Source organism: Ciconia boyciana, chromosome 3, assembly GCF_034638445.1.
Source record: "Ciconia boyciana chromosome 3, ASM3463844v1, whole genome shotgun sequence".
Taxonomy (NCBI): Eukaryota; Metazoa; Chordata; class Aves; order Ciconiiformes; family Ciconiidae; genus Ciconia; species Ciconia boyciana.
The window spans coordinates 82671455-82943525 of record NC_132936.1 but is presented as its reverse complement, the minus strand read 5'-3'; the positions used below and the strand labels follow the sequence as shown (position 1 = coordinate 82943525).

General features: G+C 46.8%; 3 protein-coding genes and 1 long non-coding RNA gene across 7 annotated transcripts; 1 reads left to right on the top strand and 3 right to left on the bottom strand.

Annotated features, from left to right (window-relative positions):
- Positions 1 to 109303: 109303 nt before the first annotated feature.
- LOC140649324 (uncharacterized) lies at positions 109304 to 207396 on the bottom strand. Of its 3 annotated transcripts, XR_012041574.1 has the most exons (5): positions 207178 to 207396; positions 206614 to 206746; positions 178608 to 178733; positions 149911 to 150082; positions 109304 to 110338 (listed from the first exon to the last, which is right to left on the bottom strand). It is a non-coding gene; the product is annotated as an uncharacterized lncRNA (long non-coding RNA). The 3 variants fall into 3 exon arrangements; XR_012041572.1 differs by lacking the exons at positions 109304 to 110338; positions 149911 to 150082 and adding an exon at positions 168607 to 169417; XR_012041573.1 differs by lacking the exons at positions 109304 to 110338; positions 149911 to 150082 and adding an exon at positions 168607 to 169417 and having other exon boundaries at positions 206614 to 206723.
- Positions 207046 to 228532, top strand: RAB4A (RAB4A, member RAS oncogene family). 2 transcript variants are annotated; one of them, XR_012041571.1, is made up of 9 exons: positions 207046 to 207218; positions 216130 to 216210; positions 217428 to 217542; positions 219072 to 219134; positions 220355 to 220509; positions 221442 to 221537; positions 223507 to 223667; positions 225016 to 225219; positions 225770 to 228532. XR_012041571.1 is itself a non-coding variant. In XM_072856334.1 (8 exons), the coding sequence occupies exons 1-7, from the start codon at positions 207188 to 207190 to the stop codon at positions 223620 to 223622; spliced, it is 657 nt and encodes a 218-aa protein (XP_072712435.1). In that variant the 5' UTR covers positions 207046 to 207187; the 3' UTR covers positions 223623 to 223667; positions 225016 to 228532. The 2 variants fall into 2 exon arrangements, 1 of the variants encoding a protein (XP_072712435.1); XM_072856334.1 differs by having other exon boundaries at positions 225016 to 228532.
- Positions 228533 to 229744: 1212 nt separating this feature from the next.
- On the bottom strand, positions 229745 to 245092 carry CCSAP (centriole, cilia and spindle associated protein). The gene is made up of 3 exons (XM_072856333.1): positions 244695 to 245092; positions 235695 to 235978; positions 229745 to 233839 (listed from the first exon to the last, which is right to left on the bottom strand). The coding sequence occupies exons 1-3, from the start codon at positions 244999 to 245001 to the stop codon at positions 233666 to 233668; spliced, it is 765 nt and encodes a 254-aa protein (XP_072712434.1). The 5' UTR covers positions 245002 to 245092; the 3' UTR covers positions 229745 to 233665.
- Positions 245093 to 267176: 22084 nt separating this feature from the next.
- On the bottom strand, positions 267177 to 269614 carry ACTA1 (actin alpha 1, skeletal muscle). The gene is made up of 7 exons (XM_072856332.1): positions 269470 to 269614; positions 269252 to 269392; positions 268757 to 269081; positions 268457 to 268618; positions 268045 to 268236; positions 267741 to 267922; positions 267177 to 267595 (listed from the first exon to the last, which is right to left on the bottom strand). Exons 2-7 carry the CDS (start codon positions 269378 to 269380, stop codon positions 267452 to 267454), a joined length of 1134 nt encoding a protein of 377 aa, XP_072712433.1. The 5' UTR covers positions 269381 to 269392; positions 269470 to 269614; the 3' UTR covers positions 267177 to 267451.
- Between the last annotated feature and the right edge of the window lie 2457 nt (positions 269615 to 272071).

Sequence of the window (272071 nt, the reverse complement as noted above, 5' to 3'; positions counted from 1 at the left end):
CATCTACCCTCCACGTGAACACAGAGGAAAGAGTCTTTGTTGTGAGAGCGGTACAGCACTGGGAAGGAGAAACTGCCCAGAGGTTCCTCTGATCCAAATTTTTCTATGGATCTGTAATCTTACCAAGAATGAAAATCAAGCGACTGCTTTCTGCATCATCCTCTCCATCTGGAGGACACGGATAGTGAAAATTTCCCATTGCACTGGAGTACTATAAGGCTCCAGTACGCTAGGCCAAGATTTTCAGGTGTGACACAAGTTTTTGGCCACTTTGGTGGGTAGCTCACCAGGGATTGTTCAACAGGTTTGCTGATCACCGACCCAGTGGAAAGCAAGTCCCTTTAGCATTATTCCAGGTCTGATTGCATAAATCCCCACTTGCATTTTGCCCTTAGGAGGGCACAAATGCTTAGAGGTGCCTGAGGTGGGAGGCAGAGCAGCAGTGCAAAATAATATTCTCCTGCCAAAGTGCTTTGAGAAAGGGGTCTCCATGTCCTTCTTTAAAGTATAACTTAAAACTGATTTTGACTCACTGGACAAATATTTTGTGCAGAATGTGTCATTTGCCCAGTTAGAATGGAAACTCAGTAAATTTTACCAAAATGACATTGAAAATGTTCCCATAGTAAGTTTGGTTGTGAAAGGCACTTGTGCAAATGTAATGTTTGTAGTGGGGTCAGAGAGAGCAGATTTGGCCTAGTAATTTTAAAATATTCCTAATTTTCTGGGAGCTCATGATCCCTGGCTTTCAGCAATATACATCTGCTGCTGCTTGACTTCAGGCAATGGGGACACTTGATATATTGTTACTCCAGGCTAGGAAAAAATGGAGTATGATGTTATTAAAACTGCTACCTTTAGCAGGAAAGTGCAAAAGAAGCAAGCAGGTTGGACTCTAACCTAATTTTTAACGAGGTGAAACTCCCCCTTGTCTCATTGGGAGCTTACTGTCAGGATGCAAGGTGCAACCTGTAGACATGATCAGGCATTTTACCCCGGTGAATCCACAGAAGCAACTGTTACATTCAACGTTTTTGGGAGCAGCAACATCAAAATAATGATGAGAAACAGACAGGAGGCACTTGGCAAGCCTGATGACAGAAGGATGCCTTGATAAGCACCGTTATTGTTTGGGATCCAGTCCAGATTTTTGGAGTTCTTCATCTGAAGGGTCAGTTAAAGCAGTAACTAAACCCCTTTAAAGTGCCACAGCTCAGTCCTAATTAGGACCAGGTTGTTCTGACTGGAGGCTGCGTTTGCTGGTAAGGCTTTCTGGTGTGAACCAGGGCTGCCCGACTGGGAAGCAGCCCCAGATCCTCATCCGTCTGCGACAGTTCAAAGTGAATTGACATATCACAGCAGCTTTCTTATGGGTCCTTTGTGTCACTTTGTTGTACAGCTGAGAGTCTGAACACTTATGAGGCTTGAAATTTTGACCTACGCTTTGGACGCAGAAGACCATGGAGGAGAGAGGGGCGCAGGGACAGAAATGGAAGTGGCAGCAGGCAGGGTCAGGGCTGCAACGGAGCAGTGCCGTGAAGCTGCTGGGGCTCTTCGCAGTCCTGACAGTTGTCATTTCTGTAATAAACAGGATAAAAAGGTGTTTGGGGCTGGGGATTGCTAGATCCTAGGGTCCCGGTTTAACGCAAGCCCCCATTTTCTTTGTAGTCCAGTCTGTTGGCTTCAGAGGGGTGTTTCTGCAGTGAGGACAGCAGTTGCGGCGCAGGTTCCCATTCATTTTCCCCTGACACTTTGTATTTCTCACCCAGGCACTTCTGTTTCTGATTAATTAGCAATCAGGGTGGCAAAAAGATAGCACAATCTGGTGTTTACAAATAGCTTTGTCTCAGTGGGTGGACCAGAGTGGAGGTTCTCAGGACACGCGGCCCATAAAATCCCTGTGATGGCTTGGGGTTGCTTTTTTTCCCCCTTCTCCTTTTCTCATCCTGGTTGGCAGTGTTACTCCCAAGAGCGGTGTTGCTGATCGATAATTTCCCCAGGTGCTGCCACCAGGCTGGGACTTCTGCTTCAAAGACTATTCCATTGCCTCACCCAGGTCCCCGCAGCCAACACGCGTCGCCTTTCAAAAGTGAACACTTGAGTGGGAAAATGTGTAATAAATGGAATAGCAGCATTGATGGTGCTCATTTGAAAAAGGAGATAATCTCCTTTGTTTGCACTACCACATGTTAACGGGTGAAGCATCTGCAACGTTTGCTCAATAAAGCTAGCACTGGATTTGTCTCCATTGCCTAGAAAATCCCCTTTAATCTTGTGAAACGCTATCGCTGTAATAAGAAGTATATCATGACTTGCATCACTTTGCTTATTCCCCTCTATTGTCTCGATCCGATGTGGTGCCAATTTGCAAATATTTAGCTAGATTAAAGCATTAGGCTTGTGTGAGGGGGAGAAGCATCGTGCAACAAGGAAGAGAAAGAGAAGACACAGAATTTATTGTATAAATGTGCTTCCAGACACCTTTTACTCAACACTTAAGCCTTTTGGGATTATTTCTCTTCCGGTAAGCTTTGTATCCAGGCAATTCAAGCCTTTTCCTCCACCTTTTATAGCTGCTGATAAAAATTAGATGTTGTTTGGTCCTTTTGGGCTTCATGTTGCCACATTATTTAAATAAAAACTCCTTTATCTGTGGTCCATTTGGCTGTGCTTGAAGGTGGGATTGCTCTGGGTGGGTAGCTTAGGAAGGCCTTAGCTTTGTGTGTTTTTCTAAGCAAGCAGATGGGGCTGCTTATGTAAAGAGCCGGAGAGTTTAGGTGAAAAGAAGAGGGAAAGAGGTGGGGTTTTCCCTTTGCGGTCTGGTTCTTTGGCCTGCAAACTCAGGTCCCAAATCTGCTCCCGGTTACACTGTGTAACTCAAAAGTAACTTGATTTACAACAGCCCGCTCTGGATTTAACTCCACGTAATTGATGGCAGAGTCTGGTCCTTATTATTCATTCTGCACCTAGCCAGTTTAAAGGGTCAGGGAAAATATCTGAGGAACAGAACTGCCTTTGATCTTTGGTTTAATATTTCTGCCATATTTTACATACACAAAGAGCTATCGTGGCCTTTGCTAAGAATTGTTCTGTAAGGAGAGAGATAAGAAGTGGTCCCTGTGATGGTGAGGAAGCTTCTGGGATGTGTGAAGTATAAAGTAGAAATGGCAGAAGGAAGGAGATGGATTTCTCCCTCTGTTATTCCCACTCATAAGGCTATATGCAGGTAGAGGAAAGAAAAATAGTTAGTGAATACATGGCCTCTTCATTAGATCTTCTAATTTGAAATTGCAGTGTCACAGAGAATGACATTGTGAACACCAACACTGTCACTGTAATACATAGTGGGGTAGTTGCCCCCAAGAATTCACATTTGCCAACATATACCCTGCACCTGCACTACCGAGTCGTTATTCTAAGTATAGCAGCAAAAAGAAAAACGATAAGACATCTCAGTTCACTGTTTGCACATGCTGGCTTTTGTACCATTGGTGCTAATACTTAATTTCACCACTGTCCCAGAATGTAGCAGGAAGTGTCAAGAGGGTTTCGGAGAGGTGAGACGTATATCTGTAACATCTGTTCTGGATACTCACCAGGGCCCAGTTAATAGGAACAAGGCGTATTTGATGCTATCTGAGCGTAACTCGCTTTTCTTCTTTGCTTTGCAACTCACCTGTAGCAAAACAGCGTGATGGAGACTTGAGAGGTGCTTTTCAACACCATTCGTTATGAGAAGCAATGCAGCGTGGCTTCCCGGTGCGTCAACAGCTCGGGTTTTCCTTTGGAGACCCATCCTCACCAAATCAAATTATCAGCCATGCAGAGCAACCAGTGGTCGGAGGGACAGGATTAGCCTGCAGGGACTGTTTTAGCTGGCTTCCAGGCATGCCAGCAGGTCTCCAGGCCAGCCGGACTGTGGTGACCACTATGTGTTTTGGGGGATCAAAGAGGAATGAAGACCTCTGTTAGAGCTGTCAGAGTTTGTTAAGTCGGGTGCAGATTGTGCAAATGAATTTCTAATGGTCCAGGGGCCCAGCCCTTGACCAGCAAGGTGGGAGTGAACACGAGGTGGGAAGGAAGACAGGCCATAAGCACACAGAGTCTGCTATAGGTAGAGAAAGCCTTAGCTACTGGAAGGGATGGGCTTGGGCTTCAGAAATGTTTTACTTTCAAATCCTTGCCCCTGGATAGAGAAAAATTATTTCCATTCTATGCTGAGATATCTGTGGAGGACCTGTCTGCAAAATGGTAGTGTCTAGAAAAAAATATCACATGAGCATACATTATACATTCTCAACAAATTCCTTGTATTGAGATACTTACTGATCAGAAAAAGAGGCTCTCTTTATAGGCTGTTCCAGACTTTCAGCTGAATATGTACAAGGAATGAAGAGCACTTCAGATCTGTATTGACATTTTTATCCAGCGGCATATAGAGCACTGCCGCCCCATAAAAATTCAGAATATCTGCTGTCTGTGTGCAAATCTTGTCTGCTTTTTGCATATTACTTCCATGACTTGTTGATGTTCAAGCTGACGCTGTGGAAAATTGGCTGTTTTCACTTCACACAGGGAATTAATTATGCTTTTCCCATTCTGACTTGCAGAACTCATGCCAGATAATTTTCACATAAGATTAGGGGACTGAGCAAACCTATGAAAAGCCAAACATCAGCAGCCCCAAGGCCCCCACCATATTGAGGGACAGGCAATAAGAAGCCAATTAATGTCCCCAGGAAGGTTTATCCACTTTGGATTGCATCCAAGCGCAAACATGATAATGACTGGAAAAAACCCATTCGTCCGCAGCCTGTGCCAACTTTTTAGCTTGAAGTCTATTAATTATTCCGTGTGTCATGGGATGATAGGACTTCCCCACAGACAGACCCACGGGTCTCCGCTTGCAGAGTGCTGGGTGAGCAGCAGCAGCCCTGCCAGGTGAGCAAGATGCCGGCAGCCCTGCCCGCTCACGTGCCCTGGGTGCTCCTGCAAAAAGCCCCTCATCCTGCTCAGTTCAGGAGGGGTTGTGGTTGTTTAGCTGTCAGTGGGATGTGCCCAGCCTAAATTGCCTGGGTCCCCGTGTTATGGCTACACAGGGGACGCGGACAAGCTCCCAAGCTCCCCGCTCTGGATGCTGCCCCAGCTACACCTGTGCCCACAGCACGATTCCATCCGGGACCCCGGGGCGTGCTGCAGCACACACCCTGCACCAAGCAGCCCCGGAGGAGACGAGTCATTGCCTCACCTGGAAATACCTGAAATACCTGTAGGCCACCCCTGCTCCCTCACTACAGGCTTACTGAGCACCCCCAATGACCTTCCTTCCCTGCGCTCCAGCTTTTCGTCTCTCTGCCTCCTCGCTTCTGGTCTTGCCTAACCTTGGCAGGGCAGGGGCTCGGCCCTGTCCTCCCCTCCCAGGGAAAGCACGTCCTCTCCTGGACCGTGCAAGGGTTTGGGTCTGGATTGAAACTTTGCCTTGCGGAGCCATTCCTACATTTTTGGAGTGGATTTTCCTTTCCCAGAATCTGCTCTCCAGTACAGGCATAGCCCAGAGATTTCCTCTTGTAATGAGTCCTTGAGCTTTAGAAAAAAATGCAGTTTTTTAAAGGGAAAGGATTTTAAAACCATCACTGAAGCGAAGCGTCCAAGCTGACCTGCATTTTGGTTTTACTGTCTCAGCAGGAAGCAATCCTGCTTCCAATGGACCGTAACATGGGATTTGGTCTATACCTACATGCCTAGAAAATGTAACCCAGGCCTTCCCTCTCTCCAAATGAGAAAGTCAAGTGCCAAAAACTCTTTTTCCTTCAGTGGGTAAAACGCTCTCTCTCCATCCCTGGGCAGCAGGCCTGTTCTCAGAGATGCCTGATACAGAGTTTAAATCAAAGCTTAATCTGGGGTGTAATCTTGAAGTGCCATCTAGCAGAAAGGCCAGTCCTCTGAGCAGCGTGTGTGTTCTCCCTTTCGGCGACAGGCAATGCCGCAGCCACAGCAGCCCCTACCCCAACTCATCCCGCTGGACCACGCGTACGGCTGGTGATAACATGGGCTTCGGTTTCCACAGGGAGAGGCATTTGGCAGGGAGGCAGGAGCTGGGGGAAGCCACATGTCCGAGCAGCATTGCAGAGGGAGCCCTGCCCTTTCCCGGGGTGCCCAGCCAGGCAAGAGCTTGCCATAGCCCTGCCCTGGGGACGGGGTCTCCCCACAGCGCAGCCATCACAGGGTGGCTCTGAGTAGAGGATGGCATGCAGGCAGGGTTCTGGGACACCCGGGCTCCCCGGCCCCGTCCAGCTCTGAGCTGTGCAGCTCAAGAAAGCCAATAATCCCAAGTACACCCAGCCGCTTGCTGGGGAAGGGACGCTGTGCATCTAGGGACAGCCCTTGGTATGAAGTGTCTGAACTTCACTCTCATACCTTGGTAGGAAAGCAATTGCTTGGCACGTCTATGTGGCGCAAGGCACTCTGGAAATGCATTTTGCAGTGCCATGGCAATGGCTCAGGCAGTGTGCGTGCCCTGTATCCAGCACTTGGGATTCCCTGAGGGAAAGCTCATGGGTGCTGCTTTGTTAGAGTGCCTTGAGCCTTCCAGCTAGCAGTAGAAGACTCTCCAGGCTGGCCAAATCTTTGCAATAAGTTAGTGCAGCACTTGGACGCTTGTGCTGAGGTTGCACTGCAGGGTTCAAACCTGGGATAAAGTCTGTAGGAGCATCTCCTCCGAGTTTCTAAAACAATAGAGAAAAACCTGCCTTTCTTTGAAAAAGGCAGGTTTCATTTCATAAGTTTTTTATTCCTCCTATCCTACACTTTTTTTTTCTAACATAAAGAGCAATGTGTTTTTTAGCACATTGCATAAAGAGCAATGTCAGCTCTGAGAAACCTTCGTTTACCCTTTAAAGAACTTTCATTTACCTTCCCAAGACTTATCTTATAGTTGAACCTCCAAGGCTGAGCAGGATTCCTCTTCCAGAATTCCCAAAAAACATCCTTCCACATTTCTCACAAGGATTTTGAACACCCCCAAAGAAGGATCACAGTTTGCAGTAAACACGTTACATAGGATGTTGTGCCCTGAGACTCTACCTACAATGCGGATGGCCCTGTAACCCTGAAGTTTCCATTTTCCTTTGTTTAATGTTGATGTCTGGCTGCTTGGGGTGCACCAGCCTCCTGGCTAGCAATGCCATTTGGCCAGAGCGTGAGCGTGGAGATTTTATAGCGCTTTTCTCTTTGTAGCTGAGTATCTGTGTGATTGCCCAGTCCCTGCATCACCTGAGTAGCGTTCATAGCCCTTGCAGAGCCAAGCACTCAAAAAATAAGCAGACGTCCCTAGGCATTTTGGCCTTTATTTTACCGAGCAAGGAGAAAACAGAAAAAGCTAAAGTCTCCCTGAGCATGCAGGGGCGAACACACACAAGTGAGTGACCTGTGCAGGAAAGTCTCTCCTGGCCCTCGCAGGCAGAAGTGGCCAGCAGTGATTTAAAGCTGCTGTCTGCAGAAAACAAGGGGACGATGGCTCCATTGCTCAGCACACAGCAGGGAGCAAGGGAGCAGATATCAGGATTGAGCAGGCCTTGCTTTGTGTCAGCAATAACCGCAGGGTCACAGGAGGATTCTGTTATTAAAGAAAATAAATTTGGGTAAGTTGGGCAGTTATTCTCCAGTGGGCTGTTTAAGACTGATTGATTGGACCACAACTGGTACCAGGAACACGAGGGCTCTCTGACCGACTGCTGCTTTGACAGCCGTATTTCTCCTTCTCTCTTCCCTGCACTTTGTTTTCTTTAATAGATGAGGAGGCTAAAATGCAGGTGAACTCTGTGAACTGCAAACAATGGAAGCTCAAAGCTTCCTGAATCGAGACATTCGGGGCAGCACAGTATGTACTTTCTGCTGGGGCAGGGGGGCTTTAGTTCCTCTGGAGGAAAGTAAGTCACTTGTTTGGAGACTTAGAGCTTGCATGGCATTAAAGAGAATAAAAGAATTGAATTTGAGAGAAAGAAGGAAAGGAAGAGGGAGAGAAAGAAGGAAAGAAGAAAAGGAAGGAAAGAAGGAAAGAAGGAAAGAAAGAAGGAAAGAAGGAAAGAAAGAAGGATAGAAAGAAGGAAAGGAGGAAGGAAAGAAGGAAAGAAGGAAGGAAAGTAGTAAAGAAGGAAAGAGAGAGAGAGAAAGAGAGAAAGAGAAAGAGAAAGAGAGAGAAAAAGAGAGAAAGAGAGAAAGATAAAGAGAAAAAGAGAAAGAGAGAAAGAGAGAAAGAGAAAGAGAGAAAGAGAGAAAGAGAGAGAGAAAGAAAGAGAGAGAGAAAGAAAGAGAGAAAGAGAGAAAGAGAGAAAGAGAGAAAGAAAAAGAAAGAAAGAATGAAAGAAAGAAAGAAAAGAAAGGAAGAAAGGAAGAAAGAAAGAAAGGGGCCAAGGTGTTGCAAGGGGTCCTGGGGGCTGAGGTGCTGAGGAGACCTGTCCTCTGGGCCCTGTTTGCCTCAGGACTGATGGCCTTCGGTGTCCAGGAGGTGTCTGTGAGCTCTGGCCCCGGTGGCCATGAGCAGGGAAGGGAAATCAACCCCCCAGCCTTTGCTCGGCAACTGCAGCATGGCACAGCCTGGAAGGAGATAACAGCTGAGGAGCTGAGGGGGGGAGGCATGTGAGGGCTGAGGAGAGAAACAGCGTATGCATGCACAAGAAAGGAAAAGCAGGGCGATAGGGAGAGGGTGTCTTCAGGAGCTGGTGTGCAGGAGAGGATGTGATGAACAGGACAAAAGTGAGGAAGATCTCTAGAAGAAGTAAGCACAAGTTTACTGGGCTGCTCGATGTGAATACGAGGGGAAAAAGCATGCTGGTGACAAACTGGGTGACTGTGAAGCAGTGAATTTCTGGACATAGACCACAGGTTTAAGATAACTAAAAAAGAGACTCAGTAGTGTATATAAGTGGCAGGTGAACTGTGCTGGCCATGCAATAGACAGCTTGGGGAGACAGAGAGATGCAGCGGCATAGTTCCACATCAGGAAAAAAAGTAGTAAAATGAAACTTAGGAATTTATGTCCTACCTGACCGGGAGAGCAAGAGGGATGCAAGACAACTGAGAACAAATGCAGGTGGGAGGGAAGAGGTTACAGGCACGTCTGTCTCACGGGACACCTCCTTCTGCCCCGTGCGAGCCTGGCCCAGGGCACAAAGGTGAACTTTCAACAGGATGGAGCCTGCATTAATAGTGGGAACTGTTTGGACTCCAGTTTCCAGGCACAAACCACAGCAATCCAGCATGAAGAACAGCTCAGATGCCTTGGCACCTGCTGAGGACTGAGAACGGTGTCTCTATGTACAAAATGTCAGTGAGGAGAAGGAAATATATTCTATCCATTGTTCCCCCGACTTAGAAAGAACATTTTTATGGGGCTGGAGATTGCCTGGAGTCTGTGCAAACTTGGGGAAAGGCACTGCCACTTCCATCGCCTCCAGATGAGAGTGGATTTCCTCACTGGGAAGGCTCTGCCCTGCCCGGGCATGGGGCTGCAGAGGGCATCAGTCCCTGCAGCAGTGATCCCTTAGCGTCAGCAGTAACCGGCCACAGTGTGTGACCTCTGAGTCGGTAAAAACCTATTTTATCATTGATTCCTCCAGAATGTATTTCACAGAAAACAGACGTGCTCTCATGGCCTTGGTTATAAGCCCAGGATGGGTCATTTTGGCGATGCACAGGGAGTATTCTTCATGTAAGACAAAGGGCTGCTCTCCAGACAACGGGGAGGCTGCCTGGGGTGCGTTTAGCAGATAACATTTATTGCCTTCTATGGGAATGGCATGTGTGGTGAACATCCAGCATCCAGCAGAAATCCACTAGTGAAGTAGAGGAGAAAAAGTCCTCAGTCACACAGCAGATGTGATAGACAGCTGTCACTGCAAAGTCATGCCGTTTATGGCTTGAGTGAAAGACAAAAATGGAAAGTAAGAGAACTACGATTCATTTTAGGCAAACAAGGTGGAGGAAATACTGGTAAAATCTAGCGGTGTGCATCACCTAGGAAAGAGTTAATTCCTATAAGACTTCTCTCTGCACAGAAGCTGGGAACACTGACATCCCCCTTGGGCGATGATCAGCCATTGAGATTTTTTCCTGATGGTGTAACACTTGTAACGTGACATCTTGCATACATTTCCTGGTTAGGGTAGTTGTCTGCAGAACCCAGATGATACCCCCGCGCATTACTCTGGCAGTTGCCATGAAGCTCACTTGATTTATTTTCTTTTTTTATTAAAACCAAAATAAATAATGATATTGACTATTATTTAACTATTTCACTAATTATTTCACTGATATTATATTAATAATATCAACTATTATTTCACTAATCATTGCTTTGTTGTGTAGCACTGTAGGCCAAATTGTTGGTTTTCAGCTATACCAGCACGGACCATCTATGTTAACATATAGGATATAAATACAGGGATGCAATGGAGGGGAATTATTCCAGCTACCCCAAAAGTAGCAACCCTCATCTTGTTGGTAACAGGTCAGTGAATCCAGGATCCTTTGCCTGCTGTCCAGGTGACATGCTGGAAGGATATTTGCCTCCTGCAGGCTCCTGTACATATATGTATATACCTGCCTGCCAGTGTGAATGTCTAAGATAAAGTAAGGCAGCTCAAAAAGCACCAGGCAACTGAGTCCTCCGATACATGTTGAGGGCTGAGCTGCTTTTCTAGATTAAATTTATAGTTTATGGAGGAAAGCAGTCGTTCTGTGATTGCTCTGGGCTATTTTAGGTATCTACCATAGGAGAAGATGAATTGTTTCCTGTAAATTCCTGTTTATCTCTGTTAACTGAACCCAGGGTGTCTGGCTCACGTGTAGATGTCACTCACATGTAAAGACATTTCAGACGAATCTACTGCAAAGTCTGGGAAGAGACCGCAGGCAAATTTCCCAAGAGCACCCAAGCCCCATTTTGCAAAGAGCTAAGCTAATAGGTTCTTAAATTTCATGGAAACCACTGAAAATAGGGCTCCTAAGGCTCCTGAAATACTTCCCCTAAGTTAACTAGAGGATCATGGGAGGCTTCATCTCCCTCTTGCCTTCGGGAAGTGAAGCGTTGGTAGGTGAGCTCGAAGGGCAGCGCTGGTCGCAGCACGGGCGAGCACTTTAGAGAGCTGTGGCTGTCGCGCAGCCCCAGCCTGCCTGCTGGGCATCTGCCGTGGAGCTCCCAGAGGCAGAAAGACCAGGACATTTAGGCAGCTAAGTGCTAAGTATTCCCCAAAGTTTCTGAAAAAGTGCCTAGCGAAAAAAAAAAGGCTAGCCAGAGTCCTGCGTGTAGGTCGGGGGGAAGAAGACGGCCCGGCGTAATGGCTGGCTGGGGGTGCCTTTGGAGTAGGTGCCTGGCTCTGGCTGCTACAGAAAGGAGGCAACTGAAGTGGAAAAAATACAGCGGAGCACAGCCAGAGTGCTGCAGGGGCTGGAGGAAACATAACTGGGCAGGAAGTTTAGTAATGCTGGATCTATCCTCTCAGGGGAAGGGGAGGTGAGGAGATGGGGCCGTTATAATGCACAGCGTACGTTGCTCTTCTCTTGCACCTTCCAGCTAAGGACATGCAAACGTTCACATCCTCACATCACTGTGGGTTGCTGCTTGTTTCCACCTTCTACAGAGGGAAGCGGAGAGAGGGGCTGGGGTAGGTGAGCTCACACAAAGTAAAAGCAGTGCCAATATTGGGAACAGAGCTATGGCTTCCAAGCCCTCACCCTCTACTTGGTTTGCAGGTTGTGCCACATACACTGGAAGACCGAGGCTTTCAGACTACCTACATAGCATCAGGCACAGCAAGATAGATACAACATAAGAAAGACATGAGGGTCAAAAAATTGAAAGAAACATTTTAAAACATTGCTTGTCCAGGACAGCAGGAAGATTGCTGAGGTGATCAGCAATTCTGAGGACAAGTAGGGCATGCACCAGGGTTTGCGGTCACAATGTGAAAGTGTCCTTTTGCACAGGAATCTCTGTTCGACTTCAGTTAAGGTATGCCAAAGGCCTCCCACAGTACTGATCAAACTAGATAGAGTCATTCTGAGCCTTTGGTCACCCATCCTTATTTTCCTTGCAATGATCCATTAACTTTGATTTTTTCTACTTCCTCAACCAGAGCCATCTTATGGCACCCAGGTGTGCCTTAGTTTCCTTTCTGGGATGGAGACATCGATACTGCCTGCCTGTGGGAAAGTGAGGTGAGGAAAAAACAACAGGTCTTTGATATAGTCACACCTGATACCAAAGTAGAAAATGCTCAGAGTACAAAGCCTTGTAGTTGTTGCTGGGACAGAGATGGGGCCGAGCCCTCCAAGAAGTCAAGAAGGGCATCTCTGGGCTAGGATCACGGGATCACAGGATAAGTCAGGCTGGGACGGACCTTGGGAGTCTTTAGACCAACCCCTGTGCAAAGCCAGGACAGCTCTGAGGTCAGGCCAGATTGCTCGGGCTTGATCCAGCCGGGGCTTGAAAGCCCCCAGGGATGGTGATGGCACAGCCTCTGCTTGTTTGGGTTGACTGGTGGGCGAACGTGGAGGCAGAGAGAGACCCGGCAGATGTGGCTGCATTTCAGAAAGGCATTAATGATCCATGTGGATGAAGGATTTCCTGTAGCCAAACTTCCATGCCCAGTAAAGCCCACTTGTCCCCAGTTCTGCTGCAAGACCTGCGGTGCAGCTTTAGGGTGGCTGGCTCAGCATAGAGCGATGGCTGGAAGATATTCCCAGCAGATGTTGCAGGCTACCCTGACCTCACGCTGTAACTATTAGACCTCGGTTTTATTAGGCTGCTGTTAGAGCCTGGATGTATTAGATGTATTAGGTCAAAAGTAAGGCGGGTATGTCTACAACACAAATCAGTGTGGCGACTGCAGTGCAGACATGCCCTTAGAAAGAAAGTAGTTAAATATTTAGAGAAGATATGCCCCTGGCTTCTGAGAGAAAATAAATGGTACGTAGTGGTGTATGATGAAAGCAATGAAATCAGATATTCTTTTTGGCTTCTTCACTGCTTGGAGTTTTTTTCCTCTTCCTAAACGAAAGCCCAAAATATTAAGGATTTATTCTACAGGAGACTGACATTCTCTGCTTAAAGCCCTGAAGGCTTAAAAAAGTTCAAAACCAGACATTTTTCAAGTGAAGCATTACGATCAGTTTGAAACTCAGCTTAAATGCTGTCTGTGTTATCCCGTTAGTGAGGCTTCCCTAAATCCCATTTGCACATCAGAGCTGCACGTTGCCTTACAGATTATTATGGTTACTTACAGTGGCCACTGACAACACTCCTAGTTTAACAGAGAGCGTCTTGTTCCTGTGAAAGGGATGTTTTTAAACAGGATTGGGGGAAGGAAAAAGAAGACTGGGAGTAGCAGCACACTTTGGGTTCATCCTCTGCATCCTTGGCAGAGACCGGCACCTTCACTTGGGGCCAAAAGTAAGTCTTAAAACCATCGCTCGCAGAAGCTGCCCCACGGTGCCAGCCTCCCACTGCCCACCCCAGCCAGCTCCTGCCTTCTCCACTGTGCTTGCTCACCTCTCCCTTGCCATGACCTAAAATCAGCACGAGGCACGGGTTTGAACCTATGAACTCTGTGTCCAAACAAACCTAGGCTTTTGAAGAGTTCAGCTCCAGGAAATCTGCCTTTGCAGCTTGCTGCCTGCTCTTTATAAAGAGCAGGGATGAGGCCATCTTGTGCGCTTCCAGCGTGCCCCGGAGGAAGCAGGACCAGCGGTCTCCAGGCAAAGCTTGTTCCTGTAATATTGCAGCGTGGTTTTGCACATGTGAGCATCCGGCAGCTAACCACGTGCAACACGACATGCGCAGGGGACTTCTTCCCATCACTGGAACCAGCTCTGTGGGGGATGTGGGGAGGACCACCCTGTCCCTGTTAGTGATGATGAGGAGCACAGCGAAGGCCCTGGGTCTCCAAGCAACGTGGGGCCAGGAGTACTTGTGGTAGCAGACAGCCTGCCAGGGTAGGGTTCATCACTGCCCTTCCTCCCGTGATATTCAGATTGTCACCGTTCAGTCCCCTCCCCAGTTAGGGATGGAATACGCCTCGGCAGACATTTAATAGCCTTCAGGGTTTTGAGGAGGGAAGGTAGAAGGGAGGAACGTGTTTAAACTTGTCTTCGTGGCTCGGACAGCCTTTGCTCCATTTTGTCCTTGCACCTAAAGGGACTGGCCTGGCCCCCACGCAGTGTCTGTGTTCATGGCTGGCAAAGCCAGCTTTCCCTTGTGGTGAATCCACCGCTGCATGCCCAAAGAGTTTCCTAAATCTTTGTACAAGCTCAGCTTCCTCCCAGAGTCAAAGCAATGGCCTTTTCAAGGTCTTTCAAGGTCTTCACAGAGCATCAAGGCAGCCAGGGCCAAATCCTGCACTTTGAAATTTCCACGCGGTTGCTCTCAGTTACAATTGTCTTTCTTGGATGCGAGTTGCCAATAATATCCGCAGAAAATATGTGCGCCTCGGATCAGTCCTTGGTCCAGGTGGCGGTGGAGGGTGGAGGCATCAAATTTTCCCTGAGCTGTAACACCTCTATATCCACGATGAGATTTAAATGAAGGCAGAGTTTGGTCTAAAGGTTCAAATTCCTAGCCGAGCTGATCTGACCTACCATTTCTCCCAGAAGGCTGGCCATATAAGTAATACCAGTTTAGGATCATTAGAGTCCCTTAGATCCTATTTACATGATCTTAAGCTCTGAGCTTCCCACACATCATGTCCAGCTTTGTCTCTCCCCTGGATAGGTGCTTGGAGGAGAACCAGGGGACTGTCAGAGGGATCGGCACAGGAAATGGTTTCATGAGCCAAAGGGAAATTGGAGAAGGTTAAAAATTAGCTGTCTGAATTCTCTGCTGATATCAGTTGGCCTAACATAATGGAGCTGCATTAATTTACCGTAGGAAACCATCTGACACCGCTTCTCGTGCAGGGCTACGCTGACAGAATAGTAACCTGTCTGGGAGAGACGGGGAGGGTCTCCGTGTCCCGTTCGGCACTGACCCTTTGGTGCAGACGGTTGCATGCACATTTGTTACTGCACAAGCACCACGGCAAGAGACAGTGAGTTTTGCATATGTGAAAAATATTAAGCCTGGATGTAGGAAAGCCTTTGGAAGCGGTAAGTCACACCAAGTTTTCTTTAGTCTCCTCTGAATCTGGCCCAGTGTTACTAAATAACTTAATGCTCTGTAGATTTACAATGTTTGCTGAAAACAGTTTGTCTGAAACCTGACCAGCTGAAATAGAGTCTGAGAATATCTCCAGCTTGCAGAGCTGTCATTAAACATTAACAGCGAGCAGCTGGGTCTCCCGTGGATAACACAGGCTTGCGCTCCTGTCACTGCTAGCGGGAGCAAGCTCCGTAAGGAGGGGGAAGAAAACACACCCTGGCGTGTCCAACCCAAACCGTGAGTCAGAGGAGCAGAGGAGCAATGGGTTTAAACTGGAACTACCTATCTTTGCCTCTGAGGCTGAAGTGGGAGGCATGTGTCCTCAAGATGGGACTCTGGGTTAAACGGGGATGGAGCTGACTCAGATGCAGCCATTCATACAGCTTCACTTCGGTGTTCGCAGTGCTGTCTGTCCAGCTCAGCACTGCAGCGTCGTTAGGGGAAGCAGAGACATTTGACAGGGGCTCAGGTCCAACATCAGGCAGCAGAAAGCAAAATAAAAAAGAGGGGTTTCACTGATGACACTTGTGATGGGAGCCACATGGCACCTCTGTGCTGTGCTAGCTGCTCCAAGCAGATGCGGGCTGGTGCAGAAGCCTTCCTGCAGCAGGGCCAGCGCAGGAGCTGGCCACCGCCAGCCTGGGCACCTCCCAGGCTACCATTCACAGCAGCTAACATTGCTTTGCTCTACAGACCTCATTGGCACAGACAGGGGATGGCATTTGCCCTTACTTGCACAGGACCAGCAGCAGCTCTCCTGCCACCAGTCCTAAATACAGTTCGGCAGAGAGCCATGCTAACTCCACGGCAATCCTTCAGAAGAGAATTAGTGGGGAAAGGAGATGAAGACAGGCAGAGGCTTAGGGGCTGAGAGCATGAGTGTCCTGAGCTGGGTTTGCCATGTTGTGCATTATTCTGTGGTGAATGCCCATGGGCACCCACTTGCCGATGGGGCAAGTAGCTCAGTCAACTAAGGAGCTTCCTGTGCTAGACATAACCCGTGAACATACGCAGTTACCACAGGTAGCTGTGGCACAGTGCCCCATGGCTTTCCCCTTCCCTCGGGGGTGCAGCAATACTTCTGGGCTTGTCTTTGAAGGTCACTTTGCAATCAATGCATCAGGGATCGAAATCTGGGGTAGTGACCTGCAGACCACCACACTAACCAGTCCAGAGCCCTGACCACCATCTTCCTCCTGGCCTCTTCCCCATGCAGCACCACACGAGCACAGGGTGCAGGCTGCGTCTGTGGGCTGGTGGCTGCAAACCACGGGGCTTCACCCGCGTCTGGTTATAGTGGGGGCCCTGCCCCAAGCTTCAAAAAAGACAGTTGCACACTCAGCCAGGGAGGGGAGCTGTAGTTAGTCTAAATATCTTCTGATTATCCCATGTTCGGCACCTCTCTTAGCTGAGGGGGAGCCTGTTGATCCAGTGAAGACTGACTGGTGACTGATTGTCTAGGGCTCAGCCAAAGGAAAGTAACCCCTGGGTTTGGATTAGTAAATTGATTTAACCTGAATTCTCCTCTCCAAGCAGGATCCGCTAGATACTTGCATCACATTCTTACTCCTTTAAAATATGCACGATTTGCCTGTGTACATGCAGGACTCACTCGGGGGTAGCGCCACTCAACTCCATGGAATCAAAACAAGCTAGGCTCGGGATGCACTAGCTCTGCATCAGTTCCAACCCCTGTGTCTACACAGAGACTTGACAACTCTGTTTCCAAAAGGCACCTCTTTCAGAGTGGATTTTCAGAGCGGATTTTCAGAGCGTAGTGCCACAGCTGCACGGGTAGACAGGCAATTTCAGCTGAAGTTAATGAGAGACATGGAGCTAAGAACGGCCACCCCCGCAACCCAGCACAGCTTTGAAAATGTGCCCCATAACTTTTTCTTTTTTTTTCTTTTTAATTTACTGAAGGTTTCTTGGAATGGAAAACACATTTTTTATAGACTAATGTGTGTTTCATGGGTAACAGAGGTGGTGTGTTTCCAACCTAGGCTCAGCAGCAATTGGCATTGGAGCGTACGGGGGAAGACAGTGAAACAATACACAGGAAGTCTTTAAAGTACACTACAAGAGCACTTGGGCTGATGAAATAATAATTGGAAGCCATATTCAGCAGGGTATTTAAGCGTCTGCCTGATTCTGCCCAGAAACAGTTCCACTTGCTTCAGGAGGATTTATCACGAGACTACAAATGAATACTTTAAAACATCCTGCAGAATCATGGCCTGAGCAAACAAAGCACATTCATTTGGTTTTTTTCACATGTACTTGTTTCAGGGCTCTTGCTTTGCTTGCTGGAGACTCTTGCAAGAGCTTTTTTTACTGGCAAACCTAGAGTACATTTCAAAATCCTGCACGAGGAGTCATGGAAAACAGATTTTAAATGCCCGTCCTTGGACAGTTGCGCCAGGAGAGCTGGTGCCAGTAGGGGAAGAGCCCCAGTGTCATGTAATTTATTTGTCTGGACAACGTAGCTTGGATTTCATGTATCTGCAATCCAATATTTCATGGAATAAATATCCAAGCCGTGTTCTGTTTTAGATACCTGATACGTACTAGGTGCTTGAATAATGAACAAATCTGAAGAAATCGCAGTATTCTCCAGGCTATTCCATCCACAGGGAAAAAGAAGTTAAATGCTTCCCTACCCTGCGAGCCACTCACTCAGTTCCAGTAATAATACTTCAGTTTTCCAAATGCATCTTCCATTTCAAAGCACTTTTCAAATGCTAATTAGCTCTGACCATAGCCTTGCCAGAAAGGGAAATATTATCCCATGCTAGACAGGCGAGGAAGACAAAGACGTAAAGAAGTTCCCTTCCTTGCCCCAAATCTCATAGGAATCAGTGGTGGCAGAGCTGGGGAGCTCTTTTTTCCCTGTTTTTTTGGTTTCTGGTCTTGTGCTTTAGCTGTTTGCCTCATATGTGTCTAGATGCTGCTTCCTTGTCAGAGCAGGAACACTGCGGGGGCTGCCTGCCTTTGGGCAAGGGTGAGGAGCGGGAGGTACGTACTTCCACGGCACCAGGCTCACGCTGAGGTTCCCCCAGGGGTGAGGAAAGGAGGCAATGACTACAAGGGGTTCGGCCTCTGCCTGAGACCAGGTGGATGGGTGGGAGATGGAGCAAGGGGATGCTGTCCAGAGGAACGCAGAACCGCTTCTCTGCACTTGCAGCAAGTCGGCCGAGTTTCCCCAAAGCACGCTGCCCACCTCGACCTGGGGCGCCTGGGCAGCAGCACCTGGGTCGGCTCCCTCTCCCCCCAGAACCAGGAGGGGACAACTGGGCACTCACCGCTTGGGTCTCCAAGCCCCTCTGGGAAGGGGCTGCAGCCTGGACTGGCACAGCCGGGGTGGCTGTGGCAGGTTGGGCTGCCTGCCGAGGCTGGACGATCTCCAAGCCTCCCCAAAGGGCACCCCGTGGAGAAAGGAGCATTGAGAGCTGGCCAGGCCACAGTAAAAGGGTGAAAAAACCTAACCCTCAGCTGTAGAAGGGAAAGTCTTTAACCTCAGACTGGGCGCTTGGTGCTGGAAATGGTTCACAGCTCCCTTCTTTCCCGTCCCCTCCCCACAGCATGGCCTCGCACGTGAGCAAGGGAGAGGATATACGTTAAGGCTATTCACTATTACAAGGTGAGAGCCAGCAGCTCGAGGGCTTGTCTATGGTGAAAAGGGCTTGCTGGGCTATCCCAGTGAAAATACAGCCCTGTCCTAGCAAATAAAATCCAGATTGTCCTGCTGGTATAGTCTAAACCCGTTCCTTGATGGGAATAAGCTGTATCAGCAGCAAGACGTAGTTGCCTGTAAGCTACACTAACACTAGGAAGAGTGTAGGTTAGGGAGGTAATATGTTTTTCTCTTATTCCCATAACTGATATAGCTATACTGACCTCCCTTTTAATTACAGTGCCAGCATTGCCCCTGCTGCAGCATACCTTGTATTTTCCCATTCCTCTGCCCAGCACGTTGTGAATCACTTCAGATGTGGTTAAAACATTTCAGGGCTTTTTTGCCGAGGTTACCATGAAAGGCATTTAGTCAGCAGAAGGCCTCGGTGCCACTTAAATCCCCGCAGCCGGCTCTCCCCGACCCCGAGCCCTGCGCTGGCCCTCAGCGCAGCACGAGCTCACCCGGGGAAGGGCTCCAGGAGGATGCTCCCACGAGGGACTGTCCTGCTTTCACGGATGAGCAAACTGAAGCCCAGGAAGATTAAGGAATCCTATTCCCTCCAGCCACCACCAGCGTGGTGGTTACGCAGTTGTGATTAAAAATGCAGGTGGACCGAGCTATCGGGGATTATGCAGGGGGAAAGAGCCCTCTCTCCATCACATTAAGGCAAGGGGAGCTACGCTAGGGGCTGGGTTGTTAGGGGTGGACATCTGCCTGCTTACAGCCCTAGGTCTCCGGACCCAAATACTCCCATAATTAAGTGTCCAGCTCCAGGGGAATGAGGCACCAGGGCAAGACGGCTAGAGAGGGGACCTGCACTGGGGTGGAGATGTGAGGTGGGCATGCGGGAGCCTTGTCAGGATGGGGTCACCTGCACTGTGAGGAGATGGCAGCCATCCTGTAGCCTGCTGGCAGCTCCCTCGCTGCTCTTTCCTGTTGTAGGAATGGATGAGAAGTAAGTGTGTGTGTGTGTAAGCCACCTGTGCTGACAGTCGTGCCCCAGAAGGTAAGGCGAATCCAGCATAACTCACAGAGCAAGGCTGCATTTAGTGAGGGTGCGCGGGTGCCATAATGGGACCTTAAAGTGGGGAAATTAGAGCATGGAAGTCTGTGTGCACATCTGTTTTAACTCCCATTTGTGTGATAGGAAGAGACATTGAAAAAAAGAAGGGTAGAGTGTGTGTGTGACAGAAACATACTTTTTTATATTCCTATAATTCATGCTTTATGTAGCTAAATAAATGTTAGCGAGCTTATAGGAGAGGGTGAAGATAACAGTCTGTGCTCACCACAGACAGACAGAGAAAGCAAATTCACTGAATCCACCCACAAAATGAGGATCTTCCTGATTTTTTTTTCCCTTGACATTTTATGCAAGGTTTGTTCTCACTAGAAAACTCCAGAACTATTTGGCAGGTGGGTCTTAAAATGTTTATGGCTGTACTCATGACTTCACATCTGTGAAATGCTATCTGTGCAGGAGCCAGAGGGACAACTGCAGGCATCTTTCCTGGCCGTTCCTCTAGAGTCCTCTGAGCAGATTTTGGCACCTCCAGTTTTTACATGAAAAAGCAGATGGGAGAGAGAGCACTTCTGAGAGGGCCTAACACCTTCTTAGCCCAGAGATATTTTAAGCATAAATCTGCTAAGAGACCTCCTGAGGTTCCAGGCTCCAAACTCTCCCAAAGCAGCAGACTCAGCTCTGGTGTCCCGTGCTGTGCAAATGCAGAAGCGGTCAGGAAGGAGCGGGACCACTCCAGCCATAGCGGAGTCACACCAGATGAAGCCAACATGGAAATTTACTGAGCAGAGGGGGAGAGCCGAATCCCCCACACTAGAGAAAGTACCAAGTTGCCTTGAACTGATAAGGCATTTGCCAGCACAAAAGCGGACAGATGAGCCTCCGCGGCTGGCCTGAACGAAGGTCAGGAAAAACAATCATGGGATAATGCCAGTTTTTGGAGCTGGATGTCTGCTTCTGCCATTGCACAGCTTTGTTTCGGTACTGGCGGGAGCAGGGTGACCCTGGTAGGGGGAAGGCAGCGTGCAGAGAAGGCATCGTGGCACAGCGAGGAGCTGCCGCCGAGCCGTCGGGGCAGGCTGTACCTGTGCTCCTGACTTGTTCCACCTGGGTGGTGAAGGTGCTTCGGCTTAGACCTTGGCGAGAAGAAAGTTATTTGTTGAGGGAGGAAACGCACCAGCAGCTGTTGCATAAACGAAGCAGGGGCTATGTTTTGAATGCACTTTTGTTGGAGCGCTATTCAAACCTACCACACTGCTCACTTCTCCTTCCCTGTTAATAATTACAGTCACAGTGCTGCTGGTGTCAAATCGCTGTACAGGCACTGGCTAAGCTTCTTTGCGAGCTGTTTGATAAATAGAAAAAGATCTTTCCCGAGTGTTTCGAACGGCCAGCTGCAGAGCAGCCCAACTCCTTGCTGCCTGCCGGCTCCCTGACCCAACACCCGCCCTGGCTCAGCACCCTCGTTCCCTCTGAGCGCCTTGCCCCGACTGCAGGGCCAGGAAACCTGCTTTCCTTAACAAAGTTCCTGCTGACTGCTGTTTAACACAAGTGCCTCTTCAAGTGGAGGAGATGGGGTGTTGCTTGGCCGGTGTCAATATTTTGCCCCTCGGGGCTGGCCCCGTTTACTGATGTGCTCCCATGTGTGCCACTTTTCTCTCCCTGTACCTCTGCCGTACAATGATGGGGCTTGTGCCTGACCCTACTGGTGTCACCTCATAGACCAAATGCTTGAATAAGCATTAACCCTTAACTGCACGGTGAGGTGGTTTTTAAACTCCACGTATCTCCCCAGGTCGTTGCACAGTGCCTATCCTCTCTATCGTCAGGTTTCAGCCTTCCCCTGACTGCGTTGCAAGCAGCAGTATCCCAGCATGACTGCTGTTTCCTACTCCCATCACCGGCTGTAATTAATGGCTGCTAAAAGAAGACTGGGACTGCCTTTTATATACATTTCCCCACCCAGCACTCCCTCAAGCTCTACGTTACTCCACTGGAGCCACGCTGATTTATTAGCGCTCAGGCAGACCTGTAGTCATAACAGGCTGGGGAATATTTTCTGTACAGGCTCAGGATTAACACAGGGGTTCAGACTTTACTCAGGGAAGAGACTACAGTGTGGGTAAGTGGGCCCCTGGTAGATATATCTGATGAGCCCAAGAAGCAGTGGCTGGGGAGATGACAGAAGATGCCATGCAGAGCCCAGACCGTAGGGCCACCGCTGCCGGAGCTGCAAGCTGCTCTCTGGGCACACATCATGTCATGTCACGTCACGTCACGGGCATGGGCACTGCCACCACCCTCACAGGCTCGCCCCTCCCTCCCTTGTCTTCGTTCCTTGTCCACCAAAGCCACAAACCATTTTGCTGTCCCTTCAGGAGGCAGAAAATGGGGTGTACCATTTCACAGGAGCATTTTCTGCCCTGTAGAACAGCACATTCATATGCCCCAGTGATCCTATGGACACATTCGTGCCATGAATGGTTCCAGTCAAGCCAGTAATGTCCTCTGAGGAGCAAGGTACCATCCAGGAGGAGTGGCCCATGGCTTCCTGCCCCGGGTACTTACTGCTAACTTACTGCTATTTATCTTCACAAAACCACCACCCTGTGCTGAGTTACATCATATCATAGTGTAATGCCTTTAAATCATTAATCTGTCTTACTTCTGGACGAGCGCCAGAAAAACTGATGAAGGCCAGGCTGAGTTCAGATCAAACCAGAGGACATTGTGGTTACGTTTATGGTTTTTCAGAGGATCTCTCACCTGCAGCCACAAATCTGCCTTTATTTGGCTTGAGCATGATCCAAAATTACCTCAGAGGTCAGCAGTGCATGTCTTGCGGATTAGTGAAAACTACTGACTAACCTGACGTAATGCATTATTATTATTATTCTGGGAAAAAAGGGTGGCTGTAGTCTGTTGTTCTGTAATAAAAGCCTAACATCGATTTTTCCCTTTTGCAAAAAAAAAAAAAGGAAATGAAAAAAAAAGACACAGGAGTGTTTTGCACCCTGCGTCTTGCTGAATGCTGTAGCTCTTGCTGCAAAGAATTCATTGCGGGCAGTGCTCTGAATCGGCTTTGCAAATGCGAATTAATGAAACTTCCCAGCAGCTCCCCAGGGTAAGTCAGAGGGGCTGAGGCTGGCCTCCGCAGGAGCCGTGTCGGGGAGAGGAACCCTGACTGAGGCCGGTGGCGGCCGAGCCTCCAAGGGAGGCCGGTGGCACTCCCTGGGGTGCCCGGTGATGCTGCCGGGAGCTCAGCTCCTGCCCGCAGCCAGGCTGGCTCTGCTGTTTACTCCAGCTGCTCCTGTCCAAAGTCCCTCAGACTCGGTGGTAAAAGCACCGCTGACTTTCCCCAGCTTGAGATTAAGTCACCTTTGCCCCCGTTGTGCATCTGTAAAATGGGGATAATAATATTTCCCTGCTGCCCTGTGGCCGGGGAGGACCTGTCATTGTTCTCGTGGGTGAGAAGGGTGCGGAAAAGGGAAAGGAGAATAAATATTTACCCAGAATCAGATACAGATAAATCCATCTGTGTGATCGTCCCCTCCTCCGACCACATTCCCTTCCTCCAGGAGAGGGAAACTCCAGCCTCTATTTGGTTAAATCATTTACGTACATTAACGAACAATTAGGGAGGGAAGAGGGGGGAACCAGCCTAGAAAGCCTTCCACAAAAGAACTGCCCTAGGTTGGGCTTGTTTGATTTAGGATAGGAGGGGAGCAACCTGACTGTGATAGATGAGGACTCTGTCGCGACCCCGAGCATCTGTAAAATCAAGTCTGGGTGGGAGATTTAAGACAAAGGGCCAGACACGGTGTTGATTTAAACTATTGTAGTTTCTCTGGAGTCACTGGAGCAACGAGAGTCATATTGGGAAAGTCTGGTCCCATGGGTGCAGAGAGAAGGGCAGGGTTGGAGCAGCCCCGCACTCTTGGCAGGGTTGTGGCTCTGTCAGAGAAGTTGTGGGTTTTGCTCTTCGTTACTTAATTCACGCAGCTCAGCCTTGTGACGGTCCCTGGGGCCCAGCTGCTATTGAGAGCTTTCAGCTTTTCACGTGAGATCTATTGGATGTGACAAGCTACACACGGGTCATATGCTGCTCTCTAAGTAAGCCACATCTAAGTGCAGCATCGCAATAAGAACAGTAAAACCCCAAACCCATCCTTTTGACCCAAGCGCAAACCGCCCCACATCCCGGCTTTGTTTCTGGACTCCTCTCCGGCAGTGTTCCCTGCTGGGAGCCCTACACGAGGTCCTTCCGCTGACCCTCTGCGCATCCTGGGAGTCTCTCCGTGCAAGGAGAGTATTGAGAGCAGAGTAAGGAGCTGGTGAGTTGGCATGCTCTCCTACTACAGAAAGGCCAGAAGAGGCTGAAGCCCATAAGGCATGTCCCTGTTGTATGATCATTTGGGCTGAGTAAACAGATTTCTGCGAGCTGGAGCTTTGGTTGCTAATTCTGACTGAAGTTCATCAAAGCTAGAGAGATGGGGGTGCAGAGCACGGAATAAACTACATTGTCTTCGTGCTGAAGCAGAGGAATATAGATCAAACAAATGCAAATTCAAGGAGAAATGTTGTACCCTAGAAATCTGTATTTAAAACCGTATTTTTTCCTCAAAAAACAAAGCATGAGAAAAGCAAATATAATACTGCCATCCCAAAGTCCTTTTTGCTCTGGGCAACACTGCCTAGCACTTTGCAGACTTCCCTATGCAGCTCTGCTAATTCCTGCCTTGGGGGATGCATCTGAACTGTTATTTCAAGCCATCTCCTCTGACCAGAGAAAACCACTAGTTTGGAAATAGAGCACTGAAACAGGACCTCCGGGACCCCCCAGCTCATTCCCAGCATTGCTGGATCTCCCCTTTCCCACAGGTTGGAGTCAATTCACAGCTTTCTCTGTCACAGCAGCCCTGGGACAATCTGCTGGTTTTTGGGACAAGGCTGGGAGGTCACCGGGGACACGGTGTCCTCTACAAGCCAGGTGGGGATGGCTAGTGAGACTGCCAGCCTGACTGAAGTCTGCTCGGTTGTGTAGAAGTCCTTTGACGTGGCAAGTGGCCATAACAGATCAGAGCTAACTCAAATCCCGGCGGGTGTTTGAAGTTAAATCTGCAGAGGTTCAAATATTAGCCTACTCCATCACCTGTCCATCAAACATTAACTCACTCCACCAACAGCATACTTACCCACTCCCTTGGCTCAGTGCTTCCCGTGCCGGTAATTTTTCTTGAGACAAATGCAAACCGCTGCACCCTGCATGCTGCCGCTCTTGCAGAAGGAGATAAGCTCCAGCCCAATTACGGGAGAACATTAACTACCATTGATTCACGGCTGGGGATTTATATCTGACTGGGGACTGAGGGTCAGGCTAAAGAAAAATAGTTTCAGTGCATCTGTGAGTTAATTTGTACATTAAATCTGCCTTTATCTTGGTAATGAAAGCTGGATTGCCAATGCCATGTATTTAAAAAAACATAAGTCATGCTCCTAAATAATCACAAGACTAGCTTGAAAATCATACAGCGAGGTGTCCTTTTAACAGGCTTTCTGGTCCTGGAGGTACGAGGAGTTTGCGATTTCCATGCTTCTTATTTTGCAGGGTGAGTTAGATCTGCGCTGCTGTTCCTAGGAGCAGGGAGGGTCTCGGATAACCCACTCCCCGGGGAAAGCAGGGCTCGGAGGAAAATGGGCTACGACTCGTGACGAGAGCTGGCAGCGCTGCGCTGGCAACACAATCTGTCCTGTCCTCTTTGCCTCCACACGTTAGCTGAAATCTTCTGGGAGTCAGAGCGCCTCAAAGGAGCTTGGGCCACCCAGCCCCCCAGGGCTGCCCTGTCTCGCCCCAGCACTGCCCACCTCTGCCCGGCCAAGCAGGCGTGGAAGAAGCAGGTGAGCAACAGGGCAAGCCGGTGGGACTCCCTGGAGGTGGCCTGTGGATAAAAAACTCTGCTCTCTTTCTCAAACTTCAACTGGTGCCTGAAAGGTTACAAAAGTAGCAAGTTTTCCCTAATTCTTCTGAGATGCTTACGCAGCTTCGGTCCCATTGCTTTTGAGAGGTGGGAAACAGGGAGGTTGCAGGAGGCAGCCTTGCACTTGTTCTAACATTGGGTCTTTGCCCAGCGGTGAACAAGATTATTTCTACGTGTATTATCAAGATCATGTATTATATTCACAAAATGTTATTTTTAACCTCTATATATCATGTACTTCAAACTCACTAATGATTAACTGAGAGGGTGTATTCCGGGCCCTATTTCTCAGCTGCATTAGGAGGCTTAATTGAAGTGCTTTGAAATTCTGGGATGAAAAATACTGCCAAAGTGCTATGTACTATAATTATTACATATTTAGGAGAGAAGTGATGATCATACGGTAATCTGATGACTGAATGGGGATTTCACTTGCTATTCCCTTAATCATAAACATTCTAAATGAACAGAGACTGAGGTATGAGAACCTGCTTAATACCATAAACTTCGACATAGATGTGTAAAGCTGGGCTGGCGGTCACTCTTTCGTCGTCTCACTGAAGGAACGTGCTTTGGACTCACTTCCCTGTGCCAGGATTTAGCACCCACAGCTTCCATTCTCCAGGAGATTAAACTCTGCCGCCAATGTTATCACGCTTTAATATGTGAAATGGTTTTACAGAAGGACCGCACAAGGCAGCTCTGGCTGGGGCGATCGAGGCAAAGTCATCTGGCTGCCAACCAGGGGGGACAGGCTCCTTTCTCAGGCAAATTGCTCGGCGATATTTTTAGCAGCACATGCACTGTCTGATGCATTTCGTATTCGGCTTGCAGGGCCGTAGGACACATCACTGCAGCTCCTGCTAGGAAAAGTGACAGACGTGTGTGGGGTGCTTGCCAAGTGTGAGCTCCCCGCTCGGGTGGCTGGCCGGGAGCCGACAAGGAGCCCGGCATCGCCAGGAACGCTGCTCTCGGCTCTGGGAGTGGAGAGCCATGCCAGGTGCGCTGGCAGCACTCGTCCCCACCTAGGAGCTGGTTATGTGTGTGTTACAGGACAAGTTCTTAGTTCCTTTGCTGGTAATAACGTAATCATGAAAATGATGTCAGCTGCTGTTAATTACAGAACGAACTTTTCCAACCCCAAACCAAACGCAGGAGTGGGTCGGGCTCCTCGCAGAGCTGGGCTGCCCCAGCCTTTCCTTGCAGGCACAGGTGACTATGATGGGGTAAAGTCTCCCTCCCACAGGGTGTCCAGGCTAGCACCGTGACTTCAGCTACAGTGAGGGGGACATGGACTGTTCACCCAGCGACATGGCAATCAAGGGAGCGGGAAGGTGGCCACTGACCTTGGGAGGTCCTGGGTAACACGCAGCTCACATCAGGAATAGATGCAAAGTCACTTGCTTTGTCCTTCTTGCCCCACGCAGAGCTGAAACCTGCATTTCTGCAGGGGCCTGCTCTGGTCTCAGAGCATGAGGATTTTTTTCAGCGTGGATGAGAGTGAGTTTCCCTGAACCTGTTTTTCTGGAGTATCTCCAAATGGATAGTCACCCCTCCTCGTGCACATAGCAGTGGGCTGGAGCTGCAGTCAGGTGGGAGTTTACAGGAGCCTTTCCCAGGCCCTCCCTCCTATATATGACTGTGGTGAGAAGGGAAAACCTTTTCTAAGGAGGCATTTATGGGTAGCGGTTATTCCTTGCACTCAGCCTTCGGGCAGATTGCAGCTTCCCTCCCAGCAGGAACGAACTCGTTGCAGGAGATGACAGAGCGCACGAACAAGACTTTAAATACATTTCAAGTAGGTCGTGGCATTTCTTGCACCTTTAAAACAGCAGGCAGCCAGAAAGCGGGTGCTGATAGACCAGGTGATAAGATGCCAACACCTGAATTACTCCTCACAGTGTTTCTGGTACATTACAGCGATAGACTCAAGATCTTAAAGCCCAGGAGAGACCATCACGATGACCTACTCTGTCCGTCTGCGTAACACAGCCCAGGAATTTCACTTCAGTTTTTACTCCACCAGCTTGAGTAATGTGTGACTGAATTTTAGTGATGATTTAGAAGATCTGCTCTTGAATTACAGGCTTCAAGTGGTGGCAACTTCACACCATCCTTCAGTGAACGCTTTCAGCAGTCATTTATCCCAGCTGTTAAAAACTTGCACCTTGCTTCTTGTTCATACTTTGCTATTGCAGCTTACAACTTCTGGCTCGTGCTGCCAAGTGCTCTGTAACCTGCTGGGGCATTAAAGGTGGCGGGGAAGACCCACCTTCCCTACCAGAGACACGATTGAACACTCACCTCTGACCACTCCAGCAGCCGTCCCGGGGAGCGAGCTGGGAGGCAGCCCTGCAGAGACCTGCCATGCTGGCTGCGGTGGGCTCTGCAGGACTGCGTGGGCTGGGACCTGCTCCTTGCTCCACGTCAGGGCTCCTTTTGGTGTGGATTGGTACAGCTTAGGTCTCCTGCAGGAAAACAAAGCTGTTTTAGTAACCTGACCAACCCAATAAAGATTTCCATGATTCTCAGCAAATATTTTAGACGTGAGGTGGCAGATTGCTTCTTACTGCTATGCACATGCCTACACATATAAATATATATATATATATATAAACGAGATGTAGTCTTTCTGCCACTCCTTTAAAAGATTTAAAAATCCTTTCCCCAGGGTGTATGTGGAAGCTGTCATATTTTGAACATGTTGCAAATCTGCATTTCCTATTGATCTTATCTACCCTGCGTGTGCTGCAGCAGTCTCTGTTTCACATTGTAGCCCCAGGGCCTCCATCCTCATTAGAAATCCGTTCCCAGGAGACAGGAGATGCACCAGCTGATCACAGATCCAGTAGTAACAGCCGGCGACCAATCTCTCTGAGCCCCTGAAATAAAAACAAGAAACGGTGCGTGAAACACAAGGTACCTTACAAGCAGGTTTCCTAAACCCCTGGTCCTGTTAGGCAGCCACAACAAATCGCAAGCTCTCCTCGGCACCTCACAGGGATTAACTGCTGAAGGAAACAGCATGTGCTTATCACTAAAAAAAGCAGGCTTTGGGGATTCATTGGTCAGAGGTTTCTCCCTCGAGGAGCTATGTTGGCTACTAGTGATGCCCCGTGCAGGGACTCCAGCCCTGTCCTACGCTCACCCCACGCCAGGCTCTGCCTCAAGGTTTCCCACCCTCCCACGGCACCTGCCTGGCCACCAAAACCTCACCAGCCCACGCTACTCCTTGCTGCCTCTGCGCCCCTTACACTCAGGAGCAAATGCAGCAGAAATACTCTTTTTTTTTTCTTTTTTTTTTTTTAATTTGGGCATTAGGGAGTGTTCCCACCCCTCATACAGCCCAAACAGCTGATTTATCCCACTTTATTTCTCACAGTGCCTCTGGGCAACCTGCCCTGCCCTGGCAGCACAGCCCTCACAGCCCCTGATACCCCGAAGCCCATGGGGCAGTGAGCATCCAAATGGCCCAAGCTTGTGAGAGCAGGTGAACGGGCTCTGCAGTGACAGTAGCAAGAGTATGGTTTATGGGAACTAAAAAATGCCAGTACCTCAGGAAGTTACCTGATCTGACCAGGCTTTTTCAGCCTGTCTTTGCCCCCAGACTGCTTGCCAGGCACTGACTGAAGTTGCTGCTTTTCTTTGACATGCCACCTTCTGAAAAATTTGTGGAAAACAATTCCAGGGCTGCATCAGACTACCTCTCCTTTTTGTTGGGTTAAGGCTCCTGTGTATGGCTTTCCCAGCTAGAAGTCTTCAATGTGCTCCTTAGCAGGGCATTAAAATCTGCGCTGAAATCAAAGTGGTATCCCTCATTCATTCCTCTTACGGTCGCAATAAGCTCTTGAGCCCTGTGCTTGTACCGTGCCTAACGCCACAGGACCCTGGCTGAAAACTGGGGATCCGCTGAGTCCAATAAAAATAATACATAAAAATTTCATTTTATATCAGGAACGAGAAAGCATCAAACTCATATCCTCTTTAATACATAGCACATGTGAAAATCAGCTACAGGAGCAGAAAAAGCTTTCCTGAGTTGTGCTTTTCTAGGCAGAGTTGCTGCCTAACCCTCTTCTCACAGCAGGCAGAGGAACCTCAAAGAAGCAGGTGTTTTTCATGGACAAGACAAGTCCCCGGTCAGTGCTTGTAGTCCGCTTGAAACACGCCACTAATCTTCAGTGGGGTCTCTGCTCAGCTGTGCAAACATGCTTTCTTTTTGAGGATTAGGTCCAAATTCACATGAAGTTTTGTGACTGTGCTTTAAAAAGAGATGAATCCAAAAAAACAATAGCAGGGATTACTTTCCGTCTGGAGAAACAGATTGCAAGCTTTCCTGCAACCTAGGGATGGACCAGCCTCAAAATTATACCTCCCTAGCAGCTTCCATTTGCGGATTTCATGGCTCTTTATTAAAGGCAACATGGTAAAATATTGCAGCTTCCATGGGTTAGAAATGGGAGAAACAGGCCCAGCTAGCTTAAAGGATGTCCTAAGGTCATGGAGAAAGTACTGGGCACAGCCAGGATCTGAACTGGCTCCCAGCTTTAGCCGGTCTGCTTATGAGCAAAGCCATCCCTCTCCCACTACTCGTGAAAACAGAGTGGGAAGAGTTGTCAAGAAGCTCATTAGAGAAACTGTTTTATATTTCCCAATGTCTGTCCATCTATTCGGTCCCACAAGAGGAGCAGGACAGGCAAAGTGCAGGCACAAGCTGTATAAAAAGGAGAGGAGAAATCAAACTTGATACCAGGGATGAGTTTTGAGCAAAGGCTCAGAGTGGCTCTTGTTTACCCCCTTCCACTGCACCCCCGTCACTCTGAACGATCAAATATCAGGGCTGTGACATTTTAAGCCAAAACCAGGTAGAAATAGTTGTTGTTTGGACTGTGCTTTGTGGGGAGAGGAGCCTTGTCGTTTCACTCAGTCCTTGGGACCACCAGGCAGGTTTGCCCCTTTCAGCAGCTTCTCGAAGGGGGAGAAATAGCAGCACAGTTTTTCATGTTCATCTCTGGCGTTCAGTTCCAACTGGCAAAGATGAGCTCAAATTAAGCCGTTCTGGGGCTGTCCCCTGCATGCAACCTTTTTACATTGGCATTTTCTCCTTGCAGGACAGCAAGGGCTGTGACTGGCACCACGGGGAGTAAGTGGCTGGAAGGCTAACGATGCGACCTGCTGATATCTCCATTTTTACTACATCCAATTAAGCAATAAATGATTCTGGTGGAAGTGTGGAGGCACACAGATTATTATGCAAATCAGGCTGCTTTGCTACCAGCGGGCTCCTGCATTGCCCGAAATAGCACTGGTAGGATATTAGTGCAAATGTCACCTTTCTCCTCCATTAGTTATTGCCTCCCATCTCACCCATCGTGCAGCTTCCTAGAGGTCAGAGACGTGATTTCTCACAGGCTTGGGAGCAGAAATATTTTAAAGAGGATTTTTAACAAAGCTCCTGTCACCTTCCATCAACGTGCTAACACATCCGGTGCTGCTGGCTGGGGAGTCTGGCACATTGGCAAAGCCACCTGAAGAAGCTTTTGGCTTCTTCACCAAGAAATTCGTGTAGGGACAAGCTATGAACTGGTTCATGGACATGCTCCAGACTAGAAAAGACACCTACTTTTCGAGAGGTGGTGGACAAAGTTGCCTGGAAGCAACAAGCTGAGGGGTCTGGTAGAAATCTGGGGCTTTACCTTCAGTTTACGTGTACCATTAAAAAAGCAGAATGAAGGAGTGAGACTGAGAATTTTGAAGCACTTCATTTCCCAAGTTATTTTGTCCTCCCTGCTGTCCTCAAAAGGATCTCTTTTGCTCCGTGTCCCTAAAATGAGAGTGAGACAAGAAGTGCGAGCTGCTTGCCCCCATCCCCGTCACTAACTGTTGTTAGCAGACAAAAGCTATTGTTTGCTGCCACTGGTTATTGTTCCAGCAGCGGCAGCAGCAGCAGCAGCCCCCAGTGCCAGCCCTCAGCTCTGGGCCCTTTTTGTACTTGGCACGGCACAGACAATTGCACAGTCCCTTTCTGTAGATGACTGCAATTTAAAGAGAGAAACACTTTTCTCTGCGTTTTCCCACAGGCCCTAGGGACACAGAAATTCACAGGCTGGCTGCAGCCACCCTGGAGATGGGGGTCAGAGAGGGAGCAGTCGTCACCCATTGCTGTAGCACGTTGCGCCGACCAAGCACACCGCAATCCCTTGGGTGAAAAAGGGTATCGTCCCCTTGGCTGCACGGGGGCAGATCTGGCCCTCAGTCTCCAGACCAAGCCCTCTGAGTTCATAACACAGCTGAGTGGGGTTTACCGCAAAGTCCCCATCTCTGTCTCTGGTGCAAAACGAAACTGAACTCGTCCCGATTTTGCAAAAGAAGTGTTAACTGTCCATGGTCAGCGATGCCAAGACCTGATCTCTGGGCACAAGGCTGATAGAAAAGATGAACGCAAACAAACCCAGCTATATAAAATGTGCAAGGGACCCTGATAACAAGGTGGTCCAGGTCATTTCGTGATTTCTTTGAATATCCACAGCAAAACTCCAAGATGCATGATGAAACCTGATCAAACTGTGTGGATTTGTTTGAATTTGTCTTGGTGTTTTGGAGGGTTTATTCAAACATGGGACTTGGGAGCCAGTGAGGCATGTGGTCTGAAACAGAGCCAGGAGTGCCACATGTCTCTGCAAACCAAAGGTCCCGCTGCTCAATATCTCCGGGGATAAATGATGTTCATTTATACAATCATAAATAAATCTTCTGCTTTAGCCTCTGATCATACTTTGCTTTGCACCAGGGTAAATCCAGAACTGCCTAACCCGCCTCAGAATAAAATAAAAAAGGAGAGAGAGAGAGAGAGAGAGAGAAATCTTTGTTTTCCTTCTGTAGTCAACAAGGCAGAATTCAATATTTTCTTCCTGTCTCTAGATTGGAGAGAAAGGGATATTTGTCTTTTCAGATTGCACATTGAATTGATTCTTGCTTGTCCCTTTGGGAGAAAAGGAGTGCAGTGACTTTTTAAAATGTCAGGAGACTGGTACAGATGGGCAGATCCCTTTGTCACCAGGCCATGATGCAGAGCTGACAAGTGGCCATCACCCCCCAAAATCTGGCTTGCTTTGATTGCTCCACAATAGGAGAGATAGGAGATAGGAGAGAATTTGAGATAGGAGAGAAAATCAAGAGGGAAATACACAGTTTTTAGAGGTTCCTCACTGCTCTGACAAGTTGTTCATCAAACAGCAGCAAAGCAGTTTCAGAGTTTCCTTTGCCTTCTCCTATTAAGTGGCTTTGCCCCCAGCAAGCAGGAGTACAGTCCTCAGGCTCCGTGCACTCTGCAACCTGAAACCACAATGGACTTATTTTGAGAGCCGTGTTTAAACATAATTCACTCTGGGAAGGTGCTACGAAGGAGCCTGGCTTCTGTGTCCTACTACATCTTCTGGTTCCAGGTGCCCACGGTGGGCATGCAACAGGCGCAGCCCGGCTGTGCAACACCCCTGGGGGGCCACATCCCCGTGCTGGCTGGGCCCTAAGGCACAGGCATTGCCCCCTCCCACGCGTGCTGGCAGCTGTGTTCCCGCTCCGCTCTGCATCCTCCCAGGCCACATCTAATCACTGCCACTTCATTACTGGGGCTGGGGCCGGGGCTGCGCTCAGCGCGGAGGTGTGAGCTACACAGCCTTTGGAGACGGAGAGCTTCGCACCTCCACGTGCCTCTTGTCTCTTGCCAGCCACAGTAAAACAGGGGGCTGGAAGTTGCTCCACGGCTCGAATTTCCAGCACTGCAGTCTGCGGTGCTAGGAGCCGTTCGCTGAAATGTAAGGAGCTGGCTGGGGATGCAGCGCTGCTTTCTAGCAAGCACTTCCCCGAGGCCCCAACCACACAGCCGACCCAGGAATTCCTCAAGATTCAGCTTATAACGGGGCATGTGCCAATGGCTGAATGGCTGTTGCTGCTTCCTTTAGACTGCAACGGAGCCCAAGCCATGGAGGGTACCTTCTGGTCACAGAGGAAGTCAGACTGGGGTTGTAAAAAAAATTTATTTTTATACAGTGTGTATGAAACATATTCATATTATATATAATAAAACCTTATGCACATACATTTATATGAATATTTGTTTATTAATTCATTTATTTTAATGCCTTAATTCTCCAGAGGAACCAGCTTATATCCCAAAAGAAGTGAATGTTTAGCACAGGCAGAAAATCAGACTGATCTTAAGGCACCTCGAGTTGGCCACGCAGCGGAGGCTTCCCCATTTCCCAAGAACTGATGAAAATCCCACCAAGCTGATAGCCTAGAAAGCTCTCGACCAAGGAGGAGCAGAGCAAATAATGTAGTGTGAAGCTAGCTGCTGTCTTGCTCATGACAAGTTTATTTGCTCCATTTTTCCAAGTCACACTAATCTCATCATCATGTAGCCCTTTTGCTCTTAGTCCACACTGACTCCCAGGTTTCACCAAACAGTCCCAACAGCAATGCTCTGATCACACTTTGTTTTTTGAAGCAACACTATAAAGAAAAAAAGGGAAAAAAAGCATTAAATGAAACAGAGGACCTCTTGATAGTGTTTCTAGTAACACTTTTACATCACCAGTAGTGAAATACCATAAAGCATCTCAAATGCTTTTCACAGTTGGCTTTTTTAAATCTTCCCTTGATTTCCCACCTCTCAGTCTGGCCAGTGTCACTGCTGGGCAATTTCACATTTGCCTGTGGTCCCACCATGCTGTGGAGGTGCCCATGTCCCTGGTGGTATCGACCTGCACCCAATGCGGCCACAAACCCTGAGGTCCTGGCTACACCCCTGGCTCCGCAAGAGTAATTCCCCGGTTTCCCTAAAGCTGTTGCCGGGGATGGTGGTGGCCACTGAGACCCCACGCTGCCTGTGACCATCTTTTCCACCATCCCCGGGTGCCTTGCTGCTGGCCAGCTCGCTGAGCAGAGCAGAGAGGCTTGGTCTTCCAGCATCAGACCCTGCTGCACGTCACTATGCCCATCATCACTGTTTGGGTGTCTCAAAATTTAATTTTCCATTTGGATTTCAACCAGCCTAGCAGGTCTGAAGTAGACCCCCCTGACCCGGACCTTCCCCCATCGCAGATAGGGGCTGGCTTGAAGACATGGGCCCAGCCCCGCAGCTCGCTAGTCCTCTGAGACATGGGCTGGTTTCAGTGAGAGAGCACATTTTTGTTAGTTCAGTCACTGAGGTCTCCAACACTTCATTCAGGTCTCGTTGGTATTTACCATCTGGGTCCAATGACTCACAGTACTTAATTTATTAATTTGTTTCAGCACCTCCTCTTTCAACACCTCGGGTTCTTGTGGTGCCTTATTTTTATTACCTGAGTGTAGAAAGCCTCTCCAGCAGCCTCTGTGGAAAAGACTTGCATTTAAAGGGATCAAATACCTATTCTGCCGTAAGATTACTGCTTTGTTTAATTGCTCTGCTTCTTAGTGACCCAGTGGACAAATTTATTTTCCCATGTATTTCAAGGAATAGGTACGTTTGTATTTTATGATGATCTTAGTATTTGCTCTTCCAATTAGCCTTCCCAATTTACTTCTTATATGTTAGTGATGCAAGGGTTTTTTTTTTTCAGAATTAAGAAAAGATAAATTATTTTCTAAAAATTCTGATTTTTTTAAAATCTAAAAATTCTAAATTCTTTTCATGCTGCGGGAGCCTGATACTAAAATCAAAGCTGCCTTAAGCACCATACCCGTTGTACCTCCCCAGGCAATAAATCTTCCCCACCTAGCAACTCTTTGGGCAATCCATCCAGCCCCTGCCTCCCCCCCCCGGACTCCCGAAACTACCTGTGACCCCCCTCCCGGCTGCCCAGGGCCCCAGGGCACCCTGTGCGATCCAGGTGCTGAGTCTAATGGTCATTTCTGGCAAACTACTGCATCCATACGTGTATACATATATATGTAAAATCCGATCAACATAAAACTGGTTAATTATTCGTGTGGAGTGACTTTAAAAGAGCCAGGGGTCAAACCGAAACCAGCTGTCAACCTTCAGTCAATCCCAAATTAATAATACAACGTGAGACGGGCCTCTAAAGGTTTTTTAATGTGTTTATATCTCAACTTGATAAACACAGTCAAGAGAGAGAAGATGGAAGAGGCGGGAAGCTTAGCAGGGTTACTTTTCCATAAAAAACAACTTGTGAAAACATCTGCGCAGCCCGCAACTTCCCAGATGTTCTCTTTAACAGAGCACTTAACTTGTTTATATTTTGCCTAACACTGGAATCGTGGCAGATTATTTTTGTTGCGGGGTCTTTGCAACATTTTGTAGGTGGTCTCGTAAAAGAGAGCAGATATTTAACCCCACCACCACCTCCTTCTCCTTTGCCCTGGTTGTTTACACAGTGGAGCTTGGTACCAGTTCCCTCCGATAGCATGTGCGTGGGGGGCCTGCGGCTCGGCTATCGCTCCGCTTTTGCACCAGAGTCACTCCGCTGGCTCTGCCACGAGGGTTGGAGGCTGGCAACGGTGAAAACATGAGATGAGATGATTCAGGCAGTCGCTTCAGCCTGGGATGTCCAAAAGATGGCTTGAAATCGTTATTTGCTGCCTTTGACTGGTTCACACCAGCAGCAACACGGCACCATCTCAAACCTGATCGACTTGTCCCTCTGAAGCCTGTGGGATGTCCTGTGTGAAGAAAATGTGCCCACAAAAAAGGATCTGGCGATCAGAGTCTATCTATAAGTGAACATCAGTGGGTTTCCTATTTGCATGGGCTGGAGAACCATACATATGCATCTTTTACTATATACAGGTACAGCTTTCAATTGGGAGTGTTTTCTCTTCCTTAATCCTGCCTATTTTGCCACATTTGCAGGAGATACATGAAGCACCTCTGATCTTGTCAGGTCCAAAGCTTCCTGGGGTCTGAAGGGCTTTACCACCGACCCCAAAAAATCCCACCTCAATCCCATGTCATATGGCACAGTTGCAGCTCCACAGGCTTTCGGATGGGGCTGTGTCTCCTGCTCTGGCCGGACTTCTCCACTTGAGCAAGTTTTGGGCTAATTCATGATTGGATCAGTTTTTGGATGGGAGATTCTCGAAGGAAAACCGAGGGGCTGGAGGAAATGGCGTGGGCTGCTTTTTATGCTCAGCTTGTAGCTGTGACTGGAGCCGATGCTCTTTGCATCCTGCCCTAAAGGGCTGTTTCTACAGCAGGAATACATTTATGAAAAGCTGTTACAGCGTGGCCCAAAGCGATGGGCAGAGCGGGGCTGGATATGTCTCCTGGGGAAGACTTGCACAGCTGTGGCTGGGAGCTAGGTACATTGCCCCCTGAAAGGTCAAACAGGATTTACCATAGGTGTCTTATTGACATTAGTGCCTTAGCAAATCTTTTGAACATGTCTATGTGATTGACAGACAGAGTTAGATCATGTAGGCTGAGGACTTGGGAAGTCTTATATTACTTTAATCCATGTCTTTTCTGTTTATTTTTTTTTCCATTTAAAATGAATTCATCCTTACTGCACTGGGCAGATTTAAATGAAAGACGCTGTAGAAATACTCTGCGTTTTCCAGCAATGATATCTGCAAGCTGTGCTGACAATATTCCATCCCTCTGACAAAACACAGACAGTTACAAAAACTCATTTCTCCAGAGCCCTCTGTAGCGAAGTGCCTGAATGCTGGAGTACAAGCTGACAATAGTATATATGGCTGGGATACAACTTAGCATATTGTCTAATGTACTCTTCATCCGTGCTTTAAACTCACAGTATACACTGAAGAGTGTGCAGCCAGCTTTTTACACCGGTGTGCACAATGGTAGCTAAGTCTACTTACTACCTTTCTGGGTTGGTTTTTCAGACCAGTTTTCTTTGATTCGTTGGTTGTTGTTTTGTTCTTCCTTATTCCCTTTTATAGCCACTCCGTTTGGTTTTCCCATGTGTGGGAAAAACATTGACTTTCAGCGCAAGAAGCCGCTCTGTGGGGAATGGTGCCTAATGCACCATATGGTGCAGGCGAAACATCTGTGAATCTCTGACGCTGCAGTTCTGCTTCACGGGCCCAGGATGCATTTCACATGCATGCTAAGGAGAAACGAATATGACACGAGTATTTTTCAGGAACCTTGACGTATGGGAAACAGCATGAATTTGCTAGAGGAGACTGTAAAAAAAACTAGAACGCTACATTGTGCTAAAACAATTTCCCTAATGGAACCGTATTGTCCCTATTACGCTCCCTTTGCCGTTAAATTGCAGTATCTATTTTCTATTGCCATCATGTAGTGCTGAAAATAAATCTCATGGCGAACGGAGATGGCTCATTTTACAACTTGTAGAAAGGTTAATTAAATGGTGCGTAGTGCTGGCACTTGCTTACTGCAGCCTGAACCTGGGGATGACAGATTGCCGGGGGCGTGCAAGCAGCTTCCTCCTTCACCCTCACACAATCCATCCATCAGATAGCTGCGCTGGGGGACGGCTCCTGAGGATATGTCCGCTCAGCAAGAATTCCCCTTCTACAGGTAAAGTTATTCACATGCACATGGACTTGCTGGAAGAGAGAGTTCAGATGTGCCTGTGTGTTTCAGGCACCCGAGATAACATTTTTGTGGTCTTTTTCTGACTTGTCAGGAAGCTCATTGGCCTGCTTACAAGTGGCTTTTTCTTTTTTTTCTGGACTTGTCATGAAAACCTTTTGCTTGCAACGGTCCTGGTGGTCTGCAGTGGTAGCGGTGTGGGTGGGCACTCAAGTGGTCACCGTTGCACACTTTTAGCATGACCTCTCCTCTTGATTTTGCAGTGGTCCTGCCCACGTAGCAGGGCACAGCTCTGTGCGGAGTGCCACTGGTAACATGGAGCACCCAGACATTGCCAAGGAATGACAATGCTAAGGATGACCCCGCCTTTAAAGCACTTTATAGGGACTGCTGAGACTCAAATTCAGCTGCTGGCTCTGCCCCAGTGCGCCTGTGCCAGTCTGTGTGCAGACTTTGCATGCCAGGCTTTGTGCAAGTTTGCCGAAGCACAGGTCCTGCTGAGTGACTGACATCAGTGATCGATGGGGACCACAGAGTTTGTGAAATGATCGTGGTGCTTCCTTACCTCCCAGGGCCATTTGGATCTGGCAGAGGAAAGACAGTAAGGTGCTTTGGTACAGGGGTGACTGGGTTTCTGGAAGGACCCTTTTGCAGGGAGTAAACACGGCAGTGCTGCGTAGGAAGGGTCAGCTTTTTCTGCTTGCGTACTGCACGGAGTGTCGCTGTCTGCATGGACTTGGCTGAGGAAGGGAGGTACATGTCTGCCTATCGAGCACCATCACAGCAGAAACGTCATCCCTGGGACAAAGGCTTTTAGGCATGGGGATGCTGGCTGCTCCAGAAAAGCAACCAGCTCTGCAGCTCCTCTGCAACCCCACTGGGAAATGACCACCAGAGTAAATCCCTAAAACTTTCATACAGGATCCAGGTGTTCTCGGGCTGGTTAGATGTTGAAGACTCTTGTTGAATTTTGCATCCAGGCACAAGTCAAAAGCACTGACACTATCAAAGCATCCAGAGGCAGAGTCCTTCGCTTGAAGAGTACAGGGAAGACTTTCCTCCTTCCAGCAACAGTGAAGAGGAGGCTCTTCTGGAAGGACTCTACAGCGATTCTTTGCTTTCCTCAAAAATCAAGATGCTATAAACAAGGAACCCTGGTTTTGAACTGATAAGGGAAAAAAAATATTACCTTCCCTGTGGCTGCTCTGTGAAGGGGTTGGTGAGCAGCAGCTGAACACTGTGCTGGAAACATGCAATACATAATAGTCCAGAGTCAGAAAGAAAATCCAGACGTTTCTTAGCCAAAAAAGTACAAGCATAACCTTTAACTGTGAGGACAGCAAATACACCAGCAGAAAAAGTCATTGCTGCTACTCAGGACTGTAGTCCAGTGCTCGGAGTGCCTTGCTGAGCCTCCTGCATTTGTGGCTCCCTCGCCCCTTCTTTATCACCCTGCTTAGCCCTGTTAAATGGAGAATGAATGTGGGAGTGTCTTGGGATCATTAAGGAGATTTAGGAGTAAAACCCTAGTCAAGGCTGTGAGAAAAACTCTGCTAAGTGGCACCAGCCAAAAGCCCCATTCCCACACATACTTATGCACGTGAGCAACTGCACCCACAGGAGTAATTGCCCTGGAGCCCGGTAGGATCAAGGACAGACTCCTGCGTCAGCATCAGCAGCAAAGGGCATCTCAGTATGAGACTTGTTGCATGGTTTTTCTCAGTGTATCTACCCACAGGGAGCTGAAATGCTGCCCCAGGGTCTTTGATCAGGATACACTTCAGTGGGATTTGAATGTTGCACGGGCCTTGACCTGCAGAGAGAGGAATTCTACCCTTCCGTAAATATGCTGTGCCCTGGCAGGTCCTGCTCTCTGGTGCTGGCCGGAGCTTGGGAAAAACCATCCAGCCACAGCATTGCTAATGTGGGTGCGTGGGGTTTGCTCACGCCTGGCTTGCTGATGCACGTGGGTCACCCTGCACATAAGCTCTCCAACAATTTCCAGAGAGGCAGCAGATCAAAAAGCACCACATGTGTTTCCTGAGCTCCCAGCCAGGGCTGTTGCTTCTACTGGTCCAGCCTCAACAGGCAAATGCCTTTCTGAAGGGACAGGCAGAAATGCTGCCGGGAGCGAGGATGGTTGTAGAGCCCATGAACACCTGCTGTATAGGACCAGGCTGAGACCGCAGACTGATTTTTCAGGGTTCACTACGTAAGGATTTTCAGGCCCCGTGGCCGCCGGCTGTACTAAACCCCATGATGTTCCTGTGAGGGGCACCAGGTCGCTGCCCTCCCGGGCACTGCTCCAGCCTGTGCGGCATGAGCCACTGCGCACCCGACAGCAGCCGTCCTCTCCCCTGGAGAAGAGCCTGAGCCTTGTATCAGGGACGCTGACACTCCAGGGATGTAGACGTGCCAGCATACAGTTCGTATTTTCTGGACTGGGGATGCAGAGTCTGTTTACCTTGACTTAATGACGAGCACATTTAGAGAAGGTTTCCATCATGGAAGACTGAGGAGACTGATAAAACCAAGGTCTGGTTCCTCCTGGACTGTAACACAAATGTTTCCTTTGGCTTTCTGTTTTATTGGCTCCATTCACGTTGGTCTCTAAGGAGCCCATCAGAGGCCTCTGTGCTCCTTGCGTTCAGAGCAAGCATGGTTTCTACAGACAATTGCCTGCAGCTAGCAAAAGCAGATTTGCCAAATCACACGTAATAAATCAAAACACAATTTCCAAGTGCTAGAATGGGCAAAAGCTACATTTTATTACAATGCACTCTTTCCAAGAGAATTTCTTGGCCTTGCTTTTTCAGAAACATATAACAAGAGGGAATAAAACAGGTGGGTAGTACAGAAATGAGATGGCACAGGTAGGTGGCTCATTGACTTTATCTGGTTATTCTCAAAAGCAATCATTTTACAGCTGTTGGAGTTACAGTCTTTAGGAGCTGCCTTACATTCCCATGTGCTAGGAGATCCCACAGGCAGCCAAGCAAGTTCCGTTATGATTATCCATCACCCTTCAGGAGGAAACTTCCTTCAGAAACAACTGTCTTCTTTATAGATACAAACAATTCTCCAAAAAAGCCTAAGATAATGTTGTACATAATAACGATGTTTTTCTACCTCCTAGATACTCATAGGTCTCCTCTTTTTGTATAATAGCAAACCTTCTCATAGTCTGCAAACTGGTTAATGTTTCAGCACTGTCTTAATGTTTTTAACATCAGATTGCACTGCATCAACGCCCAAATGTACTTACTGAAAAGATCTGAAAGCAAAGAAACTGTAGATGTGATTAAAAAAAGCCCAAGCATGAAAGCTGGGCCTATTGAATTAAGGCCCTAGCACAAGCCTCTATTTCTAACTTTCAGTTCTCTTTTTCAACTGACATCTGAAACTAACCTGAGTTTCTCTCTGTTTCCATCAGAGATTGCAACAAGATGCTACCTGGCAGCTTTTGCCTGTCACTGCCTCTAACTCTCTGTAGGGTTAATATTTTCAATAGGTGATACAGAGGTACACCAACCTGCAGCATTAATTCTTAAAAACCCTCTTGTTTGGGATCTTTCTGACAGCCAGATGTTTTGTTTGCGCCTTTTGTTATCCCTTTCCAGGGAGCAGGCTTTTAGAAATCCACGTGACACCTCCAGTTATGATCCGCAAAGCACAGCTCTGGCATCTGACTTGTAGAGGAATGCCTGTGAACCGGAAGGTGCCCTGAACTACTTCTTAAAGTGGGCCTATCTGGTTACCATCTTTCATTAAATAAATGTTAATAGGCTGAAATTGGCTCCCCTCTCCCCCGCCGTTAGGGGCAAGGTTTGTAATGCAGCCCCGCGCCTCTGGTTCACAGAGGATCCTCAGTTAAAGCCATGTCACCTCGGCCCATCGTGAGCATCTCTTCGCCTTGCATCCTTGGGAACCCGCAGCATGTGAATTTTGCAGCTTGCGTTTCCCAGTCCCAAACCCTGCTGCAATATCACCCTTCTTTCATTTGGGAAGCCCACACGCACGTATCAAACTTACGTACACGTGAGGGGGAGGAATATTCCTCCCTAATTTTCCGAAGTGGTTTTCAGGGATTCTCACACTCTTGGTGGGAATGAAGCATACAGCTAACTCCCTTTAACTTTGGAGTTTTAACTTATGCTTTAGCCGAAGCTTAATTAATTATTGTGGAATCCGTGCAAATTACATATCAAATACCTTATTCATGCCCGTTAATTTTCTGCACTCTCGAAGACATTTAGTATTCCTGCAGATGACAAATGTCCTGCCGGGGCTATGCTAATACACTTAGCACCTGCAAATGGGTCCATAAAAAGGGGCAGGTTCCCATTCACTGAAGTGAGAGACAGCAGGATGCTCTAGGGTCACTGTGCCCGCATCCTCCCCCACAGCACACCTTCAGGCATATTCCTCTCCAGGACTTTGGTGTGACTAATTGCAAATGGCAGAGGAGATGGGGCTTTTGCTATCTCTTTTCGGGAATAACTTCTGTAAGCAGAGGGAGCATGGAAGCACCTCCCTCCGAAAGTGCCCTCCTTTGTTCACAATTTGCAACCAAGTCAGGAAAAGCGACTTTGCGCATGATGCAGTGACAAGCACCAAAGACAACCTGGGCTGTGACCTCTGGCTCAGCCAAGAGTTAGTGTGCAAGAGAAGGCGAGGGGCAGCGGGGTTGCGAGGGCCCGCGGGGCCACTGGCAGCACCCAGGGCCGGCAGGAGCTGGGCGAGCCCGGGAGGCGGTGGGCTCGCCTCTCCCCCAGCCTTTCCCTCTCCTTCCCCAGCCGAGGGGCTGAAAGGGGCTTTCCAGATGAAAACCGATTCAAATCTGCATCTCTCCCAGCAGATTTCACGGCTTATTGTGTTTTCTTTCCCTTTCGCTCTCTCTCAGTGCCTTTCCCCCACCGCCAGAATATCTAACATCTTACATTTAAAGTAATTAACAATAATGAGGTCCCTGGTGAACTTCATAGACTGACTGTAATTTCTGCCTTTTCCAAGTGAAATTCTGCCTGGTACGGGGCGAGCTGCCTCCCCATAGGGACAGTGAGACCTGGAGATGTTACCCTGCCACAGCCTGTCCGAGGGTCTTTCAGTCCCCTCCTGGTATTCTTGAAACCACTGACCAGGGGAGGAGTTATTCTATATTCCTTTAATAGCTTTTTTTAGTTGCCATCTGGGTAGAAGAGAGGTGACCCGGCAGAGGGAAGGCAGGGGACCCACCACCGTTGCGAGAGGCTGCTGGCCGATGCCCATGGGACCAGCCCTGCCATCCCCTGCCGGTGGGAGCTCCTGGTGCCCACAGAGGAGCTGGGCATACGGCACGGAGGATGCGAGCCAGGAAGTACTCCCTCTGCCCAACAAACCATGTATTTCTTTGGTTTTATTATTTCCAAAAAGCCACGATTTCTGGAGTCATCAAAGGACCCGAGGAATGTCCAGCTGTGGCAGAAAAGCCTGAAACCATCAATTCAGGAGGCTCAGCCTCTCCTCTTCCCCACTTCACCCTCTAAAAAGGGAGACAAGGCAGGAGGCTGGGGAAGAGCTCCACATTTGGGTCTTACTGGGCTCCCAGGTCCCAGCCACTACCAGTGTGGGTGCCTGACGGGATGCCCTCGCCAGCATGGGATGCCTGTGCCCTGGGCACGCAGGGTTTCTAGCCGTGCATTGCTACCCTGCAGCCCCGTTACTACCCCTTCCCCGAGGGCAGCATGTGGGTCAGAAGGGGAGGAGGAGGAGAACTGGGGGTCTTGGTTGGGCGCTCCTCATCCAGATTTCTCTCCAGGGTGTCAGAGGAGCAGTTTCCCTCTGCCTCCCCCAGCCCAGTGCTCGGGCAGCTCCTGTCTAACCTAGCGCCCGCCGGAGCTGCGGTGAGGCCGCTTCACATGGTCCATGCACCCCAAAGTGCCAGGGCGGCCCCCACGGCCCTCGGCCCCCGCGTCGGGCCTCCTCTCCGTGGCTAATTGCTAGCATCTGTCGGGACAACCATTTCAGCTGCCTGCGAAATCCAGGGTGGGGATCTTTAAGTTTTCCATAAGAAACCACTTTCTTTCAGGATGGGATTATACACTTCCCTGAGCCATAAGAACATGCAGATGTCGCAGGGCCAGACAGCCCCGCCGCTCACCAGGGCAAGAGGAAATTACCCTCTTCTCTCACTTATTTATTACAGGGGGTGGGAGTCTGTGTTTCCACTCCCTCCTTGCGTTCACACGCATGATTCACAGGCAGCAGAAGCAGGAGCTTTGCCCGCTTGCACCAGGCTTCTGCTCTACAAAATGGCATTTTCTGAGCTGAAGGCAGGTGCAAACCTCCACCCCCAGACACTAAACCAGAAGCTCCCACTCCTACTGCTGCTTTTTGCAGCACTGTTAACAGCACTGATGTCTGGAGGTGGTGACAAAACTTACCCCACTGGGTTATTCTGTAGCCCTTCACCTGTGCCTCCTGAAGCACTTAATCATGGAAAGAGAGCATCATTGCTGCCTCCGCGGCAGGGGGAAGCAGGCATAGAGAGGTGGGCAGCTGCCCACGGTGAAGGCAGGAATAGGATTCCCTTGCCCTGGCTCTCAGTGCCGTGCGGACTCCCTTTCCCTTCCCACTCACCTCCGCCAAACCATCAGACTGGGACATCCTCTGTCACCTTCCCAGCTATTGCTTTCCTTGCTCCAGAGGCTTGCAGAGCTCCGCGGGCAGGGCTGGAGGTGATGTGAGCCAGCTCGTAAAATACAAATGGCAGCAAAGCAGACATCCCGGAGTATGGCATCATTCGCAGAGTATCGTCAAAGGGAGCGGCACTTCACTTTGCCTTGGATTCAGGACTTCTGCATTTCCTTTTGTTCCAGATAGGAATGAGAGGCAAAAAAACCCAACCAAAACATCCCCACAGTTCTCCATGAAAGACACCAAAATAGATTTTAGTTTGACTGAAGCATTTTGTGTCAATTTTGGCTTTTTAGTTAATAACATGTTACGGTAGAGATAATAACCCTTAAAAAGCAGTCCCATTAAAAGGCTGTTCCTGAGAAATCAAAACATTTAACTGTGACAATATTGAAACCTTCCACTTCCCTGCTTTCAATCTTCCTCATTGCTCCCATTTTTCACAAAACACAGAGTGGTTTTTGTTCAAAAGGGAGTCGTGTTCCCAGCGGCTCAGCCACAGTTGTTGCGGCTGGCTCTGACTGCATACTCATAAAATAAAGAGGAAGATTTAAAGGCTCGTGTGATGTGATGGTCTGGATAGCTGATCTGGGTTAAAAATCTGTCCCATCCCAACTCCTCCTGTCTCTCAGAATCTTTCCACCTTGTTATTGCATCAGAACTGCCTCTGTATCTGTATCTGTATCCTCTATATGCCTATTGCTTCCTGAACTTCATCTAGTCAAAAATATTCAGACAGAAGTGGCCCGTTCTGGCAGAGCAGCACTTGACTGTGCCCTCAGCCTTCCCTGGTTATTCATGGAGCAGAGAGCACATCTCCTCCTCCACCCTGTATAACTCAGCTAAGAGCCGGACCTGTGCATCACCTATGATGATGGTCTGAGCCAAGCAGAAATACAGCCGAGTTTCAAGGCAGGTAAGAATCGGGTCTGAACTTTACGGCTTGTCAGTCAGTCCTTGGCCTTTCATCAGAGGGCAAAAATTAGTGCTACTTAGAGCAAGTTAGTATCTTTGGAAATTTCTCAGCCTGGACTTTACGTAATTGTGCACGCTAAATTCAGAACCATAAATCAAATATGGGGAACTGGTTTTGGATGGCAGGTCATTGTTGCTGGGTTTAAAGGGGCTCTTCTCTGCCTGCTGCCCAACATAGATACGAGTGGTGGGTTAGAAGTGGTTTCTTTGATCCGGGATAGGTGTGCCCCGTCCTGGAGAGCCCAGCGCTGTGCTGCTCTGCGCCTTGCTCCACCCCTCTCTGCAGGGACAGCTTTTCCCCCTTGTGTCCCCATCGGTTTCTGCTGTAAAGCCAACACGCGCCCCATGTTGGAAGCGCTGACAAATTGAGCAGAAATGCAACCTGCCAGCAGCCTGGTGGCCCAGCCAGTGCTGCCGGGCACCCTGCTGGGTGCGTTTCCAGCAGCGGAGGTGAAGGAGCCTGGGGCTCGGCCGCTCCGGTGGCTGGTGCAGGCACCCTCGCCTGGCACCAGGTTACTCCGTAGTGGGGCCACTCATCCTCGGGCTGAACTGAGAGGCTTCACATCAGGACATAAAAGACCTGAGCTAACACTGAACAGAGGACAAGGTTGTAAAAAAAAAAAAATAAAAAAGTGGAAAATGTTCTAATTTATCTAGGGCTGATAACTAATCTACATGTATAATTAACTCTCTCCTCTCCTAGGCAGGTTATGGCACTGGATAAAAGGGAGATGGGTGGCATGCTGGTACCAGCCACATCATTAAGGAACTTTTTAGTTCCTAGAACCGAGAAACGGTCAGACTTTGAAAGGTAAATGCCTTCCTCCCACTCCTGGTGGGAGTTATGCTGTTAGCTGCCATTGGCTCTTTTGTAAAGCTCCTTAGAAAATTTTGTTGTATCAAAAAAACAAAGGCTCGATCCCCTTTTAGGGGCTTAGTGTGGGCAGTTTGTACCAGATTCCCTCGACTCTTAAAGACTGGAAGATGATGGACTTGTCGGTGGGTCTTTACAGGGCTTCTCTGCAAAGAGCTGCAGGGGCTCCGGGGCCCCTGCCCAGAAGGATACTCTGGACTATCCTAAGCACAGAAATATTGCAATGCTGCAAAAACTGTGGGAAAGAGACTCTTGTTAGACTTTAATCTTCCCTCGACATGTGGCTGACGTGTTCACCGTTGCCCAGGCCTTTCCCTCTGAAAGGATTACTTTATCACAGAGCTCTTTTCCTCATTAAATAAAAAAATTAAACCAAACTAACCAAGACCATAGTTTATTTTGTTTCATGCTATGGGTTTATTTTAAATGTATTAGATTTCCTTTTTAAAAAAAAAGCAATAACTGATAACGAGTGCATATGGATCTTTTCAGTTTAATGCTTTGTTTACACTGAACACTGGTTTGTCTGCAAAGTGTGTGTTTTAAATTACTCTGCTTTATTTTAAACCAAATATTAACCTCTCTGTGCGTGCGTGAGAGAGAGAAGGAGAAAGGGAGACAAGAAGGAGCTGGATGATGAGGACCACGTTGTGTGCTGCACTGTTGGCGGGTGCCTCTTCCCCTCCTGCTCTGGTGTAGTTCCCGCTGCTCCGCTCCACCACCCTTAAGACAAGAGCCTGAATTTGGAGCAACATAATATGAGGTTTGTGCCACAAAATGCACCGCCTCTGTAAAAAGGGAGACAAAGAAGGATCTCCTCTTTCTGTCCAACCCAGAGGCGCTGGAGGGGTGTAAGTGGCCCTCGGGAGCATGGCCCAGCTGTGAAAGGGCACTGCTGCAAGACCCTGTCCTTGCTGGTGTCCTGGAGTACGTTGTTGTCACCGCGTGGTGGGAGACGTGTGGGCTACAGCATCTATAGGCAGGGAAGCTCCTTGTGGTCCTTCACTCCGGTCCAGGACTATCCTGGCTGTGGTAGGGGCCTTTCCCCCTGTGGAGGGGGGAATTCAGAATACCACAGAATTCAATTCAGAAGACCACAAAGATACATTAAAACGACCACCACAGCCCCATTGCCATGGGCTGGCTTTCCCCTGAGCCCCCACTGCTCCTCCTCCTGCAGAGCCCCATGGCGTGTGTCCCCACCAGTGCCATGCCTGGGCTTGTAGGCTCATGTCAGCAGTAACTGGAGCAAATGCCTGTCTGGTTGCTGAAGCAGGGCTTGCCCTGAAGCATCACACATGTAGGTGTGATGCTCCAACCATAATATTATTTGTCACCAAGTTGCCACTGCTGCTATGAATGTGTTGTCCTCATCTGCGAGGGGAACAGGTGAAAAGGTGCTTTCACGCTTGGGGCTGCAGCAGGGGAGGGAGCAGAGGCAGTGCTGTGGGTCTCAGCCCAGGAGCAGAGTCCGCAAGGAGTTGTTGGACCCTCTTGAACTGGGTCTCCATCAGGAGGCAAATCCAAATTTCTCCTGCAGTTACAGAAGTGTGGGCACCTGGTTAGGACCTTTTCAGAGCCAAAGCCCGCCTGAAGCAGCCTGTTGCATTGAGGAGGAGCTGTTCCTGGGCTTCTTTTAAGCCCATTACAGTAATACAAAGCCCCGAAATGGCTTTCCAGCTTGCATTCAAAGTTTTTTGGCTCAAGCTGATTCGACTTCAAAGGCAGGCAAATCCACGAAATTTCTAAATCTTCTCAGCCTGTTTCTAAACACAGACCCGACATGTTACAGAGTGCTTCCTGTCTGTTGGACACATATCCCCAGCATTAAGCGAGCACTAATATCACAAATTGAATCCCCTGGAATATCTCCAGACTGCCTAGAAAACATGACCCAGACTTGAATTAAATCCTTTAAAACCAGAAACAACGCTTCTTCCAAGCACAAATCATGTGGTTTAGTGCCTTTCAAAATGAATCTCAGCTCTAGGCTGGATCTGGCCTTACACATCATTCCCAATCCACAGCCTAAATTTCTCTGGATGTCACTAAGAAAACTTTGCCTCACCGCTTGGCTCTAACTTCGACTTTATAAAGTGCATATTGTCTGTCTGTGGAAACTCTCATGAAGCTAAGTGACTTCTGAAGGGAAGGATAGGAGCAGGATAGAGCCCATGTGTACAGGTCCGGGCAGACTTTGATAGAAAATAACCCCCTTTTTTCCTAACGCTGCCACACAGACCCTAGACCGTGTCTTAGTCCCATTCTTCTTCTGTTTGTCATGTCCACGTCGACTGAATTTAGCATCACTGTATTCTTTATTATTGTCATAACACCTAATCCCGACGGCGGCTCCATTGTGCCGAGCGCGGCCGAAGAAGGTTGTCTCTGCCCCAGGGAGCCTCATTATTCAAATGCAAGGCAAGAGGCAGCAGACGGCCATAGGCAGGTGGGCATAAGCAAACGCTGCCTTGTGCTCTCTGCACGCCAGACATGCCGTTTGCCAGCCCGTGGTCTGGTAGCGATGCTCCGTTCAAACTTTTCATGGAAATGGATGAAAATGCGCTGCTAAAAACTTCCGGTTTTTAGCAACAGAAACCAGTGGGGAGCATGCTGGAAAGGAGGGACAGAGTACAGAGGAGTTTTGCTTTCCCTGTTTCCATCAGGTGTGTAAGGCCAGTGCTGAGGTGTCCTCATGCCTACCAGTGTTCCGGCACCATTGCTGGAGAGGGTGCCCATGTGCCTGCTGGCCTGCATGCCCTGCAAAGGTGGCAGAGGCACAAGAAGGAAAAAAGGCTTCGACGCGGAGGGAAACTGAGTTATCTCCTTTGCTGGGGCACTGAGCAGAGCTTGGGAAACGACCGGTCTGCAGCTCCCCGTATTTGGCATCACTGCACGTTTGCCCCTCCTCCATATGGTGAACGGGTTCCTGGCCAGCTGGAGTGGTGGGGTGAGCGGAGTGCTGGGGCTTTCACCGCTTTCCCTGTGGGATAGCCACAATTAGCACACAAGTATCCCCCAAGGAAAAAAATATCTCTCTGAGACTTCAGGACAAGCCAAATCTTGCAGTTTCTTTAAAGTGTTGCCATACTGCGTTCTTCTCCAGCAGACCCTATATCACAGCAGGGCGGTTATGAACACGGTGGGGCACTCTGGCTGGCCTGGGACAAGCGCTCCAGGGCTGCTTCGCACTGCCCAGCCGGGGAGTTTCAGGGAAGCTCCGCTCCCTGGTGGGGTGAACCCTCCAGAGTGCTCGGCATCCAGCGGCTCCTGGGATGCTGCTTCTGGCCCATTTTTTAGGCAACGTGGGTGCTCCTTTGAAAACCTACACACCAGTTTTCGGCCTGCAGTGGGAAGAGATGAATTTTTTTGCAATTCATTTCTGGCAGAGGTGAATCAGAAAGGAAGGTGTTTGGAGCGGTTCAGGGAGCAATCACAGTGCAGTTGCCTGCTTCATAGACTCTTTCATCCTCTCCATCCTTCCTAGCCCAGTTATCTGATGTCTGCTAGAGCTGAGTTTACCAACCTTTCACCTGGGGGAACATTGGCAGGATGTTTTCCCATTGCTTCATAGCTTATTTTCACAACCTGGAAGAAAATTAACAGCTTTTAGACCTCCACCGTCCTGTCAAAATGGTTGAAACTGGCCAGTAAGTTCAAAAGTTATTGGCAGCAGATAGATAGTGGCAGACAAACTCACAAAGCCTGATCCTGTAAGCCTTGTTTTCTTAGAGAAACAGGCTAAAACCAGCCAGAGCCTGAAGGTCACAGTATTTCCACCCAGGACAAGCCTTTTCAGTCTGAAACCCAACACCCAAAGTAACACCCCCTTCTCCCTCTGTAGTAATTAGGAGGCAAGATGTGTTCACACAGTTTTCAGGGCAGTTTCAAAGTTGCTGAAGTGGACCCCACAGCGATAAGACCATCTCTCACCACCCTCCAGCCTACCATGCAAGCAGTGATGGGCGTTTGCAGGAGCTGAGCTTTGCTGGCTGGATCTGCCTGGAAGGGCAGGCAGGTTTTGTGGGGAGATGGAAAAAGAAATGGGCTGGATGATCTGGGAAGAGGGGAGGCTTCCTTTGTAAGGGAGAGTGGCTACAGGTGCAGAGGTGCCGTGCGCTTGTGACTTAAGAACCAGTATACATTATTATTTATGACTAGATGTCCATCTGTCAAATTAAAATGCCTTCTTTTGAAGTTACACATTGCAGAAGAATAAGAGCGAAGCCACAGACATCTCTGTACAATGTTTTTTTGTCCATTATTCTCTGAGGCCTATTGAAGCAGAAAACACATTTGCATTACAAAGGATGCAGTGTCTTTGTTTCTCCTCAGACCTGAGGAACCTTCCTTTCTAATGATGGTCAAGTAAAAACCCTGGTCCAAATTAATCTGTGGTGTGACTCCTGTTACTTCAGAGGAGTTACAGCCAGAATAAAGGCACCCCACTAATCTCTTCTTCCAGACAGGGCTCTTCCCTTTGAGTGCAGCCTGTTGCATCAAGTCGGTTAGCCACAGAGGGGACACGGGCAAAGAGTCCCCAGGAACCTGGTTCTTCTTGTCCTCCTCATGGTGCACGTCAGGCCTGACACGGATCAGCTGAATTAAGATAACGTAAAACTTGGGGTGAAAGAAGGGCGAAATCATGGCGTTTCTACTCATCAAGCCCACCTCCAGTATATTGGTTTGGAGGCTGGAGCATGTTCATCTGCTGTCCCAGTATTCAAAACCCAAAGAAATGTGACAACTCCAGCCCACTTGTCTCTAAAGAAGAAGTTTTCAAGGGATCAGATGTTTTCCAAACCTTTGCATGACCCCTCCGAAGGCCTGGGTCCATCTAAATCAGGGATTTGTAACACAGGTTTGGTTTTCTCGCTTTTACATTCCTTCTCTGAGGCCACGTAGCGTAGGCAAGGCTGCCCTGCCCTGCTCGCTCTTGTTCTGCTGATGGGATCTTGCCTCTTTCCCATTAAGAAGCGCTGTATCCTTGCCTGCCTCCTGCGGCAGAGACCCTGGTGAAGAGGCCTCCCTGCAAGGGGAGCACAAAGGTACAAGCATCTGCACTGATGCCACCAAGTGAGTGAGCAATTAAAGCACTCCTCGCCAGAAAAGAGCTTCTGCAGGCGGTTTGCTGACTGCGGTCCCCGTTTCTGACAGCAGCAGCTGACACACAATGCTCCCATTCAGCTGCTGACAGGTCCTCGGCGCTCACAGGACATGCTGGCCTTCGGCTTAATTCAGTGTGTAATGGATAAATCACACAGAGGCTTTGCTCCCTGCGCTCACCCCACCGGGAAGTGCAGCACTGGGGAGCCTGAGCAGCCTTTGCAATGTTTTCACCCCCAGGCTTTAAAGGAGGCTATTTCACTGGCCATAGTTTCTAGCTGCCTTTCCTTGAAGTCTTGAGCCTCTTTCCTCCTGGTGTTATCAGGTTTCCTTGTTGTCCCTTCCCTCCTCCACTCATTGCTGGGTGGCTCCCGCCATCCGCAGCTCCTGCTCCTGGGGGATCATTGCCGCCAATACTCAGTGGTACCTGAGCATCACCACCAGCACCGTATGGCACGGCGGGCAGCAGGGAGGGCATCGGGGACAGGCTTGCTCTGCCCCTTCACCCCACGATGTAGGGTGGAGGTTGGGGGCTTGATTTGGATTTAATCAGGTGTGATTTCTGTGTGGAAGATAAGGGCTGGAAAAACAGGTCAGACAGTGGAAGTGGGGGATTGTGGTTTAGGAGGGCATGGTGCGTGACTCAGAGGGAAAGGGTAGGTTGGAGGCAGACAGAATAGAAAGCAGGGGGTGATGGCTAAATACTTCTTCTTGCTCCCTCCAAAATTTTCTGAGCCAGTTTGATCAGGAACGCACTAAGAAAATCCCATCTTGTTTCTGTTCCCATGTTGCATTTTGACTGACCCCAGCAAGGAAAGCCATATCCACACCGTCCACTGCAGGCAAACCTCGGGCATGCTCAGAGCAGGAGGAACATGCACAAGCTCCGCGGAAGCTGTATGACACTGTGAGTGTGGGGCTCAGCCAAGCCAGCCCATGCTGCCCCTCAGCAGCACGTGTGCAGCGCTCGCAATGCCGTCTCCGCTCCGTGCAAGCAAGTACCATCCCTGTGCTCTCTGCCTCCAGTGGGAAAGAAGCCTTCGCCAGCATGGGAGCCACCCTGCAGCTGATGAAATGGTTCAAAGCAGGGCCAATGAGACCAGGTTGCCCAGGGCTATGTCCAGTTGGGTTTTGAATATCTCCAAGGATGGAGATTGCCCATCCGCCCTGACAGCCTGCTCCTGTGCTTGGCCGCAAGCATAGTGAAGAAGTTTTTCCTAATATCCATTGACTCATAGAATAATTCAGGTCATGATGACTAATATTATCTCATGACAGGAAGGGCATCTTTTCTTCCTTGATGTGTGTGCCCTTGTACTTGCGGCAATATCAGCTTAACTGCTGTGCGTGCACAGAGGGGAAAGCGGGACTCTCAATACGTGATGCAGGGCTGCCTGACAAATGCAGGCAAAGAGGGCACCGTGGGGAATAAAAACCATGCTCCAAAAGCTGTTAAAAGGCCTTGTAGCTCAAGCTTGGCTCAAGAAGTTTGAAATCTCATCAATGAATGAGGCTTAGTTTATGGGTTTAGATAGAAATCAAATAAATGTGTAGAGTTCTGGCTAAGAAACATGTTTGGGATTAATGGCTTGTAGGATTTAAAAATAGCTGTATCATTTTAATTAGTTTGGGAGTCCTTTGGTGGTCCTACGTTGTGAAAGCTGCCAGGAACTGCTACAAGCAGCAGGACATACGAATATCTTTTTCATAGAGGATTATGTGGGATCCAGTTCTGCCCATGAGGTCCCTTCATATCAGTCAATAGAGTAAGAACAAACAACTCTTTAAGGAAAGGTGGGTGCCTGGCCTTGGATTTCATCTGAGTTTGGATTTTGTTGCTCTGATGTTGTCACCTCAAGTCCTGCTGTTGGTGGCTGCTGGGGAGCCCCAGTGATGGATTTGCAGGGGCAGCCGAGGCAGCTGTAGGTCTACCCCATGCCTGGAGCAGCCCGCAACATTGTCAGGCGAGTGGTGCATCTCCCTGCGCCACAAACCTCTCTGTGCAGTGTTATCGGTGATGGACGGGAGCTGTGGAGACAAGGGGAGACAGCTGCATGCTTTGGAAAGGCAGAGGAGGAACTGGACTGAACCCCGTGGTCAGGCCCAGCCCCGGACCCCGGGACCACGTGGCACTGTGGCAATGCCCCGGGCGAGGGCAGGTGGGGCAGGACACAGCCAAGTGACTCATCGCAATGCACGAGACCTGACAGGTCCACGTCAGCCACTCCAGGCTACTGGGTCCCAGGTAAAGATCTGGCTCAGGCTTTGCAACCAGCATCTGTTGTGTGAACACAACCCACAGTTTGGATCGATCCTCTCACGGTTCAACCAGGAGCTTAAGAAACACCCATACCTAGTCCCTGGTAGGATCATCCCAGCTGTGGACAAGCCCATACCAGAAGCTGCTCTGCTTATTTTGGAAGGTAAAGATTTCTGCATTCTCCTGCTAACGCTCAGTGAAAAAGCCTGCAGGTCTGGAAATTCATTCCCTACAAGCTCTGCCAACCACACCAAAAAATAACACTTCAGCGGTTAAATCAGACCCTACCCTATCCCACCCCACCCTGCCTAAGAAAGCAAGAAGTCAGGATTTGCTGCTGTAAAGACCTCTCCACCATCACACCCAGAGCAACTTCTCCAATAGCTGCTGCTGGTCTTTTTTTCTGCCGAGCTTAATTACCAAGATGCTGTTTAGTGGCCCAGGTCACCCTGGCTCTCTGTGCCGCACTGTTGCACAATTCATGTGTAAATGTCAAGTTTTAGCAGATCCCAGCCCTCGTGCAGCGCGAGGGGGAAGCGAGCGAGCGGGAGGGCGAGGGGCAGAGGAAGGGAGCGGGCGTGTGTTGCAGTACAGTGGGGAGGAAACAATAGCCGCCGCATATGGGACAGGTCAATAGGCTGCCATATGCTGGCTCCCTCAGCGCTCCGCTGCTTAATCCCCACTTTCAATATCGTTATCAGTGCTGGTTGCTCACCCCCTCTCCAGAAAGGTGGTTTATACTCTGCCGTTTAATGCATTCTTGTTTTTAAGGCTAGGAGTACTTTCGCTTTGTTGTACCCTTATTAAGATTGAGGACAGATTAACAGGGAAAGGCTAGTTCTCCGACAGCACCACGAATGACTACACAGCCAGCCTGGGAAAAACATGACATTCATCTTTTCTTAGCAAAAGGCTTCAGCCATGAAGTTTAGTTTGGGGCATTCACTCTGTGAAGCAGCGGGGCTGTTGGGAAGGAGTACAGAAAGGGCTTTGTTCATGCTTCCTCGGCTTGATTTATATGATGAAGGGGTTCTCGCTCTGCATAATATTTCATCTCTGTGCAGAATTGTGGTACCGATGGAGCATGAAATTCCCCAGTGATCAAAAACGAGCTCTCCACTCAGCGGCTCCTTATTCCGCATCCTCCTCGGATCCTTATTCCGCACCCCCTCCAGCAGCATGTGGGTCCTGGCACCCCCCCAAGCCGGCAAAGTAAGCAGGGGGTGCTTATGCGGACCCTGATGGGTCCTCATGCTTCATTCAGCCTGGCACAGGTGAGTGTACGTGTGTCTGATTATACATGAGCAGCGGGGGTAAATAGCCCTCCCCCAACAGCAAGCTGTGCTTGCAGCAGGATTTTGGGGGGCATCCCTGACCCCGGGGGGCATCCCAGTCCCAAACCACTCATGATGGGGCTACTCCCCTGCGTGCAGGGTGCCTGCTAGCCTGCTTCTCCTGGATGGCAGCGACGGCAGATGGCCCCCCGGGCGGGATGGCCTGCCTGGCGGCAGCCACACACGGCAGCGGGCTCACTGAGGGAGCACAGAGGGGACCTGGGGGACACGGGGGACCCTCATCAGAGCCAGGAGCCAGGGCTGGGAGCCCACGGGGCAGCGCTGGCTCAGGCTGGAGGCCATCTCAGAGTGGGCAGGGGACCAAGCCGTCATGCTCCAGCAGTGCAGCTGCCGTGGGGCTGTTTGCTGCTCCAGCGCAGCACCCGCGCTGGCCGGGCTGGAGGGTTTCCCCAGCATCGTGGCTGGCTCGGCAGAGCGGCAGGGTGCTCCTGGTTTTCCCCTGCCGATCAGCCCCTGGAGGTCCCCGCAGCCACCCCTGCTGCTCTCGCCGCCACCATGCCCTGCAGCAGGGCAAGGCGGGTTCCTCCTCCTGCCCCTTCGGATTACTCCCACTCCTCGCCACAGCACCATCCTTTCCCCCAAGCTCTCCCACGGTGCCTGTGGCAGCCCTTCCATCTTCTCGTGCTGGAGTTCTGGGTTGCTCTGGCGCTCCCCAGCTACTTTCCTACAGACAACTGTGCTGTGGACATAGTGGGAGGGGAGTTTTGTTGTCCCTGGTTTTGGCTCCAGGGCTGAACAGAGATGGGGCTGCTTGGTCTTCTTGCCTGCTGGACAGAAAGGCAGCCAGGGATAGGGATCTAATGCAATCAAACTATCCAAACCTTTAACTTTGAAGACCATTTTGGGAGTACGGCTGAGGTTACTGGTTCATATATCCCCACCAAAGATGCTTATGTTGGTGGGTCTGAAAAATGCTTTGTCAGGTTAGATTGCTCCTTAGGGAGGTATAACAAAAAGGCAGAAAAACCGGCAGTCTTTTCCTGAAAGTGAAACTCCAAGCAAGAGCTCTGCAGTGGATTAATTAGTAGGTGACGGCTGGGAATCTGATGAGCTGCTTCTTAAAATTACAGCCTGCCTCTCTGCTCGTGGGACAGCTGAGCAGTGCTTTTCAAAAGCAAGAGCGCTCTTGGGTGTCTTAAATTATCAAATAGATTTTATATCAGAGAATGGGGCTCCACTATAACTACGGATGGATATTTCAGTTCAGACAGGAGCAAACCACCCATATAACCACGGATCCTTCCAAACTTAGTAGTTACAGTCTGCAGCCAGATATGGCAGCTGTCAAAACCTGACGCACAGACTTGACCAGGGAGAGAGAGAGAGATTTGAACTGCAGGCTTGAAATGGGTTTTGAGCTGAAATTTTGCTTTCGTCCATCTCTAATCCTTAGTAATCCTTAATATCTTCTTTTACTCCCTTAACGTATGAATTGATGTCACTGGTTAAAGGAGCAAGGAACCTGCGAACGGGGAGCCTCGGTATTACATATGTGCATGCCTAACATCATGCTGTGCTTGACAATAACATTATATAAGCAAAGCTCAAATGGCTTGTGGTAGCATCAGATGCCCTGGGATGACCTGACTCATCTGATTCTTCATTCTCCTTGGTTATAGATTTTGTTAGACCACAAAAATTTAACTGCAAAAAATCTCATTAACGATCACTGTCATTCTCTTTTCCTTTTGTTGGTTTGCTGTCTGTATCATGGCAGCTGCTGCCCACGTCTGTAAGCTGAAAATGCTCCCCAGCACACAGAACTTGCACACCGCATATGAGATGACAGAAAACAGTGAAACACACATAATGCCCTCATTAGAGGAATCACAGGGCTCCTGTGGCTTACCCGCAGCTACAGCACACTCACATTTCTAAAACGTTGCCATTTGATGTCTTCATAATGATCCCCAGGCCTGATACCTCCCTCAGGAAAGCTGCTCTTAGGTTGCTCTTTCCCAGCAGGACTTTTCGTCTGACATGACGAGCTAAGGCAGAGGAAAGGCAGCTCTGTAGCCAAGCGCTAGAGGAAATGGGGATGCATCTACCACTGCTGGGGTGAGTTCCTCCATTCCTGGGCCAAATACCCCCAGGGCGATGGGGCCTCTGCCAGGGAAGGGGTGAGCACAAGGCTCTTAGCCCACCGGCTTGCGTGACTCACACGTGCTGCACACACACCCCTCTCTGTACTGAAGGGTGGCAGCAGTGCTGCGACGGTCACGGGGAAGGAAAATTTCCTCTTGCCGGTCAGATATTTCTCTAACTGTTGCCTTCTGAGGTACACATCTCATGTGATTGGTTAAAGTCCAGAAAAAAAGTTTAATAGAATCCATACCACCTTTTTTTCAGTTATCCAAGCACGCAAAATCAGTGCCTCTGTGCTCCAACGACGAGGTCTGGCAGAGATGCCATGGGGACAGGAAGATTACCGCTTGTCATGAAAGGACCTATTACAATTTAAGTGCCAGGTGGGTGGATGTTGCTGTAGGAACCTTCCTATCAGTTTCTTAAGCTTGTATGATAAAAATCTCAAGCTTACCTAGGGATTAACATGGGGGGTTGTTAATTAGTCAGGGCTATGTCATATATATTCCAGTGCTTATCTTCTGCAAATGAACACTGTCATTAAAGGACTGTGGATAGTGAGTACAGTATACAGCAGTCACAGAACTGGCCTTTTAAACATTTATTTGAAACTTTACATGCCTGTTTATTCTGATCCTTATTTATTCACTAAAAAAAAAAGAAATAATCCAGGTGGGTAAGTGAGTGAAGAGTCACTGTGGGGCGATGTAAGAGAAGAGAGGAAGGGCTATGGTATTCTTTCAGGTGGAAAAGGCAAGCCCAGAGAGGCTGGGTGACTGATTAGGGCCACTCTGCCCCCTGCCAGCTTAACTCCTCTGCCACAGTCACTGGCAAAGCTCATCTGGTGAGTGTCTGCCCACTGGCTAGAGAAGTACTTCGACTGATTTTGTTAAATTTTAGCCTCAAACAATGTGAGCCAAAAAGCAAAAGCGTGCTTTTAGCCTTGAAAATGACATCTGTACTAAAATAGCCAGAGGCTTCTTGTTTTACAATCAGCAATCTCATTTTCTTAATAAATGAAGACTGCCAATTATTTTCCCCTTCTTTAGCTTCCAGATAAATACTTCTATTTGTATTTCTTCTTTCTACATCCCTAATTGCTTGCTGCCTTAATTTTTTATTGCTTTGCTTTTTTTTTGTTTTGAGTTTATTTGATTTACAAATAAACTTATTAGAAAGAAGCCCTACGTGATGCTATCTTTAGCAACATTAGGAAAAAAATCCAAACCATGTGAAAAATATGTGCTGCAAGCAATCAGAATGATCCTTCTTCAACAGAAATTGTCTCCTCTTTTTGTGTTCGCAGAGCTGGCTGTCGAAATTCATGGGTCAGACTGTGGTTTTGCTTGGTTTTGCTAGCATGATTGGCAAGACTGGACCCAGGCTCCTGCTCTTCCTCTTGACTAGAAAAAAGAGTTTGGTGTTATCGGGCCATCGTGGGAGAGCAGAAGAACATGGATGGCTCCTTCTGAAGAGATTTGAGTTTTAGTGCACAGCTGGCAAATTGGAAATTTCTGCTTCTGGGGTGAGTTTGTGAAGCATCAGGGATGTGTGTGAGGGAGGGAGGGAGAGACCATTGCAACTGCCCACCCAGTGCCATGGCAGGTACCTTGGCAGGGGACTTCAACCTTTCTCAACTGTCTTCAAAGTCAGCACCATTTTTAGTGGTGGATGGAAAGGGATATTCTCTCTGTCTAGCTGTGGACAGCATAAGTGAGAAATGTTGAAGAAGTATTTCTTTAATTTATACCTGGTTAATTCACCCCAAATCAAGAGGGTAGCCCAAACAAGAGCTCCATAAACCTTTACGATAGATGTACAAGGAGCTGTGGGTAAGTCATCTAAAAATACTACCAACCTGATGCCAGATCCTGGGAAAGATTGGTCCTGGAAACAAAACCTACTCAGCACTTCCTTGATCTCCTGTTGCATGCCCACGTTCACTGATTTACGTGACGGTAGCCTCATTTTCCCAGAAAAAATCAGCAAAGCTGGGCTTTTCAGCCAAAACTTGTAAAACTGGCAACATGGCTTTGTAACAGAGTAAGGCTAGGTTGTATTTTTCTTGAGAACTTTCAAGCAAAAAGTCGTCTTTGTTGTTTTGGTTTGAATATGAAACTCCAAGTGACAAGTAAGAATGTTGCTACCAATATGACCCACTTTCAAAGTAAGGGAAATTTCCCTGAGAAGCCCTGGAAATGAAGACAAGCAAGTCTTGCAGAGCCTTACAGACCTCAGAGCAAGGGTAAAATGATGACAAATTCAGTTAATAGTGTTCTTCCTCTATTAATCTACTATGACAGAGAAGACCTTCATGAGCTGGTTGAAATGTCTCAAAATAAAAGTGAATTAAAATATCCCCTCTTCATGAAGAATTTCACAGAAATCATTATCTTAAAAAATTTTTCAAGAAAAAAACTATTACTATCTATAACTTTCCTTCAGACGTTTGCTTGTATTTTTAGGATACAAGCAGGAAATATTAATAATCAAAGGACAACCAAAAAGCAGTGTTAAACCAGTCCATTTCAAAATGCAGGATTTTGCTTTCTTTTTAAGTGAACCTTCATTCATTTTGAAGGTGGACCAATGAAGCAACTTCCCAGTTACATTTCTGGGTGATTGAAATGAAAAAAATTAACCATCAGTAGTAATGTCCAGGCTCAGGCGCTTTACCTCATGCCTTATTTGTATGAGACTGCTGCAACTGCATTAGTCCATGCTGCTCTGTTAGCTGGGAAATCAGGAGGTACTATTTGCAGGTTTTCTCATGCTCCCAGTTGTAAGGTGGTTTTGCGTAGCCATGGCAGGGTGCCAGCTTGTTGTCAGTGAGGCCCATTAGATCATTATCCAGCATCATAGCATATCACAGAGCCATGTGGTGCTCCTAAAGTGATAAAATCCTGGTTCCCTGGTGAATTTTGGAGAAATGTTTATAGTGGCACTTGTTAAAATTAAATGTCTATTAAATGGTCCTACTAAAATCCCTCTTTTTTGTGGAAAGCACACTGTATTCAGTCATATAAACTCTTTCTGGGCAGAAAGGTGGGGTGTGGGAAAAGCCTGTATATTTGTAATTATTGATTTCTTTATTTTGAAATAAAATGCTTTGGCTTTTTTTTTTTTCCAAAAGAAGTGGGCACAGAAAAAGCTATAAGGATTATTCTTTAATATTTGCTTTAAGTTCTTTTAAAAGCTGCAGGTTTTGAAAAGATTTCCCTGCCCTGTAAACTAATGAATTTCTATATTTATGTAAAACCACAACAAATAATCACAAATGACTGGAAAAATAAGTCTTAATCACGTTTTGCTCAAGCAGAGCAATTGGTAGCTGCAGAAGTGGTGGGGGGAGGTGTGAAATGAGGAGGTTTGGGGTTTTTTTCTCTCCTGGCAGCTCTAAGTTATTAAAGGATTTTTGTACCCTGTTGCTTGTGTCTTTCTTACTGTTAACTCTGCATTTTACTTTTTTGGGCTCTAGTGTTGCCAACACTAAAGCAGATGCTTAAGGTAACAGTCCAGTAATTCCCACGGCTTTTCACTGAATCCTCCCAATTTTTCAGCATCCTTCCTGATTCACAGACCCCAGGCGTGGGCACGGTGCTCCCACAGTGGCTGCGGCAGTGATTCCCTCTCGCTTGGTGGTTCCCCAGTCTGCATCCCAGGGCAGCGCTGACCTCCCCAGCTGCGGCGTGATGCTCAGATCTGCCTTTCCGCTGACCACACGGCTGGACCTCCTCCTGCTTTCCTGCGGTTTTGGAAAGGACCTGATCCACCCGCGTGCCTGCACTCTCCAACCCCACATAAGCACTGTAAAACCTATGTCTTGTTTGTTGGGGTTGCGCTCCCAGGGAACCAAATCACTCCGGATGACTAACACACCTAATTTAATCCTTAACACTATCTTTTGATCATCTGCAGGCTTTGCCAGTGGCGTCCCTTCCAGCTCATTCATAGAAATATTAAATAAGCCCCCTGCCACTCTTTGCAAGGAAACTTGGCAGAAGCACACCACTTTGTAATGCCATGCACGCTTGCACTTCCCCATCCACCATTTCATTTCAAGATCTCTCATTTAGCCGGCTTCCAAGTCAATCAGTAAGTGTCACACTGATTTTCTTCACTGCTCACATTTCCTAACCGAAATGTTGTATATCATCAAGTGGGAAGCTGCGCGGGTGCTGAAGTATATGGTAGTAAATTAAGCTGCTGCCTCTACCAGCCACACCAGTAATCCCATGGGAAAAAAGGTATCTGATTAGTTTAGCAAACCTCTTCACCTTAATTCGTAAAAATCATATGAAATGTTGGCAGGAGACTGTGTAGTCTGGCCTCTTGCTTGAAGAAAGACTTCACCAACACCAGGTCAGTCCAGCCTGGCTTTGTCACCAAGGCTTGAAGACCTTTGAGGATGCTGATTCAGCAGCCTCCCATGGCACCTCTTCAGGGCTGCCCTACCCCTCCTCCAGTGAAGAGGCTTTTCCTAATGTACAACCTTACCCCACCCTCCCAGCCACATTTGGTGTCCATTGCCCCTTGCTATGTCATCTGGCAGTACTACCTTTGTAACCATCCTTTAGATAGTTATAGGCAGCTATTAGATTAGCCCCCACACCGCTCTAAGCAAGCTTGGCCCCCCAGGCTCTCCTTGCAGGGCATGTTCCCTCAGTCTTGACCGTCTCTGTGCCCTATTTGCCCTATTTTGCGATTAGTTATAATAGCAAAAATAACTATTTTTTTAGTAGGTGTTTGTTAACATTTTCTTGTTGTTGGGCCATAAGAAGTATTTTACAGTCATCCTTCCCCTCACTCCTAGTATCATGAAAAAAATATTGACCATACCTATCTTCCCAGAGTATTACTGTTAAGTACTGCTTAGAAAGTGTTAGGACCTTTTGCTCCTAATCTAAACCCCACTCCTTCTTGCCCATGAACACAGGATAAATTTTCTTTGTCTTTTACGATAATTGCTCTTAACTTCTAACTCATATTAGTGTTCGCCACCTTTTTGTTTCTCCTAATCTAACATTTCTTTTGTATACCTGCCTTCACCACTCTTCTCAGATGGGCTTTTTTTTCAAAATCAGTGCCTGCATCTGTCTTGGTCACAGGACAGGGACTAAAAAAGGTGTCGCAGTACCCTGCCAGTACCAATTGCACAGGAGGGGTTATGTGCAGATAGAATATTTTTTCTGTTTTAAAACTCACATATTTTCTATTACCAGGATTTCTTAATGTGCAGGTTACGTGGAAACCAACTAGAGTTTGGCACTGAAACTATCTGGCAATAGGCTTCATACGGCTCCCCGTGCTTAGCAGGAGTAATTTCAGCCTTCTTGCTGGAGTGACACAAGGCTGAGGCTGACCTCTCCTTCAGAGAGCTGCGAGAAGCTGCCTGCAAGGCTGCTAGACATTTCTATTTTATAACCCCTCTTAAGCTGATGGAGAGGTTCTCTTGTGTGCCTAGACCAGCCGATTGGCACTGAAGGCCTCAGCATGGCAGAAGCACACCGTCATGGCAGAAGCACGCCGTTAGGTATCCCTTGCCCATGGCCCTGCTGATCCACCTCAGTTTGAAAAGTGCCCCTGGACAGGACAGTGGTGCAGGGCACGAGCAGGTGCCCCGCTCGGACACGCTTCCCCGCTGTCCCTGAGGACTTTCTAACACTGTCATCAGGCTGCCTTTTCTAGCTATTGCTTCCCACTGATGTTTTTCTGTTACTAGATAAAAACGGGAGAGAGGAGGCTTACACTGCAAAAATACCCAGCTGTCGCAGGCTGCATCTTTACCAAGATCACGCACATCAGTGGGGAAGCCCAAAGAGGGCATGCCCACAGCAGGGCAGGGTCGCTGCCGTCCCTTGCTTGCCGTTGCTGTGCTGTTTGAGGGGTGCCCGCTGGCATTTCTGGACTCACAAAGGGCTCTGGGTGCAGGTCTAATCTGTGGCTGGCTCAGTCCTTTTGGTCCTGTTTTTTTACCAGTCTAGGAGCACTAGCAGAACTGGCTGGACGCAGATGCGGCCACTCTGCCAGCGCCTGCTTGGTGGCACAGTTTTCCTGGGGCGGCCATGGGGTTTTTGCTGGAGCTACGTCTTCTCTTGGTCCGCCCCAGGCAGGTGCAGCCGGGCACACACCAGCCCTTCAGTGCTGGATCCTAAAAGAGATGTGAGGCCCATCAAAGCCAGCCAGTGCTGGACCTGGCCCCCGGGACGGATCCTTGCTGCTCCAGCTCATCTTCAGAGCGTGTTCTTACAGCTGAGTCATGAACACTTGAAAACCCAGGCTCCTGGCAGAGAGAAACACAGGACATTAGCCTGAGCAGCATGAGCCGTAATGCACGGCAGCTCCAGCTATACAAATACCCATTTGCAAAATGAGCCCCTGAAGCCTGGAACAAACGGAGAGCAAACACGTATTTGATAGAGAGGTCCGTATCACCTCACCCTCTGTCTGCGAGGGCAGCCATGTTTTATTCATCAAAACCACAGACGATTATGTTTCTGGTCTTGTCTCTTCATGTGCCTCCTCCCGCGCTTCTCCGGGCAGCGGCTCTTGCTAGGAGCTGGCACGCTGGCCGGGTTTGCTGGTGCGGGGGGCAGCTTCCCTTCCCTGCTGCAGGTTTTCTCCACCGGCTCCTCTGCATTGCTGTGTCCCAGCGTGGGAGGAGAGCAGCCAGGCAAACCAGGGTTGCCAAAGCAGGGGGTATCTTTTACTGTCCCAACCTGCTGAGAGGGAGTGCCATCCCCAGAGGTCCCATCCGAGAGATGGGGCTGGCAATAGGGGGTTTTACTGTCTCAAGGTATCAGATCCTGATCTGCCCTCCACCGGCCCAAATCTAGAGTAACTCCATTGCTATCTGAGAGGCCCTGCAGGAATAACACTCCTGGCAAGCTGGCAGCCCTTCAGGACTGTAGCTCACTGAACAGACCAAAGCAGATTACACCAAAAGCTGGACCAGACATTAAACCTAATCCAGGACCAAGCAGAGCCAACCTGTAGGAAGGGTAAGAGAAACAACCTTTGCACTTGGGACTGCGAGAACCTGAAGCACTTGGCTTCAGCCAGGGATGAAGCACATCATCCTGGCCTTCAGTGTTGTTCCTCACAACAGGGAGAGCCAGGGTACACAATCTGCTGACCTCCTCTCTTAGGCTGGACCTGCTGAAATCCAGGGAGTCTCCTCCTGTCCCTCGACAGGCTTTCAGCTGACCCTGCGTGTTGCACCCTGCTAACCTGCCAGCAACTGAGTTTAACCCAGCTGAAGGTCTGTGGAAAGCAAATTTCAAAACCCATGCTGGCATGCCTCTGTGAGTGCAGGCTGAGTATCTCAGAAGAGGAAGAACCTGTGCCAAGTATGACTTTGCTGTCACCTGGCCTGGGGACAGTGAATTATGAACAGCACTATCCCGTGAGCTCTGGACAACTGCATTTAAGAAACACAGCATCAAGATTTGAGCACTGTGAGCAGGGCAGGGGGAAGGTTTGCAGCAATGACGGGACTTATCAGCAGTAAGAGCAAATCAGAGTGATAGAGCGTGGGATTTTGGAGCATTAGTCTTGGCCTCTCTGGAGCCATGGCAAAGACAGTGAAGGGTCCATAATCACGACTTGTAATTACAAATGTGCAGTACCCCCCTGCTCTGGCCTGAAGAAGGGGGAGTCTCCATGGCATTGCTTGTCCGTTGTGATGGGCTCAGCGTGTTACTTGCTGGTTATTTCTTTCCTACCGGAGACAAATTGGATCTGTACCACTTTTGTTGTCTTTGAAATATTAAGTGGTTTACATCCAACAGAGCTGAGCACTTAACTTTAGGGGGTTCCACTTGGCTTGCTGCCCAGCCTGGTGAATCCCCAGGGAAGACCTTTAAAGGCTGCCCAAAAGAAAACAGCTTTAATGACATAATAAATAAGTACACCCACACCATGAGGAAATGGCACTGCTCTTGGAAGGGTGACATCCATAAGGAGTTCACCAGCTGGATTATTTCCAGGAATGACCTCTTCAGGCTTCTACTGATTGCTAGTGGTTTAAAAACACTTGAGGTATTAAATGTTTTCTTTTAATTTCTCTCCTCCCACTTCAAGGATGTGGTGACTATGATGTGGAAGGAAAAAACAAAGGCAAGAAGGAAAGGAAGAAAAGAAAGGCAACAAGAAAAAGAAAGAGAGTGCATAAAAGGCAGTAGCAAGAGTTTTTCATGTAGTCAAGATCAACTTCAATCAAGTCCCACGCTGCTGGAAAGCAGCACCCTAAAATGTGAAGTCTGTCAGCAACAGGGGGGACCCTTACCATGGGTCCCCAGCACCATTTTTCTGCAAGCCTGTCTCTGCCAGGCTGGCCTACTAAAGCGGGAGAAGAGTCTCACCTGAACACAAGGCTTTCTAACCCTGGCAGCAGGAGGACTGAAGAAGGTAAGTGCACTTCACTGGTTACAGCTGATGTGATCTGTGTCTTTTCTCTTCCCCTCAATCCCCTCCCAAATGTTTAAAGGAATGAGTAATTCCTTACTGGTGTTGCCACCAGCCGCAGAAAGGGATGTGCAGGGGAAATGTCCTCAGCTGTGGCAACCAACTGTGAAGCACACAAATTGACAGCCTGTTCTTTACGGGTGCTGGCTACTAAACACATCACCGTTAACACATGCTGGTACCCAGAGCCAAATTTTCCCCAAGTTTTGGCATAAAGCTGGATTCAGCATTTTTACTTACATCACTTTTATAGCTTCAGTTGAGAGCTGAAGTAGAAGAACCAGACCCACCGCAGTGATGTAGAAGCCTAGTCACCTAGATTTTTAATCTAAGCTGTGGGGACATAGATGCCTGAATCACTTCTGAAAACAGGGTAATGGGCCTCAGGTAGTGCACTTCTGCATCCCTTTCCCTGGAAGGAGGAGTGCTGGAGGGACACAGCCTTCCACACTGCCTGTGGAAGCCCAGACACCCTCACGTTAAAGCTCAGGTAATGTCTAAATAACCTCAAATGGGTATTTTGTACACTCACTCCAGCTGTACACCAATTCCTGCAATACAAATACCTTGGAGGACATTTTTGCATCGTGCTCTGACTTTTTTAGATAGCAGCTGCTCCTTTTTATTATTTATAGGGACAAGCTCTATTCTTGAGTGTTGCGGGTTGGTTTCGCCTCTTACAAGCTTGCCAAATGCTTCCCATTCCAGGAGCCTGATCTGAGGTATTTATCAGTGTTGGCAACACTTCACCTCGTGGGCTGAAAGTTTACATTCCTGGGGGTTGCCCCAGACTGAATTTTTGGTGAAACAGGTTAGCCATACCTGAGGAGACTAGAGACTAATGGCTGTGTTGACAAAATCTGATGGCATTTTCTTCTAGAAGTCCAAGTGCTCTTGCGGTTTGGAGCAAGGACTTGAAAGCACTCGAAAAATGAGGAAGCAAAACAGCAACTGTCTGCAAAACATTTGGCTGGAGTGATGTGTTTCGTATCTCCAAGGTGCTGAGCAGGAAGGACTCCGTTACCCAGGGCAGCGCTCAGCCACTCAGCACCATGACCTCTCTTCTCTTCACTAGATCTCCGCCTGCCTCCACCCTTGCTTAACGTGTTGAGTAACATGGGAAAAAAACACAAAGGAGTTGTGAAGGCTGAAAGAGGCTCCGGGAGAGTGTCACGCAAACATTACTGCTTGCGTAAGCTGGAAGAGCGCTTTGTTTGGAGCAAAGCCAACATAAGCCCTTCTTCTTCCCTACTCTTCACTCTCATCCTCACCCTTGTACCACCCCTCCAGGCTTGGCACAGAAGTGATCGGGGCTAGAAATAATCATTAGCTCCCGCTGAGATATTTTCCATCCATCAGCTCTTCCACCCCATTGGCCTGGTGGCCATCCGGCGTTGCGCTCCCACAGCTGCAGGGCAGGTGGGAGGGACAAGGGCTGACACCTCCAACACATTCAGCCAGCCCTGCGTGACCGCTTTGCCGTGGAGGCACGCGGTGCCACCAGTGTTTGAGTCCCTGTGGGAGCAGGGGGGGGTTTACCGAGGCAGCCCAGAAAACGCGTCCCTGGGTTCTCCCACGCACAGCACACAGGCTGCACGGAAACTGCGGCAGCCGCAGAGGGAAGGCTGCGCTCTTCGTGTATTGAAGTACAGAGGCAATACTAATTCTAATGTTTCCTAACTTCTGAGTACTTGGTTTTTCAACCTTAATAACATGTCTGGATACAATTATAATTTGGATGGTAGTCCTGTGAGAGTCCCACTCTGAGCGCTGTTTAAACATACTAAAAAAAACTGTTCAAAGAGGTTAGGGGGCAAATGGAGAACACAGACAGAAAACACAAAGCATAGGATGTACGAGGCAGACCACAGGGTACAGCCACTAGCAGCTGCGCACCCGGGACTAGGACCCCTGTCTCTGCTGAGTTCAGGCTGTCTCGCTGAGAGCAGGGGCTCGCACAGCCGCCACGGGGCCCCTGCTCGACCACCCCACTCCCCTGCGTGTTTGGGACAGGCGGGGCTATCCCTTCACCCCGCTAGCTTCCACGCAACCCAAGAGAGGCAAGGAAGGTGGTCAGAAACCCAGGTGTCCTTCCACTCCTAGCTTCATACAGGAGCCGCCTGCGCCTGACACTGACCTCGGCACCCTGTAGAGGAATTGCGTTAGGTTTAGTGACGTGAGGCCACGGTAGAGCTGGGGAAAGCTCGCAGCCGGGTCCCCAGCTTCACCAGGACCAGGGCCTGCAGGACCCAAGGGCAGCATTTTTTTAATAAAGCAAACCCTACCAGCGGCTCTTTCCACGTCGGGTTTGCTGTTTTGCTCACCCCTGTTTGCTGCAGAGCTGTGAGGAAGTCTGAAAGTGGTGCCCTGTTGTTGTTGGCTTCTCTCAGCTAAGCGTGCTCACGCTGGCATGTTAGCACAGGCTTCTTCTGCCCCGGTTTTCTTACGAAAAAAAAACAAAAGAGCTCATTGGCATGCTTGTTTTGAGAACAAACACAAGGAGTTACACAGGTTTTGCACACAGAGCCGACAGAAGAGGTAGGTCGTGAGATGAAAGTCTGCGACTCGCAGTGGCATCCCCTGAAGCACACTGCAGAGCAAGCTTTTATTTGGCCCAGAAACAAACCCAGCCAGTCCCTGTTCCAGATCACTGCTCCGGTGAGGACTAAGACCTTGAAATGAAGAGGACTGAGAGCCTGGGATGCTACCTACTGTAGCAGCTATTTTATTAATAAAGGCAATGCAGCAGAAAGCTGCACCCTCAGCTCACGTACCTCAGTGTGGGTCCCTTGACGTCAACGGAGCAAAGGCGTGCTGCCTGCTGAGGGCCCGTCTCCCCATGGCCTGAGGGTCACCCTGTGAAAGGGCTCTTTCCGTGGGGTGTACGCAGACCTGATCCGCTCACACCAGGCTTCCTTCCGCTCGGCTGCCTCCTCTCCCTGCTCGCACGCTGTTATTGCCATTACAGAGAGAGACGCTGCCTCAGGTGGATGTAAGTCACGAGGCACTTGAGTGAAACCACCATCATTTTAGATTGATTGGAGATAGTCCTTTGGGGGCAGTGGTTTTGCAAGTAGTGCTATCTGCTAAGCACTCAGCTCTAGCTCAGCAATACGTGGCACACCGGCATGCACACGTACAAGAGACAGCGTTATTGATGGAAGCAGTGATGTTCAGGACATGCATCTCTTGCTTTCTTCTTATTCCCAGCTGCTTTCTGTTGATTCCTTTTTTCCTGGGTAGCAGCTAACAACTCATCTGAAGAATATAGCTTACCCTAATGACTGCATGGCTGTGTCAAAAGGCTGCCCTACCTCTGGTGTGAAGTTTGAATTTACAGTCACCTTCCTTGGAAAGGAAGGTGGGGTTTTACAGCAAAGGGATCTTAAAAATACAAAATGTGATGCACAGTTTCAGGTTGGATATACCCAGCCCAGTATGCCATTTCTGCCAATGAGCAGTAGCAGGTACCTAGAAAAACAAAAGCAGCAAGACAAGGGAAGAAAGATCCTCCCCTTGGCCTGACTTTCGGGTTTCAGGCTTGAATCCACAGCATCTCAGAAAGTCTGGGTTGGGTCCCTGCCCCTGGGCATCATCTGGTCTATGGAGAGCGGGGTCTAGATTGAGCTATGCAGGGCTCCATCAAATCCAGTCACAAATATTTTTAGCAAAGCAGAGTCCCATTCCTCATGCCGCCCTTGTTGGCCCAACCTTCCAGCCTGCTCAGGGCTCTCTGTATGTTGACTCTTCCTTAGAATCATAGAATCATAGAATGGTTTGGGTTGGAAGGGACCTTTAAAGGTCATTTAGTCCAACCCCCCTGCAATGAGCAGGGACATCTTCAACTAGATCAGGTCGCTCAGAGCCCCGTCCAACCTGACCTTGAATGCTTCCAGGGATGGGGCACGTACCACCTCTCTGGGCAACCTGTTCCAGTGTTTCACCACCCTCATCATAAAAAAGTCTTCCTTATACCTAGTCTGAATCTACCCTCTTTTAGTTTAAAACAATTACGCCTTGTCCTATTGCAACAGGCCCTACTAAAAAGTTTGTCCCCATCTTTCTTATAAGACCCCTTTAAGTATTGAAAGGCCACAATAAGGTCTCCCTGGAGCCTTCTCTTCTCCAGGCTGAACAACCCCAATTCTCTCAGCCATCTGTACTGTCCTCTTTAACCACTGCTCATGGGCCAGTCTTTCCCGAGTTCAGCTGATCTCTTTTGCCGAGCCTGCTTAAACCTTTGCCTTTGCAGCTTTGTCTGGCAGTGAGTTCCACAGTTTAAACTAAGTGTTGTGCAAAAGAAACACCTCCTTTAGTTCAGATCCTGGTACCCAATCCTTTCATTGGAGACCCTCAACTCTGTACTGTAAGAAGCAGTGAATAATTGGAGAAATCCTGTGTGCTAGGTTTTAATAACAGTTCTGATGCCAGCATATAATTCAGTATAAAGATTTATCAACTTAAAAATAAATTACAGCCCAAAGCTTGAACCTCTCCATAACTCAGCCTGCCATCTCAGTGGACATGAGGTCTGCAAGGAGACTTCTGTATTTTCACTCATGAAGCCTATAACCCATTTGAGAGTTCATATGCTTGTTGCCAGAGTTCTGGTTTACAAGCAGTTAGAGAAGTGCAAAGTAATGCAAGGAATAGCAAGGAGAATTAGGAGGGATGAGGAAAAGGGGCTATGCAGGCCAAACCAGCATGTCCTGTTAGGCATAAAAAACGTCTTCAACTCCACAAGCTCTTCAATGCAGGGAAGAGAAAAAGCAGATCCCACTGGTTTTATAAGGAAGCAGATGAGATTATAAAAGCCATGGCTGCTAGGATCCTATTTCTAGCAATGCGTCCCTACTTGTTTGGTGGGGTTTGGTTTTGATTTTAATCATGCTTTTCCAGAGGTTGCTTAATGACAGGAGAATAGCAGTGGCACATGAATAAAACCAAACCAAAGGAATTCACAAAGACCCTATTGAATTATCAACTCTTGGATGGCTTTGCCAAGCCAGCGGCACTTCCTCACTAATTCTTTCATCTGCTTTTCCTCCTTAACTGGCTCATCCTCAAGGAAATCATCAGATGACTTATTAAAGATGTCAGCTCTAACAGCTGAGGTGACCCCCTGTCTTCTTCTTCCTCCTCCCCAGCATGTAAGAAAAGGCATTTCCACAGGAACATCACGGGTAAGATCCTGCTCCCGCTGCTTGGCATGAGTCACAGCGCTGCTTTCTCCAGGCAAAAGCAAGCATGCGAGATTAGCGTCTTTGAAGGAGAGCTGTTGTAGCTTTTCTCTAAACCACCTCCAGCTTAGCTGGCCATCTCTCTGTCACTGTATGACAATGTACCTCCATCCTGGCACACCGTGACCTTATTCATTCAGCCCTGAGCAAGGGCTGCAGCCTGGGCTTTTTCCAGGGCTCTGTCAGAGGGCTAAACAAAGCTGCAGAAGGCAAACATGAAACCTGCCTTCAGTGGGTTGTAGGCTAGTTGTGGTCCCCATTGTTGATGAATATCAAAAGCAGGGGGTGATTTTGCAAGGAGGGGGAAGCCGGTCATGTAAAGCATAGCTGAGTACTATGTGTGGGGTGAGAGTCTCAAAATGAGAAAGAGATTGGGATGCATAAATCCCATTGATTTTCAGAGGAGATATATGCCTAGCTCTTCTTTTTTTAACCAAATCTCCTCCTTGAGAGAATATGAAATTTATTTGGCATTCTCTCTTGAGCAGCAGAAAACTCAGGCTACATATGAGATACACAGAGGAAAAACTCCTTGTTAACTTTTCTTTTTTCTAGACAAGGGTTTCATCCCACTATGGACAGCAGTATCTTTACACCATGGGAACACAGTGACTGGTGTGGCCCTTTCTGTCTCACCCATGGTCAGCAGCTCTGCTGTGGAAAGCTTTGCAAGGATGACTGCCTATCTCCTTCAGGCTCACCAGTGATCAGCCTCTCACTGGGCTTCAGACAGGTGCTTCAGCAGAAAGTGTGACCACTAAATCCCAGCTCATATCCCATGTATCTCCATGGGCTGCCTAACACTAGCTTTGAGCGTCAAAGCCAGTCTCTGTTCATATAGATTCACTAAAAATGATACTTTTGCAGCTACCAGCTCCATGGTGTCGTAGACAGCAGCAGCTCCATACGCAATATAAAAGCTCTGGAGAAAATTGTTGGTCCTATTAGCTTAGCTTCCTTACCTGAGCTGCTCAGAGACCACTAAGCACAGAAGACCCACATGGATCAATTCTGATGTTTGCTTTGGTCCTGTTTATTCTCACCATGGCACAGGACTCTGAATGCTAAGCTCTGAAGTCACTTAGGTTTTACCCGGAGTCACTAAAACAATCAGTGGCAGAAGAGGAAAGAAACTGAAGTGCCACAGCTCCCTGATCCAACCACTGCACTTATTGTGTCTCTTAAATAAACTTTCCTGGGACGGGAGGAGCAGGAGGAAAAGCATTAACAGCACTTGCACAGCAGCATTGGGGATGCAAGAGGATGCAATTGCTCTGGTGGTCTCTGCTTTTTAGGAAGTTACCCTTGTTTCTCCATCATTCCCAACCCTTTTCCTGCAATCATGCCACCGGAGAGCTCCAGCCTAGCCGTGCTGCTTTTCTTGGTTTTCTGTGCAATTATTTCCTGGCTGAATGTTTCTGGAGCTGCTGGCAAAACCCCTCACCACCTCCTGAGTTCGGATCCTTCACCACTGCATTATTTGCAGAGCTTTTTCCAGTGCTCGGTGCGTTTGGGATTTGCTAGCAATGCTCTGCACTACAGTGCAGGGCACTCCCAAGTGAAACTTAGCTTTGAAGAGAACAGTGAAAACCTAGGTCTGTGAAGTTAATGTGAGTTTTTCATGGGAGCCAACAGCACAAGGATTTCATCCCAATACCACCTTCACAGGTATTTATATGGCATCTTCCATCACTGTAATATTGGAGCACCCAGGGGACTTGTGATTTCAAACACCTACAAATATACCTGGAGCTTCATAACTGCTAAACAACTGCGCTACAAGCAGCACCAAAGACAGAAAAAGATGCGTAGGGTTTCCGCTACACGAGAGCATGAGGTCATCCTGCGTGGCCTCTTGCGTATCACAGGGTATGGAGTTTCACGCAGCTACCCCAGTACTGCACCCAATAAACAGGTTTTGATCACCCATCTCGGTGCAATAGTCGGGATTCCTGTGCTCCTCAGCCCTTGATCCTCCTACTCTCTGCTGTAATAGGAGTTCATCACCAACACCCCACAGATGGACTCCAGATGAGCAGGCATAACAGTGCGATTGTGAGGGGGAATGATGACATTTCGGAGTGTGTATTGCATCCACGCCAACGAGCATGGGTAGGAGGGGAAAGTTAAACTAGCCACGTGGGGTGGGGGAGGAAAGCCGCATCAAGAGGAGCAGGGTCTTACCGCAGAAAGAAATGATCTGCCCAAGAAAAGAGCGGAGGCTCCATTGCTTGAGTTTTCTGAGAGGAAATTAGACAAGACATATAGACAAATACATGTGAAGGGCTCCTGCTTGATTGCAAAGCGGCTAGGGTAGATGGCCCCTTTTTGTTCATTGGTTGTTTTAAGAGTTTTACCGCTACTGTAGTTAAGCAGGTGAACATCTGTTGTCCACCTGACCCACCATAAAACCTCAGCTGTCAGGAGCAGGACACACTGCACTGTGATCAAGAGGCAAAGTTTGCTTATTGTGAAGCCTGAAGGCTTTCGTTTGCATCTCTCCATCCCATTAACAAGCAGTTGAGGACGCCTTAAGAACAGGCTCACCCGAACCAAACAGCATGTGAGTGCCTGCCAAAACAACTGGCATCGATTCTCGGGCGTACATGGGATGAATTATACTTTCTGTTATTATTAAGTAACTGCATTGAGTTCTCACTTAGGGGCGTGGATATGACACAGCTTTTGGTGGATTTGTATTTAGTCCCAGTGGCTGCCACTGATCTGCTGTGTAACTGTGGGCAAGGCGTGTTGCTTCATTGCACTTAAGCTTTTTCACCCCTTAAATAGCAATAGCAATGTTCCTCTTTCTTTGTAAAGAGCTCTGAGCACCACAGGGAAAAAGCAATCCATTACTATAACTAAAGAACTCTAATGCAGAGTAGCACGGCATGTTTCGGCCCTCCTCTTCTCTAGTTAATGATTAGACATCAGTTGGGAGCTTCTCTGCAGGATACAGGACAACTCTTTAAGGTGTAAACAATGAAGAAACCAGGACCTGATGTTGGTGACAGCAGTGTGAGCCAGAGGAACCCTTCAAGGCTGACTCCCCTTTAACACGAAGCAGTAAGTAAATGGCTGTAGGTGATAATAAAAGGGGTAGTGTGATACTCTCTCGTGATACTCAGAATATGATGAAGCATGGCTCCACCACTGTGTTATTAGCACATAATATCTACGTTGCAATGGTGCCAACGAGTCGTGACCTAGGTAGGGCTTGCCGTGCTGGACCTTGTACAAATGTGTAGCAAACGGCCATTGCTTCCCTGAAGAGCATTCTATAGAAAAGAGGTGGTGCAATTGGTGAAAGGTGAAAAAAAACAGAATGGGGGGAAAGGATGCAACAACTAGAGTAGAGTGTGCACAGTTCCTAGCATGCCCTGCAAGGAAACATGGCAAGAGGAGAGAGCGTCCCGTGCCACTCAGAGGGAGACCAGGGAGGTCATGTCACCGCTGGATAAAAGCTGGTGGCAGCTTCTGAGCTGTAACGACTTAGCTCTGACTGCTGGATCGCTGAGGACTGAAGCGCACAATGGAAAATAAAATTCCCTCACTGCTTCCAATTAGCAAGGAGCTTCAGTCGATTTCCTGAAAACAGTCGTGTTTACTTAAAAGCGTAAATCCGTGCATGTGAAGCAATCTTGGCTCTGGTAGGATACAGTCTGGCAAGGACTCCTTTTCCCACTCACCAGGGTGTGCTGGAAGTGCTGGAGGGCACCAGCTGCCCAGTATCCAGTAGACCTGGGTGAGGTTTGCTCGCTGACGGCTCTCTGCCCTCCCGAGCTCCTGCTCCCCGGGGACGGCTCCTGGCTGAGCCCCGTGCAGAGCCTTCCCTCTTCCCATGTGGTTTTCAGGCAGATGCCAAAAGCTGAGCCAAAAGCTCATAACATGCCAATTACCCTGGCCTCAAAACCACAAATGATTGTATACAGCTGTTGGCAAATGAAACCTTGTTCCAAACATTTAATACCTAATTGAATAAACTTGCGGAGCCCGGCTCTGGGTTTGCCTGTTCCCCTGCCCTTGTGTCATCTCTCCAGCCCACTTCCAGACCCTGTGTGTTCCAGCAAGAGGGGAAGGAGGCTTGCCTTACAGCCTTCCGTCATTCATAAAAAAAAAAAAGAAGAAAAAAAGTCTGCCGCGCGGCATAAGTTTCAGATCTATCAATTTTCTGTTGGAGCACTAAGAGAGTTAATTGTAAAGCCTATTTCCTCTGTTTTCCCGGCACCAGATTTCTGCTAATGGACAAATAAACCGATTCATAGCGGCTTTTGGTTCTCCAGTAAAGATGCAACAAGTGCTTCATTTAGATGTGGTGAATGGTAATTATGTTTGTTGGGAAAAGTGGGCAATTTTTCCTTTCTTTGTCAAATGCCTTGGATAAATTGTTTTTGTGACCTTATCTAGAACACAAAGGTCTAGTTACCACTTAAAATTATAAGGCAATTCATGAAATACACTCCTGGATCGGACAAAGAGACCAAAAATGACGTTACCAACAATAACTTACACCGCAGAGAAGGTCGAAAAAGGTTAGCATTGTCTTTTTCAGAATAACAATATCCTAAATTAAATGTACTATGTTTAATTTAAAAAAATCCAGAGATTATATGGTTTACTTCTAAAGAAACAGTACCGGTCTGAAACATGTGTAATGTTTCAAAGGTTATGAGAAACAGATGCCACTAGCCCGTCCTTTGTGAATGACATCTGAAGTTATATGTAATTTTCTCCAAATTGCCTTTTAACATGTGATTGCCTCAAACCCAACTAGCTGAGCTGCGCTGTGTGATATGCAAATGGAAAGCCTACTGCCGCAATCAACATCTCCCGGGGAGGGAAATATTTCTGATCCAGCAAATCATTCTAACCCGTCAGTAATGAACTGTGCTGCAAGGAGATGTTGCTCTCTCTTTCAAAATCTGGGCAAAGTGAACAGCTTCTAGTCTTTTTCTCTGCTTTAGGTTGCTAGTGTTACTAAAACAATTTTAAAGGATTTGCTGGCTTAGAGGAGAAAAAGGGGTTGTGTTAAATCTCCCCAAGGGAATTTATTTTTTCAGTGCTAGCCTGATCTCTCTGGTCCAGAGAGTCAGTATTCTGACAGAAAGTAGTTCAGATTATAATCCAAATAATAGATCCCAAGAGAAGCTTCCACTCTTTAGTGAAGACATCAAGAGAAAAAAAAAGTACTGTGTTTTATCACCATCTAAACTCACTTTCTGCTTCTCCAGTGGAACTGTTGCCTAACAGACAGCTCTGTTAACACTCTATATAACTCTCAATTGGAAAGACATTAAAGACTTTGTACTCAATGTAAAAATGTACAATTCAAATAGTGATGCTGATTCTTGGTTTAATTGAAAAGAATTCATTATCCACACAAAAGAAAGGAAAAGTGCAGTTCTTTTCCTTCAGTTCCTTTGCATACAGCATGCTGCAATGTCCGGGAGGGTTGCCCGGGTGTAGTGAGGGGCACGATTTCGTCATGGTGGGCTTCTGCTCTAATTCTAACGCAATGTGAGGAATTTGTCCAAAGACCTGCTCAGTGAGGCCCACGGAGGCTCCACGTGCTTGATATCAAGCCCCTGAACCCACCAAATCTCTCAGTAGACTGTAACTCATGTGTTCCCCCGTCTCTCCCTTGCGTGGGTGCCCTGGATGCAGCGGAGCGGGGTTCACTTGGTCACGCAGCCCTGTCGTGGCTCCTAACCTCGGGGTGTGTGGCACCTTGAAGGGGGCTATTGTCAGCACAGGCAGGCAGCCGGGGCTGCACAAAAGCCCTTTACACAGTCGGCTCGGGATGAGCCAAGAGCCACAAATGCCCTCTGCTTGCCACCTCTGGGGAGGCTGGCGCTGCCAACCCCAGGTGCTGTGCAGAGCCCGGGTGCCTGCAGGGGCACGAAGCGAAGCCAGGCTTCTCCTCTCCAGCGTGGGGACTCATGAAGGTGGGAGGTCGGACTGGCCCCAGCTGGTGTCTGCTAGGACAGGCACGAGAGGAGCCTGGGTTTGTGTGCAGGCGAGGAGATGGACCTGAATACAACAGCAACGGTTGGGATAAAGTCAGTTTTGGAATGAAAAGGAATTAATGCTTGAGCTTCTGTTCTGGGCAGGCACATAAACCCGTGGTTCTTAACACCCCAGTTACTCCACCAATGTGGGACTGCTCACATGTTAAAGAAATGCACGTCTTTAAGTACTTAGCCTGAATTAAGGGTTTAGCCTAGTGCCGTTGAAAAGGAAAGGGGCAACGTGGAGCTCTCCTGCTTTGGTAACTGCATAGGCAGGACAGAGAGCTTGTACCTTGGAAGAGAAATCAGAATGCTCCGGGAAGGGCTCTTCATCCTGAAAAACTCTAGAGATCACAGAGAAAGTAAAATGGGGGATGTGGGCAAAACCAGAGGGTGGGCTGCAGAAGACGGGGAGGAGAGGAAACAAAAAAAGAGCACAACTGTGGAAGCAGGGAGTGAAAAGGCGGTGGGACAAGTTTGAAAGGGAAAGCTGGAGAAACATTCTGCAGTCCTTCCCTCTGGGGGTTGCAGTCAGTGATGTGGGCTTTTTATAAGCTTGTGTTAGGATAACTTTTTTCCCCCTCTTGTTTATTCCCCCTTTTAAGATCTATACCATGTTTGCATTTCCCCCCCTCCTCTCCCTTTGCCATGGCTGTTCAAATCTAATTACCAGAGGTTCACTATATTCATTAGCTTCATTCCCTCAAAACCCTGGGCTGCATGTCATCTGGATCTGATTATGTATGGTGCATTTCATTTTCCCAGCTATTCCCCTACCTGCTTTTAATCAGCATGAGATTTTTCATTTAAATGTCATTAGGCTTTTGAATAAATACATAAAGAACATTACAAATAAATGTAAAAGCTTCGTGCAAGTCAGGCATAAGGAAAGCTATGCCCGAGACCACCCATTGCAGTGTCCTTCTCTGAGGAGGCTATACCAGATATGCCCAGAGGTGCTAATACAGCCTGCCCCATTTTGTTAGAAGAGCACTTTGTTAAGCAGCAGACTTTTACTAGCCCCTTGAACACTCCTCTGAGGTTGTATATAAGGTACATATGAAGCTCAACACTCGGCAATGCATTTGTGGCTTTCATTTCTGTGTGAATTCAGTAACATTTCCACAAGAGATTTGCCTTGTGGCTAGCAAGGCGGCTAACCAGACATGCTCACCTGATGGTGTCTTGTCAGCTCGTGGCCTTCAGCACCTTTCCACGCAAGTGAGGATTTAGTATGCATGGAGAGGGGATCTAATTAACAGAAATAATTGAGCTATACTCTTTATAGTGAAGTTAAGCATTGTTACATGCCTAATTCTCCTTCCATGACTTGTTCGGCTCTGCTTGCCTTGGTAAGGTGAAGTATTAGCTGAGTTCTCCACAGGGTGAAGGTTTCACGGTAGGAGTCTAATGGACCAGAAATACAAATAAAACACGTATAACCTTTGGGATGGGTTCAAAAGAGGATTCAGCATCTCTGAGAGAGATTCCTCAGACACAGGTTTGATGAAGTCTCAGTGGTTGTATTTCCTGACCCTTTAATGAAGCAGTTCATTGTTTCAGTCAGTTTTTATTCCCATAGAATTTTCTCCTTCACCTGTTTCTTCTAGTAGTTCGGTTTCCCCAGTATCTGTAAAGCCTGGTCTTATTTTTCTCAACCCTTTCATAGAATCATAGAATGGTTTGCGTTGGAAGGGACCTTAAAGATCATCTAGTTCCAACCCTCCTGCCATGGGCAGGGACACCTTCCGCTAGACCAGGTTGCTCAAAGCCCCATCCAGCCTGGCCTTGAACACTTCCAGGGATGGGGCATCCACAACTTCTCTGGGCAACCTGTTCCAGTGCCTCACCACCCTCATAGTGAAGAATTGCTTCCTTATATCTCATCTAAATCTACCCTCTTTCAGTTTAAAGCCATTACCCCTTGTCGTGTCACCACATGTTCTTGTAAAAAGTCCCTCTCCAGCTCTCTTGTAGGCCCCCTTCAGGTACTGGAAGGCTGCTATAAGGTCTCCCTGGAGCCTTCTCTTCTCCACGCTGAACAACCCCAACCCTCTCAGCCTGGCTTCATAGGAGAGGTGCTCCAGCCCTTTGATCATCTGCGTGGCCCTCCTCTGGACTCACTCCAACAGGTTGGGGGCCCCCGAGCTGAATGCAGTACTCCAGGTGAGGTCTCACGAGAGTGGAGTAGAGGGGGAGAGTCACCTCCCTTGACCTGCTGGTCATGCTTCTTTTGATGCAGCCCAGGATATGGCTGGCTTTCTGGGCTGCAAGCTCACATTGCCGGGTCACGTTGAGCTTCTCATCAACCAACACCCCCAAGTCCTTCTCCTCAGGGCTGCTCTCAATCCATTCTCCGCCCAGCCTGTACTTGTGCTTGGGATTGCCCTGACCCATGTGCAGGACCTTGCACTTGGCCTTGTTGAACTTCATGAGGTTCGCACAGGCCCACCTCTCAAGCATGTCAAGGTCTGTCTGGATGGCATCCCTTCCCTCCAGCAGGTTGACCGCACCACACAGCTTGGTGTTGTTGGCAAACTTGCTAAGGGTGCACTCAATCCCACTGTCCATGTAGCTGACAAAGAAGTTAAACAGTACTGGTCCCAGTACCGCCCCCCGTGGAATGCCACTCATCACTGGTCTCCACTTGGACATTGAGCCATTGACCACAACTCTTTGAGTGTGACCATCTAGCCAATTCCTTATCCACCAAGTGGTCCATCCGTAAATCCATCTCTCTCCAATTTAGAGGCAAGGATGTCATGTGGGACAGTGCCAAATGCTTTGCACAAGTCCAGGTAGATGATGTCAGTTGCTCTTCCCTTACCCACCAACGCTGTAACCCTGTTGAAGAAGGCCACCAAATTTGTCAGGCACGATTTGCCTTTAGTGAAGCCATGTTCACCTATCACCGCTTTATTTTCCATGTGCCTTAGCATAGTTTCCAGGAGGATCTGCTGGAGCGTATTTCCAATATCTTTTTTCGCTCTACCCATCCTTTTGTCTTCTACAGAGTGCCTGATATCTTCAGTTGCTCCTCAGAACAATTTTAGTACACAGCTCCTTTGCCATTAGACCCAGTTTGAGGTTAGTATCCCTAAGCTTAATTTGGACTTCTGCTCTGACTGACCCTGAATTTGACTTTACCTCTCTCTTTTCCCTGAGTAGGGTATCTAGCCTTCCTTGCCTAAAGTCCACATGGAGGAACCCCCGCTGGAGTTGACTACTCCTTCTATTTGTACTGCAGTCTTCAGCAGAGCTGAAAGAAGGCAAATGTTTGAGTGAGCAGTTAAGCAAGCTTTCCTGCTCATTATATTGACACACACAACAACATGCTTGGCAATTCCCTGGAAAGATGCTGTGTACCAGGCAGAGCTTGTAGCTCTCTCCTTTCCCATGGGGCACTGAGGCTATGCCTATATTTAGAGGTAGATCTAAATTTAGGGCTGATTTGGGGCACTTGTCTGTAAATATGCTAAAGTGAACCTAATTAATAGCAGAAAAAAAAATATCAAAAAAGTGCATTTCACGCAACTCTTACAGAGTATTTTCAGGAAAAAAAAGTTTACATCTCTGCTAATATGGGTTTAAACACCGCTTCTCTGGCATTACACTTACTGGATCAAGGCACAGCAATGCACAATCTGAGTTACGTATCCAAAGACATTGCTTTGAGTATCAGTTTATTTCAGTGACTTATTTTTGAATATTGGTTTGGTATAGTTGCTAAAATTATTTAGCAAGTGGTCTCAGGTAGCAAATTGATTTTTAAAAGATTGCAGTCTGTTTGAGGACAATTTATGATGTAAGATGAATGAAGCATAAACATGAAGAATGAATGACACGATTTTCTTGCTTGGCCTGTTAGCTCTCATCCATGTGCACTTTCACCCTTCAACCCCTTTGCGGGGTTGTGCCCTCCCAGAATCATCTATTAGATTAGATAGGCCAAATTCAAGAAAGCTGTAGTCAATATTACAAACTCTCCTATTGTCTTCAAACTTTTAGTTCTTTCCTCCCTCTGGATCATTTGATCTAGAATAGTTTCACTCTTTTTGATTTATTATCTATCCTTTCCATGTCATAAAGTGGTCCTACCTGGAATAAAAGAATTATTTTGGCTTAGGATTGAGGAACATCATATCCAGCAGATGTCTAGGTAATTAAAGTCCCCATGAGCACAGTATCATGAGATCCTGAGCTCCTGTATAAATGATTCAGGAATGTTTCCTTCCTTTTTTTCGAGATCGGTAACAGATGCCCTCAGCAGCGATCCTTTCATCTTTCATGTCATGACTCCTTACTCAAAGTATCTGTGTGCTGGCCTCCCGACAGTCAAACTCTGTCTCTGTTGGCAGCTGTTTTTCACAGGTAGGAAGCTTCATTGAGAAATGTATAGCCATTATCTACTGACTTTTACAGATGGACTGATTCTTCAGGAAGAGGATGGGGGAAATCAGATCAATGGCACAATTGTATTTATTCCTGGCTTGCAGGTAGGCTAGGTACCTGTCAGAGTGTCTCTCCTTTTTTTCTGGGGGGGAGAGGGGGCTAGACGTGAGCAAAGTTGGGTTGTTTTTGAGAAAATTCAATCCAGTATGTGTTTAAATGCTTGCTGAATCAGGAACGGGGCAGACAGTTTGCAAAATCCATTATGAGGCTCATAAGCAAAGAGAAACAGATCCCTCAAGTATCTGTATTTGCTGCTGCTTTGTAAAAATGAAACAAATTTGGTAGGAAGTAAAAGACTATGAATCTTCAGTCAATGAAATACTCAGCAGTCAGGTGTTCAGCAATCTTACATTATCACAATGTCCATGCGTTTAAACGTAAAATTGCTTCAGCTGAATGCCACCTTCACTTCTCCTACTTGATTTGTGTCCAGTTCATCCACATTTCACAATTTCCTCCTTGCAACTGATCTGTCATAATAGAACCTCACCTAGGTCTGAATCCTGACTTTCTGACAGAAAATTCAGATTCAGATCCAAATCCAGACCCAAACTGGGGTAACTCATGTGTATGCTCAGTGCTTGACATCAAAGCAGAAAGAAAATTACTGTCCTGACCCTACCATGACCCAACGCAGGAACATGAGTGTCAACAGTCACTGGCCATCCAGGCCTGCTTTTAATCTTTATTACACTGACATAGATTGGGAACCAGCTCATGACTTCATGTCAGTGAAAACTAAGTCCACATGATTTAGTGAAATATCATTGATTTTACTACAAGTAAATGACTGAGGATAAAATCCAGCCCACTATTTTCAGAGGGTTAAGTGATACATGAGAAGGTGGTCTTCTTCAAATTAAGCTCCCCATGTCTGGGCTATCTCCTCCCTTCACTACTCCCTAGTAAAGATGGGACTAAGGCCTGCGAGGAAAGAAGGAAGCCACAAAATGAAAGTGCTCACCTCCGCAGAAACTCATGCAGCAATGGGTAAGCCAAAACAGGTGGTTTTACTGTGCCGTGGGCTGGTATAGCCCATGAGTAGAAATGGAGGGGAAGGAGTTATTGACTGTGAGTAGAGAATTATAGAGGTCTTTGCATCCCTGCAGAGTGACCATGGGGGTCAGACCCAGAGGCAAGGAGTTTGGACCCAGGTTCTTTGGACTGTCACCTCTGGTTGTATAGATTCAGGATGAATTAGCAAAGGGGCTTTTGTGGAGGAAAGGCAGCAAAACACTTTGCAAGAAAAGCTGAAACTGAAGCTGAAGCCTCTTCCTTGTAATGAGAAGCTATAATTCAAAGCAAGTTTTCCAAGGCACAGATATGCATGCTCATGAAGACTCGCTGCAGTAAAGAGGAAAATGGGAGCAAAAAAGAATGCTTTTCCTTGCTTTAATGAAGCTAATGGCCCTTTACTCTCCATGGAGCGCTGGAGGATGCGACCGTTAACTTTTTATTTGCAATTTGTATGCACCTTGCTGCACTTGCTTTTTTTATAGTAGCAATCTCAGTGCAATATCTAGGATGGGAGGAAAAGCAGCATGTAGAGAGAGGGTCCCCGTGATGGGAAATGATGAACTGCCTTGCCTATCTGCCAAGCTACCCCCTGCTAAGCCACAGAAGTCGCGTGCCATGGTCGGGTAGCTTGGGCACAGGATGAGTGTTAGATGTCCACTTTTGATGGAGCACTGCATGAGGGGAGCCCTCAGTCCTTTTTAGAAGTGCCTTTGCAGCCGCAAGCCGGGCAGCTCATCTCGGTGGTATTGCAAGGAGCATCCCTTTTATTTGAAGGGTTTCTTTTGGAGAAGCTGTAGCAGATGGCATGGATGGGAAGGAAAACCAAACGTAAGGAAAAAAGAAGGCAGCACATCCTGTTCCACATGAAGCCTTCCTGCAAGGAAGGAAAACTGTAAAAGCAGAGTAAGTATATGGCATTTCAGCATGTGCAAAATAACATGTGGCTCTGGCTAATACAGCTGAGGCTTTGCAATGAGTGACAAGACATTATTATCAAGGTACCCTGTGTGTATATACATATATATGTGTGTGGGATGGGGGAGAGTGTCAAACAAAAGTGTAACTGTCTCCTCAGGCACTGGCAGGTTTTCTTTTCTTTTCTTTTCTTTGGTGGTAAATCTCAACACAAAGGCCACGCTTCTGACTGATTCACTTTTAGAAGTCAGTAACAGCTGTGGGATAGCTTAATTGAGGACTGGGGGGTCATGCAGCAAGAAGAGCTGCCTGTTGTTTTTGGAAGAAAGAAAAAGCTCTTCCAAGTTGTGGTATGAGAAAGCTATGTTCAGTCCAGACCCGACTGGGGAACTCCAGCCCTTATTAAATTCAGCCATAGGGGGTCTTGCTCTTTGCCTTGATGTCTCTTGTTAGTAGGGTTGTTGATGATGGTAATAGCTGGAAAATCAATTACCACCAATATAGCGGTAGGGAAACAGAAACGGCTCCGAACGCAGTGCTGAAAGCAGCCCTTTGGTTCAAGACAGCAGGGCAGGAGGGATGAGCCCACTGGTGAAACACGGGGGTGGGATGTGGGAGACCCAAGTCCTCATCCCAGCTGTACCACAGGTTCCCAGTGGGAGCTTGTCTGCCAGCAGCCACAGATTTCCTTTTCTGTGACCCCAGGCAGATCACACCTGCCCACCTGGCAGGGTAATTCATCGGGGTCTGCAGGACACCCTGAGATGCTTAATTAAAAGGAAGTACTGAAGTTTGGGCCCAGAGAGTTGTTGACTTTTTCCAGCAGCCCAAGTGAAAATCAAAACACAGAGAAGATCCTCCTGATCCCAGATAAATAAGTTTTTCTTGGTGGATCAAAAAAAGTGAAAAACATTGTATTTTGCTTGAACAAAGTATTTCATGTTGGGTCTCTGGCCATAAAAACCAAGAAAACAAAAGGCACACCAATGCCCTCTTTTGAGCCGAGAGCCTGACCTTCTGACAGGGTGAGGACTTACTCTGTGTGGCTTGTTCATGGACATCTGGAATTATGATAAAGATGGGAAGAGAATGAAATTTTCCTAAGTCTTAGGTCTCTCCGCCAAAAGGCTTGCCAGACTTCATCTCCTGATTTTCCTCTGGTGTTCTCTTGAAGTGTCTTATGTATCTCCCTGTTAGAGCTAGAGCTATTTATAGCAGAGCAGCAGGCAGGGAGGAGAATATAGCTAAGGCTACAGATTCACTGGCATTCGTCACTAAACCAATGTCCCGTGGCTCTTGTGGGGACAGTGTGGACATATGCAAAAAAATTAAATTTTGTACAAGATACCTTGACTCTTTCCTCCCTAAAACAGCTTCATCTATTTTAATGCTAAATAAATAAGTAATAACAAGACACTTAAGGTGTTAATGGAGTATTAATTATTGCTGAGGTTTCCGTGGAAGGGCATGTGACATCCACATTAATACCGAATTACTTTCTTTATGACTAGCATAATTACAGAGAATATTAAATGAAGCAAAAAGTGATGGGGCTCTTAGCAGTAATTGTTAGCAATTGTTCATACAGAACCTGATTTCCGATACCATATTTACCTAAATTGGCTAGGAAAGGCACATGAGGCACGTAAAGCACAATGAATCACTCCAGTTTACATCTCTAGCTTGAGAAACTGCTTCCTCATTGCCCACAGGAGAATAATAAGCATGGCCATTTGGGTCTGGTTTAAACCTGAGACTGTGGCAAAAGTGTCAGAAAAACAGAGTGCTGCTTTCCATTTCTGTTTGGAAAGTTGGGGTTTTTTTTTCATATCAGGAGTAACAGCAAACATGATTTTATGAATAAAAGCGAGGAGAGGATCTTAAATTCACCCGCCCATTCACACGTTGCTGGGAAGTCAGAGTTTTACAGCCAGGGAGGGCTCTGGGTGAGCAGCTGATAAGTTTGGGGTCTTTGCTTGTATTTGTGCAGAAGAAGCTGTAGGAAAGTGAGGACAGGGACATGCAAAGGGCCATGGTGCTTGAAGCACTTGGAAGACACCGGGAATGACGCGCTTTTGTCTGAGGAAAGAGTCTGGCCTTGAAGACAGCTCCAGCGTCCACCAGAGCTGACAGAAAGAGTATTCCTGTATTTACCTTTGAAGCTGGAAAGGGATTGAGTCCCTAGGAAAACACATGCAGTGCTGGGTGAGAGGGCTGTAGGGTTGGGGCTCCCCTGTGTCCCCTCCCTGCCAAAAGAGTGCTGGCAGCCCTGCAGGCAAAGGGGTCCTGGGTCAGTAAAGCCCAGGCTGCAGAAATGCCCAAGGTAGGGTTGCAGCTCTGGGACTTTGAATTGTATGTAGATGGGAGGCTGGGGGGAGAGCGGGGCTCCGGCAGCCATGCCAAGGTCCTGGGGTGTTTTCCAGGGTGCGCCCTATTGTACAGCCCCTCAGCACCATGCTGGGTTTAATTATCTGAGGCAAAGAATTGACCTGGGAGCTTGAAAGCAGAATAAAGAGGCTTACCACTACCTGTGAGAAAATATCCTCACTTGTGAACTTTGAATTTACTTGAAACTGAAACTTGAGCCTGGATTTCAGCATCAGGATTGACAGCTGAGTGTTCCCAGTGAATATCCTTTGATGAGCTGCTGTGCAGAGCTCGCTGGCTTTTCTGCGTGGCTGATCTCCTAACTCACGTGGCATTACTTCAGTGCATGACTGCCTCAGAAACTGGCCTCCCTCTGCCCAAAGTGACTTGAGCTAACTTGCCAACAGGGTTTAACTTTTGGATTAAACAAGTTCTAGATGTGCCTGAAATGTTCCCACATGTAGAAATCCCTCTGTGAAAGGGCATGTGAAAGGTGAGAGAGATGTGGGGGAAACTTGTATTTCATTCATACTTTCTTCTCTAATTAGAAATGTGAGTTGGTCGCTGTGTCCCTTTATTCTATTTCTGTAGGCTCTTTGGAAGCCCTATTGTATCTGTGTGCCTGTTAATTTCCTCAACAGACTAATTCAACTTGCTCTGCTGACATGTAGTTAATTATGTTTCAGTTAACTCATTTTCCTGGATGATGCTCAACTGCTGTCTGTAAATGAAATCGCTGTCTAGCTAATCAAAAGTTTCTGAGCATGATCTCTTCTATGTGTGCACGCACATGCTCGCCTGGCACTCTGCTCAAGATCCTGGCTGGAGCTTTGGAAGACGGACGTGTGCAAGTGAAACATAAGGAGGAAGAAAGTAAACGGACCCTGAACCTTCTGAAACTCCAAAATCTTCCTGCAATTAAACTAATTAAGTGTCTATGCCTGGAAGCATTTGATTAGAAATGGTTAGTCTATGGCAGCTACATGAGCTCTTACGGGAGGCATTTGCACAAGACACCATCAGCAAATACGTTCTCTCTGCTCGTGGTCACGTCCGTCCTTCAGCTGCCCGTTTGCGTCAAAGCCGGCCCATATAAGTGCCCGCATCTCACAGAAATGTCTCTCTTTTTCCTGAGTGAATCTAGTCAAATTTTTGAGGATGTTAAGTGTCTTGGGCGTGCATTCACACTGGCTATGTACAAGGTAGGTTTTTAGTATCACAGCTGCCTCTTCTCCATCAGCCCACAGACCACAGCAGGACCCCTCACCACTTAATTAACTGTGAACTCACATGGAAAGAAAGTTTCAAATTAATCAAACTGTGAGAAATGAATGTTAACTGGCCCTGTTCATGGAAATACAGGGCCAGACTTTGGCTTAGATCAACTTGATTGGTAGCTACAGAGTTACATCCAGGATAAATTTGCTTCACGTGTTACAATGGGCGTGCAATTCCTCTTTGGACGCTGTGACCAGACTGCAGCCCACTGCTGGGCAGTGACAGGATGCCTCAGGTGACATTTCAGAGGGCTCTGTCCCAGCCTCCAGAAGCGTGACAATCCCCCAGGGAATGTACTCCGGCTATCATGAAATGGATTTCATGAATAAAGCGGACGCAAGCAGTATGAGCCATGCATGCCAGGAACGTCTGAGGTGAGGTGCCTGAGAAGCAAACAGCTGACATGGAAAATGGCTAATAAAAATAAACTCACTTACATGCAGAATTCCAGAGTTATTTCACAATATCCCACATATTCGCCTTCATTTGCTTGTCTGGGGCGCGTATAAAGCAGATGTGGAAATCTTCTGTTTCAGGAAGCTTGGGTCTTTGTTTTTAATGGGGGAACTTAAGCAGACACCTGATTCCTCCTAAAACTCACTGGCACCTGGGCATTTAGCTCAGGTTCCTGCATGTTCATTTTTGGTAACTGATCTATACTTCAGCTTACAGAAGGGGCATAGTTATGGCTTCTTTTCTTTCTCCCTCCTGCTCTCAGATGCTTACTTTTCATAGTCAAGTCTAGCATGAAAGTCAGTTCCATCTAAATGTATTCGTAAGTAGCTAAGCATCTAAACTGAAGCGGGAAAAGTACATTTTCCATGCTTTAAAAAATAATTCTTCTCTGTCTTAAAGGAGGGGGGAAAGAACACCATTAACTAAAGAAGGGCTGGATTTCTTCACCATCACTTCACTGTTGAGTATGTCTGAGTGATTGGTGGTTTAGGTTGTTAGAGATCTCTGGACATCATGAGCACATCCCGGCTGATTTGCAATATCCAGCAAAGGCTTGCTGCACTGGTCATGCATGAAAAACAAAATTATTGGCAGAAATAGTGGGTGGAAGGTGCACAAGGACAGAGGATTAAAAATATTTTTTTGGTCCCTACTCTGCAATACTACTAACAGTGTTTTACAGGTTGCTCAGATATTTTGTAGTCCTTCTTGGGATCTTATGTCTGGAGACCCTTTCCACACAGACATTACTGAGAACACAAACCTCACCTATTTACATCTGTAATATCACAACATTGCCTTGATCAGAACTGGATCTTCCCCTAAAGGTATGTCAAGATCCAATCTATCAGTATTAATATTTCAGTAGTGCTGATTTAGGCTTACTAGTCAACCTGTTGAGTTCACCACCACCCATGAGCTACCTTCTGTTTTTTATATAGTTTTGCCCAAAGACCTCATACTGTTTTAAAGCTTCTTTCTTTTGTCTCTGGATTTTGGACCCCAGTTCTGTCATCTGTACAGGTTCTTGCCACTGCTTTCAGCATCCTAGCTCAGGGCTCCCTCACTGATCCCCAGTAAGCTCTTTGGGACTTATCGGCTGATCCATGGAGCATGGTTGCAAGGGAAGGTATTTCTCTACTCTTACTACTAGCAGGAGGAATTAACAGATCTGGATGAAGTACTGGCACCATGTTGAAATCTCTGGCAAATATTCCACTGATCTCAGCGGGGACCAGTCAATTTTACTTTCAAGACTTCAACACATCATCGACATAACAGTTCCAAGCACAGATTTTTTTAAGAGTAGTGGGGATGAGAGATATAAAAAAAAGAAAGTACAAAATAAACTATACATAAAACACTATGTACTTAACGATGAAATATAACAGGATGGATTTTTCAGTAAATGAATGCATTAGCTCATACTCTGCAGCATCTGTGCAAGCAAAGTCCTGCTGTATGTAAATTGGATGCCTAACAACTTGTATGGCTAGGCAAATAAGCCATATGTATGCTTACCTTGTGAATTTGTAATTAATTCATGCTCCTGGGTAAAACTGAGTCCTTCATGAAATTCAGTCTCCTCTTTGTCCTGAAGAATCTTAAGAGTGGAATAATTCAGACATCTGAAATTCTATATGTAATTAATATTAAGTGAAATCTAACATACAAGTTGTAGTCAAGAAATTAGCTAGTAATTAACACCTATTGACTGGCATCTGAAGACTGGAGGGGGGCAAATGTGACTGTAATCACATGTCACAGGGATGGGGACTGGGGAGGAATCTAGGAAATGACAAGTCTGACATCTGTGCCAGGGAAATTAGCTCAGACTGTGATACAGGACAGAGTTAGTGGACACCTGGACAAAACCAGGCAAGTGATGAAGAGTCAGCCTGGCTTCTGAGAGGGAAGTTCTGCCTAGCAAACCTCTAGGGGCGTTTTGGTGAGGTCAAGTAATATGTGATGCTGGTGACACAGTCTCCTTTGTTTTCCAGCAGTCTTGTCATGAAGGTTTTTATGGAAACTAAGTAACCAGGGGACAAGAGGTAAGGTCCTAATCCTCACAAGTAATTGGCTAAATGATAGAAAACTACAGGTGGAAGTAAATGGTCATTTTCCTCAGTGGAGGGAAGTCACCAAGGGAGTTGTGCAGGTCTCTTGTCTCTGCTAGTAATCTGTGCCACATCTGGCACAGATTGTTGGACACGTTCATAAATGATCTGGAGAGGGAAGGGAGATGTGAGTTAATATTTGTTGGTGATACAGAGTTATTCAAGGTATAGAAATGAAGGCAGACTGTTAGGAATTGCAAGAGGACCTAATGAGACTGACTGGCAATAAAAAAGCAAATCAAATTCTTGTAGATGAATGATCTAGATTGTGAGCCAAACTATTTACATCACTGTATGAAGTGGTGCATGGTGGGGGGGCGATGGGGACAGACCCCCATTTTGTGTGTCTGGTGGCAGACTCTGAGCAGACAGGTCCATGAAAAGAGCAGCTCCATCCACAGCAGCAACTAAAAGCAGATTAAATACTGGGAATTATTGGGAAAGGAAGAGAGCATGAAACGGGAAACCCAATGCTGCTGCCAGGGTAAGGGTCCCAGCTCACCCCTGTGCAGCTCTGGGCCCCTCTCTGCAAGCACCTTCGGAGAAAGGTAACAAGCACAACCAAAGGTATTTATACAAGGAATGACTGAGTTGGTTAGGACTATTAAGTCTCAAAAAGGTAGCATTTAAGAGGATATAACAGAGATTTGGAAAGTGGTGAGTGTCACGGGGAAGATTGCAAGGAATCAACAGCTCGCTGTCTCTCCTGCTGCAGGTCCTAGGGCCATGCAGCCACTGTTGAGTGGAGCCAGGGAGACAAAGGCACATAGCCCATCACTTCTCTTTGTCTACTGCTAATTCACATGCAAATATATTGGCTGTCGAGACTCAGTTGTTCAAGGGAACTCTGACACGTTTTACCCATCTGTGTTAAAATACAGCTGTAGGGTCTAGCTTTGGGCTTGCCTGTGGCAGCAGGGCAGAGCTTGCAGGGCTGCCCTAGCTCCATCCTGCCTGGAGAATGGAAACAGGAGTGCTTTTTATTAACAGCCTGCTGAAATGACTGCCCAGTGGCAAAGAAAGGACCAGACTCGCAAGTGAGCTGCTCAGACACCATTAGCTCCTGTCATAGTGGTGCCAAAAGAAAAAAAATGGAAGGAGGGAATGTGTTTTTCCACGCCAGTTGAACAATCTCCAACAACCATTAAAATGCTTTAATCATTTAATTATTGCAATCACAGAGCAGAATTAAGTACAGTTTGTAAGGCAAAGCTTTATTTTTTCTCTTCACAAGTTTGAATTTCACAAGTGGAAAATAACTCCAAGTCTTCTTAGTGTTGAATGCTGAACAGGTGATTTTACTGTAGTGATTTTGCTCTTAGCTAACAGGTATGCCATCCACTTTGAGTGGATTCTAGTGTAGTTGTCCTGCTTTTGAGGGAAAACAGTCATATAGATTGCGGCAACTTGCCCGTATAACCTGGTTAAGCAAAAGTGAGAGGTACATCCCAGCTGCCTGATCTGCAGGCCCATTTATCGTTATGAGTGCTGAGCTTGCACATGGTCCTGGAATGACAACCATCCTATTCAGAGCTGGAACATATCTGATGAATGGAGGGCTACATCTTCCAGACCTTCATGCCCGCATGCATCATCCATGAAGAGCAGTTGAACTCTGCAAGCAGCAGAGGATCCGCTGAGCTGCACACACAACCTGGCTCATGTTGCCAAGGCGGGGTGGCAGCTTGGGCTGGCGATGTAGCAGCTCAACTGCTACCAGCAGCCTCCCACCGAGGCTGCCAGCAACACTCCAGTGCTCGTGTCTGTATGCATCCCCTCTCTGCTGACTTTGGCAGGGGGAGCAGCTCCATGCCTCCCTCACGGCTGCTGAAGCCCCGCTGACTGCTGTCCTCCGAAGGATGCTCGTGCCAGAACTGCCACTTGCCTGGGTGTTCGATGGATTTGCTTTTTGTTCTTTCTTTTTTTTTCCCGTGCATAAATCTTGTCAGCTTCAACCTAATTGCATCCTTTTCCGACAGACTGTCTCAGGAGCAATGCAAATGAGCTTTGAAATGTGGAGATCTGGTTTATATTTGTCAGCTAATTGCCTGAGTGGCACAGACATCTAGAGCTGGCACCTGCCTCCTTGCGTTCAGATCCACCTTTGATTTCAGACCCAATGCCGCTTGTAGAAGACAAGCTCCCGATGGAGGAGGAGGATGCGCTCTTCGGTCAATATCTTGCTGTAGGTGACAGCGACCTAAATTCCTCAGACTGGGTCCCTTTTGCACTGCAAGCACTGATCACAGAGGTTGTGCCCCAATGCAAAGCAGTGTGGATCTGTTCACTTCTAGGCGAGCTGGACCAGTCTTCACCCAGTGAAGCCCCAGCCTTCCCATCCATCTGTCTGTCCATGTTGCTGTGACCGTATGCATCTGCAGTGCACGTGCGGGCTGACTCGCTCCTCCCTGAGATTTGACTCTGGGGTGCTTCTGGACATGAACAGGGCAGGGAGAAGAAGTACCTTCCCTAGTAGGTTGCCTTACTTTGCATGCAGATGCTGGAAATAACAGGACCTTTAGTTCTTTTTGACTAGTTTAGTTTAAAAAATTCCCTCACACTTAAAGATTAGGTCCTGAAATTCAGCCTACATTTCTCTTGCACTTCATTTCATTCCCTTGTCCATGTTTCTTCATTCAAATCCATGTCGGCTTTACCCGAACGCCAGGCAGCACACAGATGAAGTTAGTCAAGCACAGAGCTGGCTCTCATGCCAAATGTCTGAAATCAACCCTGTTTTCTTTCCCCCACACTTCTGTCTTTTTTGCTCACTCTCTCTTTTTTTTTAAACAACAAGATGGCAATCAGACAAACAGCAACACATGTATTTTAATGTTTCTGAGAAACTCTGATGAAGACCATCACAATTAATATCAGCCTATTGAACTGTGTAAGATCTGGCTTCCCTTCAGATAAGCCTTCCTGCTCCTGCTGCCTCTCTGCCAGGGACTCCTACAGCAGCAGATCAAATTAACTATCTGGGTACCCTGCAAATGCAGTACTACAAGCAACACATGCTTGCAACTCTACAACGGCCCTAGTCCTAGCTCTGACATTTGCTAGTCCATCCCAATGCAGAACACAGCAAAGACACGCTGGAAAGGTTTGATGTCTTCCGCTGACACAAATGTCATGCTATCTCCATGCTGTGTGACAGGTACATTAGAAATGCATAGATCAATTTATCTGTGCTATGGTAGGAATCTGGGGTGGGCGACTTCAAGGCTGGAAGCATTTGCCAGCATAGGTCTGTACAGCATAAAATCACTGGATCTCTGGTTAAATTGCCCAAACTGTGAAGATGTATTAATGCAATGCAGCTCTGAGGCTTTGTCCCAGGTGTTTCATCATCTTTTCCATGGAGGCAACAGGCAAGGGTTGTTAGGACAGAGCAGAAGGATCCGGCAGACAAATGCATGTACATGTGTGGGATCAAGAGCTTAAATCTCCGTGAAACCTGGAGAAGGGATAAAACTGGCATCTTGCATCTGTTGCTAGGGAGCTGGGACCATCAGGCAGGAACGATAACAGTCTGTGCAAGGAGACGACACTGGAAGTGATATGCTTTCATGAAGAATTTGCTTTTCTTTAAAAATCCATTGAGGACTATTAAATGCAAAGACAAGTCTTATCTGCGGAAACTGAACCACAAAGGCACAGGGAGGAGGGGAGAGTGTATTCAGGGGAAGTATCATCATGTTTGCCCCGTTCTCATACTCTTTCTGGGCTCCTGGTTGGTCACATAAGTCCTTATTCTTGTTTTGCAGGTGGGGAAATGTAGCCAACTAGCGTTAAGGCTGGAAACCACCCCACAGCTGGATTTGGAGCTGGATGGGTCAGCTAGCTGTGGGCAACAGCTTGCACTTTCATATGGAAGAAACAGAGAGCATTACTGACTCCTGTGCTGCGGGCTGGGTTAAACCCACCACTGGTAGTGGTATCTGCTTGCTTCTCCCAGGAGAAGCTCTTGGCAGGCGGCTCTGTCTAATGCTGTGGTTTGTTTATCTCTATCTTTATCTCTATCAAGACAAACTTATCCTGGCTGTATCTCCACCAGAGTGAGCTGAATAACACCAGGGATGAATGTGGGTCTTGCAAATTTTCACACTGTTGCCTTTGGCAGCACTGCAACGTGCAAACAAGGCTGAGATTCAATATTGGCTCTTCTTCATACTTTGTTTCTTGTAGAGGATAAATATGTGTTGTGGAGGTCTTTATTTTCCCTATATCCAAGATCATATTTTTGCATAGCATGTGATTAACAAAATGTCCTGATTAATCAGAATGGGGAATTTTTAAAATCAGCCTTCTGATTCTGCACTTCTACTGCTTATTAACAAACCAATACATACTGCCTCAGGGTATTTCCCATAGAGTAACAACTAGATGAGTTATTTTGCTTCAGGCTGTTAACCTGAGCTGATTACTAAAACCCTGGAAAAGGCTTATATACTTTAGCCCTTTAATGATGTCAAAAAGTTGCACAGAATATCTTTCTCTTATACCCCAATCGCTTTTCCAGAAGTACAAGGTTGATCAGCTTCTCTTGATAAGGAAACAATTTTTAAACATTCATTCATATATATCTAAAGTGTTCACTAATGCTGTGGTGTCCGTTTTTGGTGCCTAAATGGAGACTTTCTGCAGCTCATTTCCACTGAAGCTGAACATTTGCAGTGCTCAATATTGAGTTGTGGCGTCCCATTTTGCATCCTGCTTCTGCCCATACTAAGTGCCTAATTTGGGGCTGGAGATTACACCCTGGGAATAGACATTGAAACTTCAGCATTGCGGTGCTGGGGATGGTGAGATCTAAGGTCCTCTTTGGATCAGTTCCCAGGAAACTACCCACATAAATTTGTGTTGGTCTGCCTTGTAACATGAAACAACATCTAATCCCTTTGCAGTCCCTGCTACATTGCTATGTTGTGCTAGTTACCACAGGCACATTAGAAAAAAAAATCCAAGTGTGCCTATGACTCTAATAATTGTCATGTCAGTTTTATTTGTTGCACAGAGGAGAGGCTGTAATAAACATAAAGAAATAAGGAAATCTTCATTACAGAGTGCTTTTACTAGTATCTTGTACCAATAAACACAGTTGTCTATTTGGAAAGATGCCTTCAATCTGTTGATTTATTAGATATTAGCAGTGCCGTGAGCACCGGCTTCTCTGCTTTTATAAGACAAGCAGTGGAAAGAGGGCTGCCTCACAGGAGAGCTATGTAAAAGTAGCTTGGCTTTTTTTGTAAACACTGCTTTATGCCCGTCAGCTGGGAGATTATTCTGAGCAATCGAGAGAGCTTGTTGTCTCAGCCTTTCTGTTTGCTTCCGCCAGGCCAAATCCTGGTCCTGCTTGAACCGGTGCGAATCTTCTGGCTGACTTCAGTAGCACTAGAGCATGGCCGAAAGCCTGCAGAGGATTAGTTGCGACGGGTCACTGGCGACCTCATGGTCACCGCGGACAAAACCTGTCCGTAAATCTGGGCTTGCTGCGGCAGTGCCCACGCAAGCTCCGGGGAAGGTCCACAGCCTGCTCCCATCCTGTCAGGTGGAGGAAAGTGCAGCTGGGCAAAACCCAGCCTGCTGCAGTTGTGTTCTCTGTATGATAACACTCAAACCCAAGGGTTTGCTCACTGGCATGCGGAAAATCTGAATGTTTTCAATTTTACTGATTGGTTTTAAAATCTAATCAGATTTCACTCTTGAAATGAGATAATGAGACAGCTCTGGCAACCGCTCCCTGGCTACGTGATCGCCAGGGTGTGAGGAACAGGGCAGAGCGGCTTGCTGAGTGCTGCTGTGCACCATTTAGTGCCTGTCTCCTTTGTCGGGCAGCTTGGAGACCGCTTTCCTCGTAGGAGACGGAGACCTTGCTTCAGTTACGGCATTGTTCAAAGCTCCCTCTTCCTCACAGCTCTTGGTCAGCTTCCTCGGGCTGCTTTCTACGTACTTTAGTACGTCTTTGCTTCAGAGGACATGAGAACATCTGTGTATGCTGGTGGTGTGGGGTGTAAGAAGCAGCATCCCAGGAAATGGAATTGCCCAGTGAGGACAGAGACTGCTCAAGGTGATGCTCTCAAGCTGCAGTAGCTCATATCAGGAAGGATCATGCATTTTTGCTTTCTCTTATAATTCTACCATAATTCTGAGGAAAATTGCTGTTTTTCCATAAGATCTAGCTCTAGATGTTACACCATCACTTTATTGTGTTCACAGTCGTAGTTCACGCTTGCAGAGAAAAGCAACAGTACAGTGTCTCTTGAAACTTCAGAAGCCACTTGAAAAGGAAGAAATGTGATAAAGATGGTTGCACGAACAAACGCATGGACAAGTGTATGTTTGGGACATCCTTGTTCTCCTTGCAGAGGATTGTGTTAATTTACACTGATCTGTGGGCTTGGCACAGAGTGTGCATGGGGGCTTGTTCTGCAGCTGCAGCAGAGCCGCTCCAGGCCTCTGTTTGGTGATGCCTCTAATTGGGCTGCTCTGACGATGCCGTCACCGCTCCATGCTGAGACCGTGTTAGTGAGCATTAACGCTGCGGGCAGGAAGCCCAGCTGGATGTAGAGTGCTCCGTCTCTCGTATTGACTTGTCGAGTTTCCCTTACAAAGCAGAAATAAGCAGCATTATTTCCTGTCCCTGTGACTTATTCTCACCTGGAATCAGAGATTTAGCTTAGTGGGTTGGCCAGGTCTGTTTAAGCCATTAGCCATATGCACATGGAAGAGCAGACCAGGGTTGGGGCCCATGATTATAGCCCCCCAAAAACCTTTTTTAATTGTCCTGAATTTCTATTCAGAAAAACTAAAGACATGGAGGGGGCCACAGGTCTCCCTGCACAATGATACCTGACCTCAATTTTTCCATCTCTTGTATCCAACACCGTAGACTCACTCTCCCATCCCACCACACAAGGTTCACCTCACCATGCCCAGACCCCACAGGTGAGCCTGCTCCTGAACACCACCAGCCAAGGGGAGACTGACGTTTCCGTTCATTGCCTGCTCCACTGCGGTACCTGTTCCTACAGTAATAGAGCTCTTCAGAATCCTTTGCCTAAATTGTATTTTTGCAGCTGGATTTCATTATGCTTAATTCTTCTCTCCTTGACGAATATTAATTGATGCAAGTTCTCCTTCCACAATCCCTAATACCCCGTGGCAGATAAAAAATCACGACCTTCCTAAGTTTTTTTCATATTCAAATATTTTTATTATTTATTTCTTCTACCGTGAGAAATTTGCAGGAAGATAACAAGGGCAGCTTTAAACATTTACAATACTTTTTTAAATTGTATTTTTTAAGTGTGATAATTTAAGTGTGAATGCAGTGCTTGTGCCCAGAGAAGAATGAAAATCCTGAGGATCCAACAGAGCATCCATATTGCAGCAGTGCCAGACTGCAAAGATCGGGGCCTCAGCTGCTGCAGCAATATGGGGGTATTGGGAAGAGGGGCTCTGGACACAGTATTTCCTTGCTTTGCAGGAGCAAGGGAGACAGTGTGAAATTTAGGTGCCAGCATACAGCCCGCTGGCTGTTTCAGAGCTGATCCCATTGAACCCTTGCCTGCTCTGCCGTTCCCCCGCAGGCTGTGATATTAGCTGTGTGCTGACTCCTGGTTTTGTAACACAGAACTGCTCCAAGAGGTCTTGCTTCTGCTAATCTCACAATTAATTTCGATAATCAGAGTTAACCCTGGTTTTAACTTTATTGCAGCCTGAAGGACTTCTGAGATAGGAAGTATGGAGTGGTGGGTGGGGGTGTTTAAAGGCATGTTTAAAGATAGTTTTTCATACCTGGGCAATCCCAGAAAGACATATAGCAGGTGATAACCTCAGTTGCCAAACATTCTGCTCCGCTGATGAAAGAAACCGGTACATCTGAGTGCCACACGTGCTCCTCTCCTCCCCTGACGACTGATCTGCAGAGAAATTGGGGAAGGAAGGAGCACAGTCCTACCCTCAGCCATTTCTTTAAGCTGTGGTTATTGCTTATATTGCCATTATATTTATATGCATTACATGGCAGGTGACATTTCTGTTTTATATAACATCACTAAAGAAAGGGACAGAAGAAAACAGGAACACTGCATGGTATAATTACATTACATGGGTCAAAGCCATGCATGATGTGACCCACCCCAAACTCCCCCACAGCGTAAGAGGCAATGTGGCCTACAGGAGATGCTGGTCGGAGGTGCGGGGGTGGGTGACAGGATGCCTGAGGTCAGTTCCCAAGCCTGCCATTTTATGGCAGGTAACTTGTGGCAAATTACATTAGCAACTTTCTTGCTATGCCAGTGAAGAAAGAACCAAATGATAAGATACCACATTTTGTAGAGATCCAGCAACAAGACAAAGCATTCTGTAATGGCTCAACATTATCACTGAATAAGGAATGTGACATAGTGTATTTAAGTTCATACACTTATTATGTATTCAGGTATACAACTTTTTTTAACATCGATTACAAGCAGGAGTGTAAAGTGCATCTCCCTTGGGATGCTTGTCTGCATCACTAATGATACCTCTGCTGTAAGGGATAATCACATTAAATGTTCAAGTAAGAGAAAGATTTTAAAAAATCAGGCTACAAGATATAAGAAGTTACTTCAAATAAACCACCCAAGTACATGTTTCCCTCCAAATGTTATCTTAAACTTTAGTGCTGGGTTTTCTGGCAGAGAAATTAAACTTCAGGCGGACTTTGAACACCCGGTTATTATTTTCTTTTTGTTTGCTAATCATGACCTTTTCTTATGGCAGCCTCAAGACGTTTGAGGAGCTAGATTTTCCTCTGTTATACCGAAGTAACTCTGTTGATTGCCGCAAGGTGAGTGTTACCTTATCTGTCACCTTACCTGCTCACACGGATGTAGTGGGCTGCCCAAGTGGTCTGTCTGCCGCTTCCAGTAACAGGGCTGTGGGCACAGTGTTCCCAGCCCTGCAGTTCACCGTCATGCAAACAGCTGGAACAAGTTGAAACCAAGCAGGAGACAGTATTGTTACCATATATATTCCTTATCTTGATTTACTTTCATTGAGTAAGTTTTTAAAGGAGTTTTTAGGAACTCAAGTGCCATCAAGGATTCTAGCCACTTCCAGAAAAAACAAAGACTACAGGTAGGAAGTTATATTTTAAAACAACATGTTTCAATGCTGTTTGTTTTCCCCACAGGCATTCAAACATGATATATTTTTTCCTGTCTTTTTTTTCCCCCACTCTGAAAGCCAGTATAAAGTGCTACAGACAAAACTAAAAAAGAATAGAAAGAGTATTCAGGCAAAATCATCAGAAAGCTTTTCTACTTTGCAGACTGCTTCGTTTAGGACTGAGAGATAATGAAGGCTTGCGGGAAAAATTTTGTTTAGTGGTTTACTGTCTGATGTGCCCTGTGACCAACAATTAACATAACTTGAGTGCAAATATAGAGATACTCAGTGGAGATGAGTTGAACACCTTTAGGATCTCTTACATAGGCCTAGAAGTATGGATCTGACCAAGAAAATACCTGTCAAAGCAGAAGAGCATCAGGTTATGGGAAAGACACTTCTACCCAAGAGGAAGGGGGCACACAACTTCAGAGCCCATAGTCAGACTTGAAAAATGGGATACATCTGTATGTCCTTTTGGTGAACAGACAACATGACTCTTACTGACCTTGAAGACTTGTGCCAATTTTGAACTCACGGGATTTCACTTTAATGACCCGTTCACCAATTTCACAGGCACTGTGCCTGACCCACCCGAGCGCTAGTGAGAGCAGGGCTAGGAGAAAACCTTCACGTGGTGCTAACTTGGATGCAAGTTTCCTCTGGCACGTTGGTTGTGGCTTTCTGTGTCATCAGATGCTTGTTCATGAACTCCTTTAATTCCCAGTGCCAATGCTTATCAACTGGGGCAGCTCCGGTGCTTGACATGGGGACAGTGATACATACAAACACTTGGCTGGAGTGACTAGAGAAGCGTTCAGACACTTCAGATCAAATCCCATTTCCTTTGAGACAACCCTAAGTTTTGGGGCTGATGGAGCCAGAAGCCAGGACCTCAGCTTTCCCCTGTCCCTCACCCTTCATTCCCTCTAGGTATTACAGTGCACTGGTTACCAAAGGATTTCACTTGGGGCTACTCACTGGTCTACCTGGTAACGAGTATGCTACGGTTTAACGAGAGGTGTCTGGAGGCTGTCCCATCATTCTAGTTTAGGACTAGAATGACTGATTTGGGAAGTTACCATCACTGAATGAATGCATGCACAGGGCTTTTGGGGACGTGCAGCCCATGGGGTCTCTCCTAAACTTCCTCTGACCTGTTTGGCCTTGAGCAGACCCCACCAGCACTCGGCTCACAGGGCCAGCACTGACACTTTGCCCACCAGGACCCAGTGCTAAAACGGTCCCAACATGGAGGAGGCCTAATCCTGCTGCAGGTACACGCTAAGGATGCTGCTGTACAAGCCTGCAGCATTATGGACACATTATGCAGCACTGGACGCATTATGGAAAGCCCCTTTCCTTCTTCAAACAGGTTGCTTCAGCCCTGCTTCCAGGTCTTCCCGTAGCACTTTTCAGGCAAATACTTTTGGCCTGATGAGTAAGGCAGGGGTTTGGATGGGAGTACTCACGCTGCCTGGCTGCAGGCAGTGCCGCTTGCTAAGACCCCTCCAGCCCTCTCTGCACGGGTTGATGGGGGAACTCGCCCCAGCGTGTCCCTGTGCCGGACTCTCCAAGTAGAGCCAGTAGTGCTTCCAACCCTGGTCTGCCTGCAGCTCGTGCAGTAAGGTGATTTTCCATCCCATTTTTAGGCTGTTTTGAACAGGTACATAGATCAAAGCAGGACACCACCCGTTTTCATTGTCTTCCTGCAAAGCTGATTTCAGTGGCAAACTACCACTGGCTTCAACATAAATATTGTTTGGTCCTCTATAAATAGAAGTGGTGTCAGTTTTAGAAACAGTCAGAAATGTTTCCTTCCGTCCTTTGCCAACCTCTGTCTCCTACTTTTAAGCTATTTTTCCTTTCCAGTCACTGTTTTATCTTCCCTTTAATGTCTTTGTACAAAAGCCATTAATCTCCTGTATGGAAAACTGTCAAATGCTTCTGGAAAATCAAAATATTCTGCTACCCACTAAATTGCCCTTATCTGTCATGGCAGTGGTATCTTCAAAGAATTCCTGAGGAGTAGTTAAGCATGACATGATCCTCCTGTGCCTCAGCCTATGCCGGCTTCCTCTAATCAAGCCGGGGTTTGGTCGCCCTTCTCTTACCACATCCCTTGAAATGGCTCCCAAGCCTTTTCCCCAGAACAGATGTCCAACTCACTGGCCGTATTGCTTCCCAGATTGTCTCATTAGTCTATTTTGTTTTATTTTCTTAAACAATAGTCATCTTTGCCAATTCCCAGTTCTCACATAGCATTTCCCCCTCCTTGGACCTTTTACAAATATGACTGCTTCCCTGATTCCTGTGCACACTCCCTCAGACGCCATGGGCTGTGCGATATGGGATCACGGTGGATTTCTGCCACTTAGTAAGTCCTGGGAGCACTTCTGGACAGAGCTTTCTCTTTTACCCCTGGAAGTCTGATCTCAGAGCTGAGCAGGCTTTTTTCTCCAACAAAGTTTAAAGCCTGCGTTTTCCTGACATCAGTTACCTATTCTCCTAACCATTTTGTGCAATAGCTAATGATCGTTTGTTTTTTTAAAAGAGAACATGGCTTCGGAAACTAAAGCCAACTTAAACCAGCTTCCTTGAACATTGTTCCAACACTCCCACCTCCAGCCAGAGGGTTGTCTGGGGGACAGGGACAGGGAGCAGTAACTGTTGTCCCTGGGACAGTGGGCTGCTGCAGGGAGGTGGAGACCATAAGTAATTCTATATCAGCCAGACACGTTTCTTTAGATAGCTCTGGCTTGCTGCAAGAGGCCATGCTGGTTCCTGGATGCCCAAGGTCAGACTGTGCTTAACTACTGCTCCGTGTCAGAAAGTCCATCTGGGCGTATCGAGAGGGGAAAGGCATCAGTGGAGAACACTAACTCCGTCTGCGCTCATTAAAAGTGGGGTTTTTGCTAGATGATTAGCTCCAGGCTCCAAATACTGCTGGGTACTGACTAGATTCAGGTGTGATCTTCCCCTCCCACACACACATATTGCTAACATCTGCTAATATTCTTCTGGTTCAGTTTCTCAGCCCAGGAAGCGCTAACCTTGACACACATATTTAATTTCAAGTGCAGCAAGACTGTTGATGGTAAAGCACTTACTGAGCCTGCTTGGATGAATACATAAGTTAATAGCTTTCTGTTGGCCTCATGTATATGCATTATGTTAATGACAGCTTTTACATGAATTCCTGTAGGGAAACAGTGCACAGTCTATATTAATATCCCGTCTCCATTTGAGTCTGCAAATTCACATATTAATTGATTAACAGCAGCCAGGAGGAATGAACATCAAGAACACCAGGCCAATTTTGGAAGGGCTGGCCAAGACATAAAGGGCTTAATGGATCTCTGTCTGCAATGGACGAGCCTTGACCTTACTGAAAGGAATGGTAGTGTTGTGCTTATTTCAACAGGAACTAATAGAGGCTCAATAGCTACACCTCAGCGACAGGAGATCTAAAGAATGTGAATACCACAATCTCTCTGCTTCATAATTAAAAATGTTGATGTCTACAGCCAGAGTTGCTTGGCCAAAGCCCATTCAGAAGTATGAAGCTACCATTCACAGTTACTGATAGTCACAAATGCAAAAAAAAAGGTGAGCTAAAGGCAAGATAGGAACTTCCCTCTTTTTAAAACTAGCCTGTACCCTCCCCACACTCTCAGCACACTGCTTTTGAGGACAAAAATCACTTCTTGACACTTAGACTGATCTGTAAGCAGTTTTAGATCTATTTTAATAGACACATATGTACATACGTACGTATATACATATTCTGCAGAAGTTCCCGTGTAGGGTCATTTTGACAGCCGTGAGACCTCAGCCCGTCCTCAGTGCTCCTTCCTCCCAGGGGATTTGTGCAGTGCAACTTTCCTGGTTAAAATGAGTCAGCAGGACTCTGCAGGTATGTCCAGGGAGGCCCCAGGCTGGCACAGGCTTGGCGTCTCAGAGGGGCAGAGACCCTGGAGCTCACGAGTGTCCTGACACTCCCTCATTGCGTTTTTTCCTACTCCCGTGCCCTGCTGGAGCTCCCAGATCTCTTCAGTAATCCCTGAGGGTTGTCTTACGTAGGAGGAGTCCCCTTCTGGCTTGTTAGGATGAACTAGGACCACTTTCTCCACCAAAACTCAAGGACAAAGCCTTGCGTGTCAGTGAATTTGGTGTGGGGCTTCCATGGGGCTGCAGGCCGCTTGCCCCGGTGTTGGTGAGGGCACCTTCCTCCACTTGAGCAAGTTAGAGCACCTTTCCTCTCCACTGGCACGTGCCTGCTCAAGAGCTCGAGGGCCATCGACAGCAGGAAAAGGAGTGTCTTCTCCTGCCTTTGTTCAGCGTGTCTTTAGCGACCTTTTGCTAGGGAACTAAAATAATGATGTTGAAAGGTTTTTAACTGAGTCAACCTCTCACTCCCCTGCAGTTAAAACCACTTCACGACTCAGATGCTTCTCCCAGCACTGCACAAATGAGGATTGTTTTCTAGAAGAAAGGTTGTGTGTGTAAGGATTCTGTTATAAATCATCTTTTTCATTACATGTCTAATAAGCATGAGTAAATCTCAGGCAGAAACGTTCTTAAAAATTTTAAAGCGGTCTGTAGACTATTACTGGGCTATTCAGGGCTTGGGATTGGGGTTTTTAATGAGATGATCTCTTTGTTTCATCTCTTCATTCCCAGCCAAAAATCATATCAGGCAGAAGATTTAAAGTACTTTCTTCTGAGGTTGGTGAGTTGTTAGCGAACACATAAGCCAACTCTTTCTTAAATACATAAATCCATCTAAGTGGTCTAGACATTGCCCCAGCTTTTTCGATTATTTCATTTACTTCTTGCTCACAAAATTTGCATTTAGTGTTGGGTAGGTTTGTTTGGCATAGCTTTTTTAACAGATGGTTTTCAGTAAACTGTGAGCATGGGACTTGCCGGATCACACCGTGGTTAAACACTGGGCTATCATTTAAGTGGGCAGGGAATAAGGTTGCTCTGCTACACAATTCCTCTTTGGACTGGTTAAATCAGGTTAAAACAGCCTGTCTACACTTGCAATGTCACGTTGACTAAGAGAGGCTGAGGATTTAACATGCAGTAGTGTTCCTGAAGGACCTCATAGTGACCGTCCTGGTGGCAGATGAAGAGCCTGAAGAGCCTGAGGAGACAGCCGGAAAGCCCTCTGGCTGCTGAGAAAGAGGGACACACGTGAAGTAAATCAGGAACACCTCTAAGTTCCTCTGCTTCTTCAGTTCACTTGGACAATAAATAGGATAATAATGAGCCTTTTTTCTCATATTCTTTGTGTGCCTTGTCCGTATGCACTGCAAATTCTGCTGGGGCCGAGACTGGCCTTGCAAGGTGGCTTTGAACTCTGAAGACGTGTGGGTCCCTAGGGCCAGAGGAGCAGTGGCAACTCCAAGAAGCTACTTCTTTGTTTTGATACTGCTTTCAATTTTTTTAAGGAAATGTTACACATTACATACTGCTAGTTGCCATATGATCTCCTCAGTGACAGGACAGATGCACTCGTCACACGTACAGCAGTGCATGGCATTTCCAGACCCACCTGCACCCACCTCCAGTGCAGGACACGCTGGTGCAAGCCACTGGAGATCTGACAAGAAGGCACTGGCTGCAGAAAGGCGATCAGCAAACTCCCCAAGTTTACCAAGCCAATCCTTTCATGCACGTCTCCAGCATTTGAAAGGCCCAGCTAAAAGATTTCTTCCATCAATCAGTTTTCTGACACTATTTCTCTTGATTCACCTTCTCCGATGAGTCAACACAGCCATGCCGAAAGCCTCTCCCCTTTTGCAACGGCTGAGAGCTAAGTAGCTGCAAGCCAGTTCACAAGCCTTGGCTGAGTTATCAACTCAGTAGCTGCCCAGCGACCACCAGGCTTTTTAGGGTACGGACGGAGCGTACGTGTCCGGTTGCGCTGGCATCGGGGCAGGGGAGGTGGGCGCTGCCTGTTCTGGGGTTGCGCGGGGATGGGAAGGGCTGTGCCCGGGTCCCAGCAGGGTTGGTTTAGCTCAGATCTACTCGTTTCATGCCATCTCTGAATTCTCCGGTTTGTTTAGGCAGAGCAAAGGAGGAAATAGAGGCTCCTTTGCCAAAGCAAACAAAAAGGGGGGGAAACAGGAAAGGAAACCCAAAATGCTGATTAATAAACCTCTTTCCAGGCTCTGCTGTAAGGTGATATCCAGTGACAGGGAACACACACACATCTCGCCACTTCCTCTATCTTGGAAGATGACAGGAAGGATGAGGCCATTTTGCTTTGAGGATGAGCTAAGTTAAGCCCTTAAAATGAAACAAAGACAATTTGTAGACCCCTGATAAAAGCCCTGCGTGTGGCATAGAAACGTTCCACTGCAGTCCAATGGCTTTGTTATAATCTTATCTCCTGCTGCTGACTTATCCAAACAGCTGCCTCCTACCTACTTATCTCTGTAGAGGAGTCAGGAATATCACAGTATAAAACAAAATGCTGCGGACCACACACACGTGCACTCAGAAAGTCCTCTGTGCGCAGGACTCTGAATTTTCAGGGGCAGAAATTCTCCGATTATGAAATGCAGGATTTACCTTCAGCTTGTTCCTGCTCCTGCTGCTGCTGCTATCAGTTATAGCACAAATGGGTGTTTCCTCTCCACTAAGATTTTACCCAAGCAAATGAATAACTCTTCACACAGCTTCTCATGGCACAGTTCTCACTCTCCCAGCTTCCTGGGAGCAATTTGCTCCATATTAAACTCTTCCCAGTGGAAGCACCTTTGAAATGGTGCTCCTTATTCTTCTGATGAAGTGGAGCTCACCAGAATGTTGAAAACAGAGCTCTGGCTCCTTCATGCATAGAAGGAAATTAAATAATTACCTTCACGTGGAAGATCTCAAGTCTGGAAAATGGTGAATTACAGTGGCAGCTCCTAGCCATGCTGCTGTGCTGAAACATGGATGCTTTGGGATGAAAGAGGCATCCAATGAGTCATCCGCTTTGGCCCTGCTTGGAGCAAGTGCTGATCTCTTACATGGAGAGCTTGTCCAAGATCGAAGTGTGCACAGGGTGTATGACAGGCAGGAAGCCTATTTTATATCACTGATTTGCAGGTTGCCCAGGGAGGTTGTGGAGTCTCCATCCTTGGAGATATTCAAAAGCCATTTGGACATGGTCCTGGGCAACCTGCTCTAGGTGGCCCTACTTGAGCAGAGGTGTTGGACAAGATGACTTCCAGAGGTCTCTTCCAACCTCAACCCTTCTGTGATAAATTCAATACCACTGGCATTGTGGGAGCCCTTGCAAAATTTCCTTGGTGACAAACCGGCTTGATCTCTACTCCAGCAAATACCCAATGCTTCAATGGCTTGCAGATTTTTTGATGCAGCCCATAGTCCCTTCGAGTTGGCATTGTGGCTGTAGGTCATAAGGGAGTGCTGTACACAGCTATGGCAAGCTGGGGCCAACAGCGAGCCGGATCTGGTGCCAGCAGCAGTGATACTGTGCCAGTGGGGCTCTCTGTTAGATGCCACTCCTGAGCCCGCTCCGACTCCATGGCGCTCTTAGCAACTTGCAACTTGCTTGGCTTGATAAGAAAAGTTTTCCTAATACCTAGCTGAAATATCCTCCATCTATTGCTTTTACTCCAGCTCTTGTGGTCCCTCACCTCCTGACATTAAGAATTCATGTTCCCTGTCCTCTTTGTGGGGCGATCTTGTCCTTCTGCCATATATTACCTATCAAGCCCAGTCCTGTTCCTCTGCCTTCTCTGCCTTCTTTCCCAGCCTTTCTGCTAGGGTCCCTCTGGCAAACAGACTTGAATCCACTGCCCTGACACACAGAGTAAAATAGTTCCCATATTTGAGACCTCATATTTTAAAGCCACAAATCAGTTTCCAAACTCAGCCGTAAGTCTATAAACCCCGAGTGATTTCCCTTGGACCCTCAGGACTTACATGCACTGGGCGGGGGTCAGAGGCGGGGGCCCACAGGACCCCCTCATCGAAGGGAAGATTTTCAAGAATGCAAATATGATCCAGCAAGGTCCAGCACACCCTGAGATGCTGCTCATGGCCCTGGGGGTCCAGTCCCCAGGAGCCTGCACAAGGTGTATCCATCTCCATGGAAGCAGAAGTTGGCCCAGAGCGCTGGTTTTGTTGGGACAGCTGTACATAGCTAAGAGATTTTTCAGCTCATTATTCCCTTAAACTTCCAAATTGAATTTTGCCCAGGCCAAATAAAATCCACTGCTCAGAATCTGAGCGTCGCGTTATTCCTTCCTGAGCAAGGCACTTCACCATCCTCCCTTTTTAGCCCCTTCCTCTAAATCATCACGATCTCATTGTCAATAAGGAGAAGACTGGAGCTTTTTGGTATTTTTCCACACAGGTCAGTTGTTTGCATCAGTACAATTTGCTTTACAAGAGTCACAGACCTCTACAAAGTGCTGCTTGAACTTCAGTATTTATTGTGTATCTCTGCTGTTTAAAATGAATGAAATCCCATGCTTTTGTTTTTGTTAATTTGGGAGCAGCTCCACGTTCAATTTAATCCAAAGACAAAAGTCATCTTAAACTCATTGAGAACATTGGACTGGATAGCCGAAGCAGTTTCTTAGTATGCAATATGTATATTTTAAATATAAATTGTAAAGTATAACAGATAAGCTACAGCTTCTACTAATTTGTACTATGAATGGGTGAAAAAGCTCAGAGGAGTCAGAGACTCATTTGGTCATCTGGAGACACAGATACCAAATCTTGAGCTTTTTCTGAAAGAGTCGTGGCTTTTTTATTGTTTTCCTAAGAAGCTGGCTGTACAGCCCTGTACAGCTCAAGGATCTCAGCTTTCTCACTCCTGTGCCTTGGGAAGAGAACGTTGCAAATATGAAACCTGAAGGTGCAAGTAGAAGAGGGCAAATAAAATGGATCTGAAATCTGGTTATCTTAAAATCTCCTGATTATTGGCCCTGACCTACTTGCAATAAGCAGCACCGCAAAGGCTTATTAAAAATCTGGACTCAAACTAATCCTCTGTAGAAGTCTGCCATCTTGGGAGATGCAGCAGGAGAGCCCGACCCCCTTCAGCTAGAAAAGCAATGGTGAACTTTACAAAGAAGCCCTTTCTGGCTTCATTTCTGCATTCAGATTCAAGGGAAGAATACAGAGGATTTTTGAGCTGTCTGAAAATGAAGCTGCCCTTTGAAATCTTTTGCGAACATTGCATTAAGATGTTTTTAAGAAACTTCCATGCCTATAAAATGAGTTTAAAAAAAAAAGCAGGACTGTTCAAACAGATCAGCAGAATTTAACAGGTTTAAAACTAAGAGGTTTGAAACCATTCTGAAAATCTGCAAAATCTGATGGGAAAGGAGGCTCTTCCCAGCAGGTGTTTTAGCCGTGGTGGACAATTCTGTGAAATGGAAGTAACTCCTGACAGTGCCGTGCAAGAGGCGGTTTTCAAAGATAATAATTTTTCACTAACTGCAGTAGGACTATTTCATAAAGTCAGCCTTGCTCTATTTAAGTGCTCTCATGCCAACACCTTTTTTCTTAACCAAACCCTGTGTTTTCCTGATCACCGCCTTTTTAGTGAAGCTCTACAAAAGGTTTGCGATGAAATGCAAATCCTTCTGAAGCCTGCCTGGTTTCGGATTTCGTTATGAGCTCGAAACTCAACCCAGGTTCGTCCAAAAGTTCAGTAAGGGTTCGTGAACTTTCCTAGCCCAACTGGATTGATTTATGATTTTGTGTCACAGCTACACAAATCACGTGGCTTTGGCATACGGCAAAACTCGGCGAGCCTGAACGCCGAGCCAAGCAAATCAGAACCACGACCTCTACCCTTCCACCCTCTCCTCTTCCCATAAAGGGTGGATGCTGACTGTACATCCCCAGAGGCTTTCTGGGCCGTCATCTAATAAAAGAATCAATCTTTAGAAAGATTTAAGGCATCTAGTTGTGCTGACCTGTCAGGAAAATGGTCCAATCTCACAGGGACTTGTCCAAAATTAAAAAAAGAACAAAGCAAGAAAACAGATGCTCAAAGTTAAGTATCTTAATTTTTATTTTGTTGACCAAATAGCTGGGCTGATCTCCACACACGGCTGAGCGTACAACAGCTCCTGGTTTTAATCAGAGCCGTTGTTTAGATGACCAAGTACAAAGAGGAAGAAACCTCATACTGGTGCTCCTCGGAATGTCCTGTCCCTCCGCCGCAGGCAGTGCTCCCGGCCAGCTGCGGGCGGAGGACACAGCCCGAGGCTGCAGGCAGCTGGCGGCCCTGGCGCTCTCGGTGACACGTGGGGACACACGGGGACACATGGCGAACTGGGGAAGCTGCGGAGGTGCAAGGGCAGTTCGGTGCCTTCCCCACCTCCCACCTTCCTGCCTCCCAGCCCTGGGTACCGAAGGGCCTGATCCAGCCAAAACATGCCCAAGGCATGTTTACATGGTCCCAGCTGGTGCGGAGCATCTCTTCACCCCTCATGATGCTCGGCGACTTGCTCAGCGTCTCAGGAGTACCTTGGCTGCGTCCGGCGGCACTGCGGTGACTGGATGCCATCGTTCCCATGCTCTGGCCGTTCACCCATGGTTTTGGCTTTCCTGCCCTGGAAGTCGGGCACGGAAACCCTATTCCACCCTAACTGCCCGGGATCTGGTAGCCACATGCGTTGTTAGGATGTGGTGACAGTCCGTCATCCTGTCACACGACACCGAGTTACATGAGAGAGTGGCACAAGACAGCAATCCCAGGCAGCACCCAGACTCAGTGGTCCTGTTGCTGTTTGTGCAGCTTTGAATCTAGAAACAGCAATGGGTGATCCCTGCAGTAATGAGGTGTAAACACAAACAGTTTTGGCTTTCTCTTCGTGGGTAGCTTGGTCCCCTCGCCCAGAGTGGCTGGGCTAATACTGTCCTTGCGGTGGTGGGGTCCCTGCCAGTTGCAGTTACTTGTCACGTTGCTGCCAGCTGGTGCAAGCCCATGTCAGGCGGGTGACAGCCAAGACAAACACGCTTCGTCAGCTCATTACGTCTTAGCTCACACTGCTGGTGAGCTATCTCCAGCTCTGCGGCTGCCTTGGGGGCCTTGAAATCAGCTCTGCTGGGCTTTCCAGTGGATTTTGGATTGTTTTGTTGTCTTCCCTGGGAAAAAAAAAAGGCAGAAAATATTGATTCAAAAGAAAATGTTGACTTGAACTGTGCAGAACTGTGCAGCGTTGTTTGCAGGGCTCTGTTTATCTGCAGAGCTAAGATTTTTATGCAAGTCCTGAGTGAATGAAAGGAGAGAGGACTGCACCACAAAAAGCAGCTTGTGCTCCTGCATGTAAAATGCCTGAGCTGTGGGAGAAATCAACGTGTCTGGTGGGTACCAGTGCACCCTCCTGAGCGTCTGCTTTGTCCTTGTCAGGAGCCTGCCACCCTCACCTGCTGGAGCAGAGGCGGGTGCTGGGTGAGGGGCAGTGGGAAGGCTGCGCAGAGGCATTGAGTCGGAGGATCCAGTTTCCCATGTTGGGAGTCGAGAGCAGGAAGCTCAGTGGAGGCCGGTGCTGCAACAACAGACGTTGCAAAGATGATAGATAAGCCACCACGCCCGGTGAAACCAGCAGTAAAATGGCTATCGACTTCAGGGTCCCTCAGCCGCAGCCTGGGCATAAATAAATGAGAAGGAGCAGAGCTTTCAGGCTCCTCCAGAGATGTGCAAACTCACACGTAAAGAGTTTGCCGGTCTCTCTGCAGCACCTTGGCGCTCCCAGGAAGAACCACTACAGATTTTGGCAGCATCCATGGAGATGCTGCTGCCTGGTCACACCTGAGGACAGAGCAGCTCCTTCTTTCTCACCGGTGCTTCTGGCCAGGGGAGGAGGAGGAGGAGGAGGCAGAGGAGGGCTGCGCTCCCCATGTCGGCTCAGCAAGCGAGCAGAGGGCTCCAGCCCCCTGGGCTCCTGGGCCAAAACTTTTGCCTCCACTGAGAGCTTTGAATCCCCTCTCCCACATTAGATTAATGAGTAGAAAGGAATTTTAAGTATGTCCCTAGCTCACTTCTGGTTTATCCTCTGGGTTTCCTCTCCTCTGATGATACCACAAAGCGGCATCTGCCGCCCTGCCAAACGTGGAGGAGAGTGGGCTCCAGCGTGCACAAACAGAGAGCGTGGTGTCTTTGGCAGCTGGTGGAGCAGCCGTCTCAGGTTTCCTTTCATTTTAATGGTTCGCATACCTCTCTCCACGTCTGCGTCTGATTTTCAGGGCACGACCTTGAGTTTACATCAAACATTCCCTATGTCTCTCCTTATCCCACTGCTGTCTGGCTAGATTACCGATCCTAGAGCTGATCTTTCTGTTAAAATGTTTGGGTTTTATTATTTTTCTAACCTAAAGCCCATCTAAAATGCACAGCCTTGTTCATCCTTTCCTCAAGGGCTCCTGCACTTTGATTCCTCCTCCTCCCCACCGCTGACAGATGGCTGCGAAGTGCAGTGCATCTGCAGGGGCCGAAGCTGGAGGCAGCCGCTGTCCTCTGTATGCTTACCAATACCATAGGTAGCTGCTGTGATCCTCCTCTTGTTCATAAATCAGCTCATAAGCAGCCAACATCTGGAGTACTTCCTATGTCATTGGCAGCTGTTGTAAAATTAATACTGCTGTTAAAGAAGTCCCACTGACAGCGCAGGTACGTCCCTGTCCGTTGGCACCTGAGCGCTGCTTACAAACAGGAAGGAGGAACTGCCTGGCCAGTGTCTTTGCAATTGAACATTTGGCGCCTGATGAGGATGAGGATCAGATAATTGGGACAGAGGTGGTAAATGTGGGTCATTTTGTTCCTAGCATAGTTTTCAGCCTGGTCCACACTCTAGATGGCTAGGTCCTTTCACACTACGCCGAGCACCCCAGCATCCTTCAGAAGTCCATAGGGATGTGTTACTTTTCCCCTTTTCCAGCTTGGAAAATGACCACCCCGGGGATCGCCCATAGCAATATTGGAAAACAACGCTGCCCAACAGCTCCATCTCACCTCCTAAGGCCAGGGCACCTTCCCCCTCATTAGTTCTCATTCGGGGCTTTACAAACTAAGCCTACCTCTGCTTCTGTGTGGCTGTTACCAGGCCCTGTAGCAGGGAGGGTTGTGCCCAGATGCCCACTGCAACAGCATCCCCTTCTCCTCTGCAGTGCCGTGGGCTTCCCTTTGCCTCTGCACAGCAGTGGTGTATACGTGCCAGTTGTGAAATGCCCCGAGACCCTCTCGGGTGAAAGGCCCTGGGTGCTATCGCTCTATGGGAAACTTTCCTCTAGTTAATCTACCCACTGAGTACCTCCAGCGTGGAACCTGTAAGTAATGAATAGAAGCCACATTTCAAGCCCCTGGATGTGACCAGCCCTCGCAGAGTAAGTTTGGACAGTCCTTGCATTGTAATGACAGCTGACCCAAGGATCCAAGATTTAGAGAAAACTTTGTACCTAGGGTCAAGTATCAGGGCTGTTCCCCCTGCAGCACTGGGAGCCAAGACAGGGTCCTGGACTCGTAGCCTGTAGGAACTCTAAACAGGAACAAGCCTGTTTTTGAGCTCTCCTGAAAGAGGTGGGATATGCCATGAAAGGTGAAACCTTCCCAGATGATACAGAGCATGGCTAAGGAGAAGTCAAGCTGAAAATTTGGTGAGAAGACATGTTCACAAACCAGCAGCAAGCAAAGACAGAAACTTTAAAAAGCCAAGAATAGATGTGTACCTCCATTCCCATTTCGTAACTACATGCAAAGCCACACAGTTAGATGCATAGGTGGGGATGACAGCAGGCACCATATGTGCATATGCAATAGCAAGGCAAGCCCCTGCGCGCTGCCACGACCACGGTGTAACCCGTGCCGTCCTTTACTCCCATACTGCCTGTGCGAGCCCTGCTCAATGAAGTCTCTGCCACCAAAGCCCCACCGTGAACTCCCCACGCTCTCACCCATGGCATGACCTCAATGAAGTTCAACCCGGTGCAGGCAAGATGTTCTGGGAAGATTCCCCACCCTGCCCCTCAGGGCCCTCGCCTGCTGTCACAGGCCCTTACTAATTGGATGCATCTGACCTACCGGTGTCTTTGAAAGTCCTCCAAGGATCTGTTTCAAGAAACACATTTGGTTTCACACTGAATTTACAGAGTGAAAGTTTTACCAGCTGGAGCGGTCTGAACCAAGGCTGGTCTTTCCACAAGGAACAAATCACATATTGGATCCAGATCCCTCCCGGTTTCAGCTTTCCTCTCCGCTTACTCTGCTCATTACCTTTCGGGGAGAAGAGAGTGGAAACTGTGAAGGCCTAAACCCCACTCTCTGGGGAGCGAGTTTATTAAAAGATCAACAAGCAACAATTCTGTTTTCTTGCCCCAGAGTCCTTGCTGTGCCTTCGACAGCTTTTCAATAAATTTCAAGCCAAAAGCAACTCGCAATTAAATGAGATGCTCCAAGTGTGAATGGCAAGGTGGCACCCAAAGACGAACAAAACAAACACTAATCCTGTCCGTTTCAGCTTTAGAAAGCCCCCTGATGGCAGAAGGCTTTGCTCAGGGAAGACGTCCTCCTCCACAGATCCTGAACATTTCCTAGAGGAGGTGGAGCAGCCGAGTGTCCCAGTTATTAGGCAGGGGAGCTGGGGCACGGGCAGGCGAGTGACTTGCCCAAGGAGACTTCGTAACAGAGCCAGCAGCAAAATCTATGTCTCCCGAACACTTATCTCTCTGATCAGGCCCCATCCCTCGTCTGTAGGCAGCGTTGTTGTGTGGGGATGGATATTTTCCATTTCAATTAACTTGGACTCAGTAAAAGCGAAAAGAGCAGTGTCTCCTGTGCCTTAGCCCTCATCAGGGTGAGATGAACTATCCAGACGAGAAAACTCTGACTTTCATTTGTGTGACTGAGCAACATCCTGAATAATTTGTGTTTTGCAAATTACATATCTGAATGATGTATCTAAAAGACAACGCTGATTACACATATTCAAACATCAGGAAACATTCAGATAATTGTCATGCCGATAAATAAATTCAATGAGTCCCTGTATGGGCCATAAAGACATACATTAAGAAATAAAAAATGAGTCCTTACAACAATATTAGCTCATTTCTAGATGGAGCTGGTGAAACGGCTAATGATAATGCAGAAGAGCTCGATTAATATTTTTGTTCTGTACTTGAAAAGAAAAAGATGATATGTTGAGATGACATAAGGATGATAAAGTGCTCTCCAGTGCATCACTGAGAAGAATGACAGACAACAGCTGTTAGGGATAAACAATTTTAAATTGCAAAGCCCAGATAACTTATACCCTGAAGTCCTTAAAGAGCTGTCTGGGAGATGTTTGGCCTGTTGGCATTCATTTTTAATAACCCCGGGGGTGCCAGCGAAGTTCCAGTGGACTGGAAAAGGTCTAAGTGTGTGCCAGTGTTTAAAAAAAGGCAGGGTGGAAATATCTGACATCAATCCCAGACCGGACAACGGAGAAGATGACATGGGATTCGAGTACGACAAAAATAAAAGAGAGAGAGCATCAGTGCCAGTTGACAGAGTTTCACGGAAAACAGGCCTCATTTAATTTTCTGGCGAGTTTATAAACGCGACTGATAACTGGAGACGATGCCTGGGTGAGGCATCACGAGGCACCACGCAGCACTTTTGGGGGAGAATGAGTGTTTTGCAACAGCTCCAGACAACACGTGAAGCGGTTGAGGGGCCGGCGGGCTGACAGGTCCCAGTGGAGGTGACAGACCTGGGAGCACTTCTGGTGGGGCTCTGCGGGGACCTGCTCCAGGCCTGACACTTCACAGCATCTTCCTCCTGTGATTTGGAAGAAGAGACAGAATTTGCAGGTGGGACTGGCAGGGTGTCGAGGGGTTTTGATGATCCCAGGCCATGAAGACGATTAGGAAGCTGAAGTCATTCAGACAAAATGCTCTTCAATACAATTAAAAAAAAAACATGTTGTGCAAGTAGCAAGGAAGACAGCTGTATCTACTGTGTACGGACCTGTAGCCTGAATTTTGCCTTCCGCATGGAAAAGCAGTGCAGTGTAAGCCTCCCAAACAGTGATACCAGAAAAGGACTAAGGGGGCCCTTGGTGAGAGTGCTGAAGGGGCAGATGTGGTTGTGTCAGGACAACCAGAAAGCTGATGAACCCCTGCAGCAAACTGCCAGAGGGAAATGGCAGTCTCCATCCTGAAAAGTGCCTCCCTGAAAACTTGATCAGTGCCAAGGTGAAAAGGAAGGAGCCGTCGTGTCCCCCAAATCACCAGCATTTCTCAAGGGGGAGTTGCAGGGGGTGAAGTTACTGAACCCCACCACACTGCTGCAAGGAAGCCCCAGGCTGTGGAGCACAACCACAGCCCTCGGGACTGCCTCGCTTCTCCGCCGTCCCTCCAAAAACCCGGCCGTGAGCTTTGCCTGGGTTCTCCACTGCTCGGACGCAAAATCAACGACTGTGATCTTTCTACATTTCTACCAGCCAGGACAGCCCATGTATCTTGAAGGGAATTGACCCAGGGGAGCCAGAAGGGGACATCGCTGCTACAGAATCACAGAATCACAGAATCGTATAGGTTGGAAAAGACCTTTAAGATCGCTGTTCTTACCAGCAATTTGGGTTCAGGCTCAAACATTCTTATTTTCTGCTGTAACCTTCCTATGGCACGGCTCGGGGCTGCTCCTGGGCACATGCCCTCTCTCCAAGCTTTGTCCAGCTTGTAAGGAAGGGGTGGATGAGGAATATATGAGGCCAGACCACACAGCACTGGGGAAAAAGTGTCACTACAATTAAACAAACCCATCCAAATTTTGTCCAGTTGTACCCAGGTGGATTGTCCTTGTATTTTTTTCCCCCTGAAGCCAGCTAAAACAAGAAATTAGTTGCATTTAATGTATGCCTCATGAAAGTCCTTGCAGTGCACATCTTGCAGATGGGGAAGCAGGGAGAATGGCAGCCCCTTTCCTGCCGAAAGCAGCAGCAGGGTACCGCATCGCTCCCCAGGATGGTGCAGGCAGTGCCACCAGTACATGCAGACTCTGCCTCACCCTGCACCCACCGACATGGAGCACGCTTTGCAATGTGCTCTGCACCCCAAACAGCAGCCTGGTTGCTCTCTGAGGTAGGATGGGTTTGGCCCTTGTGGCTGAAAAGAGGCTGCATTGCTGATCTGCTAGGGCTATTTTTGGTTACCGTGTGGTGTTCAGTTAAGCCCCTTCATCCCGGCAATCCCCAAGCAAAGAGGTGTTGCTGGTAGCCATGGGCTGCATCATCCACAGGCTGAGGTTAACATTTGTTTTCATTTAAAAGCAAACAAAAAAAGCCACTGGCTTGAGAAGCTGGAGCGGTGAGGACACCAGGGCCCGACCTGCCAGATGGCAGTGCTGCACGGCAGCGAGGATGCTCGCTCGCCGGGGCCAGGAGCCAGGTTTTCACCAGGGTTTGCACTCCCTGCACTCGCAGCCAAGCTGTGCATCATCCCAGTCTAATGGCACGCACAGAAATCATGCAGCACTGGCAAGGCTCGAAGCCCCAGCATGTGGAGGAGCTTGGACGGAGGCATCACTGCCTGGTCCAAGTACTGCTCGCAGATGATGAAGTATCCAGGAGGCAAGCAGGCGGGATTCATGGGGTCAGGCGGTAGGTGATTAATAGGCCATTACCAAAAAGTTGTGATGCCACGGAGTGCAAGCTGGAAGGGAGGGAGGGAGCTTGCCTGGTGCAGGTCAAATATTCTGATTTCGGGAAATAAACATTCACGTATGGTTACTTTTGAGTATCCCCCTCTGAAGTGCTGGTAATGCAGATGTACCACCACACGGGGGGCCAAGAGGAGTAAAAGAGCCATGGCCAAAAGGATCATGGTCCATAAGGGAGAAAAGGCTGAGATAAAACTGACTGCTCAGTTTTGTCTGTGCTGAAAGGCCTGTAAATCACTCGTGCATCCCTCCTCACAGGAAAGCTGTCCATTTAGTGACAGCACATGGCAATGTCTGTTTTCTTGTCCCTTACACTGATCTGATTTTGCCACCTCAGAGAGAAGCTTATGAATCTACTTGCAGTTAGAGTGTATCGGTGTGAATAACCTAATGAGGTCTTTTGCTATGTAGCTTAGATAATAGAAAGTTATTTTTTTTAATTTTGGAAGAAAACCCCCTTCCATTCCATTTATGAACGTATCGTGTTAGTGTGCCTGGGAGCGATGTGAGGATTTTGTCTGGTGCATTACTGAAATCCTGTCGTGTTTATTAATATTTCCAAATTGGCCTAAGCCCCATGCACATCATTACACAGGCAAACAATAAGCAATCATACATTTAGCAAATTTGACATCCACCACGAAGGACTGCTTATTGTATTGCAGGATTAGCTACACACGCTGCCTCTCGCTGTGTTCACAGCTCAGCAATATCAAGCCCCTACAAAAGCCCTCGAGACTCCCTGGGCGCTGCTCTATTACCTTGCCTGGCAGATAAATGTGTGCAGGGGCAATTGGTGTAAAGCGTTGTGTGAACATGAAAGGAATGGGGGAAATGAACTGCTTGTCATGCCCCGAAATAGCAAGGATCCAAGTAATCCATGCATCCCACCTGCCCATGAGGTCCCACGGTGCTTATTGAGATTCAGGGGGAAGCTCAGCGTGGTGCTGCTGGGCTGCGGGCACCCCAGCTCAGGGACGGGCGGTTCCGAGCAAGCACCTGCTTCCCCTGGGATCAGATCCAGCCAGCGCCCGCCACTGCCACCCTGAAGACAGAAAAGCCCCTTCATGACACCAGATGATGTCATCTGCGGCAGAAGAAGGGAACATTCAAGCACAGGGCCCTGCATCAGCAACAAACCTATTAAAAAACCTGCCCAGAGCAAAGCCTGAGATTTTAGCGTGCCACCCCCACCTTCTTACAACCCCTGAGCTGCAGCCGGGGATGAAGAGAAGGGGAGGAATTGCTGCTCTCAGTTTCCAGGAGGTCCTTGAGGGCATAAGGAGCAAAAGCCAAAAACAAATGCTCCCTTCAGCTACGGGGGCCCTGCCTCTGCTTGCATGTTGCAATCAGGGTATTCCTGATCCACTGCCTGCACCAGTAGAAACCCACGGCAAGTGGATCAGTCACTGCCACAATTGCCCATGGACAGTGTCACAGTCCTAACACTGGTCTCCAGGACAAAACCCCTCGCAGCACCCCATGAATGACGTCTTCGTACTGTCCCCACGCTGCCCAGCGAGCCCACCGTGCCATGAGCCATTTTGGGGAGCGGTTTGTTCCCTGCCACTCTGCTGGCACAAGGCGCGGAGGGGCTGTCAGATCCAGGACTGGCTGAAGCCATCATCACTAGTGTGCCTGTTCCTGTGACTGTTTAATTACGTCTCTATTATGCACATGGTAAAAATTCTTCTACCAATGGGAAAATACATGTTTGGGCAGCAAATTTTATTCTGAATCAAGCAGATGAACCAGATGCTTGGAAACACCTCTTTGGAGTAGCTTTCTGCTCCTCTCAATAAGAATTAAATATGGCATTATTACCATTTAGCACCTCCAGCAATTTCATTCCGTTTTTTTCAGTGTGCATACCCCTTTGCATTTCCCGGTGAGATGCTTAGAAACCAGTCTGAGAGTCTTGAAAAGCAACACATTCCTCAAGCAGCTTAACTGGGAGTTTGTTACAGATTTTCACCAATCGAGCGAGCATTGCACCCTGACTTGGCTGCTCTTGGGAGGGTAGCGCATGGTCTGCAGGCTGTGGGGGAGAGGGAGGTAAGGCTCAGCTGGAGTCGTGCGCAGGGGAGATGGGTGGACTTGGCACAACACAAATGCCAAACCTGGCCTCCAAATGCTGAAGCTCTGGAGCCGTGAAGCGGTACCACCCTCTCATCTCAGGACAAGCAAATATACCCAGTGAGCTCTTCAGGAGATGCCCTTAGACCAGCTTTAAGGGGCATGTGAGAGGGGCACAGGACATCGGGTACTATTTCAAAGCTTTCTGCTATTTCCCTGTGCGATCTCTAGCAAGTCATTTGCTACTTTCCTTGCTCCTGTCAAGGGCTGCGTGGCAATGAGAGCATTTGGTGCTCCCCTCTGGAGGCTGCGAGTCTTAATGCAATAGAGGCTGTAATCTGCAGTTTCCCTTTCTGCGGGCAAATAGCACTTACCTGTACAGGAAAGGGTGGAAGGGACAAGCCCTGATTAGCAAAATGCCCTGCAATAGTGTTTCCAAAGTGCTTTGCGATGGTCTAGGGCATGCAAATTAACATTAGCCACCAATCTCTGTTTGTGCTCATGCAGTCCTCTTGAAGGGAAAGAATTTGCATGAAAATCAGATTGTTGCTCTCGCCTTGTTTGCTCATTTGGTGATTTGTTTTCGAGAGAAGGACGCTTAGCTGGCCCATCAACACTCTTTGTTAAACAGGGCTTTTCACCAATTTTTTCCTCCCCTGCCTTTGTCTAAAAGATGTGTATTGATTATACACAGCTCAGCACCAATTAAAACAAAACGATCTGAGTTAGCGTGAGGAGCAAGGCTGGCCTAAGGTATTGATGCTCTTTTCTGCTCCCTTCCCTTCCCCAGGAACCCTCCGAGGCCCATCCCTGGCGAGCAGGCAGCTGTTCAGGAAGCCGTCGGTCAGGGGTGACAACATCAGTCCCCAGCTCTGTCCCTGGTGGCTGGCATTCAGCGTGAGGATGCGCTTGTCCTTCACACCACGGGTTAGGGAGAGAGCAAAGCACCCAAAGATATTTCAAGGAACCTCTTCATATTAATGTGGCTGGGCCTGACAGTGCATTAGTAGTGCATTAACTCACCTAAACTCATCTAACTTACCACGTTTACTTTGGTTACTCGTCACTCCACTCTTTCTCCAAACCCATCATTGCAGCTCTTGAGGACAGCCGCAGCTGTGAGCCGAAAGGTGTCATTCTCATACAGAAACTCTCTTTGCAGAATATCCAGACTCTTGAAAGTTGCAAACACCGGACAGCCAAGCAGAAAGCCCTTTCATGTGATGAAGAGCCATATTTCTTGACTAGGAGCTTTGAACAGCTCTGAATAAAGACCCAAGGTAATGTCTTGGCCCCACTGCCTCGGCCTCAGAGTACAGAGAGGTTTCACCCCCAAACTCTTTGCCTCCTGAAGTCACCCATCCCTGATGCGAACTCTCGAACTCTTTGCTGAATGTATGCTTTGGCGAATGCACTGGTGCAGCTGAGGATGTGGTAGCACCTGCTGCATTGTGCAGAAGCTCAGCTCTTAGCTAACTGGAAGGCCAGGGACTTCCTCAGTCTGTCTAGTTTTAAAGCAGAGAATGAGTAGCATAATCCCTGAGCATAAACAGGATGGGGTTTGTTCAAGATGGCCATTGTGTGTATGAAAATAAATGAGCAGCATGACAACTTAACCCACTCGTGGTATTTTGTCTTGCCAGTGCTGGACCCAAAATTTCTACCGAGGGTCCACAGACACGCCGTTGCAGCAGAGACGCTTTCCCGCAGTGAGACAGCGTTGGCTCACGTGCCGCTGCCTGCTCACGTTGGCAGTGCTGAGGCACGCCCTGGCTCCCTCGGCCCCAAAGCCCTGCACAAAGGGTCGGGCAGCAAGTGCACCATCAGCCCTACAGCCTGGCCAGGACCATCGACCTGTCCTACGCATCTGGCCCCAGTTACAAGGTGAGGCTGGGTTTCAGGGCTTTGTTAACATCATTATGTTATCACGTTAGTATGTTACCTGCCTTCAGCTTCATAGTTATTCCTTGCCCCTGCTCCAACCTCCCCTTCTTTCCCACTTCTACTGCAGTAAAACCAAATGCTGCTGCTTGTGGCTATTAAAACCCCTTCCCATGCATGACTGACCCTTGCAGTTCATTTTTGGAGGGCAAAAGTTGAAAAGGCACCCGTATTCTCAGCCATGTCCCATGCAAAGCCTTTGTAAATGCATTTTGGAGCACACGAGCGGCTTTCTGCTGATGTCAGTGTCACAGCATAAGCCCTGTGCGCCCATCCTCAGCCGTAGTGACTGGTTATATTACAGTAGCTTCCTCCAGGAGCAGGTTTCTTCCATGTAAACACACAGAGATCTGTCTCTGACTTCAGGTCAGCCACCCTAAGGAACTTAAAAATTTGTTTCCCCTTTACAGATGAGGACCAGAGTCACATACAATATTGGCAGCTGTGCCAAGAACCGATTTAACATCTTCAAAAGCTTTAGCCTGGGTCATGCTTTTCCTCTACAGCTGCCTTCTTCAGTTGCTTTCCTCCCACCCTAGCCCTGCCTTCCAACTTTGAAGGGCAACAGTCTCACCCAGAGTTTGTACAGGAGCCGTTGTTGCTAAACACCAGAGGACTTTTTGTTTCCTTTGTTTTACTAGGTTCTGTCGTTGTTACAACAACAAAAAACAAGACCAGTTTCTTTTTTAAAAAAAATTTGTTTGTTTTTAGAAAATCATGCCAGATTTTGTATACCAAGTTCCAGTGAAGAGCAAATGCTTACAGCAGTTGTAAAACCAGCTCCTTTTCAAAACAGCCTTTGTCATGGAAGCGGCCGTACAGCTGTACCTACAGCAGTCTGAAGGCCAGTGCTGCCAGAAGCCCAGGAATGCCATTGCCTTCCCTGCTTCTCCAGCGATGCTCCCATACTCTGCCTGGCTGAGCAGCCCGTGGTACCCCACCGCTGGGTTTTACACCAACTTAAAATCCCTGTAACAGAATCATGCTTGATTTGCCACCTTTTTTTTCTCCTTAAGAAAGTAAAGTAAATTGAAAACTGCTTGTGAGAGGTTCAGTTCCAAGGGCGAGGAAGGTGAGGTAATAAAGATTTCTGTAAAAGCTCATATCCATCATACTCTGAAAGTTGTGGTGCGTATGGTAGCTGTGCCCTTTGCTCCGGCAGAGTTAAGGCAGAGCACTCATTCATCACTCGCTGAGAGCAATTTCATGCTGGGAAATATCCAGGGGAGTGGTGAATCAGCCAGAACACGGGAGTGTCGCTCAGCCAGCAAAGAAGGAAAAAAAGGGGCAGATTTGAAAAACAAGGGAGGTTTTGAATGTCACAGGTTCGTGGTCATCAAAATCTTCCAGGGAAGACCAGGAATAAAACCACTTCACTCACATTTTCAGATTGGCAATGTTATGTCGGAGCTTGACCTCAGGGGTTCCTTCAGAGTCAAGAGAGAGAAGGAGACACCCGTAAAGCGCGATTCACCTGCCTAATGTTGGAGGTGTGTTCTGGTTTGAGGTGACCTGTGCGCAGAAATGCCTGTACATTATGTGTATCTAAAGGTCAATGAATAAATCGCACCAGGGATGTATTTCTAAAGGAGGACACCAGCTACCAAGTCCCATCAGCTCTGTGCAGGCGTTGCTTGGTGGCATCCTGTGGCCCATGTTAAAAGCAGTGGTGCCATACCCTTCCTTTAAAATATGGGAAAACAATGTATATTTTTTAAAATGCATAGTAACTATATTTTTTTTTAATTCATTTTGGTAGTGATCATAATTGCTCCGCATGTCTCCCGTGAACCGATAAGCCACTGCTCTCTACTGAGTCAAGTCTGCACACAAGAAGAGGTGCTGGTGTGTTTGTCTCAGTCGGGTACAAACACGCACTGGCTCAAGCTTCTTGTGTGATCAGGAGGCAGAAACGCAACCCCCTGGCTTGTGCCAGCAGTCGCTAGCAAATAACACAACTTATCACTTAATAAGGAGATGACAGACACCTTGTGTGTACCCAAGGAACACAAGTATGTAAAGTCAAGCGGCAGAGGGAAACAGGTGGAAACAGCATTCAGTGCTGCATAATAAGAAAGAGACGTTTATTAAAAATAATCTGCAAGAGGAAAAGAGACAGCATTCAGTGAATAAAGCGTTCCTTGCAAGTTATCACACTCAGGTCTATATTTCAAATCGGAAAGCGAATAATCATAGAAATAAGTGAGCTCGTGTTATTAAGTTGCATCCACAGGAATGAGCTGCAAACTACAGCTCAGTTGAAACTGCCTTCAAACCCTTCTCTCCACAGTACCGTTGTGTTACGACGAATGGCAGTACACTGAACGAAGCGAAGCTGAGGCGGGCATCAGAAAAAGGTCTTGTTGGGGGGAGGCAGCTGGAGCAGCAGGCTGATCCGCACATCCATGCCGAAGGCAAGTCATCGTGCTGCTGTCATGTAGGCAAAGCTGCTTGTCCTTGAGGAGCTGATGGCTGACCAAAGAGACCCCCGGTAGCACCCAGCAGAGCAAAGCAGCCTGGCTGCCGCCCTCGGTGCCACGAGCAGGGCAGAGGTGTGAGGTCTCTCGGGCGGTGGGGTAGCACCCCACGGGGCATGGGGGTCCTCCTCCCAGCTGGCACCTCTGGGAGGTGGGTGCTCTGCTGGGCTCTGAGCTACGGGCGAGACGCAAGGACGGAGTGGCCAAAAAACAAGCGCCATCAGGCTTGTGTCAGGATGCCGATCTCTGCCCGTCTGTCCTCAAGCACGGGTGTGCCAGGGAAGGTAACACCTCTCTCCTGGCTGAACCAGGCCTGCAAGAGGGTGCAGGAGGACGTTTGCTGCGGACCATAAGGGGGCTGCAGTCTGTGCTGCCACTTTTCGTCACGTGCCTCCCCCTGCACCCAGCATGGCTGGCCCCAGCGCTGCTGAGGGCTTACCCTGTCCCGGGCTGCTGAGGGCCCACGGGGCACGCAGCCACCATGCTCCCCTCCGCTTGCCCTCGCATCCCTCCCTGCAGCATCACCCCACGAAGGCCCCCACCCAGCTCCCACCAAAAGCAGTGGGAGTTTTTGTCCCTGTCCGGAGCGGGATTGAGCTCAGGCCCTGAGCAACCTATGTTATTGCAAATGCTTGGTGGATTTATTTATGCCTGTGGCATAAATAGTTCCTCCTCTCTGCGGGACACGTAACGCCTCTGGAATTTAGCGAGAGGAGATGCAGGCACAGGCGCAGGCACAGGCACAGGCGCAGGCACAGGCGATCTCCGGCGCAGCCGGGCGCTTGCATGCAGGTACACGCGTGCACAGCCACCCCTGCACAGCTCCGCCGAGGGCAGCACCCCTCCAGCAGCAGGGTCTGCAATTGCCCACAACTTCCAGCTGCCAGCCCTGCCTGCTGAAAACCACCCGAGGTGCACTATCCCTGCAGCATTGTTTCGGGTAAAAAAAAGGGGATTTGGTTAGAAAGAAAAAAGAATGGTGTAGACAGCCACCTTGCAAATCCTGTGTGTTATCAACATATTAGGGAGCCAGTCTTTCATTCCACCTGGGGAAAAGAGACTTCTGCAAGAGGGCTGTCATGGGAGAAGTGGCAAGTCACTTTGCCCAAATTGCAGTCCACTTAATTTGCGTGTCTGTGCCTTCTCTGTTGTATTTCACACACTTGGCCCCCATGCCCACTGAATCCATGGGAAACAGAGCATCAAAAATAAAGCAGCAAGAGGAAAAATACACACCAAAAGCACAAGTGGCTCAAAAGAAGAATGGGGATACACCGTTGCTCTGAAAAGAAACAAATACCCTTTAAACAGAGGCATGACATGAAGGCTGCATTGTGCGAGTGTAAAATGGCAGACTTGGAGGGCACCTGCCCTGGTGCAGAGCTAGCGTAAAGCCCTGCCCCTCGGCTACCCCACAGCTCAGGGCTCACCGAGCTCCTGCGCCAGGAATATACACCGGCCAGAGGGGCGAAAGGGCCCTACGCATTGCAGGGAGGTGAAGCAAGCCTCCTCGGGAGCCGACGTGCTGAGCGGTTGCCCTCAGAGCGGCCAGAACTGGCACGTGGTTTCCTTGCGCTCTCCCTGCTCGGTGTATCTGATCCTGCTGAGACCCTGCCCTGGGTCAGTTCAGCGCCTAACACGGAAGGACCACAGCCCTTGCTTTGGAGAGGCGTCTCAACACACACAAGCGTCCATAACACGCTCTGTTGGTACCTATAGTTAACTGAGGCTGCAAAACCACAGCGGTATTTTTTTAAAACAAGGCAATTTTAACAATCAGGACCAAAGGAGCCTCAGCAGATTCTCAGCATGGCCCCGCTCAAGGAAAAGCAGCTTTTTCTAGACACCTCTCCACCCGGGTTAGTCCATTACCTGGAGAGAGGAAAGCAAAGCGGAGGTGCAGGCAATAGGAGGAGCGGCAAGGTGCTGCGCGCCCTGCCAGGAGTGCTGGTGCTGAGCTGTGCAAACCTGAGACCGGGTCCTGCTGCCTGGGCAGCCAGCGGGAGCCCTGCCATCAACCCACCTCAGGTCCGCTGAGAAAGCCGAGCCTCTTGGCAAGCCACCTCGTACGCCTAGCTGAAAATAGCACTGTTTTTGCCAAAACACACACTCAGGGCTTGGATTCGACAATGCTGCATCAGCAGCTCGTAATCAAGTCGACACGGGGCTGATTGTTTATTGAAAAGAAAGAGGAGGGGGAAATCATGATTTGACCGGATTCAATAAAAAGCAAATAAGCCAGAGGAGAGGGGCTGGGGGTTTTTTTGCACATGACAGGAAATCTTTTCGGTGGACTTGTGACAACTCAGACCTTGACCTGCCGTCTCCTCCGCACGCAGCCGGGGTGGTGGGGTGGGGTGTGAACCCGGACTGGCTCAAAGTCTGAGCAGGATGCGAGGGAGGAGCAGAGCCCTTACTTGTGCAGCACAAGGCGTGCATATGAGCTGTCAGCAGAGAAATGGGAAGAAAGAAAATATGGAGGGAGGGGAAGAGGCATGCTATAAAATGTAATATGCAAACTGCCAATCATGTCCGTGATGGTTTGTGCTTGGGATATATGGCTTTCATCTTTGCTCTTTATTTTATATGCATTTCTTCCCTCTTTGGCTCAAGCAAAGCTGATTCCCCCAGGGTAGAATATATTGGCTTTCCAGCCTCCTCTGTTTACTGTCCTGGGTTCCTGGCTGAAGCCAAAGCAATGTTTTTTTATTTGCTTGCTTTCTTTTGGTTTGATTCTTGGGATTTTGGACTGTTGCCTCCCAGACTGCCTGAGATATTGCTGTCTTTTCATTGCCGTGCCCACACTAGTCCCCCCGGCAGCGCAGCACGGGTCCCTCCTCTGTCGAAGGGCGGCTGCTGGCATGGGCGGCACAGGGACTTGTTTTCCAGAGCAGCTGAGCTCTCAGCCCTCCTTGGTCCTCAGTGGGCTCTTGAGCACCTTGACATTGAAAATCTCATGGCCTGGGGGATCTGAAGGTGACACAGGGGAAGGGCTGCAGGGAGACACTGTCCTCAAGCTTTCCAGCCACAGGAACACCCTGCAGTAGATGGGACCTCCCAGCCAAGACTGGCACCTACCCTGATAAGCAGTAGAAAGAGGGATCTGGAAATCATCATGGGAGAAGGGTGGAAGAGGGGAGTTGCATGCAGAGTACAGCCCAAACCAGGAAGCAGGGCAGGCAAGCTGGGCTTCAGGGCAGGACCGGGGGCATTCGCACCCTTCCCCACAGCAAGGGTGGCTCAGCCTGGGGCAACTGCTTCCTCCGCAGTCCCCAGCATGGTCCTGGGTTTTCATGTGCTTTCTATGGCTGGCTGCTCCTAGCATAAATACCAGGGTGCTCCAGGGCAGAGAGACGGCAGCCTCCAGACTGGGCTCTGCAGGCTCTGGCAGAGCCCTTGGGGTGGCTGTAGGTTATCTCACTGTCGTGCCACTTCCAGCACGGAGCTCCGTGACACCAAGCCGAAGGCAGCCGAGGGCTTTCCATTTATCCCAGGGGAACGTGTTCTTCACCTTATCGACTCAGCCCCAGGGGCTCCTCCGCTGCTCCCACTGCTCCTCTCCAGCAATTAGCCGAGTGCCACGCGCTGCCGGTGGGCTGCACCTTGACGTGCCTCCTGCATGATGTCACCCTTCGCAGGTTTAGCTGCAAGCCAGGAAGGATGCTGCCTGCCACTAGCACGACAGAGGCTGGCCCTGCCAAAATGATAGTGTTACGATGTGCAAGTAATCTCCCAGCCGCCGTTGAAGAATGGGGCTGCACAGAGGCTGTCATTATTTCTCACTCCACAAGCGCACTGAGAGGTGACTGGTGGTGATTTACGGACTGGTGCATTTCTGCAGTGGTGGCTCTCCACTCCTGTGCTCCCCTTGTCCCAGAGCCAAGGGGATTGCTTGCACCTGGGTCTGGATGGGAAGGCTACATCGGACACCTAAGGAAGGAATATCTTGCATGGGGAGATCCTAAGTTGCCTTTCAGCCCACGATTGTCCTCATGAGGGCAGAGGAAGGAGCAGGAGCCTGCACAGGACTTGCCTTGGAGCTCACCCCAAGCACCCCTGGGCCCTGCCACCATGCTGCTATAAATCAAGCCAGTGGGTGTTTCTAGACCCAGGATCCAGATGGATCAAAGATTATTCCTCTCACTGCCATGGCAATTCAAATTAAGGCATGTAGCGGAGGGCTAAGACAACTTACATGCTGAGTTAGTACCTACCTGACAGATAACCACTGAGCTGCGGCAACCAGGTCACAGTCAACCGAGCCCCAAGCTCTTAGTGGCAGTGGAGTGGCACGGACCACCCTACCGCCAGTGCCAAGAGCTGTGGCTCAGCACCCTCAGTATGAGGTGCTAGTGGATTTTCCTCAGGTATGGATACCCAGGAGCCTGAGCAGCCACCCTAGGGAGGTGATAAACTGTTCCCGAAACGGCAACATCCAGTGCAAGTTTCAGGCTTGCTACTCTAAAGTTCAGCCTTGTTTTTCTCAGCTTGGTTAAAAAATTGGGGAAGCTGAAAACAGGACTCTCTAAGCTCTGGGAGTAGCACAGTGCTGGTGCTGAGCTCCTAAAAGTGCTTTTTGGTTTGTTTTTAATACAATCTCTCCCCATAAAATTGATGGAAAATCTCATTGAAAAAGAAATAGCTTCATTTTCATCACGTAATTTTGTGGGGGGAAGCAACTTCTTAGATGCTGATGACATTCAACACTACTTGTTCTATACAGCCACCAAAACATTGCAAAACAACCTTCCCCAAGGATATCAGCTGACACTTGAGCTTCGAGGCTTTGGTGTCTGGATCTCAGTTCTGCAACTGGACTCCCCCATGTGTTTTTTTGGTAATCTTCTGCCACTCTCTTCCAAATTCCAGCTAAAGCCTGCAGGCTACAAAGGAGGAGATGAACCTTGTGGGACTTCTAGATTATTTTCTCCAAGTCTGCCTGGCAGCTTAGTCGCTGCTGGATCTACTGTCTTCTGCCAGTGGGAAACATGCCTGCCCCTGGTACGACCAACCCAAACCCAGTGATGCAGGCTGGCAGCACAGAGAAATCAAATAAAAGAGTACTTTGCATCTATAAAAGACGGTCAGATGTTTTAAGGTGTGATACCTACCTAAAGAGCCAACTTTTGGAAGAGTCCGTCATCCAAAGGCCAAGTTAAACAGGACATAATCAAAGCTGCCGTGGCTGTCCAGGGACAGGCTGGGTTTATGAATGACACTGGAGGTGGGCCCTCGCTGAGTCACCAGCTTGTCTTGTTTAACTTGGCCACATCTATGGATAACCCCTTGTAACTTGGCTCTCTTCAGCAATTTCACACCTTTAAACAACTGCCTTTCTTTCGCTAACCTCTCCCCTTAACTTCGCTTCAGATTAAATGGTTTTGATCTGCTATATTTTCTTTTCTTTCAATTTCAGGCAAACCAATAAAGTGACAAGACTTTAATCACCTGCTTTCTACCCAGTGATGATTAAAGCTAATAAAGCATCCTGGCACAATACAAGTAGGAAAAATGTTTGCATTAAGAGCAGACACCTCATCCACTATTGTACCTTTGGTTTACAGCACACATACCAGAACTTGCAGACATCTGGAAATGTGCACTTTCCCAAATCGATTGCCAGTAGGCCTGAACAAACCACAGGCATGTCTATACCCTCCGTTTTCATCTGCGCCGCTGGTGAGTAAGCAAAATCTCACATATCTCTTGGAATGACAAAGCACACCACTCGCCTTCCCCTTCACGTCTCCCTTTTAACATAGAGACAGCACGTGCAATAGGGCATCACCACCACAGCCCTGGATATGAACCCATCAATGTTCCTCAGAAGGGAAGCCCAGGCTTTCAGGCAAGGCTGAGGGACTCTCATGTGATCTCAGGGCATATTTTTAAGCCATATCTTAAGGATGTTTTTTCCTGACGTTCCCATTACCTCACCACGCTACTTCTCCGTAGGATGTGACGACAGCCTGAGCATACACTCTGGTTTCCCAGCTCCAGGACCAAGCACACCAGGAGCATGCCAGGTCTTTAACACACTGTTAGCTCCTGGCTCTGCTCCCCCACCACACCATTAAGGGCCTGCACGTCTTCAGTGTGACTGCTAGCTCCTGCTCGCCCATGGCCCTTCTCTAGCGTGTCGGCCCTGGTAGCGAGACACAGCTGCCAGGAATGTGGGAGCATCAGGTGCCCACATCCACATCCTGCTCCACCGTCGCAGACCCAGGGAGGAGGAGGAGGAAAGGGGATGCTCCCCCTCGCCACTCAATGTTGCTGTGGTCACACAGCTGTGCTGTTGTGGCTACATTATCCTGCCTGGCTGAGTAGAACTTGATTTCAGTGGTAGGTTCACAGTGCTGGCTTCTAAGGCAGAATGGCCAGGTAGCTGCCATGTAGGGGACAAAAAGCCTTGGTATTTCAAACGGGCAGCCTCCAGATTTCATTGTGCAGTCAGTTTCTGTGCTTTGCAACTTTTAAAGAAAAAATGACTTTTCATTAGCAATGTGATACCAACCTTTTGTTAGCAAGTTGCCACTTTAATCTTACAGCAGGTACTACGCTGTATTTGGAGGTGTCGGGGGTGTCTATATAAACTTATGCCATACTGCACACCGAAGTTATAGTCAAACCTGAGGAATATTGTCCCTAGAAAGTCTTTTTGTCAGTGGTGCTGTTCTGGATTTGAAAACTGGCCGAATCAAGACGAAATTTAAGTCAGCACTACAAGGGGCAGAGTCATGACCTCAGGTCATTTCTGGGCGACCAGATCTGCAGCAGCACACAGAAAGCACACTCCTTACATCTGCCGTTCCCGGCTAGACAGCCACAACAGGAGCGGCTAGGTCGGCCAGACCACCCCTCACCATAGGCACCTAGCTGAAACACGTCAGTTAGACAGCTGCTCCACATTTTGCCCACCTCCCAGTCCAGATGTTCGGGGCACTGGACACCTGAAGCACCCTCCCTGTAGGATGCTTCTGCTACGTGGTTTGGATGTAGCCCTTGAAAGCCTTTGGATGAAAGATGCTTCACGAAAATAAATAGAAATGGCAAAGAATGTTTATTTGCTTGGTAGCCTTTGAGAATCTCTAACCGAGGACCAAGATCCTGCTGTGCTAGGTGATGTGCGTGAATAGCAAAACAGCAATTTCCATTTTGCCCTTTCACAGGAATGAGAATTAGAGCAGTCCTTCCACAGTAATTTCCCTGACATGCTTGAAATGCAGATGTGCTGGCTTCTCTTTGTGTTTAGCTTGGGAAATACTGTTTGTGTCTCCATTTCAATGATGATTTTGTCCATTTATACCTTTACTTACTAGTCAAAATAGAAAGAAAAAAAATCAATTATTCTTTCTACCTATCTGACTGACTGCACTAAGATAAAATGTTGCACAAGTAAAGATATTAAAAAAGGATTGAACTCCCTACAGGAAAAGTTTCATCACAAAATCCAACTGAGATCAATAAAACAAAATAAGTGCATGTGGCATTTCTTTTGCATTTTGTAAGAAAGACAGCCTATTATTTATGATGTATGTGCTGTGGTCTCAATGATCTCAGTGATCCTCTTTTTTGTGTACGGAGTCCCTGTTTTTTTAGATAAGCAGTGTGTTGGTTGGTACACTTAGCAGCCAAAAATACCTCTTCAGACATGCTTTGGAGAGAGAAAAGGATGGGATGGCCTTTTTGTACAGCTTGATGGATGTCTTTGGCATTTCAAACTGAACAGCAAACACCATAAATCATGTCAGCAACACAGCCAGGATCCAAACCCCAAATGCACTGGAGCCCTAGGCCCAAATATTAGCCACCCATTGAGAGCGCTCCTCTGAGCTTACGTTGCTGTAAAAGACAGTGGGTGTGAAGAAGTAATGGATGGTGGGCCTGGCCTAAACATCACAAGGAGCGAAACACCCTAATACTTACTGGCAAAGGCTGAGAAATAAGTTCTTGCCAGAAATAATGCCAATAGTTCTTGCAATTGATGGTAAAGCTCACCATTTTCTGTCCGTCTGTCTTTCTGCCTGTAAGCGTTGAACCCACAGGCTCACTTGAGCCCAGCTTGACCCAGGTTGTAGAGAGTTTAAGTTCCTATGGGTTTTGTGGAAACAGGTGGCTGGATGGAAAGGACTCAGAAGTGCTGCTTGGCTAGAGGGTAAGGCTGCAGCATGAGCTGGACACCGATTTGCTCTTTGCTATTTGCAGCTGAAAGATTCAAAGGGGGATCTCAAGGGCTTACCCTTGAGAAGGGGAACTTAGATGGAAACAGTGGAACCTGTTAAATCACTGGATTTTTAAAGCGTCTCCCATTTGGAAGGTGCAGAGGGATAACATGCATTCTTGCAGCACAAGCAGTGGAGACACCAGTATAAAGGTAGCCCCATATTCTTGTTATTATACACTACTCCTGTCAGGTGCAGTAACCAGCATCTATGTGTAGGCACTAATTTGCCCAGCAGAGTCGCTACGGTGACTTTGCTGAAGTTGCTGCTCTGTTGCACCAAGCTATGCGCTCTCCAGGACATACCAAAAGGTTCCTCAAACACCTTCTAGTCCCACCCCAGGCAGACGTACACTCACACTTTAGAGCATATGGGCCATCCCTGCAGGATTTTCGATCACAATTCACATTTCCTTTTGCTAAATGCTGGACGCAGTATTAAAAAAGCACTGAATGGCTTAATGAAATGGAGGCCTGAGTTTTCAAGAAGACACTAGAGCTATCACAGCCGTGACTATAATTGCATTAATAGCAATTGGACCGTTTAACCTGCTGCAGTTCACTAATTGCAAACCTTGTTTCCTCTTTAAAAAATTCTGGGGGATTTTAAGACTTCCTGAAGGGCTGTCAGTTTGGCTCAACATCTGCTTTTCTTTCCTTAATTCCGAAAAAGCAAGTCGGCTTTATTAATACCTCAGCTGAGGGAACAGGGCATTTGCTCAGTGAGGGGGGAACGTGGGCTGCCTCAAGTCTGCCTGAATCCCAGGAAGGGGCAGAATGAGCTGTAATGTTGTCTCCTCCTCTGTCTTCTCCTTTTCCTTCTTTTTTCTCACTTGCTTGGTCCCTCATGAAGCTGACTGGCTCTCATAGCCTTGCTGGGTCTCCCTCTGTATGCATATAGAAATATTTGTATATATTTGTCTACGTGTGCATGTGTGTGTGTGTGTACATGTACACATACCTCTTTTTGCCATGGTCCTGCTGCTGCAGTAGAACCAGAGGGTCAAACTCCCCCTTATTTTGAGGTGACAGAAGTTCACTGAAAGCAATGGGAATTGCACCAGACATTTTTGCCTGCATGTTAAAAACAGTTTTGTGCCCACAGAGTTGTACCCTCCTACCACCGTCACCCATGACACGTCAATACCTCTCCCTCCTTTATCCCTCCCCCCGCAAACCACGTGGAATGGCGTTTTAGAGAGTGGAGGTGAGCTCCTTCTCAGCCTGGGCCATATCAACCATCACCCCTCGAGACCCTCTCCCCAGAACTGCCTCTTTTAGGGTCCCCAGACATGCATTTCTGAGGCTTTTGGAAGAACTACCCTCTAATGCAATGACGCTGATAAGTGGGAATAGTGGTGTGATACAGATCTTCCATATTGAAGACAGATCCAGTCTCCAGATTCTTCAATGCATTTCGGCATTATTTACTCTGACATGACACAGCCTGCCAAGATAAGATATTTTCAGTGAGGTGAGATACGCATTACCTCCAGAGGACTTTGCACCTCCCTGGAATTTTATGCTCCAAACACCATTACAATAGAGCCATTTCTGAGATTTTAAAGCATCCAGGTAACATTATTTTTCATGTATCTTGGCTTTTTGAGCTCTGGCTGGGGCTAGAAATGCAAGTGCTGAAATACATCAGGAAAAGCCAGTCTCTTTGGATGAGATTCAGAGTCCAAATTTTCAGACCAAAGGGGGGCAGGTATTTCTGCTACATTATTTTCATAAAGAAAATTAAATATCCATGGGGAGTCAGAATCAGTTTTGAGAGAAAAAAATAAGAACAACAAAATACTAAGAAGTAGACAATAATTCTCAGTGGGAGCTCAGGATCCACTTCTTTTCTGAAGCCTTCTGTACTGACTTCACAAAATGGCAGCTGTCCTGCAGCCAAGCCAGTCACCTTGAAAATTTCTAGGTTCAGTGCATAAGGGTTGAACAGTTACATTTGCTGTCAGCTCTCATAAACAACCGAGGCTTTCAGAAGGTCTCCTAACAATGGGCCAGTTCCTCATCTGATTAAAATTAAATTCTGGACAATGAAACCTAGCCAGTTTATAACATCTGAGGGTCTTGCTCACTGCACTCATGCCAATTATTACATAAATGTGCTTTCAATTAAGCAGAAAGTTTTGTTAAAAATGTAACTGCAGAGATAGAAATAAACGGGCAATATGTTTAAACTCATTTAATATTTTCTTTCAGTAAATACTATTAGAGGAAGTGAGGCTGCTTTTGGTGAAGTCGCTGCCTTCGTACAAGACCTTGATATACTGCATCAGTAACACTAACCATTTCTTTGTAATCATGGAATCAAAAGGTTTGATTAATAGTGAACTAATTGCTTCGCTCAAAACATACGAGCTGGACACGGGTCTCCCCAGCTCTTGCAAGAGCACTACTGCTCAGCAGTCAGCCCCCACTCAACCTGTACTGGAAAACCAATCCTACTGGCTAAATTATCTCCTCCTTTTTGTCCAGTTACAGAGGTTAAAAATTATCCCTTTGATTTCCTAAGGCTTCTTCTGATGTTTTTCTTAAAGGCTTTTTTTGTTTGAGAGGGAAGGAGGAAAAAAAGGGGGATAGGGAATAAAAAGCTGGAGGAATGCAGACATCTATTAATGCAACCATTTCCTTGCTAGGAGGGTTTTTAACTCTCCTTGACTCCTCCAAATGAGCAATCCGTCTCTACTCCGGTCGGGAAGCGTGGCTGAGCTTCACCCAGCCAAGGCTTCAGAAAAACCCAGGACCGTTTGCGGGAGCTGCCTCTTCCCCGGCTCAGTGTGAGTGGCACCAGCACTCTGCGCTCAGAGGCAGCCAGGCTGTCCCCTGCCACCCGGTGCCACCTGCCAGGCAGCAGCTTTCTGTCCCCCTGCAGCCATCCCACTGTGTGGGCTGAGGACACACGTCCAAGGTTTCAATTTATGGATTTCTGGCCTAGAGGCAGAAAGTGCTGCCTAGCAAGCCACTCCAACCACCAGAAAGAGATTGAATTTGAAAAAAAAAGAAGAAAGAAACACACATTACATTCCTGCTTACTTGCAATCTGATCCCACACTGTGCAGCCTTTGAATTAAGCACCTCTCTGAGAGGCAACTGTCCTATTAGTACAACGTGTAGCATTAAAACATGGGGCTCTTCTCAGGGAATGCTTTATTGTGTGCATGCTTCATTTTTAATATTCATGGCCAGCTCTGCTTAGAACATCCTTTTGACAGAGGAGAGGCGCCGAGATAAGCCGTTGGGATAGTGGTTGTCCTGGAAACAGCAAGATCCACTTATTTTTAGCACCGAAGTCATCCAGTTAAACAAACTACATTAAAGGAACATTGTGATTATGACACAACAATAAAAAGGCGTGTGGCGTGTTTACAGTCACTGGGACGGTGTGACGCCTCGTCTTCGGCCGCCTGTTCTGGCTGCCAGCAGCCTGGCCCCCGTGCTGGCAGAGCAAAGCTTGCCCTTTCCTTCTGGGTGATGACAGAAGCCCAGGAATGGCCCAGGTGGGGTGGCAGGGAAAGCACAGCGTTTGCCTCCCCTCTGCCAGGCGGCAGCTGCTGCTCTCGGTAAGTAAGGAGGATCCTCCTCAAAAGTGCAGCACAAAACAAACAAAGGTATACTTTTTCAGCGAGGTATGCTACCAGGAATGTTTAGATCAGAAGGAGATAGGCCATGAAATATGGGCAAACCAGGGCAGAAACGGGGAGGTGAAGATTATCTCTTCATCCGTGCTTCCTAGTGCTGATGGTCTCCAGTCCCTGGCATGCACCACCCTAGTGACCCCATAAAGTCTGGGAGCTCTACCCAGGTCGCCCCGAGCCCAAAAGCTAAACCACAGGCACAAGTACTACACCAAAAAAGTGTTTCTATCAAAAGGTTTCCTCCCCACCTGTCCTGGGGCAGGCCTGAACTATAACAAGCAGAGCCCTGCTGCTGATAGTTTGATCCCTACCCTTCAGGATGCACAGCAAAGCCGCAGGTGTATGAAACCAGAAAAAGCAATGGAAGTTAACAGCAACTTTTCCAAAGCTAACTGGAAAAAAATCTTTGGGCCACAATAAAGTTTCAGTGACAGTTTAAAAGTGGTTTTTATCTAAGCCAGTTTGCCTGTTCTCATTTCTTCGAGAGCATGGCAAGAAGGCTTGACGTGAAAAGAGACCTCCTAGCTTCAGCAAAAGCTGTGCGATTTTTACTACCATAAAGGTCTACTTGTCAGAGTTTGCAAAACACTGCGCTCAGTTAGGCAGTGCTGTTTGGATATTAAAGCACAGCTTCGACATACTTTGACACACCGCTTCCAAAGTTTCAGGGGCTGTTCTACCCTCCCATTGGTTTTGGTGAGAATTAGCAAAGCCCAGTGGGTATAACAGACGTAAGAGCAAACAGGCACAGCCACCTCCATAGTTACTGGGTGATGGTGGCCCACACATCCCAGACAGTACCCATCAAATCAAGTGTTGCCTGAAACTTTGTCTCCCTGAAGGAGAAAGAAAAGAAGAATGAGAAAAGAGGAATAAAAAAAGACAGGCTCAAAAGAGGGAAGGGAAGAGGTAGAGGAAATTGGGGTGCACCTTGGGACAAGTTTCTCCTTGACATGGAGAAAAGGGTAACTTTTAGCTGAAGAAAGCATGGGGGGAAAGGCATAGAGACAGGGGAAGAACTGGAGCCACAGAGAGCCCATGTACATGTACATGGGAGAACTTATAGGTAGCAAAAAGGATTGCAAGAAGGCTTTGGTATATGCAGCAAGCTTGGCCGTTAGCCTCAGTAGCACGTGCAGTCCTGCAGGTTACATCTGCTTGAAGCGGTCCAGTGCCAGTACCCCTTGTCAATGGCAATGCTTTTCCTTACACCACAGTTGAATTTGGGTGTGGAGGTGTGCAGAGACAGAAAACCCAAACCCAGCGCTCTTCTAGATAACGTCTCTTAGCCTTTCCTGGGCAGAATACAGAAAGTTTCAAGTAAATCTGCCCAAGAAAGATGGGCACAGCCACTCCCTGTGGGTAAAACTGGAGGGGTTCAAGGCTTTACTGTGGTTGTTATATCTCAAAAAAAAAAAAAGTGCATACCTGAAGTTCATCCTAACCTATTCACAGCTGTGGAAAAATGATTCATTAGAAGTTCAGTGTCTTCCTGGCACTGGTTGAAGTGTCTATTATAAATCCATCTGAGCAGAGCGGCTGTTCTGGGAGCGGCTATTCTAACACGAACTTCTCTCTCTGCTTTCAAGTAACTCTTCACTCCCAAAATAATTCTGAAGAAAAACCTTTGCTTGCTTCTTCAGCATACGCCTGCCATCGTATTTCTGGTCCATCACCAATGGGAAATGAGGTGACCTCCTGTCAGCAGAGACAGCTGGTGAGGAGGGGGAAAGAGACACAAGATTTTCTGATCCCTGCATATAATTCCTGAGGGGCTCTGACAACACCCTCCTAACACATAGCACTGGCTTCTTTGGTACTGGTGATGCCAGTAGGGATTAGATTTCACATTCATCATAGCGCTAATGCTGTAGGAAATGAGACCCTAATGCTTTAATTTATTTTGCTCTAGCTTTTGTAGGACGCTTTTGCTACAGTAATGAACTGGCCATTGTTTAGCTTTGCTATCAGCAGGATGGGCTGCCGATGGCTCGATGGCATGCTGTGACAAGGAGACTCAGCGGTGGCTCTCCTTGGGCTGAAGGAGGTTATCTGTCATTCTGCCCGGAGGAGGTCACCAAATCCTCTCTGTCCTCCAAGTGCATGCAGGCATATAGCACTACTTGCATTACCACTCAGGAGAGGGGTCACAGACCTAACCCATCACTCACCTGCAAATGCTGCCTGAAAATCAGTGCTTATATTATGACACTGGGGCAAGAGCAGCACCCCATGAGTTCCTGTAGTCTTGCTGAGTGCACATCCAAAGCCCTTGGTGCAGGTACAAAAGACTGAGTGTTCACAACTGCACATTAATCCAGCGACTATCCACCCACCAGCTCTGGCTTCCTCAGGTAGGTTCGAGTACCTCTGGGCCAAGTATTCCTCCTTGTCACCCCCAAGAACGTGCTTCTGGCCGCAAAAGGCATCAAGCAAAGCCAAACCACCACAGCTCTGCTATCTCATTTTGTGGCTGCAACTATTTGTTATGTTTTTTCTTTTTCTTTTTCTTTTTTTTCCATAACAAATGGTGCTTATTGTAAAACAAGAATTTCTGGGTAATTCCCCTCTCCCCAGCTTTTAGGTACTTTCTCCCCTTAAAAAAATTCTGATTTTGCATCCCTTATGCCTTCTTTTTCTCCTTGTGTCACTCAACTATTTTTCCACTCTGCCAGATGGAGCTGAGGGAAGAAAAAAGAGGGAAATAAACATAAAAGTGAGGGGGAAAAGAAAGCACCCTCCCCAGTATTTTTATTGATTTGAACTCACCTAATATATTTACTGATTTTTTTAACTAAAATCCCAGTAAGCTGTATTACTCATGTTTTTTAAGGTATTTCTTATAGCCTCCTCCCTTCCTACTTTTGCTGCTTTAGCTCAAACAACCGACGTGCACTGACGTTCAGCTTTGCTGGGCTCTGGCTGTGGCTCATCAGCCGGATGGAGCAGCACTGAGGCCAGCAGCCTGCCCTGTGCTCAACAGCGAGCCCAGGAGCTGCCCCAGCCCCAGGTGCTGCTGTGCCCAGCGGGGCTTTCTTGGCTCCCAAAAGCCCTGTCAGATGGTGGTAACTGTCAGCCATGAGTAACCACAGCTGGAGTTCAACCCCTGGCCTGTAAGTCACTGGTCAATCCATTAAGCCGTGCTTTCCTCCTACAATCAATTCTTTAATATCTCAGCTTTTGAGTCAAGATGACTGCTTTAGCTCTAACACATCAATAGCAGGATGAGCGAGGAGCTATATTTACCCTTTGCACGGACATGGGCAAGAGGAGGTGGGGACACGGTGGAGCACAGTGCATGGACGCCCTCTGTTACCCGTCCCTCTCACCTAACGCCATTTACACAGAAACAAACAAGCAAACAACGCATGGAAAGAAGGAAGGATTCTTTCCGATGGTATCTTGCATTTTCATGTGGTGAGTCAGAGATAAAAGCATCTGGAAGGGAGCATAGAAGCTCTTTCAAATCTCCCTTTTGAGGAGCTGTCTCCAGAAGCCTTGATTTTACGCTGGTATTTCCAACAGGAGTGCACTGTGCTGTCACGGCCTGTTTTCTTTGACAACTGGAGGTGAGGTGAGAAAGGTAAACCAGGCGTGCGTGTGGACACTTCGATGGCTGGGATATTCCCACATTACCTTGGGAGGGCAGCTTCCTTGCTGATGAAAATCTGCCTTGCTTCAAAGGACCTCTGCTGTTTTCCATTAGCCGAGAGCACGGGCTAGCCAAATTAGGGTGGAGAGAAAAAACCCGCCACCTACAACACAGAGGCCATCCCACCCAGGCACACACGTGTTGCCAACCCAAGGCCACAGGAGCTTTGTGAGAAGAGAGGATGCCTGTCTTGTGTCCTCCAAGCAGCAAGGATGCTCTTTCAATCCGCCATTCAGGTGGCAACAAGATAGCTACTGGCGACAGCCACACGCTCCAGCCCCCAGGTGCCGGTGCCGCAGCGAGCTGCCTTCAGGAGCCGGGCAATTTGCCATGCCACAAGAAAACAAACAGAGGGAATGTGAGCTGCCACTTCAGGAGCCCTAGCACAGTGGAGCTACCCCAGCCATATGGGAGAAATTACTTTTTCATGCCAACAGCAGTCCAAAAGACACGGATCTTTCAGTGGATCGCAAAGCAAAGTTTTGTCTGATTTCTGTTACATTTTAATAATAGACTTCAAAAAATGCAAGGCACTTCCCTCCTTGCAACATATTTCCTTTACATTTAAGTAGAACTAAAGACTGCTGACACGAAGTATATGTAGGAAGCAAAATAGGTCCTCCCTTCCCCAAAAAAAACTCCTACTCATTTTGTAGCCCAAAACCTCTTCTCTGAAAAACTCAGGTTAACTTTTCTTAATCCTCACATTCCAGGGTACATTTATAATTAGAGTAGTATTGGAGTAGAATGACTAAAAAGGCAAGCAAAAAGCTATCAAATACATAGATGTATGTATGCGAGAGTGTGCCTATAGCTATATAATTCTCTGTAAAAGATACTGGTTTTCAGATTACCCAGAAACTGGTCAAATGCCTGGAAAATATTCTTTCCAAGTTTTCAGACCGGCCTCTGAAACTGCACAAACAAATCTTGTCCCACTGGAGTTAGTGGAATAATTCGTGTTTGGCTTGGACTCAGTCTGCTGCATGCACGTGAACTCATACGTGCAGATACTTGTCTGAGTTTGCGAGCCAGGTAGATAACTGTGTAAATTTCTTATTTGCGTGCAGTCTTGTCCAGCTGGCCCATAGCATTTGCGTAGGCTGTATAGGCAGACATAATTGCTGTATATGCTCTTGCTTTTCCTGCCCCATTTAGCCAAAAGTTCACTCTTGCAGGCGTGCTGGACTGTACTGCTCTCACGGGATTAAAACGTGCAGTCACGTCATCTGAATTCATCACAGGAGGGAGACAGTAGCCAAATATTTGCCCCTAAGGGCCCAGCTCTACTCCGAATTGTGCTTAGGGCTGTTTTCAAGGATGAGCCACTCAGGGCAATTGCACGGGGCCTCAGGACTTACAGAGTCTCATGAGAGTAAGGCAGGGAGCAGGCCAAACCAGCCAAAACGAGGGCTAAGACAGGACTACCCCGTGGGTTGGACCCTGCCCAGGGTCACCCAAGGCACTGCTTGCCCCTTGTTACCCCCCCTTAATTGCCCCAAGGTCAAACAACCTGCAGTATCAGGCAGTGATTTGGGGAAGATCTTGCTCCATAAATGGGGCTTGGGCTTCATTAACCCACTAAAGATCAGCCATGCACTAATGCGTGTCAGGAGGCTTGCAGTGCGATCCAGAGCATCTCCGAGGGCACTGACATGCCAGAGCTACTTCAGGAGCACTGCTATCCTAGCTGCATGTAAAACAGCATGAAAGTCGGAGGTTTTGCAGGGAGGAAAGAGAGAATAAAATCTATGTGCACAAGGAAAACCCCTTTTGGGGAAAAATGTGAGGGTCAAGCTCCTGATGGGGTGAAAGAGGAGGGGAACAGCAGGCAAAGATTATCACATACTAAGCAGGGGAGGGTATAAAGGAAGCAAAACCTGTAAAACTACAACAGTCAAAATAGGTATTTGTTTGACTTTCATTTTAAGTGGCTAGATTTTACCCGTTGTCTCTTTCTGGCTTCTTGTAAACTCCCATGACGTCGATCGATGGAGACACAGAGGATTAACTTGCAGACAACCCGTTGCAAACTTCAGCCACTCTGTAACCATTTAAGCAGATAACTCTGTTTTTATGTAGGACAACTGGTGGGGAAAATGTGTCACCATTCTCTTTCCTGCTTCCTTTGAGTGGTAAGATGAGGAGCAAGAACACTTCAGACCCTGACAGCTCAGCTTCCCTTCCCCCTGCACCGGGGGTGCCTGGGTCACCCCCACAAATGCCAGAAGCTCTTGCTAGGCAGTGGCAGGAAACCAGGGGCATCTCCCAGAGTCACAAAAGCTGGTCCTTACCTGCCCCTCAGGGGAAAGAGGGAAAAGAATTAAAGCAATTCGATCCCCTCTGCTGTCCGAGACAGGCAGCTGAGTGCTTTATGTGACAGCTAGTTCCTTGGATTTATACTGTACACATAGTGAGAAAATACGTTAGTCCTATTTGCTTTACTGGGCTTTGCCACGCTGTGAGTGCGACTACCTGGCAACAAGTAAATCTCCCCAAAATGAAACATAAGTTCTGGGATACAGTCTGGAGTGTGTCTGGAGAGCAGGGCAAAGAGGATTGTTCTTAAATGATCTAAAATGCCACTCAGAAACCTAGAAAGCTCTTTTCTGCGTCATCGGGAGCAAACTCACTTGCTCCCTTCACTCTGCTGGGGAAAGCAGCAGATCAGCTTAACGCAGATTTTGGTTCCTCTCTGGCAGGAGCCCCGCTGTGCAGAGGCAGCCCAGGCAGCCAGCAGAGGCTGGTGCTCTGCCCATTCAGGAGGATGACAAGGTGCTGAGAAGACCTTCCCGGTCAGATCAGAGCTCTGCAGCACAGGTCCCAGGCACGCCGGTGCTGAGGAGGGTGAGGGCAGGTAGGGCACAGCACCAGAGCTGCCCTCGGAGGAAGAGCAGGGGATGCAGAAACGGACAACAGCCCTTGGGCTGCTCCAGCCTGGTAGTTCTCAACATCTTCTGTGTTACAGCAGCCAAAGCAGTCAAAAAAACGCCCCTGGGACTCATTTTGTCAGGAAGAAGGAAGGGGTGGTGACAGTCTCCTGGACCCCACGTTGTGACCGGAGTTGCTGCTGCTAGCCCTGCTCGTGTTCCCAGCACAAGGGAGTAGGGTGCGGAAGGAAAAAGGGCTGCTTCAACTTGCCTCTAGCTGATGTGAGGGGCCAGGCTGGACAGCCAGCAAGGACTGCAAAAAAAGGGGGTCAAAAACCAGCTTTGAGCCATCTCCACAGCCCTTTTTGCCTGTAAAGCAAGAGAATGGAGCAACTTCAGCCTCCATGTGTCCACCTTGCTGCCCCGTTGGCTCATGGTATGGCAAGTCAAGTGACTCAGTAATCTGTTTGCCATGCATTTTTTGAAGCAGGAACATAATCTAATTCCCTTTTAGGAGATCAAAACCAGGAAACATTTAAGTAGGACTTCCTGCCCAGTGTGAAACACAAATTCTTTTCATCATGGAAAGCTAACTGAGCTTAAACAATAGTATAATGAAACTGGTTATGCAATGAAGTTGTAGGAGATCAAAGCTGATTTTGGTTTTTAATTAAGATAACAAGGTACCTGGATTAAGGAAGCTAGTGGTAACCCACTGCATAACTGCTTAAAGAAACACAAACACTTCCCCATTAATTTGGTGCACGCACAGAAGAAAATGAGGCAGCATAAGAATTTGCTTGTACTTACAGTCAGGAATTGAAACTGGGAAACGTCCTACTTGAATTTATCTAGATCAGACACCGTTTCTTCACGAAGGGAGAGGATCTCATGAATCTTACTGAATATTGCCCGCTCTCCCCTCCGTCTCTTCTGCTCACTTCTACTGCAGATCCCTTTAAATATGTGCCTTCATCTGTATTGCTAGGTTGTCTGTCTGCACAAAACCCCTGCTGTTCCTCTTCCACCCACGGGGCTATCTAAAATTCACAACCTTGTAGGTAGTTCCAGTCAGGAAGAAAAGTCGGTGCAGGGCTCAGGTAGTTTTTTGAAAGCAGCTTTGTTTATTTACAAAGGAGAGACAAACTCCTGTGTGACATAGCAGGAGTCAAGCCCCAGGAGATGGTTTCTCTGTTCCCAACTTCCCCCGCTGTTTTGGCCAAGCCCCCCACCCAAAAGCCCCCTCTCTCTGGGCCTTTCCCAGGGCCACACACTGTGCTTGCTCAGGCGTCCGCCTTTGTCTGGTTCTGCACCAGCTCCACGGTTCTCCTCCTGAGCCGGCTGGCTTCACACCCACACGCACCTCTTCCCAGAACAGCTCTGTGCCAAAGCTCCCCTTCCTAGAGCCTGCGCACTCCCGACAAAAACAAACAAGCCCATGGTTTGGGCAGAGACCTCTATGCAGGGTGGAGGTTTCGAGCTAGTCATTATTTTGCTGCCTGCTTTCCCAAGCGGACTGCGGGGGCTTTTTAAAGGAAAAAGCTGAGAATGGGCGTTAATCTGGGGTCTACCTTATTAGTAAAGCCATAAAGCCCTTCAGAAAAGCCCTACAGAGCAGACTGGGGCTGAAGCCAGTAGATTTCTGTAGAGGCTTGGAATATTTATAGGACCGTCTCAGGAGTGAATATTGGTGCATGGTTGTTGGAGATGAAAGGGAGTTTAGCCTGGCTAACACCACAGGACTGTTAGAGGGTTTTATCTCTTCTGCAAGGTTGCATGCAGCATCCATACATTTCAGTAGTGGGCCTACCGCTCCTAAGAACCTTGAAACGACGGTTCATTAAGCTTGCAGGAATGTTATCATTTTCCATAAAATTTGATAGGATTTTCCAGGACCTGTGATGCTTCAGTGTAATGCATTCTTGGCTATCAACAGCCATCTTGGGCCCCAGGAGAATGCTCTGCAGAAACTATAAAAAGGCTTTAAATGTGCATTTTGATTTACAGCAATGGCGAGTTCCTCCCATGGTGTGATTGGGGTGGGGATTGAGAACATATTTCTGGGCTTCATTCAATTTCCACGCTCCCTTTCCCAATTACTTTTGAAATCATGTTGTTCACTCAGCCTTAACTGTAGTTTAGCCCATACTTATACCACTACATGGCAGCGATTCACCAGGAGGGGACTGTTGTCAGAAAAAACTGCTTCAGAGCTTGGCTGCTTATGTCTTCTCCTTGATTAATTTAGCTACCTTATTTGTTGAAAAACAGGGCTTGTCCCTCTTAAACTAACTCACAGCTATTTAATGGAGAGAAAGGGCTGTCACGTCCTAGAGCTTGGTCTGCAACCACACTCCGGCCTCTGTCGTTGCATAAAGGTACTCCTGCATGTTCACCTCACCCATCCTTGGCGCAAGTACTGAACCCTTATTAGTGCAGGATGTGTCTGCAAGGGGAACCAGGCTGTCTGCTCCTGCCCTGTCCTGGGAAGAGCTGCTATCTCCCATGTTTTAAATTCCACTCAGTCTTTTTGAGTGAACATGGTGCTTATTCACAGCCTGATTTGTAGTCTGCTTAAGTTAGTGGGAGCCTTGCAGTGAGCTTGGGATCTGGTGCTTACAGACCCAGCAGGAGCAACCGGTGACTGAAGTCTCCTCTTTAATCCCAGACAGTTGGCAGGGGCAGGCCAGCCTTCCCTATGCCTCACTGGTGAACTGTGAACACCTTCTTTCATCTTGAAAAGACAGATCAATCTATAAACTTTCTGGGACTGCAGCCCTTGTGCTAAGAGTCTCAGTAAAAAGTGGCTGCAGTGGGGGTTTAGGCAGTAGGGGTATTTATCATCTTGGGTTAAGTATGGAGACCTCCTGTAATACCATTCTCAACCCTGGGTATCCCAGGGTGCAGACCCTTTCCCCACATCCTGAAGGGAGTCTTTGGGAAGTTCATCTGTGCCATAGCTTAGAAACAGTCTGCAGAACAAGCAGCTTGATGCCCTTTCACTGAGGACAGCATTTTCCCCTCTCCCTTTCTTGAGCCACAGCCTGGCAATGTAGCCATTTCCAGCAGTGTACCAACAGGCAGGTCCTGCATTGCCTCTGCATTGGGTCGTACGATATAATCACCTGCACCCAAAAAGGGGATGTGTCCCTTATCTCATAACCAGCAGGGGCTGACTTTGAACCGCTGGCTCAAGGGTCTATATCTTACTATCCTTCCTTTGAATCTTCTAGGCATGCTTCTTCTGTCCCTTACTAATGAAGTTTTGCATTTTATTGCTACAAAGCATTCACCCTGAAAAAAAAGCCCAAAATAAAAAGACTGATCCAAGCTGAAAACATCAAGGCCAAGCAAGAGAGATGTTTTTAAACATCCCCAAAGCAACATCTTTGTCTTGGTGAATAACAGGACTTCCAGCAATCTGGGTGTCTTTGTGCAGAGCCTCGTGAATAAGCAAATCACAGATCAATACAGGCCACAGTGCGCGTTACTCATTAGCATGCTGGGAGCTGGGAGCGCAGAGATGATATCAAACACCAGCCCCCCCCTTCCCCTCAACAGAGCCTACTGATAGGGCAGTGTGTGCTGCCAACAGTGAGTCATTCATCACTCCGTCCTCGTTTCACAAGAGCATGATTCAGTGTTTGTAAAGGAAAGTCCTGACTGCAAACATTACCCTCATTCAGCCGCCGTTAGCCTCGTTGCAACATACAGCATAGATTGTGCTCCACATGATATTTGCCAGGACAGTAAATCAGTGGAGGAAGAGCATCCCCCGGTGATCTGGAGATCTGTGGAAACCCAGAGCAATCTGGAGGGGGACTGTGCTATGAAACTACTGCCCTTAGTATGTCTGACGCTCATCCTCTCCACACTGCCTCCAAGTCAGGCCCCATGGAGAAGCCCAGCTGAGCACCGTGCCTGTTAAAAGTCCAGGATGAAACTGAAGCAAAAGTTCCAAGCCATAAGATGAATTTTCTAATTGCCAGCCCTACAAATTCAGTCTGGGGAGAGGGAAGAAATTAAGCAGTGCTATGCCCTTCCTGCCTCTTCAGTTTCCAGCAGCTGCAATGCTGTGACTGCAGACTGACAGTTTTGCTGATAAGGCAGAAAACAGAGTGAACTCACCTTGCTTTTCCCTAAGCATATTAGCTTCCTCTTGCCAGCAAGACTGAAAACTAGTTTTTGTCAGTCAATGCAAAGCACTCTCAGAGTGAGTCTCTCAGAGTACAGGTATGCTGATCAAAGAGATGCCTCTATAAGAGTGGAAGGTCAGCTCTACAGGATCAGCAGAATTGGTGTGGTTTGGCTAGAAAAAAAATCCCAGATTTGATTTGAAAGGTAATTTGAAAGTCAGAGTAAAATGTTTTCTAATAAGTAATTAGTAAAAATACTTTATATTTTTCTTATTTTCCCTTTTTTTTCAAGCAAGAGTAATGAATGGCCTTCTGATTTAGAGATACATCCAAAGCATGTATAAATCAGCAGAGTCCCACTGACATCTGTGGTGCTTTGTCAATCTACACAAGCTGCAGATAAAGCCTTTAATGTTTCCACAAAGCAGAGTTATCAGGCTCCTTGTGGGCTTGTATGAGTTAACAGAAAGAGCTTTCTAGCAAAGTCATCCATCACTTGGCTATCTACAATCACCAGCGTGCAGGTAAATCACCAGGGTTCTGCTACCAGATGTTAAAAAGGCAGTTGACCTTCTTGTATTTTCCACACATGAAAAGAGCTCAGTAAATTATTTGACTTTTAAACAACAATATTCAACAATTTACTACAGAGCCCACTAACTGGATGAGGTGTTAACCTGGACATCCTGACCAAATTCCAGCTGGATTAATTATACGTTGCCCGAATGTTCCCCTCTGTTTCAACTGTGACACTATTTGATGTTATTTTTTGCGTTCCCCCCTAAAGATTGTGCTGGAATCCTGCTGTTGCTGTGTTGCACACCAAGTGTACGTGCTACAATTGTAGATGAAAGATCTCTGTATGTAGAGTTTTAAAAGCACTCATAAATGCATTCTTTATGAGCATAGGAGCTCTAATGCATGGATATTATTGTTTTTATTGCTTTTATTGATGTTGTTATTGTTCCTGCTGTTTCACATACTATTTACTACTACCGTTTTTTCTTGTCAAGTCCTGAAATACAGATTTGAATTAACATTAAAATCAGAACCTGCATGTACCCAGAGTAATGTGGCGTTCAAATTTTGGGTTCCAATTCAGATCCATTTTAAGGAAAAACCATCAATGGCAAATCCATATTGAGATTACAGTGTGAATTTCCCAAATCTTGTGGGAAGGAATTGCTGCCAGAGCTGTGAATAAGGCTTACTTCAAGGCAGGATTAGATCAGAAACAAATCAAAACAAAAAAGGAGAAAGAAAGACAGGCTAATAACTACTGTGCTGGAAAATCTTACTAATGTTACTTAGGGACTTGTCATATAAGATGTAATCAATAAATACTATGTTGGTTGTCGTTGTTCTATAGAGGGTATTGACTAGTAATTCTACACATGGTTGTCTTGGCTGCTAACTTTTACGTATAGTTTTCTCTGAGTACCTCCCCCATTTCTGTGTGTACCAAAGAGTTCATATTCTTGGCTTACAACAAGAAACATCAAAAGGCAGAAGCAAAATGAGGAGCAAAGTTCCCTTTGCTAAGGGCACATGCTGTGGCTGCAAGGTTGGGCTGTGGGCGAGACCTGGAAGGGAAGGAAATTCCAGCTCCGGTGAATTATCAAGTAAGCAAACTCTCTTGCCAAGGAGAAATGCCTGTGATCTGCCAATCATACTGCCCAGCTGATTTAAGGTACTAAAACTATGGAAGACTTTTCACCCAGCTTAAGGTACATTCTGTACGCTTCAACGCAAAGACAGTGCATTTGAAAGGATAAGAAGAAGAGCTAAAGTTTTTATCAAAATCTGTGGTCTATAGTAAATTTTCAAGAAGGAATAATAAGCAGCACAGGGCAAAATTCTGCCTTGCAGAGTAAAGTATGGACCTCTTGTGAATACTCTGCTCATATTCCCCAGGAATATCCTACTTATCAATACAACCTGGGAAAAGTTGATTTTAACCTCAGAGCATCTACCCAACAAATGAATTTCATATTACTTGGCTAATTATACATAGCTAGCCAAACACTACCTGTCAACTTGGAGATTTAGCAAAAGATGTCAACTGTATTACTTGGCTACATTACTTCATTAACAAGGCCATATTTCTAGACCTAGCCAGATCCACAGAGGGACCAAAGTGGAGCTAGCTGACTGTTGAAGTCTGTTCGGTCCTTGCCCCTTGCTAAGCCTATGACCTACTGCAATCCCCGTAGGTGGGGGGCCAGCAGGACAGTTTGCCTCGGCCTTTTCATCTGAGAGGACACACAGGGCTCTGCCTCCATACAGTACATTTACCATGCCACAGGATTCAATTTTGTCTTGGGCTTTTCTGTAAATCAGTGTTAATTCAGGGGCAGGAGAGCTGAATGCTAGATACCTGTCCCCCTCCAAGGGGATGCAAGTCGTCATTTCTTCCACATAAGCCACCAGCCAGCTATCAGCTTGAAGCATCCTTCAGGGTGGATGCGATTAAACCAGAACATTTGTTGGCTCAGAGCCCATGGTTTGTTTTTCTTGCACGGCACCTAGCCCCAGAAAGCCCTGCTCCCATAGCCCTAACAATAATTCAGATCACTACAGGGTCATATTAATGACGTGGCTAGCACCAACCATATAAGCCATATAACCCATCAATCACCATTCTTTCTCCTCTCTCCAGCTCAGTTTATTTCCTAAACTCTAATAAAAAGCCGGCTGTTTCAAAGTGCGTATGGCACGTATCTGGCAGGAAAGGGTTTACATTCTGCTCCTTGTACACTAAAAGAAAGTGCCCCAGCACTGTACACAAGCCTGTAGCTGTGAAGACAAATTTTCGGATGCTGTTCACCCCTGCAGTGGTTCTCCTGGCCACAACATTGAATGTGTCCTTTGCTACAGTGGAGAGAGAGTTTGCATTCAGCTGGTAGTGCTGCTGCACCTCAGTCTTATCTAATTATATTCTATAAAGTGAATTATTTGCCACATATTTACATAACCTTCCCTCCCTCTTTCTTCCTACATGTATGACAGCCCCTCAGCTGCTCTGTCATTTGGCCACAGAGGCACCAGTTTGCTAATCTAGTTTCATGGTCTGATAGACCTGGACAGTGATCAGTTTGCTTCCAAGGCATTTGTGTAAGAGGGAAGAGAGCTTTGATCCCTATTGGCAATTCAAGCTAATAGGATTGCTCTTCTTATGCCTCAACCAGATTGTCACAGTATCCTCATGTGATAGTCTGCAGTAAATCCCATTCCCAGAAATTTAAGCCTGTGGCCTCTAGATTCAAAGCCATTAACTTTGTGACAATTAATGGGTTGACAATACAGTCCCCCTCCATACAAAATTCAAAACAAAAGGAGGCTGGCAAGACATAACCTCTCTCCAAGGATAGTGGACCCTTTATGTAAATACCCTGCACTGCCTGAGCTATGAGGCGATGGAACATTTGAAAGACCTGCTGCAAAGAGACAAATTTGGGGCATTTTACCTAAATGCCAGGAAGAGGACTTAGCAATATCTCTTAATCCACAAGACATGAGATGAGGCGGTACCGAGAGAGGAGGGGAGCAGGGAGTGGGGCAAGACCATGATTTAAAACCACCCCCTTACGGGGAGCTTCAAATGCAAAACTTTCCTTCCTGCCTGAAGGGAACAGAAGTGTCCCAAGGAAGCCAGCTCTACCACTCCCCAGGTGGCCTGAGGGAGGCCACCTCTGCCAGCTCCATGTCCTTCCTGTGTGCAAAACTCCCCTTCTCCTCTCACACGTGCTTCTTTCACTCTGTGCTCTACTAACAATGAGGGTGTCTGCACACTGAATTGCAAGGCCCTTTGGAGACCATGTGAAGGAAAGGACTCAGAACATCTCATTGCTCAACAGGACTGCAGGATTCAAAGACACTAAACCGCTCAAAATGAAGACTACTGGATGGGACATAGTGGAGGCAGGCTGGGAGGGAACATTATGCAAAGGGTCATCAATGTTCGTTTTATTTTATAATCAAGATATAAAAACGCACCTGTCTTGAGCCCTGGACATCTTTGCCAGGGAGCTCAGGGTGGACATCTCAGCCTCTCGGGAAGAGGTGGCATCCAAAATCCAAATGAGAGCTTTGGCTACACCATATCCCTGGGCCGGTTCCTGCCAGTCCTCCATCCTGCCTCTTCTGCCGTTTTCAAAGATCGGCCTTCCTGAACCACACAAAAGAAAATGTACTTTCATGTCAGCCTGTTCCTCTAAACATTCAATTACCCTGTCAAATACCAAACACCTCTTCTTTATGGGAAATTCCTCTGGCAGTCTCCATTATGGGAAATTCCTCTGGCAGGCTCCACCTCTTCCTCCTGCCAACTGCTCTTTGCTTTGTCCTTTTAAAGTGGGGCTAGAGGCAACAGTTTCTGCCCTTACTTGTTAGCAAAGGCAATTATGACCACCTTCTGTGAGTAATTACCCATTTCTATCTGGTTCCTACAAAAAACTCAATTTTATACAATTACAGGCTACCTGGCAACTCTCACGCTGCTGGGATGCACAGCAGAGCACTCAACGCAAGCCATGTTTCAGAGAGTTAAGTGCTGTGTATATTGCTTTTTGTTGTCTCTCAGATGAGTGGTGCGATCCGCAGTGTACAGCAACAGCTTAAGGGCAGGAAGAGCTGCTTTCTTCCTCCCCTCCCTCCCTCCCTCACACGGTCTCAGGAAAGCCACACGAGGTCCCTGAGCAAGCGGTATGGCTATGCCAGCGCAGACCTGCACTTGGAGCAAAATAGTCCTGTTGCAAAGCAAGGTATAACAAACTGGAAGACCACTGGAGTACACTGCTCCCAGGACCCCAGCCGCTGTACTGCGCTGTACATGTACATGGACTAACTAGCCTTTCTCTGAGCCTTTCTCACTGTGTTGCATGACAGTGGCGCGTCCAAAATCCAACTCAATTCTCCATTTTTAGGGAAGAAATAGCCTTCATTAAGAAATACAAAGTATTCACATGTGGATTTTGCAGTGAGAGCAACAACTGAACCATCCTGTCTTTAAGCTTGCAAGTTCACCCTCTTCTGCAATTCTGAGAAACAGCACAGTCCAAGTGAGCTGTGGCTTCCCATGTACCTATAAAGTACCTGCCTTCCAAGACCTCCAAGCTGGTCACACACCTACCTCAGTTATGCACATATCTCAGTGAGATTAGTGATCCTGAAGCACTTCTGGAAATGCCCAACTGTCCCCTTTCTCAAGAGAGGACTGAATTTGGTGACTGAGTTCCAACAAATAGCTGATCTAAGGTGTTGGATGCTTAATGCATGTTTTTTGTTCTTGGTATAATGCTTTGTGATGCCTCCTGTAAAATGGCAATCGTGTATTTATTAAAAATATGAGACCTGATTCTGCTCTCAGCCTGCTGTGACCTATTATTTGCATCTGCCTGTGGTGAACACAAAATGTTCCCTACTCCGAAAACTCCTGCCTACTTTGTGTATAAGCAACAACCACTGACCCAAGGCAACAGTTGAATTTATACATGGTTTCTACTGAGAAGAGTTTAAGTGAAAGGTCTGAATACTGAGCCTAAGGCCCTGGTGCAATACCGGGATAATTTCACTGAAATCAATGGATTACGTAGATGGGAAGCAAACTTAAAATCAGAATTAAACTGTAACATCAGAATGGCACTCAAACAGACAGAAGCAATAGCAGCTTAAATTACCAGTGTGCCGAAATGGTGTCTCATTCATTCCACACATCTGCCATGTACATCAGGTCTTTGTGACTAAATACAACCCTGCGAAGGACAAAGATTCTAGTACTCATAGAAATGTCCCTTTGGTATCAAGAGTTGTGTACATGTTAGGAAACAAACCAACTACTCTGTGGAGGGAACATTTTTCCGTGGGCTGTGTTATCCAGAAAACAAAGCAAGTTGCTCTGTGAGCAGCAGAACTGACATAATCCAGTTTCTTACAGATTAATGCCTTGTGGCCATAGTTTTTCACTGCAGTAACCTCTGGACCCCTCTTTGATCTTTCCCACCTCCAGAATGCTTCCATTCCCCCTCCACACCATGCACCCGAGTCTGAGCTCCTCTGCCGCATTTTGCACGTACACCAACCACTGAGAGGCCATGAGAACATGGCCAACGCCACATGTTGACTGGACAGACCCTGACCACATCCACTCAGCAGGCAGAACTGAACAGACAACACTGAAACCACGCTGCAGCTTTTTCTTCACCAGAGGCACCCATTTTAAGTATGCCATAGGATACTCAGTGCCTTCCGAATAGCCATCAGTTTCCACAAAACTTGTAGGAATGTAATGCCTTTTGATCTCTACCCCTATGTCAAATTTGGCTACATTAGTCAACGGGCTTAAAGTTTCTTGTGGGAAGGGGGGAAGTTCGAGAGACAAATGCATGGAGAGAAATGCAATCACATAAGCCTTGCTTCGTTAGGGAAGCAGGCAAAAATAAAAAAGCTCTGTATTTAGCTGATATTACCCAAAGTATGAGGACATACATTGTTAGAGGGTGTGACTCTGTAGGATTAGTTACATGTGTGATGGAAATCTCTATCAGAACACAAAAAGGATCAGAAATTGGCCCATGTTCTCTTTTTGGCTCCGGTGAGCCAAATTCTCCGGGTTTTGACCAGATACATAATACAAAACTATAAATTGACAATTTTGTGTTTCCTCCCATTCCCAGAGGATTCCTGAATACTTTAGTAAAAGATAACCTCCCAAATCAGTCACTCAGTGCCATGCTTGGAAAGCAATTCCTCCCTGTACCCTGCTGGCTCTTGCTTTCCTCGCTGAGCCTTTGTTACCGACTGTCGCATTTGTTGCGCTGCTGTCCCTGAAAAAACATCTAGCTGCAAGAGCCTCCTGCAGCCCTGAATTCCAAGGGTTACAATGACAGCGCTGCCTGAAGCAGTATTTCCTTTTCCACGTTCTGCATTTGTCAGCTGTTAACTTCATCAAGATCCTATGTTGTGAGAGAGTCTTAAAAAAATGGGGCAGATCTGTTTTCTCCATAGCCTTTGTGGGAAGGCTGTCAGGCTAGATTCGATCCTGAAAAATAGTGAATTCAATGGGGTGCCACAACATGGCAGGCAGGGCAGAGAATAATTCAGGTGTAATTTTGAAAGACCGCTCCCAGTTCAGGAACAATCACCAGTCACCTCTGGCTTTTTAATGTCAGCCTTCCTGATACACAGACAGAGTAGAAATCACCTCCTCTTTTCTGAAATAATAATCACTTGTCTTAAATATCAACGGCACTGGAAAAGCTGTGTCAGGCCCAAGGTTGCTGGGCTGGATTTCACTGCCCTCCCAAGACAATAGCGGATCTATAGGACACCCTGCGCCGTACGCGCCTGCGGGATGACTCAACTCACAGCTGTCCCTCCTACCCAGGCACAGAAGTGATAGCTTTGACCTTTTGCTCATGGAAGAAATGATAGGGAAGAAAGGTCCTCCACATCTTTGGGACGAACTGCAGTGTCACTTTACTGGGGGATAGCAAAGCACTGGAACAGTTTGGGATAGGAAGTGAGGAAGGACTGTGCATTGACTGAGATGGCAGGTGACATTTCGAAAAAGCAGGACAGGATTAAGCAAACTGGAAGAGGGACAGGATGCAGGCACAAAGAGATCTTTAATGTCATACACACCCTGGCACACTTTTCATGGAGCCCATCTTACAGCTGGAGCGTCCCTCCCATGGCCCCTTCCTGGAGCACTGGCTCCCTGAGGAGCACCCCAGCTACAGAAACCTCCATCCTCCCGTACACCTCTGCTGTTTCCTAGGGCTTTCCTGCCTAGCTGTGCCCCAAAGCTGACTTTGCTTCAGGCAGGGAGAGCAGATAGAGCCTGTGCAGCTGCAAATATCCCATGAGTTGCATTGGGATCCAAGATCCATTGTGTTTTCTCATCATAGCAGCTAAAAGGTTTCAGACTGCAGGTAAGTTCTCAAAAGGCTTTTGCTGTGCTTGAAGATGCTGGTACAACTCCAGACTACCTTTTGTGAGAGCAGAGCTAGGGCAAGGCTGAGCACTTTTGAAAATCCTGCCCCAAAGCAGTGAAAGGGTCACATGAACAGAGCCATTTAATTAATAAATCTAGCGTCATTTAATTATAGCTAATCCTTTTGCTGAGAACACAGCCATCACACAACGATTCCTCAAAGCTGTCAGGGTCCCTGAGCTACCACTATTATGCAGCCTTCCGAGGTGGGGGATCCACAATTATTAATTCCAGATCTGTGCCCCACCAACTCTCCTGGATTTGATGTGGATCACATGTGAGCACACAGTAGTGTTTTTGTTGAATTAACCAGAGGACACATCCAGTGTTTATGTCTAGGTGCACCGTGGGCTGGTATCAAGGGTTGATTGCGCGGCACCCTGCCTCCTACTCTGCTTCCCAGTGGTTGCTTTGTGGGACATCTGCAGGCAGCTCCTCAAAGAAAGCATCTTTCTGTTTTCCAGCATCTGCAACCACTCCAGAAAGAAAATCAGCAAAAGTACGGTGTGGCACTAGGATGCCATTTGTAGTTTGGCAGCACAAGGGTGCATGCCTCTCTATTTTGGCATCTCCATTTTCTGGAGGGCTTTTGCCAGGCAATGGTCCTGTAAGAGGCAATGCAGATGTCTGCAGAGGGAATGAGGAGCACAGTTTCCTGACCACCAGGGGCCACACACATGGAGACAGAGTCCAAGTGGAAACAGGGAGAGCAGGTACATCAGGCCGCGTGGCTAGCTGTCCTTTCTGCTGATGCAGGAGAGGAGGTGTAGGGTCCATGGAGCATTCACGTGCCTGTAAGAGCAGTGAGGTGCTGGCAGGGGGCCAGGCTCTCATCACCAAAGTGTCTTGTCTCACACTTTCTCACTAGCTGGTCTAGCAAGTTCCAAGATCCACTGCTTTCCACAAATCTTGCCTGACCAAAGCTCTGTAGGTAAGCCAGTGTGCCCTTGGTTCTCAGCCTGTGTCAGTGGCATTGATATCTCCAACTCCAATGGAGATGACAGGGACCACCATGAGGCAGAGGAGAAATGATCACCATACCTCCAGCATCTTCACTGAAAGGGCAGATAGTGAAATTATCTGTTCTCACAAAAGCAGGTATGTGGAGTAACACACTGACTCCAAAATACCTTTGGGCTAAGTGGGAACAGAACTTGCTTCTGCAGAATAAGGCCCCACCCTCAAATCTGTATAAGTACATCTCTCTCTTCAATCCGTCTGGGCTTTTTATTGTTTAGCTGGACAATGGTAAGCTTTTACCAGCCTTTACTTTAGGCTATTTCAGATGATGCCTAATGATGTATTTTTTTCTCATAAAAACACACCTATCACTCCCACCAAAGACAGTTGGAGTCACACAAAGACATCTGAGGGGTCAAATCTGAAAAAAAATATTCAGTCTTTCTCTACTGTTCTTTCTCCCTGTTCTTACCTATCCCCTGTTCACACAATGGTGGACAAAGTTTCCCATCCTCCCATGCACAGTTGACTATTTTATACTAATGTTAACTCAGCTGGTTTTGATCCTTGGGTTCAGTCAAGCCTCATCCAACAAAACAACCTGAGCTGGCTGGGGACAAGGGTGTCCTTTGCCACCTTCACCTTGCCCCAAGTGCCTGGGCATGTAGGAGTCAGTCCTGGCTGCAGTCTCAGCTGTCTCTCCAACAAAATGGGCAGCCCTTAACTCCCAGCCTCATATCATGGGTTTGGACCCAGGCTGCTGGGCAAGACTGTCAGCTGATGTAACTGTGCCAAGTCAGTGACTGACGCTAGCTGAAGATATGGTTCATGGCTGCTCTGAGGACGATTCCTGATTTTCAGCAGCAGCCCCAGCCTGTGGTCCTACCTCTCAGTGGCAGTGCTAGGCTGGAACTCGAGCAACAGAGGAAATGAAAAAGTAGCTCTAAAAATAGCAGGTTCCAGCTAACGCAGTGGCACCTGCTAGGAAGAGTTAAGATCAGAGCTGCAGCCCCCTAATTCTGAATTCCCCTGCGTTTTGTTGTTGCCAGTTCCTGTCCGAACACCACCACGTGGTGTGCTCCTCTGCCCTTCTGCTGCCCACAGGGGAAAGCCCCCGGAAGGCGGGTGTCAGATCCTGCCAATACACACGAGAGGGATGCAGGGACGAGCTGTGTGGGATGGGCAGCCTGCATAGCCTCCACGTCTTCACAGGGAGCAGGGACTAAAGGGCAGAGCATGAAGGGAGGCTAGGAAGGGTATAGGGAGGCATTAAATAGCACTCGCTGGATCTCTGCTTGGCAGGGATTCATGGGCCCCTGTTTCTAAGCCCTCAGTTCCTGGGGAAGGCTGGATATGAGGAGGCTGGAGGAAGTACAGCTGAACTGGTGGGAGCAAAATTTACACCACCTACCACAGACTCCTGTGCCCCATGCAGAAGTCAGTGACTCTGCAGAGCTCTCAGCAGGTGGGAAAACTGGGCCTCAGCACCTTGCCCACCAAGTTCCAGAAGACATGCATGCAATGACGGTGTAAATAACCTGCCCAGGATCCCACATATAATATTTAGGGTGAGCTGGACTGAAGAGCCTCACCAGTCCCCTGCAACCCTTTGCGCAGCCCAGCCTTCTCCTCTTGCCCAGGAGGGCTGCACTTCTACCTTGCTTTCCTTCAGGCAGTGGGAGAGAGGCTGATCTCCATCACCCTGCACTTCTCGTCCTCTTAATGAATAAGGGAAGGAGCAAAATACTTAGTGCAAGGAAGCACTCACCTGCAGTCCTTATGCTGGGGCTCTGTATGATTGTTGCTAAAGCAAAGCAGACTGGTTCCTTCTGCTGCAAATTACTGGGTAAAATACTGTTGTCTGCATTGCACCAGAGGTCACGCCAGTCAGCAAAGCTGGAATTAGAAGGGTCCCAGGACAGGTTCAGTCCACCACAACCACAGGCAAACAGTTAGTTCAGAAACATCTCCAGAGCATCCACCACCCAGCCTGTGGCCACAAAATGCTCCCTGGGGCTCTGTAACAAGCTCGAGACCAACAGCAAAGAACAAAAGCCACAGCTTTTGTGTGCCACAGGAAGAGAGCAGTAGCAATCGCAGGCACCTCCAGTGTCTTCAGTCCCCACTGTAAAACTCCCGGATGAGCTTTGGAAATTGGCCAGGCCTCACATTACAAAGGGAACGGGGAAAAAATCAAACATTCAGTGGTACTTCCCCATTTGACCTAAAAGGGCAATTGCAGAGGTCAGCTTGACCCGAGGAGCATGAACAAGATACGCAAGACAGGACAACGTAGAGGCTGTCCTGCCACCAAGACAACCTTCCCCTTAGTTTTAGCCACTCTTCTGAGCTTCTGCTGATGAGGAAAGGAGACCTGGGAGCCAAATTGTCCTATAAGTTGGGGAAAAAAAATTTTCACAGCTTTTTCTTTGCCTTCCTTTCTGGGCTTATGATGAGTAAGTTTCTGAGGGAGGCCTGTTTATTTGCCAAGGAATTGGGGAGTTTTGCGCCTCCCTTTATTCTTATGAAAAGATAACGACCTTTTGGTGGGAAGATCCAAGCCTTGCCAAGAAATATGTTTTGGCAGCTCTCCAGAGGCAATGACAGTTAGAGGCGAACAGACTTCCCTGGAGAATAAAAGGGTAGATGGGAGCTATGTGACCCTGGACTTCAGTTTAGGCTTGGCAAATTCTTCGGATCTATGAATCTGTGTCGTAAGCAAGGGTGTTTGCTACTCGTTTGACCCCAGAGGAGAAATTAGCAGCATGGGCACCACAGCACCCAGGCACGCAATGGGGTATGCCTGAAAGGCATCACTGTATTTTGTACAAGCATTCTCAGCTGGAGTGAAATTAGGTAGCTCAGGCACTCCCATCCCTGGCAGCGTGGCTCCAAGCCAGCTGCAAAACCCAAGCAGAAATTCTTTGGTGCTTGGCTATCACTGAACTCCACATTGCTGTGTGGACCACCAGGTAGTTCATATGTAACCTCCGTGCATCTGCACGAGCTGTGGGTACACCTTTGCACTGCAGCACAGGCACAGCCTGCTGACTCCGTACACAGCCCCGCAGTCATCCTGGCCTGGCGGTGTTCACAGCGTGCCTAACCTAGGCAGGCTGGGATTTCTGCTGCTCCTTGCCGCCTTCACAAGGTCCTTCTCAGAGCTCTCTGCAGAGAGCAAGATCCTAGTTCAGGGTCCATCTCTGGATGCACGTGTTGCTCAGAAATTCACGTATTGCTCTCCCAAAGGGACCATGAACTCATATTTAAATGGGGAGAGGCATCTGTTTCCCCATCAGCACTCGGGTTTGACATTTTCACTCCTGCTGGTTTCCAAAGTGCAGCTGAGAGCATAGGTAATCACAATGGACAATGCTTCTCTCTTTAACAGACCATGACCTGGGCTGCTTCCTGGAGAAGCATATGGCTCAACAGACTTTTGCTTCCAGGGATCCCCAGAGATCCCAGAGAGCTGCTGGAAATGTCAGTCATTCCCTGAAATTCAGCCTCCAGGCTTCACCACAGGAAGTGAAGATATTTTGCTCAGCCCTGCAGCTCCTCATGCATCTTTATCCAGCAATTTCATGTGGAGGTACAGGACAGTTCCTGCCAGACTTACTCCCGGCCTTTGGCCAAAGAACAAAGGTCAAGCAAATAGTACCAAGTTATTGCAGTGAGTGACACATAATCAACAGAATAGGTGTAAGGACTATATCCTGAGAGATCTGGGTTGCCTCTGCTCCTCACCAATTGCCTTCACTCACAGCCCATTTTGAAAGCTTTACAAGCCCTCAGCAGTCACAGATCAGTTACCTAAACTCTGTTTTCTGAACTTTTCTTGTTATCTTTGGACAGCTGGGTCTGTGAAATTGCCTATTAACAGTTTGCAGAGCGATTTAGCTAATCTCAGAAGAGTACGTGTGAATCTAATGGCCAGATATAATGGCTTGACAGATCAATAAGGCACATTCCAACTCTGCAGAGTCTAGACTTCCTGGGGAGGGGTGGCGGGATTTTTATAGCAAAGTCGCCAAAAAGTTATGCATGTGTTTGTGCAGGAGGGAAAGGAAAGGAGCAGAGAAGGGGTGAGGTATTCAGCCAGAGAACGTTTTGAAGAGCCTGAAGAAGTTTTGTTCTGGATCAAGACATCCTAGGGAGCCCATTGTAAATGCTTCTGCTCTCTAATTTCAGTGGAACTGTACTTCTGTGAAGCTGAGAGGCTTTGCAGATCCAGGGTGGGTGGGTATATGAAACTGGACGCACGTGTGCATAAGCCTGTGTTGCAAGGACATAGGCATACATGTCACACTGTGGTGAGCTTCTTGCACACACATATAATAGCATTTGGACCCATTGAAGTCCCTGGGACAAATGGGCTTTGCAGCTCTGTGTTTCTGACAACAGCGTGTGGAGGTACCTGATGATTCAGAGTTGACTGATGGATACCTGCACCACCTGTTTGTACTTCAGCAGAGAAGAGAGACCATAACACACTTCCAGCCACATCTTTTGTCACTCCAAAGCCTATTCCAGTAGTGTGACTGCTCTCAAAGATCGTGCCCATTTCTGTAAATAAATTCTGATAAGGGCCTAGCCCCCAGCTGGTGTAACGGAAGACCAAGCAGCGCTGCTAATTTACAGCAGCTGAGAATTCGCCTCAGTGCCTCCCAGCCCAAAACAAGACTCTATAAAAAGATAGTTTCTCAACTTCAGCTGTGGGGCAAAAAGCCCTGTTCCTATATGAGGGGACTAACCGGGTGGCTCGCAGCAGTGATGCTCCTGCTAGTGTGCCTAGGAGACAGTAGCATGGCTATGCTACAGCCTTCACACCCAGTTCCCTCCTGCAGTCCAGGTGCAGCCGACCCTGATACGCTGGTGATAATTCTGGCAGCACTTTGGCCCACATGGATTTGCTCTGGCCAACCCTAGAAAAACGAGTCTGAGAAATCCTTTGCACACACAGAAAGCTCTCCTCCCTGCAGACCACAGAAGGCTGTGTCTTCCTCGTAATATTTTCTGCTTTCCTTGCCTCCCTCTCTTGTTCCCCTCATATTTGCCCAGTAGGTCCTAACCAGACGTTTACCACAATGTTCAGCAGAAGATGCTGGTGCCACTTTATGACAGAAAATCCTGGCTGCTCTGCTGCCTGTGGAAAGCTTGGTTTGGTCTGCCTCTACCTCAGCACAAATCACTTATTTGCTCTCCTTCTGAAGAGACTGCACAGCTTCATTCTTTACCCTCCAAGTCACTCAGTATACACTTAGCAGCAGGGATGAAAGAGGTTTCAGGAAATAGCATGCTGAGATGTGAGGCCTCCCAGGCCTCCAATCAACCCCCCTGAAGGGGAAAAGCCTAGGGCTAAAGACCAAATTCTAATTATAACAACAGATCTGCAGTCATTCCCAGTTATGTCAAGCTCTTCAATAAGGAATTAAACAAGTTATAAAATGGGTGCGCTATCTTATTCTTCCCTCTAGCATTAATAGTGTGATGTTGTAAAAACATGGCAATATCTAAACAACATGTGAAGGGAACATTAAAGTGGCATGTGAATGACAGAGGAAAACAATATTAGCGTGATAGACACATCCTTTCTTGCTCCACAGGCATGATTTACTACCGAAATACACTAGGTTTAGGATACAGTAATGCCTCAGATTGCAGTGGGGATAATTCTTAAATGAAGCCAACAAAAACCTAACACGGTCTGATTGCTGGAATCTGGGAAACTGCAAAGATCACAATGTGAAGTAAAAGAAGATTTTGTGCTTAAGAACAAGGATCACTGATTATGTTACCAGCAAGTGTCATGAGTTGGTCAGTTTGCGTCTTTGGATCAAGACTAAGCAACTTTCCAGGACATGCAACCTGAAAGTGTACCTCAAACATAATTTTCATGCTCAGAATCAAAATTGCTGGGAAAAAGAATAATATCACGATTAAATAATAATAAAATCACATTTGTCCCTTCCAGGCTGCAAGTTTATGAAACTCGTAAAAGCTAGTACCACAGAGGTGAAAAGGGACAGGTCGTAATTGCATGAGCACAGATTGAGCCCTGCAGTCTCAATAGCTGTTCCTCCAGAAGCCTTTGTTAGCGCTTTCGTATCTGCACATCTTGGTGTGCAGCTCTTTAGGTTAACTATACATGGGTGATTCCTCCCTCCCTGTGGCCTGATTCCTTCACTGCCTTCTCCGGTATGCAGTCGTTTCCATCTGTGCAAAGTGGGTGGCATTTTACACTTACTTCACTTTCTCTTCAGTCAGGTGTAAATGGCTGCAAGACAGAGTGCAGGTGCAAAACAGAGTGGAGCTGGGGGGAAGAATAAGAAAAATAGCCTGTGAGAACGTTATTTCTCTCCATAAAATCTGCTTCTTGCCTCTAGCATTGAGGAATATGACTGAGAAAATGTCATAAGAATATTCCTACTAGTTCAATATATGTTTGTACAGTACCTAGCACAGTAGAATAGTAATAAATAATATTTGTTACACTGTACTCAAAAGAAGCCCTGAATGTGATTTGTAAAGTGATATTAAAGAGATTCAGAAAGGCAGAGAATTCAGGCTGAGGAAAATGTCTCACACATGAGCAAACAACAGAGCACAGGATTACAACGGAAAAAATTGTACTGCTTCAGCTGCAGTAGCAACAGCAAACTGCAAAGGACAGAGCGCTTTGCTTTACACATATCAAACCATTTTGCAGTTAACTTCTCCTATCAACTGTCAGTTGAAGGGATTAGTCACCTCTGCTCAAATACTCATTTCACATAATCTTCCCTCTCAGGCACTTTTTACCATGCAAAGTATTTCACAGAGCTGTGCAACAGACAACATATGAGTTTGCAGTGAAACATTTTTTTTTTGGCAGTGCAGAATGTCTGAAAAGGCCATTAAAGCATTTCTTTTTAGTCTCTTAGGTGGGAGCAGACAAACCGTGACAACGCGCTGTCTGTTGTAACAACAGGATACTGAGCATTACTCTACCTGCACGCCCGAGCGACTGTGATATCCTGGGGGCCACCTTTCCATACTGTGCCTTCTGCAGTTCTGCTCAAATCGGCAGGGTCATTCGGACTGCAAAATGCCCGAGTCAGAATCTGGCCCATTGGGGCTGTGCTGTCCTCCAGCATCATCTGCTCTCCCTCTGCCTGGTACAGAGTATATGCATGGGTGTCATTCTTCCTTATGCTTCCTTTTGTCTGTTGACAAAAGAAATGCCTAATGGGTCTCCACAGCATCAAGGTCTCCGAGATGCTTTTGGCTTGATCCAGGGGCAGATTCCTATACTGCAGTGCAACTTCTAGGGTGTCTTTAAAACATTTCTTATCCAGACAAGACGTTGCAATGGATAAGGAGTTACTTGGGGGCGAAGGGGCCTGCTATGACAGCTTAATCAAACTTAAACCTGTCCCTAGCTGCCCTTCCTTCCCAGGAGACCCACAGGGATTATGGGGTGGATCCAGTATTTTGTCAGTGAATTGCTCCCTCGAGGCAGCTTGGGCAAGGGGCTTCTGTGTGCATATAAACACTGCAAAATATGCGGCATCAGGCCTCCCGTGCCTGCAGAGATCGATCCTCCTGCACACGGGTGGCACGTGTGATGGGTCACATGGCGAGAGAGGCGCCTCGGCACACACCTTCCTGCCCCCAGTGGGTGACCCACCCAGCCGGGGACACTGCACACCACTGCAATCTTTCCTTTCACGGGAAATAAAAAAGAAAAATGTTAAGGTACTTATCTATAAAAACAATACAGGACCAGATTTATCTTTCAGTTTTGCATTGCCTACAGTTTAAGGCCAGAAGGGACTATCAGACAGACCATTTGGTCTGACACCTTGCATATATATCACAGGTCATTTAATTTTAACCACTTTTCCCTGCACTGAACCCAAGCGCTTCTGTATTCAAAAGACAGTTCAGTCTTGATCTGGAGCCATCAAAACATGGAGAATCCATCACATTCATTAATCATCTTCTCTGTTAAAAATATGAGCCTTCTGTCAGGTGCATTGATTTGGCTTTGATTCATAGGCATTGTTTCTCATTTTGTCTTGCTTTGCCAAGTTAAGTAACCCTTTAGGGTCTGCCATTTTATCCCTGTGAAGTTACTTATAAATTTTAATTCAGGCATCATTCCGTCTCTCTTCTGACAAACTAACCTCCGAGTTTCTCCCTGGAAGGCATTTCCTCTGGCCTGTGAATCATTTTGTAACTGCTTTCTCCACACTCCAATTTTTTCAATGTCAATTTTAAAGCATGGACACTAAAAGTATACGCTTTTCCCGTTTGGGTTTCCCACATGTTGAGTGGTATGAGTTACACTCCCCTCCTTCCTCTGTTCTTATCGGCCGAATCACGTATCAGCTTTTCCATTATTTCACTCCAGACTGATGTCAGGCTAACCGGCACGGAGAAACTCAACTCATCTGCTCCCCTTTTTGGAATTACTGGCATAAAATTAGCCTTTGCCCAGTTTCCTGGGGGACTTCCAGCATCCGGGAACTGCTCAGCATTAGTACCAGTGGGCTCATGATCGCCGCAGCCAGGTCCTTTAGAGCCCTGGCCCATAACTTCTCTGGAGGTACGGATATAAATATTTTTCTCTCTCTCAAAGGTTATTCAACAGTCTCTCTGCTTACTAATGGAAAGTATTTTCTGTCCTCATTTAAAACAAGGATATAAATTATTTGTTTCCAACTGCCAAACAAAAATATTTATCCAACGCATCCGCCTTTCCCCATCACTGACGATTTCCTCATCCCCACCTAATCCCATATCCCATCACCAGAGGCTCTTTTCTTTCCTTAAGAGCAAACATTTTGCTCTTAATTTTCTTTTTTTCCCCGATATCTGTAGCTTCCCTGAGCAGTTTCCAACATTTCATGCGTCTCAGTTACTATTTCTTGCAGTATCTCTCCCTTTTTTCCACTTGTTATACACCAGAGAGAAGAGAATACTTTTATGTATTGCTTTCACTGCACCTCTGATCCAGCATTTGAGGTTGTTAGCATCTTCTGGGTTTTAAAATGTGAGTGTATTCGGTCCCAGGGAGTCAGGACTGAAAATAACACTTATTCTGCTTAGAGAGCTACAGAGGATATGAACCACATCAGCGACTGATTACTAATATTCAATTATTTTCGTTACTTAGTTGCAATATTGTTTACTATTTTATAATAGTTTAATGTTGAATAATTTTACACTGCAGCTCAGTACTTTAATTTCTCTCGGCTGAACCTCTACTATCCAAAACAGTTAAGTCTAGCTCAAAATGCGGATCTGTCATTTTTGGTCGCAGCCCCTCCTGTGGCATCGCTGGGGCAGGGGCTGACAGCCCCACGGGGCTGAGATGGCCTCCTGGGCCGTGGGCAGAGTGGGGCCGCATAACCTGCCTGGAAGACGATTTAATTTTTTTGGTAACGACAGCTGATTACAGTAATTAACATCATGGCACCCCTGCCGGCAGGCGCAGTGCTTCCCCGCAGGCAGGATGGCGGGGTGGGAGCCATGCTGCGATGGCGGTGCCGCCGGCGGTCTGCACCAGGCCTCACCTGCAGCTCCCCTGCAGGCCTGCCCGGCCTGCAATGCCCTGACAGACAGGAGCCTGCAATGCCCTGACTGACTGACAGGAGCCTGCTCGCTCTTCTTCCTCGCAGCGGCAGCACGGGTCAGGCCTGAGAGCAGTGTCCCTGTTGTGTGGAGTGGCCCCGCTCCCTCGGGTTTCGGCTGCCGAAATGAGCCCCAGCTGAGGGGTGTGCCTGGCCCCTGGCTTCCCATGCGGGCCGTGTCGGTGAGGCTTCTCTAAATTTTAAGTGGAAGCGATGTAGAGCTGCATTAGCCTGGGTTGGGAGAGCATTGCAGATGCCTCCTCGGCAACAGCCAAACAACAAGTTTCTTAATTGCCACTGGAGGGACTTAAAAATGGTTCTGTAGATCTGTGGTAGATGAGGGTGTTTATTTTTACCTTGGATGACCAAGCCTCAATGGTCAAGGTGCCTTAGCCAAGCTTTCCAAAACTGCGCGGAATTTCAGGCTTCAGGGTTTTTCTCGGAGTCATCTCCGGTGCTCCCCGCTTTCAGCAATTTCTGTTCGGTCACTCCTGCGAGGAAAGGCCAGGGCAGCTATCTGCTATTTCAGGAACAAACCAACCATTACCACCACCCATGATGGGCAAGCCCTGAGGCCACAGGCTTTGTTATGAAATCAGAAATGAGGTAGTCAAATTTTGGATGAAATTAGAAAAAAACCAACACATGTACAAACCCCAAATTTCAACAGCAGTAAATGATTCATTCCTTATTTTTGAAAGCAGCATTTCTGAAGACTCACAGAGATGATTCTCTTTCAGCATAATTTTGTTTAATCAGGCTTTGAATTAATTAACGTAATTAGTCACTATGGGGGGGATAACTCGGACTGATTTTATGGAGCCTTTTGTTGTGCTGGTTCAGGTCTTACAGCTTGATTTAAGCGTGGCTGGAGAGGCTTATTTACAAGAGTGATTAATGCTGCATAAAATTGATTACAACCTAATTTTAGCTGCAAAACCACATTTCTGCTCGCTTTCGTCATGAGTAACTGCAGTGACTTCAGACCAAAAGCAGTTTGGCTTATGGTTGAATAGCAGCGATGGCACTGGTGGCCCGCAGCCCTCACCATCGTGGATGGCAACATCCAGCCTGGCTCACACTGCTGAGGAGCCTTGAGCCAGATTGGGGCTACTGTGAGAGGACAACACTTTGCCTGCAGATGGAGATAGAAAAAGGCAGCAAATCCTCTTTATCGACTGAGAAATAAGGGTGTGGTTTTTATTCAGTTGACTTCTCTACTTAAGCATCTGTCTGCTGCTCGTGTCCCTTTTGCTATAACACTAAACAAAGAAAAGGCCTAGCCTTGAAAATTCCCACTTTTAACTTTCCTTATAAGGAAAGTCAAAAGAATTTCAAAGATTGGCGGGCTGCTGAGCCGTCATGTGTATATAAGTGTATACAAAATGCATGTATATATGTGTGCAATGGTTAGAAAGAATGGGACAGATCCTGACACGGGAAGCCACAATGAGTAGTACCTGAGGCTACGAAGGGTCCCACTTCAGAAATGGACCCTTTCAGAAAGGGTCAGTGGACCCTTCAGTGGACCTATTTCAGAAATAAGCGACTATGCAAAGTGTCTAGCACTCTGCATTGATCTTTTAGATGACTTCTATTTTTCTATTAATAATAGGACCATCAAAATGCAATAAAAATCTAATTTGAATTGTATGGCCCTGGATACTGCTAAATAAAGCAGATGTGAAGTTTCTAAACAAGATATCCTTGAGGTTTGGCTTTGAAAAAGAAGGAAGACGTTTCACACAACCAATGACATCTAATTTTTTCAAAGGCTTAGCTCGACGTTTCCAAGAAAAAAAGTTCTTTTCTGATGAAAGGCTGCAGAGTAAGAAATGTCATGTGGAAAGGAGGAGTTTGGATTTGTTTGGAGGTTATTTTCATAAAAAGGAAGAAGTGGGGATGGTGGAAGGAAACAAAAAAATCAAAATTTAACAAAGATGTAGCATGTCTCCATAGTGTCTGGCATAAAATTACCACAAAAACTGTATTAATTCATGTCCCTGAAATCAGCTCCTGCAGCAAATAAGATTCTCCTCCTTTCCCAATAAATTATTTGTACGCCTGCAACTTTCCAATCTAGTAAATGAGAGGGGGTTTTTTATTTTTTAATTGTGCCACCACATAATTTGAGGACAAAGTAGCAGGAAAAGTGCCAGCCTTCTGTGTTGGTAGAGCTTTTGCCCACACGCCTGACACTAACTACACACAAGAAAGTAAGTGAGGAGTCTGCAAGCTTGCAAGCTGACGGGCTCGTTTCGGCAGCCCACCGCAGTATGCTGAGGTCTGGATATCCGCCTCTAGCTGTGGGACACTCGCCCAGAGGCTCTCGCCTTGCCTGTGACTTGGAAGGGGAAACGCACGCGTGTGTGGGGTGTACCACTAACCCAGGCACGTGAGGCGTGTGCCCAGCCGGGTCTTGCACATTGATACCGACAGGAAACTGCATGTTTATTTGTATTGGTGGAGAAGGAGGAAGATCAGAAAGGATCAGCTCCTGAGCACTTGCCAAGCCATCCATGAGTGCCATGTGCTGTCTGCATTTCTCGTTGGATCAATTAGAACTAGGGCTGGTTGAATATTATTTGCCAAATATATTATTTAGCAAATGTTGATCTTCTTTACTGCATAAGCTATTTGACTAATCATTTCTGCAGTAGCCTACCAGCTCTAGCACCATTCAAATACTATTCATTGAATAATTTATGAGATGAACAAAGACAAAATGCATTGAATAATTTATTCAAAGAAAAATTGCTTCCAGTATTTGGTTAGCTCTAATTAGAACCTCTTTGCGGCTAGATTACACACATACGTGCATGTGCTCAGGCGTATGTACTCACGGGCACATGCATACATACGCAGCAAGCCAGGTTCGGGATGCACAGCAGATTAGCACCACTTTACTTCAGTGATTTTATGCTTGAGGCACACTGGCACAGACAGGATCAGAACAAAGCCTCATGAATAGAGTGAAAGAGCAAGTCCGAGTCAGAAATTTTGGATCTGAAACTGACTTCTCCCTGCGAAATGCAGGGTGATATGCAGTGGGTCAGGAAAAGAGGAGCTGGTAATTCATCTAGCAGGTGATTTTAGGACAATTTGAGGAGAAGCAAGAACAAAAAGGAATTGTGCCTCAGGTAGAATTGAATCCCCCATCTTTGACAGAATGCATGTAAAGGAAGAGGATGTTAAATGTGGTTGTTTGCAAGCATGCACTTTCCTATTTCACACTCATATATGGACAGAGAAGGAGAACAAAGGGGAGGGATGGCATGTATTTTGTGGTGAGAGAATTAAAGACCACTGCAGCATGATTTCAGGACTGCTGGAGTAGAGCGCAGTCCCTAGCTGTCAAGAGGCCCAGATCGTGTTCATACGCTGCAGAACGGCTTTTTTCCCCCAACCCTCTTGGAGTGCTTCCAGTTATCCCCTTTCAACTGCAGTTTTTCTTATCTTTAGGACAGGTTACGCATGAGTTCCTAGGGCAAGGAGAAGCTTCACTGACCACAGTGAACTGCTAGACAAAGACGTACTGGCATCTTGTGTTGGTTACCTGATTTTTCACAGCTAATTTGGGGGCAGGTATTTCAGGTAAAGTGTCAGCTTTAATTCACAGCCCCTTCAAAGCTACTTTCATATGGAGCCACGTAACCTCTGAGAGTCTGGTACCTCCAGGTCAGGGTTGAGGGCAGAAGAAAGATTTTACTGACAGTGCAGCTGTTTGCACCATACCCAACCACGTGGATAAACAAAGGGCTATAATTTAGCCAAGATAACCTTTGCGATAACCTTACAAATGCTGACATAAACCATATGCGCTGCTCAATCCCAGAAAGGCAAAGACAAACATAAACTCCCAAACTTTACAAAATTTACATGGTGGCATATCCAGGAACATTCATAATAGAGAGGGATCCCACTTTCAGGCCTTGATTTTAAAGCCCCTGCAGCACAGGGACTAGAAGGTCATCTCCAATAACACGAGACGTGTATCAAATGAGAAAAGTAGCCAAAGCAGACTAGAAGGCATTGTGTACCTCAAAGAAAAAAGCTTTCCTCAACTGTTTGTTGTCTGCATCTTTTATTTAGAGAGCTGGACAAGATAAATGGGACAGATACGCAAGCAAATCAAAATGCAATGATAAAACAGAAACCTCTAATTGGTCATCTTGAAGGACAAAGCTGCATCTTCTGTGGTTAATTTGCTCCCAATTATTTTTTTCTGCCTGGTTCTATTTTTGTAGAGCTCCCAGAGCTGCCCTAATGGTAGAGAAAGAGAGTAATGGAGATAATTGGGAACATCCTGAATAACCTAATTCCAGTGTCCCTACGGTATGACTAGACACCTAAAGGATGTCTCCAGGACAATGTCAGCCAGCATGAAAGGCTGCGGCAAAGGCATCAGAGCGAGGTCGCTCTGTTTAAAAGCTTGTTGGCACTTTCAGTTAATAAAAGTCACTTGGGAAGTATTTCCTTTCATGTCTGACAGGTTTCTTTTCTTGCCCTTTATACATGATGTGTTATCATGAATGCAGTTCATCCACTGTTTAATCACCCGATCTGTTCATGGTGCACAGATAGCGCATCATTTTGTACGTAGGGCTGAAGGACCCGGGTTTCAGAGAACAGTAGCGTTCAGAGGCAGGACTCAGGAGTGGACAGACAACACCATAGTTAGGCATCTTGCTTAGGAGTTGGCATTTGAGGCTTCTGCTCCCCCTGCAGCACAGGTAACTTGGCTTACATATATGTGAACACAGCGGGAGCATGCAAGTGAGTGCCTGGGGTGGCTGGGGGATGCCAGCTGGAGCATCTCACATCAGAGAGCATGCACAGTGGCACAGGCAGCCACGGGGATGGGGACGTGGGTTGCGAGCATCCCATAGCTGTCACCTGTTGTGTATCCAGAACTGCTTCATCCCAGTGCCTCCTTGGAAAAATGAACAAGTTTTTATTTCACTGGGTGCTTTCAGGAAGAACACACTGACACAGCTGTGAAGTGCCCAGATCCACTGCAATGGGGGCACATATCAGTAAATAAGAGCAATGTGAGATGACAAATGGTCGGCCCAGGCTGTACTCAAAACATGGTTCTAGCTGTCTCATGAGGGTCCTCAGTTCTGAAAACTGGCACCAATAAATTAATGGAAATAAGATTAATTTTAAATTCCCCACGTGAAAAGCAAATACCAAAGTCACAGGCTGCTATCATCTTCAGTACCTGCAGAAGTTGTCCATAACAAACATGTTGAGCAAAGTAGGGGCAGGAAGGACTTTTTCTCCCACTATTTACTGCACCTTCTGGCCAGTGTCCTCTTGCAGCACGGAGCAGGGACAACAATGTGTCAGCTCCAGGGGAAGATACCCGCTCTTATCACAGTTTCCTGACCTTGCCAGGGTCCAGCATGCTGCCTGGACCCCTTCTCTAATAAGTGTTTTTAATTCTACATATGAGCACATGTATTTTAGTATGTAACTATGTGGAGTGCCAAGTCAGGTCAGAGCTTGATGTTTGATTATTTTGCCATAAAGCAAGAGCTCTAAAAATTTCAGGCTTGGATAAATAATCACTGCCCTTTTTTAAAGGAATTTATTTACAAGATCATCAAAATGAAAGTGACAGCAGTGGCAGCAAGTAAATTACCGCTGCCTAATTGGGCCCAAAGAGAGTTTGGGGCCTGAAATGTCCCTTCATGTAGACTGACAAAGAAAAGAAAAGCATACTAGACACATGCACATTGACTTTACCAGTCCCTAAATTTCTTATTTTTCTGCTAGTCCCTGAAGTGCAAAAAGTGCTATATTCTTCCCTGCTTCTGTTCGTGTGTTCAGAGGCTTGTAGGGTTTGTAGTTGGAGATGTTTATTCATCATTAGACTTGAAAACAAACTTGCCAGGCACTCTTTGTTGAGCTTGTTCAGTTCCATTTAGGAACATGGAGCCAGCCCAGTAATTCTGCTGCTTTGTGTCTCCTAGGCAATCCTGCTCAATGCTGACCGACTTCTTGTAAAAAGAGCTGAAAAAATGCCCAGTACTGGCTCTGCACTTACAAATACACCTTGTTCCTTCACACTGAGAGCCCAAAATTTCACAGGGGAGCTTGCACATCCTTGCAGCACTGTCCTTCAAAAGTGTCCAGCACAGGCACAGCCCTTTGTTACCATGCCATTGGTTATAAAACAAAATCAAAAAGCCTCTAATTATTTCACTAGAAACAAAACTGTCTTCAGCTGGGAGGTGGGGAGGGGTTCACCAGAAAATTGTTTGATCTGGGCTACTAACCAAATAGAAATTTCCATGGCTTCCAGGTTGTAAGCCATAGCATTTTAGATCACTGGCATTGAATAACTGCTTGAGAATAAACTTTCTTAAGTTAAAGGTTGATGGTTGGTTCTGCATGTCTTAAAGGATTTGGTTCTAATTTCAGCTTTTTTTTTTTTTTTTTTAAAAAGATAAATAGAGGTAATTCCCCAAATAACCTCAATGTGTGAAGGTCTGGAGCTGCCCCACAAGCACAGCAGGGGCCTGGGAGCCAGCAGGGAGGAGCACCAGGCTGATTGCAATGGCTCAGCTAGACCAGCCCCAGGCAGGGGGTCAGAGCCCTGCGGGTGGGGACCATGGGTCTGGCAGGGCTTAGCCTCACTGGGCTGCCAAAGTGCACAAGAGCACTGGTATGAATGTCCCCCACCCTCTTTATCCATTCCTGCTTAAAGAAAGATGTGTAATTTTCACAACAAACACTTCACAATAAAAGGCATGCATTAAAAATGTGGGGAAGGAAAAATATAACCCCAGCTTCTATATGGGATAAGAATATGAGTCCAAAGAGCGTGAGGACATAGAGGCAGCACAATTTATCCTACAGGATTTGAAACAAAGAAAGGGCATGCCAGGCTCCAATGTTTAAAAAAGCCCTGTGACTGAATTACATGAAAAAAGGTTCAATCACAGCAGAAAATTGAGTTAGGTTAATGGAGAAGCTGTCACTTTTAAAGATGTAGAAAGTTGCAAGATCGGATTTGTCATCAGACATCAAATTGGTGAAATTTACCTTGCTTGCTAGCAAAAATGAATATTAAGCATCATTCCAAAAAGAAGCTTTAGAGAAACGCATAATCCTCTTTCTATGGAGTTTTATTTCAGAAAGGGGCAATTCTGCACATGATTTATCTTTTCCTGTGAATAAATTTGTTAAGCCTGAGAAGATGGAGTCCATTTTATGGTCCCATAGTCAGATAGCACGATACGCAGCTGTGAGATGTGTTATTGTGCAGTAGAGATATAGCACAATTGCAATGAGTCTTCGCAGAAGGGTTGCAAATCCAGTAAGAATGGCAAATTTTAATCTTTTGTTAACTTAGCTTTGGTTATTGATTTCTCTGGCATTTTAAAAGGAAGAGAAGAGAAGAACCAGAAGCAACGTGTGACAGAAAGCTCATTAATTCAAAGCTGAATTCAACCCCAAAATCCTTTTGATGCTGGTGAGTTAGGAGTCCACCTCAAGTGTGGGAAATTCCCTGAACCCACAAAATCAGGCTCTGGGGTGAACAGACTGTAGAGCTGACAGAGAAACAAGATAATACATGTATTTACTCACTGGAACCTATGAGCTGGAATAACAGGTACAATATTTTGGCTGTTATTCACCACCAGTTTTGCAGGGTACAGGGGTTCCTGGATCTGTTTAAACAGAAAGCCGTGACCTGTACCTGACCTACCCTCACACTACCCCCAGCCTGCACAGAGAGCGAGTGACCTTCTCTGCTGTTGCACTGCAAATTGTTAAAGATTATTGTTCTCTCTCGGGAAGGTCTTCAGGCATGCTTTGCTATTCCCACTGAAATACACTGTGGCTTTACCATTGATCACCAGAGGGCAAAAAGGAGAATTTCATCCCTCTGGAAAGAAATGCTTTCCAGCAATTTTCTTTTTTTGTTATAGGTGTGTGTCCTTTCATCTAATTTACTGAAATCATTCATTTTTTCTCTGCAAAATGCTTTTATTCAATAAAAGTTTGTCCTCTTTCAGTCCCCTTTCTGTTTGCTGGCCTTGATTTTATTGCTCTGCTGGCTGGCAACAAGGTCTGAACTCCCTGTGCGGTCCCTCCCTCTGCAGTGAAACACTCAAATGTACACTTTGCTTCCAGGTATTAAGGTGTAGCACTGCCCAAGCTTGGCAAGGACACCCTGTGCCAAGCTGGAGGGCTGGATCAGGTATCTGTTGGATTTAGCAAGGTTACCTCACCAACAGCATTACAGGCAAAGGAGGTATCTCCTAGCTGAACTACGTATAGAGAGTAAAGGCTGCTCTGCAGATTGTGAAAATGGATTGGCATACCAGCTTGCACCCTGCAGGGCCCAGAAGCCCTGGGCCAGGCCAGAGGGAAAGCCAGCCCCATGTCCTGGCCGTGACCTGGCTAGGTGCAGGTGCCTCGGGAAGACATGGAGGATGCAAGCAGTCTACACAGGTGATGTCTCCAGGCTACAGCCCCAGTGACCGCAGGACTTAGTGAGCTGGTGGTGGCATCCACGTCATCTTGTTTAATAAGCACAGGCTGACATTAATCGTGTTGCCCTGTTTCAGTCAGTCAGGGTGCTGCACATGGCCCTCACATAGTTAATCCCCTTGTGCTGCTATAGGAAAGGGAACACGTGCTTGACACCAACGGTGCAACCCTCGGGTACAATTAAACATCAGGAACTACTCAAACATTTGTAAGGTTTCCTTTTTATGCACATCTGTTTGTTGACCTTTGGGAGAGAGACTCTTTCGTGGCCAGTTTTCAGTGATAAGAAGCTGCTGTCACAAAAAGCCGCTGTCACAGCTGGCATGATACCAAAGATGGAGCTGGGAGATTGAATTGTTGCTGGAAGGTGTTCGCCCTAGTCTGCATGGGGCAATGCGGGGAAGTTTGCTCTGCTGTCACCCTTGTTTTATCTGTTCAGTGGGTAAATAAAGGACTTAAATCTTCGCAGCTGCAAGCTCAGCAGCTTTCTCCACCACATCATTCACTTGAAGATAAAAACGATTGTGGAGAGTCCCAGATCTCTGGTGCAAGCTGTTATTTGATTTATTTATTGGCACAGCGTTCTAAAACACGGTAGGTGCTTTTTTTGCAGATAGGAGGAGACACAATTCCCTGGCTTTGAAGGCTGACAGTAAAGATGTAGCATACATAAAGAACACTAATACAGAAAGAGAGAGAGAGAAAGAAAGCTTGCAACGTTAGATTAAGTGGTTGGTTATGGTTGTAATACAAGTCTTGGTTGTTTGAGCACAGAGATGCATATGTACACATACATATTCCTTATGCATGCACCTCTGTACTAAAGATATCATATGTACAAATAGCAAAATGGAAGCTTGAAGATTTATACAATGGGAATTAAGAAAAATCCAGCATTTCCTGGCCAAGGTACCAGCTCTAACAATGGCTCTAAATTATTACAGTGCTCAAAATAGTACAAAGGGCTGCAATGTAATCACTGCAGAAAGCAAACAGGGTGCAAGGCACAGAACAGGCACCGCTCTAAAGAGCAAAAATGTCTTCCATTGCCCCATGAATAGTGTCTGCATGTGAAAGAGTGGATCCCTGCTCAGCGAGCAGACTAGCACTCAGTGGAAGGCACGCAGAGTACCAGCCGACTGCAGGCACAATTAATGAGTTACCTCTGATGAAGGTCCCGCTCTGCAGACGGTCCCTTTTTGCAATGGTGAGTTTACCGTTGACTGGCTCACCTGCATGATCTCAACCAGCTCCTCTACAAAGCCCATTTATAACTCAATGCATTGATTGCCTCCTTTTTAATCCCTGCTACAGCCCCTCGAGAGCAAAGGGTGCTCTCCTGCCTCTTGCCCTTGAAGGGGTTGCTGTGGTGGATGTGAACTTTTCCTAATACCAGAGCATCTTGGCAAGGGTTTCTTCTGGCCTTTACTTTGTGTTGTTGCCTTTTTAAGAAACCAGCTGAGACTTGTGTGTGGTCTTTGATTTAAAAAATGCAAGAAATAATATTATATAGAGAGATGTAAAAATTAAATGGGTGCCCTGTTTCTCATCTAAGTGGACTGGTGGTGTATAAGAGGTGTTTGAGGGTATTTCCAGAGGGCCATGACACTAGCTGCAATCACTGAGAAGACCGTCTGAGTTACAGGCTATTATTTAAGACTTTAGACCATGTAATTGTTTCCTTTCTTCCTGAGATTAAAGATAGGAAAAGTAATACTGTCTCTTTAGACAGGGGTAATGGATATTCAAAGCCTTTTCTGCCACTTGGGCAGAAAAGCCAGATGTTTAGTGACTAGATCCTGTAAGTGAGTAAGAAGAGATGCTGTGTTACCCCATCAAAATGCCACAGTCGTGGCACAGCCACATCCTCTGCCTGCCCTGTGGCGGGCAGCAGGCAGGACACTGCTGGCCATTTGCAGCAGGTGGACTAAGTGGCTGCACCCGAGTTAATGATGGCAAATCCTAAGGTAAAATTGCAGCCATACAAATTTGTCGTCCCTTTTTTGTGGTTTTCTCACGTGAAAGCCTTAGAGGGGGCTCTGGGGTTTGTGGCTTTTGCCTAAGAGCAAATGCACGTTTGTCGCTCTGACTTAATATCCAAGCCGCGTTTGCTCTTGCTCCCCCGCTGCCCCCCTCCTTCCCCGTAGGCTGAAGTCATGCCTCAAGCAGGGACTGCCAGTGCCTGACACCAGCGAGCACCTTGCATGACTCAGGCAGGAGCAGCTCCAACTCGAACTCTGGGGCCGGAGGGGGTAGCGGCAGGGAGAGCGAGAGGCACTCCTCCAGCACCACCCGGCACTTCTGTCTTTCTTCAGCCGAGCACTCCACTTCCTCCTCTTTTGAAGTAAACCCCTGGTTGCCAGTGAAGTCAGAGGGAGCTGTGCCTTTGGCCTCAGCTGGGGAACAGGAGTTGGCCCAGGGCCTGCCTGGACCCTATGCTTTCTGGTTGCACTCCTGGAGCTGCAAAGCTGCCACCCTAAATTTTAGCCAAAGGCAAATTTACTTGGCCCTCCAGTAGCTTAGTTTCGCATTGACATCTGATGTCTCCTTGCTGATACCGGCTGACACCCAGCCTGGCCACCACTGGACCCCTGAACCTCCTCCTCACCACCTCCCCTCTCCGTCCTTCTGCATCCCTCCCACAAGCAGCAGAGCCCGCGCTGCCCACCAGACCCACAGTCCCAGGCCAGCTGGGGCTCAGCCCTTGCACTAGCACACCCGCCTGTTTTCCAGACCGTTTTAAGGATCTAACTTTTCCTCTTTGCTCTTATTCCAAGATTTTCCTCCAGGCCTTTGTCACCTGGAGTCTGGATTACTGCTGCGCCCCTGGCCCCAGCAGCTGCAGCTTTGCCTCCTGCAAGTTCCCACGGAAGAGTCCTTGTCCTGGCTTGCCAATGGGACTCCCTCGCCCCCCTTTGGAGCTCACACCACCATATTGCCAAAGGCTGGTAATGACTTGGCTGTGTGTTGGTGCTCTGCTAATGCTGACCTCCATCTTTGTGGTGCCAAAGGGCCAAGTTTTCCTGCCAGCTAAGCAGCTTCCCTCACGTTCACCATTTTATTTCCTCTCTTGCATCTCTTTCAGGGAAGGAGAAACGAAGGCGGTGAAGGAGTGCCCATGACAAGGTGGTCTTGCCCTGCCGCAGAGCTCCCCACACTGGAAGTCCTCCCGCTGAATATGGGAAGGTGTGAGGCGAGCTGCATTTCACTGCTCACAGTGCAAAGCTCAATGGTGCCCACTCCTTCATCTTGACCTATATGAGGTCTATATGGATCTGTATGATCCTCTCTTTACAGCATGTCCCAGTGTGCTTTGCAGGGACTGCATTTTCTCCCTTGCCCCACATTTGTCCTACCCTGCATACAATGCGTGCTCTGGACCTCTTGTTACAGGGGCAGCCCTACAGCAGCACAGCCCCCTTTCCCTAACTACACTGTGGCTGCTGCACCCACCCCTGGTCCTGGCACAGTATTCACAGAGACTATCAATCACTCCTGCCTCATCTCGGCACTGTTTCTAGCATGACAGAGTCACTAGCTCTGCAAGCAAATCACTGTAATGCATTACCAGCATGGAGGTGGTTTCCCTCTGCAGACAAATGCAGACTCAGGTGCCCAAGGCAGCACTGTTCTCCTGGACTTCCCATTTCCCTCTTGCATTTTACCTTGCTGCCTCATGTTCTCCTTATCCATCATCCATTTCTGCACTTTGCCCTTACCTCGGCTCCTCCAGCCATCTCCATCTATCCTGCTCATGTAATGGCTGTATAATAACATTACTGCAGGATTTGTTTTCTTTTGCAGATAATCTGTCCATAGTCCAGCTGAGTCAAATTTAAGCCTGACAATGAGGACTTGGTGAAAACCTAGAGAAAAAGACCTAGAGGAAGAACAGATCTGCTGAGTCATAATCAGCAATCTACTATCAGTCCTCAGACATTTCTGTGAGTTTCAGTGGAGGTTAAATGCTCATTGCAGATGCGCCTTTCTATAAGAGAGTAGAAGATAACATGGTTTACAAGATACTAAATGCATCTCACTCTGTATTACCTATTAACATTAGAGTCACTTCTAATGATTCCTACAGATTTTTTTAACAGTTGTGTAGGACTTTTCCATAAGGAGTCAAGTAATAGTTTAAGGACAGGGAAAAGTAAAAGAAGCTAATGAAGTAAATATAGACTGTAATTTTTTTAGTTTCTTACAGTACAGTATTTTTAGTAAAAAAAAATATTGCCCTGGAGAGAATAACCTTCCATTTGGCACAAAACACAATTCTGGACAACAACCAGATCTGCCTACATTTGCTTTCTCTTGCACAATGTCTTATGCTACCTTCCTCCCTTCTCTAGAAAATGCACAATGAAAATACAAGCGAATATATGTATTTTATTTTTGTTGTGAAACACTTCTCGTGAAAGAAAGGAAGCCTTGAGAGTATTTCAGACTGTCTTTTATAGTTCCTGTAGCTATAACTAAAACATGTGTTTTCAGCATAAATCAGAGTGATATAACTACTTACACATTTTGTACAGTGCCTTATTGTTCCTCCTACAGAAAACTCCTATAGGAACCAATAGAAAATAACTCTTTTACATCCAGCTTCAAAGGCTACATTCTCATTTATAGCGAGAAAAGAAAAACATGAGAGCAGATGATGGTGAAGGAAGCTGGGGGCTGCAGGCCTGGGGCATTTGGGAGTTCTCCCTCTGTGCAACATGCACATTTTGGTGAGGCTATGAAACCATTTCATCACGGGCTGCCAACAGAAGTGCATCTTCCAGTCAGACCAGATTTACCCAGCTGGGTCACTGGAAGCCAGGGTGCAAATACCCAGATTGTGCTGCATAGACTTTGACACGCGGCTGGTGGAGCCTGGCTGGTTTCCCACCCCTGTGATGGGAGAAAGGGTTGGTGTCTCAGATGTTGCAGAGAAGGAGAAGCAGACATCGTTAAATCGTCTCTGCTTTAGATGTTAAATCGTCTAAAGCAGACATCTCAGGTCAGCTTTGCTGTACTATCCCGCCCAGGGACCCTATGCCCTCCAGCTGAGCGATAGGGAAGGCATGTTTTGAGAAGGCTGGCTGCGAGGGTGCAAACATCCTCTGGCTGCTCCTCCTGCTGCAGGGGTGAAGTCTAACAGCAGCCGGACGCAGCCATAATGAGAAAGAGGAGCGCGAAGGCAGAACAGCCTGGGCTTGGGATGGAGGAGCTGCCTGGCTGACTCCTCTAACAGGGACTTATGGCATGACTGTCCCATGAAACTAAAGCAGAGTGCTGCCTGGAAATGTATGACCACAAGGTGAACCGGGGAGAGCTGTCAGCAGCAAGAATGGCAAGAGGAGGTGGGGCTGTTTGACTTGGCTCTGGGATACTGTAAACCGAAGGAAATGTCAGTAAACGTAAAAGTGTCACTCTAATAATAGTAGTTGACACTGCTGCTCCCTCTTTCATCAGAAATCCCAAACACTCTGTGGGGTAATAGGAAGAAGATTGTTTAACCCACCAGGGGCAAGTGGACACCTCTGAAACAACAGCATGGGAAGTCTGGACACAGCAACACCTAGGACACAAGTGCAGAGCCCGCGAGAAAACCCCAGAAACCCCGGGCTCACCTTCATTTTCAAGAACCAGCAGCAGGAGAGTTTGAGCCATGCAAAAAGGCAGAATGCAGTTTTAGGTCTAGCCCAAAAGGCAGCTGTTCCCGGTGCATCAGGTTTTAGATCAGATTCACACAGGGTCTGTTTGGAGGAAAAGGATCAGGAATATTAGTATTGCTTTCCATGGGGCAGTAAGAACATAACCTTCTCCAAGCCTGCTGTGACATGGAGCCATATTTTGCTGTCACTGGTTGATGAAATTGCACATCAGCAGAACGACGATCAGCTGTCCTAAGGGGTTTGTTTTCTTGCCTTTTAGGCCTTATTGATCCTCTTCCCAAAATCACGCTCTCAGGCTTGACTGCTGCAGATGGTGAAAGTTACACTGTGGAAATGACAAACGCAGCTCTGTAAAAGCCCTGTTCTGAAATGATGCCCGTACACCACTTTATCAGTGAGTGCCACTCACTCCCACCAAGCAGCCAGGACGCCTGGGGGTGCGGAGAACCTCCTGCTCCTGCTGGAGCTCACTCACAGGAGCTCTGGGACGGTGACAGGGACAGTGACATTGACAGTGCAGCGTGCCATGGCACAGCTGCTCCCTGTCTCCTGGCCTGCAGTACACACTGCACTCAGCTGGTGCTCATGTGGAGGCAAAAACCTTCTGAGCAACCATTCTTTTCTATACCCCGAAGGGAAGCCTCCCTGCACTATGGATGCTCAGCACTTCTAAAAATCAAATGCACAGCTGGGAAAGTACATACACAGACACGTACCTTTTTTTCTCAGTCAGGGTCTATGGATGTATCAAGTCCAATAGATGTGACGCTTTGGGTTTTTTTGAAAAGAGGTTGGAGACCAACTAGCATGCACTATTAGAGATGTCCACACTTCTGGCTATGTGTCAGTGCTAAGATTCAGAGCTAATATCCTGGCAGTAAGCATAGAGACAGCTTGCACCTCTGAGAGATATTCTTAGACAGCGAGGAGTTTATGTGCTGTTTGTACTTGAAAGGATTTTCTTTGCAACCACAAATACAAGCCTGCATGTGTATAAAGGGTTGAGAAGTTACTGTATGATTCTGCAACGATGAAAGATGCTAGGCCAGCATGCTCTGAAGTTTGCCAGCCAAATGCAGGCAGGGCTTTTTCTGCCTTTGTTCCTGCTCCCTACATATCTTACACTGAGTGATTTATATATTAAGAATATTACGTTTCATTCAGCTTAGTATAAACCCAGAGAGTGCTGAAAAAGGGGAATGCAATATATGAGTAACTTCTGACTGCTGCCCTCCGTTGCATCTGCAGCTTGCTGTTAGGACAAATGCGTATAAGCAGAAAAGCTCTGTGAGCAAAGAGGCAAACAATAAAGTTCTATTAGAGAAAAAGCATCACCACTGTGTACTGGAAGGTACATTGAAATCAATGCTAATAGCTTCCTTGGAAAGAGTTTACAAGGTAAATGTTCCTGAGAAGTGCCTAGCAGATAGGTGTTCTGACTCACAGGAGGAGGCTGTAGCATTCATGACTCCCAGCTACTTACTGATACCACTTGGATGAGACAAGCAGAGGTTTCTTATTTACTGAGCTAGAGAAAGATGTCAGTTCCAATGTTTTCAGTGCTTGTAATTTAATTCTGAAGCTTATAATATTCTTTCTTCCCCTTAAAGCCCTTTCCCTTGGAGTCCTGTGAGTGTATCAGAATCAGGGCTTTCATTTCTTGCAAGGAGTCGGTTTGCAGTTCTCATGTTTTATGGGGGAAATCTTTAAAATATGGCCCAAAAAGCTGAAAAAAAAACCCCAAAACCAAACACACACACACAACAAATCAAGTAAAACCCAACAAATACCTTCACCTGGCAAGGCTGAAGCTATATACACACACCTTTTTGTCTGCGTAAAGCAACTGATGGAGCTCTAATCTGTACATCAGTCACTCTGGTTCAGAATAGCAAAACTATTTGAATTTGTTGAAAAGATGACTCCAAACCTTTGCTTCAGCCCATCATCCCATTGAACATCTAGGCACAATTTGAGGTTTTGTCTGCTGTGCCTCCCCTCCAACCTGCTGAGATTTCCCTGGTGCTGGCCTGTGACAGCCTGGTTCTCCCCCTTGCTGCTCTGGTATTGCTCCTGCTGCTGCCTCCCAGCCAGCCGTGCTGACAGACATGTCCAGGGATGGTCCTCCCCAAAAGAGGGAAGGCTGAAAGAGGAGTGCCAAGCCTGGCAGAGCAACAGGCAAGGACAAATGCCAAGGGGCCCAAACTCCTCCCAGGCGTCCAACACTAGTGCTCTGATTGCCATCTTTTAAAAAGTCCTGCACTATTGAACTCTTGGTAACCAAGGCATCTGATGGAGAGACATGAAAGATGTCATCACTGTGTACCTTTTAACTCCTTAAAGGTTCCCTAAAACATGACATAAACATCCCGCTAAGTGCAGCAGCAAAGTTTTCTTTGGTCATACTGTAGGACCACAGGGATTCCAAACTTCACATTTTTATTATCTTACTTTCATGCAGCATTAATTTTGTGTAGAAGAGAGGTGCTGGAAAGAAGTACAACAGTGCTGCTACATAAAATGAAAAGATGGTTTTGTATGCTGGGAGCAGGCTTAGTACAACAAAACTGGCTCTGGTGTACAGCAGCCATGGCTCCTGGTGCACTGAAAGTTTGGGTATGCTAAAAAATGGGGATGCTGACACACTGGTCTGCACCATTCCAGCACAAAACTTGCTCTCCACTTAGGTCTTTCATGTCAAACGGATTATGTTATCCTCAGGGACAGTGAGAATGGACCCAGCCCTGTCTCCCAGTGCTCTGGGCAGGGCTCAGTGACAGCTTCCCTGGCTAATCATCAAGAACCTTTAATTTTCTTTCCTCCATGGCACAATGCATCATACCCCACTGCTCAGAAGAAGATTGTTTCCAATGGATTAAGGCAGTTAGACATCATACCTAATGGTAGAGGACTGTGCTCTCTCCCTTCCCAGCACTGGCAGAACTTTGCCTTGTGAGCTAGAAATATATCCGCTATCAAGGACTAAGGAAGCAATTCAGGAATACCTGTAAAATTCAGGAGCCTGCACATAATGCAGCCACAGAGGGCTTAGCCTCCTCCCCAGAATGAGGTACACCAAGACACAGCACCTGCTGCTGGTGGACAGACAGCAATGGCAAAAGGCAGTGGAATCCAACTCCGGCTGTTGGACTCTACAGTTTGGGAGCAGGAGTTGTAGTAATATCATTTACCCCTTAGCCGGTACCTGTTGAACTGCTAGCCGATGCCAATGACTGTTATCCAGAAAAAAATGATACCAGTGAATTGCTCAGTTAGTGTTAACGAACCTTAAATAATCTACATTTTCAGGACAATTAGGCTGCCCCCACTTTGGGCTTGTACCACAGCATCCTACCTCTACAGCCCTGAAATATAGTCTTGTCCTGCATTATCCCCAAGCTGCCCAGTTTATTCTGCGAAGACATCAATAGCGCAGCACCAGAAGAAACTCAGTGACTCCCATTTAGATAGCACTATTTCCCTAAATTATGGTCACCAGGGCTGTATCCAGATTAGTGAACAAATAGATCAAGGACTGCTCTCTGGCACTGAGGACAAGTGGCCCAATGCAGCCCGCATCTGCCTGGCTAAACTCTCCTTTCCAGGAAAATGGGATGGCTGCCTCCAAACTGCCTGTTGGGAATGACCTGGGACATCCATATCCTAAGTCATACCTTGGGTAGGTCCATAAGTCTAAGCAAACTATTCACATGAGCACTTGAGATTATGCCTCCTTTTTTCTAACAGACCTCTTGAATCCAAATCTCCTTTCATAATGGTCTAAACCAGTACTATAAAACATGAACACAGGAAACAATGAATAAAGCCCTGTTTTCCTGTGGCACAAGCAAGTTTCTCTTCCCTAGGAATCTAGGGAAAAGATGATTTTTTTTCATTTTGTTTTCTTCTCCATTTTTCAGTTTTGCAATTAGTAAAATCATTAGTATTATCCAAATGCAATTCACAGAACTCTTTCAGATGAACGATGACTGATCGGATATGTATCCACCCTAACCTCTTGGCCTTGCATTCCCTTACATGCCAGCAGAAATCAGTGAAATTGCCATATAAAACCAGTGTGAGATCAGAAACAAGTCTATGTGCAGTGACCAAGAAAAAAAAAAGTGCTTTCTTCCCATTATATCACATAGCATCGTTTGCCAAACAACATGCCGTGTTGCCTTCAGGCACATGATTGATGCCATTGCAGTCCCAATAAAGCTTACAAAGCGCACAGCCCCAGTCTCCCTGGAGAGTTAGCAACAACAACGAGCAAAGCCTAAATGATGCTGTTCTTCATCTTTCAGTCACCAGGGACTTTCAGCCTTTTCCTCATTTCTGAGTATTAATCTTTATTTCTTTTTCAGAGTAATGACATTTCTCAGCAGTGAATATTTTTATCAACTGGCTACATCCAGAAGACAGTAAGTGTTCACTTCAGCTGTCTTGTTGAAAGGATTTTGCCTTGGAGTGTCATTTCCATTTCCCTTTCCCCAGTTTGCTTATTCTTTTATTTGCATATTGTTTTCCAATTTGTCGCGGTCTGGGTTTTCTCTGCTGTAAATACCAACCCCCAGATCCTTTGCTGGGGCAAAGGGCTTTCTTTCAAAGTTATCTAAGGTATTCTGTGTGTCTTTTATGTGCAGCACTAGGTGCAAGTCCCTTTGTAACCGGGGTAGTGGCTAGTCAGGGGTAGAACCAGCTAGAACATCAGTTTTCAATACAGGGAGGAACAACAGTAAGCCTAGATTTGTAATAACACACGACCAAATCAAAATTATTTTACCCAGGCAGAACTCTCAGGGGCCAAATCTCATTTACACGAAAACCTCTTTATACCAGTCTGGGCAGTGGAAAGAGACCTTACAGTGGCTACAGATATTTAAGAGCCAGTGCCAATTTCCAGTGCCAGAACATTGTAAATCCTTCACTAAAGGATCAGCTCCCAACTCCCATGCATTTGGCCTGACTCTGAAGTTACGGTTTTGACCCACTGTGGCTTTTATTCCTGGACGCTTTACGATATCAGTCAAGGCACTTCACAAACTAGGCATTTCACTGCCTGTTCAGAGGCAGCCATTTGCAGTGATTGTAGGTGGGTACAACAGTAACGTCTCTAAAGTCTGTAGGCCAAGAAGTAAATAGTATCTTTTGCCTTTGATCCTCCAGGGGCGATTTTTTGCTATGCAAAAAAATGTAGGTGCTCGGCCTAACATCTAGCAGCACTGTAGGATTTCAGGAACCACAGTCTCCCCAGTGGCCACACACCGCCCTTCCCAGCAGTGGGTCAAAGGCAGGCATGGAGGTGCAGGGTGCGTGCTGCTGGCACACTGTGGGACCTGACCCAATCCTCCAGCCTCAGACCGCTCAGATGGATAGAGCTGGTGGGCAGAATATGTATGTTTACTTTATTCATGTGTGCCTGCTCCTGTTTTCTGATAGATAGACAGACAGTGTGTATGTGTGCATTAATAGGACACATGCTTTCTTTGAGTGAACGAAATATGCTGTGATTAACAATTGACTAAACCAAGTGTAGCTATTCTTTCTTTTACCCATTCTTGAACATGCTTATTAGAAAACACTTGCTGATCAGGCCAGAAGTGATTTTTATAAAGGCTTCTAACAAAAACTCCTAGCTGCATTTTCCTGGAGAGCCCTGCATTTCATGGAGAGCATTGGAGAATGGTAGGGAATCAGGCACTTAAATCTTTGGTGGTGCAGCTCTGGGGGAATAAATACAAATTCAGTATGTTTTTGTCATTTCAGTTTTCTTTTTTTCCCCTGGGTTTTGTTCCTCTCTCTCTCCCTCTCTTGTTTTCCTTTTCATTACAATTTATCATTATTACTATTATTACTATTATTTTCTTTTCTTTTATTTTATTTTATTTCAATTATTAAACTGTTCTTATCTCAGCCCACGCGTTTTCTTACTTTTGCTCTTCTCTCCCCCATCCCACCAGGGGGGGAGGGTGAGCCAGCTGCTGTGTGGTGCTTGGTTGCCGACTGAAGCTAAACCACGACAGTTTTGTACTGCCAGCAAGATCTGACATGACGCAAGACACTGAAAGCGTAGTCAAATCTAATGGATTAGGGCATTAGTTGAGCATGTGCAGGTGATGAGACAAACAGATAGCATCATTTCACAGGATATATGAATTTTAAAGAACTATAAGTGAGTGAAGAGAACTGCTGTTTTTTATAGCACCATCCACTGTCCATCCCTGGAGGCAGAAAACAAGATGTGATGAGCCAAGAGTCTGATCTGGGGTGGCAGATCCGTCTTTGCCATGGGAAAAACAGATACTTCACTACGAAATGACATCATCTTTAATAGCGTGGGATCTGTCACCGGCAGTTGTAAACAGAGACTGATTTACAAGCCAAGCAGCCTTCTCAGACAGCAAGACTTGATTCAGATTTGTGATCCTAGACCTTTGTAGAAGAGATATTAAAGTACCCTGACTTTATGTAACTCCTTCTTTTAAAGTTACCCAGCAAATAGTTTCCCCACTCAGCAAATCTTCTGACCCTCTCACCTGGCAATTTCTACTTTAACGAAAGTTACTTGGGAAAATCTCCCTGATGCTGGGGTCTTTAAAATGAAGGATCATATGCAGGTGGGGGCCAGTTCTGCAGCACTGAAGGCTCGTGCTCATTTCATGCTATGTCATGCATGTTGCTCTAGCATGCCCCTGTAACACATTGTGACTGATTTTGGACCCTGAGCACTGACTTGAGTTCCAGCAGTTGAAGTCCATGCCGTGGACTGCAGCCTCACACCTCCCTGGGGCCGGGAATGCGGCTCACACGTTCACAGGCCCCACGACACCGCCTGTCTCCGGCTGCAGGGCTTTGTGTGTCAGGCTGTGCTGATGTGATCTGCCAACACTGATCTCCCTCCTGTATAGTCACAAAGGGGGAGAGAGATAGAGGTGCTGCCTGGCAATTGCAAGGGCTGTCCTGCAAATCACCCTACAAGCCAGCATGCTCCTTAGGGACAACCGAGAGCCATGTCCCTTCGCACTGGAGCTGTCTGATGTATGCCCCACTGTGACGCCCGATACAGTGCTATCTCACAGAGCACATAAGGTGATGGTGCAGACAGATGTGTTACAGCATCCTCTGCGACTGTGGTTGTGTGCAGATAGAGAAAATTGTCATCATAAGACATGTTGCCCATTATATCAATGCTTTATAGTACTAGAGCCTTCCAACTGAGCAATTGTAACAGCATAAGAGTGGGTTTATTTGGCTTAGCTTAAGTACCTCCAAATTTGACATAAGATGAAACAGCATAGGCCTTCTCATAGTAAAATAGCTTATATTACTAGACTGGTATAAACTTACACCTTAAATTATACAAAAAATTTACATGTGCCAGTATCTAACTCCCAAACAAGACAGTAGCATTTCAAACAGAGACTCAAAATCAGCTCCTGTAAATTTTAGAGGCTGTTCCCATGAAGGGCTTTATTAAATAAACCCTAAGAACAAACAGGAGGCAAATGACCCTTTACAGAAGAGTATTACTGATGATCTTTACCCTGTGGGAGGATGACAGCGGAAAGCTTAAGCAGTGCTAGTGCTGCAGTTGAATTTTGAAACACTGCCACCTCACGTCAGCTTAGCAAGGAGGCACAATCCACGCCAGCCCCCCAGTGCCCTTGCTAGAGATTGCTCTGGTGTTTGCCTGGCAGCATATGGCACAGCAGCCTCACTCCCAGAGGCATTGTTGTCCCCATTATTGTTGTTATTTTTTAATTGAAAATCATTAATAATGTCCATACCGCTTTACAAAAACACAGAGGCAGCGCACACTCTCCCTTTGCAGGTTAGGCATCCAGAAAAAATGAGCTATAAAGCCAGATACCGGTATTTACTATTTCACATTTTATCTGTGTTGTGTTGGATACATTGGCATCTCTTGAGAAGGTGTGAGGTACCAAAGTATCATTCCTCCTTCTTTCTGACTCCGCAGAAAGGCTTCAGGGAAAAGCTGGACATGGACGGACACTCCCGGCATGCTGAGGCCATGACTCCAAAGGAGAGCTGCCCTCGGCAGCTGGATTTCCCTTGAGGAAGAGCAGTAGTGCAGAAACCCCTTTCAGGCCCGCTCGGCCGGGCAGCTGCAGGCAGACGGATAGAGCTGCTCTGCCAGGAAATTGCCGCTCCTGACTGGTCAGAGGCTCCAGGCTCCGTTTTCATATCCTGCAGTGGGGCTTGCTTTATTTTCCACTACTTCTGAGCAAGAACTGAAGTTTCTCTCTTCCATATCAGGGAGACAACCGGTGAGCAACTTCTGGCATGACTGGTTTTAATATAGAGCAGACAGATAAAACGGGTGCTGTGTTTTTGTAGTCAATAGGAATGCTTCTGTATATAATACTTTGGTTATCCGACTCTTCTGCAAAAGGACTTCTTTTTGTACCGGACCCACGTTTAGCAGTGTTTACATTACAGGCTGAAGAGCAGGATTGAGACTCTTTGTGTCTCTATTGCTGGCTAAAACTTCAGCACAAAGCAGCCAAACTCCTTAGGAAGACCAGAGCTTGGGGATTTGCATCCAGTGGGAGCTGGGTCCGTCCAGAGTGCAGCAATGGGAGCATCACCCCTACCAGCAAAGTCGGTGCTGAGGTTCCCCTCCCAGGAATACCTGGGGACTGGCCTGAGGTGCTCCCTTCACACATGATCCTGTCTGAAAACAAACCACTTCTTGTTTTTGGACAGTTAGCTTTCAGCCTGTTTAGCTTTCAGAGCCAGCTCACAACCCAATCACTCTAGTGCTGGTTCAAGGTGATCGGAAAGGGAAGGAAAGGTGTAAACCAGGACAGAAAGGAACATTTTCTCCATTATCTTCTCTGGGTGGTGCAATGAACTCTCTGATTTTTTGTGCTTGTTTGTACCAGTTTTGTCCTGTTTTAATGCAGATGAGGTGGAAGTCTCAGTACTTAGATTTGGTATACCATGGCACCCAAAAAAGTGAGAGTGAGACACCCAAGTGGTTCCTCTGCACAAGGGAAGTCTGCTGATGCTGGCTGGACCAGCCCTGAGGATGAAGAAGGCTACACAGTCGTGCGCTACCTGCAGCAGTGTTTGAGTGTGCATGCATGGGCTGAAATAAGCGGGCCTGTGGAAAGGGCTAGAGCTCCCCCAGCATCCTCTCCTGCCATCCCCCCAGTCGGTCTGTATCTGCTCATCTGATACATATATGTATGTGTGTTATTCACACACACAGGGCTTGCAGAATCAGCCCCTAATTGGATACAGTAAAGCACCCAGTTCAGCAAAATGCATGAGTGTGTGTTTAACTTCATGCTCTTAACACTAGGCATAACGTCAGTTTGTGCTCACTTTAGGAGGCATAATTCTCTCTTCACCTTGGGTAGTCACCTGCTTGACTCCCTCTTCCAGCCTCTCTAAGACAGTCCGGCACCTACAGAGCCTGCAAACATGTTGTGCAAGGAGCGCACCGACCCTTGAAGTGCTCCTCTGGCTCCTGTGAGCACTCGGCGGGACGACTCCTGACTCTGGTCAGCTCGCTCCCCGGGCCCTGGGGACTGCAGCCGTGCCCCGGCGCCAGCCAGCTGTAGGTAAGTGGTAAGGGGCTTGTAGGACACAGGAGGGGAATCCAAGGTGAAACAGGACAAGTGTCAATAAATAAAACCTGAAGGAGCCATGAGATGGCACTGGGGAAGTGCACAGCACATGGCAGAGCAGACAGATTAAGGACCTAATTAAAACAAAACTCAGGCTCTGGCCCAGACCTAGCAGCCCCACCTAAGCAACTAGCCCTGGCTCAAAGTATATATAAACAGGCTTGAAAGTTTTGTCAACAAACAAAGGTGTGGATTAAGGGCAAATCAACATCTCCATGCTGAATAGAAAGGTGTTTAAAATCTGCCTTAAGTTATGGAGGTGCTTACATACTTCCCAGAACGGGTGCCAGGGACAGCCTCGGCCCCCGGGAGGTTGCCTTTTCCAGTCGCCACTCACCCTTCAGAGGGTCCCCACAGATGAAACTTCCTCATTCTCAGTTTTTTGGAGACTCCTGCATGGAAAAGGAGGAAGGGTGGAAGGTGGGAGCCTGTTGCATCCCAGTCTCAGGCCAGCTTAAAATGTCAGGGAACCACATCCTCCAGTAGCAAATGTTTCAGAGCTAGAGATGAGAATTTCTGCCGTGGAAAACTGAAGAATAATCTGCCCATCTGCCCATGGGGAAAGTCTTTTCCAAAGTCTAGTCTGCTAGTAGCTGCCTTAGGTCATGTAGCACAGTGATTTATATTTCCCATTACCCTATCAAATGTAACAGTTTTCATTATCTACCTAAATGGTTAATCCTTCTTGACATTCAGCCTGTATTATGGGACAGATCCCGACACGTTGTAGCTGCTTTGGGCCATTCTGTTCATCTCCAGTGCCCAGAAATCTGGATTATCCTGCTACATGTGGAATTTCCAGGTGGAATAAATGAAACTGCCCTTCCCATCCCTCCATGCTAGGGTTGCTTGTGCCCTCTGTACAGCTTTCAGGGATTTCTGCAAGAAGTAAACTTGTCTGATGCGGTAATTCTCTGCTGTCTTTTTGACAGTAGATTGTCAGAGAAAGAAGAACCCAAATGAAGACCTAACTTCCAGAATGGTGTTTTGCAGATATCCATGCTTGAAATCATATGGCTGCATATGTAGGTGTAGTTAATACCTTTGCCTGAACAAATAGGTTTCCCTGCTGCAATGAGACAAGCCTCCCACGCAGGTATCTAGAAGTTCCTTTCGCACAGTGGAAACATCTGGTAGTAGGTGGATTAAATAAGACAGAAATTGAGCAGGGAGGAGAGGAAGGAGACAAGGATAGGAAGGAAGCAAAGCTACCAGTGAGGTCCAGAGGGCTGTTACTGTGCAAGCTGAAGTGGGAGGAGAGGGAGTGAAACATTGTTTGTTTGGGTTGTCAGGAAGAAGAGAAAATAGAAGCCATGGCAAAGAGGGAAGAACAATAAATACAGATGAGTTCAAGTACTCTTTGAATCTGCATACCAGTTTTGAGATTGAAAAAGCTCACATCAGACCAGGACTTCTCTATCAATTCATCACAGTGCCATCCTATTTTCTGAAGACAGGAGAAGAGTGATGATTCCCCCCTTCAAGGCAAGATAAGTCCTGGCACCCCAGAGGCTCCCCAACACAAGCATATACACATGCATGCGCACGCATGCATGCACATGCACACATGTACACACAAGCAAACAATGAGCACACACATGCACACAGCGTGACAGGAAAATGTTCAGAATTGCATTTAGCATCTCTGGAAACCTAGGGATTACAGACTGGACTGTGAAAATAAATCTGTGCAGACTGCAGTGGTATTGAAAATCTATGCCCACCAGCCGCTTGGTAGACATCTGTCCTTGCCGCTGAATACCAAGCAGGAGCACTCCATATATGCTTGCCCAATTGCAATTCTGCTCACCTTAAGTTTGGGAGAAACAGCAAACACTGTCAGAGTGACAAGCTGACAGCAACAATACTGCAACAATATGCTGTGGGAGAAGGAAAAGGAGAGAAAGAAAGGGCATTTCCAAAAGAGATCAAGACGTGATGCTGACATTATCACACCCCAGGGAGAGGGCTGAAACCATCCAACTCATTTCATTTGAAAACCTTAGGTTCATTCAGATTTCCATTCCCAAAGGTAAGCAGCCAATTTCCTTCCTCCATGAATAATTCAGCCTTGCTGTGTATTTACTATTTCATATGTCATCTCCACCTTAGTATGTAACAGTTCATTTTGGACAATATCTCCTCAACATTCTGGAAAATATCTTTCTCTTTCCTATTACAAAACATTTGCAAATTTCTTCAGTTTCTAGATCAAAGCTATTGGAGTGAGCCCAGAAAAAGTGGGGGTTTTTTAGCCTGTGGCTGTATCAATCAGCAGGTCACCAAAGGTTTCTGGATCAAATGTTAACACTGCTTAGGAAGACATCCATAAGTTACTGAACATTTCGGCACAAGAAGGAGGAAGAAAAGAGTGACTCAAAACAAATCCAGGATTTCTTGTTTTCAATAAGACAGAACCAAATTTCTTCACAACTTCGCCAAAACCCATGATTGAAGGCACATGGAAACACATGTTGTAGCTTAATGTAGCTGTCCCTGAAGTCCACGAAGACATCCTTGTAAGGTTTTTGTGGTCTTTGGCTCAGACACAAAATGCAGACAAAGTGCTGATCAAAAAAAGGACTGCAGAACTCAGTAGAGAAATGAAACCCTATCAGGGCAGGCTGATAGGTTTGAGATCAAGCTGAACTGGGTGTGAACTTCTCCAAAATGCAAGTTGGAGGGAAGTTTTTTATTCCTAGAGAAAAAAGCTCTGAAAATTTTGGAGCCAGGTCCAAATTACCTCAAAATTTGGGAGACATTTGGCTTTGGGATTCTGTCTCACACTCATCCTAAGTATAAATAAGGGGAGTACTAAGAGAAGGGGTCCTTTCAGTAATCTAGTTACTAGTGCTGAGCACAAGCTAAAGGAAACTGGAAATCTGAAACAGATCCGAAACTTTGTGTTCAAGCTTGAAATTAAATTTCTCCCCCGCTAAGGTCTAGCATCTAGCTCTTCCGAGTGTGAAATAAACCACATTTAACTGAGCCAAGAAAATCAAAAGGAGACACCCTTCTCATGCCAGGCTGGTGCTGATGGGACGAGAAGCTGCTTGCATAAGACAAGCTTGCTTTATACTAATAAAGTAAAGGCCTAGCTATACTAGCATTTTAGATGGTAACAGAGGTATAATTTGCAAAGGTCTAGTCAAAGGCTGTGTCTTTGTCTCTTCTCATACCAGGACTATGACAGCCTTATAGAAGCCAAGCTGGAACTTGTCGGAAGCTCCATCTATGACCCAGACCAAAGTGCCTTCCCCCCCCAGTTCATAGAAGTTCAGATAATGATCTGCTATTTCTGTCTTTAAGCCTAGAGCTGACTGCTCTCAGTCTCGTCAAATGTGCAACATGCTCAAGAACTTGTACAGGGCAGAATTTTGCCAGAGGGCAAAATCCGGCCCAGGGTATAAAAGCTCCAAACATCCAGGCTGGAGGAGAGCAGGCCTCGCAGTGAGGCATCCCTGAAAGCAGTAATAAAAAGGTAATCTTCCTTCCTTCCCATAAAATAAAGCAACAAATGGTATTTGTGGTGCTGACAGAACTTGCTGTTTGCTGAGGGTGAGATATAGCCTTTGGCTGTTTATCTAATGCAGATAAATAAGCAGCTATGAGAGTAAAGGTCAATGAAGTATTTGTCCTATCCCTAAATTACGCAAGAGTGTGTCATCATGCAGATTGTAGCTCAGCACAGCTACCCTGGCTTGTGTTTCAGGAGACCCCGTTCCTGTCATCCCAGCAGTGAACATTCCTGCTTTTGACATGTAAAGGGGTAGTGAACAAAGTTCAGCAGGCACCTCCCAGAGAGAGAGCTCCCTAATGCTGTCATGGGAAAAGGGCTGCTGGCCAAAACAACAACTGTGCCAGCAGCACGTGTACATATTCAGAAAGTACATTGTATTAATCCATAATTTTGGAGTCAGAGAATGTCAGACAGCAAACACAGAAAACCCCTCCACATAGTTTACCCAAATATGTGGCCCAGCATAGTCCGGGAGGAGAGAGGGAGTGGGAAGGAAGGGGTTTTACGTGACTGAAAGAGCTTTTTTTCTGTGTGTGGCCGTACTAAATACAAGAAACATGAGTAAGAGCCATGGGATAATGTGAGGAAATCCCTTTGGAGCAGTTGGAGGTCAAACCCTGTTTCCTTGGACACGAATCTAAATGGAGGGTGCGCACTACTGAACCTGAGTGCAGACGTGGTCCAGTGGCTCCGTACTGGCTGGGATGAACATGGCTGGACACAAATGCCAGTGCACCACTCACACCTCTCTGGAAGAGTCCTCCTGGGCTCCTACGATACACTGGGTTTTTTTTCCTCACATCACAGCGAAGTCTTCCTGGGGAATCATTACACTGAATAGGATACGGAAATTATGATTCTTACTCTTCACTTGACAACTGCCATAGTGCCCTGAGGCCTCAGCTGCGGCTGGAGCTCCGTCGTGCAAGGCATCATGCCACGTGCAGCAAACACCCTTCCTGGCTTTCAGCATTGCTCTCTGCCCCAAGGAAGAGCCACTCCCAAGGGATGTTCTGCAGCCCCATGCTCCCCCTGCTTGAGGTAAGAGCCTTCGGGTGGGCTCAGGATTCCAGCACAAGCTCTGCTCCAGGAAACATGTCTGTGAGCCCATCTTCCAGCTTTGCCTCATCTCTGTTCAGCATCTCTGACTTCCCAGGCCCTCAGCAAAAAAGAAATATAGCTGCTTCATGCCTCTGTGACTTCACACAGCAAAATTCCTCCTGCAGCTGGCTCTGTGCCCTGTATTACATCACTAGAAGGTGGGATAATACAAGGCTGGGTCTATCTTCATATGTTGTCAAGACATTCGGGACAGTAATGTTTTCCAAGTCTCCTCCACTCATCTTCAGGAGGTGGGAACTGCAAGCCTTGGAAAACCAGATGCTCAGGCATATAATTCAGGCACAAGGCTGGTGCAGTGAATCAAAGACAATGCAGGAAAGGATCTTGACTCTCATGGTAATCCATGAATGAGAGAAAGCTGAAACCTGTGGCTCAAGTCCCTCAAGAATTTATGCTCTGATATAACTGAAACCTCCCAGGAGATGCTGGGTCAAGATAGAAGAAATAGACAATTTATGGCATTCCTAACGTATTCATCTCCCCACCAGTGTGTAGCTGGCATTTACATTAGCAGTGGATTTTACTCAGACAAATTACTTTTCCTGCAAGCTACTATGTTGTTTGGTGTGCCAGGCTTAACAGGCACAAGAGGAGGCAGAGGACAAAAAGGCGAAGGCAGTGGTCCTGGTTTCCCTGGCATTGAAGGCCCCACGTTGGGCACCACAAAGGACTGTCGTGGTTTAACCCCAGCTGGCAACTAAGCACCACACAGCCGCTTGCTCACTCAAGCTACTATGACCTGTTTCTTTGCATGAGAAATAAGAATACATACAACAGAAAAGTCAGATGGGATGGAGTAGGAACTAGAAAAAACTTCATTAAAAATTATTGTGTATCCACAGCAGCAAGTTATCACTGACCAATAACTTCAGCTACGGTGAAAGATGGTAGAGCAGTTACACAGTGCCAGCTGAACAGATGTAGTTGTTCAAAGAACCAACATTTACAAGGCATGCCAGAACTGTTACAAAAACATCTTCTAAGTACCAACGTCTTCTCCCCTGAGACAGAAGATGGGACATCACTTATTACTTTCTTTTTTAAAAGGTCCTGCTACAGAAACATCCACATTTCAGAGGGGTGCTGGTGGCCTGATGCCACCAAGATCTGCAGATGTCAGGAGATGTCTGTGTGGCAGATACACTAAGGTGCTGGGTTCTTCTAGCGGGTAGGATTCTCTGCATGTGCCATGGTTAAGAAAACACTACTTCCACCAGAAAACAGCTTTCCAAAATGGGAAGCTTGTCCTTGTTGCCTGTCTGGCCAAAACCCAGACTTTGAAACAGTTAGCTGTCACGAGCCACAGCGTTTCTTCCTCAGCTTTGGTGTAAATGATTCACACTCTACCCCAATTATCTGCCTGGATTATTCAAATCACTTACAGTGCCCAAGAGTGACCAGCATGCCAAAGTTGGCCTTCTTGTGTCCCCCAGTGACACCTCTTGCAGACAGATCTGAGAGCAAGGCATCACTCAGTCCCCAAAGCAGAAGGCCATGTCCCCGGAGCAGTCAGAAACAGGTCCCTCATACAGCAGAGCAGAAAATAACCCACTAGAAAATCACAGCCTTTTGTTTTACCAATTAACACTTCTAAATTAACATTTAGCTGCTCCAAGACAATTGCTGAGATATTTGTGGGGTTTTTTTTTCCTCCTCCACTGTGGCAGCTGCTACTTCTTTGCTTTTTCCAAGTCTGCTTTCTGACCACCGTTCAGCAGCTGGCCAGCCAGGGAGCAGGGGGACACTGCAGCAGCACGTTACGCGTGCTTTCCCACAGCCTCACTTCTGAGGAATTACTAATGTTGACTAAACACAAACACAATTCGACAGACATATATGCTGTATATGCTTTCACAAAGGCTAGAAAAATTGGCTCCCAGGAATTTTAAAACTTTCTCTTAATTAGTAAAATTGCATGAAATAAGATTTAGATTTCATTTCAAGCTTTTTCTCTCCTTGCACAGAAGATATAATTTATTCAGTACAATCAAAAAAGATCTTTAAACTTGCTAAGTTTCTATAAACCTTTCAGGAAGCAAAAGCTACCAGATTTGTGAAGGACATTCTGTTAAAGCATTTATGTTTAGTAAGAGGTAGATGCAGCAGCAGTTTTGTTCTTAATAAATGTAACGCTATTAGAGGTTTTTCAGTTTACTAGGATACTAATGAGGGTTTATTTGAATGATGATATATTTATGATTTCTGTATTTGACAATCAGCTTTGAAAATGAAGTGTTGGTTAGAAGAGATGTATAATTACGTGCATCCACACAGGGAGATCTGTGTGTTTTATACATAGACAAGGTAAGCCTTGCCTTTAAAGCAGCTTCTGGCCCCAGCCGGGGCATCGCTAGAACTGTTTGGGAGTTTGGGAGCATTTTTAGGAGCATTTGAGGAACTTTCCTTTAGGGGTGATGCTGATGATTCCTGATTCCAACCATAGTGGCCAGATGTCTGGAACTACTGGAAGCCCAGTTTAAATTACCTGTTTTCTATGAGCCTTATTTTTTGAAGGGTGGATCAAATTAATCATATTATTAAAACAACGGTGAGGAAACCAATGACTGCAAGCACAGGGCATTGGTCCAGGGAGAATTAGATAATTAATTGCAGTTGCTATGAACTGACTTGGGCACACCTGCTAAACTGGGGAAGCCAAAGCAATATTTATTTTGACACATTTTTGTGGGAGAATGCTTGGAAAGCTAAGGATATTGTAACATTACTAGTTTATGTAGTTTTGAGTCTGAATTGTCCACAAATGATTGAATTTCACTGAGCTGTTAATACATGAGACTTACGTGTATCCAATTAGGGCTATTAAAAGCAAGAATGTTGTGGATAATGTTTCCAATGTTAATTAATTGAATAGTATCAGTTGGAGAATGCCTCCCCAGAAGCTGTCTCAACCAGCCCCTACCAGCTGTGATTTATAGCCACTTGGCCTGGTGGTGTGGAAATTTTAAAGACTGAATTGCTGCTACAAGCTTGTTCTTTAGCAGTGAAATTAGGCTATAATTCTATACAATTTCTTAGGAATGAAATAAAGAAATATTTTTCTTTTAATAATTATGTTGTTTTAGAATGTTGTAAGGATTTGCAAGTTGAAGCCCAAAGGATTTCTGTGATGATTACTTGAAGCAAGCAGCGGGCAGACTCTCTAAGTTTATTAATTTCAGTGGTTACTGTGAAGAAAAAAGTCACCAAGGGGAAAAAAAAAAAAGGTTCCCAAATCTGGAATGTACTTTTTCAGCATGAGCTGGGGCAAGGGTGGGGGTTTCCTATGTTTTGCCAAATACGAAGAACATGTATTAAGAGTCTATAAATTGTGAAATACCTGAAAAAGCCTGAAACAGGAAAAGATGCTCATTATAGGATGGTGTGGTGAGGGGCGGGCTTCCTTTTAACTCTACAAAAGTTTTGAGGCAAAACCACCGAGACGTGAAGTGGGTGCTCTCTGAATAAAATTCTCATTTTAGCTCAGTTTTGAGCTATAGGATTTGCTTATTTTTAAAGATTTTTAGATAGCAGAACCTGTTGTATACATTTATGGTTAAGAAGAACCTTTCCTGAAAATGCAGATGAAAACTATTGGGCAAAGTTCTATGTGTAAAATGCATCAGCCACAAAAGACAAACTTGTAATGGATTCAGTTTATAATACCTCATCTGATTAATGAAAGGGGATTAGAATAATTATTCAGCCAAATATAAATGGATAGGGAAATAAATCATTTGCTTAGTTGATAATAGCTAAGATAACATGCTAAAGTTTTACAGCTTAAAAATAAAAGATCTCTTTCTAATTTTATTACTTATTTAAATAATTTAAAAATAATTATACGCACACGGTTTTATTACTTGCCATGGTGTTGCAGCACATCATTTAAGAACTATTTGCATTTTGGCAACCCTGACACTTCATCCAAACACGGTTCTTGCTGTTGGGACAGGAAGCCCCTGTCTGTGTCATTCTGGAGTTTTTACCTGTATGTGTGTGATTCATGAGATTCTGGTATTTATGCACAACTGGACATTTCTGGTCAGTTTGAAACCAGCATCTATAAGACTGAGGATGAATTCAATGCCTCCCTGTAAGTGTACAGCAGGAAGATACAAACATGGCTATCCAGCTTCACTTTGTCCATAGGCATGCTGGGTTTAGAGTGACAACTAAAACGTAAGCAGTGCAAGCTAAGAGAAAAACAATTATCAGAAAAATTAATTAGAAGAATTCTGGTCCACTGTGTGTGATGTACCCCAAAAATCTGGCAAAGAAAAACACCCAAGTAAAGGCATGTGGGTGTTTATCGTTTAAAATACAACAAAGGTCAGCAGAAAAGTTCAGCAACTACTGTTAGCTTTCATTTAAAATTTTAGTAAAAGTGTATTGTAGCTGCAGAGGTTATGATTTAACTTGCAATATTAACAATTGATTGAACAGAAATCTTTCTAGTAACAGAAATTAATAGTGACATGACACTAGCAAAATCTGATTACTATTACAGGACCAAAGTTGTTACCAACAAGATTAAACATTGAAGATGTATTAAAATTTCTTTCCAAAGAAAGGCTGCCTATCAGCGTGTAATCTTGTTGCCAGTCCAGCCAGGAGGGTCTCTCCCAGCCCTGAGGGAATAATCTAATTTTGCAGAAATACAGGTTGGGAATATTTAGAGGTGAGATGTTCACTTAATGTCAGTGAATTTCATTGTAGGCATGTAAATATGTTACCCAGAAAGGTTATAGGAAGCCTTTTTCCTAGTTAGGAAGGCAAATGGAAATGTGCTGGTTTTATAAGTTTACTAGAATTCCTTTTGGTTAGTCACGAAGACAAGATAATATGAAAATATAGTGATGATTTATATTTTGTGGAAGCCATTTGTAGAGAAACAAGATATAACTGCCTTGACTAAAAGTTAATTAGAAAGGAAGAATGTAAAATAGAGAAAGCAGGGCCTAAACAGCATATTTAGGAGGAGGGCTTTTTTAAACCCTCCTAAGGGTAACACTTCTAGACTGGCCACCACAACACTGCTGCCTGGCCGCGTTGGGGTAACAGAGGTAAACAACTGCTTTGCTGATAGCAATAAAGAAAACTACCTCTATATTTCAGTTTTAATGAATCCCTGAGGTTCCCGTAATAATTTTTACATGATGGGTCAGAAATGAAGCTGGCAAAGGCAAGAGGTGTTAATTGGCTGGTTTTTAACCTGAGGATAATCCAGTGCTATTTTTGTTAATGTCTCCAACAGAGAAAGCTTCGATCTCCTGCCTCTGGACTTCTGAGTGATTTGTGTCTGGAATTTTTTAAGTATCTACAAATTGTTTATTCAGACCCAGGGCCTTCTCCCATCAGTATGGACCATGAGCATCATTTGAGTTATCCCATTAGAAGAAGATCACAACTGGAAGCCTAGACCCAAGAGATTAAATCTTGTTACAAGTCTTTTAATATAACTTAAGTGTTGACAGGCTGTAGGAAAATCTCCTTTAAAATCTCCTTTTACAATCTCAGAAGGAGTGAGATGTTTGTTACTACTAACAAAAATACTCTGAGCCCTTGTGCAGGGGAAACGTACCCAAACATGCACAAGGTGCAGAAGCTGAAAGAAGAACACAGTGTAAAGCATCCTCGGCTGTGGAGTTTTCTCTCATGAGAAACAAGAGTGGGCTTGCACTATGTACCCTCAGAACATGAGGCAGATTATCTTTTTGAATGTATGCAGCAGAAACCACCTAGAAGATCATCCAAAACAACCTTGCATGAGCCCCCAAAGGAGGGAGTGAAAACAGCCTTTTCCTGTCTGAATCAGTGTGAATCTCCTTGATGTACAAGGTGCTTAAACACTGCTGTAAAAGATGCGTTACAAAATATAGAGTTAGGCATGCCGGATCAATCGTAGCTTCTGCACAACTAACTCTCACTACTGCTTCAGGAAGTAAATCCACTGGATTTTTACTTTTACAGGATTTCCATTAAGTCCTGTGCTGTTTACATTGGCTTTATATTTAAGGACCTTACACAGACCTAAATCTGATTTCTGGAACTTAGAGAGGGATTGTGTGTCTCAGCTGTAGTAAAATTTAATCCTGAGCCAAAACTTTGAGCACAGTCAGTGATCTGTGGAGTATGGGCATCACCCCATTAGCTAAGTGGTGTCAGAAAATTATCCTCTCCGGTCTCCCAGAAGAAGCTGACCTACACTGCTTCTGTTACATTGAATTGCTTTAATTTACTTTGTCCATCTAGACAATGTTGAAATCAACACACAAGCAGAGCTTTCATGGCTTAATTGACAAAAGCCTGCAAATATGTATTTGCATAGCTTTAAAGGATGATGAGTTGTTCCTGTAGAGAATCAACTGCATCTGTTATTTTCAGCTGTGACTATGATTCTTCTCAGTTCCATTTCTTTTTCACTTTACTTTCCAGCACAGAAAACCTCTTTTGTTCTTTTGTTTATACAGAAGATCATCCTATATTCTCAGGCAACACTTCATCCACTCAGCAAGGGAAGTACTCAATTTATGCTTTGAGGTCAGCAGGATTTTCTCCTTTTTTTTTAAAACTCATTTCCTTCCTATTGCCATGGACTGACATTGGCATGACCTTCCATAGAACAGCCCAAGAGCTTTGCTGGCTTACGCTCCCTGTCCCTTAAAAGGAGAAGGGGTGTGAGAGCATCCAAGCTGCCTACTGCAAGACAACCCGTGTATCTGGCAAATGGCCCCTGAACCCTCGTTCCTCCTCTGCTGAAGTGGAGGTCAACAGGTGTGGTCAAGAGTGAAAAAACATTGTTTGGACACATATGTGCTAGCTGTCTGAGGAGGCCACCATGACGTTAGGAGATCACTTGCCAGGTTATGGAGGTCAGGTACCAAACACCATGCCTGGCACAGCACCAGCACCTATGATGAGGACCCGATCAGCCTGGGCCCAGTGCCATCCTGACAGATGGGCACATGTGCAAGCATCCAAGTAGATGTAGGCAGGGTACCTGTTTTGGAATGCCTTAATGAGCATCTGTTCTGAATTTCTGTGCCCGTGGCTGAAGGGAGGCACCATCCCTGATCCCAGTCAGTACGCAGCTGCAGAAAAGCTATGAGCTGAATTCTGCACTCCGGGTACCTGCTTCAGGGACATTTACAATGCCAGAGTGGTCCAAAGGGACCTTAATACCTGAGAATCAGGCTTACACACGTGCTTTTAACCAGAAGGAGATGCTGCCAAGTGTACCTGCCCTCACGGCTGAGAAAGGGAATTTGCCCTTCTGGGGCAGCTGTAGCAGGCAGCAAGAAGCATTGTGAAGAGCTGGTGCCTCTGATGAACCCAGCTCTAGGCACAGCTGTAGGTACAATGCACCTGAAAGACTAAAAGGAACAAAAACATTCAGCTGGCTTTGAAAGAGAAACAGTGAGGGTCAAGTCTTCTGACAGACTTAAAAATTCTGTAACATCTGCTGAAAAACATATCTGCCTGATTTATATTCCACCTCTCCTCTAACTGGTGATAATAGATCTGTGTGGGTTTTGTGTGACAGCAACAGCTAGGAAACTAGGTAAGATCATCAAACACATTTTATATAAGCCATCAATAACAATATTCAGTCCCTAGCACCCCGTACTGGATGGAAATCCATGCCCATTCATTTCAATCAACATGTCAGTTTGATGACGTAATTTAAATAAAAGAAGAAAGGAAGGAAGTTTCTTCATAGACCACAAGTATTTTCAAACTTTTTATTTTCCAAAAAATACTATGGAAAAGAATAGCTACAAGGCAAAACTAGCTACAAGGTTATCTCTAAGTGAAGGTGAACCAGGCAGAAACACAGCCATGAAAAATGATGCGCATGGCCAGAGACAGAATTGCATTTTGGGAACTGAGACTCACTTGCTACACAGATATTGTTATATTTAGGCACAGATTCTTCCTTCAGGTACTCTTGAACATGTGTAGCATTCTTCCTTGTAGCACAAGGGAGCTTGCACACCTCATCCACATGGGGCAGCTCAGTCACCTCTGTCCCAGCAAACTGCAATGTGAATTCCTTGCCTTTTATACCAAAAATATTGTGCATAAAAGGCAACTTTAGACCTCAGATGTTTGAATTTTATGTGTGTCTAAAAAAATAATCCAAAGTCTGAGCCCTTAATAGGTGATCAGTTACTAAGAGATTTTCTTTTGTGGAATGGTTCACGAGTATATGATAGCAAGTTGAAAAATGCTAATCTTGCAGCTTTTAAGACAGACATATTCTGTGGCTTCACAGAAATTTAGCACACATTTAGCAATGAAAGGCTTAACACTCACTGCAGACTGGTACTCTCAAACCATCCTGGCACAGATCACATCTCCAGGCTCATGCAAAGCCACATCAAGATTTTAGCCCTAGAGACATCCCCTCATGCATGGCTGCCTTCTCTTCTCCCAGGCCTCTTCCAGCTGCTGAGCTCTCCTTACAGTAATGACAGGTGTGCAATGTGCCCTTCTCTGGCCTCTTATTTGGCATAATACCACCACATTCAGGAAGGACAGCAATATCAGGAAAGCATTAAATGCAGTTGGAGCTCATTTTAACAATGCTGCAGCTGAAAACTGCAGCACCTCATGACCAGAGGACTCCTGCCAGTCAGGGAGCTCTCTCCACTGAGCACAGCTTAGCACTGCCAGCCTGTGTCCCACCAGGTCTCTCTCTCACCACATCTGTGCACGCAACAAAACATATTCCAGAGCTTCACGGTCTGGATAGATTATTTAATGAAAGCAGCTTTCAGAGGCAAGGATGTCACTACAGACTGCATGTTTAAAAGTATGTAACAGCTCAGAGAGGAAGGTAAGCATATTAAAATTTGGCTTTAATCACCAAACCTGAACAAAAGGTTGTCCGTTATAATTCCAATGGCATGATGAACTGCCAGTAGCAGGCCTAGAAGCTACAAAATAATATACCATCAGGCAACAGCACACACCTCCTGGCTGCTTCCAAAAGCAGCTGCAAGCAGAGCCTGCTGTATGCTGAGTATGCTGGCAGCAATGGGTCACTGGGGAGACAAGAAGGCAGAGGCCATCCGAAGGCCACAGGCTCAGGGGATTCAGTGGTTTTCACCACCAGCCTGGTGCCTCATCCCTGTCCCTCCTCCATCTGCACAAGCAAGGCCTGGAGAAAAGGAAGACGAAGCCAGACCCCCTGGGGTGGGGTTTGACAGTTCCTTATTTTAGGTATCTAAAAGTTATTTCTTCAATATCTACACTGGGCTCCCTCTATAATAGAGCCAATGGACAGAAGGTGATCCATTCGGCCCTCAGACGGATTATGTCGATCCCTGGGCTGAAGCCCTCTCCAGAGGTGCCTCTCATTCTGCACTGATACAGACGGTGCCCAGATGACCAGTGTGTGTTGAGGCTACACCTGAACAAGGGACATGGGAGTACTTCCATGGGCCAAGGTCCAGCTGCACTGCTACTTGCAGCCCCCACCACAGCAAGGCACAGGCATCATGGTATGTTTTGGACAAGTCCCTGATTCAGCTGGCTGGGAGACAAGCACACAGTGAGCATGAGATCGTGCATCCACTGCTTGGTTATCTGTAACACAGCACATGACAAGACAAATTCCTCCTCGAGCATGCAGCTCACACACTGACCCAGACAGAGGCACTACTTGCTGAGCCATCTAGGTGAACCATGCAGGTTCACACCCGTGTCCAAAGCCAGCCTTGATTGCTTCCTAGTGCTGCATTCAAAGCAACTGAAGCTGCAGAATTGAATCAAAACTGCTATATTGCATCTTTGATGATACTCACTTGAGAAACAGGACTCAAAAGAGCAACCTTTTCATTATACGTGAGTTCTCCTGAGCAGGGAGAACCGCTTTGAGCTTGAAAGGGGGAACACTCGTGTGGCCTTGAGTGCCACTGAGGCATCTATTAACAAATCTTCTAGTTCAAGTATGTGGTATTAAAAATATCAAACCCCTCAGCCATTCCCTATTGTTAAAAGTGAACAAATGCAGCCAATTACATCCCATTATCACTATTTCACCAACAGAGCAGTTAATCTGTGACACCATGAGGCTAACTTCATAAAACACAGGTAAGTGTCACACAAATCTGCCTGTGTTCTAGACACTGTCGATGAGTAATGTACTTTTATAACATGTCCCAAATTTCTGTTGTCTCCATTTTCCTGTGCCTCTCTTGACATGCTGAAATAAGTATTTAGGCCCCTTCACTCTATTTACATGATTCTTGCAAAATTAAATCACTAACTGTTTTTGAAAACTGTCCTATAGTCTGATTGCCTTTAAAATCTTTTTTTTCTATGCTGTGCATTTCTTTTTTAAATATAGGGCTTCTATATACCTTTATGCTAGTAAAAGTGCATTAATATGTTTCCCTGGACAAAACACCTAAAAATATTACACAGGGTTCTGCAGGACAAAAAGAGATGGTATTCAATCCCACATCAGGGCAAATTTGTACTTCTGCATTATAGCATAAAGCTATCCTAAAAGAAGCTTATCCCAGCATCTGGTGATTCTTTGCGAATCCCAGGCTGCACAGTGTGGCTGCCTTCTCCCTACTACTGGTGAAGAGAGCATGATAAAAGAAAAAAGCAGATAGCTAGCATGCCGGACTCTAACCATCATCACCTGCCAGTACAGTAGTGTAGCTTGTGGACTTCATATTTATTTTTGGAAAAGTTCACCAAGGGGCAAGATAAAGGAGTACAATTACAGCACCAATGTACCTTTGCAGTCACCTTCTTCACCAGCTCCCGTCACTCTGGGCTAACACCTGAGGGATGAGCCCATGATTTTAGAAGTATCCAACCCATAAGTTTCCATGCATAACTGCAATTACATTAATTGACAATCATGTTCATAGGTTGAGGGCAGCTTCTGTGGAAGCTGAAGATGACAGTGTTCAGATGATGTCAGTTGTTTTCAGATAAAGTCAGCGGGCCAATGACGCGGAGTACAAGGAGGTCACAGAAATCTCAGAGGTTTCTCAAAGCATCAATCACCTATCCTCATATTTCATTTGGGTTGTTGGAGCCAAATTCATTGCTGCTTCAAATCCAGCTGAAGCCTGCAGCTTCCACATACACTGGGTTGCTTTCCATATTCAGCACATCAGAAATAGGAAAGTGCTGCAGAATACATTATTCCCCATTTTACCTCAGACTCGCAGTTTGGACTGTAGGCCACACAGCCATAACTAACAGAAAATACACAGGTAGTGTCAGGCTACTATAGTGCCTTTCACATATGGCCCTGCAGTGCCACCTTCAGACCAAACCAAGACATGCCCTATCACTCTCGGGTAACAGCCCATCCCACCTTTAGCTGCACTTCAGCCCCAGCCAGAAGCCCTGAGCCCACAGTGAAGGTGGATCCAAAACACGGCCCAACTTCAGATCCAGACTGAACTTTGTTTCCCTACAATACGGCAAAGGAAAACAGAAGGATCTGGCCACTTGCAGTGCTAGGTCATTAAATGCCATAACCAAATCTGCAAAGTCCTAGAAGTCATGTTATTTTATTTTGGAAGAAAGCTTTCACAGAATACCCCATCCTGAGTCTGGCTCTTGAGGAGATCTTGTGGGTCCTCTTTCGTTCCTAAGGTGTCAGACAGTAATATTATGGTACACTTATTAGTAAAAACTAGTAAAAAATTAGATTAGCATTTTTAGAGAAACCTCAACATGACCTTCTGGGCAGCAATTTCACAACTACAACCAATTATAGGCATAATAATTGCGGTGAAACTAATGTAGGGAACAAATGATAGTATTTAAATACCTGATCTGCAGATAGAATTTGACATACTATATCTGGTTTTACATGGCCCAGAAGTTTCTAGCAGGTGTAAACAACAGAAACCATCAATCAGAAGATGAATTAAACATTTGGCTTTTGGTTTTGTTCACCCTCATACTCAAGATGGACACCGATTAAGTCAGTTCTAGCTATTTATTTTTTGATTACTCAGAAGTAATTATCTGATTAACATACAGTACCCTATATTCTCAAATCACTGAGATATCAGCTATATACTTTCTAACCTAGTGCAATCTTTATTTCTGAATTACACCCTTTGTTCTAATTTCCTCTATAAAGCAGAAATACTGAAACACCCAGTCCTATTAATCTCTCATGTTCTCCTGTCTTTGCTTTACCATTCTTCCAACCTCCACCTTCCTCTTCAGTATTACTAATAGCTTTTATAGAAAGCTTTACAGTTTTAATGTATTTTATTGGCATGTCCATGTAAAGTAATTGAGAGTGGTTGGAGGCAGAGGAGTGTGGCATTAGCACAACGATATATTTATCAAATATAACCTACATATAGGCAAGCTCATCTTGCAAGATGCACATAATAAAAACAAGATCTGAAAAGACATTTGTCTCTTAGCCTAAAGTACTGTTTATACAGTGCAAGATGTCTAAAACTACATGTTCTCTTATTGACATAACATGACATATTTTTCATAATCCAGTAAAATCTGTCTATTTCTGTGTTAACCAATCTTTGGGAATTTGTTAAAACTTTTGGTTAATTTGGGGGTTTTTTTGAGCAAAAATAACCAACATCTATGAGGGATTCAGTAACATTAGACCAAACTTCTTTAAGGCCCAACCTCAGCCTCAAAATGTACCATTTTGGGGGGCAGCTTTCAGCCACAAAGTTCTGGTCTGTGACATACTGGGATGCAGCTCACGTGAAGGCACACCAGCTTCCTCCAGCATTATGGAGAGAAGATACCCTGGAGAAATGGTCACGTGACATTTTAGACTTTAATATCCTCTGTGCATCAGGGCTATGATAACTTTGGGAACCTGTGTTTATAAGCTCTAATTACTGTTAAGTAGTTGGTTCTTTGAAAACTGTAGCAAGTTTCTTTGTCTATGTGTATCCACAACATCAAGAATAATCAGCAGATTCTCTGAGGGATTCTTGGTGCTGACTCAACATGTATTGTTTCACTGATTAGAGATAGGAACTTAAAAGCTGACCTTTGACCAGCAATAGACTGGGTAAGGAAATGGCTGGGACAGGCAGAGGCAGTTTTTCCTACAGCTTGGGAGATGATGGAGAAGTGGAAAGAATGGGAAGTTGTGAGCAACAAGATTAAAAAAGCCAGAAATAACAGAAGCGGAATTTTTAAAAGGACTGGCAGAAAGATGAATGTGGAGGACACACAGGAAGCATTGTCTGGGGAGGTAAAAGACAGACAGGCTGTTGTGGTGGAGTCTTAGAGCCCCTTGCTGCCAGGCTAACCAGGATTACAGGGGAATTAATAAGACATCAAAGAAAGAATAATATAAATCAAGTGCTATTGCACTCAGGAAGTTTATTCCACAATCTGACTTTCCTTGGGGTTTATCTTGGAGGTAAGAAAAGCCATGGTGAAGTCTTGGAGTGCTGCAAAAAAACCCTAAATCCCTGTCTGTTATATATACCATGTCCCTCAAAAATTATTTGCAGCAAAAGGCTCAGCCTTTGGCTGAAATGCTGGCAATTGGAGGGAGGGGATTTCAAAGAATCTGAGGTAGACATTTTACGATTAAAGCCAAACAGTGCATTACAGCTTTCAAGAGGAACTGTCACAGGGAGGTTCTGCACCAGGGGAAAAATGTTTGCATGCTCACCAGCAGGAAAGTCAACTGCAATCGGCGCAGATTCCAGGAAGAGCGGAGGGGAACTTCTTCATCATACAAACACCATTCGACTTCCAACGCAGACGTCAGAGCGGCACGGGCTACGTTCGGATGAGGGAGCATTCTGTGAACAAGGACACGACCGGCACGGCCGCCGCCACACCTCACACCCCGTACCGCCTGGGGAGGCCGGGCTGTCACGTAGGCCGCGCTCTCGCGCCCCCCGCCCCGCCCCAACGGCTCCACAGCCCTGCACGTGCGCCTTGTTTTGGTGACGGACACCGCGGGGAGGCGGGGCCGCCGGCCGCGAGGCCGCCGCGCCTGCGCGGGGAGGCGGGGCTCGCGCCCCCCCCACCCCCCCCCCGCCGCCGGCGGAGGGCGAGGCGGCCCGGGTGCGCGTGCGCAGCTGTGGCCGTTGCTGGCGGGGCTGAGCCGCGCCGGGGCGCCGGTGGCTTCTCCGCTTCCCTCCCGGCCCGCCCGCTCGGTTCTGCCGGGCCGCGAGCTTCCGCCGGTCAGCACCGTCCCCGGGCAGGGGAGGAGGAAAGGGGGGCTCACCGCTCCCGAAATGTCGCAGACTGCCATGTCCGAGACCTACGGTAGGAGCCGGAGGCGGGGCGGGGCGGGGTGGGAGGACCCTCCTCTTCCTCCTCCCCTCTGGGGGAGCGGGAGCGGGCCCGGGCCCGGGCAGTCACCTCCTGAGGAGCGGGGTGACGGCCGCTGCCGAAGAAGTCGCGGGGACGGCGGCGGAGCAGGGGCTGAGCCGGTGTGGCGTGAGCCGTGAAGTTGCGGGCTGTGGCGGCTCTCCGGGCCCGGGCGGGTTCCTCTCCCCCGGCCGGCGGGCTGGTCTTTTTCTGCCTGCTCTGTGAGCCGTGTGCGCTGCAGCGCCCTGCCCCGCCCTTTGTTGCCCGGGCTGACAGGCCAGAGAGCGTTCGCAATTCTCTCTCGTAGTGTGGAGGTGGTGACTCGAAGCGTAAGTGAAATCTAGGCGAGGGAACTTAGATACTGCTCGCTATGGTTAAGTGAAGTCAGAAGGACAGCTGCAGTGCATGTCCCCTGGAAGAACCTGCGTGCCTCTTTAACTGGAGATTGTGTTCTTTTGCCCGGCAAGTTAGGATTTCACTCCTGTTGTCTTAGATGTGCAAGGATCAAAAGGAACTGATTGTGAGAGTGAGTGAGGGGGAAAAGATCAGTGAATATGTTCATATGTCCCTATGTTGGCATGGATGTCTAACTACTACTGGTAGAAAAACATCTGAAGGAGTAAGTGAGAGTGCTGGCACTGACAGGGTGTGTCAGTGCTTTACAGGGAAGCATCAAAGAGAAGTGAGGAGTTGAAAAGGTAAGGAGAGCTAGTATTGCTGGCTAGGTGGAGGAGATGGGAAGTGACTAGATAGTATTGAATACTCTTCTTTATAACTTTGCTTGAAACAGCTCTGTTTGCTTGAGTCAGTTTGCTTTTTCTCCCCTTTCCATAACATATAGTTCTGTAAAATTTTGCAGTATAAAAATGCTGACACATGTGTAAACATTTTCAAAGTCCATACAATAGGTTGTTGGAGAGTAAGATCAGAATTGAATACTGTGATAAACCCTTTCAGTTGTCATTTTCTAGTTTTGTCTGTTGCAGTATCTTCAGTAGCTGTTCAGACTTCAGAGCTGGACTTGCATCCTCTTGCTCTTAGAGCAGAGCTTTGAAAGTAAGGGATGGTTTGGATAACTACAGCAAAGTTGGACACAAGAACTCTGCTAACTGCAATAGCCGTCAGCAGTTCTTACTAGTAGGCTAACTTACCTGATTGTTTCTGCTGTGTAACTCAGTTTGTTTTCAGTACCCTCGTCATCAGTGCTTAAGATGTTTTGTCCCACTGGTGTACAACAAATGCATGGAACTAAGGGGCAAAATGGGGCAAGAGTGTGGGGCAGCCCTTGAAGTGCAAACGTTAGGATATCCAGACCCTGCCTTTTTTTTCCATACTTTCTTGAAACATGTAACACTTACATGTAGAAACCAAGAGGTGTGCTCTGTTGATTTAGATGTGAGTTTGAACTAATTCTTCATGCTTTGAACTCTTGTGATCAAGAACTGGGATCACTTTGGCTTTGCCTACGGTGGGATTGGTGGTCTCTAAGCAAATGAGTGGGTAGGCAACCAGAGATGACAGAGAGAATTTCAGCAGTGCTCCTCTTTTGATGCTGTAATAGTAAGCAAGCTAAATAGTTTATTCTATTTTAAACAAGTACATTTCAACATTTTTGCATTGTTCCAGTGATGCAAAATAGCAATTGTAAGCCGCTGTACCTGTTGATAATTTCTGAGTGTTTTGATGTCCTAGAAAACAAGCCCTTAAAATTGAAGGTTTGCAGTTGTTGTGGTCTGTTCCTTTTATTTGTTTAATTCTTGTTTGGTATATTTCTCTTTTGAGTTTCCAATGTTTGTTCTATTCATACACAAGCTACAAAAATTCTGACCTAGAATACTTGAGAGTGTCAAGGTTTAGAGTAGATAGAAGAATAAAAACTGAGTTATAACATAAATTTTAACAATGGCTATACCATCGCTGACCATAACAGTAACCAGTATCTAATTTTGCAGTGTCCTGTCCACATGTGTAGCAGCCCAGTTGACAGTTCAAAGTAAACATTATGATGTGATAAAATCATGGATCTTCTGTGCTTGGTGAACTCTTTGGGATTTAATGTGCTCACTGTCCTAATAAAGAGTGGTTTGTTTCTGACCAGCTGTTACAGGGATCATCAAGCATGATAGAAGTATTAGGGCAGTTTCCCCCTGGTGACTGAGGTCAGTGGTCACTGTATTGCCTCAGTGCTGGAATCCCTGTAGCTACTGCCCTTGTAGATGCTTATTCATGAATTGAATTTTTCTTCTTATCACATGGATTATGACCCATTCTAATTATGTAACCTCGAGCTTTTCATCCCATACAGATAGGCTCAGGAAAGTGGTTGGGATTTTTTGTCTGTTTTTTTAAATGTCATTTTGCTGTCTGACTTTTATATGGCTGTTATTTTTCTGTGAGGTTTCAACTTCTCTTCCCTTTGAAAGGAGGGTTATTTTTTTCAATATTTTTCTCGATCTATGAGAAATAAAGAGCCTTTCCTCTGATCTGTCCTTTCTGCCTATCATACTTCATTATCCACCTCAGTTAATTTACATGTCTCTTCCTGTTTTTTTTCCTCCCTGAGTTCTTTTCTCTGTCTCAAATTCTGTCTGCTTTGAACCTTTTCTGTTCACCCAGACTTACCAACTATTTCTGTCCCTCACTGTGATTCTTATCTCTTAGCTCTTTTCAAACCAAGGTCTGTAGCGTCTCATAGTCTTAGCACTAAATTCTTTGTTTGCAATCCATATTTTCTCTCCTGTAGATCTATTTCATCAGTTGTATGTCTTCTGTTCTTAGCTTTCCTATCTGTTTACCACTGTCCTACGTGATCAATTTATTTCCCTTACAAAGTGCCGAAACCAAAACAGTCATGAATAGAACAAAACTCCATTAATTTTGAGACTAAGTTTAGAAAGAACATTTTACTGCTGCTTTTGGGAGAGGAGGGTCATTCTTTAAAAAGTTTATCTTGTAACATTGGAAACAAATCTTTTATAGGAAAATTATTTTAACTCGAGTTTTCTGAGATGCAATGGCCTCTCTGTAGTTAGGTACCATGTAACAACACATGCATGCTTTCTCCTGCTTCCCAGTGCAAAATGTACACGGTTTTGTGTTATGATAAATATAAACTGACTTAAAAGTCCCTTACCCTTATAATAGGTAAATGCAAAGCAACCTTTGGATTTTAAATGGTAGAAGAAAGGTTGTACTACCTTTGAGTAAATGTGACATGTAAGATTCCAGTCAAATCTCTTCAGTCCCTACTTCCCTGTGTTTTCTCCACCAGTATCTACTACTGCCAGTCTGGTCACATGAGTTTATCAATCTCTGTCATTGTCAGATAATTATATAGTCTTTCTGTCCATTTAAACATATTCCTTTTTAGTCTGGACAGTTTGATTCATTCTTTTCTCCCCATCCCACCCCACAGTTTGATTCATTCTTTTCTCCCCATCCCACCCCACACACATGCTTATCTGATGGTCTCTGCATTTATCACCCTGGCCTTCAGTTTATTTCAAATCTGATTTTATTGCTTAGAGGGCATAGCTCTTTTGCTTGTAAGGAAGCTGATCTTCCCTCTTTCAAGCATTCACTATGCAGACTGGAATAGAGCCAGGTTTATCTGTTCTACCTGTTTATCTTGTTAACTCTTATTGCTAGAGAAAGGAGTAAGCAGGGAGAATAGCTCCTCTTTTCTCTCACTTAGAGGTAGTATATGCCAATAGCAACACTTCAGAGCACTCTTTCCTTATGCAGACTGCTGCAGAATAGATGATGTCTAACTACGAGAAGAGACTTTTTCATGGTGTGAATGAGAGTTTCCGAAGGGTCACATTAGTGAATCTAAGTTCTGCTCTTTATCAAGGACTTGGAAGAAGACTGAACTGAGATTGTAGTTTGGTCTTTTTTTTTTTTTCCCCTTCTGTATTAGCAAGTATATAAGAAACACTTTATTTCTCATTACATTTTAAAGGCTAAGCTGCAGTACCTCAGAAGCTGTTCAATTATTCGTTCTGCTGGAGTAAACTTCAGTCAAAGGAGGAGGTTGGATGTCTGGGGGTGGTTTCCACATGAACCATCTGTTTTTGCTGGTACTTGAGTCAAAGCCCACAAGTTGTCTCCCTTCTCCTTTCCTCTCAGCCCCCCCTCCCTCAGTCCCACCTCCCCCAAACGTGTAGTTTAGCTGCTGGTACATCTTTGGGGTGGAGCCACAGTTTTACTCCTTTTCACCTATGCTAGAAAATAAGTTTTGTTCCCTGTACCCCCTACCCAGTTTGGGACCAGGTGATGCATGTAGCTCACAGAGGGGAGTAAGCTGATTCTTTATATTGCCTTATTTCCTTAAACAGCCATGCTATGCTAGATGAAAGACATCTCTTTATGCTTTCTCTAGTGCATGTCTTGTAACCTTTTTTCCTTTTGGCACAGAGTTCAGTTTTCTTCCTAAATCCTTTCTGTATAATGATGATCTTATTTGCAGGCAAAGTACTTCAACATTTCTAGACCTTTTCAGTAGCCAGCATGGTAGCAAGCATTCTTAACATCTGAATGATGTTGCTTTTCAGCTTTTCCATGAAGGAGGAACAACAGAATTCAAAAGAACAACTTTTCTAGGGTAACAGCCTTGGCAGCTAACTGGAATGTTGGAGCTCAGAGCTGCTTTGTCAATCGAGGGGGGGGGGGGGGGAAGGCTATGAAATTAAGTGATTTAACTGCTCTGGAAGAGGATGCCAAAAAGAAAAACTAGAGCAATTAAGCAGTAGTGCAAACACTAGAATATGAGTTGCATTTGGTGAAATTGCAAAGAATGAATATATAAAAGTTTTGCCCGAGTGTGAGTACACAGTAATGTTACAGTTGGGCTAAAAGAAGCTGTCTGTCTAGTCTCATTCAGTTTCTGTGTTTCTGAACTGTGCTAAATTTTTAGATACATCTGTACAGTTCTACGAGAGGATATTTCATGTCCTAAATCAAGCAATAAAAATGTAATTGACGTGGTTCCCCTTGTCATACAGAATGACATTATAAGAAAGAAGTTCCAGAATAACAAAATGAAAAATGTTCTCCCTGTTCTTAGCTGGTATTACCTTACTCATTAATATGCTAGGCTGAGAACTTAAAAACTTGTTAAATATGGATATTTGAGACTTTTGGTACAGGCAAATCCCTTTTCTTGTCCTTCCTTGCAGTTGTTTAAATGTGCAGTATTCCATATTTCCTGAAATGTGTTATCCAGTGCTTGTGGATAAACTGTTAACATAAGTCTAAAAGTCTTTTGCTATTTTGAACAATTTACATTAAATTGGAGTTTAAACTGATAGAAGCACAATTACATTTGTAAATGTAACTTCAAAGTGTTGTTTACTCTATGAGTCTGTATGCATTTGGAAACATTGCTGCCGCCTTTGGTGCAGAAAGGTTTTGATTTTTTTATTGTAAGATTTTGGTATTTCCCTGCTATGGTAGAATAAAACACATTTCTCTTACTTTCATACTGTAAACAAGTGATTTGTAACTGCAGTTTCAAGTTTCACCTTAGAAAACCTGTTTGCAATTTTGCCAGAGGGAAATATATTTTTTATCTACCACGTAAGCAGGTTTTGAATCACCATCTAAGTGATTTATTTGGAGGAAAGTTTCCCTTTTAAAGCTGTCTGGCACAATAGAATCTTGATAGAAATTGAGAGTCTGTTATAAAGTGCTGCTAGAATATGTTATCAATTTAAAGACATGAATATAAAATCCCCAAATATCACTCTTGCTTTCAGAGCAAAATACAAAACACCTCAACTTAAAACACCTCAGGAAAAATACACTGCTGTTCTGAAGTTATTCCTGATCACTCCCTGACAGCGACACTGTTATTTCAATTTCTCACTAGCCTACAGCCTGTCTGCGCAGAACAGAGCAGCGTGTTAAATTTGCTGTTCAGCGTGGTTTTGTGGCTTGCACAAGTATGGCTTTGTGAATGACATTTAACAACTAGTGCTTACAATCACAGAGCAAATTAGTGTAGGAATAGAGATTTGGTTTTATTCTTTTCCTGGTTTAGTTTGACGGTAGCTGTTACACTACTGTCAATAATATGAGTCTTCCATGGAAAAAAGGAAGGTAGACTTGAATGTTGTAGTTGTTTTTAACAAGGAGATCTGACAAACAGCATTCACCAGATACATAGGAGAACCAATTTTAAATGGATTTCAGATTTCTTTTTGGAAAAACTGCAGAGACCAGAAAAAGATTATTTTAGTTGTGACTATGTCTCAGAACATCTCACATTTTGAGGAGCTCTCTGGAAGTGGTAAAATCAGTGAGATTACACACACCCACAGTAGTTTAAATATACAAAAAGGTACACAAGGCAGCTAACTAATGATATTTGGTCCATAAAAACAGAAACTTGGCTTTCTTTCAGAGATGAATTTTTTCTTAACCTAACACTTTGGGGCTATTTATGATATCTACATTTCTTACTAAGTGAAGATTTGATAGGATGAAACATTCTCAGCTTCAGCATGTTTTGCAGTTGAGATGACATGAAGGGCCCTTCTTTATGGGGGATAACACACACAATTTTCACAACCTGAAGTAAAATCCTTTTTGTAACTGTTTTTTTCATCCAGAAAGCATGAGCAGCTGGGTGGGGGCGTGAAGAATGAGAGGAGTTTGGAACAGAATGTCTTGAGCGTGTAAATGGTCATATTTGTGAGCAAGAAACAGCAATCTCTTTCTGAGAAGGGTAGAATACAGAATCTATACCAAGCCTGTTACAACATTTTAAACAAGAAAAATCATGCAAAGGTAAAATGTAAAAAAGCAAAAATCCTTAGTAAAACACTACCTCATTTTAAATATTAATAAAATTTGGAAGACAGGTGAAGGCAAAGGATGGTGGACATTCCCAGGATTCATAGCCCTCTGTTTTGCTATTGACTTTTCAACAGTGGGAATTTTCTTGCCATATGAGAAACGTGCTTGTTGCTTTTACCATTGCTGGGGGGGTTTATGATGTACCATAACAAATAACAATTCCTGCATGAAATGGAATGAGCACATAGATTTGTGTGCATGTTAAATTCAATTTGTAAAACTAAGACTCGGACGAGGTTCTCAGAGTAATGTATCAGTGCTTTGACTTGCTTAGCATAGTTTAATTTTTTTTTTATTCTGCCATACCCTGGGCCAATACTTGTGTAACCCATTTGACAGCTCTGAACACTGTTAATAAAATTAATCTTAAGTCTTTATTTCTGTTGATATTGCAAACTTAATTATTTTCATTGCATGCTGTCGTGGTTTAACCCCAGCCAGCAACTAAACACCACCCAGCCACTCGCTCACTCCCCCCTGGTGGGATGGGGGAGAGAATTAGATGAGTAAAAGTGAGAAAACTCGTGGGTTGAGATAAGAACAGTTTAAATAAAGCAAAAGCCGTGCACGCAAGCAAAGCAAGGAATTCATTCACTCCTTCCCATTGGCAGGCAGGTGTTCAGCCATTTCCAGGAAGTCAGGGCTCCATCACACGTAATGGTTACTTGGGAAGACAAACGCCATCACTCTGAATGTCCCCCCCTTCCTCCTTCTTCCCCAGCTTTATATACTGAGCATGACATCATATGGTATGGAATAGCCCTTTGGTCAGTTGGGGTCAGCTGTCCCAGCTGTGTCCCCTCCCAGCTTCTTGTGCACCTGGCAGAGCATGGGAAGCTGAAAAGTTCTCGACCGGTGTAAACACCACTTAGCAACAGCCAAAACATCAGTGTGTTATCAATATTATTCTCATACTAAAATCCAAAACACAGCACTATACCAGCTACTAGGAAGAAAATTAACTCTATCCCAGTTGAAACCAGCACACATGCTTACCTAATGTCTTCTGGAGACCTGCTATGTTTATAAGAGAAACCATGCAATAAAGTTGTAAAGATGACTGTAAAAAAAAAAAAAAAAAAGCTGTTGCTGGTAGAAAAATAAATAGTGAATCTTGCATGAACTGTAAAGGTTGCCTTGATGGCTGTATATTAGGGGAAGCAATTGTAAACTTTCTAATCACAGTTTGTCCATGTGTGTATTTGAGAGTGCTAAGACAAGGAAGCTTTCTTCAGTCTTTAGCCAAACTGAAAGCAGATCTGGGGAGGTAGTACTAAAGCATTATATGTGACTGTTAAAACAATACAAATGGACCATAAATCTTGAATACATGTATTACTAATGAACACTGATGTAAATGGCTCATAAATAGGTAAAGTGCCAGAAGTACCTGTATCTTAATTTACCATGTGGAGGAAACGTGAAAGCAGGCATCCCAGAATAAAAATTACTTCTTGCCTGTAAATTTTGTAGAAAAATATTGTAGTTGCTCCAGCTTTACACATATTAAAATGAAGTATGAGTATTAAGCAGTTAATGTAGAGAAGTTCAAATTTATGTGAATAAAATAAAAAAACCCAAAAATTTTTAAAAGTACAAAAACATATAGATTTTAAGAAACAACATCATTATATAGGGCATTAGTACTGAGTATAGCTAATAGCTTACATACTCTTAAAACAAGTTGCTGAAATATAAGCCAACCATATACCTGTAATTCAGCCTATTTTAACTGAATTCAAATTCAGCCATTTCCATCTCTTCCTGTCATTTTTGTGTCTCCATAAACAAATAGCATTCTTAGCTCTTACTTTGTAACATCACTATTGAATACACTGGGTTGTTCTTCAGATTTATTGTTATTTTGCTAATTTTGTCATCTATTCCCTTCTCTTTGAAATAACAGCTACTAGAGAATAGCTGGCTTGTGCACTTAGTCTTGTGACAAAAATGTGAGTGCGTACTAAAATGTAGCAGTTTTGGGGTTTTTTTGTCTTTCAATCTTCAGATTTCCTGTTTAAGTTCTTGGTCATAGGAAATGCTGGAACTGGAAAATCCTGTTTACTACACCAATTTATTGAAAAGAAATGTAAGTACATGAGCACAGTAAGAGTTCTCCATTGCTTTGTACCACAGATGAAGGCTCTGCCTACATGAGTATCTATTCTTTGTATGGAAGTTCCCATAATTCTCTTAGTTGTATAGATGAGGATTTTGACTGAGAATTATGTTCAGAACCATGCTGTAAATCTTTATTGCTTGCTGTTTGTCTCTAATCAAAAGCAGTATTCTGTATTACTCTCCAATAAATATAACAGGATGTTGATGAAAATAAAGATTTACTTTTTGTGATAATTATATCTTGCAGCTATAAGCTTCCCTAGATATATAGTAGAGACTTGGATCTTGTAGAAAAAATACTGAGCAGTTGAAAGAAAAGTTGAATTGCTTGAGTAGATTTAGAAAGCCTGTTGGATAGAACTCAAACCTCCCAACATCTAGTCTCTTTCTAAATAAATAGACACTCCTTTGTTAAGGACTGTGTTCTATGATAAATACTGGTAGAGACTCCATTGTAAATGTTACTTAGAGATGAATAGATGACATGAACAAAATTTCCTGTTGGGTAGTGCATTTAGCATCATGATAAAACAGAAATAATATGCATTTAGAAACCTTTGTAAATCTAAGGTGACTTATCTCTCTCAACCAAATGGTAACTCACCTTATCTCTTGAGCAATAGCTCTAGGATAATAATGTGTAAGCACTAAAGTACATGGCATGATTCTGTGATTGAACTTGAACCGTGACCTTGCTTCTAATATGGGCAGTTGTATATTGCTGAGAATCTGTGATATCAACAGTGTACATAGAGCAAGTGTCTTAACTTTGTACTTTAAAGAAGAAGTAGCTCTTGCTTATTCATGGGCAAGACCGTGTCTTTTTGTGTTCTGCTTTTCCATGAATTTTAATTTTAAATTGTGTCAAAGTATTAGAAAACACAGTTGGAAAAAAAGTGTAAAAAAGTTATTTGCCATTTATTAATGTGAACTGGGAATTATTTGATTGAAGCAGGCCTTTCTAGTAGTAATTTTGAATTGAATAAGCTGTTCAAAAATTGTGAGAATGTTTATTTCTGCATGGTGGCAGTAGACTTATGAGTGGTACTGAATTTGATGGTTCAGGAAGTAGTTTGTAATTTGAACACTGAGGAGTTTTGATTATACCTAAATTGGATTATGTAAAAACTAATTATTCACTCTAAATATTCTCCAAATAAGTCTGGTTTTATTTCTTTTTTGCAGTCAAAGATGACTCAAATCATACTATAGGAGTGGAATTTGGTTCAAAGATCATAAATGTTGGTGGTAAATATGTAAAATTGCAGATATGGGATACAGCAGGCCAGGAGAGATTCAGGTACCCTTTTCAATCATTTTATTAAGTGTTTATTATTAAATTGTTGCTGTGGGTGTTGGGTATTATTTATCCCTGCTTATAAGTAGGCATAGTTTCTTTGTCAGTGGAATTGTTTGTCTGCTTTCATATTATTAACTAGGCCAGATCTTCCAACTCAGATATGACAACCATAGATCCATTGAGTTAAGTAAAGCAATGCTGGCTTGCATCAGTTCTGCAGTTCTGCCCTTTCTTTCATTGGGTATTTTCTGTGATAGTTAAGGTATATGAGTAGAATATGTGGCTAAAAGTTTGTTCATCAGCCAAACTCAGAATAGTTTTTTAGTTAACTGTGTGTGCGTAACTATGTTTAGAAGACCTTCTATTGGTTGGAATAAGTAAATGCCAGGAAGTTGTAAGCTGTTCAAAATCTGCATGAGAACAATTTCATAGTATAATATTATTTTATTGGGGGGGGATCAGTTGTCACGTTCACTTGGCTAAATACACTTCTAGAAAGACTGAGATCTCTAAGTTTCTTAAAGAAAAAGCAATGTATTTGTCAGCTTAGAACCACCAATGTACTTTTAATGCTGTATTTTAACTGTGTCATACATCTGAGGCATGGATCAAACTCAGTAAAGATCTAATGTTTTCCTGAGTACATTCACCATGAAATAGGACATCATTTTTTTTATGTTTTTGGGGGGTGGGGTGTGGGGGGAGGTTTCTTTGGGGCACGGGGCAGTGGTTAACAAAGGTGAGTATGGTGGTGGCAGTCTGAGTAGTGGGCAGCAGTCCAGGTAGATGTCCTCTATTAGACAAGTTCTTTGGATACATCCATGTCTAGGTAAAGCTGGGCAGTGCTACGTAGTCTCCAGTAATGAGATCTCTTCAGTGTGTTGGCCAGATATCCTGGGATTCTGAGGAGCTTGGAGGCTCTGTACTTTGAGGCTTGTGCAAGTTCTGCTCTCTCAGGTTCAAAGTGTTCACAGACTTGCAGGTCCTTTTTTTCCTGTTGCTTTTTATCATCTAATTGTTTTCTTTTTAAGGCTGATCACACCTCTGCTGCATACTTAGCTTTTTTTTTTTGTCTTCTACCTTTTGAAAGGATGCTTTGCCTTGATTTCCTTGCCTCCTTCTCTTCAACTTAAGGAGTCTTAAATTGTTCAATTACAGCTACTTTGCTCATTCTGTCCTCACTGATGAGAGTTCAAACATAAGTTAATTATGCTGTTTTCATGCCACAGATACAGAACTGGGAGCTGATGGTGGTATCGGGCCATATAGTATGATGATATGTAGCTTCAGCAGCACACAGGTCATAATGGACTTTGAGTATCACTGTACAGCTATATTTAGTGGAAGTGCTTCATCAAAAGTCTAGTTGTAAATAGTCTGCTGCTGCACAGCTGATAATGTCTAAAAACCACATCTTATTTTAAATATGTAAATGAGAATTCGGTTTCATAATACAGATTGCATTATATTAACCCAGATCTGAAACAATGAAGATATTACAGAAATGTACATCTGTAATTCTCTTTCAGGTCTGTAACAAGGAGTTACTATAGAGGAGCTGCAGGTGCTTTGCTTGTCTATGATATAACCAGGTAAGAAAGCTAGCAACTCTTTTGCTTATAGACTACCAGATACAACTAATGCATAATGATTCCCTCTGAAGTACCTAATCCTCTAACGGAGAATGGGCAGGAAGAAAAGAAAATCACTATTAAAAAGTATTTCTGTTTTAGTGGATATTTAAGCTTTGGAACTTGTTTACATGAGATATTGTGAATATCATAAATGTAAACAGTCTCAAAGGGTTAGACAAATACATGGGAATTGGCCCACCAGTAGCTGTTGTAATTGTGGTGGACTACATGCAACCACTGGCTCAGGAAGCCTTACAACAGAGACGAAGAGCAGACTTTAGCCACTTTTAACCAAGGTGGTACACCTCTATTTGTGGAAACTGCTTATTAGTATGCTGGTATAACAGGTCATCCTCTGGAGAAGTTAGCTCTACCTACACATTCCTTAACTGTAGCCCAGAATTCTGTTCATCTCTGCATCTTTCAATATTTTAATATTATAGGCAGCCAATAGCATTACCATTACATATTTCCACATTTTTTCCTGGCCGCCATTAACTGATACATGTCAGATAAGTTTCATTTTGGTTAATGATGGTTTGCTAGATCTGTTGCTTTTTGTCCTGTGAGTGGACTGTTCTCCTCTGAGCAGTCTTTGAAATCTGTTTTGTGCTTAAGGTCAGTTGCGCTCATTTGTCAGTCTTACTGCTTGAAGGCTTTATCTCTGACCACCACTACAATGACTAATAGTGTGTGCAGGGTAACTGCCTGAGATGATATTAGTCTTGACACAAATGTGTACGTTCAGGCACGCATTTCTTCACAAGTAGTAAATTCTTACAATCCCACCTGAAACTTAAGTATCAGTTGAATTACATGTTAAACAATAATTAATTCAGTTATCCCAAATTTCATGCACAAAAGGCTGAAACTAGATTAGTGCTTAAAATTTTAGCTTTTCACACTAACAGGGTATTTTATAGTTGCGTATACTTATTTATATATTGTGGATGATTTAATTTTGCTTTTTAAAAACTTCAAGCTTTTAAGTAGTTTCATGAAGGAGCTTGATACTCTTCCCAGTTTATAGCTGGCACATTGAGATGTGTAGGTGACTTGCCTGACTAGCAGCAATTTGTGGTTTGCCACAAATACAGATTTGCCCTCTGAGTTTTAGTTCAGTGATCTGTTCACTAGAAATGAGTGTGTTCTAATAAAGGATGCCATTTTCTACATAGCCGGGAAACCTACAATGCTCTTACTAATTGGTTGACGGATGCGAGAATGTTAGCAAGTCAAAATATTGTGATAATACTGTGTGGAAACAAAAAGGATCTTGATGCAGATCGTGAAGTTACTTTTTTAGAAGCATCCCGGTTTGCACAAGAAAATGGTAAGTAGTACAAAATCTTCATGTAGCAGTCAAAGGTGCTTAATACTTAATTTATTTTTTGTGCAGTTAGGGAGTACTTTGCCCACTGTACCTTGTCAAATATCTACAGAAAAGAGAGTTCTGTCAGTACATGAGGCATAGAGAGAGGATAGTGCCTGCAGCGAGAACTACATGTACTATTTAAGTCTCATTAGCAGTGATTCTTCCAGTCGTAGCTGCTACTTAAAGAATACCTTCTATGTGGAATTATATTCCCTAGAGAATGTAATACAACTTCAGGTATTGCCTTGCCTCAAAGGGCTGAGGAGAAAATGAACAGCACTATTTCCTAGTTTTCAGCATCTTATAGATTCTGTAGATTATAGACAAGGTTAGATGGGGTGGGCTGCAGTTGGAAGCAATGAGTTTTACTCATGGGAAACTGCGTTCAGTGCATGGCATGGATCCATAGGACTATTACCTGCTCTGCAGTGTTCAGAATTTCCAGTCTGAAGACACATTTCTGTGGAAGCTAAAGCCAGGCTCAGTCTGAGCTTCTGCGCTACAGTCCTGCCATCAGTAAAACCTGCCAAAAGTAAAAGCTTTTATAAATCAATTATAGATAGTCTTTTCTACCAACTGTGGCTGCTGGCTCTCCTTTTGCATATAACTTTCTATTAATGGGAAACTATATGAAGTTCTTTGGTTTCATGCGCTACTTTGCATGCACAACCCAGGTTATTATCTTTGGATTCCAAATTTCTAGTGTTAACGTATAAATTTTGGAGGAAGTTTTTTGTGGTTTTGACATCAAAAGCTAATTTTTCCAGACCATGCTATTGACAATAGTTCTCCTTAAGAAAACTTCTATTGTTCCTAGCTTTCATGCTTTGAATTACTATATCAGGTATTCCAGACTTGCTCTGAGATTGTTTTTCTGGTGTCAAATGCAGAGCTGATGTTCTTGGAAACGAGTGCACTAACGGGCGAAAATGTTGAAGAGGCCTTTGTACAGTGTGCAAGAAAAATACTCAATAAAATTGAATCAGGTAAATTGAGATTTACATTCTTTTAATTTTTTTTTTTTGAAAACTAAAAGGACACGTGGAAATACTGCCATTCAGAGTTCTCTAATGGAATTAACCCAAAGAACCAAAATTTCATTGTGGTAAAATAACCCATTTGCTTTATAGCTGCTTCCCGTAAGTTTAATAGGAATGGATGACTAAGTCAGATCTGTATATCTAAAAGGAGGGTGGTGTGAATTATGGATTCACTGTTTTTTATACAGTGTTTACCTTAACAGTCAGCTCTGAGTGTAGGCCATGCATTCTGTGGGTTGCTATGTCCTTACAAACATCAAGCCTGACATTAGACAGTTTTAGCAATGCAGCATAAAAACCTAGTATCAGGGCAGACATAACTTTTAATTATGCTTCTCATATGTAGCAGGAAATACAGTCAAGGGAATTTGAACAATAATACTGAAAATTTCAGGGATGTTTCCTAGCAACTGTGTTTCTCTGAAGTGACCTTCCTGCCTCTCGGTTGAAACCATTTTTACTTTTGCAGATCTAGAAATATACCAGAAGCTTCTCAGCGCAAGTGGGCAGGTTTCTATCGGAGACAGGCTCCTAAGTGTTAGGTGTCATTACAGTTAATTTGCATTCCAGTTTTCCTCTCTTATCTTCTAGTTGTTTCATATCGTCAAAGTTTTAACTATTGGTCATATTGAAAAGTCGGTCTTAGACTCTAATTACACATTTTTGAATGCCAAACACACTTTTAGCTGAAAAGAATATGGTATTTTCGTAGAAATTTCCTGATTACTGCATCAAATCAATGCCAAACAGCAGCTTTCATTTTAAACAAACAAACAAACAAACCACAAATGAAAAAGCAAAGTATAGCTAGTTTCTCATGATACTGTAGTTTCACGACTGATTTAAAGAGGCATTACCACAAGAGAAGTGAGTCCTGTTTTCTGTGAGCTGTTCCTGTTTTCTTTGTGCCAGCACACATGCACTGAATCACGGAAAAATTGAGACTGGAAGGAACCTATGGACGTCTCTAGTCCAGCCTCCTGTTCAGGTTCAAAGCGCATGCAGGTTCAAAGTGAGAGCAAGCTGCCCGGGGCTTGTCAAGGCGCATTTTGAGATGCTCCAGGAAGGGAGATTCCACAGCTGCTCTGGGCAATGTGTCCCAATGCTAACCAGTTGCTGCTATCTACCTAGTCAGTCCCCAGCCTGTACCAGTGCTTGGGCTTGTACCATCAGAGGTGCAGAGCTCTGCATGTGTAGTTGTAGTTGCTGAATTTTATGAGGTTCCTGCTGGCCTGTTCCTCTAGCTTGGCCAAGGTCTTTTTTGAATGGCAGCCCTACCCTCGAGCTATCAACTGGTCCCCTCAGCGTGCTGTCATCTGCTAATTTACAGAGGGCGCGCATGTATGCAATGAACCTGAATAAGTGATCAGAATTATTCAGAGGGATTTTTTTTTTTCCTTTTAAACTAAATGTTTCTTATCTTAGCCAGTCCACCGTACAGCCGTAAGAGGGTATGGAGTAGGCAGAAATGGATACCAGAAGTAGGGAACGTGGAGATCGTTTCCTCTGGGGCAGTGCTTTATGGAATCCTACTGTCAGATTGATCCATTTTTGTTTGGCTTGGATCTACATACTTCTTTGTTTGCATATTAGTCTCTGAAAGCAGGTGTTTTTTAACAGTGTTTGCAGAAAACATTTTGGACATTCCTTTGTTAGAAGTAGTTAGTGCGAATACATTTCTTGTGCCACCCTAATTCACAAACTGCTTTTTCATTATGTTTAAGGGCATGTGGTTGAAATTACAGGAGAAAATGGTACAGGTTTGGAATTGCCTAAAAGTAAACAGAATTGCAATAGTTGTCTCCATAACTAGAGTAGAATATCATTATGCATTTTTATCTAATGTTGTTAGTTAAATTGGAATGTATTATTTGCAAGTGATCCATCTTCTTGTGACCATTTTGTTTCTCATCAGGAGAATTGGATCCAGAAAGAATGGGCTCAGGTGTTCAGTATGGAGATGCTGCCTTGAGACAACTGAGATCACCACGTAGAGCACAAGCACAAAGTGCTCAAGAATGTGGGTGTTAAAGAAACAAAACACAAAATCCCAAATACTCACTTTAGATACAGAAGGTAAGGTTACAAAAATCTCAGGGTGTTGGGTAAATTACCAATTTTCATAAACATGCTATATTGAGTGCTTGGCTTTTTCACAAAGGTGCCTGAGAATATAGTGAAATAATGCACAGTAGAATGGATTTTTTTAATATACTTTGATTTTTTTCTTCTACCATCTACCCACTAAAGCAAGACTAGTGCTTTTACTGAAGTATTGATAGATCTTTGCTTAGTCTGAGTAATGCTGTGGAAAACATTGAAAAATTCTGTATTCTTGAAATGTGTTATTGCGCTAATAGTTACCTAATGCACTGTAGATAAGGTGAATCATTTTTGTTGTATCATGGACAAATATTACTAGAAATGAGAAATCACAAAATGCATGGTGCAGTATCTTGTCCAAAGCTATTATATAGTCTTTTCTGAAAATACGAAATTTAAAGACTGAGACTTGAAAATTAAAGATAATACTGGATTTCGAACTTCCACTTTTTTTTTTTCCTCCTAAAACCCGCCCAAAGTGGTTCTGATTCCTGTCTGCTATGAGCAGAAATGTCAACAAGAGAATAGTGGTATTTGCTGCTTAAGCAGTGTTGTCATCTAAAGTAGCTTCTAGGGCTGTTGCAGCCTATGGAACAGGTGTGCAGTCTTCTAAAAGTCTTCCAAAGACATTCTTCAGAGGATGTGAGGAATAGATTTTCCCTTTAGCAGTAGCAGGGGAAGAGACCTAAAAGTCACATAACCTACTCCCAAGAACAGCTTGGTGGTTAGTCTTTCTTATAAACAGTTGTCCTTAAGACACCTCTCAATATTCATGGATTTTACTTAACTCCTTACAGTATGTAAGTTGGCTGTTAGAACAGTCCTTTCTCCGTCACATAATGAGGGTAATTAAGGAATTGCTGTGTAGTTAATTATTCTGATATAATTAAACCTTATTTCTCTAATACAAGGACAGTGATACCAAATTAAACAAGTACTGCAGGCATAGTTACTGCATCATTTTTTACTGTATTAATTTTTCATCAGTTTGAGCAGTGCACACCAGCAGAAGCTTTACAGAACGTTTGAGCAGCATATAATTCTGCATTCTCATATTTTGTTCTATATTGTGGGAGCTTAGCTCCCAATTAGAGCTCAGAATTTTACATAATGGATAGGAATCCTTGAACTGCCTTTCTCCCTTATTTTCCTCCTATGAAATATCATCCTTCAACTAAGAGACTGCTGGAAAAGGGCATTAATTTAGTCCAGCTTTGGTACAGCTCTACAGGAGTGAATAGTTATTGATGTTATTTCAGGAGTTGCATTTTCAGATTGATCAGATGTAGATAATTGATGGGAGTTCTTGTGTATTTTATAGCTGTCCTTGCAAATGATGTTCGAAGAAACAGAAAAGCTTGAAGGCTATGCAGTTTGTAAAAACATCTTTCCACTATCTACAAAGAGAGCAGACCACTGCTGACAGAAAGGTGTACCATGTGGTGTGGGGCAGGAATGTTCACGTGACGCAAAAGTCTGCAAAGCAAACTTGATAATTTGGTGGACAATGTTAAGACTCATACCTGTATGTAAACATTTTCCGTTACCTGTTTTTGTTCTTTCACCTCTAGTTTAAAGCATTGCTATATACTGTAAATAATGTAACAGTAAATTTACAAAGCATGGTATACTTACGTATGCTGATAGAATGTTGCACTACAAGCAGTTTAATATTTTATTTTTTTATCATATAAACAAATTTAACTAAGGTAGGCTTTGTCATGTTTGTTTGTTGCACAATAGTTTATATTTATGACCTGAATTATAAAACCACTGGCACTGTCAGTGAGGGTCGTTGGTTTATTTTTTCCTACTTAGTTTGCCACATACTAACAAGCTGTTGATATGACTGATTCTCAACATATGGTTAGGACCCATACTTATGTTTACTAATATGTCAAGTTGGAAAAGTAATTTTTATTGATGTTCACATATCCTGTTTTATCACAGTTCTTAAATAACTTCTGAAGCTCTTTTATCAAACTTCAGAAGTTTAGAAAAAACACTTTTAAACCTGTCAAATGGCTGTTGACTGACTTGGATTTTTTTTTTCTTGGTCCTGATGTTTTGTATAGCACTGGCATCATGAAGGTGGAATGTATATGTGAACAGAACTGTGCATCTTCTGTGTGTGTTGTAATTCTAGGGCAGGGGCATGGGCTTATGGAGAATTATCACAGAGCAATCAGCTGTGGAAATATGATCTCTGTTGAAGCATACCTGCTGAGGTACAAACTGAACCCAAAGGAGTTCTTCTAAAGTATCCTGAATGTGTGAAATTCAAAATACTGATTTCTTTTTCTTAAACATTCATAAAGTACAATGAAGAACTTGAATTCTGAAATTAGACTTTAAAATTGGGAACTTACAGTCTGTCTTGCTGGAGCTCTACCTTTGAACTTCATGTGAGTGCACTATATGTAATGCTGTCCACATTGCCCCCAGGAAACTCGTGTGATGAAAAGAAAAAAAACAAGTGTACTACTTATGTAGTTATTTCTTCCTGTGAACTCATCAAGGGCAATTTCAGCCTTGGTACTGATTTTTTTTTTTTCTTTATGTTAAAATGTGCAATTCAGACTTTCTTTCCTGCCCTCTTTCTATTGTGAGAAAGAGGCATGGGGCAAGAGATTAGGAATCCTGTCCTCTTCCTCATCTGTTTCCAGTTGAGGAATGAGACTTGCAGAGCGTCCAAGAAGGAGGACCGAACCACAAGTATTGCATATTATTTTTACAGTGCCATGACAACCGATCAGCTGAGAGACCTGTGGCTTTTGTTTTGCCAGATAAGGAGCTGCAGAACTAAGCTAGTGTTTCCAGAGGTAGCTGAATTCAACCAACTGAGGGGGGCAATTTCACTTGCACTGATGGAAATCACAAGTGACATTTTTACTTAGTTACTTGTATGACATTTTTACTTAGTTACTTGTATGACATTTTTACTTAGTTACTTGTATGACATTTTTACTTAGTTACTTGTATGACATTTTTACTTAGTTACTTGTATAACTAGAAACAGGATGTCTCCTTGGAAGTGCAAATTAACACAAAATAATTAATTTGATCAGAACCCAGTATTGAAATTCCAAGGTCATACTTGCTTTATTATTTTCTGTATATGAATCTTTTCTATTTAAGGGTCACTTGTCAAATGCATGTTTAAAAACTAAACCAGAAAACTGAACTGATTATACTGTAATTTTAGAAGGCAGTTAAAGCACAAGAGCAAAGCAAGAATGCTACACAGAGGTATACCATCTTTCATGGAACTGGAATTGTGTTTAAAACTGTTCCCTTTGTCATGACATTTTTGGTTCAAACGGATGCTTGTCTGAAAAGTATATAACTTAAGTCATCTCTGAATTATAAGGGATTAAGTTTGCTTTGTACTTGAAAAGCCTAGGTTTAGTTTTAGAAAGGCTGTTGGGTCCAATGACTTTCATGTTATATCTCTCTCCTATGTATCTTGTTATATTTAGGATTGGATTTGTTACATTACTGATAACGATGATTGCCAGGGAGTATTCTCTTCCTGGTAAGAGTGTGAAGTATTTTTGAAGCAGCTTAACTGTGCATTTACCAGAACATCAAAGAACTCCAAAGAAACTTACCTGTCTTAATCTTCACTCAATTTATTTTGGCTTCCACTACTCAGAACTGGAAGAAATTACCAAAAGCAAGTCCTGGTAGATGTTGGATGTAGTTGTCTTCTCCACCAGTCCAAATGGTGTATTATTAACTGAGATGTGTTGTGTTTCAGCTGAGTTGGGGAGGGAAGGGTGGTGGTTCTGAAACCCCAAACCAGTTCTGGAATGCTGGGGAAAGGTGAGGTTTTAGGGAGTCTGTTCCCCCTGCCTGTTACCACAATCTAATCAGGTTTCTTGGTACACTGACAAAAGTGAAAGCTGAGCACTTATCAGCTGGGAGATGGCACAAGTAAAGCTAAAGGTCTCTCTCCTGTCACTGTTACAATGGTTGAAGTGGTGTTTTGGCTGTTGATCAAAACTACTTTCCATTATTACAGTAGCAGTTGAAAGGAGCAGGGGCCTGTTACCTATTCTGTTGCTTTTAAATAGAAATTTTAGGGGTTTGGCAGGGATTTTCTTATACTTCTTCCTGTCCTTTTCCCTTTACATACAAGACTGGCCTCTTTTGTATACTTGGTTCTTATGATCACTTTAGTCAAGTGTCTGTGGTAAAGAAGCAGTAAGCACAGTTTTATTCTTTCTGTAACCAACTGTCTTAAGCTGTCTCCTTCCTACCTGGAAGGAAAGAATAGTGTCATTATGAGTTTTGACATATTTTTACCATTTTTTAATGTATACTCTTACTGTATACACATTAACCAGGTTAATGTGCATGTTTTGTAGTATTGCAACCTTTTATGCTGCATCTTGCTAACATTTTAAGAGGAAACTTTCTAAAATGGCAACTTCTGAGGGAAATACTGTTGGAAGCAATAGCTCTCACCAGTGCAAGCTATATTGTTTACTGTTTCTCCTCTGAGGGTTTTTTATTTCTGAAAATAAACACCATGCCAATAACAGCCCTAGAGTAGATTTTAAGCTTTAGCATTATAGTTCACACAGCAAACCAAACCTAGCTCACCTAAACAGTAAGTGATAAATAGGTTGTTATATATGTTTTTAGTGTAAAATTCTTACTTTACCAAAGCAAGATGGCTTGAAGTTTTACATGAAATAATACTGGGTACTTATATCCTAGGATTTATTGGATGTGGAGCTTTAGCTGTTCAGACCTTTAAGAGATTTAAATGTCTTATTAAAGCCAATGTCTTGCCTTTTAATGAGTCTGTTGGCCTATACTGTTTCATTTAATGCTTGTATTTAGCATCAAATAAAGAATCTTTCTTGATTTTCTAGGTGTCTTACAGCAAATTCTATTTACAAGTTTTGCCTGCTAAGTGAAGTCCGTAACATGACAAACCTTAGATGGTCTTGAAAAACACTTGTACTAAATTCAGTGCATAGGCCTGTATGTGGGTAGGAAAGCAGCAGCAGCTGCTAAAGGAGCTTGAGTGCTTCAGTGTATTTCCCAGGAGCAGGGCCCTCATTGTGCTCTCCGGTGGCAGCTTTGCCCATGGCATGGGAGAGCCCCAACCCTGCAATGCTGCTGCCACCCCCTGTTAGGGAAGAACAATACATCACTTCTCTTCTGTGTGCCCTTGAGAGGTTATGGCTGCAAAGGTGCACTTAATTTCCTTGTCTCTGAGATGGATATGTCTAGATCTCTCAGAGAATGTGGGTTCAGAAGTTATGCTTTAAAAACCTAAAGCAAGGGAAAATACAGAATGTATTCTGCACTTACAGCTTCTCCAGACTATTAGGCCATTCATAGTTGGCCCATCTCTTGTCCATTCTTTGTATTCAACTAGGTACCCTGTGGCTCAAGAGTACACAGCTTCTGTAAGTCCTTACAAAACAAATGCTACAAAAAACCTGATTATTCTGTGCATTATATTCTATATGCTGAAAGAATTAAACACTATAAAAATTAAGAAATATACTGTAAATCTACATAGAATAAAAATACTAGGTAGCTTTGTTTCCTTCATTTACTATAGAACCAGCAGCACATAGAACTTCAGTATAGCTATCCTTTAATAGCTTAACTTCTCCTATTTGCAAGATTATACTTGTTCTTAGTGATGCAGCTTCCTGTTTTTTTCCCCATGTTACCCTCTTTTTCCAAAGTTCTAAATTAAGATTCCCAAAGGCTTCAGCATGCATAGCACTTCAGATAGCTATTATATTTTAGGCTCTATTTTTTCCTTGTAGAAAAAGCTAGTCAGATGGGGAAAGGGTATTAAGAATCTGTGGGAATTACAGGAGGAACATAGACAAGCTCAGCTTGCCTTGTAACTGTGATCTATCCCTTTACCCAACACTAGTCATTACAGAAGCCTGTTACTGTCCAGTAGAGAGTATATGGGACAAGCAGAAGCCACAGTTTGCATGCAGAGACTAAAGCACCCTGCAATGGAAAACCTGAGACCCCAAAAAACACAGTGCAAGCAGTCAAGGCACTTTGTGTCACTCATTTTATTCCCATATACAGGTTGACACTACACTATTAAATATAGACAATACAGAAGCATTAAAAACAAATACTGTTTAAAAACTTTAAAAAACACATATTGCTTAAAGCTTAGATGGTATTTCCCTATAGTTTTTAAAGTGAATTCAGTGCTAACAATAGCTGAGGCAGCTTCCCATTCAATTGTACCCCTAATTTTACAGGGGCTACTGTCAAGGTGTTGAGTCAGGCTCCATATATGGCTTTGCTGCTGAGTGCACTGAGCTGGAAAATAAACTGGAACATCCAGGTGACCACACATAAGGCCCTCAGATTGCTAGCTTTTGGTCCCTATCACAGTAAAAAGAAAGAAGTCAGAGGCCTTTTTAGTTCAGTGGCACTGCATTAAACCATAAAAAAATGAGAACAGATATACTTCCCTACATGTTAAAAATTCGATTAAAATGGAATTATTTTAGTAAGAATTTTATCCAGGTAGCACTTGCTACCTGGATAAAATTCTTACCAAAAACTCAGGTCTGTCCCTCAGTTTTGTTAAGTTTGGCTCTAAGTTTAGCTATCACCTTGACTATCTCAGCTTCCAGTGAAAAAGTCTGTAATTCATAGTTGCAAAGATGTGACAGCAGTGACTGAACAGGCATGCTACTGTACTTTACAGGGACATTCTTACACAGTTGTCATTGTAACATTTTACATTGTAAACACTAGTCTTCACAACACTATAGTTAAATTGCAGCATTATACATTGTAAAAGTCTTTTTCACTTAGCTAATTACTTTCAGAAACAAAAAGGAATACAGTTATTTTAATGAAGACTTTGGACAACTGAGTATTTACTGTGTTCTTACAAAGTTCTACTTCTAAAACAGGAGTGAGAAGTGTTCATCACTTGGCTGAGTTCAAGAGTCCATGCAAGACAAAGTTGAGAACTTCCTTAATTGATAGGGTGACATTCACTAGGTTTTCCATTTTTTAGTGAGTCCAATTTGATGCAAAACAGCCACCTCCTGTAAGAATCTACAGAATATAGTTAAAGCTTTTATACTTGAAAAGTTCTGCTTTCCAAGTCAATTGGCTCTTCATTTGTTAATATCAAAACACTAAAATAATGGTTTTCCAGACTTCAGCCTGGTACATGCCCAATATTTTGCATTTATAACTTGCAGCGATCAGAACTATACTATTTCACATAGTCTAAGCAAACCTACTAGCCTTTTTTTAGTCAAATAATGCCCAAATGCAGGAAGGCTACCTGATCTGCAAAATAATTTACCCCTCACTTTCAGGCATTATATTACTTAAACCAAGATAGTACCAACATAGCACTCAGGATTATTTTTAGCTACAGACCACTTGAAAAAGCATGACAGTGACTCACATGACCCAATTAGTTCCACTTACTGTCTTCTTGGAAATTGTTATGGTGGGGAACAGCTCTTGACCAGACAAGGATAAGAACTAGATCATTTCCTCAGTACACAGCAGCCTTGATGCTGTTGAAGATTCTCATGCTCTGTAGAACACCTGAACAAGCCTGTTTGAGATGTTTTAAGTTTGATACCCAGTAGCTGAGGCAGAAGACATTTAAGCCTTCTATAATTATTGGAAAGACCAACATGTAATGGGAGATCCATCTTATCCAAAAATGGGTACTTAAGGCAGGCACATAATCATCTTCACTCCTCCATTCTCAGTGGGAAGAGGGAACTGTACAAGCTGTCTTGGAAAGCATGGCAAGATGAGTCCTGCCCTAGACAATCAAGGAAACTGTTTAATGTGACAAAATGCAGTGAGGGCACAGTCCATCTGCTGTAGTTACATAAAGCCTACAAAGCCTGTAGGCAACAGGAACAGGCAGAGTTTTTATTGAGTAAGGCTGTTAAACACTACTGAGTTAGTGCTTTGATTCTGTTGTTCAAAGTTAGGGTGGATTTCTGAATTGAAACAAAATCAGAAGCAACTTACACATTTACAGCAGCTATTTAAAGAGGAAAACAGCATAAAAGGAAATTAAAATCTCATATGGAATAAAGGCATCCTCTGGAATAGTTTGCCTCAGTTCTGGGCACTGTTCTAAAGTTTTAGGAGTTCTAGTTCTAGCCTGTGGTACTTAAGCTGGAATACAGTAATTTTGCTATGTTTAAAACATACTTAATCATACTTTGCATTCCCAGACTTAAAAGCTATAAGATCTCTAGTAGGTAGCCTGAACAAGAGTTGTCTGTATTTTTATAGCTTTACACTTAAAAGGCAGGTAAAAATCAGATTATGATTTCATGGATTCTAGGACACCTCAGTAAGATTAAAATTGAGATTAATGAAACCCTTACTGATGCAATGTAATTAACACTAGGAGGCAGCAGCGCTTGGTCCCTTTGCATGATTACTTCCTTTCAATACCACTTATAATCAAACTTTTCACTACACATTTAACTGTTGCAGTAGTAATTCTAGAGTCCTGCTTACTCACTGAGATTGTGGAATGAAGCTAAGACTAGTGCAGGTTTCTGCTGCAGAAGTACAAGTGTGTTTCCTGTGAGAAGGTGTCCAGTCTGTAAAACACAAGCTTCAAAACAGTTAAACTGAGATAACCAATGTATGGAACTAACACACAAACACATCTGAACAAAACTTTGAAGCTCACAACTACAGCAATAATCTGCCTAAAGCTGACTTATCAAACTGAAAAGATTAATTTACAGCAGCTTGAGGAAAAAAAAAAACAGAGGATCTCACAAACAATGACTGTCTTACTATGTAGAAGTAGGACCTACAAAGTGAGAGTGTTCAAACTCCATTATATATTCTTGTTTACTAAAGGGTACCTCTCCTTCTTCCCCAAGCCCTCACCTCCCCCCCCAGTGAGGAGTTCACCAATTCTGAGAGGCAGAAAGCTTCTCAGGACTTCATCTACAAGTTTTATCAACATGATTCTCAAGTTTAAAAAGCTTTAAGAGCATACTTGTACAATACCACCAAATGGAATGCATATTGCACTCTGACCCCCACTGAGCATAATAGATACTCTTAAGTGTTAAAAATAGACTTCACTAGACAAGAGCCAGCCCTCTCCTTCTATAAACTGGCATTTACATTATTAAGCATAGAGTAAGTGTGACCACAAGCTTAATACAGTGGTACAACTTGATACTGGTAGAACAAGCAGCTGCTTATTGAGCAGCAGCTATCAGATAATGATTGTCTACATCAGTTATTTGGTACAACAGGCACAGCAACACAATCCTGTAGCTGCTTCTTGCCCTGAAAATTAATAGTTTATTCTAATGACCTTAGAAACAGCAATAAAAGTTAGCATCAGCAGATTCACTAATCAAACAAGGTTTTTTGAAAGTTTCTATATACAGACAATACTTGGTATTTGCCTGCCTAAAGCATCTACATTTATTAGTGCTGTTTACCAGATCCACTGGCTTTCCTGTTGTCTGTCTTAATACTTATTTTGGTAAAAGTATAAATCAAATAGTACTATAAATGCAAAGGCACCTCCATCACACCTTTAAAGTCTTTCCCCAACACCACCTCCCCATGACTTGGGCTTTTAAAATAAGGGACAACAGATTATTTGTAACCAAGATGAAAAAAGTGTTTGCTTTGACTCCCTGTATGCTGAGGTTCCCCCCTCCCACCCTAAAACAAGTCAACTGAAGCCTTAGAAAGATTCCCAAAAGGGGAATTGTTTAAAAGTTTGGGTAGCTATATCTAAAAGCCTCTTCAAATGTTATGGCTCCAACAATACACCCCACTGTGAGGTAGGTAGCCAAGATAAAAATATTGTAACAAATATTTTAACAGCTGGAAACTCCCTATAAAAACCTTGCATAAGTAGTTTGGTTCCTTGCACCAGTGTCCTGATATGCGTAGCTTCTTCTGAAGATGCCTAAGGGAATCCAAATTCACCGAGCTCTTGCTGAATAGCATCTCATATACTCTGTCATCCAAGGGTTATCTGGTGGGGAGGGCTTTATTCGCCAAGCTTTCTCTGCTTCTGCCGATCGCACTCGCCTCTGAGAAAGCTTCCTTTTCTCCACTTGTCTCCTGTTCTTTGCTCGTAGAGCAGATTCATGAATCTGAAAGACCAGAGTTAGTATTACAGCAGGAAAACAGCCAAGGAACCCCCCCAAGAAGCTGAGGATCACTTTATATTTGTCCTAATACCCATCCCAAAGAAACAGGGTTTGCTAGCAAGATTGTATTTTCTTCTTTAATTTGTACTACCAACAGAAGAGAAGCACAGAAATTTGTTAAAAAAAGGCATCAAATTCTATCCTGCATTATCTTTCCCACTTCACACTGTTAAAAGATTCCAAAAATCTTGAGTGTTTTGCAGTCTTACTCTGACACATTGTAAAAACCTCAATTCCCTTACTTCTACCATTTTAAATTCTTAAACATTCCTCAGTATGCCCAAGCATCCCTTAAAACCTAAGCCATAGTAGTAAGACAAATCCCTAGAGACTCCTTACTAGAGACTGAAGAACTTAATTTTGAGAACATGCTGCAGGCACACCTACATACATTTTTATATTAATAAATTATCATATTTTCCCCAAATTTGATCTTAAGAGCCAGCTTCTATGTATGCTTACTTCTATCTCCAGATTTAAAACCCACCTCCCGGTTAGGGGAAGTAACACCTTTCAAACATTCAAGAAAAGTGACCTAGCTAGGCAGTAAGTAGTCAGTTCCCACTTAAAGAAACATCCTTAGTGACAAAGCACTACATAATTGCAAGTGTTTCAGAAGTGTCCTGCCCATTCACTCCAAACTCAAGACCTGATCTTAGGGGTTCTCTGTTTCTAGCATAAGAAACATTAAAAGTGTTAGAAAGTATAAATATCTCTGCTCAAGTCGGGCATTAACCTCTATTAGGCTTCAACATAAAGCACCAGTCAACTACTTCCACCACTGACCAAAGCTTATCAATCCAGTAACAGTACCCATTATCAGGAAGGGCAGCTTCTTTCAAGAGCTGCAAGGCCCAAGTTCCTCATTTTGCTCAAAGGGTTGAGCTGCCCAGGAAAAGACTATGCTTCAAACCCCTTTCTAAACAGCCCATCAGAAGTCAGCACTATCTTATACATCAAGAACACTACCCACCTTAATCCTCAGATATCTTGGGTCATAGATTTCAACTCTACATTAGCAGTAAGATAAAGACAAAACACTGACAGGGATAAATTAATGATTATGTTTTACTGGCCTAGGAGAGCTATAGAAAAGAAACGGATCTGTTGTAACACTCCAACCTTAGTGTTTCTTGCTAAGCCAGGAAACAGACCCCACTACCGCAGAATCCTGGTGCTGTCCATGAATTTTATTTGTGCTATTTTGCTAATATTAACACCAACTCTGCAATCCATCAGCCATCCAATAGACCATTCTGTCAGCAAAAAGTTCCCTGCTGGCAACCCACTGAAACAAGCTGCTAGACAAAGCAGCAAAGCTTTTGTACCTTCTCAGTGAGGCTCCTATTCCTAGGGAGTGCCCCAGGAAAAGTCACTCTTCCACAGCACAAGTGCTACCCCAGTGTTTATATACCTGCCTGCTGTGGGATGCCTGGTGCTAACTGCCTGCTGCTTTTCTCTTGTTTTCATGAAGTTCAGAATGCAGAAATACATTTATAACAGCCAGTTTTGCTGGTAGCACTGTAACAGCCAGAAACAAGATAATCAAGTTTTAATCAGAACTTGCAAGTATTAGTCAAACATGGGAAGTTTCAAAACCAATTAACAGTTAGGAGCTATTTGGACATGTCAAACCTCTTCAGGTTTATTGCTAGAATTTTTTTTTTAATAACTTATTGCTAGAATCTCTATGCACTCAAAAGGCATCCCTGAGAAGTTTTACCTAGATATTAGACATAGGTCTTACCCAGGCACTAAGTAGTCACGGCCCTTTAACAAAACAAGAGCTTTTACTTACTTCATTTGCTGAAGCAGAAGCACAGACATTGTGAGTTTTCTGGCTTCCAGTATCTGTCTGTCTTTCTCCCCACCCATACAGAGCAAATGGATGTTTATTCTCCTTTGGTGCATCTGTCTTTTGAGGACTTTTGGCTGATCTTCGATCATTACGACTGGACAAGGCACTTCGACTCGGACGTCGTCCTGTACGGCTGGTTTTATCGGCTTCCTTTACAGGATTGTCTTCTACATTTTTTTCTTGCTCTTCCCTCTGCTGCTTTTCTTGATCTTCTCTTTCTTTCTCTAAAGAAAAAAAAAGTTATGGTTTAAGCTCCCAATGCCAACATATTAATGTCTGATTTGCACAGCTTCTCTTCATACATCATTGAAGCTGTGCTTTTTTTAGAAATGGAAGAAGTCATTACTTCCTTAGCAACAGATGTATACCTTGCTTAAATGCCTTCATTCTTTCTTTAGTGACTACAATATTTCCAAGCCCATCCCTCTGTACATCAGCTTTCACATACATGCCTTTCACTAGTGAGGCTACAGATAACCAATAGCTCCAGGCAGTATTTGAAGGACTGTTTCCAGTGATCTTCTGTCTTCACTACTTCATCTTTCCATCTTTCAGACAGCAAACAGATGGACTGCTGAATGCCATGTAGATGCTGCCAGCCAGAGATGAAGTCTGATAAGAGTATGTGCAATATTAAATCCCTCATTATAAGCTTCCACAGAAAGAAAAAAGTGATTCATTTTCAAGCTCCCTGATTATACATACATCTTGATTACGGTTTTCTGTTTAGGGAGGAGAGGGGACTATGAAGCAAAGACGTACAAAGTGATAGACATCACCCTTGCTATCTGTTCTGTGAAGTATGTTTTACATTTGAAGTACCACTCTACAGGCAATACTCTCCAAGGCTCGCTTCCCCCACACATACTTTTTAAACCTTCCATAACAGGGTCCAGCATTTGTCCTCCAGGCACTGGGTATGTAGAGTAGAGTTTGAAATGGAGAATTTAAAGTCTGTATCATTGTTAACTTGCAGATGTAGACCAACACTGAAGGCTGAATCAGCATTATATAAGACATTAAATAATAACAGGGAAACAACTGTACCATAAGTTACAATCTTCTTGCATTATAGAGCTATGGAGGAACTAGTTTCCCTTTGTTTGTGGTGCCTCACAGCTAGCAGTTCTTGACATTTCCTGCATACTACTACTTATATACAAAAGTTCAGGTCTTAGACTTCAGATGAAGGAAGCCAATATCTGGTATAGCACTGCAATACTTCATAAATCTAAGAGAAAGGCTGGTAAGACAGTAAGAAAGGCTGTAAGCAAGCCTTACAATAAGGTTATACATTGTTTTGAACAAGTCTGTTTTATAACATCATTCAATATAGCCAAGCAAATGCCCTTGGATAACAATTACTGACTGGAAAAGAACAGCCAAAGATTTTTCCCACCTTTGAGATCTGTAATGTGTTACAAACTGGTGACAAGAGGTCTTGAACTATTCTGTTAATACTAATCTAAACTAATATCTTTGTCAATGATCTGGACAAGGGGATCAAGTGCACCCTCAGAAAGTTTGCAGATGACACCAAATTGGGCGGGAGTGTTGATCTGCTTGAGGGGAGGAAGGCTCCACAGAGGGACCTGGACAGGCTGGATTGATGGGCTGAGGCCAATTGTATGAGGTTCAACAAGGCTAAGTGCCAGGTCCTGCACTTGGGTCACAGCAACCCCATGCAATGCTACAGGCTTGGGGAAGAGCGGCTGGAAAGCTGCCCAGTGGAAAGGACCCAAGGGTGTTGGTCCACAGCCAGCTGAATATGAGCCAGCAGTGTGCCCAGATGGCCAAGAAGGCCAACAGCATCCTGGCTTGTATCTGAAATAGTGTGGCCAGCAGGACTAGGGAAGTGATTGTCCTCCTGTACTTGGCAGTGGTGAGGCCACACCTCAAATACTGTGTTCAGTTTTGGGCCCCTCACTATGAGAAAGACATTGAGGTGCTGGAGCATGTCCAGAGAAGAGCAATGAAGCTGGTGAAGGGTCTAGAACAGAAGTCTTCTGAGGAGCAGCTGAGGGAACTGGGGTTGTTTAGCCTGGAAAAAAGGAGGCTGAGGGGAGACCTTATTGCTCTCTACAACTACCTGAAAGGAGGTTGTAGTGAGGTGGGTGTCAATCTCTTCTCCCAAGTAAGAAGTGATAGGGCAAAAGGAAATGGCCTAAAGTTGCACCAGGCGAGGTTTAGGTTGGATATTAGGAAAAATTTCTTCACCGAAAGGGTTGTCAAGCATTGGACCAGGCTGCCCAGGGAAGTGGTAGAGTTGCCATCCCTGGAGATATTCAAAAGACATGTAGATGTGGTGCTTAGGGACATGGTTTAGTGGTAGACTTGGCAGTGCTAGGTTAATGGTTGGACTCGATGATCTTAAAGGTCTTTTCCAACCTGAACAATTCCATAATGATTCTAATCAAATATACTGCTTACAGTATGTAGTGAAATATGACTTTGGAAAAAAGTAAATACACAGAACCCTGTTTTAGTTCTCCATCCTGCAAAAGTCTTCAACAGTAGTGTGGACAAGTTGGAGGTGTATGCTAGACACTGAGCATGACCCCTAAGCATTGTAGACACAAGCAGACATTGTGATCTGATGTCTCTGACTTTTAGGCCAACCATACCTTTTTATATAAAGGCAACTAAAGCCTTTTATTAATCTAACAGCACAGCAGTACACTAGTAAGTGATTCCCTTCAAGTGTCTACCTTTAAGCATTAGATGCTGCCTTCTGCTAGACACACACAGCAATACATTCAAACTCTGCTGACATAAACGTGCTGAACTTGCAAGTTTTCTTCCTCACCATCTATTTCTGGTTGTGGTAGGAACCTGTGCAAGCTACCTCTGTTCCAAGTTGCGGCACTTTCAGCCACCACCAGTATACACTGATGTGTATAGAGGGAATTCCTCCACTGGTGTAGAAGGAGTTGGCCTAGTTTAAGGCTTGCTTACAGATTGAGAGGTTGACCACAAATAACTAGAACAAATTTTACCTAAGCATCTTCATTAAAAGCAGAAGGGCTTGCCAATCCTGTGACACAATAGCAATCATTCTTGCTAATTGCCATGATTTAGCTAGTCAAGCAAGTACATGCCCAGTCTGACACTGCTTTAATTTTGTTTCTGCATCCATCCAGCTCTGATGAAATGGAAGTTACCTGCCTGGCACACTGGTTAAGCATCCAGTTAAGCATCCATTTACTCTTACACTCACTTTGTGCTTGTATGGTAAAAACATGAAGACTTGCCACATGCCCCAGCACTCCTATAAGGTGAGCCTCATGCTCTCTCTTGCTAGCTGTTAGTCTTGCCAGCACATTTCTACTTGCTGCCAACCAGCACAGAAGCCCTGGTGCTGGGCCCTGTTCAGGCCAGCCTATACACACATGCCTTCCAAGCTGTGCAGGTGCACCATTCAGCTACAGATGATACTGCAGTACAGCTCAGTATTTGGTTAAGGGTAGCCAGCCGTGTTGAAGTATTTGGAGCTGTATTTGTTAAGAATTCAGTTGAGTGTCCCCACAAAACAACCAAGAGTAGTAGTCAAGGCCAAAGGAGCAGAGTGAGAACAAAATCATAGGCCACACAAATTTCATATATCTAAGTACTGGGTGCACAAAGTTTCAGTCATTATAGCCAAGGCTGGATAAAAAGCAAGCAGCAGTGACCTCAGTGTCGTAAAATACCCACTTTGCATAGCGTCCTCTGGGACACCTCTAACAAGGCAGCTCATTCATCACAGCTGCAACAGGCAGCACAGAGGTATCCCCTTGCAAAATACTATCCATGCATCTCTCTACCCAGCCCACTCCTAAGAAAGGACTGGCTAGGTCCCCTTCTGTGTAAGACACCATTATCAGAAGGAAGCACTGTTTTGCAAAAATAAAACACTGACGGGGGACATATTGCTGTCATTTCTGAAACAGGAGTGCTTTTGTTTTGGGAAACTGTTCCATCCTCCATTCAAGGGAAAATGGCATCTTCCTTCTCTACAAAGGGGAATGGAGCAACACAGAGTTCATGAGCAGCAGAGGTGGCATTTAAAGACTTAAAAATACAGGAAAGTGGGGACTCCACAATTGCATGGATACTCTAGCTTTAAGATACTACTTCAAGGCAACAGCCATGCATGGAGATGCTGCTCACTAGGGTATAGTTCCAGCTGGTGCAGAAATGATTGAGCCAGCTTGTCCCAAAATAGCAATAAAAGCATATGGGTAAATGGCACGCAGAGTCCTGTGCACAGTCTTACAGTAAATGCTGTATGCCAGAGCATACTATAGCACCTTATAAGCACCTGCTATTAGAGCAGATATTTCAATTAATTCACTCCTACAGTGCATTTATACAGAACTCAGTTGGTGAAGGCACAAGGCAGGTATCTTTAACAGTTATTCAAGCCTTTTACTTAAAACTATAGTTTATATCCAAGCTATTTTGTTAGGCACCCCTTTTCCCAGGAAGGTAGAAAAGCAGCAGTTGATAGCAGGGAAGGAGTTAGACCCAGCTGCTCAGGCAGCCCAACCACCAGCAACACCTACCCATCTCCTTCCCATGCAGCATGCCAGCTCCAGCAGACACAGGAAACTGAACTGACTGGCTGCAGCATTACAGGGATTAAAGAAGAGAGGGGAAAAAGCTAGGAACATTTAAAACAGCAGCATGGATGCTAAGCAGAGCACACTGCACAGGAGGGGATTAAGTGCTTAGCAGGCAGAACAAGGCTGCCAGGCCCACCCAATATGGCTGTTGAAAGCCCCTGCCCAGAAGAGGTCACTTAACCCTGCCATGTTGCCCAGCTTGCATAACAGCCCCCCTCCAGGGCTCAAGCAGGAGAAGCTCAAGTGGAGCTTTCTCCCCCTCCCACAGTACTGCATGCTCTACAAGGCAGACCAGAATCCCATCTCAAAGGCTCTGCTGACTTACTAGAAGTATCAACAACCTTCTGATTAGACCCACAGGTCCTAGGGATCAACAGTATTATCTCTATATAGAGATGTTTGCTCCTTACAGCACTACCTCGCTGTTCAGAAGCAGCACTTTGTGCTTAAACTGCCATGGGCAGAACTCAGTTTCCTGCTTTAGTACAAACACCTCCAAACAGGGCAGGTCTCCAAGGCCTCTTGAAGGGGGCATATACTCAGTTGTGGGTTATGAACTGACAACAGCTGGGTAGAAAGTAGTTACTGCAGCTGAAACATTGCAACATCATTGCTTCAAAACAGATCTTGTATGAAGCAGCATTGGAGCTACCAGCAACACAGCAGTTCAAAGTTGATTAGATTCACACAAACTTCATCTGCAGCAGAGTTCAGAAAGCAATGACTGGCTTGGCTTGATAGCAAAGCTCATTTCCAACCAAAAAAACTGGAGCAACTTTGAATCACAGTACTATAAACCCCTAAACTGACACTGTTGCCTTCTTCCCTCACCACAAGCTACTCCTTCCCATGTTCTTGGGCCAGCAAATACACCCAAGATCACAGCAGACAAGATCAGGGAACAAGTTTGAAATTGGATCTTCTACAGAGTTGCACTAATCCAGATCAGTCACTTTCCAACTACTGTGTAGCAACTGCTTTGATACCAGCTTGTCACTGCTGTCATTTAAGACCTCTGCACAAAAACGCTGAAGGCGAAATGGCAATAAGGATTGAAAGATGCCTTCACCCTGCATGTGTGTGCAGCAGTATCATTTCACAAGCAACAGGTCTGACAGCAGTGCTGCTGCCAAGAGCTCCTGTCTTTCAGTTACCAGCCCGCTGGGTTCTGTTGACAGTTTTGAGGATGTGTCAACTAGACCAGTTGATTTAGGTCAAGATTTTGTTGGATTATGTTTAAAGCACATCTGTGCCTGGGCACATTCTACAGAAAAGTCCCACAAAGAGTTGCTGCAAGTGAAGGACCAAAAGGAATTAACCCAAAGTTGCCACCAAGCACACCTTAGTATCACTCAGCTATAGCTTAAGCGTGAGATACAGTGACAAAATGGGTTTGTCCTACATGCTATCTCAGGTGTTCACGCTGGCAGTACTTTAGACCAACACCACTAAACCTTAAAGTCAAGCTGCATACATCAGCTTTCTCTACACACACCAAAAGCATTTACAAACTGCTTTACAAATGCACACAGGGTCATCTTAACAAGGGAAAGGAGCAACAGTGGCCACAAACACCATTATGAATTGGCTTTACCTCAGATACTAGGCAATGTTAGTGCTGGCCAAACGTACGTAGCCACAAGCACTGTCAATACCACTCAGCCAGAAATCAGGCTCCCCACAGAACAGAGGGAAGCAGCAGTAGCCAGGTAACAACCAGGATGCTGCAGCATGTGGGTGGATGTCAGATTCAGAAGACAAAAGATGTCATCAACATGAGCACACTCAGCTACCCCCACAGCACTTCAGTATAATTAAGTTCTTCCAGAAAAAAGCAGTTGAATAATGGAAGATTCACAGAGTGGTGGTTTCTATGTTATCTCCTCTGCATGTTTTAATTAGTCAGCTGCTAAGCAAAAGAAAAATACATCCTTGTAGTTGTCCAATACTGAACAAGTTGCTTGCTTACATATTAGTGTACACACCAATATACAATAAATTTCCACTTCATCCAGCTGCCTAAGCAGAGTTGTTTTCAGTCCTTTTGCTAAGGACTTGCAAAGCTCTTAAATACTGGCAGAACTTAGAAAAACATTTATCCTAAACCACTTGGCAAAGAAGTGCAGGTTAGGTAGAGATTTTTCTCCCATTATAAATGTAAAATAGCAAGGACCTAATAGAACATTAGGTATTCCCTTACAGCAGCCATAGGAAAGTTGCATCAGCTATAGAGGCACAATTGCCCAAAACCCCATAGATGGACAGGCCACTGTTGCTCCACAGTCCCTTTGCCACTGGGATACAGTAAGTGAGGACACAACTAAGCATGCACTGGATAGTCACACATGCCATCACTGACCACAGAAAGTGCCTACATTAGCAGCACATCCACACCTATCAAGCTTTTATCCACTGCCAAAACTGACCCTACCAGAATCAGGCTACCAAGTAACTCCAACCGGATCTCTTCCCAGAGGAGTCAGGGAGAGCAGCAGGGAGCAGGCCAAGGACTGAGCAGAGTGCCCTGACCAGCAGCCTCTAGCCTTGGCAACTGCCAGTCCCACCTAGAATGAGCAGGCTACCTGCTCCACCCCACTGGCTCAATGAGCAGAAGAATGAAATTCTGGTCCTCACCACAACTGCCCAAGATTGGCACATGTTCAAACTGCATCAGAGAAGGTGGAAGTGCCAAGTTCTGAGCCCAGCTTCAACAGCTTCCACCGTCCTCTCACTAGAAGCCAAGCCTTTAGACTGCCCATCAGAACATGTCACCTTTTCCCATGCAACTATTCCCTCCTCTTTCGCAGTTCCTTAATGCTTCTTCTCACTGAGATGCTACATACTTCCTTCTTCCACACATACTCCCCAGTCTAGCTTCCTCAAGGCCACTAATACGTTGTTACATACTGGTGAACTGGGATGCTTCCACCACTACACAGCTTCGGAGAGATGGAGTGCATTACCCTAGCGTGCAGCAGCCGTGTGCACCCCCATATGGGGGCTAGGTACCACAGGCCCACCCAGCCACAAGGACTACAGCTCACTGCAAAACCCCATATCACTAGCATGCTCTGAAACACCAGGCCTCCCAAACAGATGACAGCATAGCCAAAGCTTTTGTGTAACACGATATTCTTAAGGACCATGAATGCAGTTTAGCCTTGAATATCAGAATACATGTCCTTCTGGTAAGCTCAGGCCCCAAGGGACACTGAAAGAGACCAATTAGTCTCCCCACTCCAAACAAGCACATCTAACCCCAGAACAACCCCCAGGCAGCATGAGGCTTAACAGAACAATTCCCAAGGATTTTCCCTACTACTGTGCAACAGATATACAGCCGATTCAAAATACATTGCAAAACACCGATCAATGGCTGCCAGATAAAGTTTTCTTTCATTATAGGTAAGACACAATATCCTATGGGATAAAAAAACCCACCAACTTCAGAAGCTTGACAGTGTTGTTACCTGTCTACCCACTGCACAGTTAATTCTTGAGACATCGAAAGGCAAGATATGCTAGAAGAGAGCAAAATACTATTAGCTCTGCACCTGCTTAAGCCTATGGAGTTGTCTGCACTCAGCTACAACCCCAAGACCAAACCTCAGGTAGCGTTAAAAACCAAGCGTTCAGCTGAGACAGATTACGCGTGCAAATCCAGGACAGCAATCGCGTTAAGTGCTGGCCACTGGCACACAGTCCAACTTGCCACCGCTTTTGCCAGAGAACCTGCTTACATAACGGCAGCGATGCTCCGCTCCCATGGCAACCGTTTACATAAGCGGCTGTGACTCAGGATGAGAGGTACCACCGCTCGGCTCTTTAAAGAGACGCCTCCGATGCCGCAGCTACGGCTTCTCTGCAGGCCTAGCGAGGACCTGACTAATGGCACGTTATTGCCTTCAGTGAGGAAGGGCGAGCACTTGGGAAAGTGACTGGGGCCCCACCTGATGAGAGGCTTCACCCCCGAGCCCCCGCTGGTCTGGTTTCCTACGCACCTCCTTTGGAGGGTACTACGAGGGAAGCCTCGCACCCCTCCCCGCCCGTCCGACACCCCCCGCCGCCTGCCTTCCTCAGCACCGGCCCTGCAACACCGCTGTCCTCCCGCAGGCACCGCCCGCCCCGGGCCCCTGCGGACACCCCCGCCCGAGGGCGGGCAAGACGGGCCAGGGCGGGGGCCGGGCACCCCCGCACGGTCACCCCGCAGGGTCCGGGCGCCGCCGAGGAACTAGGAGCGGCAGCCCACACCCCGCCAGGGCCGCCCGGACGGAGCCATCTTTGACGCCCCCCGCAGACACCCCCCCGCACCGCCGCCATTACCCCCGCTCCGTACCGGGGCTCCCCCCTTCTGCCTCGCTCGGCGCTGGCGCTGGCGCCGCCGCCTCCTCCTCCTCCTCCTGCGCGGCCGCGGGGCTGCCGGCGCCCGGCGGCGAGGGTGAGCCGGCGGTGCTGCCGCCTCCGCTGCCGCCGCTGTCCTGCTCCCAGCCGTCCCACAGCCAGGGCCGGTGCGCCTGCTCCAGGAGGCGGCGGCTGAGGCGGTAGCGCAGCAGCTCCAGGTAGCAGGCGCCGCACGACTCCCACTTGGGCTCCTTGAAGCGCTTCATGTACTCCGTCTTCACGCGCCGCGCCGGCACCACCATGGCGGGGCCGAGGCGATGATCTGCCGGGATCCGCCGCCGCCACCGCCGGGATCCGCCGCCGGCCGAGCCCGCCCCCTCCCGCTGCAACGTTTAAATCCAAACAGCGGCGCCTGGCCCCGCCCCCGCCCGCCCCGCGCCAATCGCCGCGCGCCGCCGCCGCCGCCGCCCCCTCCCCAACCGCCACCCCTGGCTGGCGTCACGGCGCGCGCGGGCCCGTCCGGCGGGGATGCGGCCCCAGCGCCGCCGCGCGGGGGGGCAGTGACGTGGAGTCGACGCGGAGCGGAGAGGAAGCGGGCGGAAACGCGGCAGCGCGAGCGGCAGCGCGAGCGGCGGCGCGGCAGCGCCGCCCGAGCCCCCGCCCGTAGCTCGGGAGCGGCTCCCAGCGCCAGGCGCGGGGCTCAGCCGGGGCGGGGCCCGGCGCGCTGCCCCAGCACCGAGGGCCGCCCGGGCCGGCAGCCCCGCTTCGCCTGCGCTGCTGCCGCCTCCCGCACCCCGGCGAGTCTTGAGCGGGCCAGGACGGGCGCCAAACCGGGCGCCCTCCAGCAGCCGCCGGCTCCGGCGGCCCTGGGCTTCGCAGTAGCGGGGCTGGAGCCCGGGTGCTTCCCCGGCGCCGGCTGAGGCGGGAAACCCGCCCTGCCGCCCTGCCGAGGAGGCAGCGTGGCGCGGCCCTGCTGCTGCCGGAGGAGATTTAAAACCGCAGAGCGCGTGCAGTGCGTCACAATCAATGCGTTTGGAGGAATTCCTTTTTTGTGCAGCGCCGCGGCAGGGGCAGCTGCTGATTTAAGCTCTGTTTCTGCAAGACAAAAAAGAGGGGTCGCAGTAGGGGGCTGCCGAGGGGCGCAAAGGCGTCTGCGACCGCAGGGACCTCTCTCCATTTTGCACTAAGCCGCTTTAAAAATCCATCTCCAGTGAGCGGCAGAATAGGATTCGCCTCCTCCAGCCCTGCCTTAGGCGGCCGGGGTCGCTTGGGAAATGCAGCGCTTCGGCGGGAAACGCAGACAGCGGGGCGGCCTCTGCAGCCTCAGCTCCCGCACGCCTGCGGCGAGGCACGGCCGCGCTGGCCCGGCCACGCCGCGCTCCTCCGCCACAGGGCTGCGCCCCTCGGCCTGCGGGCCACGGCGGGATGTTTCCCGCTCTCTCTCACGCTCCCTCTCTGCGGCATCGCACCCGAATCCTGCCCCGTGGGCTACGATTGCCCTGCGGAGGGTTGCCGCCGTGCCGTCGCCACCGCGTCGCGCACGCGTCGCGACACCCCTCTGAGAGAAGACAGCACGATCGCCCTCGTCCAGCCCCAGCCCTCTGGCCGGCAGGCTGCAAACGCCCCATTTTGGGTAGCTGCGGGCCTGCTTTCCCTCCGCAGCAGCTTTCCCTCCGCCGCTCCGACACAGGGGGGCACTGACGGATTTTCAGAAGCAGTTGTAGGAAACTGCCGCCTTTTTTTTTTTTTATAACAAGGGGGCAAACGGTATTTTTTCCTTGCCTTGCCTTGTGCCTCCCCGAACTGGCACAAATGAAAAAATGCAAGCTGACACGGCTACCCGGGATGGAAAACGCTGGCCCAGACTGTTCAGTGTAACAAAAGTGCTGGTGGCTGTGATGTGAGGGGACGGTGGCTGTACGCAGCACCTCTGCCTGTGCAGCAGGTTGATGCAATCCCTGATGCAGCTGATGTCACCAAACTGGTGTAGTTTAATTGATGCTCAGACCGAGTAGAATACAGCTCCCAGATTTTACATGGACCGGTTGAGGCTTTGCAAGCCGGTGGTGCCCTGGGGTGTGGGAGGAGGGCACAGATGTTGCCTGACCTTTGCAGAAGCACTGGGATATTTCCCTCCAGCCCTCACAGCCCCCCAGCCCTTGCAGTTACGGCAACAGCCCCGTGCCAGCGGGATATTGGGAAAATCCAGGGTCGTCCCCCCCCCGGCAGTTCAGGAAAATGCCATCAGGAGAGGCCAATTGCACTGGCGTCCAGGGCCTGGTGCCACAGGCAGGCATGTTGTACAGCTGCATCCATAAAGCTATTAAGCTCCATTTTAAAACCGGTTAGAGCTTCTCCAGCTCCCTTCAGCTCTGCCGGCTGCTCTCAGGGGTAGGCAGCAATGGAGCTACAAGGGAGCAGAGCCTGGGCAGTGTACCTACCGGGAAGGCAGGCACAGAAATAGCACCCCTGACATGCCAGCCATCACACAACAGCTTCAAAAATGAGTGAGGAACTGCTTCTGAGAGCACCTTCTCGCCATGCTGTGCCGTGCATGGTGCCCTATCCACGGCAGACGTACAGGAGCCTTGCCTACATGCTTCGCTGGAAGAAAACCAGGCAGATGCAGCAGTTTTTCCCCTCTCAGTGCTATCCTGGGGATTACATTTGGAGCTGCCTCAGTATCCCCACTGAGGGCTCCGGTGGCAGCTGGGTTGTCCCCGCTGCCTTCTCCCATTGCCCTTAGTGGTACCTCTGTGGTCCCACTGCGCTCCAGCCATGCCCTCGGCACCACCTGCTGTAACGGAGAGCGTTTCTTGGAAAATAACAGGGGACAATTGGTATGAAAATACCTGTAACTGAAGACAGCACTAGAGAAGGCTGCTGTAGCAGCACTGGCTAGAGACGAGAGCAGATTACTCCCCAATTAATCAGGACTCTGGTTTCTTACTCTGATATTCTGCTCAGTCTATATGAGCAGATGACGTTAGTGGATTTCATATAAGCGGGCAAGGTGTGGGGTTTGCAGCATTTGCTTTCCATCTAGAAAATGTTATTTTGTACAAAAAGTCATTTTGAGCCAACCTGCAAAGTATTAGCTTGGCAGTTGTAGTTACGAAAAGGTTGCTGTTGTTCCCAGGTATCATTTTAGAGCAACAATTGTTTACAGCTTTTCCTTCCCAAAGAACTTCTGTCCCCAGTTTAGAAAGACACAGCTATATCAGAGGTACATGGATACTCTCTGATGGCTTCCCTTCCCGATAGAGAATAAAGGATTCACCTTTTGCAGGGACAAACTTCTCCTGGGGTGCCCATAAACCTGCCACCCAGTCATTAATCCATGTCTCAGCCATCACACATGAAATGTCAGAACCACAAGCACCAGATCCTGGGACTCAGTCTGTCTGTTCCCATTTTCTACATTTTTTCCCTAAACTCTGCACCCTTCAGAGCAGGCGTCTACTCTTCGTATCAGCCTGCAAGATGTCAAGCACTTCACAAATAACATAGTACTGTTAGTAGCTGCCTCCAGCCATCCTCTCCATTGTACCATGCCGGGTTTAGGGCCTCTGTCCCTTGCTGGCATGAAAACGAGTGCCCAGCCACCCGTGTGCTACGAGGTAAGCTGCACCTTCACCCTCCCGCTCCAGTTTCTCCTTCTCGGCGCATCCCTCCCACCCGACGGTTTGCACACACATCCCGCAGTGCCGGGCAGATTGGCAGCAGCTGGGCTTGGAAAATAACTGGGGACCATTTGCATAAAAAGACCTGTAACAGAAGCACGCAGAGACACCCAGCAACGCCGATGTTGAAAATCACACGTTACCTAAGGCTGATGCAAGCAGCAGCGGAGGCTGTCGGGCACGTTCCCCGCAGCCTGACACAATCAAGCTTCAGGCTTACAGTGCAGGAACCGCCAGGCAACAGGGCCCAGCATCCCTCCAGGCCAGCCACCATCCCAAACCGGCTCCAGAGCACATTCAGCAGCTCGGGGGAGGATGCTGAGACTGTCCTGGGTGACGGACAACTCCTCCCTCACCCCTCCAGCTAGAGCCAAGCGGCTCAGTAGGTGCCAGACGAGAATCATTCCCCGTCCTCAACGCAGCAGCTCTGGATGTTCTCAGCGTAGCTGTATAAACATTATTATTTTTTTAACCCTAATGAGTTTTGGCTTCAATACCTCATGGCAGAGACTTCCATGGGCTGAGAGTAGCCAGTTATTAAACGATTCCTGAATGAGGAACTACAATATTTATGACACTGATACTAACACTAGAATTTCCTCCCTTGCATATTTCCCTGGGGTTTTTCCTTCATTAAAAAACAGAATAAAGGCACCACTTGAAATTCTAAGCATGACTTTTTTCCTTTTAAAGCACTTTTCCCCTGAGGATCTTAGTTATGCCTCTTAATCCTTATTATTGCTCTCCTACAGGTAGCAAACCAGGTGGCCGGGTAAGTCAAGAGTTTCAGACCGGATCAATGGCAGATGACTGATCAATGCCAAACCCCAGAAGTCCCGATTTCCTCTGCTACCTCTGTTTGAGTGGGAGCACCAGAGCTTCTCTCTAGGGAGGAGAGCAGCCTGGCCTGGGAAACAGTCTTATTTCTGTCTGAAATAACCACAGCAAAGTCAACAGCAGAGAGGTAACTTGATTTTTATGCAAAAAGTAGCAGGAAACAAAAAATAAGCATGCATGTTATTTTGCAGAATGCGGTCACAGAAGACACAGGGTCATTGTGTGGGGTAGTTTACACCCAGTTTTGACTTGCAGTCTTTTGCCATTGCACCTCTCTGTGGCTCCGGGCAATAAGGGGGGACAGTGGACAGTTTGTATGTAGTAGGAGTGGAAAATTACATGTCAGCACAGCTTTCAGATCGGCAGACTGGCTTCCAGCCGAAACAGGAGCTGTCATGATCTGAAACTGGGCTGCTGAGATATCACTTGGGTAAAGCCTGGGGGAGAGAAGAAACAGGGAAAAGAAAGAAGCTGTTTCTCATAGAGAACCATATTTTTAAAGTATTTAACAGCATAAAATCCAAACCAGCAAGAATATTTTGCCAGGCAGGGAAAAAACACAGGCTTCCTAGACCTGTGAAACTCTGCCTTCACCTAGATCAGTGAAGCTCTGCCAAATACTAGGGGTAGCTGTCCCAGTCACCTCACAAAACAAGCCATCGCGCTGTTAATAGAAGCCTGGTTAATCCCACAGATGCGGGGTCTTTGGTTTCATGGGCTATTATCCCTTTTAGGTCTGCACCAGCTGCCCACAGGGTAACACTGTCATGAGAGAAGGATCAGAAGAGCCAGTTCAAATGCTCTGCGGGGCAGGTTAGCCAGCGGTAGTGCACTTGGCTGCAAAAGTCCCCCAGAACTGCCTGATGCTGTTATCAGAGCTCTGGGAAATTCGGTCATGGCCAGGATGGGCTGCAACCCGCCGGGGAAGCCCTGCAACCTCCCTTCCAGCAGCTCTGAGCACAAATCCTGTTACTGGTGCAAATCTCACATTTTTCTTGGAGCAACTTGAAGCTTTTTACCATTACAGCTCTGAGTGGCTGTGCCTCCAAGCACCCACGGCAGCACCGTTTACAGCAACCTCAGCAGCTCTTCCAAGCCTTGTTGATGGTCCATGCTTTGCATCCACCTTTCTACGAGATGTAGTTCCTTGGGCTGCTTGCTAGGGCTGTGTGCCCAGGGGCAGGGAGAGACGTCTCCCACTGGCCAGTGTCCTCTGGCTGCTGCAGCAGCAAGTCGTGGACTGGGCACACAGCAAGGCTGGCTCTTCAGCACGTGATGGGAACGCAGGTCAGCTCCCAGCTTAAAAACCATTACCATGGGCAAAGAATAAGGTCCCTACTGGTATCAGTCTTTTTTTCTCTCTTTCTTTTCCTCCTGGCTCCTACTCCTTAAGGTTGCAAGGTTGTACATCATTGCTGATAGGTCAAGGGGATCCCAGCAAGGGAACAGACCTTAGGGCCAGCAGTAACGGGGTACTTGTCAAGGTGCTGCCCCCAGCAGCACATTTGCAGGCTGCCTACTCAGTCTGAGAAAAATCCAAGTTTACATGCCAGCCAAGGGAGAGGCAGGAGAATCATGAGAGATTCCTTGCCTGCTCTCTTTTTATCTCCTGCTTGAGCAGCCCCAGTGACCAGCAGGCTGGCCGGCGAGCCTGGGTCACCGCCTGGCTGCTGCCCCTCCCATGGCTGAGGCGAGGAACCCGCTTCCAGCTGTGCAGCTCCCTGTGGGCAGAGCAGGGGACCCCGCTCTCGGCTACACACCTGCGTGTTTTCTGTGACGGATGTGGGTTTCCCCAGAGGTGGGCATGGCTCGGTAGAAGCAGCAAGGAGTGGGCTCGGGTGGAGGTGGCTGCATGCTCGCCCCACACCGCCCCACCACATCCCTTCTTCCCAAGTGGCCAGTGAATGGGGTGTAACTCCACATTCAGCTACTCCCTGAAAAATCCACATGTATTCGCTTGCCATCTCCAACCTGGGGCTCTTCTAAAGGCTTGGGGACACTTTTCCCAGCACAGCTCGGTGGCTTTGTGAATGCACCCCCCTCACACACTGCCTTCACCCTTCCCAACAGCCAGCCTCTCCCTCTCCAGCAAATTAACCCTTGTTCCCCCGTGTTGTCCATCAGATTTGTTTGCATCCCCCTGGTCTGTGCAGGCTGCCCTCTTGCCTTTCTTTCCAACAGAGCAAAATGTGTTTCTTCCCAGCTGGACTATCGGAGGCGGACCCAGGAGCTATCTCCTCTCATGGATTTCCTGGGTCTAACCCTGCTCCGGAAAACCACCTCTGGGCTTTCTCATGCCTCTGGGCCCTTCTAGCTCGTTCCTGCATCTCTCTCCCTCCGAGGTGCAGCGCAGGGGCAAGCAGGAGGAGCTGGCCCAGCGTTGGTGGGGATGTGCTGATTTACTCCTGCAGGGAAGGGACTGGCCCCAGGTCCGCGCCCAGCTCTCAGGCTTCCCTCAGGAGAAAGGGCAGATTTGGTTCAACATTTTGGATCATGCTGTAGGGACAGGCGCTCTAGCATGGTGAGGAGGCAGGAGGAATGCTGGAAGGCCATTTCCACGTACGTGTCCCCTGCCTTGGTCCCCTTTGCCTTCCCTCACCCCCTGTTTTGCTTTCTTCCTCTCCCCCTCGCCAGCTCTGCTCCACACTGTCAGCCTGGCCACTTCTCCACCAGGAACTAGGAGAGAAGCTGGAGAGGGGATGGGAGGGAAACGCTGTGGGAACCTGCAGCCACCTCTCCTTCTCCATGCTTAAAGGCGATAGTTCAAAACAAAGAAACCCAGTCGGGGAATGTCTGGGTTCTGAATGCCTGTCAGAAATAACTGGTGTTATTTCTGAAGTTTCCCTGAAAGAAAGGATAAGCAGGGACCGAGGCAGTTTTCCATGCAGAGGGATCTCATTTCCAGAAAAAATCATCAAGGCAGAACTGGATCATGCTCCAAGTGGCAGAGCCCAACACATTAACTTGCAATGTGTAAGACGTTATCAAGTTTGTGGTCTCGGTAACACCTACAGGATGCCACCTCCATGAGCCAAGGCAGGAGGCAGCCTGTGTCACCCATGCAGGGAGAGGCAGGCGCTGGAGAAGTATCTGAGCCCACACACTTTCCTCCAACCTTATCTCAAGCTCATAGTGCTGCACAAAGCTGTTCCCCGCTCGTACTCCCGTCCCTCTGGAGCTCTGGGACAGCAATCCAGCCACTGGTCGGGATTACTTTTCTGTCATTCCTGTTCATGTTCCTTTTTCAATCCCAGGCACGTCTTCCTCTCCTCCTCTCACTCCTGGACCACAGCACGGCACCCGAGAGGCAGGTACGGCATTTGACACAAGCAAGGGATTATGAATCTCTGGCATGGCTGGCCACCTCTGAGAACCAATCTGTCACTGGGAGAACACAAATTTTTGGGGAGAAAAGGAGGCACCTGTGCTATAAACTGCTCCCCATCTCACAGCAGTAAGGGAGTGCTGCTGAAATGATCAGTTCTGAAAGATCAGTGCTTCAGACCGTCACCCCTGGGCTAGGGTCACCTCTAGGTGATGGGGACAGAAGCTGTTCCTATAGCTTCAGGCTGTTTTTTCCAGCATAGGCACCCACATGCTTCACCATTCCCCTGTGCAAACCTAGCACCTGCCTGTCACAGGGCCCAGTGCCGGTCCTGAATCTAACACCAGCCTGCTCACGATGGGACTCAGTTTCCCAAGCAATAAACTGATGGGTAATAATAAATGCATTGTGGAAAATATTTTAATGCTTGAAAAAACTTCACAGAATTGGCAATGAGAGGGCTAAGGAACAAGCACAGCTCAAGTGCATATTCCTGAATCTGATTTTAAACACCAGAAATTAGTGGCAGCTCAGTGTTGTCTCTTGGCTGATTTCACTGTCAGTTTGTGAAATCTGCGTAACCTAATCTCATTGTTCCTCCCCCTGGAAATGGTGGGTCTTCAACACAGAACAAACCTCATCCCAACGTAAACTCCATTTGCAGACCTCAGTGGCACAACCGTGTGCTTTGAGATCATCCATTAGAGATTGCCACAGCCGTCTACCTTTTTTCCAAAGCAACTCCAGCACCAGTTCAGAAAAGCCTGCGTATTAAAAGCTCTTCCCCAGCCCACCTAGAGAAGCAGCCCCGAAGGACCTGCCGGCTCCAGCTGAGGACAAGGGGTAGAGGAGGATGCTGCGATGGGGCAGGGGGCAAGAGGAAGGCTATGCAGGGAGCTCCCCGAGAGTGGGTTTCCCTGCCCTCAGCGGTACCTGGCACACAGGAGTCCCAGCCTCTTGACGGGGCACGGCTGTGCCCTGCCAAGTTTCTGTCCCAAATAAAGCCACTCTCATTGAGGGCTCAGCTCCCTTCGTACCAAACAGGAGCAGGGCTCAGCTGCTGAGCTGAGCTTCTAAATTGCTTCCAAAATTGCACAGAGGCAGCAGAAAGAAACTGGGAAATGGCTGCTGGGAAGGCAAAGTCAGGCTTGGGAACCACGAGCAGGAGGCTGGGAGGCATGCTGATGGCTCCCCCTTCCCTCCCCGCTGGCACCTTGGCTTGTCCTCACTTCTACCCATTTGGGAAGAGCGCTGGCTTGGAGGATGAGCAGTCGGGCCCCATCCTCCCTGCCTCTCACCCGGGAGCTGCCGCCTTTGCTGCCTCTTTAAGTCAGGGTAGGGGGGACCTCGTGGGGAGCCTTCCTATGGGGAACGTGATGGGGGTGTGCAGTCCAGGCGTGGGGAACGGCATCCCTAATATGGTCTCAGCCGTGCTGACTGGCTGGGGGCTCCCGGGGGAGGAATGGAGCCCCTTATAAAAGCACCCAGGTCCTCCCACGAAGGCAAACCTCCCTGGGCTTTAGCAGAGCTAGAGTGAGGCTTGCTTGATATGGGAATTTCGTCTGCCCTTTGGAGATTATCCAGGCTTTCTTGGGTTTCACACAGTGCGAGGCGGTGGCCTGGGCTGTGCGTGACCTGGTGGATGCCAGCAGAGAAAGCCCCTTTTCAAGCAGCACGTGGCTCCTGCCAGCGTCGCTCTGCGGAGGAAACTGTGCACGCCCTGCCTTGCTCCCTGCTCCCCGCTCCTGGCCACCACAGCAGCAGCACACGCTTCAAAGCGTGTGCACCAGTGCCACCACGCCAGCCCCCACCTCGTCGCTCCCCTCCATGGCAGGACCCACAGCAGCTCTGCTTTGGTTTTGCTTCTTCTAAAGCTGCCCGAGTGCCCGTTCATGTACTGCACAGATCACCTCATGCCATCCGCATCCTAAGCAGCGTCCTTGGCCCTGGAAGCCATGCATGGGAAGCTCCCTGCCCCGCAGCGCCAACTGGGGCTGGACCTGCCCACACCAGGGCCACCGTGTGCACCGTTTCTCCCCGTTCCTTACCGGTGGCAGGCAGGCAGCAGCACCCAGGGAGCCAACCCCGACAGCCCTGACGGGGCCGGGGAAGGCGCTGGGCCAGGGATGGGTCATGCGTGAGCTGGGGTGACTGGTGCACCCGGGTCCTGCTCCAGCTGATTCCTAGGGCACCCACATGGTGGACACTTGGAGGAATGCGTGTGCCAGGTACCTGCTGGGATGTCCACCCCAAAAGTAGCACCACCACCCCACATGGCCAACGCGAACAAGTGGCAGGAAGGACAGTGCTCTTCTTACAAGTCTTCCCTGCACCAGGGCATCAAAATAAAATAAGAAAGAAAGAAAAATGAAGGAAAACATTTTACTCATTCTAGAGAGCGAGTCCTTGCCTTGCTCAGAAATATGAACTCGTTAGCTGCTGACTACGTGTCGGGGCAGCCACCACCGCGGCAGCAGCAGAGAGCACCACAAACGTGCCAGAAAACATGCTGCAGTTTCCCATTTAGAACAAGGCAGTCGGGGGCGAATGCAGCCCTGCTGAAATAGTGCTTCGAAGGGGAGCTAGCCCGGGCAGTCACAGTCTGAAAAAAAGAAAAGGGCCTTGAACAAAATGTCACGAGTGTGAAGGCATTTTCTCCAGTCTCGCATGAAAAGCATGGCACACCTTTAAATGGACTTAAAATGTGCCATTGGCGGGGTGGGATCTATTTTTAATCCTTTGGAGTCTGCAGATGTGCAGACCCCATGTCTGCAGGTCTCCGCAGCTAGCGAGCGGCACGCAATCAGCCATTTGGCTATCGGACTGGGAAACGTCCGTGTAGTCTGAGGCGCTCTGGGGAGGGTGAGATGCATGCTGGCAACCCGCCCGTAGCCGCTGGCGGCAGGACGGCGCTGCCACCGAGGCTCAGCCCGTCTGTTAGCACCACTGCAAAGTCAGCAGGGCTGGACCCGGCCATCCTGGCCTGTGGTCTGGCATTGCCCTGCGCCCCACTGCCCCTTCTGCACGGGCTGCAAGCGACATGCACCTGCCGACCCAGCCCTCCTCCATTTCTGTAATTAAACGCCAGCCTACCTGGGGTGGGAGGGTTGTCTGCAGCCCTTCACGCCGCCCAGCATTTTGTGGAAGATTTCCCATCCTGTCTTAAGGGATGGGAAATCTTCACTTCCCCTCGTCGCTTCCTTGGAGAAAGCCTAGCTGTTCAGCAAAACACAGTACCAGTTTAAAATACAGAAAAACAAACACTACAGCCATTTCCCCAGGTCTCTCCAGATTAAAATTTTAATACATTTGTCTCCAGACACCTGTTTGTCCCCTCTGGTGCTCACCATCCTAAATACTCCAGCAAAGCAGCCTCCCCACAAGGACAGTCACCGAAAAGGCCAGCCTGCACCACCTTATGAGAAAGGTACCTGAAATCTGCCATCACACAGCTTGGCGCCTGGATTTCGGTTCTTGGGGGAAGGGGAGCAAGTGCAACCCAGTGGGAAAAGCCCCAGCTTGAAACATCGCATCCCCCCCGGGCAGAAATTATCTCGAGAATGGTTTTGACAAATGGATGCCCTTGAAAAAAACCTGTGTGCCACTTGTGAGTGGCTCCCCTAGAGAGTGCTGACATCTGTGTATATTGTTTATAATGAATTATCTACTCGGCACGGGGAACCTGTTGGCTCTGGAGAGTGGTGTTAGGCTGACTTTCATCTCCCCAGCTTGCTGGTGTGAATCCAGCCCGAGCCGCCCGTGAACCAGACGTCTCCCTGCACGACCCACCGTGGTGCCCTGAGCCCACGGCAGCACGGGGGGGAAGGCAGCTGGACCCCCATTGTTCCCGCTGCCTCGTGCAAAATGAACCATCGGTGTCCAGAAACACCACTGTGCCAGCTGGGCTGCACGTGGAGAATCACGTGCTGGTTTCCCCTCCGACGGGGCCAAGGGTGCTGCGGGGGGCTAGTTTTGGAGCAGCAAAGGAGCTGGCTGCGCAGCTTGCTGGCTCCTGCCCCAGCACCAACTCTCGCCTGCCACCCCGGCAAGAAAGAAATGACTCCCACTGTACCCACCGCTCGCCCTGGATCAGGGGTGATGGACAACACGAGGGAATGCAGGGGATACAGAACTAAAAAAGCTGCGCTGAGCTGAGCTTGCTGGAGAAGCTTGCTACCAGCTACATGCTCGCTGAGAGAAAACGTGAGCATTATCCATGAGCAAATGATGTGTTTTGCTAGCGGCGGCTGACGAGGTGGGTGGCTTTACTCCTGAGAGAGGAGACTGGGAGTTTGGGACTCTGGGTGTGCTTCTGGCACTCTCTCAGCCGGGCAGACGTCCTGGCCCTCCCCACGCTCCCGCTCCCCCACCTGCGCAAGGGCAGAGCAGCCTCTTCCTCTGGCTGCAAAATACTACTTAACTTGTAGTTGTGCTGTTGTCTGTGGTACAGCAGTATGTGATTGCTTCCTTACGCTGTCCCTGTGGGGCTCAGACCGACTGCCTGCCCTGAGACCTCTGCAGAGGAAGGTGCTCAGCAAAGCTGAATGGATGCTACGGCAGCACAGCCTTGCTAAGCTGGGCAGGAAAGAAATTGCCTTCCTGTGAAGTCCTTCAGAGTCAAACAGTGTCCGCCAGAAAGCAGATAGCTCCAGGAGGCACACAGAAAGAGGCAAGCAGGGATAAACCCAGTACCTTCAGTCACTAAGGTCTCAGAAACAAGCAACTCTGCAACCCCACCAATCTGCTTTCCAAGGAAGATTATGGGCGTGCTGGACTTGCCTACATCAATATTCTTAATCTTACAGCTACCTCCTAAGGCTCCAAGGAGACAGAGAAGTAGGTCTCCTGCAGAAATCACCCTCCATCCCTCCCCTGTCAGACGTCTCCGTGGAGAGGAGCAAGGCCACACGAACCCAGGATTCTCCCTGGACATTGCTCGGGGGACAAGTTTGGCCAAGGATACAAGTAGGAAGAGTCTCCATTAAATATAGTAAACAATGAGCAATTTCGTTTCCCAAGATATGACAGCTGTGCCAACACAGGGCTCCACGGTCAGCTGAGGCAGAGGGACACCATGCCTGGCTACTTCAATGTCACCAGAGAACAAAATAGAAAGACCTCATCTGAACTGGTTTCCTGAAGAGGACTTTTGATTACCTGTTTTTTTGTACAGTCATTCCAGAGGCGTTGCCTGTCCCATGGAGTCTAAATACTGATTTATGTGTAGGGAACTTCATGTATGTCACCAAGCACACTGACTGCATCATTCTTCCTTCTGCGAAGGCAGACATGACCCTCAGGCCCCAAGGTGGCCCCGAAGATGACGACTTGCGTGTGTCCCACTTTCAGACCTGGTCTCTCGGTTGCCCAGTGCATTTGCAGACAACCACCCTGGAAAAATGACTGACAGGGAAAAGGATGATCATGCATTCATCCAAACCACACTTTAAAAACTCTTTGCATGTCTTTGTCCCTCTTTGCCCTTTGCCTGTGGAGAGGAGACAGGCAGAACAGGTCAGGACTCTTCCTTCTGCATTTAGTGGCACCACCGCTGTGCTCCCCAGTACAATTTCCACTGCGCATCTCCTGCACCCTTGCCTGATCACCCCTGCCCTCCGCCTGCTCGATGGGGAGGTGTGCACCACTCTGCACGAGTCACTGATTTGGGCATTTGAAGAAGACACCAAACGGGACTCCCTGCTCAACCCAGCAGCTGTGCACGAGGGGTCTGGCTGGGTCCTTGTCGGGGACGGAGGGCCCGTCTCTGCCCCACAGAAGGCAGCGGCAAGCAGGGCACTGGGAGCCCTTTCCTCCTCGTTGCAGGGAGCAACACAGACAGTGCCAGAGACCCTGTGCCCGCAGTTTACACTGGTGCAGTGTCCGGGAGGGCTTCTGCAGCCCGGCATTTGGTAACACGCTCTTTTCCCCAGCGGCAGCCCTGGGGAGGAGGGCGCAGCTCTAGAGATGTGTCCGCTCACCCTCCCGCACATCTAAGCCTGTCAGCACTGAGGCACCCCACGGCCAGCAGCCAGCAGACGGGCAGCGACCTGGAATCAGCGCTCGTGCACAGCAGGGCCCTGGGCAGATGCCGGCAGGGACCCCCACCGAGCGTCCGCTCCTCGCCACTAGCAGGGGTAGGGATGAGCTCCAGCAGCTCCACACCCTCCCACCAGGCACCGTGCATGGGGAGCGAACCACCGGCTTGATCGCAGTGGGGTTTGTGGACATGCTTCCCTGCAATAACCTTGCCCCGGTCCTCCACATCCTAAAACACAGGCAGGGGCTCGGCCCAGATGAACCCTCTCTCTGCTCTTCTTTCCCCACCTTGCGCCCGGCAGACTGAAGTCGACGGCCTGCGCCTCCCGGACTTTTTCATGGTGAAAAGGCTAAGTGGCACAAAAGCTCTGCTCTTCCGAAGGCAGTGGGCGGAGATTTGCCATGCTCTTTCTAACTTCCCTTACTCTTCTAAATTATTCCCTGCGTCCCATAATACGCCACCAGAATCCCTTCCGCAGTTTGGAAGGCTTATTTAGCAAGTCAGATATAGCAAGGCATGAATTTATAAATAGAGAGGGGCATGGTTGGGGACTGTGCAACATGACTCACAAGTCAAACTGCCAGTGAAGAACTTATCAGACATTTGCTTTAAATATTCATTTAGCAATACCAAACCCTGCTCATGGTTACACTTACCATATTAAAACACTGTTCCCATACACGGTCAGTATATTTATGGTAATTTCTCCAAAACTGCTCAGAAGCCACTTACCGTCTTGCTGGTCAGAGATAAACCAGAGTTGGAAAGGAAAATACCTCCTTGGAGCTTAAGCCTGCCCTCGCTTCCAACTCTGCAACTCAGCACTCTTTCCCAGCGCAAAGCCAATGGGACAACAGTTATGTCATAAAACATTTTCTCCTTAAGTCCTTTTTTTTCCACCCATGTATCTTATTTGTCAAAGCTACTACTCCTACAGAATACCTGTGGTCCAGACTTGGGTCTTACTGCTTGTCGGTTTTCTTCTATGCCCTCATTTGCTCAACCGGTCCTTAATTCAGACTGATTCTTCCACAGAAAATGGAGAAAAATAGATGCGAATTATGAAATCAGCAATAAAATCTCTACAGAACAGGCAATAGATTAAATGCATACATCTTACACATTTCAGGAAAAGAATATTTTTTTAATCTTTTTCTTCCAGCTGATCATTTCATGGCCTCAAGCCATGCCAGGTTCTGCACTTGCAGCAATAAAATTAATTATTCCCTCTTCCTCCCTTCTGCTTCCTCATGTGATTGCTTTTATTGCTATGGCTTTGTTTCCTAATCTGGGACCTGATCATGCAAGGACTTAAACATTAACCAAATCCATTGTCCTCTCAGCGGCTTCAGTGAGGATTACTTGCATGAATCAACTCCAGCACATTTGCAAACCGTTAAACCGAGGATTTGTCTAACCCAGCAGAGGGTATCTGAGACTGGATAAATGGGCTGAAACTTTACTGCAACGCTGAAATAGTAAGGCACAAATAGTAAGAATTAATACTGAGTGCAATGTCAATACAGGTCCCCTAGGAGCCTTCTCTATCATTTCTGTGCTGCAGATCATCCCAGACGCCTTCTCCTTAGATGGCCTCTGTGTCCACGACTCCCAGTATTTGTTCTGTCCTTGCCCAGACCCCCCTGCCCAGGCACGAGCCCTCCCCACGCCGCCTGCTGACCTTGCAATATTTTCCATGTTATTCTTTGCTCTCCCCTTTTTATTTTTAAACAATGATGCACATTCAGCAGGTGTGCTCCCTGGGCTGCCCACAGTCCTGCTTCAGCCTTTGCCCGGGGAAGCTGCAGCCGATGAAGAAACCAAGCGCCTCCAGTTTGGGCAGAGCTACACCTGGTTCCTGGATCCCGGTCAAGATGTGACCGGAGTTATGTCAAGTTGCTTCTCCACACAGGAACACGTGCAGCAGGCACTAAGCAAAAAAAAAGCAAGGTGTCAGCAGAGGTTAAGCACTTCAAGGATTAAATGACACCCTTTTTAACTTTGACTTTGGATTTTAGCACCAAGTTCCACTTAATGCCATAGTTTGCTATCGAAGCAGATCAATCTTCTTTATTAACCTGTCTGGCATTTAAGCCCTCACATGTGAACAGGGGGGTTGTAACTGCTCAACCATGCAGTCTCGGCCAGGATGGGCTGGCTTCAGTGGGGTAATAAAAATAAAGGAAAGAGGGAGTAAATCTCTGAGTAGTAGCTCTAAAATCAATTGCCATGTTTTTCCTAAAACATATATCCCAAGAGAGTTTTCACATATTCTCCCTGAGTTTACTGGATTGAATACTGTAATCCTCATAAATTTGACTCTTTTATTAGGTATAAAAAATAATCTCGTCCCACAGGGCTCTTGTGGGCCAAGTACAGATGCATTGCACCTAGAGCAAGGACAGAAACTGCTGGTGTTTCGGGTTCCTGGTGTGAACATCTCGGGAGGAAGAGGGCAGTCTGGGCTCTCAGCAAGGCGACGGACTCTCCGGAGGCACAGCTGGAGATCCCCGGCACTGCCGGCGGCTACTGCAGCCTCTGGCTTGTGGCCACGCTTGGAAAACATTCAGATTTCAAGACTTTCTGTGGTATTTGTGCCAGGAAACTCGGCTGCATGACTTTCAGAGCTAAATTTAGGATTGAAAGTATTTCACATTCCCCAAACACCTTCTATGACAACATCTCAAACCCCTTAGCTGTTCCTCATTATCTTCTTTGAGACGGAAAACAGAAAAGCCACTTTGCTGGCCACAAATGGAGCTGCAAGTGTTGACTTGCTCATGGTCACAGAGGAGAACCATGACGGGCTTGGGATGGGAAGGGAAAAAAGGCAAAGAAAACCAACCTCCCAATGTAAACTGCTCAGTTTCTGCAGTCACAGAAACATGGCATATCACCTGTGGCAGTGCTGCTGGGATTAGGTAGGAACACCACCACCTCTGCATCAAAACGGTTGGGGTTAGGGAGCTCTGGTAGCTCTCTGCTGGGTTTTTTTGGGGGTATGGTTTTCCAGGACAAAAAATCCTTATGGATGAAATGTCCTGTTCTACAGCCTTTTGAAAAGTGCCTCAATCCCTACACAACCACTCTGAATAACTCATGGCAAGAAAGTGGATGGCCTCAGCACCTGGACCACACTTCATTTTCAGCACGGGAGGTAGTGCAGAGCACGCAGAGCTCCCCGCTGCGCCCTTTGGCTGTACTCCACAGGCAGATAGCCCAGCAACAGCATTGTTCATCACCAGCAACCAGTTTAGATCCTCATGCCTGTTATTTTAACCGTTCTTTGTGATGATGGTTGCTAAAAGGAATTTTAAAATCTTACAGCAGCAACTATACAGTTGCCCTGGGAAACCTTGTTGGCTTCTTTTGGGTTGACCTGCTTCAGACCTCCTCCCGCTTGCATGGCCCCCCATCCCTCCCTCTGCAGACAGCCATCTCCCTGCAGCCATGGGGAGGTTTGGGAAGGGCAGGACTATCGTGCCATCGGCTGCTCCCCCAGCACAGCTGGCTCTTGCACTGCGCCGGCGACCAGCCCTTCCTCTGCTCTCTGGGTGTCCCCTTCCCAGCGCTGTCCTAGCCAACGCAACATCAGCAACCTAAGCTCAGCACCGGCCGCTGTTAATGGCAATGTAAACTGATTTTATTTTGCACTCAAATACATCAGGTGATGTCTGTGTCTGAGGGACCAGTAGGTGTGAGATGAAGGGTCACTATCTCCTGTCAGCACCCCAGGGCTGCCTGTGGGAGCACCTCTGTCCCTGCCTGCGCTCGCTGGGCACCAGGGCAGCTCTTCCCCTGGGAAAAGGACCGAGCTGCAGCCGTACAGAGGTCCCCCTACACTCATGTACCTGAACCCCCTCTCAGAGTGCTCCTGCTTTGGTGAAAGAGGGCAACCTAACCAGAAGAGCTACAAGGCATGATCTCCTTTGCAAATACAACTCAGGTCCTTGTGGAAGAGCCCAGCTGCATTGCAATGAAATAAACGTGCCTCCGTGAGCCAGGGTCAGGCGCTGATGCCTGCTGCCATTTTCTTTATGCCGCTCATCTCTGAGCATGTGTGAGAGCCCTTTTATAATGCGGTCCTCCCCGTTTTCCCTCCAGCAATGATATTTCTCAGCTTTAAAGCCTTGTTTTCCCTGGAAGGGAGAGAAGCTGCTGGAAGCCGAGCAGCGAGGGCGCAGGGGGGGCAGGGAGAGCATGTTTGGAGGGTATTACGGGTGGGAGGGATGTGCCAAGGAAGAAGGCTGCTTCCAGGGATCTATATATATACAGCTCCCCAAGGTGGGGTTACAGAGAGGCTCATTCCCGGGCTGCCTGTGGCACTCCCTGAACAACCGCAGCCAGAGCTGCCCCCGAGCCGCACGTTTTAGTTTCAGAGCGTGGCCTTGAGCAGCCGAGACAAGACAGGCTTTGGCTGTGGTCCCTGCAGGCACAGGAGGATAAGCTGCCCAGGGTCGCCGCAGTGCTGGAGGTTTGCACGCTGCTGGCCCCGGTTTTGCACCGGGCGGTGTAGTTTCAAGGTTGAAACTTCAAGGATGCCCTGCGGGGGGGGAAGAAGGAGACCCCCTGGGCAATAAAAGGTTTCTCCATCATCTGCTCATCCCCATCACACACAGCACACATCCCCAGTGGGAGCCAGCAATACTCCCGGCTTTCCCCGCTGCATAGCAATCAGAAGCTGCTTTATTTTTCAGGTTCTGAACAAATAAAAAGCACAGCCTTTGCCAGCTGCAATTACAACTAATTCCCCAGGCTTCAAGCCAGACCCTTTTGGTCCCCTCAAAGGCTGTTCTGCCCCTGAGGGACTGCAGAGGATCCCAAAAGCTGCCAGCATTTCCCGGGAAAGAGCGTGAGGCCGGGGGATGCTCCGAGTGGCCCTGTCGCTAAAGCTGCCCACCCTGACTGGCATCTGTCCCACGTGGGAGCCCTCCACACCAGCACTGCCTGCAATTATCCATCGGCTGATCAACAGGTTACAGTCACCCTCCTGTGCTCCTTTTTCCAGCCCCAGGAGATGCACCATGGAAATCTATACATCTGAATAGCTCTTTTAATTATTTTTTAAAGAAAAATGCCTGTTCAGTTCTGAAAAAAAGAAAGAAAGAAAGAAAGCCTAACAGGCAATGTTCCATTTGATTAAATTTTTCTGTGGATTAATGCTATAGAAACAGCAAAAAATTTTCTTATAAAATAAAAGCGTTTGAAGTTTTGAACAACTGTGCTTTGAAGGGCTTCGTTTTAATGCTTCACTTTCAAAAATAAAGAATGCCACTGAATTTGTTGCTTAGGAGTTTCCTGTGAAAAATAATGGTAATTTTCAAGTGGCCTCTATTTCATCCTTTTACTAAATCTCATTGAATAAATATTATTGGCCAAACGCCCACAGGAGATTCACAGTCAACTCAGTCCACAGTGGAGCTGCACTGGTGTTGGCGCTGAGAGGGTGTTCAGGTCCTCTCGGCAAAACCAAACCCCATAAATACTGTAGGTCAAAGTGCTTTTTGTTTCTGCCGTTTTGGAGCCCCAGGAGAGAATTGCATCGGGGTGCCAGTTCCCTTTCCCAAACGGGGGACAGAGACGTGACACTTTGTGGGAGGTGGCCCATCCTGGGCCACGTTCTGCTCTCTGTGCAATGCAGGTTATCACATTAGCAAAATCTCAATCAAAATGAAATTTGGTAGCACCTTCAGTGCCCTCATCTTCTCCAGGATTCACTTTGTTCTTCTGCTCAGAGGCTCCCTCGAGCCTATCCCTCAGAACCCGGGTTTTCCCTGTTATTTAGCTTCTTAAATAATTTTGCTAATGGCCCATACATCTGCAGACCCTGGGGAAGCTTACATCAAAGCCCAGTCACGACTGTGCCTCCTGAGCTCATTTAAACAGCCCCACGTAATTTTTGTCCCCTCAAGGACTCTTTCTTTCTCCAGATTTTCCACCCCTTGGTGATATTTGCATCCAGGGCAGCTTCTCGCGTTGGTCACTGGGTGCAACTGCGGAGCCAAGCCACGGAGGGTTGTCCTGCACTGGTCCAGCCCCAGATGTAGCAGGCTGCAGAGGAAGCAGGGAGCTCCAGCCGCAGAGGATGCTGCTGGCACAGGCAAGAGCCATTCTGCCATTACCCTGCCTCCCACGGCACATCGGTGTCCTGCATCCTTCCTTCTATTACCTTTTACTCCTCTGCAGTCACATTTATTCCTTTGCCTCTCTCAAAGCAGAGGATGCTGGTCCTGGTGATCCTTCGCCTGCCACCAACAGCACTGTTACAGGCACAGGGAGGATAATGAGATTCTTGAGAAATGCACAACGAAGACCAAACCCAGACTGCTGTGCACAAGTGAAATTTCCCAAAACACCTTCCCAACACCAGGGCTTATAAACCATGTGAAAATTCAACTCACCTGTTTCCAAACAATCTGTGTCTTCAGTTGCTGAAAATCCCAACCGCAAATAAAAGGCTGGTTTCAGATTTAAGAATGTGTTTTGGTTTGAAATTAAAACCTGAACAGGTTTGGTTTGGCAGGCTTAAAAATTCATTGCATCTCAGTTAACTGATTGAGCAACCAAAACAACAAACCAGTCATTTTTTTCAGCTGTAAAAACTCACTTCTTGGAACTTAACTTCAACAGGATGAAATTGGCACTAAGACTATTGAGAATACCTGATGCTGTGGGTTAGTACAAGACAAATGCTGCTGTTAGAGACAGCAAACAACGAGATGCCAGTGGCAGCATCAGCCTCCCCACGTAAGGCAGTGCCCGTGCAATGTCCTGGCTGCTGGAGGATTGCCCTCTGCCCATGGCTGTGCTCACACGAGCGGTCCTAAACTCAAGTTTGGCACTGCAAAATCTACGTCTCCATCCAGAGGGAGCAAGCTTCCCCTGCTCCCACTGATTTTGATCCGGCTGGAGGGAGGGTGGCTGGCTCAGCATCACTCCCCCCAGAAATCAGCCCCTTCTATTGTGGGTTTAGGACCCTAACTTTAATCACGCAGGTGGAAAAGCTGTCTGTGCTGGTACCCCACAGCGAGCGCTGTTTAATCCACGAGGCTGCTTTCCTAACTTAACATTTATCTGTGCTTCTAAAAAAGCCTTTTAATCAAACAGCAGAAGCAAGTCCTAAAATCCATCTCGTAACACCACTTAAGCCACAATTGAACCTGAGATCAGGGGTCAAGTACTGAGGACTTAACATTAGTTAAGCATCTCCCCAAATCCCAACACAGAGCTGTCAGATGAAATATGTGCCACTACACAACTACTTGCACACACAGCAAGTAAAAGCTCATGTTTGGTTTGTAAGAAGCAACCGTGCTCCTGCTTTCCAGTCCAACCTCAGTCACCCAGAGAGGGATCTCGGCTCAGGAGCTCCTGGGGCTGCCCAGGGGCCTCCCTGCCCCCAGATACCAGGGAAGGATCAGGCCAGCTCCTCCGGCAGGCTTTCCCTTTGGGACAGGGCTACAAAAAAAGCGTACTCACATATGGGTCTCACTTTAATGCAGGCAAATACAGCCAAAATGCAAAACAAGCGCACCCTTAGCATAGACGCAGCAGAGCAAAAAACATTCCTGGGCTGGAAGTTTAGCTGAAAATCATCTTTTTTCCCAGCACTGCTGTCTCCCACAGCAAAGGGACACCCCAAAACTCAAGGACTACTTTCCTGCCAGGGCCCTGTGCTCCAGGAGGAGTCCTCCTCCAAAGGCTGCCTGCTCCTGCACACATGCCCTGACCCAGGGAGCTGTGCCAAGCCTGGCAGGGCTTTAGGGTGGCTCCCCAAGGGACCTGAGCACCTGGTGGGGTAGACAGTGGAAGCAAAGGGGGGCCCCAGAGGCCCCCACCCCAGTGAGAGAGAATTGAGACAGGCAGGGACAGCTTCCCCACCTCGCATGGTGCTCTGCCCCCTCAGAGGCAAAAAGGGCAGGCAAATGCCTGTGGCAGGGGGAAGCCCCTGGGGTTTTCCTTCAGGCTCCCAGGGAGTCCCTGCATGAAGGATCTGGCCCTGGGAGGGGCTGGCCTGGGAGGGCAGAGGAGGGGGTGGTCCCTTTGCAGGCAGTCCCTCATGTGCGATTACGGGCAAGGGCAAGTATGTCAGGCAGGGTGAGGAAGTGGCCCTGGCTGCCCTTGGCCCCCTGGGCTCCCCAGGGACAGCATGATGGCAGGCAGGCTTCCCATAAGTGGAGTGGAAAGCTCTTTATTTAACCTGCACCCGCCACCTGCCCTCAGCCCCAGCCTTGGCTCCGTCCATCACGCCTTGGAGCTGCACGAGCATGCCAGGGCTACTTTTTTGGCATGCTGAGGCAAACAAAATCCTTTGTAGGCAAGGCTCCAGGTAACCCTTTCCCCCCTGGGCCTGGGAAGAGCACATTGCAGAGCGGTGGGCACCCACCTTGCAGCAGCATGATGCAACACACAGCCACCCCCGGGCTGCTCTCAGCACGGCCGAGCTCTCTGCAACCCAAGCAAAACAGGCTGGGGTCCTGTCCCATCCCCGCTGCCTCTCCTGTCTGGGGAGCTCCAGCCCCACCACCCACTGCCCTCGCGCTACGTCAGCAAGTGATGGATGAACCCAAGCAAATGACAACAGAAACAACCGCATTAGGGGTGTGACAGAATGACTGATGATTTAATGCTTCTTGAAGTTTTTTTGTTTCCTTCCACAGGGCATTGGTTTTAAAAACAAACAAAACGAGGTAAAATAAATTAATTTATGTACACTTTACATACACTGTGTCACATGGAGCTTTGCAGCAACAGTAACCAGAAATTGTTACAAAATAGAAAGTTACATGGCTGTTGCAGGTCCTTGGCAGCCTGCAACCTAGAAGGTTGTCATCCTGAGCGTGGTTGGCAAAGTGATCATGTAAACATGTTTAGAAGCATTTACGGTGGACAATAGATGGGCCAGCTTCGTCGTATTCCTGCTTTGTGATCCACATCTGCTGGAAGGTGGACAGGGAGGCCAGGATAGAGCCACCGATCCAGACAGAGTACTTACGCTCAGGTGGGGCAATGATCTAGAAGAAGCCAAGAGAGCTGAGATCAGTAAACAAGCAACCGCTGCAAGTGGCAGGCACAGGGGCGTGCACAGCCCCACACGCTGTTTGCAGGAGGGCAAAAGAAGGCTACTCCTGTGCCTGGTCCTTCAGGCTTCAGCCTTACCTTGATCTTCATTGTGCTGGGGGCCAGGGCCGTGATCTCCTTTTGCATGCGGTCAGCAATACCTGGGTACATGGTGGTACCCCCAGACATGACATTGTTGGCGTACAGGTCCTTCCTGATGTCAATGTCACACTTCATGATGCTGTTGTAGGTGGTCTCATGGATACCTGCGGACTCCATACCTGGGAGCAGGGAAGGGGAGAAAAGCAGGCACAAGTTAAGTGCAAAGCGAGAGCTCTATGGGAGGACTTGGGAGAGGGGGGAGAGCTGGTGGGGGAGGAGAGAGGGAAGGGGGCACACACACCAATGAAGGAAGGCTGGAAGAGGGTTTCTGGGCAGCGGAAACGTTCGTTGCCGATGGTGATGACCTGCCCATCAGGCAGCTCATAGCTCTTTTCGAGGGAGGAGGAAGAGGCAGCGGTGGCCATCTCGTTCTCAAAGTCCAGCGCCACATAGCACAGCTTCTCCTTGATGTCACGGACGATCTCACGTTCAGCTGTGAGGGGGGAGCAAAGGCATCAGTGATTGCAAAGGAGGAACAGGGAACGCTTGCATCTCCTCCGTAGGTCTGCTGGGGCTCCAGACCCCCAACCACACGCAAACTCCCAACAGGGAGCGCTCACGGGGCTTGCAATGGGGCGAGAGGCCGCAGCATCCCTGGAGGTGCAAGGGTTGGAAGTGAGGGGGGATATTTTGAAGGAGAGAATAGTGCTTACCTGTGGTGACGAAGGAATAGCCACGCTCAGTCAGGATCTTCATCAGGTAGTCAGTGAGGTCCCGGCCGGCCAGATCCAAGCGCATGATGGCATGGGGCAGGGCATACCCTTCATAGATGGGGACATTGTGTGTCACACCATCGCCGGAGTCCAGCACGATACCTGGGGAAACAAAAAGCAGCCACCTGAGACGCAGCCCAGGAAGGGCCCTGCCCTGGGGGGCAGAGCACTTGTCAGCTGTAGGGGGCCCCTGGGCGTCCTTGCTTGGGGGAGAGGGGCCAGCAGGACACTTGCACTCACCAGTGGTACGGCCAGAGGCGTACAGGGACAGCACAGCCTGGATGGCCACGTACATGGCAGGGACGTTGAAGGTCTCAAACATGATTTGGGTCATCTTTTCACGGTTGGCTTTGGGGTTAAGGGGGGCCTCAGTGAGCAGGGTGGGGTGCTCCTCAGGGGCCACACGCAGCTCATTGTAGAAGGTGTGGTGCCAGATCTTCTCCATGTCGTCCCAGTTTGTGATGATGCCGTGTTCAATGGGGTACTTCAGGGTCAGGATACCTCTCTTGCTCTGGGCTTCATCTCCTACGTAGGAGTCCTTCTGACCCATACCCACCATGACGCCCTGCAGGGGAGGAAAGCGGGGGGCTCAGCAACCTCTCCACGGGCGGCAGCGTGGGACTCCCCAGCGGGCCAGGCGTCCCCCCTCCACGCAGAGGGCTGGGAGGCAGCAGGGACCCGCAGCCGTCGCTGTGGCAGGGCCTGGGGGACGCTCGGAGGGGGGCAGCGCCGTACCTGGTGGCGGGGGCGGCCCACGATGGAGGGGAACACGGCCCTGGGGGCGTCATCCCCGGCGAAGCCGGCCTTCACCAGGCCGGAGCCGTTGTCGCACACGAGCGCGGTGGTCTCGTCCTCGTCGCACATGGTGTCGGCTGGCTGCGGGGCACAGGGCGCAGGCTGAGCCTCACGGCCGGCCGGCAGCCGCGGGGAGGGGGCGGCGGGGCCGGGCTTACCTGGGCTGGCTGCGGGCTCCGCGCGTCGGGCCGCTGGCAGAGAGGCCTCCCGCTCCTCGCCGGGTAGCTCGTGGGCCGCCGCCGGCCGCCGAGCCTTTTATCGCGGCGGGCGGCGGCGGCGGCCGGCCCCCAGGAATGCGGCCCCGGCCGTCGCCATATTTGGGCGTCGGGCCCGGCGCGGCCCCGGCCCGGCGCTGCCCAAAGAAGGCGCTCCTGGCCGCGGCCCAGGTGAGCCAGGCCCGGCCGTATAAGGAGCGTCTGCCGGGCCCCCCCCCGCCACCCGCGGCCGGGGCCGAAATAATCCCCCGGCACCGCCGGGCCCGCTAAGGGCAAAGCAGGTGGGGGCCGCCGCGGCAGCCCCGCCGGGCGCAGGTCCGGGCCTTTCCGCGGGGCAGGCCGGAGCGGGCCCGCGCCCGGGCCCGGGCCCGCCGGGGCGTGAGGGCGGAGCGGGCCGCGGCCCTGCCGGGGGCTCAGCGGGCCGGGGGAGGCGAGGGGCCTTCGGCTGTGCGGCCGCGACCTGCCCGGGGCTCAGCGGGCCGGGGGAGGCGAGGGGCCTTCGGCTGTGCGGCCGCGACCTGCCGCAGCCCACGAGTCTGGGGCGGCGAAGGGAAGCGGCCCTCACGGATCTTGCCCTTCTCTCAACGCTTAGTACGGGCGGGCGCCGGGGAGGAGAAGGGGGTTGAGAGAGAAGCCGAAGGGACAAGTAGATCTGTGGCTTGCCATAATACCGTTGTACGTGGCGACGCTTAACAGCCCATGTAGAAGCCACGGCTTTACGCACCGAGTTAAGCCATGCGTGTTTTCTTTGCTGCGATGTAAAAATGGAACATAAATGCAGGGGGTAACATCTGTTAGACAAACGCCTGAAGAGAAACCTGGTGAAGCATTAATCCTGGTGACCGTCTGATCCCAGAAGCCTGACGTAGCGTGAATGCTGGTGCCATTACCGAGTACCCATTGCTAGCTGCTGAGCTTGGCCGGGCAACACGGCATCCTCCAGCTATCACTGCGGCTCACCCCTTCCAAAAGGAGTGCAGTCTCACAGGCAGGTCATCTCTGATGAGCTGAAGGTGCTGTGCAAGTGAAGAGGAACAGTTCATCTCCTTCAGCTACGGATGTTTAAGCAGAGATTCCATGTGGGATACTTGGAAGGTTTTATATAGAAATTACGGTTACCGATGGAAAGAAGAGGCAGTAATGCAAGCAGATTTGCAGCCCTGCCAATGAGTCGTTGCAAATCAACCTTCAAGACCTTCTCTGAAGGCACGACTGACCAAGGGTAAATCCTTTTAAAATTTAGGGAGTCAGGAGAGGAGGAAGAAGAAATAGTAAGCCAGAAGCGCTGATGCTGTGAGGAGTCTCCTGCAACTGAAGGCACTTCTGCAGCTGATTTTCTCCACTGCAAGGCAGAGCAGAAGGGCCAACAGAGAAGCAGACAACTTTTCTTCTCCTCTATTTAATTTCTGTACCCTCCAGTTTGGCAGCGTTCCTCTTTACCTCTGGCTGCTCCCTATTTCATTCTGCTATAGATTTTCATTTCCTGTCAAGTTATTGTATTGAAGTACACTGGGGATAAAACACGCTATTCTCTCATACTGTGCTTCAGCTTCTCATATTATTCTTCAGTTCTGTCATCAACAACTGGCAATACAAAAATCAGAAGCCTGAAAGCACTTAAAGGCATTGCAGCCATCAAATCTGTTTACAGAACTGTAACGCTCCGTCGTGGATTCCAAAATATGGTCAGTTGTGTTGAATCAGAAATCAAGTGACAGAAAGCCTAATGTTGCTGAAAGATAAACATTCTTCAATGAAACCTGACGCAAGCATAAACCCACTCTATCCCTCCTATTTCTTTTAATTTTGTCTCTACCCCAATCTAGTTTACAGCAAAATGCCCAATGGCAATGTTCAATTCTTATAGTTCTGTGTAAAAGATCATTTTCCACACTTAGATCTGATATTTAGCTAGACTCATGAAATGAATTTGGTTTTGGTTCCAAGTCAGAAAACATTTGAAGTGAGTTTCCAGAACAGAGCTGGGCGCAAAGAAGATCACTATCCACAGCACAGAGCTTCTGAAATAGATCACAAATGACAACTCATAAGCTTTCCTGCTCCTCTGGTGACAACAGAGGATAGAAGTGTGGACATCCTGTATTGTGTGTATTTTCTATTACTGTGAAAACAACTATTTAAGAAACAACGTATACTTCCGTATTCAAAAGGAGCTATCCATACTCCTTAAGCCGTTTTAACCAAAACCCGAAATCTTTTTGTCCCAAGTTTGTTTTTGTTACACTTGGAAACAAACTAGAGCTCTGGCATGACCTTCGATATGCGCTGGTAAATGAAGGCATCCTCCCCGTACAGTAATCTGAGACAGGAGTTCTGCACCAGAACAGCTTATTACATAATGAAACGGAGGATAGAGAGGAGGAATAGCCTCAAATCCCAGCCTCTTCAAGCTTCCCAACAGAACAGTGAACCAGCTCAACATTCCTAGTACAAGAACATTAAACTTCAGTTTAGACATGGAAGTTATTTTAATGAGGTTTTATTTAAGTAAACTCATTGACTGTAGCCTTCTGTTTTGGCAATA

What these genes read in the sequence shown, in the direction of transcription:
- RAB4A (XM_072856334.1), top strand. Translation starts at nt 207,188, where the DNA reads ATGTCGCAGACTGCCATGTCCGAGACCTACG. An exon ending in CTTGTCTATGATATAACCAG is followed by an intron (nt 219,135 to 220,354) that starts GTAAGAAAGCTA and finishes TTTTCTACATAG; the next exon opens with CCGGGAAACCTACAATGCTC. An exon ending in ACTCAATAAAATTGAATCAG is followed by an intron (nt 221,538 to 223,506) that starts GTAAATTGAGAT and finishes GTTTCTCATCAG; the next exon opens with GAGAATTGGATCCAGAAAGA.
- CCSAP (XM_072856333.1), bottom strand. Translation starts at nt 245,001, where the DNA reads ATGGTGGTGCCGGCGCGGCGCGTGAAGACGGAGTACATGAAGCGCTTC. An exon ending in GGCAGAAGGGGGGAGCCCCG is followed by an intron (nt 235,979 to 244,694) that starts GTACGGAGCGGG and finishes TTTTTTCTTTAG; the next exon opens with AGAAAGAAAGAGAAGATCAA. An exon ending in CTTCTGCTTCAGCAAATGAA is followed by an intron (nt 233,840 to 235,694) that starts GTAAGTAAAAGC and finishes CTGGTCTTTCAG; the next exon opens with ATTCATGAATCTGCTCTACG.
- ACTA1 (XM_072856332.1), bottom strand. Translation starts at nt 269,380, where the DNA reads ATGTGCGACGAGGACGAGACCACCGCGCTCGTGTGCGACAACGGCTCC. An exon ending in CTATTCCTTCGTCACCACAG is followed by an intron (nt 268,237 to 268,456) that starts GTAAGCACTATT and finishes CCCCCCTCACAG; the next exon opens with CTGAACGTGAGATCGTCCGT. An exon ending in CCAGCACAATGAAGATCAAG is followed by an intron (nt 267,596 to 267,740) that starts GTAAGGCTGAAG and finishes GGCTTCTTCTAG; the next exon opens with ATCATTGCCCCACCTGAGCG.